The sequence below is a fragment of the Caretta caretta genome, chromosome 6, assembly GCF_965140235.1.
Source record: "Caretta caretta isolate rCarCar2 chromosome 6, rCarCar1.hap1, whole genome shotgun sequence".
NCBI lineage: Eukaryota > Metazoa > Chordata > Testudines > Cheloniidae > Caretta > Caretta caretta.
Window position 1 is genome coordinate 96,426,689 of NC_134211.1, and position 288,358 is coordinate 96,715,046.

General features: G+C 40.9%; 2 protein-coding genes and 1 long non-coding RNA gene across 7 annotated transcripts; 1 reads left to right on the top strand and 2 right to left on the bottom strand.

Moving 5' to 3' along the window:
- Positions 1-22,935: 22,935 nt before the first annotated feature.
- LOC142072570 (uncharacterized) lies at positions 22,936-45,818 on the bottom strand. 3 transcript variants are annotated; one of them, XM_075129815.1, is made up of 4 exons: positions 40,626-45,818; positions 39,897-39,984; positions 24,715-24,830; positions 22,936-23,388 (listed from the first exon to the last, which is right to left on the bottom strand). In XM_075129815.1, the coding sequence occupies exon 1, from the start codon at positions 45,551-45,553 to the stop codon at positions 41,009-41,011; it is 4,545 nt and encodes a 1,514-aa protein (XP_074985916.1). In that variant the 5' UTR covers positions 45,554-45,818; the 3' UTR covers positions 22,936-23,388; positions 24,715-24,830; positions 39,897-39,984; positions 40,626-41,008. The 3 variants fall into 3 exon arrangements, with proteins under 3 accessions (XP_074985916.1, XP_074985918.1, XP_074985917.1); XM_075129817.1 differs by lacking the exons at positions 22,936-23,388; positions 24,715-24,830 and adding an exon at positions 34,811-34,861; XM_075129816.1 differs by lacking the exons at positions 22,936-23,388; positions 24,715-24,830 and adding an exon at positions 36,628-36,714.
- A 36,669-nt stretch (positions 45,819-82,487) lies between these two features.
- Positions 82,488-145,436, bottom strand: LOC125637669 (uncharacterized). Of its 2 annotated transcripts, XR_012669020.1 has the most exons (3): positions 145,305-145,422; positions 141,832-141,937; positions 82,488-82,847 (listed from the first exon to the last, which is right to left on the bottom strand). It is a non-coding gene; the product is annotated as an uncharacterized LOC125637669 (long non-coding RNA). The 2 variants fall into 2 exon arrangements; XR_007357033.2 differs by lacking the exons at positions 82,488-82,847; positions 141,832-141,937 and adding an exon at positions 144,359-144,567 and having other exon boundaries at positions 145,305-145,436.
- FLRT2 (fibronectin leucine rich transmembrane protein 2) lies at positions 143,004-221,848 on the top strand. Of its 2 annotated transcripts, none has more exons than XM_075129818.1 (2): positions 143,004-143,258; positions 215,305-221,848. In XM_075129818.1, the coding sequence occupies exon 2, from the start codon at positions 215,728-215,730 to the stop codon at positions 217,711-217,713; it is 1,986 nt and encodes a 661-aa protein (XP_074985919.1). In that variant the 5' UTR covers positions 143,004-143,258; positions 215,305-215,727; the 3' UTR covers positions 217,714-221,848. The 2 variants fall into 2 exon arrangements, with proteins under 2 accessions (XP_074985919.1, XP_048708424.1); XM_048852467.2 differs by lacking the exon at positions 143,004-143,258 and adding an exon at positions 145,833-145,970.
- The last annotated feature ends 66,510 nt before the right edge of the window (positions 221,849-288,358 follow it).

The window sequence follows — 288,358 nt, forward strand, 5'->3', positions numbered from 1 at the left end:
TTCTTAGTGTATTCTATTGCTCACAACAGTTACTAAGCCTGTTCAACAAAGCTGTCAGGCTAAATGAATTGTTCTCTCCTGATGTTTGTTATTAACAGATTGTATGCTGATAGGATAATAACCTCTTTTTTCATACATGAAAGGCATTCCTGTGAGCTGGATTACAACTCCAGATATAAAAGACGTGCTCTGCGGAAAACTCCCAGGCTACTTTGCACCACATTGCTCTCCATAATTTTGTGTTTGTTATCTTGAACGAATGACAGTAACCACAGATCAGCAACTGAAATATACGTGAAATGAGTACCACATGTATGGTGTTTACTGCAGCATTTGCAATGTGGTGGGAGAACATTGCAGCCCACAGAGCTATGTGTTTAAAACTGTGTGCAATTTAATATCAAGCTCCGTAACTGGAATATACAATAGTAAGAAGAGAGAGGTATGAAAAATAAACCACTCGTAATCTCAGACATCAGATTCCAGCAAGATCTGGGGGTTTTATGTCACGCAAGTACTTACTTGTTTATTTTATACACTAAAGTAATCAATTTTTATTATATGGTAGATAACTGTACACGTTTTTAATGTATGTAAGTCATTGCTACTTGTTTAAAGATTTGAAGGTGAATGGCAACAATTAGTAATAATAGTAATAATAATAATAATAAAGTGATATAAGATCATCAGAGGGTACAAGTGAAGATATGAGTGACACATAATTTTAGCTTATAGCAAAGGAATTCAAAATAAAAAGGTCTTTCATACATTCCTGAAAAGAGCTGATTCTATGATTCTATGAGTTCAGGGTTGTGTGTAGTGCTATGATCAGACCACTAACATAGAAAGCAGAGTAAGGCATTCATCCTTGTTATTGTAATAAACTAGTTACCTAGGACTTCGTAGTTGTCACACTTTGCTGCTCACAAAGGCCACTCAGAACTTCACAGCAAGAGCTGGGATAGAATAGGACTGGTTGAAAAATTTCTGTCAAAATTGTTTTTCAATAGAAAACTGAGTTTTCCCAAGTGATTTTTCCCTTAAAAAATGTCAATTTTCTGTGGAAAATTTTGACTTTTCATTGAAGAACTAAGCATCCCAAACTAGAAATACTTCAGCTAAAAACAAAATACTTCCATTTGGATAGGTTGCTGCGATGCTTCTTGGGAGTTTTAGGTGGTTTCCTTGTGTTCCAATTCTCCTCTATGGGCTGGGATCCCCAAATGTACAACACGTATCCCATGATACACAATGATCAGGGACCCTAATGATATACAACCTCCCCTCACCAAGAGGCAAGACTGGGGTGAATCATGGGAGAGGTAGTATGAAAAATCATAATTTTCCATGAGAAAAGTTTGGCACCATGGTGCAGGGTGCTGTATAAAGATGCTAATAAATAATAAAATTGATTACTGTTCTAAAGCCACATGTCCCTACTATTCCATTTAAAGGACACTGTCCATTAGCTGTTATCAGTATAGGTCCTGATCGTGCAGAGAACTCCACATGGACAGCCCCAGCTCCTTGGACTTCAATAGGGCTCCTTGGGGAGTCCAACCCATGAGAAGCTCCATTGAACAACTCCTTGTAGATCCATATATAGATCCATAATGATTATTTCCTGTACCAAGGCAGTGGTGATCCATAGAACATTAGTCAATTATTTACTTTAGTTTAGCTGTCTATGCTTTCCTCAACTTTTGCTGTGAAAATGCATAATCACAAATTTAGCACTTTGGGGGCTATGATAATTAACAGTTTAACTTGTTACCTTTGTTCCCATTTTCTTTAAAATATATAATATATTACAACTGCCAAGACTGCACCGATGTTCTGATAGGCCCCAATTCAGCAAGTCCTTATGTGTTATTGACTTCAGTGTGAACTGAATATGTGCGTAAGTGCTTTCCTAAATAGGAATGCTCTCATGAATGGTTTCCTTACTGATCTGAGATCTTAAAAAGTTCCAGATCTTCAGCCTGTGTAAACTGACATAGCTCTATTACTATCAATGACTGTTTATGCCAGTTGAAGATCATGTCTTTAAAAAAAAAAGAAAAAAAAAAAGAGGCACAGCAGTCTGTTCTCTGATATATGGCAAAATAAAGCTGTATTTTTAGATGTTTCCATATAGTTTAGCTCTCAGTGTGTGAGACGATTTCATATGTGCCACAAACTGAGAAATCATTATCTATTTATTTTGACCAGCGTAGTAACAAAGTTTAATCTACTTGCTTGTATGCTTTTTCTACTTCTATTCTTAAAATATTTCTATGACTATGAAAGAGCCTCAATAAAAAAAATCATTCTACTCTAATAAAATAAATCCTTAACATATGCTTTTTCCCTATATATATTCTCAGCACCAGCCACCCAAGAACATATCCTCAGCAAAAGCTTTGAACTTCCCAACTAATTTCTTGCAAATTTGTGTCCAGAAGGCCAGAGGCTAATACACAAATTATTCTGCTTTTGTCTGTAGTATCAAGAATTAGGGCCAAATACTGCCTCGAAGAATATGTGCGCACAGTCCCTTACTACCTTAAAAGGAAAAATCACATATCTCTCGGTTTGTGGCTACTACAGTTTAAATGAACAGCTAAGATTCCCATAACTATTTTTTTCCATTTTTTTTGTACAATTGGCAACAGCGTGTGTGTATTCTGTTTCATTCTCTCCCCTGTATATCCAGTTCCTTCCTTGCTGAAAAGATCCTTGTAAACATCATATAAACAGAAATATATATATATATATATATATAAATCAGATTAAACAAAATAAAGTTGATAATGTCCCCCAGATGAATGGGTGTAGCTAATGGGAGAATGTGGGCCTTTTTAGACATCATGTGAGCTTCCCATCCCTTTTATCCCCCAGGCAACATATTACAATTTACAGCTCAGGGATGCAGAGTCATGTTAGGGAAAGAAGGAGAAAGATCCAGGGAACAGTTAGTGCACGTACATTGAACATTCTCCTGAGATACTTGTAGATTTCCTAGTGTAAATTTACAAGTAGTTTGTGCTAGTTGGACAAGTGTTAATTCTCTTGTGCACCTTCTGCTGGGGAGGTAAAGTGGTGAAAAGTGGGGACAGCCAATGACAGTATGGCTCTTTGCCAGGAGGAGGTCAGTGGTTAGCCTGGAACAACCAGACCTCCTAGTCATCTGTCCAAGGAGCTGTGAAGAGTCTGGTTTCTGCACTGAACTTAAGGGTCTGGAGGGTTTCCAAGCCTTACTCCCTATCTGAATCCCTGGTAGATCTGGAGGGGAGCATGGAGCACATGCCGGTGGGACCATGAGAGAAGCCCTGCAGAGTTTCTTTAGTATTCGTCTTTTCTCCTCATCCCGCCTCTAAGAAGGGAACATGTAAAAATATGAAACACCTACTTCATTATAGGAAAATTAAGTATATCCCCTCAAACACAAAACATGAAACACGCATGATGCACTTGACATTTACACAGTGCCAGTGGTGTAGGTAGGTGGAGCGAACGGGGCAGCGGACATAAAAAAAGGTGCCACTCGCTTGTACTCACTGGGCAGCTCTCTGGGTCCTTGGTGGCACTGAAGGCCCCTGCCACTGAAATGCCGCCGAGGACCCAGAGCGAGTGAAGGCCCCTGCCGAGCTGGAGTGCATGAAGGTCCCCACCGCCGAGGAGCCGGAGCGCATGATGGCCCCTGCCGCTGGAGACCCGGGGTGCTGCCGGGTGAGCAAAAATTTTAACAGGCTCCTATAAATTAAAAAGGCGACACTTGTGTTCAGAGGGGGAGCGGCTGCTACCCAGGGGAGGAAAACTACCCAGGATCCAAAGACAGAACGAGCTGAATCCCTGTCCCCTACAATTGTAGGAAGAGAAGCGTCAACATTAAGTATCCTCACACCTTCTTGTCACCTGTCTAAATGGTCCATCTTGATTATCACTACAAAAGTTTTTTTTCTCCTGCTGATAATAGCTCACCTTAAATAATTAGCCTCCTTTTCATATTCTTTGTATGTAGATAGATAGATAGATAGATAGATAGATAGATAGATAGATATCTTCTCACTCTATGTTCCATTCTATGCATCCGATGAAGTGAGCTGTAGCCCATGAAAGCTTATGCTCAAATAAATTTGTTAGTCTCTAAGGTGCCACAAGTACTCCTGTTCTCTTTTCATGATGCTAAAGTCAATATCCATTGGCTCAGTTTGTTTGGTTTCAACTTTAATATTTCACTGATTCAAATAAAGTGGTCCAGAACTTGGAAATTTAACTCAAATTTCTGGAAAGTGTTCTTGCTAAAACAGTAAACAAAACTCCATATGGCTAGGCAGAGTGCCACAATTTGCTAAGGTATCTAATATATCTAAAACAGGTCTAAACCCATCAGAGATGGATTCAAAAATGATTCATACAATAAAAAATGCTGTTTCTAGAGAATATCTAGTTATGTTATTTGAATTGACACTAATTAATATGTCATTATACATAACTAGATAAATTATGGTTCAACGTTTCACAAGTTGATAAAATAGGTCTCCTGTTACATGTATTCCAGATCTCCAGAATCCTGCTCTGTTTCCCTAAGTAATAACCACTATTGCCAGAATGAAAAAAAATCATTCTCAAAGGAGGAATGGTTGCAAGTCAAGCTGACAATGGACAAAACAGACAATTCAGACGGCGCTGTCAGTGTGGGTTGTAGGCAGGGGCTGGAATGTTGTGTTGTTGGGTTGTTGTGTTGTTGGGTTGTTTTTTTTAATATATCTTCCATACATATGTAAAACATGAAACACACATGATGCACATGACATTCACAAAGTGTTGCCCAGGGATGGAAAACTATCCAGGACCAAAAGACAGAACCAGCTGAATCCCTGTGCTCTACAATTGCAAGAACAGAAGAGACAACATGTTGTTTGTCCATAAGGTCCCAGTACTGCTTGGAGTAACTTGTAAAAAAATTATGATGTTTAAATCATGCACATGAGTTCTTATTCATGAAGGTTAAGCTATAAAATATGCATATGGTAACCAAATAGTTGGAGTCACACCCTGATTTCCTACCCTCAGTGCTCTCACTGGTAGAGATGATGCATCATCTGCTAGATCAGTGTTAGCTGTTCCAAATGTACATTTTTTTTCCACAGTTACATCAACTCTCACAAGCATCATTCCTGTTCATCTTTAGCTGGGGGGACAATTTGCATATGAAGTTTCCCAGATCATGTCCTCAGTGGTGATAACTGCACCTGCACATCATTTGTACAGCTATGTCCACTTAATTATAAAAATTAAGCTCATTCTGATGGAACTTGCGATAGTGAATACAGTAACTCCTCACTTAACGTTGTAGCTATATTCCTGAAAATTGCTACTTTAAATGAAACGATGTTAAGCGAGTCCAGTTTCCCCATAAGAATGAATATAAATGGGGGTGTTAGGTTTCAGGGAATTTTTTTTTTGCCATACAGTACAGTACTATAGTTGGGAGGTGCCCCCGCCTTACCCCACACTGGCACAGCCCACTGGCACTGGAGACAACGAGGCAGGCAAGGAGGCTGAAGGTGTTGTAGGCTAGGAGAAGCACGTTGCGCAGCAGCAGCGGCAGCTTCTCCTACTCTTCAAGCACCAGGGGCAGGGGGCTCAACCCTTGGCCCGCCCACTCCACCCCTTCCCCCAAGCCCCCACCCTTAACCTGCCTCTTCTTCCCCCTCCTCCTCCTTTACTCTGCACACCACATCCTCGCTCCTCCCCCGTCCCTCTCCTGCCTCCGGCCCTCAGCAATCAGCTGGCTTGCGTGTCCAGGAGGCAGGAGGGAGGAGCGAGGACACGGTGCTCAGGCTCCCCCTCCCTCTCCTGCCTCCTGAACACCGCAAGCCAGCTGATTGCTGCGGGCAGGAGGCACAGGAAAGTGGGGGAAGGTGCTGATCCGCAGGGTCAGCCAGCGGGTGGGGTCTGTGGGGGAGTCGTAGGGGAGCTGATAGGGGGCTGCCAGCTGTGAACAAAGCAGGCAGCCAAACGACATTATAGTAAAGCATTGCACAACTTTAAATGGAGCATGTTCTCTAATGACCAGGGACGTAACATCGAAACAACGTTAAGCGAGAGGACATTAAGTGGAAAGTTACTGCACATTCAGTACATCTCAAGGTTCATAGATTTTAAGGTGAGAAGGGAGCACTGCATCATCTATTCTGTCTTCTTGTAAAACAGAGGCCATACAATGTCACCCAGTTACCTCTCTATTAAGTCCATTTTTTTTCTCCTTAGTTATGATGCACATACTTCTTTTTTAACTTGACTGGAGGTAGGAGATAAAGGCAGTCTGATGAGTAAGCTTGCTTTGTGCAAGAGTCCCAAGTTCCCACAAGGTTTGGATAGTTCAGAAAAAGTTAAGATCAGTATGGAAATTTTGATTGCTCCTCTGAACTATAGACCCCTGGTGCACTGTGAGAGTAATCCACTTTGTGGTACATCTTTAAATAAATCAGGAGAACAGTGTACTGTAAACGATTAATATCTGATTTTCAAATGGGCACACATCCATTATTTCTTCAGACAAGGCAAAGCACTCTTCTCATTATGGACAAAGACCTTATTTAAATCAAAGCTGTTTTTGAGTTATCTAAGCACACTATGCTGTGAAAATTTTTCAGAGCATAAAACATAATTTCTCCTCTCCCTGACAGCTCAAAAGCAGATGAATGGATTATCTTTAAACTTTACAAAAAACTCACCTCCATCATGACATGAGAAAGTTAATGAGGTATGGCATCCTAAATGGTAAATTGTTTTCCCTCTTGGAAGTTTGAAAAAGAAAGACAATATTATACCGGGCTCAGATCTCTCTTATTGAGGTATTCCAGATTTACACTGGTGTAAATCAATTCAGTCACTTTGGATTTGCAGCAGCAGTGTAAATGAGATAAGAGTTTGGCCTAAATAGACCACAGTGACCATCTCCACCTAATCAATAGGGTTACTAACATGGATATGTGTGGAATTACTCAGAAAAAAATTGCCCCCAAATCTTCTCATTTCTAGCACCAGCCACAACTAAGCTTCATTGAAGATTTTGCACTTATGGGTTCCTGTAACCCTTGGCCACAGCTTGCTGACTCCTCCTCTAGCCTAGCCACTCTTCCCTTTGACCCAACCAACCTCCTCACACTTCTCCTCAAGTATGGATCCCAGATTCATGGAGATGCTCTGCCAAATACAGGTTGAAAGGGCAGGCAGATCCTGCTTCCATATCAAAGGTAGGGACATCCATGCATTAAGAGTCTCCTCTACTCAGAGGTAAAGAGGCGTGCAGATGAGTGATCCAACCTAGTGATAATAATAATAGATCTTCAAGTCTTACCCATGGAAGGTCATGTTTTCCAGACTGAATTCCTAAACTCAAATACATCCCAAAAGGTTCAGATTTCAGGGCAGATATAAAACAAGATACAGCTCTACTTCAGTGGTGGCTGTGCCCCAGAATAGCAGAAATCTTAAAGGAATGCTGAGCTCACAAAAAAGTTCATGTTTTAGGGACACAATGGCCTGAGAACATATTTTAAATTTTATAGCCATTGAATCTAAACCCAAATCCTTGCCTTATGCCTTGAACCCTAACGTGAAACTAATCCAGATCTGAAAGCAGTCTCTTTAGCCTATCTTTGGTTCACACAAGCATTTCCGCACCAGCTGTACTTGGACTTTGTGTGCAGTAGCAATATTAAGTACAGCACATTTACGTCACTCAAACCATCTTTTCCCGTGTTTCTTTGTGATGCTTAGATCCTCTTGCTCAAACAAATGCTAAAGTATTCTGACATGGCACAATGAAATTTTATAGAGAAGAGTATTTCTATTATTTAGCTGGAAACATTCTTCCCTCATCCCTTAACAAAAGCCAATTAATCACAAACACTGCAAAGCAACAATCACTTTTTTTTTATGTTCTTGTCAATACTGAGAGCTAGTTGCTGATGGTACAGGCAGTACTAAAAACTGTACTGCCTTGTCTTAATCTGCCATTCCCTAAAATATCCACTGTGGAGAAGCTAAAGATAGACTCTAGCATATACGTGAATTGTGATATGTTCAAGCAGGTGGAAGCCAGGATTAGAAGGCTTTCAACAGCCCGGAGGAAGGGCCAACTTCGAGGCGTGTCCAGGCTGCAGCCTCAAAACAAGACTTCATTTCTCCTCCCTCAGCAGAACTCACAGCAAATCCCTGCGGCTGCAGATTGATTTACCAGAGTCACTACGGATTTTTTTTAAAGTGTGAATCAGCATGTCATGGCGCCTGCTTGTTTGGTGTTCTCTGCATTGTTTTACATTTTCTCCTATTGGCATTCTGCATATTGATTATAATAGGGGGAAACAAACCTCTTCCGAGGCATGTTCACTCCACAGCAGATATCTGGTGTCAGTACATCCAGAGAGGCCACTTATCCTCCACATTTGTTCATACTCCTCCCCTGCCCCAAAATTCCACCTTCCTGATTCCCCCCATCCTTTCCAGCTGGGCTGTGAGAACCTTTGCTGTGTACAGTTTGGAATATGTATGTCCTTTTTGCCTTGTAAACTGAGATTCTGCAGGATGAAACTAGATACATTTTAAAGAGGGTGTGTAGGGGGGTAGTCTGTCTGGCCCATTAGGGGTATTAGGACTGAACAGACTTCTTGCTCTACCCAATTAACTGTTGTTCAAACTGTTAGAGCAAAATGATCTCAAAGAGCGTTTGATATTGAGTAATCTGCCCTCTACCCTGACATACTGACGCTGTTGAAAAAAAAGGTGGCTGCATGATGCATCTGTTTATTTGGGCTTCTTCACTGTGTTGCCTTATTTGGTAACATTACAAGAAGCTGCTGTTTTGATTGGATTCAAGATCACAGGGGGAGGGCTGACACACCTAGTGTTTCTGAATGAATAGATATCTGTCTGCATCTGTCTAAAGAGACATGTGTCAAAGTCTCTCTTTGTGTCATTTCCCTATTGAGTCATTTCCCCATTGCTGAGAGAGTTTTTGGCATGCCCTTTGAGCTGTTTAGGTCTTGTTTCTTCTTGATATTGCCATTCTGTGGTGTGCACTGTGTCAGAGGGCAGGGAAAGTAGCATCCAGGCAGTGCAATGACTCAGAAGCACATGAGGGATGAGGGTGCAGGCTGATCAGCACACCCTACACCAGCTGCAGACAATTAGTGTGCACTAACCTACCCCTTCAAACTCCCAAAACAGCCTGCTTCTGTGTGTGCTAGCAAGGAGGTGGAGAGGAGTTGGCCTGGCTCACTTGAGCATTAGGAACACTTTAGTCATGAGCATGTTGCTGGTCCAATGGTCTAGCCATTAAGAGAGCACTGAGTCTATATTCTGCCTTCCTCCTGCACAGGTGAGCTAGAATAGGACTGGGAGTTCCCTGCATCTTCACCGCACCTATCACACGGGCAGCTCAAATTTCTAGTCTGTTACTTTAGGCTTAAAACACCTTCTGATTGGGACTGTGTCTTCATGACTGAAGCAGTGGATCTTGAGATATGTTGAAACATTCAGAAAGACAGAGAAAGACAGAGCACCTTTTATGTACCCCACCAAAATATAGAATACTGCTCCATATGTGAATGTTGGGATGGCCACTCCCAAGCATGACTACCACCCTCAGATCCCAGGAGGCTGCTTATTTCTTGTGCCCCTGTCATAAATATAAAGGGAAGGATAAACCCCTTTGAAATCCCTCCTGGCCAGGGGAAAGCTCCTCTCACCTGTAAAGGGTTAAGAAGCTAAAGGTAACCTCGCTGGCACCTGACCAAAATGACCAATGAGGAGACAAGATACTTTCAAAAGCTGGGAGGAGGGAGAGAAACAAAGGGTCTGTGTCTGTCGGTATGCTGGTTTCTGCCAGGGATAGACCAGGAATGGAGTCTTAGAACTTTTAGTAAGTAATCTAGCTAGGTATGTGTTAGATTATGAGAAAAGAATTGTGCTGAATAGAATAACTATTTCTGTCTGTGTATCTTTTTTGTAACTTAAGGTTTTGCCTAGAGGGGTTCTCTATGTTTTGGAATCTAATTACCCTGTAAGATATCTACCATCCTGATTTTACAGGGGGGATTTCTTTATTTCTATTTACTTCTATTTTTTATTAAAAGTCTTCTTGTAAAAAACTGAATGCTTTTTCATTGTTCTCAGATCCAAGGGTTTGCGTCTGTGGTCACCTATGCAAATTGGTGAGGCTTTTTATCCAACATTTCCCAGGAAAGTGGGGGTGCAAGTGTTGGGAGGATTGTTCATTGTTCTTAAGATCCAAGGGTCTGGGTCTGTAGTCACCTAGGCAAATTGGTGAGGCTTTTTACCAAACCTTGTCCAGGAAGTGGGGTGCAAGGTTTTGGGAAGTATTTTGGGGGGAAGGACACGTCCAAACAGCTCTTCCCCAGTAACCAGTATTAGTTTGGTGGTGGTAGCAGCCACTCCAAGGACAACGGGGGGAATATTTTGTACCTTGGGGAAGTTTTGACCTAAGCTGGTAAAGATAAGCTTAGGAGGTTTTTCATGCAGGTCCCCACATCTGTACCCTAGAGTTCAGAGTGGGGGAGGAACCTTGACAGCCCCTAAAGGCAAATCTGCATGGAGTCATTTTATATATATATATATATAAAATAATTGCATTGAGAGCATGCCTCAAAGTTCATGATAGTTTGGGAAAATTCTATTCAGATGGCCCTTCCCCCCTTTTCTTTGATCAGCTTTCAATATATCTTCTCCCTTTGCCTCCTCCCTCTTTCACTTTTCCTGTTCTTTGTTAACAGAGATGGGCCCAGACTTGAATACCATTTAATTTTGGGAGGGTTCAAAATACATATCCTCATCAGAAGTTCCAAAGGGACTTGTCTTGGCATTTGGTCTAACCCATGACAGAAACAGGTCACTCCTACACTCTATGAGATTTGAAATACAGACATGTTTAGGTCAGACTGTCATAAAATTTCCAAGCCGGCAACCTCATTCTTCCTTTAGTGAATACCATGTATATGTTAGCTACTTACTAGGGGATGGACATGACATTTTGCAGGCAGTGATCCACCTAACACCAGTGTGCTAACTTGTGGTTTTCAGTGCCCTTCTTCTACTCATATGAGGCTTGCTGTAACCAGTCGACTTGCTCAAATGTAGGCTTAGATATTTAACAAGTTCCAAAATGACCCACAAGCCTTTGGCTGAAACTTGGCATTTACACTAGCTAGCATCCATTAGAGATGACCCAGGGTTGTCAGGAAGGGGTGGTGTGAAATAGGGACAACAGGCAGGAGCACTGGACTGAGAGCAGGAATGCCTGAGTTATAACTTGTCTATAACATTTGTCTCATGTGTAAAATGGGGCTAATAATTAATTACCTAACAATGGGGTTGTGAGGATTAATGGCTTTAAGTTTGTTAAGCATGTTGAAGATGAAAGATTCTTTATAGGTGCTAAATATTATTTGTGCCAGGGTCACTATACTTTTATTTCCAATGCATATTATTTTAAATATCCATTAGCACCATCTTGTAATGTTTTCATTAGTTTTTTTGGCTTCAACTGCACTTTTTTCACTTTAAACGACAGAGTTACTGGCCTAATGGATGGGGATGGGGAAGTAGTAGACATGATATATCTTGATTTCTTGTAAGATTTTTGACACAGTCCCATATAACATTCTCATTAGCAAACTAGGGAAATGTGGTCTAGATGAAATAAATATAAGGTGGTGCAAAACTTGCTGAAAGACCATACTCAAAGAGCAGGCTTCAATTGCTTGCTGCCAAACTGGGAGGAAGTTTCTAGTGCAGTCCCACAAGGGTCTGTCCTGGCTCTGATACTATTCAACATTCTTATTAATGACTTGGATAATGGAGTGGAGAGTATGCTTAATTTTTTTTGATGACTCCAAGCTGGGAGGGGTTGCTAACACTGAAGGACAGGTTTAGAATGGTAATCAGCCTTGACAAATTGAAGAATTGGTCTGAAATCAACATGACAAAATTCAGTAAAGACAAGTGGAAAGTACTAAACTTAGGAAGAAAAACAAAAACAAATGCAAAACTACAAAATGGAGACTAACTGGTTAGGCAGTAGTACTGCTGAAAAGGGGGTTATGGTGGATTACAAATTGAATATGTTGCAAAAAAAGGCTAATATTCTGGAGTGTATTAACAGGAGCATTATATGTAAGACATGGGATGTAATTGTCCCACTCTTCTCAGCACTGGTGAGGCCTCAGCTGAAGTAATGTCCAAATCTGGGTGCCACATTTCAGGAAAGATTGGACAATTTCGAAAGAGTCCAGAGGCGCGCAACAAAAATGTTAAAAAGTTCAGAAATCCTGATTTCTGAGGAAAGATAGAAAGAACTGGGCATGTTTAGTCTTGAGAAAAGAAGACTGAGGGGGGACCTAACAACAGTCTTCAAATATGTTTAGGGTTGTTATAAAGAGGACAGTGATCAGTTATTCTCCATGTCCACTGAAGGTAGGACAAGTAATCAGTTTCATCTTCAGCAAGGGAGATTTAGGTTAGATATCAGAAAAAAACTGTTTAACTATAAAGATAGTTAAGCACTGGAATCCCCCTCATTTGAGGTTTTTAAGGACAAATTAGACAAACAGCTCTCAACATGTGGTGTACCTCATCCAGTGCACTAAATTCCCCAACAACAACTATGTGGGTGACACCAGACAATCGCTACACTCTCAAATGAACTCACACAAGGAAAATGATAAACGACAAAAACACTGTATCACCTCTGGGTGAATACTTTTCACAAAGTGGTCACTCTCTATCTGACCTATCAGTCTTCATTCTCAAAGGAAACTTGCACAACACTTTCAAAAGATGGGCCCAGGAGCTTAAATTCATGACTTTGCTAAACATTAAAAAACATGCACTGAACAGAAACACTGGATCTATGGCTTGTTACAACAATCTATAACTCACTAGCAATCCCACTGTCCCAACTTCCTTTTTCCCTCCAATGGAGGGCTGTTACTGCGCCACTTCACCTGGGATGGTCACTTGAAATATTTGTAATTACTTAAGCTAAACAATCTGTTCTACCTCGTATTTAGCTGTGACATGCTGAATATATTTCTCACACCTGTAGAAGAGCTTTTTGTAGCTTGAAAGTTTGTCTCTCTCACCAACAGAAGTTGTTCCAATAAAAGATATCACCTCACCCACCTTATCGCTCTAATATCCTGGGAGTGACATGTCTACAACAAACTGCATGTAATGATAGTCTAGATATACTCGATCCTGCTTCAGTGCAGGGAGCTAGACTTGATGACCTCTCGAGGTCCCTTCCAGCCCTACATTTCTATGATTCTACAACATTGGGTGGTACTTAACTCCATAATTGCAGCAAAGAGACTACCCTTTCTGTGTACGCTGGGGCATAAGATAACCGAAAGGGGCAGGGAAAGACCTTCATACACTGGCCAAGGGCACAGTGTATAGTGTGCTGGCCATGTTGAAATGGTATAGCACAGTCAGACTCCACACCAGTTCCAGTGTGTCTTAAAGTACAACCAAGCCTTCAGTGAGGTAGCTTAATATTATTTCCATTTTACAGACAGGGAAACAGACACAGAGAGGTAGGTGATTTGCCCAAAGACAAAGAAAGTGTCAGCGATATAGCCAGGAATTGAATCCCAAAATTCTGATTTTCAGTTCTGTGTTCTCAGCACTAGGTAATAATTCCTATCAGCTTCTTGCTTGATCTGTGTCCTTTTCCAAAGGCATAACAGAGGAAGATTGTTCAATGGGCAGAGAGTTGCTGAGGGGATACAGAAGAACAAAATAAAACAAACGGAGCAGATGTCTGGTGTGTGGTTACATTTTTGGCATGGTTAATTCTCATTAGGAAAGAATGTACAGCATGCAACTGTACTGGTGGGGCATAGACTCTTTTGTAGAGGGATTCTCTCAGGCAGACAAGAAAAAAGGAAGAGCTGCTGCAAAGTTTACACTACGAACACATTAAAACTTTCATGATCATCAACGAGGCAAATGTTAGTATTAACATCTGAGCTTTATTACTGGTGCCTGTTGATCATCCTAATCAGCATCCAATCCAGATGAAAATGATTATAGTAGAGATATCCTTTTGTTTCCTATTTAATGAATTTGCACCTTTAAATTTTGAAAATGAATTCCTGTAATTCTATTTCAGCCTCTGTGTTATGGACAATTTGTAATCAATTGTGAAAGATTAGACCCCAGGCACACTTAATGGAGATGCTTTAATAGGGCAGATGGCAAAACAGCCTCTAGAAGCAGGTCTGGTGGGTATTTTGTAAAGCAAATTCAGTCAAAATGCATCCAAGATGACATACTGTACAATTGCTGCACTGGGAACCTCTATTAAAATTTCACACATGTAACTCTCCCCCGCACCCTTTTTAATTACAATTTTGCGAGATAAAGTAGAAGACATGTGTACCTTCCTGAACGCGACAGGAAAGGTCAACGCTAATCAGCATTCAGAATGAAGTTTCATTGTGGCTCAATATGTTTGGGTTAGGAGGAATGTTCTAAATTACTAAGTGTGAAAGAACATGCACAGGGAGGAATTTTTATCACCATCCAAAGGTGATGGTCGGACGCTATGGCTACATGTGCACACCCAGTCTTGCCTCCTGTTCCATTATTCAGGGTGCAAACAACTTTCCACATGCAATGCATGTGGAAAGTGGATTCTTGTAATTCTTGGAACTAGGCTCCTGATTTTCAAAGGAACCACAGAGTTCTTTTGCAGCTGAATTGTATATTACTTTAGCATCTAAGCAGCTGACTACCCAATAAGACTGTTCCTGGTGTGTAAAGCTAAATATATACATATGTTTTTTGCAAGATCGTAGTCACAGCCTACAAGATCTTTGGAATAAGATTCTTCTCTGCAAGGCTTGTCTGTAAAGAACCCAGTAGATTTTGGGTACTATGTAAACAAGCTGTCATTAATATAATAATAAAATAATAATTAATAACCACTCCCAATGGCAGTCAGATGTGAAAGAAATTGTCAGGGTGATTGTGAGTTCCTCAGTCACAGTAAGGGACTATGCCTTTTTATTGTGTCTGGAAGGCACCTAGCACGTTGTGGTCACTATCAAAAACAATAAATAATCATATATATATATGACACATCCAGCATCACTTCCTGTAAGGATTCCAATTTAATGATTTCCAAGTAGGTCAAGTAATAATCCAAAGGACTAAGTAGTTCAAGTAATTTACCAAGGCCCCACTTCCCCTTGGATATTTTGTGTTGAGTTCGGCATGCTAATGGATTAAGCCCCACAGGCAAGATAAGCAGCGCAAAGCTTATCTTCACCTGGTTTGAGGATCCTGCTGTGGCTTCAGCAAGAGATAGGCACCTAGACACGTTTCAGAGTAACAGCCTTGTTAGTCTGTATTCGCAAAAAGAAAAGGAGTACTTGCGGCACCTTAGAGACTAACCAATTTATTTGAGCATAAGCTTTCGTGAGCTACAGTGAAGTGAGCTGTAGCTCACGAAAGCTTATGCTCAAATAAATTGGTTAGTCTCTAAGGTGCAACAAGTACTCCTTTTCTTTTTGCACCTAGACACCTACACTCAGGCATTGTCCACATACTCAGTGGCAGAAATATATGCACCTAAGGGACTTGTACAGTGGAAATTTAGGTGCCAAAGGATTTTAGACCTTAGGAGGTCATCTAGTCCAACCCCCTGCTCAAAGCAGGAGCAACCCCAACTAAATCATCCCAGCCAGGGCTTTGTCAAGCCGGGCCTTAAAAACCTCTAAGGATGAAGATTCCACCACCTTCCTCGGTAACTCCTTCCAGTGCTTCACCACCCTCCTAGTGAAATAGTGTTTCCTAATATCCAACCTAGACCTCCCCCACTGCAACTTGAGACCATTGCCTCTTGTTCTGTCATCTGCCACCACTGAGAGCAGGCTAGCACTATCCTCTTTGGAACCCCCCTTCAGGTAGTTGAAGACTGCTATCAAATCCCCCCTCACTCTTCTCTTCTCTTCTGCAGACTAAATAAGCCCAGTTCCCTCAGCTACTCCTCATAAGTCATGTGCCCCTAATAATTTCTGTTGCCCTCCTCTGGACTCTCTCAAAATTGTCCACATCCTTTCTGTAATGGGGGGCCCAAAATTGGACACAATACTCCAGATGTGGCCTCACCAGTGCTGAATAGAGGGGAATAATCACTTCCCTCAATCTGATGGCAATGCTCCTACTAATGCAATCCAATATGCCATTAGGCTTCTTAGCGACAAAGGCTCACTGTTGATTCATATCCAGCTTCTTGTCCATTGTAATCCCCAGGTCCTCTTCTGCAGAACTGCCACTTAGCCAGTCAGTCCCCAGCCTGTAGTGGTGCATGGTATTCTTCCTTCCTAAATTCAAGACTCTGCACTTGTCCTTGTTGAACCTCATCAGATTTCTTTTGGCCCAATCCTCCAATTTGTCTAGGTCACTCTGGACCCTATCCCTACCCTCCAACTTAGTGCCATTCGCAAACTTGCTGAGGGTGCAATCTATCCCATCATCCAGATCGTCAATGAAGATGCTGAACAAAACTGGCCCTAAGACCAACCCCTGGGGCACTCTGCTTGATACCGGCTGCCAACTAGACGTTGAGCCGGTGATCATTACCCGTTGAGCCCAACAATCTAGCCAGCTTTCTATCCACCTTGTAGTCCATTCATCCAATCCATATGTCTTTAACTTGCTGGAAAGAGTACTGTGGGAGACTGTATCAAAAGCTTTGCTAAAGTCAAGATATATCACATCCACCACTTTCCCCATGTCCACAGAGCCAGTAATCTCATCCTAGAAGGCAATCAGGTTGGTCAGGCATGACTTGCCCTTGGTGAATCCATGTTGACTGTACCTAATCACCTTCCTCTCCTCCAAGTGCTTCAAAATGGATTTCTTTAGGATCTGCTCCATGATTTTTACGGGGACTGAGGTGAGGCTGACCAGTCTGTAGTTCCCTGGGTTCTCCTTCTTCCCTTTTTAAAAGATGGGCACTACATTTGCCTTTTTCCAATTAGCCGGGAGCTCCCCTGATTGCCATGATATTTCAAAGATAATGGCCAATGGCTCTGCAATCACATCAGCCAGCACACTCGGATACATTACATCCAGCCCCAAGGACTTGTGCTTGTCCAGCTTTTCTAAATAGTCCTAAACCTGTTCTGTTACCACTGAGGGTTGCTCACCTCCTCCCCATACTGTGCTGCCCAGTGCAGTAGTCTGGGAGTTGACCTTGTCTGTGAAGACTAAGGCAAAAAAAACATTGAGTAGTTCACCTTTTTCCACATCATCTGTCACTAGGCTGCCTCCTCCATTCAATAAGGATCCCACGCTTTTCCTGACTATGGAGTATCTGTGCCTAGAGGACTTTCTTAGTCATCCATCGTATTGTAGTAGTTCATATGGCTTACCTGACACATCACAACCAACATCTCACATAGCAAATATCACATAGGGGAGAGTTTTCCACCATCACTCACAACTGAATAGTATAATACTCCATGAGTAGTCCAGTTGGCTTCAATGGGATCTCACAGTGCAAGCTACTACACTATAAATGAGTGTATCAATCTGGATCACACTGCATACATGTGGCGAACTCTTCATTGTCAATCTAACCAGTAAAAAAATTGTTAATTGAAAATGTTCAAGTACACATACATTTAAAGAAATATCAGTCTGATCAGAGATGTTTCATGAGCAGGAAAAGAGGGAAAGATCAGTAGAAAATTATTCATTGTGAATTATTCACTCACTTGTAGGAATGATACAGACCAGTGGTCCTCAACCTATTTATCATTGTGGGCGGCATCCAATACTATGTGTATGGCCCTGAGGAAGTCACATGTGCCACAGAGCTGTGCTGATTGGGCCGCAGGTTGAGAACCACTGATACAGACTGATATAGGACAGTTCAACAGACCCTTCCTTCATAAAAATAGGAAATTCTGCACTATGGTGACCTTTGTAAGTAACCTGTTTTGCAGCTTTGATTGTAAACTTACTAACATAAAAAGCAAAGGGCCAAATGCTGCTAGTCATATTTGTGTGTGATTTCCCTGCATGAATCTACAGGAAGAATATCACCCAAAGGGAGGAGTGTCCTTTGGAAAGAAATAGAAAGAGCATGCACAGATTTCTGGGGAGCATTCAACTAAACTTCATATTATGGATAGTTTGGGTTCAGTTTGGTTTGAGATCTGGATGAAAGTTTGGGGTCAGTTCACGTTTTATCTGAACCAGAACCAGTTCACCCTTCTAATAACATAATACAAAATAAAATACAGTCCAGAACAAGTTACTGTACATTAAATCAGCATGGGATTCAATCTTTGCATCCAGCTTTTGTGCCTGAGGTACAATCTTTCTGTAGTACAAGCTTTCTGTGCATTTTTCATGCATTAGGTAAACTCTTGAGATGTTTGAGATCACATTTTTCTGTTAGGTTTACATTAATATTAATCATAATCAAGGCTAGACTGAATCCATGAATAGAACCCTTCACTTTCAGCACCGAACTCTCCTTTACAATGTAGCGTCTCTATTAGCGGTTTCACTGGCTCTTGTTGTAAATGTTAATAAATGGAGCATATTCTTTAAAAGGATGGAAAATAACCCATCCTTACTTGAATGTGTGATCACTCTTTTTCAAGTACCCCACCTGGTTAGCCCTTGGGTAAGCATTGTCTATCAAGTACATTATAGTAAATAGAAATTGTATAGTCTTCTTATTTGGATAGGAGCATTTGAATTTATAAGTGCTCTGTGTTTCAGTTGCATTTCTCATGGTGGGGTTTGTAATAGCTTGTCTGAAGCAGCACCCTCTAATAGATTTACCACATGTCCCAACACACCCACACATCCCCCTGGGGTGAAGAAATCTCTGCTTCACGTGTGTGCTGAGGTGCACTCCAGCCCACCAGCTAATTGTCCATTTAGTCCTATCTCTATCAGGGGGTGGGAAGGGGGTTGGAGGAACCTAGCCCCAAAATGTTCTAAACATAAAGCAAACAGTTCAATACTTGGCTGCCCACCAATCTTCCCATGAGGCACCCCGGCCTTTCCTTCGGGCTCAGTTGCAAACAGTCTCTTACTCGTATGTCACCTGCTCCTGGGGTTCTAACTTCTCCTCCCCAGTGGCTGCTCTGGCTAGCAGGCCCCTCTCTCCACAATGCTACGAACAGAGCTCTCTCTGCACAGAGAGGCTGAGGGAACTTGGCTTGATTAGTCTGCAGAAGAGAAGAGTGAAGGGGGATTTGATAGCAGCCTTCAACTACCTGAAGGGGGGTTCCAAAGACAATGGAGCTAGGCTGTTCTCAGTGGTGGCAGATGACAGAACAAGAAGTAATGGTGGTCTCAAGTTGCAGTGGGGGAGGTCTAGGTTGGATATTAGGAAACACTATTTCACTAGGAGGGTGGTGAAGCACTGGAATGGGTTACCTAGGGAGGTGGTGGAATCTCCATTCTTAGAGGTTTTTAAAGCCCAGCTTGACAAAGCCCTGGCTGGGATGATTTAGTGGGTATTGGTCCTGCTTTGATCAGGGGGTCAGACTAGATGACCTCCTGAGGTCTCTTTCATCCCTAATCTTCTATGATTCTATGTGTAAACGTGAAATTTTGTTTCTGCAATCATTCAAGCCAGCAAAACCCATTCGTAAAAATTGGTGTGGGGAATGAAAACAAATGGGGCACATGCAAGGCCAATTTTTTAAACACGTGAAAGAATATTTATAGAAGTATTCATACACCTCTAATTCTTACTATAAAATCACTGCAGTTATAATACTTTATATGTATTGTATAAAACACTTTCCTTCCAAGGAATTCAAAGCTCATGATGATCCTTCATGAATTACAATTCAGAACACCGTAGGGGAGTACAGTAGGGAATATTTATTATCCCCTTCGTACATATGAGGAAACTGAGGTAAAGAAGTTAATTGGAAATAGAGCCCAGGCTCCATCCAGAGACCAGATGTCTATGCTGCAATTACCCCTCCGTCCCCTCCCTCCCCCCCCAAAAAAGCTAGCATGGGCCAACTGACTTGGGCTCCTGGGACTTGGGCTAATGGTCTGTTTAACTGCAGTGTAGATATTTGGTCTCTGGATGGAGCCTGGGCTCTATGACCCTGGGAGGTCGGAGGGTCCCAGAGCTCAGGCTGCAGCCAGAGCTTGAATCCGAACGTCTGCACCACAATTAAACAGCCTTTTAGCCCAAGTCCTGCAAGACTGAATCAGTTGGCACGGGCCAGCCATGGGTGTCTAATTGCAGTGTAGACATACCCTAACTAACTTGCCCAAAATCCACAGTGAGTCACTGAAGCAAGGAAAAGAACCCTGGGGTAGAGCTGTGTGACAAACTTCCCCTATAAAACTAAATGTTGGCCCTAGTTTTTCAATATGCTCCGCAAGTTTCTAAAACCTGGGCCAAGTTTCACGTGCCAAAGAAGGATTCGTGATTTGGGGTAGTTCATATACTTTTGACCCAAATCCAGAAAAAAAATGACTGTTTCAACTCCATTCTGCTTTGCATTTTTCAAGTTCATTTGAGCCTGAAGTTCAAAACAAATCTGAGGTAGGGAGAACTCTTATAATTATTTCTACAAAACAAAAGGGTTTTAAAAAAAAATCCGGAACAACTTTGAACTTAAATCACTGAGTTTTATGACTCTAGGCCCTCTTGTAACCATGAGACATTATCACTACGTACCACTATCTCCCCACTAGTTATGGGAGCTCAGGACTTTAATGATTTAGGAACTTATAGGAACAGCGTTAGAGAAAACAAGTGTTCTGTACATGGATCATGTCTCTCTCAAACAACTAAAAACTTTCCCAAAACAAAGAGAAAAATAACACCTTCTTCCCCAAATATAAACTCACTTTGGTTTGGCCACACTTTACCTTCCTGTACAATGAGCCTGCAGAATCAGATTCGGGTGTAACTTACAAAACAATGTATTTGAACAAATGGTATGAATACATTCTTATTCATGGAAATTTTCCACTATCAGACTGTTGCCTTTTTAATAAAATCCCTACAGGTTCCCCTGGTTGCCAGAAAGGACTTTTTACGAGAAGATGTGCCTGAACCAAAATCTCAAATCCAGCCATCCTTAAACCATGGTGATATCTGCAATTTCAAACCCTGCCAAACGAACCTGCCAAATCCACAGACCTGAAATGTTTGAAATCTACATCCGGACTGGAAGTCTATGGCATGAAAGCATTTCTCCTTACTATAGCATGCCTGAGTTAACCGAAACCACGTATGAAGTGGCTTTCATTTGAACATCAGATTATTCCAAACTCTGCATTGCACCAAGCAGAAGGGAGGAAAGTGGATGACCAGTCGGTGATTGTGCATATCTGGTTTCTTCTAAATTAAGAGTGCTTTAGTTAATAACATTTATTTTGATAATTCAACCTTTTGCTTTTGATGCAGTGTCCAGCTATGCTCACATAAGACATAAAATATGGCCCTCTTGTCAGAGTCTGCAGGTTGTTCATTTTTTATAAACGTTCCTATCATGACAACATGATCTGTAGTTATAAATGATTGGCACATTGAGGTCAGGTAAGGACAAGGGGACGGAAAGGTGACTGAATGACGTAAAGGGCACCTGGAACATATCCATGCACTTACTGCTCTGCAATAACAAATTATTACAAAAGGACCATTTGTGCATCAGTTGTGACACAGGGCTGAGGTCCTGAAAGGAGCTGAAGGAGTTAGAATTTTAATGGTTGCACCTCAGAGGAGCACCTCACAGGATCAGGTCTTACTGATTGGCCTAAATTAAAAGTGTATTTGGCAAAGAACAAAGGGTCCAATCTTCTAAATGTATTACATGTGCAGAACTCCAGTTGAAGTCAATGGGTGTTTTGTGTAGAGGAAGGCAACAAGATGGGCCCATAGAAATTGTAATTATCAGAAAAGACTTGTGGTCCTTCTATTTCAGTATTATGCTCCAACAACTAGGAAGTTGGTTGCATCAGAGAAAGATGAAACAGCTGCACAATGCACCTACTTGGGCATTATGACAGCACTGGTGGATTTTTCCCCCCACACTCACTCCAGCTGGTGTTTGGTTTATGCCCAGAATAATTAGGACTGAAATAGCCTTTGTAGTTTTTTATCCTAGCTATGGTAAATCCAGATGCCACTGTTATTCAAATAAAAGTCTAATACTTATCTGAATCTTACTGAAACATTTCCCTCAATATTTTCCCATGGCAGAGAAATCCACAGGTGGATTATTCTTTGTATAAATTTCCTTTTAAATATAATATTCCTATAAATGTATTCAAGTGTTTCTTTTCTTGAATTATGGAAAAGGGTAAATGGGAGAGCTTAAGTGGTCTTCCCTGTACTATTAACTAAGCATCTCATACACTAGATATTTTTACCCTTAACTTTTCCAAACTAAATAGCCCTAATCTGCATCACTTTGTAAAATACCTTTTCCTTCCTTTCCCATCCCAAATGCACCTAATCATTTTATAAAAAGAAAAGGAGTATTTGTGGCACCTTAGTTACAGTGTGTATGGTAACACCCATTGTTTCATTTTCTCTGTGTATATAAAATCTCCCCACTATATTTTCCACTGTATGCATCCAATGAAGTGAGCTGTAGCTCATGAAAACTTACACTCTAATAAATTTGTTAGTCTCTAAAGTGCCACAAGTACTCCTTTTCTTTTTACAGATACAGACTCACATGGCTGCTACTCTGAAACTAATTATTTTATGTTGCCCTTTTCCTGGACCTTTCCTCTTTCTCTTATCGTATATTAACACAGTTATTGACTATATAACAACTTAATTTAAACTGATTAACCATATTGCAGAAGATTAACAGTAAAAGAGTTATGAGTACTCAATGATAATGAAATGAAAATGTCTTTAATAATCAATTGATATTTAAAGTAATGTTGAGTGGCTATCCTAACAAATCTACCATTTATATTTAGTAGTATAAAATTGCGTGTGAAATCAATGCCATTTGTTATTAAAACCAAAAAGATCAACCATATTCTATAGCTCAGAGGAATGAAAACAGATATGCTTTTGAACCAGTATGTTCATCAGAGAGCAGAACACCATACTTAACAAGGAGAAATCCATGACTCCATTGAAGTCATCACTTCAGTGATTTCATCCAAGATATGTAAAAACTCCTTCTGTTCCTTTCTCACCTGACCCTCTTTCTTTTCTCCCTTTTTGTTGCTGTTGTTTTGGGTTCAGAATAAGAAAGCAGACTCTGCAGAACCCCAGGGTCAAGGAAAGAATCCAGAAGTTATGGTGGTTTTCCAGAACTCCTTTGCAATGGATCTAGAAGTCTAATAAGAAAAAGATTTGTGAAAATATTCGAAGATCAGTCCCTCAAAGTATTTCTGCAATTCTTCAACAAGTTCTTTCCAAAACCAGCACTTGTGAAGATTCATGAATATGAACAAAGAAAATTTAACTAAATTATTCAGATTCTCAACAAATATGTTTCTAATGAAGTTGAACTCATCTTTTACTGTACCTTGTGGATGCTTGACAATGCAACTATTAATGTCCTGACTAGCTTCCATGAGGCCCCAAAATTAAGGAACCCTTATTTAGTGGCTATTTTTGAAAAGTTTGGCCTTATCTTTTCTGTGCCTCAACTTCCAGATCTCTAAAAATATGATACTATCATGTGTTGTGAAGTTTATTCATAAGCAGCTGTAAAGTGATTTGCTATCCTTGGATGGGAGGATCTATAGAAGTGTTAAGTATTATTATTTGATCACAAAGTGTCAAACACCTTGTTACTGTTATTAAATAACAATAATAATGGAAACAAATTTCATTTTCCTTCTACATTCCATGATTCTGCCCATGCTTAGAAACAATAGTGCAGCAAAGCAATCAGAAAGTCTATTTTAATGAGATTTTCCCACCAGTTTTACAGATTAAGTGAATTTGGATTCAGAGTCCAATCATGTGTGATGCTGAGCTCTTTCTGTAAAGTCATGAGTACCATCAATGCAAAGCTCAACCTTGCAGAAATTAGGGCCAACATTTCAAAAGTGGCCAGTGATGTTGGGTCTCTCACTGTTTTGGGTGCCCAACATGAAACATTTTAACTCTGATTTGTAAAGGAGGGTAATACAATTAATGCCAATCAGCATGGGTTTATGGAAAATAGATCCTGTCAAACTAACTTGATATTTCTGATATAATATACTTAGGCTTCTGTAAGGCATTTGACTTGGTACCACTTGGTATTTTGATTAAAAACTAAGTAAGATATAAAGTTAACATGGTACACATTAAATGGATTAAAAGCTGGCTGACTGATAGATCTCAAAATGTAATTGTACAACAAATTGAATCATCAAAATGTGGGTGTTTCTCTAGTGGGGTCCCACAAGGATTGCTTCTCGACCGTGCACTATTTAATCTTTTGTAAATAATGACCTGGAAGAAAACACAAAATTACCACTGATAAAGTTTGCAGTTGATACACACACAAAAAAGGGTGGGGGAGTGTGATAAATAATGAAGCGGGCAGATCACTGATTCAGAGTTATCTGGATTGCTTGAAAAACTGGGTGCAAACAAACAAAAGGTGCTTTAATATGGCTAAATGTAAATGTATACATCTAGGAACAAAAAATATAGGTCATACTTACATAATGGAGGACACTATCCTGAAAAGTAGTGACTGAAAAAAGATGTGTGGGTCATGATGGATAATAAGTTGAACAGGAGCTCCAGTGTGACACTGGCCAAAATGACGAATGTGATCCTTGAATACATAAAAGGGGGAATCTTAAATAGGAGTTGAGAGGTTATTTTATATCTGTATTTGGCACTGGTGTGACAACTGCTGGAATTCTGTGTCTAGTTCTGGTGTCCACAATTTAAGAAGGGTGTTGATAAATTGTAGAGGGTCTAGAGAAGAGCCACGAGAATGAGTAAAGAATTAGTGATAGACTCAAGGAGCTCAATCTATTTATCTTAACAAAGATGGTTAAGGGGTGACTTGATCACACTCTATAAATATGTACCTGGGGAACAGATATTTAATAATGGGTTCTTCAATCTGGCAGATAAAAGGATCCAATGGCTGGAAATTGAGGCTAGGCACCCTCCGAGTGGAAATAAGCGCTTCTTCCTGCCCTCAGTCATAGTAATTAACCATTGGAACAATTTAGCAACGATTTTTGTGGATTTTCCATCACTGACAATTTTTAAATCAAGATTGGATATTCTTCTAAAACAGGGATCGACAACGTTTGGCATGCAGCCCGCCAGGGTAAGCCCCCGGTGGGCCAGGCTGGTTTGTTTACCTGCTGCATCTGCAGGTTCGGCCGATCACAGCTCCCACTGGCCACTGTTCGCTGCTCTGGGCCAATGGGGGCTGCGGGAAGCAGCGCGGGCTGAGGGGTGTGCTGTCCACCGCTTTCAGCAGCCCCCATTGGCCTGGAGCAGCAAGCCGTGGCCAGTGGGAGCTGCAATTGGCCGAACCTGTGAATGCGGCAGGTAAACAAACTGGCTCGGCCTGCCAGGGGGCTTACCCTGGTGGGCCACGGGCCAAACTTTGCCGATCCCTGTTCTAAAAGATCTGCTCTAGGAATTGTTTTGGAGAAGTCTGTGGCCTGTGTTATATAGGATACCAGACCAGATGATCACCATGGTCCCTTCTGGCCTTTGACTATATAAATCTATCAGTATTCATAGATTCTATTAATTTCACTTGGAGTTATGGATGCTCAACACCTCTGAATGTCAGGTCCAAGGATCTTAAGTCCACCCCCCACACACACAAATCTATTTTTCCCTTTTGCCTCTTTACAGACAGAGAGATTTTAAAAAATCCTCATAATCCTGCACTTCTAGCTCTTTTTCAGGTTACAGAGTATTTACAGAGTAAATAAATGTGTTAGTCTCTAAGGTGCCACAAGTCCTCCTCTTCTTTTTGCAGATACAGACTAACACGGCTGCTACTCTGAAACAGAGTATTGATTGGATACCAGTGAAAAGTTAGTCAGTTTGTTTTATTTTATTGGGTACCAACACCAAGATACGACCATTTTATAGGCACAGTCAAGCAAAAGTACAATCTTTCCTTCATGTCTGGACAAATAAAATAAACTTCCAATCAAGCAATATAAACATCACTGTCCTGATAGAGTAGTTAGCAGGAAGGATGTGAATCAAGTTTATAAAGTTAGGCATTCCTTCCTGACACCCTCACTAATTCAAACAGATTCACCTAGGCATGTGAAACTGAGCTTCGGTTGCACACATTTTGTTGCCTACTATCTTAAGTAACCCTGATTACTTGTCCTGATTGTGAACCTTATATGTGAACTCCATGTTATTATTCAGTAATGTTTTTGGTAGTTTGTTGCATCAAAGGTATATACACCTCAAACATAAAATAATTTGTGTAATGTAACAACACAAGGTTGATATGGCCCCTAAGCATAGTTCAGAAATTAAAGTTTGCTATGTTATTGCTGAATATCTATTCCTTTTCTGTATTAATTTAAAGGAAGATTTTCAAAGACACAAATGACAGTTAAGTGGCTAACTCTCACTGAGTGTAAGTGGGAGTTCGGTGCCTAACACCAATTTGTTCCATGGAAAATCTCACGCTTAAAGTATACTTTTCAATGTCTGTATATTCTTGGCTTTGTAGACAGTGGCACAATTCATTTTTTACACTTCAGTTCTGTCTATGTGAATCTATCTAAGCAGTGTTGTTTTATGTATTGCACTCCTCAAAAATGTATCAATACATTTTTTATTTTATTTTTTACAATTCTGCCTAGAGGTGTCAAACAAGATCAGGGCCCTATCACGTAAGATGTTATATAAGTACTGAATAAAATATATTCCCTACACCAAAAATATTTACATAGATAAGTCAGATAAAGTGTGGGAGAAAGGTGTGATTGTTATCTCTATTTCATGGATGGAAAACCAAGGCACAGAGACTATATGACTTGACCAAAGTCACATATAAGTCTCTGGCAGAGCTTGGCATTAAACCTAGATCTTCTAATTCCCCAACCAGTGCCAACCTTCCTCTGATCACCATGTACAAATATTTCAGTACTTTGCACATTTTATCCTAAACACACAAGATCCTATTTTGTCCCCATCACTAGTCTCAGAGAGGGAAATCTTTTGTGTATTTGTTTAATTGTGTGATTACTGAGGGAAAGTCAGATTGAGCAAATGTAATCTTTGCTTCTGTAGCTGTTCCACAGGCATGATTTGCATTCTGTTCTGAAGGCACTGAGGTCCATCCACGCTCGTTCTGATGGGATCCAGGACACAGCTCCATAGTCATGAGTCAAGGGCCAAGACAGCTCTGCCTCAGAACTCACTGGTCTCACTCTTGTGGGTGATAGTTGTTCCACAGTTCCAGTGGAACACAGTTGTCAAGAGTGGTCATGGAGCTAGAGTTAGGAGCAGGGCACTTGAATCAAATACTGTCCACAGCTTATGCTGCTAAGTAGCAGTTTCATCGGTATGGACCCAATCCTGGACTCATTAATCTAGCTTTACTGAGGCATAACTCTTCTTGAAGTCAAAAGTCACTAACTGATATAAATCTAGGACTGTAAGTGCAGCACTTACAGTGCTATACATGCCTATGTGCACTAAAATCACTGATCTCAAAAGTCTAGTGAAGACCTGCTGAATCAATGGCAAAGCACTCTCTGGTTGACCCCGGTACTCCAGTTCTCTGAGACAAGTAAGGGAAGTCGACCAGAGAGCATCTCCCATCAATGCAGCACAGTGAAAACACGGGAGTATGTCGACCTAAGCTACGTCAACTCCTTCTACGTTATTCACAAAACTGGAGTAGCGTAATTTAAGTTGACTTACCCTGGTAGAGTAAACAAGCCTTATATTGCTTATATTGACTGTAGCTGGCTTTCAGAAGTCATCCCACAGTGCCCCACACTAACAGTTCAATGGGTGCAAGCGCCCCTGGTGAGGATGTGCACTGCTGATGTAATTACTGTGGCAGCTGTATATCGACGTAACTTAAGTCTACAATTTTATAGCGTACACATGGCCTCACAATCCTTCCCCGGTTCCTTATCCTTGCTGTATAGAAAAGAGTTCCTTCACATATTTTCATGAAGGCCCTTCCACCTTCCTATGCACCCAACCAGCTACTCTGGCCAGTGAGGTGGGGTGAGGGGAGCCAGAACTCCCCACCCGCTTATACAATTAGCTCAGCCCTTTCTCTCACAGCTGAGGCAAGAGGGGGGTTATTCCCACTTACAGCCCTTATTGGGCTGTGCAGCAGAGTAACAATATGGCAATTAACCACTCTGCACCTAAGTTTACCCATCAGAATAAGGAAACACTGCCCCATAGGGGTGTGTGGGACTTGATTAATTTTTTGCAAAACAATAGTTGCGCCTCAGAGGAAAGGTGCTGCTTTTAATCTTTTTGCATCCTCCCCCAAAAAACATATTGTTGACAGGCGTACATATTTGGAGGTGCACTGGTTTCCCTGCCCTTTCCTTCCTCTTCCCTGCCCCCTTGACGATGCAGTTAGTGTTTCACTTTGTTATTTCTGACAGAGATGCCCAGACAGTGTGCAGTATTCGACTGTATAGATGTTCACTTGCAGATAAGAAAACCCAGTTTGCTATTTTGGTGATTCCACCACTCACTTTATAGCCTTTTCTTTTGAACTGATGTTATTGAGATGTTTTTATTTTTTATTTTTTTAATCTGCCGGGTTTTAGTGCAAAGTAAATATTCATGTTTTTAGGGGGGGGGAATCACTTGCATTTAATCACACTAAACAAGGGTTTTAGGCAATTTGTTCTGAAATTCCTCTAATTAAATCTTGCCCTCCAGGTAATGCTCTGATCTGATTTACCAGTGGGTATAAATTAAGGACATCATGTAATTAATCCTAAAACCACAAATGGAAGGAACAGCTGGGTGGCTCGGGGCGGGGGTAAGCAAATAAACAGCTCCCGTGTGGCATCTTAATATATATAAAGGGCCTCTTTTTCTAGGTGCACTGTGCAGAGACTGATGCTGTAGTTAATGTATAAGGGGATCTTATGTTTGAAATTGTCTTGCAGGATGGCACTTGGTATTTTGTTAAGACTCATCCTAGCACCTCTCTAGAAACTGACTCTGTTCAGGCTTGTTTTTGATTTACATCCATCTTATTTTTTGAGATATCAAAGTTTCAAACCATTGGCAAAAAATCAGCCTTCACTTATTAGCAATGACACCTCCATCAGCTCCTTGTGATCTACAGAGGCATCTCCAGTTCCTCCAGAGCATTAAAGATTCCCCCATATTCTGGCCCCCTTGTTTTCCTCTTATCTGATGGTGCCTTTCCAGGCCTGGGGCTTTAGGAAACAGACAATCTAGTTTTATAGTCCATATTATGATAGAATGGAGCTGGTTGGAAAAACTGGTAAAAAATAACTTTTTTCAATTTTTTTTTACTTCTTCAAAAATTAATAAATAAAAATCCCAACCAGCTCTCTGGTTGGATGAATAGCTCCCCAGAATATTAGCTGATTCCCCCCACCCTCATTGAAAGTCAAAATCTTAGCTAAAATCGGTCAAAAACCTAATTTCAGAAAATTTTGGCCAGTTGTAAAATAGATCATTTAAATAACTGCTCCTTCCTCTCTCAACTGCTCTCTCACACATACTCCAGCCATCATGCAGGGTTCCTCAGACCCTCTGCAGCTCATCAGATCAAAAAGGTATGACAATCACTCATCTAGTTTTGGATCTTTCAACTTTTCTCTAAACCTCCACTTCTAAGTGCAACACCATGTTTCCTATGTATTCTTATTGTCTTCTTTTCACATACCCTAACCACCTAATCATGGATTTCCTCAGCTTTTCTGCAATTAGGACCACCTTCATACTTCCCCTAATTCATTTGTTCTGAACATGGTATATCCTTCTAACTCCAAGCATCCATCTTAACTGGTGCCGTATAAGTGATTTATAATAATAATTTAATATAGTATAATTATGTAGCTGTGGTGTCCAATCTATGGCTTTTAAGGGTGACTGTGTTACAAAAAAAATGTATGTAAAGGTCTTCTGTTACTTGGCCTAACTGACCACAGGCCAGCGGGGAATTGCCAGAGCACAGCACATTCCAGCCAGTCTGTGATGTTGGTAAACTTGGTGCCAGCTCTTGGGTGCCTACCTAATGCTGTAGGTGTCAGCTAAGCACCTACAAATTGATAGCTGGAAACCAGACTAGCTCATCTAGTATGATGGTATTGCTCAAGATAGGTGTTAGACTTGTAAGGATATGTTTAGTGTTTATACTCTATAAAATGCTGGTAAGTTGCTACATGCATTCATCTGACTTGTCACGTCCGTACCCATGCTATGAGGTAATATGTAAATTTTGCTTTACTGTAAAAATCCCTGCTTTGAACTTGTGAACTCAGGCAGGAGTGGCTCACCCCACCCATCAAGGAGGACTATCAAAACTAAATAGGCTATTGTGAAACACCATGATAAAAACAGTTTGCTATCTGCCCTTACACATATTACGTGCAGAAGGGCTCATCCTATCAGTATGTATTCTGAAAAAGGGAAATAAAGATAGCTGACATGAACTTTTTTTTCTCTCTTTGTTGTTTGGACTCTCACAGAGCTGGAGACAGGAAACAAAAGCAGAGATCCCCAGAGTCAACCTGGGTTAGCCCTAAAAGACATTTAATTTTGACAGATCAGTACATCTGTCACCTTTTGGAACCACAGACCATAACTAATTTATATATATTGTAACTCATAATTTATATATATTTATATATATAGTAACTCATTTTATATATATATATATATATATATATATATATATATATATATATATATATAATGAGTTACAATCCGTGGTTCCAAAAAGTGACAGAGATGTAGCCTGCTTTAACCTGTAAATAACGTCTTATTTTTTTTTCCTAGTTAATTAATCTTTAACTTAGTTGACTATAGCATTGGCTACAAATGTTGTCTTTGGTGTGAGATCTAAAGTACAAATTGACCTGGGATAAGTGACTGGTCTCTTGCCACTCGGAGCAACCTCAATATTTTTTGATCTTTGGTGTAAGTGACCATTTATCACTAAGTCCAATTTGCCTGAGTGGCAAGATAGACTGGAGTGCCTCAGGGGACTGTCTGTGACTCTATGGTAAGATTGTTGTAGTACTTCAGGAGTTCACATTGGTTACTGGGTTGGTGAAATGTAATTACAGAACATACCACCGCTTTGGGGTGTTGGACCTGAGGTTGGCACTCATGGTCGTCAGCCATTCCAGACGGTGTGACACACTTAACTACAGCAGGGACTTCAGGAAAGAAAATGTAGGAGTTGGTTACATTGGATCTTCAGCCAATCATAGGCCTCCAAAATCCCAAATAAGGGACTTGTGGGTTGTTTCTACTCCATTTGTGCTGCCTGAGTGTACTGATTGTGACCTCTTGACCTTTCTAAAAATATGTTCAGCTCTCAGGCTAAAATAATTGGACACCACTGCTATATGTGGTGATATAATAGTGAAAGGCAGCAAGGCCAAGGCCATAGTTAAGAGTCCATCACATTTTTCAGTTAAATGGGTGTATTATAATATATGTGTTTACATATTTGAGAGGCAAAGAATGTGATTTATGATTCTACCAGCATCACATTCAAGATCCTCATCCTCACCTATAACAGTCTGCATAATATTACCCATCTCCACTGGGACAGTGTAGTAGGGAGTAAATATTGTATCTGTATCCATTTGGGATGGACGAATTACTCACCAGTGGCAAGGCCCTAATTAAGTGATTCAATATACCCTTTATACTATAATACACCATACTATAGCCCATACAAGGCCATATTTTACCCCAAAAAATGTATTTTAGAAAAGCTTTGGAGAGTTCTAACAAAAAATGTTATTGGTGCTATTTTTCCTGTTCCGTCCACTATAAATCTAGAATCTCATAGTACCCAAAGCGAACAGTAGAGTCCACAGAGAAAGAGGAAAAAAATAGTATTACATTTTGGAAATCTCTAAAACTGACCTGAAATAAATTTTCTATAAACCGTGATGTTTCACTTGTAAGGCCCTTCCTGTGCTGAGATGCGAGTGCACAGATCCAAATAAAAATACCACACCTCAACCCCAATGGAGTGTTTGGGTTGATAGTCTATTTTAGAGCCAGTTGGGAAATATTTTGCTCCCCCATTAAATAAATAAGTAAATAAACATATTAAATAAGCATTTGTTGAAAAACCAAAAATAAAATAAATAAAGAAATAAAAATTCAGCCGGCTGGGCAAAAATAAATAAATAAAATAAAATGTTATACTGAGACATTTTAGCCACCTAAGCTTTTTTTTTTTTTTGGTTGCTGTAACCAATAAAATAAAACAAATAAAATGGAAAAAAAAATCGGTTTTCATGATTTTGAGTTTTTTTGACAGAAAACACAGAACTCTTAATTGAAAATGGATTTTCCAAAAAATTTCCAGTTTGACACCAAAAAATTAATTTTTCATTTAAATAAATGGTTTGAATGTAAAACACTGACCAGCTCTAATCCTGTTTTAGATACTGATCTGAATTTTATTTTAAAGGGCTCTTACTCCAAATCTGCATCAGAACAAATCATTGGCTTTTTCAGTAGTCTCTAGTTATACCCAAATTTCACAGCTCAACCTTAAATCTAATTTTATGTAGTCCCAAAAGAAATGGAAATTGAATAACTACATCCTGTTTAACTGATGTCTCTGAACTCATCGAACTGCCTTCAGCTAAACATGCTCACCATTTCCTTAGGGTGTACAGGGTGACAACTATACAGAACTATTAATTATTGTGACTGTACAGCAGCTCCATCGCCACAGAGAGATGGTATTGGATGTTGAATAGTAAAATTGATAGGTGTATTGTAAATTAATTTTTTTTAGCCAACTGCTCCTTCAGTGTAGGATCTTGAATTCATAGGACAGCAAAAGAAGGCCCATTTCCCCTTTAAGGGGTAGGCTTCATTGATTATAAGCAGTGCCTCTCTTTAAAAACAAAAAAAATCAGTCTATACATATGCTGAGGAACACGTTAGTAAATCTTAGTGTCCACATAGACAGTACCAAAGATGCAGTTATACTACTGAAGGTTTCAACAACATAGTCAAGGACTTAATCATAGTAACCTTCTTGCTATTTGAAACTCATTATTTCTGGTGTTTCTTTTACTTTCCACATACCCACGTGTATCGTGATCATTTGACTACTGAACATGGACCAAATCCAAATGCTAGCTCCCATGGCTCAGGATATGTCTGCATCTACTTATACTGACCAAAGGGCTATTGATTTTAAGGGTGAGGCTGGAAGTGTTTTCTTTGATGTTTTAAAGGCAGGAAAGAATTTAAAACCTTTTGTTGTGCCACTAATCTGCAGGCAAAAATATTACAGTTTTTGGAATGTTAGCTGAAGCCAATTATAATGTGGCTGACCAATGTGACTGATTTGCCTTGATACTCAGATAACTATTACAGTGATAGATGGCCCAAAGTGTGGGGTTCAGAACTGAATCTTTGTTCAAATTCCCCAAATTTCTATCTTAGTTTCTTATTTGGCCTTCATTATTGCAGTATTTGAGCACAGCATAATCTTTAAGATAATTAACCTCAAAACACCCTGTGTTGTACGGAAGTACTATGATACCCATTTTACAGATGGGAAACAGGCACAGATGAGCTAAGTGACTTGCCTTTTGTCACACAGGAAGTCTGTGGCAGAGCAAGGAATTTCAATTCCATGTCTCCCAAGCCCTAGGACAGCCTTCCTGTATTTTAGGGATTTGGGCGTAAGTGTTCTAATTGGGTCCATTATCAGTATTGAGGCCAGTTGTGTTGCTTGGCTTCAGATCTGGACCTAGACCCAGACTTTCTCCAAGTCTGTGGAAGTCTGAATCTGGTGCTTTCATCCAGCCTCATATCTAATGATGCATTGGACATTTTACATGTCCAACTTTGGGGATGGCACTCTTTCCATGGATCTACCTATAAGGATCTTTATACAGCAACCAAAAAGGGCCCCAAATGGATCATTAGACCTGGATTCCAACTATAGGTGCTGGAACTAGGGGTGCTGGGGGTGCTGCTGTACCCCCAGGCTGGAAGTGATTTCCATCATATACAGGGTTTACAGTTTGGTTCAATGGTTCTCAGCACCCCCACTATACAAATTGTTCCAGTAATGTAAGTATATAATTAAATTTAGTCTCATTTTGTTCACTGTTGTGTCAAGAACATAAAAAGGATTTTAAAAACCAGATTAGAGATCACCAAATTTCCAATTAGAACTGTGGGTGATTTATGTAAATTTCTCTACAAAATCCACCACAAACAACTTTGCCATTTAATTTAGGAGAAATTTGCTTGACAAAGCCCTGGCTGGGATGATTTAACTGGGAATTGGTCCTGCTTCGAGCAGGGGGTTGGACTAGATGACCTTCTGGGGTCCCTTCCAACCCTGATATTCTATGATTCTATGCCCTTCTTTAATTTTACCTTTGCATGAAATTTAAGAAATTACTATTTTTGCATTGAGACTGAAGATCATAGCTCAAGTGTTAGATTAGGTGCATGGTGTTTTTCTGTTTCCTGACAGGATAAATTAATTCTTAGATTCAGATTATTGGTCCAATTTTTTTCAATTATGAATTAACAATGTACTTACTGCAATATTCACTTAAAGTGTGTTGTTTTCATGAACATTCTTGCCAGTAAACTTGTTCAATAAAATATTCACTAAAAGCAAACATCAAACTGGTGTTAAAATAGTTGAAGCAATAAAAAAAAATGGACTGAACCTTATTTGAATATTTTTTGCAATGTTTGCCTGCAAAAGACCATGCAAATATCCATCCTCTCAACTGTATTAAATGGTTATTGTCTTAAATTTGACCCTTTATCACTTTGAAACTTTTTATAAACAGTCCAGACACTAAACATGCTCTGCTGACTGGAAGATTTATTCTGGAGGATTTATTTTTTTTCCTGTTGAATGGCCAGGGCTTTTCTATCTCCTCTCAAGCACCAAAGATGGTGTTTGAGAAGAAAAAGACTAAGAAGAAACAGAAAGTCAGCAGTTTTGTAAAGTAAATATTAAAATATTAACAGAAGGAAACCTCCATTCATAAATGAATAACACAAGTGTTCAGCTGAATACCGGAGAAAGCTTTTAGAGGCACAAACAAATAAGGGAAAACACTCTAGGGATCAAACAGAATATCCTTATTAGGAAGGATTTTAAAGTAGCATATAGTCCCTTCTTTCAAGATGGGATTTAATGAAAAAACTCAGAGATGAGCAAATATAACATAGCAATAATAAAAAAAAAGAAAGTAAATAATAACGACAAATCTCTTTATCACTGCAATGGGACTGTGGAGGGGGACTGCTGGACTGCTTGCATAGTGGGGCCTCTACTACTGTTCTCTGCATGAGTCCTGAATAATAGAGAGAGCGGACAGAGCAACGGGACTTACAGGTACATAGTAACATCCTGTACTAGTGGTATACGTGGGCTGGGACTATTTATCCACTACATAATCCCTTCCCAGGTTTTAAACAAGGGTCTATCAGCATCTAGCAGCTTGAATAAACATTTCTTCTTTGTATTTAGTCTAACCACATCTTTCCTTCTTTATTATGAAGCACACTACACCCACATTCTGGCCAGGCCTTTTCCCTCACACTTCACCTGTGAAATACTAGGGCTTTACATGGGTGGAGAGAAATTTGCCCTCAAATGCTAGAAAGGGTAAAACTGGAAAAAAAAATGTCTATAGACTAGACTTTCAGCCCATGTAAGCTAGCTTTACTCCTTTGACTTCAATGGATCTAAGATGATTTACACTGGCTAAGGATCTAGTCCTACATCTGCCCAGCAGAAGGTGAGTCTTGCTCCATTCCAAGTGAATGGCAAGATTTCTGTTCATACTTTTTCCTTTAATGGACAAATATCTTGCCATATTGTAAAGAAATGGGACAGTTTAGGCTAAAACCTGCCTTCATGGTGCAGGAGGGCAGAATAGCTGATTATTATGGTCCCTTTTGGCCTCAAAATTTATTATTTTATGAATGATGACAATGATGACAACTTCATGTTTTACCAGAAGAGCAAACATATATATAAAAAAAATCAGAACTGATGGGTGTAAAAAATACATTAGTGATGAATGAACCACAAATGTTTCAAAGGTTCAATGTGGAGCAAATAAGTAAGCCATAGTTTGGCTGTTTATCTAAACTTTAGCTGAACTAGTCACAACTCTTGACCCTATAAAATCAGGCTAAATGCACAGGGAACAATCTCCTTTGTGAGATCTTAGTACTTACTGGTCATGTATAAAGTACCAAAAGAACAGACTTTCTCTGGGTGTTCTTCTGTCTCTTCTGGTCCCAGCTGGAACTGGGAACCACAGAGACATGTATAATGTTTTTGTTTAGAAGCTTTATTGGCTTGTGAAATATGTGTATAGAAATACAAAATAAAATAGATACATAGAGGGGAAAAAAGAGATGCCCAGGTATGAGATGATCCAAGAAGCCATCCATAACATGTGCCCAGACATCGTGATGATAGGCAGTTTAGACTCCTATAGATAGAAATAATCTAGTGACACTGAACAAGAATAAAAAAGAATCACTATAAAACAGTGAGATACATGACATTTTTCTTTGGTGCTATACCTTAATATCAGTCTACCTATCGATTCAGAAGAAGGTAAGTCCCAACACCAGCCAGTTCTGTGTTGGGGGAAATCTCTTCTCTATCCCTGCTACACTGCTGACAAGCTCATGCCCTGTAGCATCAGAACCGATTATCCTTAAAGCCTCGCTAAAGCAGGACACACACACGCAAATAATCCTGTAGTTCTGCCTGAGAAGTTAAGGTGACACACTAGGTATCCATTTGGGTTACTATGTGCAGGTCTGAATCCCACAGGCTACATATTGCCTCTCTTCTTCAGTTATATTTTAAATGGCTATGAACTTCCCCCTGCTGATGCCACAATATGGTCTCTGACAACAGATATTCTGATAGAGTCTCATATGATGTTGCTTTCTCAGCAAGATGGAAACTGTCCAGCAGCTTGTTACAAAATGCTGATTTCTATTAAAAACACTTTATTTACAAATGCCATTTAAAAGCCTTTGTCTAGCCAAGAAATCCTTTGCCTATCAGTGCAGGAATGCCGCTGTGCACAAAATGGGGGAAAGCTTTCACTTCAAGCTTATTGATTTTTTTTTAAAGCTTGTATAAACTTGTACCTTATAGAGGTGTGAAAAGTCAGTAACATGATGTAATGGTAATGGTTTGACATTTTCCTCAGATTTTTCCTTGTAAAATGGAGCAGTGCTGACTAAAGGAATGTTCTGAACAGATGTTGAAGTCAAGCAACATTGGTATTACTAGATTTTAAAGTACAGTAAGTCTTTGAACCTTTTTAAGAGTGCGTGTTTTTCAGAGCCCAGTGCTTATAGACAATATTTATTTCATGTTACAATGAGCGCATTTATAGCGCTGTATGTGTGCATACAGCTCAGTGACTTCAGAGTTCAGTAAGGCATGGATAAAGCTGCCTCACTGAGCTGTAGGGATGCTGTTTGCCTTTCAGTAATTTCTTCTTCGTTAAATAAGCAGAACAAACTATGCAAGTAAACAAGAAAGACGATAATGTTTCATTATTTGAAAGGTAGACTCACCTTGCACCGAATCAAAGACAATTCCCAGAAGTAAACATTTTATTACAGACATCCAAACAGGGTCTTTAAAGGATTTCCTTAGCTTTTTAAAGGGACATGAAGAATATATTTATGGGTGGATTGTTGTTGGCCTTTTCGCCCCCATTGTGCTAGCCACAAATGCAGTGCAAATACTTCCCCAAGCACAGGAAGTGCCCCCTGAAAATATCTTCTGGGGTGCCAGAGAAGAAGGATGGTCCAGTGTTTAGTGCCCTAGCGTAGAATGTGGGAGAGCTGGGTACAATTCCCTTCTGTGCTATAAGCTTCCTGTGTGACCTTGAGGAAGTCACTTAGCTTCTCTGTGCACCTTAGTTCCTCATCTGTAACATGGGAATAATGGCACTTCCCAGTCTCACCAAGTGCTTGTGGATAAATATATAAAAGATTGTGAGGCACTCAGATACAATGGTAATGGGGGCCATGTAAGTACCTGTGATTGACAGATAGGCCATCCATCACGGGCCAGGGAAGTAATGGGGCCATGCGCACACACAGACTGCAGAGCTGACAAGTTGTAGAGGCAAATGTATCTGCTCCCCACCCCCAAGGAATGATGCAAATGTCAGAGCTCCCTATGTAGCACAAACTTCCTAACACAGGACAGTAATTAACTGATCCATAAAATCAAGGTGATGTTTAAATATTAAACATTATTAAATATCAACTTTCCTAAAATGAAAAGGGCATTTGTCCGCATGAAGTTCCGCGTGACAGAGCTGATGGAAGAGAAGATCTGAGGATTGGAGATGCAGGTGGAGACTCTGGTTGAGTTTCGAAGGGGGGTTGAGTGGATGGTGAAGCAAAGACATGAGGAGGATGAAGGGAAAAGCTCAGACTTGCAGATGGAGGCAGGACCAAAGAACTCTGAGGAGATACTGCTGGGTGAGGAAAGTGGACAATGGAAGCATGTGACTAAGAGAACCAGGCAGAGGAAAAGACGGGCCAGTGAAAGAGAAATAGAGCTCAGGAACAGGTTTGCGGAGTTGGAAAATGAAGACGGGGCACAGCAGGTGGTCACTGAAGGTGAGAGGGCAAGGAAGAGCAGATAGTCCTATAGGAAGAGGGCAAAAGTCAATGGAGATAATACCAAATATGAGCCCCAGAAGGATACGGGATAGGTTGCAGAGGATTGCAAGGGACAATAGGAATAGAGAGGACTTGCAGCCAGATGGAACAGGGGATAGATTGGAGAATCGCACCATCGCCAGGAAAAGGCAGGTCTACGTGATTGGGGACTCATTACTGAGAAGAATAGACAGGCCTGTAACAAGAGCTGATCCAGAGAACAGAAGGATGTGTTGGTCTGTCAGGTCCTAAGATATGGGATGTGGACTTGAGGCTGAAGAGGATCCGAACAGGAGCAGGAAAGAATCCATTGATTATCCTTCATGGGGGAACAAATGGTATGGCCAGATTCTCACTGGAACATATCAAGGGAGACTATGCCATGCTGGGGAAGATGCTTAAGGAAATCAAGGCTCAGGTGATCTTCAGTGGGATTCTGCCTGTTCCTAGAGAAGGGCAACAAAGGTGTGACAAGATTATGATGCTCAAAAGATGTCTCAGGCAGTGGTGCTATAAGGAGGTCTTTGGGATGTATGGCCACTGGGAAGCATTCATGGACAGAGGACTGTTCTCTCGGGATGGACTTCACCTGAGTAAGGAGGGAAATAGACTTCTAGGACGGAGGATGGCACAACTGATCAAGAGAGCTTTAAACTAGGAATTCGGCGGAGATGTTTGGGAGATGTCCAGGTAATCTCCACACCAGATTTTCTCTTTGAGGGGGAAGAAAATGAAGTAAGAAAGGATACAGCCGTGGGTAGGAGAATGGACATAAGGCAGAAGGGCAGTGTATATACCAATCTAATAGGTAATATTGGCAGTAGAATGTCTGTGCCCAATCGGGTAAAGAATGTGAGCGAAGCCAAACAGCAAAAATTAAGATGTTTGTACACCAGTGATTTCCAAACTTGTTCTGCCGCTTGTGCAGGGAAAGCCCCTGGCGGGCCAGGCCGGTTTGTTTACCTACCGCATCCGCAGGTTCGGTCGATCGCAGCTTCTTGGATACTGTCAAGGTTCCTCCCCCACTCTGAACTCTAGGGTACAGATGTGGGGACCTGCATGAAAAAAAACCCCTAAGCTTATCTTTACCAGCTTAGGTCAAAACTTCCCCAAGGTACAAAATATTACACCCGTTATCCTTGGAATGGCCGCTACCACCACCAAACTAATACTGGTTACTGGGGAAGAGCTGTTTGGACGCGTCTTTCCCCCCAAAATACTTCCCCAAAACCTTGCACCCCACTTCCTGGACAAGGTTTGGTAAAAAGCCTCACCAATTTGCCTAGGTGACTACAGACCCAGACCCTTGGATCTTAAGAACAATGAACAATCCTCCCAACACTTGCACCCCCCCCCTCTCCTGGGAAATGTTGGATAAAAAGCCTCACCAATTTGCATAGGTGACCACAGACCCAAACCCTTGGATCTGAGAACAATGAAAAAGCATTCAGTTTTTTAAAAGAAGACTTTTAATAAAAAATAGCAGTAAATAGAAATAAAGAAATCCCCCCTGTAAAATCAGGATGGTAGATATCTTACAGGGTAATTAGATTCAAAACATAGAGAACCCCTCTAGGCAAAACCTTAAGTTACAAAAAAAGTACACAGACAGAAATAGTTATTCTATTCAGCACAATTCTTTTCTCAGCCATTTAAAGAAATCATAATCTAACACATACCTAGCTAGATTACTTACTAAAAGTTCTAAGACTCCATTCCTGTTCTGTCCCTGGCAAGAGCAGCACACAGACAGACCCTTTGTTCCTCTCCCTCCTCCCAGCTTTTTAAAGTATCTTGTCTCCTCATTGGTCATTTTGGTCAGGTGCCAGCGAGGTTACCTTTAGCTTCTTAACCCTTTACAGGTGAGAGGAGCTTTCCCCTGGCCAGGAGGGATTTCAAAGGGGTTTACCCTTCCCTTTATATTTATGACACGCCCCCCAAATCTCAGCTAGGGTGAAACACTGGCTGGGATTTCTTCCTGGAGCTCTAGGAAAACAGAGTTAATAAGACACATGCATCTCTAAATATACTACCAAGTACATAAAGACTAACAATATTTTCCACATCTCAAGGACGATTTTAACCAGTTGATTCTGGGAAACTTTCATGGGAGAGTGCATCAGCCACTTTGTTAGAAGCTCCTGAGATGTGTTGGATGTCGAAATCAAAATCTTGGAGAGCTAAACTCCACCGAAGAAGTTTTTTGTTAGTTTCCTTGACGGTGTGAAGCCACTTCAGTGCAACATGGTCGGTTTGCAGGTGGAAACGCCATCCCCAAACATATGGGCGTAGCTTTTCCAGAGCGTAGACAATGGCGTAACATTCTTTTTCAGTGACTGACCAGTTGCTTTCCCTCTCAGACAGTTTTTTGCTGAGAAACACTACAGGGTGGAATTCTTGATCAGGTCCTTTCTGCATTAAAACTGCTCCCACACCACGCTCGGACGCATCTGTGGTTACTAGGAACGGTTTGTCAAAGTCTGGGGCCCTTAGTACAGGGTCAGACATGAGTGTCGCTTTAAGCTTGTTAAAGGCCTTCTGACACTTTCCGGTCCACTGAACAGCATTTGGCTGTTTCTTTTTGGTTAGGTCTGTCAGTGGGGCAGCGATTTGGCTGTAGTGCGGTACAAATCGTCTGTAATAACCGGCCAAGCCTAAGAAGGATTGAACCTGTTTCTTTGACTTTGGGACAGGCCACTTTTGGATAGCATCCACTTTGGCCTGTAGGGGGCTGATAGTTCCTTGACCCACCTGGTGTCCAAGGTAAGTCACTCTGTTTAGGCCTATTTGACACTTCTTAGCCTTAACAGTTAGTCCTGCCTCCCTTATGCGCTCAAGGACTTTTTGTAGATGTTCCAGGTGGTCTGCCCAGGAATCCGAAAATATGGCCACATCGTCAAGGTAGGCGACTGCATATTCTCCTAATCCCGCTAGGAGACCATCTACAAGTCTTTGGAAAGTGGCGGGTGCATTTCGCAGCCCGAAAGGGAGTACATTAAATTCATACAGCCCGAGATGTGTGATGAAGGCTGACCTTTCCTTGGCAGATTCGTCTAGCGGTACCTGCCAGTACCCCTTGGTTAAGTCCAAGGTAGAGATGAACTGGGCCCGTCCCAGTTTCTCTAATAGTTCATCTGTGCGTGGCATGGGATAGTTGTCTGGGCGAGTTACAGCATTTAGCTTACGGTAGTCCACGCAAAAACGTATTTCCCCATCTGGTTTGGGAACTAGAACCACTGGAGATGCCCATGCACTTTCAGAGGGGCGGATTACACCCATCTGTAACATATCCTGGATCTCCCGTTCTATAGCAGTTTTAGCTTGAGGAGACACCCGGTAAGGTTGGACCCTAATTGGGTGAGCATTACCTGTGTCAATGGAGTGGTATGCCCGTTCAGTCAGTCCTGGGGTGGCTGAGAACGTTGGCGCGTAGCTAGTGCACAGCTCCTGGATCTGCTGTCGCTGCATACACCCAAGGGTCATGGAGAGGTTCACCTCTTCCACACCACCAGCACATTTCCCTTCGTAGTAAACACCTTCAGGCCACTCAGCGTCGTCTCCTCCCTGGGCTGTAAACTGACAAACCTTTAATTCTCTGGAATAAAAGGGCTTTAGAGAATTAATATGGTACACCTTAGGCTTTCGGTTGGAGGTGGGGAATGCTATGAGATAATTAACAGCTCCCAGGCGCTCCTGGACCGTGAATGGCCCTTCCCACGATGCTTCCATTTTATGGGCCTGGAGCGCCTTTAAGACCATGACCTGGTCTCCTACTTTGAAGGAACGCTCTCTGGCATGTTTATCATACCAGGCTTTTTGCTCTTTTTGAGCATCCTGTAAGTTTTCTCTAGCAAGGGCTAAAGAGGTTCGGAGGGTGTTCTGTAGGTTGGTTACAAAGTCCAGAATGTTAGTTCCTGGAGAAGGTGTAAATCCCTCCCATTGCTGCTTCACCAACTGCAATGGCCCCTTAACCTCACGGCCATATACAAGTTCAAATGGGGAAAACCCTAAACTGGGATGTGGTACAGCTCTGTAGGCAAAGAGCAACTGCTGCAACACTAGGTCCCAATCATTGGAGTGCTCATTTACGAATTTACGTATCATGGCCCCCAAAGTTCCATTAAACTTCTCCACCATGCCATTTGTTTGATGATGGTAAGGAGTGGCAACCAAGTGATTTACCCCATGAGCTTCCCAAAGGTTTTTCATAGTTCCTGCCAGGAAATTAGTCCCTGCATCGGTGAGGATGTCGGAGGGCCAACCTACCCTGGCAAAAATGTCTGCTAGTGCCTGGCACACACTTTTAGCCCTGGTGTTGCTTAGAGCTACTGCTTCCGGCCATCGGGTGGCAAAATCCATGAAAGTCAGTATGTACTGCTTTCCTCTGGGTGTCTTTTTCGGAAAAGGACCCAGAATATCCACAGCTACTCGCTGAAATGGAACTTCAATGATGGGGAGTGGCTGGAGAGGGGCTTTGACCTGGTCTTGGGGTTTTCCCACTCTTTGGCACACCTCACAAGACTGGACATAAGTAGAAACATCCTTGCCCATTCCCTCCCAGTGGAATGACCCCCCCAAACGGTCTTTGGTCCTGTTCACCCCAGCATGGCCACTAGGGTGATCATGGGCTAAGCTCAAGAGCTTGGCCCGGTATTTAGTTGGAACTACCAACTGTCTCTGAGGATGCCAGTCTTCCTGGTGTCCACCAGAAAGAGTTTCCTTGTATAAAAGTCCTCTTTCTACAACAAACCTGGATCGATTAGAAGAGCTGAGAGGCGGTGGGTTGCTCCGTGCCGCCGTCCAAGCTCTCTGGAGGCTTTCATCTGCTTCCTGTTCGGTCTGGAACTGTTCCCTTGATGCTGGAGACATCAGTTCCTCATGGGATTGTGGACCTAGGCTTGGTCCCTCTGGAAGCGATATAGGGCATGGAGCTGTTTCTGTTGACTGTGAACCGCTCTCCGCTGGTGCACTATGTTGGGATTCAGGCTCCGGCTGAGCCTCTTGGGTCGGGTTATCGGCTGCTGCCAGTTCAGGTTCGGTGGGGCCCTCTGGTGTTGAGGTTGCAAGTACTGGATTCAGTGCTGACACGGGGTCTGGTGTTGGTTGTTCGGCTGGTTCCGGTTCTGGGACTGGTTCCGTCTGGGTCTCTGGGACTGGATCCACTACTGCTGTTGCAGACATTGGCCTGGGGTCCAGGTCCATCACCTCTGACTGGGTCCTGATAGAAGTTTCTGGAACAGAGCTAGGCCTCACGGCTTGTTTAGCCTGGCTGCGGGTGACCATTCCCACCCTCTTGGCCTGCTTCACATGATTGGCCAAGTCTTCCCCCAACAGCATGGGGATGGGATAATCATCATAGACTGCAAAAGTCCACATTCCTGACCAGCCCTTGTACTGGACAGGCAACTTGGCTGTAGGCAAATTGAAAGAGTTGGACTTGAAGGGTTGAATCGTCACTTGGATCTCTGGGTTGATTAAATTGGGGTCCACTAAGGAAGCATGGATAGCTGACACTTGTGCTCCGGTGTCCCTCCACGCGGTGACCTTCTTCCCGCCCACACTCACAGTTTCCCTCCGCTCCAAGGGTATCTGGGAGGTATCTGGGCCTGTGGACCTCTGGTGTGATTCCGGTGCAATGAACTGTAATCTGTTGGGGTTCTTGGGGCAGTTGGCCCTTACATGCCCCAGCTCGTTACATTTAAAACATCGTCCAGCTGACGGGTCACTGGGGCGAGGAGGGCTGCTGGAGAACGGGGTGGTGGGACGATAAGGGGTCTGGAGGGCTCTTTGGGAGGTAGGTGGGGCTTTGGGCGGCCCCCGGTAATAGGGTGTGGTCTGGGGTGGTCCCTTCTGGTCTCCGCTCCAACTGCGACCAGTTTTCTTCTTCTCTGCCACCTCCATCCATCTGGCTCCAATCTCTCCTGCCTCAATTACAGTTTTGGGTTTCCCATCTAGGATGTATCTTTCTATTTCCTCAGGAACACCCTCTAAGAATTGTTCCATTTGCATTAGGAAGGGCAAATTTACTGGAGATTCAACACTTGCTCCTGATATCCAGGCATCCCAATGTTTCACAATGTGGTAGGCATGTCGGGTAAATGACATGTCTGGTTTCCACCTTAGGGCTCTGAACCTCCGACGAGACTGCTCGGGTGTTATCCCCATTCTGACTCTCGCCTTGGATTTAAACAGTTCATACTTGTTCATGTGTTCTTTAGGCATTTCAGCTGCCACCTCAGCTAAGGGTCCACTGAGCTGCGGCCTCAGCTCTACCATGTATTGGTCAGCAGAGATGTTGTACCCAAGGCAGGCCCTTTCGAAGTTTTCTAAGAAGGCCTCAGTATCATCACCTGCCTTGTAGGTGGGGAACTTTCTGGGATGGGAAGTGGTACCTGGAGAAGGATTGCTAGGGTTTGTTGGTATATTCTGCTGGGCCTTTATCCTCTCCATCTCCTCCACATGCTTCCTCTCTTTTTCCCTCTCCTCCTCCACATGCTTCCTTGCCTCCATTTCTTGTTCCTTCTTCAGCTGCATGAGTTCTATCTGTCTTTCATGTTCCCTTTGTCTTTCCTCAGCCTGAAATTTGGCTAATTCGAGCTGTAGTCGAGCCGCGGATTTTGCCATTCTAACCTCTCTGTTTTTACTAACTTTACACCCGAGGTTTAGAAATAAACAAACAAAACTTGGCTGTAAAATTTTGCTGTGCTGGAATAGAATACCTATTCTCTGATAGTGATTGTCAGCCTACAGAAAAAGACAATTCCCTTGTCTCTGCTCTGGGCCCAAATTAAAGCAAAAAACCTCCAACTGCTTGGAAACCTGCTTATCCAGCCCAAAGAAAAAGCAAATGGGTAGAACACACACCCCCTCTTTACTTTTAGGAAGAAAAGAAAAAAAAAAACCCTGGGTTGGAAGACTGTGAATTTCCCTGCAGGAGTTAAGTACCCTGCCTCCAGGCAAAGAAAACCTGCAATTCACAAGATAATCCCCTTTTGTCTCTGCTTGGCCACAAAGCAGAGAGAAACCAAGCTGCTTTCAGTTTCAAAGCTGCTTTCTGGACTTTCTTTCCAAAGAAAAAAAAATTTCCTTTTTAAAATCTGTATTTCTAGTTCAAAAAATCTCAACTGGATCTCAAATGATTTCAGGTTAATCCCACCGCTGCCACCATGTCAAGGTTCCTCCCCCACTCTGAACTCTAGGGTACAGATGTGGGGACCTGCATGAAAAAAAACCCCTAAGCTTATCTTTACCAGCTTAGGTCAAAACTTCCCCAAGGTACAAAATATTACACCCGTTATCCTTGGAATGGCCGCTACCACCACCAAACTAATACTGGTTACTGGGGAAGAGCTGTTTGGACACGTCTTTCCCCCCAAAATACTTCCCCAAAACCTTGCACCCCACTTCCTGGACAAGGTTTGGTAAAAAGCCTCACCAATTTGCCTAGGTGACTACAGACCCAGACCCTTGGATCTTAAGAACAATGAACAATCCTCCCAACACTTGCACCCCCCCCTCTCCTGGGAAATGTTGGATAAAAAGCCTCACCAATTTGCATAGGTGACCACAGACCCAAACCCTTGGATCTGAGAACAATGAAAAAGCATTCAGTTTTTTAAAAGAAGACTTTTAATAAAAAATAGCAGTAAATAGAAATAAAGAAATCCCCCCTGTAAAATCAGGATGGTAGATATCTTACAGGGTAATTAGATTCAAAACATAGAGAACCCCTCTAGGCAAAACCTTAAGTTACAAAAAAAGTACACAGACAGAAATAGTTATTCTATTCAGCACAATTCTTTTCTCAGCCATTTAAAGAAATCATAATCTAACACATACCTAGCTAGATTACTTACTAAAAGTTCTAAGACTCCATTCCTGTTCTGTCCCTGGCAAGAGCAGCACACAGACAGACCCTTTGTTCCTCTCCCTCCTCCCAGCTTTTTAAAGTATCTTGTCTCCTCATTGGTCATTTTGGTCAGGTGCCAGCGAGGTTACCTTTAGCTTCTTAACCCTTTACAGGTGAGAGGAGCTTTCCCCTGGCCAGGAGGGATTTCAAAGGGGTTTACCCTTCCCTTTATATTTATGACAGATACGATAGCTGATGGATTCCTTTACCAAGTAGTTGCTGAACCGACAAGAGGGGATGCATTTTAGATTTGGTTTTGGTGAGCAGTGAGGACCTCATAGAAGAAATGGTTGTAGGGGAGAACCTTGGTTCGAGTAATCATGAGCTAATTCAGTTCAAACTAAATGGAAGGATAAACAAAAATAGATCTGTGACTAGGGTTTTTGATTTCAAAAAGGCTAACTTTAAAAAATTAAGAAAATTAGTTCAGGAAGTGGATTGGACTGAAAAACTTGTGGATCTAAAGGTGGAGGAGTCAAAGTTGCAGAAACTATCAGAAGTCAAAGTTGCAGAAACTATCAGAAGCCTGCATCCCAAGTCAAAGTTGCAGAAACTATCAGAAGCCTGCATCCCAAGAAAGGGGGAAAAAATCATAGGCAGGAGTTGTAGACCAAGCTGGATGAGCAAGCATCTCGGAGAGGTGATTAATAAAAAGCAGAAAGCCTACAAGGAATGGAAGATGGGAGGGATTAGCAAGGAAAGCTACCTTACTGAGGTGAAAACATGTAGGGGTAAAGTGAGAAAGGCCAAAAGCCATGTAGAGTTGGACCTTGCAAAGGGAATTAAAAGCAATAGTAAAAGGTTCTACAGCCATATAAATAAGAAGAAAACAAAGAAAGAAGAAATGGGACCACTTAACACTGAGGATGGAGTGGAGGTTAAGGATAATCTAGGCATGGCCCAATATCTAAACAAATACTTTTCCTCAGTCTTTAACGAGGCTAATGAGGATCTTAGGGCTAATGGTAGCATGACAAATGGGAATGAGGATATGGAGGATATTACCACATCCGAGGTAGAAGCCAAACTAGAAAAGCTTAATAGGACTAAATCGGGGAGCCCAGATAATCTTCATCCAAGAATATTAAAGGAACTGGCACATGAAATTGCAAGCCCATTAGCAAGAATTTTTAATGAATCTGTAAACTCAGGGATTGTACCGTATGACTGGAAAATTGCGAACATAGTTCCTATTTTTAAGAAAGGTAAAAAAAGTGATCCGGGTAACTACAGGCCTGTTAGTTTGACATCTGTAGTATGCAAGGTCTTGGGAAAAATTTTGAAGGAGAAAGTAGTTAAGGACATTGAGGTCAATGGTAACTGGGACAAAATACAGCATGGCTTTAGAAAAGCCTTCTCCTTCTTTGAGAAGGTAACAGATTTTTTAGACAAAGGAAGCGCAGTGGATCTAATTTACCTCGATTTCAGTAAGGCGTTTGATACAGTTCCACATGGAGAATTATTAGCTGAATTGGAAAAGATGGGGATCAACATTTTCAATCTGAAAATTGAAAGGTGGATAAGGAACTGGTTAAAAGGGAGACTACAGTAGGTCACACTGAAAAGTTAACTGTCAGGCTGGAAGGAGGTTACTAGTGGAGTTCCTCAAGGATCGGTTTTGGGATCAGTCTTATTTAATCTTTTTATTACTGACCTTGGCACAAAAAGTGGGAATGTGCTAATAAAGTTTGTGGATGACACAAAGCTGGGAGGTATTGCCAATACAGAGAAGGACTGGGATATCATACAGGAAGCTCTGGATGACCTTGTAAACTGGAGTAATAGTAATAGGATGAAATTTAAGCTGGATATGAGTCAACAGTGTGCCCTTGTTGCCAAGAAGGCTAATGGCATATTGTATGCATTAGTAAGAGCATTGTCATCAGATTGAGGGAAGTGATTATTACCCTCTGTTAGGCACTGGTGAGGCCACATCTGGAGTATTGCAACCAGTTATGGTCCCCCCACTACAGAAAGGATGTGGACATATTGGAGACAGTCCAGCAGAGGGAAACAAAAACGATTAGGGGGCTGGGGAACATGACTTACTAGGATAAGCTGAGGGAACTGGGCTTATTTAGTCTTCAGAAGAGAAGAGTGAGGGGGGATTTGATAGTCTTCAGCTACTTGAAGGGGGATTCCAAGAATCATAGAATCATAGAATATTAGGGTTGGAAGAAACCTCAGGAGGTCCTCTAGTCCTATCCCCTGCTCAAAGCAGGACCTACACCAACTAAACCATCCCAGCCAAGGCTAGAGCCATCCCAGATTGAGCTTGACTGTTCTCAGTGGTGGCAGATGACAGAACAAGAACCAATGGTCTCAAGTTTCAGTGGGGAAGGTCCAGGTTGGATATTGGAAAAACTATTTCACTAGGAGGGTAATGAAGCACTGGAATGGGTTACCTAGGGAGGTGGTGGAATTTCCATCCTTAGATGACTATGAGCCACCAATGTGATATGGCCATGAAAAAAGCTAATGCGATCTTGGGATGCATCAGGTGAGGTATTTCCAGTAGAGATAAGGAGGTGTTAGTACTGTTATACAAGGCACTGGTGAGACCGCATTTGGAATATTGTGTGCAGTTCTAGTCTCCCATGTTTAAGAAGGATGAATTCAAACTGGAACAGGTACAGAGAAGGGCTACTAGGATGATCCGAGCTTCTTGTCCACTGTAATCCCCAGGTCCTTTTCTGCAGAACTGCCCCTTAGCCAGTCAGTCCCCAGCCTGTAGCAGTGCATGGGATTCTTCCGTTCTAAGTTCAGGACTCTGCACTTGTCCTTGTTGAACCTCATCAGATTTCTTTTGGCCCAATCCTCCAATTTGTCTAGGTCATTCTGGACCCTGTCCCTACCCTCCAGAGTATCTACCTCTCCACCCAGCTTAGTGTCATCTGCAAAGTTGCTGAGGGTACAATCCATCTCATCATCCAGATCATTAATGAAGATATTAAACAAAACCAGCTCCAGAACCGACCCCTGGGACACTCCACTTGATACCAGCTGCCAACTAGACATTGAGCCATTGATTACTACCCATTGAGTTTGATGATCTAGCCAGCTCTCTGTCCATCTTATAGTCCATTCATGCAATCAATACATTTTTAACTTGAATACTGTGGGAGACCATATCAAAAGCTTTGCTAAAGTCAAGATATATCACATCCACTGCTTTCCCCTCATCCACAGAGCCAGTTATCTCATCATAGAAGGCAATTAGGTTGGCCAAGGATGACTTGCCCTTGGTGAATCCATGTTAACTGTTCCTGATCACCTTCCTCTCCTCCAAGTCAATATTATTCTCTCCAACACAAACAAATGCTTTGTCTAATCTTGTTGAAAATATCCCAAACAGTGGGACTTGCATCACTTTGTCCAGCCCACTGCCCCCACTCAGGGATTTCTTTCTTGCTATTCAGCTTACACTTTCTATTTCTTAATTCAACTCATTATTTCTAGTTCAAACCTCTTGTGAACAGAATTTCAGGGAGAAAAAAAGGCAAAAAATTCTGCCAATTTCCCCCGCTATCTTTTTCAACTGGCTCTACTTACAAAAGATTATTTATATCCATATGTATAGATTGTTACGACCTCAGTCTGGCTGAGTAGTTACTCAGTCCATGAGCAGTCCTATTGATTTCAGTGGTGTCACTCATTGAGAACGGTATTATTTAATTGGAGTAAGGGTATCAGGGCATTTTCTGATCTGGTAACTTTTTGGAACTGAAGCGTTCTAGGGAAGCAGAGCAAAATACCCCCAACCAATTTGTCACTCTTGCCTCTGCTGTTACAGAATCATAGTTAATTCTCAGCTGACAGTGGCACGTGCTCTCATCAATTTTTAGCAACACATACACAGAAACAGAGGGAAAAGAACAGGAAAGAACTAGATATAAAAATGAATTGGAGGAGAAATTTTTCTCACCATGAGATCTGGTTAAAAGCCAAGGAGTATATTTTCCATTGGCATTTCATGAGTGCATAAATCCTATTATACATTAACCAAAATAGTAATTTTACTTGTTGTGTGACATTTTGAAAAGGTACTTTATTTATTTCATCTGTTTATCAGACATCTAGAGAGAGATTCTCCTATGGAATAAAATAGTGGTGCTGTTTCCTTATGGCTATTAGGGGCTTCCTGGGCCAACATCTCTGATCTGTATAGCAATTAGAGCTGGTTGAGAATTTTCAACCTAGCATTTTTTTCCATAAAGCCAATTTGTCAAAACAAAAACCTTTCATGGAAACATATCAGGTTTGATAAAATTTTCATCAAAAAGGTGTTGCAGGTCCAAGATGGAATTTCTGATAAAAAAAAGAGAACTTCTCCCACTCTTTCTGGGGTTTTGTCACCAAAGCGTGTTTTCATTCCAGTGCAGAATGAAAACAAATTTTGAAAACTCAATTTTTTTCATGAAACAGAATGCTTATTTTCCAGCCCTTTCCAATAATGGTCTCTATCCTAATGGGGCTTTATAAGGCTTAGCAAATATTATTATACTAATGATCACAAAGGCAAAGTACAACAGTAATTTTTTGTGATGGGACTACTTGTCTGAGTTGTGTGAGTAAGCTCTCCATGACTAGACACCTTGGGTGAAATACAGGCTCTACAGAAGTCAGTGGCATAGCTTCCATTGATTTAAATGGGGACAGGACTTCATCCCTGATGTTACACTAATCGTTTGAATTAATCCTAAGGAGTGCTGACCATTCACAACTCCTACTAGTGTCAGTGTGGGAATTTTGGTTTTCAGCAGCTCTCAGGATTGGGCTTGATGTCTGAGACACAGAGGAAATGCAAGTGAGAGAGAGAGACCCAGTCTATATCCAGGTCTGTATACTCCAGCCCAAACTCTTAACTAGTCAGAATAAGTAATGAACTGCATATGCTTTTATCAGCTGAATGGACCTGATTCTCTTCTCACCTACCCCAGTTTTACACTCACGTAACTCCATCAGCACCCATTACGCTAGTCCTACTTTACAGCAATTTAGTGAAAGGAAAATCAGGTCCAATGTTTCTTTATTACACTTACCCAGGTATTGTAAGAAAGAGGAAAGGGATTTATCTTTTGGTCTTCACTTCCTGGGTTTGCAGCACAGCAATTCCTGTGCATAATTAGTTCACTTCTATCTTTATTTCATTCCCAGGGCTCACAATATTGTGGAATAGCTTAGTCTAACAGAATATTTATAGGACTCCAAGTTAAGCTAATGGTTACTCTTTTGCCTACAGATCCCAGGAGCTCTATTGTTTGTGTCTGTTCTGCTTCTGTCAAAGACAAAATCAAAAAAGAGGAAGTGGGAGGAGTCTCATGGAAGTGGAGGAGATATGCCAATTATCTTCTCCCTCATTGTTTCAAAGGGACAAACTCACTTTACATGTTCTTCCATAACATCTTTTCCATCCACCTGCAATACAGTTAATTGGCTATTAAATACATTGGAAATGTCTGTTTAAAAAAATCAAATACCTTTTTTAAAAAAAATAAAAATAAGGGGTTTTTAATATGAAAACACCAAAATATGTATAAGTGAATATATATATATATATATATATATATACCAAAAGGGCCAAATCTTGGAGTTGATGAAGGGACTAGAATTTGAACTGTAACATGTGTCTATTTCTAATTTTATCATTAAATCAAAGAACTTTCAGTTCGAGGTGTTTTTAGTTAATATACACTGTACATGGAGAATAGGTCCATCAATGGCTATTAGCCAAGATAAACAGAGATTCAACCCAGGCTCTGGCTGTCCCTATCCTTTGATTACCAGAAGCTAGGAGCGGACAACTGGGGATGGATCACTTGATGATTGCCTGTTCTGTTGGGCTAGGATACTGGGCTAGATGGACCATTGTTCTGAACCAGTATGGCTGTTCTTATGTTCATCTAGACATTAGTGTAATTCCACTTATATGCAGGTTTTACTGGAAATAAGTTCTGTAAATAGACTTATAATTGGTTTATTTGTTATTTTTAAGCTAAATTGGTAGAAACTTGCAAATAAATGAAGCCACTTAGTTCCTTTGAGATGGCAAAGCCATTTGTTTTAGATATTTCCATAACCACATCTTTGTAAAGAAGGCTGCCCATCTGTGAGTGAGCTGTCACACTTCTCTAGTTAACTACCTTAACCCATTTTTCCGGTGGACAGTAGTCTCCACCACAATAACTAGCTTCACAATAATTATTAATTGGTCCCCATCTTGACAGTCCCAGCAGAGACTAAAAACAGAATAAGCACTGAAAGTATCTGCCGCTGCTTCTTTTTCTTCCCCTCCCCCTATCTCCTGAACTGGTTCACTCATCCATAAAACTTCGGAAAACACGCTACAGGAAATTGCTTGCTGTGATAAATATTTCCTTCAAACCTTCATTAGAAATGGATAATGATGGAATCAGCATATCTAAAATGAAGCCAAAACCAAATCCAAGGCAGGGAAACATTTCTGTTCAGCTCGAGTATAGGTAAGGTGGTTAAAAAAATCTTTTCCGAAACAGACCTGTTATCACAGATGTGTTTTCAGACTTATAAAGATAGCATGTATACCACTATATGAGCCTTCCCTGTGATCAGTTGAGTACTGAGAAAAGAAGGGCTAGACATTCACACATGTGGAAAGAATAATGCTTCCTTCTTCATTTTAAACCACACTGTATATAGCTGCAGTTAAATTGACATCTAGCCACGTCCTCTTTGCTTTATTGCCACATCATTTATAACCGTTAGTGTGCGTAATTTTGGAGTTATTGGGATGTCATATACTTTATGACATTTGCTACTTCTGCCTGAATTTGTTCTTTTGAGGCATTCAATACAGCATGTAAATCAGGCTTCTCCTTGCTTTTTCCAATACGTGTCATTAAGTACTTTCCTTTGTCCCGTATGATTATCTCATGTTAAGCATTATACAGTATCATCTTCCAAAGTGGCTTAACAGAAGGGAACAAACGTGTTTATAACATAATAATCCACAGAGCTTCTAAAAGAAAACATATGATAACATTTGTGGTGGTAGCCCACCTACGTTGTGACAATAGATTTTATCTGATAAATTAGACCCTGGTTCAAATTCAGAGCTGATGGAAAAATAAGTGTATTGGAGTCTAAGTTGGTGTAATCTACACCTTCTTCCATTCCCTCAGTTTGTAAGTGTCACTGGATTAAACTCATTTAGTCCCAATTGGCCGGTGTGTTAAAAAAAAGTGCATGTACTGGTTTAAGGGGTGCTGAGGAAATACGTATAACTATTATCCCACCCCCCCTCCTTTCTGCACCTCAGCGTAACTCTCTGATGAAGCACAAGCCAGAGCTTTGACTTTTCAGGACTTTTCAGAAGACATTACATAGAGGTAAACCTCAGGATTATTGTAAGGAAATATGGGAAATAGGTGTTAATAGTTCCTGCACCCCTTATAGGCTTGATCTTTTAGACTTAGGCTAGTAACAGTAAAAAAAAAAAATTTGGAGGCACACACTCTTCAGTACGATTTACACATTTCCCCTCTATAAGACTCACAGAGGGTGTGATAACTCCTAGTCAGGATACTTAGTTGTTTAGTTCAAACTGTAGTGGTGATGCTATGACTGATACCAGGGAACTGTTTAAGAACATTTAATTAGTTGTTCAAAAAGCAGTAATCTCAAAGCTGCAAAAGAAGGCTATGCTGGTTAAAAAACAAACAAACAAACAAAAAAAAACAGGCTGTCATAGAAAGAAAATGAAACCAGCTATTAAAAAATAGAAAAAAGGAAAGTTGACAACCACAAATGTAAATTATAAGGTAGAAAGTACAGAAAATTGATAAGGGAACCTAAAGTACACAAGGAGACATTTTTGGCCAGCAGAGTTAAAGACAATATCGAGTTATGGTGTTCATATTACAAGAAGGATGTTGAGAGTGTTCAGAGAACAGCCATGAGAATGATTAAATGATTGGAAAACATGCTTTACATTGAAAGTCTCAAGGAGCTGCACCTTTCGCTTATCAAAGAGAAATTTAAGGAATGACTTGGTAACAATGTATAAGTACATTTATGGGTAACAGAAATTTGATAATAGTGGATTCTCTAAGCTACCAGACAAAACTATAACAAGAACCAATTGTTGGAAATCAAGACAAGACTAGAAATAAGGTACAAATTATCAGTGAGTGTAATTAATCATTGGAACAATTTACCAAGGGCAGTGCTGAATTCTATATGATTGTAGAGTTTTAAATCAAGATTGAATATTTTTTTTTCTAAAAGATATGTTCTAGTTCAAGCACAGCTGTTGGACTTGAATTAGGAATTAATAGAGGGAAGTCCTGTGCCCTATTTCACGCAAGAGGTCAGACTAGATGATCACAATGGTCCCTTTTGGCTTCAGAATAAATGGATGTTTTAGATCTGTAGGCAATATCTTCAGTTCCCAAACATGACCAACGTGATGGTCATTATGCAATGTCTCTTAGCTCTTTGAAGTCTCCCCTAACTTTGTTGTGATTTCTGTCCTTGCATGCATCTTAAATAAAGGGACACTGTCAACCTGACATTTTAAATTGACAAAATTGGGGGTGGGGGAAATGTTTTTTGGATAGAGAACCCTTTAATTAATGAGTCCTGTTTAAAAAAACAAATAAATCCCTTAAAAATTATAACTTTTTTTCTGCTTCCTTTTTAAAGGTATTTTTTTCAGAGGACTTAAAGTTCTCATGCAGTGTAGTTGTAGGTGTGTTGGTCCTAGGATATTAGAGAGACAATATGGGTGAGGTAATATCTTTTACTGGACCAACTTCTAGAATATGTGCTAACTACTTATGCTAAACAATCTGTTCCACCTTTCATTTATCTGTGACACTAGAAATAACTTTCCCAGACCTGAAGAAGCTGTGTGTGGCTCAAATGCTTGTCTCTCTCACCAACAGAAGTTGGTCCAATAAAAGATATTACCTCACCCCCCTTGTGTCTTTAAAGTTCTCACTCAGTGAAAACTGATGAGAATGAGGATGAACAGCAGCTATCAAAATTAGACTTTTTTAAATCAGCAGGTCCAGATAACTTGCACCCAAGAGTTTTAAAAGAGCTGGCCAAAGAGGTTACTGGAACATTCATACTGATTTACAATAACTGACTTTTGCCTGAGTAAGGACTGTGTAAGGGATTCAGGATTTGGGCCACTGTGAGCAGGACAACAAAGAACATAGCAAATAGGATTTGCCACACTGAATCAGATCACTGGCCTTTCTAGTCCATTACTTAGGCCAGTAATTTTCAACCACTGGTCCGTGGACCCCAGGGGTCTGCAGATTATGTCTAAGATTTCCAAAGAAGTCTGTACCTCCATTTGAAACTTTTTAGGGGTCTGCAAAAGAACAAAGGTTGAAAACCACTGATCTAGGCCATCATCTCCAGAAGTGGGCAGTAACTGATTCTTTAGAGGAAGTCAGTTATACAACACTATACATGAATGAAAACTACAAGTACTTCCTTTCTCCTGTAGGCAATCTTTTTAGATCCTGAAACATGTGGAATTATTAGCTTTCTTACCAACCCTTTTTGATAAAGATCCAAAATAAAAACAAAGTTATTCACTCAGTCCAAAATCATTACACAGTCCAAAAGAGGGGAAGGAAAGGAGGGTTAGAGGTAGTTTTGATTATATATGGGATATTAGATGGGGTGGGATCTGAGTTACCCAGGAAAGAATTTTCTGTAGTATCTGGCTGATGAATCTTGCCCATATGCTCAGAGTTTAGCTGATCGCCATATTTGGGGTCGGGAAGGAATTTTCCTCCAGGGCAGATTGGAAGAGGCCCTGGAGGTTTTTCGCCTTCCTCTGTAGCATGGGGCACGGGTCACTTGCTAGAGGATTCTCTGCTCCTTGAAGTCTTTAACCACGATTTGAGGACTTCAAAAGCACAGACATAGGTGAGAGGTTTTTTGCAGGAGTGATGGGTGAAATTCTGTGGCCCGCGTTGTGCAGGAGGTCAGACTAGATGATCTTAATGGTCCCTTCTGACCTAAATATCTATGAATCTATATTGATTTAATTTATTTTACAGACTTTTTACAGAGAGATGAGAAGATGATTCTGCTTGGTTACCCATGTCTAAAATAGCTTAGTTTTCTGTGTGTATAGAAGCATTGGAGAATTAAAATTTGGATTAGCATATGATTGTTCAAAGAGCATGAAATCTTTTCCATTACTAAGGTTTGGACAAGCCTGTATGACCCCTCCCCCACCCCGCCTCCTCCCATTTGCCATGGCGTACAGTGCATTTTCTTAAAATGGAACATGACTTTAGCGAGTGGTAGCATTAACAAAACTACTTTTTGCATTGCATTTTATCAAATAGGACATAATTTGGGGTGATGAACAACAAATACTTCATAAAGAGGAAAGAAATGAGCACACTGACAGACTTCAGGAAGAAGCAGCTCCTGGGAATAGAGGAGACAGAGAAAAATGTTTGCTTTTTTAGAAATCACCACCTTTAATTATCTGTGACTTAAGCATTATTCTCAGAATTCGGGGGAAATAGCAGGATTTGGTGAAAGAAAGAAAGAAAGAAAGAAAGAAAGAAAGAAAGAAAGAAAGAAAGAAAGAAAGAAAGAAAGAAGTCAATCAATCTACAGTGTTAGAGAAGTTTTGGGCATCCTGGTTTTCCATCCTGGCCATGGTCTTGCCATTCCTGTGGCACACACCCTTCCCTTTCCCTGGTATGTCTCCTACACCATTGTCTACAGGAAGGGGCCTGAGCAAGCCAGCTTGCACCCTCTGGGGACTCCCTTATACAGAGTTTATCTCCATGAGAGGAAATCTCCTCTCCTATTATGCCACTTGAGCAGAGAGAAATGAGCAGACATGTCCAGGACATTTGGGCTACCCTCCTGCAATGCACTTAGATGTCTTTAAATCAGAAATGTAGAACAGCTTACATATAGAAAACTGAGAGGACTCTAAAAAACAGGGTTTACTTGGGAATTCTCGTGACACACATGGAGGAAGGCTACTTCATTCACTACCTTCATCAAAGAAAACCACTACATGATTTGTCCTATTAGTACCTGCCCCTATCTAGACTGAAAACATTTGTTTTTAAATTAGGGCACCCCTAATCATCACTGAAGGAATTAAGGGGTGTTTGGCACCTTTTCCCAAATGTGATGGGATTATCCTAAAACTCCACAACCCTGGATCAGCATTCTCTTTCTAATTTAGAAAATCACAGGATTTCAATTGCCTCCTTATCCTTTGTTGATTTTATTGGGATTCTCATTCAAGATTATGTATCCATTAAAAAACTCTAATTTACAAACATGTTCTAGTGGTAGCCAAACATACATTCCCTGACAGGGCAGGGGTGGTGGGGGTGGTTTATTTTTATGTTGTTGTTTTTGGAGGGTAGAGATGAAGGAAGAAATATTAGACTATACCAGATACCTCAGAATAAATGTAATGGGACATACTTTCAATAGAAAAACTGACAGATGTCTTGGGAAAGGGAGTCGATATATTTTATCATGTGTGACTCCTTTTGCTAGAACTGGAGGAACTTCAACCACCAGATTAAAAAAAAAGAGTCCTTTTCTTCATTAAAGACAATTACTGTTATGATCATTCATATGATCCATATATATCTTCACATAAATAAATGCTAGAGGCATAATAGGCTCCTGTTTGCTAGTGCTGTTTGCAAAAGAAGCTTAGTTGAATGCTATACCCCTCATTGTGAACAATGGTTAACTTTATAAGCACTCTAGCCACACTGGACCTTTTAATTAATAAGTGACTTAGGTGGGAAGGATTCCGCCAATAACATATATTGGGCCCAATTCACATCACTCCAGTTAAGACTATGGAGTTAACACCAGTGGAAAACTGTTGTCAGTGTCAGAGGATAATCAGGCCTGTAATGCTTAAAAAAATATTTACTATTATTGGTTAAACACCCAAAGAGGTTGAGATTGGTTTGGCTCAGCTTGACCTATCTATAAAGACACTGAAATCCAGGTCCCCACTATGACTGGTTAAATGAGTTGCTGTGCTGTAGTGGAGGAGTGAAATCTGCATTGCAGTGGTTTGCATCACTTGTCCACTTTATAACATGAAGAAAAGGAGGACTTGTGGCACTTTAGAGACTAACCAGTTTATTTGAGCATAAGCTTCCGTGAGCTACAGCTCACTTCATCGGATGCATTCAGTGGAAAATACAGTGGGGAGATGAAGTGTGTCCAATGAAGTGAGCTGTAGCTCACGAAAACTTATGCTCAAATAAATTGGTTAGTCTCTAAGGTGCCACAAGTCCACTTTTCTTTTTGCGGATAAAGACTAATACGGCTCCTAATCTGAAACCTGTCTTTATAGCATGAGCAACTCATCTAGGGCACTATCCAACACCCACAGATTGGGCTTTTTAGCCATCTTAGACGTACTGTATGTCTGACCATTCTCACTGTAATACAAATGGCTGTCAGCTAAACTACAGCTTCAGAATGTAATCAAGTAAATAATTTCCTGTTAGCAGGTGAATTAATTGCCTATAGAACAAAGAACAGGAGAACAATTAATTTTCTTTCTTTAGTGCTTCCTATAAGAGACATAGTAGATCACAGTCTTATTATTATTGACCTGCTTTTGCTCTTTTTGGGTGATGCAGGGGGCCTTTTCCCCCCTTCAGCTGGTAAATGGAGTCTCAATATGAACTGCAGCTGCCCATTATCAGCAGACCAGCAGTGCTCTGCAGGTGTCAAGTGAGAGTGTGCATGCCATGAGAGCATCTGTTTTAACCTAATTAATAATTAAAGTGTCCTTAACATTTCTTGATTTCTTTTTCACTTTATTATCATTCCCAAAGATATCATCCTACTTTGCATAATTAAGTGAGTGGGATTTTAAAAGTGCCTGCAATTCAGAGGCTGTAGTTGAGGGTCAGTCATTGCATCCAGTAGTAGAAACCCTCTTTTCAGATTATAACCAGGCCATTTTAATTAATTTCCTGTGGAAAGTTGGAAGGCAATGTCTTCAGGATTGGCTTTTAGTTACTATAGGCTGGGCAATTGTTTTAGGCTTAGAAGTTACTAAATTGTTTGCTTGAGCTGTTCATCTGTGGTCTCTTTTCTTTCTTATATTAGGTTTTTAACTCTTTTTGTTGTGTGTTTCTATATTGCTTAGCACAGTAGGGTCCTGGTCCATGATTAGGGTTCCTAGACTCTACCACAAAACAAATAAATAAGAAAATCTTTGTTAACGGTACTATAATTTCACTGAGGAACCTCTCCCACCCCCCCACACTGATTTATCTGTTCTAGCTAAAAATGAACATCGCATAAAAATATATTTCAGCTTTCTTCCTCTCATAGCAATGTAGCTGGATGTTTGATTATGTTCAGCCTCCTTTGGTTGGAATGCTATATGTACCAAACATTCCAAATCTCAATTCTGTTTTGTCTGCTGAAGATTTCCCATTATTGACTGAAAACTATGTGGCTACTATATTTAAGCTATCAATGTGCTGATCAGTTCTTTCTGCACCAACTTAACAGGTCTACTGGATGAGAAAGAATTTGTGCATAGCACGGTGCACTAATGGATATGACAGGAATTAGATTTTGTTGGGAGAGTCTTCCTGAGTAGTTTCAGAGGAACAGCCGTGTTAGTCTGTATTCGCAAAAAGAAAAGGAGTACTTGTGGCACCGTAGAGACTAACCAATTTATTTGAGCATGAGCTTTCGTGAGCCACAGCTCACTTCATCAGATGTTTACCGTGGAAACTGCAGCAGACTTTATATACACACAGAAATCATGAAACAATACCTCCTCCCACCCCACTGTCCTGAGTAGTGCCATTCAAAAACCCAAGAATGTGATGATGGGCAATTGTTCAGTTACCACAAATCACCTCTCTTGTGGGCTTCTACAAGGTTCCATTTTGTTCCTGTTCCTAGCTACCCCCGTGTTGCCATGACAGCTAAGATCAATGGAGACACTCTAACAGTCTCTAGACCTGAATTTGTATTCTGTAACTGAGCCTTCTTAGTGAAGGGTCCTCAGCTGTGGAATTTACTTCTCCCACAGGTCTGAAGTAGTCCAAGTCTGTTGATTGTGCAAGACCTATCCATTCTCTCAGACCGTATCTGGATGGTGTGGAAATATTGACAGCTTTAAGTGTAGGAGGAGGGAGTCATTTAGGTTGCCATAGTCAATGTGTTTATATTTTTACAAATTATATATACACACAATATATACACATACATCACTTCTATTGGTGTTTGCAGTGTTGCTGTAGCCATGTTAGTCCCAGAATATCAGAGAAACAAGGTGGGGGAGATAATATCATTTATTGGACCAACTTCTGTTGGTGACAGAGACAAGCTTTTGAGCTATGCAGAGCCCAGACCTAAAGAAGAGCTCTGTGAAGCTCAAACGCTTGTCTCTTTCACCAACAGAAGTTGATCCAATAAAATATATCACTTCACCCATTTTGTCCCTCTCTCTTTATACACATAGAGATATTATTGAATATAAAAAAATAAATACAGAAATTTACTAAATTAATTCAAGGAATGAGCATGGAAGGATCAGATTTAGATTTAGAATATATTTGAAATTACATTGTGATACTGGAACAGTTTATAATGTTGACATTAAAACACATGCACACACACAGAGACTATATCACAATAGCTGAAAATGTACCTGGCACATGTCTGTTATTATGTCCAGCAACACTGATGTGAATATATGAGTAGTAAAATAGCTTGGAAAGATTTTAGTATTAATTTTGCTACAGGAAATTTAGGGCATACAGAAAGCAAGAAGAAAAATGGAGACACCTTTCTTCTAAGAATTTCTGTCCTATTCCATATAGTTTCTTATAGTGTACTCATCACGGTGGTACCTGAGAGCATTCCAGTACAGAATTAAGGAACGTGATTGTCATGTGTATTTCGTTTTTTGGAAGTTTAGGTTCAGTCTGAATGTCAGATCAGGAGTTTAGATTTAAGATCAATTTTGTAGAACATTATAGTTAACTAAATACCCCAATTTTTCCAAAGTCAGACAACTCTTACCAAATTAAGAAGTTCTCAGGCAGGAGTTCTCTCTATGAACGCCTCTGATTCCTCACATGAGGCTATTAGATAGCAAATCCAGAGTTTTCCCCACACTGAGATCTCCAGAGGCCACTTTCCTGTGGTACTAATGATTTCCTACAAGTGATGATAATAATATGAGAAATAGGTATAGTAAATGGAAATTTTTGTGACATTTCCAAATCTCAGTCTAACAAATGGAGACAGTGAGCATAGAATATGCTGACTTATCTCATTTCTTAAATGCCATCAGTGCATCTTTAAAGAGAAGATATAATCCAGAGGATATTGATCTCTGTGTGACTATGAATGCCTCTTATCTGCTCTGCACAATCTCGGGGAGTGAAGCACAAAAAGGTGTGTGCATTTGTGGTTGGAAGCTATTCTTTCCATTTGAACTACATCTGGTGTTTTCTTTTATGGAGACTAACATTTAACCCCACTTTGTCCCTTCAATTAATCATGATCCAGAGAATCACACTCATTCTCTGCCCCTTCTCTCCATATCAAAAGCAGATGAAGAACAAAGCAACCTACTTGAAGAGATTCTGTGAAGACATTTCTGAGGTGAACACAATCCAGAATTACCCAGAAATGGAGATGAATGACTCACTGTGTTGCCATTATTTTGCATTCATGATTTAGAGAAAACAAAATTCCATTGTGAAGCTATAACATGCAGCAATGGCATCACAGATCTTATTTTCATTCCTGCCTCACTAACACACTCCAAACTTCCATTGCCTTCAGGGAGATTAACCTTGCTGGTAGTTTTAGAAGTGCAAGGATATGCAGAATCTGGACCATAAACCTTAGTGACTGACAGGAGCTGAAGTAGAGATGAAAACAGCTAGAGCTATTTACATGCTGATCAGCTAAAACACTTGAAGGGTTTTTGCGTAGAGCGCTGCTTTACTCATGAAGGATGCTGTGTTACTGCTAGTTAACGGTTGGTACAGGGTCTGAAGATGTAAATGCTATGCAAGTGCTAAGGCTTATTATACTTTAAATATTAAGCAATAATGAGTTTGACTGTCATGTCTTTAGTGGGGATTTTGGCTGAGTAAGGACTGCAAGATTGGACCAGAGAAATATCAGGGATATTAGTTACTAACCTCACTCTTTTTGGCATAGAGTTGCACTCACCATCCCATTCCCCAGCCACTAACTGTAAGAGCTGCAGGTCCGATGTCAGCCTCAAGCTGAGATGGCACTATTCAGGGTCCTCTGAAGATTTGACAAAGTCCTGCCTAAAGAGAGAGATGTCAGATCCTGATGTCCTTAGAGTCTTATCCTCTAAGGCAAAACTCCTGCTGGAGTCAACAGAATTTTGCCTGAGTTAGGACTGGATAGCACATTTTAAAAATAAAATCAGAAGAGGAGAGGTGAATGGTACATAGATGACACACTAACTTCTTTAACGCTTTGCAATTTAAAATAAAGGATTAAAGGTTTCTTAATGGTGGACTAACTAGGCGCCTGTTGGGACAGTTGCCATTTTAGCTTTTGGGGGGCTGCAACATCAACACTTTGTTTTCCAAGGGGTCAGTTTACCCTTTAGTCACTTTAACTCGCTAGTTTAAGCAAAGGTCATATTTGCACACTTCATTGAGAGGTGGGGAGCATCCCACAATCACCATCCTCACAATAAGACCCAAGATGATAATCTGCCCAAAAGTGTTTGTTGATATTTTGGGGCTTATGTCCTCTGCTCTTCATTATTCATTTAAGCAGTGAGCAAGTCTTGAACATTTTGGCAAACAGCAATGAGGGTCAAAAATAAAACCAACAAAGAAAACAGCTTCTTTCTAACCTTCATTTGCCTGAAGAAACATCAACATGGCTGATGTTTTATCCCACTAGTAGGGAAAGATTCAGATGGACTGCACCTGGAGTAAAATCAATCACTATCTAAATGAGAGTCAGCTTCCATTTGCAACTGGCAGGCTTTTTTCCTCCAAAAGAGAGAGAGAGTGTGTTTAAAAGAACTTTTCAAAGAAGCCGATAGATAGATAGATAGAAATTGTATTTATTTCTGTAAATGGACATTAAACTTTGGAGCTTGGGAGGAATGAGAGAGGGGGAAAGTATATCTTAAGGAGATAAAGAAGTCACACCTGCATAGCTAATATTAAATGGGCCATTTCATGAAAAGTGCGTCACTGCCACAAATTAGAGGAAGCTAAGCTTCAAACAGGCTACCTGCTTCATAAAACAAGTCAAAGTGGCAAGTCAAATTTAGCTTTGCAAAACAGGTAGTGAGGCCTTTACAAACCAGAATCATTTCACTGCCTGTGGAAAAGAAAAAAATAAATAAACAGAAGAGGAGCCTTGTGAATATATTTCACCAGTGCCTATATAGCACTGACAGCCACCTATTGTGCTAACTGTATCATTCCACAAATGTAGTAAATTTAAGGATTTTTTAAAGGATCTAATAGCTGCATACTCAGAAGCCAAATAATATTTTGATTAATATTTATTAAACTTGAATGTCTGCCTAATAGTTCTGCGCAAGCTGTTTTGTTGCCTCTGGGCAAAGGATCTGTCTAAATGAAGATGTGTTAGTGATGCTTTCACATGACAGCAGGGTAAGAGTTTCCTGTCTGCTAATTTGTTTGTTGTTTTCATATGGAGCGTAAATTAGGTCTGAGAATTTTGACTGCTGTAAATATTCCTCAGCATATGTGTGCGTATGTCCAGGTGTGCGTGAGATTGCTTTCCGAAGATATTAACTTTCAAATCTCTCACTCACTCTTTGTGTGTGTGTGTGTGTGTGTGCGTATGTGTATAAACACATACATTATAGATAATAACACTGTATATATTGCATTGTAAATGATGCCCTTTGACTCTGAAGGATCTCAAAGCATTTTACAAATAAATAAATACCACCTAGCTCTTATATCACACTTTTATCATTAGATTTCAAAGTGCTTTACAAAGGAGATCAGTATCATTATCCTAATTTGACAGTTGGGGAAACTGAGGCAGAGAGCAGGGAAGTGACTTGGCCAAGGTCATCTAGCAGGCTTGCAGCACAACTGGGAATAGAATCCATATCTCCTGAGTCCCGGTCCAGTGCTCTATCCACTGGGCTACACTGCCTCCATGATTCACATTACCCACAAGTGGTAATACAGCCAACTCTGGGATGTAATGTGGCAGTTGTTTACTAGTACACAGTAATGTTATACAAAAGTTTAGGCAAAGAGGTACAGAAACTAATAATAATACTTAGAACCTCTATAGCACTTTATATATTAATCATCATTATTATAGTGGCAGTGTCCAGGAGAACCATCATGTGCCCAATTGTGCTTGATGCTGCACAAACACAGAACAAAAAGATGATCCCTGCCACTAAGCTTATTGTCCCTGTGTACACCTTGGCTAAGCAATGACTAAGCGGAACTTTAGGAGCAGTGACCTAAAGAGGAGCTCTGTGGAACTCAAAAGCTTGTCTCTGTCACCAACAGAAGTTGGTCCAATAAAAGAAGGTTGCCTCTCTCATAGAGACTATCCACAGTTACATGGAAGTTGTAAACAAAGAAGCAAAATAACTCAATCCTACAAAGGAACAACTCAGGTGTATGAAGTTAAGCCTGTGTGCAAGTATTTGCAGGATCTAGGTCCTAGTGTAGTAGATAGGGTATAATTAAGAGTAAGAGGATGTGATGAAGGGAGACAAAAAGAATACCAGCAAAAAACTTCCTCGTAGTCAACTCTATTAGGCTATGGAATAGTTTATGAAAAGAAGTGGTAGAAGTCCATCCACTGGGAGTTTTTTAAACAAGGCTGAACAAAATATTAGAATGTAGAGTAGAGGAAAATCTCACTCTAGCAGGGAGCTGGACTAGAACTCCTGCTATGAAAGCTCAATGAATAAGGGAAAAGAAACCCCACTGAATAGTTGTATGAATGTTGTGATGTTTTTCAAACAAATTATTTATTATTTTTCATCACAGCCCCAATTAAGGAAAGCATCTTTTTTCAGGAAAGCATTTAAAACACATGTTTAAAAGTTAAATAGATGCTTAAGTTTCACTGAAGTCCAGATGCTTAAGCAATCCTCTGAATCAGGAACTATTCCTATTGTTGTAGGGCCTAAAGGTCCAATGTTCTGAGCATTGTACAAGGTACAGGCCAGATTCTATTACTCTTGCTCATGCTGAACACCTTTCACCACAGTAAATCCCAGTGAAGCTAATGGATTAAGGTGCTGTTCAGTGGACAAAACTCACTCTTGAACAAGGGGCCAGAATAATAATCCATCATAGTGCTTAATTTTTAGTAAAAGAGGTGTCGGGGCTGAAGCAATTAGGTGCCAGGACTAAAGGACTGTTTCTGCATTCATAATTGATGCAGCAAGTCCAGGGCTATGAACTGCTAAACCTAGAGTGCTAGGGCTCAGCCATGGCACAAATTAAGCACCAAGTCCATGTCATAGAAACGACTGTCAGAATTGCCCAAAGAGAAGGGCTGAATGGTCACAGCAGAGGAATTACCCTGCCACCCCTAGCAGTTGTCATTCAGATCAGGGTTATTCCCCATGTGTTATCTATTCTGTGAATAAAGAGAACAATTAAGTCTCAGAGCTGTCATCAGTGCTGAATCTTTAACTAAGATTAAATTGTCTTTATGAGATTTAAAATTTTCAAACCTGATTTTGCTTCTTCAAATCCTACAAACATCAGTCTCCACAACAAGCATCAGCATGTAGAGGTAACCTGATTCAACAGCAAATTATTTTCCAAAACCTAGTAATGAAAAGAATCCGTATTCATACTGATCTGCATGGTATAATATACTTGGAGGTGCGTGGCACTTCTAAGGCGAGAGTTAAAATTAATCCAAATTCATAGCTTCAATTCAGAATGAAACCATCAAGGAAATAAAAGCAGATCTTCAATGGTTGTAAATGAGAATATGAGAACGAGATTCACACCAAACAACTATTTTCCCTCATTCTTTCCATCTCTCTTTCTGCCAGCTGAACTGTCAACCTGTCTCTTTTGAGTTTCATACCTTTCCCTGAATGCATTTTTTCCTCTCCACCTATATCTGTTCAAAGCCATCAGTCACACTGCAGCTTTGTAATGAACTCTCTCCCTGCCAAGGCAAGAAAATGACATCATTTTCAAAGGGGGATCAGCACTTTAATCTTGAGGAGATAGGGAACAGAACAAAAGAATCATCTGGCAGAAAAGAAGGGGGGAATAAGGTGGGTAGGGATTGCGGGAGGTAGGAAGGATCCTTGTACCCTTTTGATGCTCCATATAGCAAGCTTTAGAAATTTGGAACATATTTGTTCTTTTAAATTGTACAGATCTGGCCTTTGGGGTCTTGTCTGCAGGTAATTTCTAAGGGAGCAGTACACATTGCCTCAAACTGCAAAAAGGGAGAGAGCAATGTTTGAAAGACTGCTGCCAGTTTCTGACGCATGTTCGGTATTAATGATTTGGAAGATAGAGCAGACTAATGCAGTTGTGCAGGTATCATCTCAGCCACACTGAAATGCCAAAGAACTCCTCCATTTCAGGGACTATGTGGAAACTGAGTTAAGGAAAGTGAATGACAAATTCCCTTCAGCCATGCTAGGACTGAACAGACTTTTGACCTGATTTAATGCCCTTATAAGTTAATGAAAATATCCCCTTTGCCTTCAGACAGCATTGGATCAGGCCCTTCACACAAGTGGAAGAAGCATGAAAATAGCCAAGTGTTGTGGAGACACATAACGTGATTCTCATTTATGCTAAGGTCCTTTTACACTGTCAGAGAAGCGCAAACCTCATTCTTATTTTCACTAAGGCCCTTTTCATTGGTGTGGCAGTATAAAGGGGCCTTACTAGGGTGACCAGACAGCAAATGTGAAAAATTGGGATGGGGGTGGTGGGTAATAGGAGCCTATATAAGAAAAAGACTCCAAAATCAGGACAGTCCCTACAATATCGGGACATCTGGTCACCCTAGGCCTTACCGTAAATGAGAATCAAGTACACATTTGTTAAAGCAACTGATTCCAATGAGTTGTGACATATAATGTGTGAAGTGTGTGCCTCAGAAAGTTCAGAGGTTTGATCTGGATAGACACCCAAAACATTGGATTCTTTTCTGACACAATCAAAAAAACTTGGATTTGAAAAAAAAAGACAAAAACAAAACCAACCCAGAAAACACCACTAAGCCGGAAATCTCACAAGAACAGATTTTCTCTCAAGATGTCTGGTGATGCCTGATTCCAATCAGCCAGATTTGCCATTTTTACCATAACTTGGCACTGCTGTTTCTCTGGCTACCATAAGGGAAAGCACAGGTAGGTGCAAATGAAAAGTAACATTTTACAAATAAAGTTATACTAATTTTTACAATCATCAGTAAAAGCTTGGTGTGTGGTTTTGGGTTAAGGTTTGGTAACTTCATTATTTTATCAGAGCTGGTTTAGCCATCCCAACATATAGTTCTTTAATTTTTTTAGAGTCAGGTATTACAGCCACAGATCACCTTTAAAAATGGGGTCCAAAGAAATGACCTCATTTATAGAGCTTGTTGGGAAAATTCAATTAACCTTTTTTTTGCAAACAGGGTCAGTTTTGATGAATCTCTTGATTCAAAAACAAAACAAAACAAAAACAACAAGAAAATAAACCCACCATCAGTGGAAAAAAGTTTCAAAATTGTTGAAATATTCCATTTTAACATTTTTGAAAAAAAAAAGAAGTTTTAGACAAAACTACTTTTTGTTTTGAAATTTTCATAAGTTTGGACTGTCTGGAAATGGGACGCTGGACTGGTTGGGCTGGTATTTTAATGTCTTACCAAGAATTTTTTTTTCTCAGGTGCTTGACTGGTGGGTCTTGCTCACATGCTCAAGGTCAAACTGATTGCCATGTTAGAGTCAAGAAGGAATTTTCACCAGTTCAGACTGACAGGCACTTTGAGGGTGGTTCAGTTTCCTCTGCAGCAGTGGGTGCAGACCACTTGCTCATCTAGCCTATCTCACTAAATTAATTCCCTGCCATCGAAGGGGCCTCTGGTATTGGTGCCCCTCCTGTTCTCTGCCCGTGGCACACAATAGTTGAGTTTCCTGAGAGCTGTAATACTCTACGCTAATTCTGAATGTTGGGTTTGATTGGGTGGTGGCTAGGTGATGTTTAATGTCTTGTGCTATACAATCTGTTGGTCCCTTCCAGCCTTACTCTATAACTGTGATAAAAAGATTTTAAAAGATCAAAATCAAAATGAATAATTTAAAATTATAAAAAACAAAAAGATTTCAAATTACTCAAATAATTTCCCCCCAGATTTTTGGTTTATAAACATTTTGAGATTTCAACTTTTTGTCCCAATTTGAGATGACTTTTTTTTTGCAGGACAGGAAAGCTATTTCTTGCCCAAACATACTCAATTACCTTTCAGAGTTGGTTACTCTTCTTAGCAAGCTGTTGTTCTTTTCCTACGTTAGAGTATCAGCATACTCACAGAACCTGTGCCTCATGGAATTCATATAATAACTATATCAGTAATCTGTTTCTATCACAAAGTAATAGTAATATATGACCAATTATTTTGAGAACCCACAACAGAAATTGATAAAAATTAATAGCAATTCAGTCATTCAGTGAATGTTACTTTTTGTGTGTGAGAGATTTCTCCATGAGCAGCTTCTAACATTCTCACATTGAGATATTATTCCAAATTATTTACCAGATAATTTCAGTGAATAATTTTTCATCGGTGGCTTGTTTGTGAGAAGATTAATGAAAGTATTCAGTGTTTACAAAAATCAAATGTTGAACATATGATATTGTTTTCTTTGATTGGAGGAGGTAACCCTTAGAATAATATTTTTTGTACAATATTCTCTTCAGTGATTTTTTTAACTTTCATTCCTTTAAGATTTTCCAATATGAATTTAAAATTCATTATTTCTTGCCAATAAACTTGTTTTCTAGAAGATTTGCAACAAGTAAACACAAAGCTAAATGTACTTTGAACAGCAGGAGCAAAGAGAGAAAATAAGTGGCAAAATAAAGTAATACACCAAAGAACTTCCTGAGTTCAGTGGAAATCCGACAATCTTCCAACAGCTTCTTGTTCAGTAAACTCTCACCAAGAGCATCAGATTGATCCAAACCTTTACTGTTGAATGTAGCATAGTAATGTACATTAGCAGAGCCAGAAATCAAATGCTAGAATAGAATACATGATTTTGAATTGTTGTTTACCTTTATTTCTACAATGTTTGAACAATATTGAGTTCACGTCCATCATCATGTAAAGTATAGGAATGATTGCAAGCACACTTCCCTTGGTACTTTTAGCAGTGTTGGGATTTGTACATACAGTCTTTAACTTGTATTGGTTTAAATCTTAATTACTTTGGGGCCAGATCCAACTCTCACTGAATTCAGTGGAAAGTTTCCGTTTGACTTGCACGCGAATTGAACGGGATGATTAGTACCAAAAATAAGAGGTGCCAGACTCCTATATTTCTAGTGGAGAGGTTAAACAAGCACAGCTAAAAGGCAAGCTTAATTGCGATGCTAGCTTCATTGCTCATTCTGTTTAACCTCATTTGATGATTGTATGTAAGTACCTTCATGGGCAGAAAATACCAGGTGGTAAAGGATCCTTTAATGTAGTGGAGAAAGCATAACAAAAAAACAATGGCTGGAGGTTAAGGACAGAGAAATTCAAATTAGAAGAAAGACTCAAATTTTTAACAGTGAGGTTCATTAACCATTGGAAGAAATTATCAAGGGAAGTGGCAGATTCTCCACCTCTTGATGTCTTCAAATCAAGATTGGATTCTTTCTTAGAACACAGGCTTTTGTTAAACTCAAGTTATTGGACACAGTATAAGGTACTTGGGTGAAATTCTATAGCCTGTGTTATACTGCAAATCAGATTAGATAATCTAACGGTCTCTTTTGGCCTCAAAATCTATGTGTGTTCTTCATACTACTCTGAAAATCTGTCTCAGAACTGCTGTGAAAGGAACCACCTCAAGGGCTGAGAGAGTAATTTCACTGTCAATCCCCATTTAGGCTATGGCTACACTAGAGAGCTTACAGCAGCAGAATTGCACTGATGCAACTGCACTTCTGTAGCAGACATTCTAAGCCTAATTACTCCAGCCCCCGTGAATGTTAGCTCTCCCGCTGATATAACTTTGGCTACACCGGCACTTAGGTCAGTGTAACTTACGTCACTTGGGGGGGTGGCTTATTCACACCCCTGAGCAACATAAGTTATATCGACGTAAGTGTAGACATAGCCTTAGTGTTTGGTTTCTCTGCTGCGATCATCAACCACCATGCCCATTAGTGCCAGTGCCGGGTGATTTTAGATAACCTGTTCAATAGGATTGAATTCAGACCACCAGCTAATGTCACATAGCCCACATAGGAGTCATTGGCTAGTGATAGCTTGCACTGACAAAATATGATACACAAATCGGTGACCTAGAAATGAAAAGCTCTGCAATCATTACTATTTCTCTAAGACACCTAGTCAAGCCTCCACTAAGTCTTGTATAACATCTTGCAGATTGCTCAGAACTGCTAGCAAAGTTATATCAACTTCTCACCTAACAATTACTCATTCCTGTTCTGTGCTGGATGCAAAATCAATGTGTGACATTCTTCGGTAGTTTCTTCCCCCACTCAGCCTACAGAACTTCTGTTTGAAGTGCAGAGGCTTAAGGAACTACAGAAATATCCAACACGTTCTCGGCAAAGAAACTTCATTATATGAGCAGGACCTAAACAGGTATATGTCAAACTCTCCCCTGCACTGGACTGTATACTTGTACACTTATACCTGTACAGGCTGGGTGTAAAATGCAAACAGAAAAGAATGGTGATATTTCACACTGGATTTGCACAGGTGTAAGTGGCTATATGAGATGCAAAGCAGTGATGAATCAGGTCCATCCAGGGCAGGCTTTCAATACATATAAGGGCCAAGATTTTTCCAAAAGTAGGAGTACCAATGTAGGCTTCTAACTTCATATTTAAGGCTATGGACTCATTTTCAAAAATGCTGAGCACCTAGTTGGCCAAGGAGAGGTAATTTATGGGATCTAAACTTAGAATCTTGTTTTGGAAAATCTTGGACATACAGTTCAAAGAAGGAAGTTGTCATAAATATAAAGAGAAGGGTAACAACCTTCCTGTATACAGTACTATAAAATCCCTCCTGGCCAGAAGCACAATATCCTTTTATCTGTAAAGGGTTAAGAAGCTCAGGTAACCTGGCTGGCACCTGACCAAAAGGACCAATAAGGGTTGGGGAGTTACTTTCAAATCGGGGTGGGGGGTGGGGAGAGGCTTTTGTCTGTCTGTTCTGTGTGCTTGCTGGAGAGAGATCAAGAAAGCAAGCAATCCAACTCCATTAGAATTAGTAAGTACTAGCAAGGAAATGTGTTAGTTTACTTTTGTTTTGGTTTGTGATTTTCTCTGTGCTGAGAGGAAGGTGTATTCCTGGTTTTCTTGTTGTAACTTTAAAGTTTTTGCCCAGAGGGAAATCCTCTGTGTTTTAAATCTGATTGCCCTGTGAGATTAGCTTCCCTTCTAATTTTACAGAGGTGCTTCTTTTACTTTTTTTCTTTCTAATAAAGTTCTATTTATTTTAAGAGCCTGACTGATTTCTCTATTGTCCTAAGACCCAGGGGTTTGGGTCTGTGATCACTTTGTAACCAATTGGTTAGGATATTATTCTGAAGCCTCCCCCGGAAAGGGAGTGTAAGGGCTTGGGGGGATATTTTGGGAGAATAGGAACTCTAAGTGGTCCTTTCCCTGATTCTTTGTTAAATCACTTGGTGGTGGCAGAGTACCCTCCAAGGGCAAAGAGTTTGTGCCTTGGGGAAGTTTTACTCTAAGCTGGTAGAAATAAGCTTAGGGGGTCTTTCATGCAGGTCCCCACATCTGTACCCTAGAGTTCAGAGTGGGGAGGGAATCCTGACAGAAGTAATGAGACCTTACATCCCAGTCACTATGATAGGCCAACATACATTGAACTGATAACATCAGTGCTACTCGTTTCTGAGGTTGACGATGACTCCATTTACATTTTAAGAGTAATCTTGAAGGGGTAAAAATATCTCTAGTAAAGAGTTGGGGATGGGGATGCTTTATCATTCTAGGCAGACGTGATGGAAGCTCTAAGCAATGGCAGTTCTGAAACACTGCTATCATCAACCAAGAAAGGTGCATTTGAAGTCTTAAGAATGAAAGTCACTATATACCTGCAAAGTATTACATTACTTCAAGACCATAATCTATAATCATAACATGTAGGATAACAAAAGAAAGAGCTTGTAGTTGGAAATGTGTATAGTGAAAGATAGAGCCATATATACAAATATATGCCCCATTAAATAATCACCTCTGTTTTCATTCCAGGTGTACCAGGTTGTTGGGATACTGCCATAGCTTTAAAAAGCAAAAGCATGGATCAGAATGGGAATGAAGTCCCCTTCCCAGTCAGACTACTTATGTGAGTGAATGATCATCAAGGTGAGTAAGGAGTTCACAGTCTGATTTCCCCAGTCATCTGTTTTTCATTCAAGGAGGTTACCATCACAAATTTCAAAATCAGTCCACAATGACTTTTAAAAGCTTCTCTTTCTTTGTTTCACTCTTTTATCAATTTGAGTGACTAGAGCTCTAGAGGAAATTAGTGTTTGATATCCAATTGCTGTAGTTCTCTGTTTGCCCATGGCAGGGGTCTAGCAAGGGCTGGTTGGGAAAAAAATGGTTTTTGGGGGGAAATGTCATTTTCAACTCTATTTTTTACAAGAAATTTCAAAATAAAAAATGAATAGGAAAATATTTGATTTAAATTTTAATAAGAAATTATCAGCTTGCTTAAATTCAGGGTTCTGAAAATGTAAATGAAATATTTTTATTCTAATTTCAACAAAACGAAAATGTCTGATTAAAAATAATTCCAAAAATCCCAGAAAAAAATAAACTAAAAAAAAGTTTTCCAACCAGCTCAGGCAGCAACAAAATACACTTTTTTAGTCCACTAGTTCCTACCAGTGTAGCTTTACCCTGCCTAAGGGCGAAAATACAATGCAGTCTCATGACCCACTCAGTTCCCGGCTTCAATCACAGGTTTGCCAAAAAAGGTTCTAATTCATGCCAATTCTCCTGTAGGGGAGGAATATCTAACTGGGTACGACATGCACAGGTGTGGTCAGAACTAACATTGTTGTGATTAAATATATTGTATATCAGGGATCAGGAATCTTTGGCGTGTGGCGTGCCAGGGCAAGCTCCCTGGTGGGCCGGGCTGGTTTGTTTACCTGCTGAGTCCCCGTGTTCAGCCGATCGCAGCTTCCACTGGCCACAGTTCACTGTTCCAGGCCAATGGGGGCTGCGGGAAGCGGGGGCCAGCACATCCCTCGGCCCGCGCCGCTCCCCGCAACCCCCATTGGCCTGGAGTGGCGAACTGTGGCCAGTGGGAGCCACAATCAGCCGAACCTGAAGACGCTGCAGGTAAACAAACCAACCCGGCCTGCCAGGGGCAAAGGTTGCCTATCCCTGTTATATATGATCAAAGAGTAGAGAAAAAAGTTTCCAGCCTTCAGAAGTTTCTACGGACCAGTTGTGACAATGACACCTATCCATTCACTAGGTACTGAATCAAAAGCCACAAATTAATTTTACACACATTGGGCCACCAAACAGCCACCAGATGGTAATGATGTTCTGTCACTACTGACAGGGGCTGGATTTCATCTCACAATTTCTGGGGAAAGCATTTTACAACCCATCACAAATCCTCAGAGCTCTTTTGTAGCCCAGTATTAATTTCCTGTACCCTATGACCAACTCCTCAAGCCCTTCATAACTTAAGTGAAACGACTCACAACTTATCACTGCATTTTCTTGAATTAATTTTGTCTGTCTTTTTTTAAGCTATACCCACTTTTGACTTTAAATTTGTTAGAATTATTTGTAATATTGGATCAGTGGTTCACACTGGCTACATTTGCTGAAAAATTTCTGCCTATCCCTAATTTCTATTGACCCATTGTATATATAAAAATGACTTCTGTTGCACAATCGGCTCAGCTATGGGATTTATTTGTGCTTTCTGACTTGCTCTTTAATCCAAACAGGCATGTGCTAAATGGTCCTGTGATAATCTTAAACAACTCTAATGGTATTAGATATTATTTGAATTTTACTGAAAACCCAAGCTTGTTTGATTGTGTTCAGGCCAGTCACATCATGTGGTCTGTAGGTCTCTGTTGGATTGCCTTTTCTATTTAACATTATCAAAATTTTGTTTTTCTTCTTTTTTTATCTGCACCGTTTGATTCTTTACTTTAGCTCACTCACCAAGTATGGTGTTAAATCTCTCATTTACACCAACAAAGTAACACATCATCCTTTGAATTCATGAAAATGAAATTCAGGAATGTACACTGGAGTGAAATGATGATCTTGTGGTTAAGGTACAAGATTACAAGTCTTAAAGTCTGTCCCTGGCTATCACACAGACTTTCTCCATGACCATGAACAATTCATTTATGACACAATCCTGAAAAATGTCAAGTTCTTCCAGTGAGATACCCACCACTCTTAACTCCCATTAAAGTCCACATGAGTTCAGTGTAGTTATGAAGTCAAAGAAGCAGACCAATAATTCCTTTTGTGCTTCAGTTTCCCTCATCTGCAAAACAGAGATGATAATTCCAGTCGCACAAGGATAACGTGAAACTGAACAGCAAGTTCATTAATGAGTATAAACCACTTTGAGTTTGTTGGATGGAAGGGTCAATATAGATCAAAATATCATTGTTCTAATACTGTCAGAGTCCTCAAGTTATGGTTGGAATTAGGCCACTTCCTGTCCCACCACCACTTCCTGTCCCACCTTAGAATTTTGAATTCCATAGTGCTATATGGTACCTTCAACCCACTGCAGAATATTGAGTGACCAGCCAACACTCCCATTTTGCAGGGGGAGGAACCCAGGTGGCAGTGGAAGAGGGTATCAATGGAAAGTGTGGGGGGAAGGCATCAAAGGAAAGTGTCTGTGAGACTAGGGAGAGGGCATCTGGAAGGGCAGGTAGATGGCCTTTGAATGTTATATTGGGAACAGCTGTATTCCTGTGGACTGAGTACCAGGCCAGGAAGTAGGAAAGGTATGTTCTATTCCTCATTCTCCCATTGGCTTTTTGGTTGACCTTAGACAATATCTGAGCCTCAGTTATACTGTTTGTAAAATGTGGAGAATAATGGTTCCTCATCTTTATAAAATTACCTTTAGGTATGTCACAATTCCCTAGGGTGAACTATCAACCCTCATTTCTAGTACAGAACACCATGCTAGTGACAGACCCAGATTCAATATCAATGATCACCAAAGAGCACCATTCTTTCATCCCAGAATCTACAGATGAAATGCTCCATGAATGTAAAATATTTTTTTAATCAAAATATGTAGGAAAGACTTTGATCCAATTCCCACGAAACATGTACTACTTGAATCCAACCCCGCAGAGGAGTGCAGAACCTAATGAAAATAGTCAGGGGAACAATAGTGTAAAACTATATTATTCCTATGTGTGGGATTTAGTGTGACTAAGCTACACCTACTGGTTAGTCAGCCTCTTTTCTTTTAATCTCTTTGAAGGATACAGACAGACATCTGAGTCACTAACACTTGTACATTGCTTAGGTGTCTGCTGAAATGCTTGGAAGCTCCAGGCAATTTTCTTGAATAGTTTGTGCTTATCAATCGTATAACAGTACAGAACAAAAGGCAATGCTTAAATTCCCCTCTTTTCTGTCAAAAATAATAAGAGAAAGATCTGAAGAAAACAGGTCATAACTTCAATACTTAATGTTAAATTGTGGTTGGGAACATAAAAGCAAAACGTTGACATTCATTGAAAGTCAAAGCTAGAGAAATTATGCTAACATGTGCTATAAAATTAATTCAAAGGGTTGGAGGAAGGCTTTCTAAATGGGAAGGTACCAAAGAAGGAATTTGATGTTGTTGTTGCAAAACTGAAGAAGACTGAGAATAATTTGAGCCCTAGTCAATATAATTTGTATTACAGTAGCAGCCAGCCAAATTTAGGACCCCATTGTGCTAAACACTGTTCAAATAAAAGGTAGGATACAGTCCCTGCACTGAAGGGGTTACATTTTAAGACAAGACAACTACAGAGTAGGTAGAAAAAATTGGCAATATTTAGAAATGGGGAAATAAGGGACAGAGATATTAAAACAACCCACCAGAGCTGAAAATTGAGTGAGAATTGGGAAGCAGTGATTACTGGGAGTGGCTAAGTCATTATGCAAGGTAGCCTGTTTCCTCTTGTTTTTTCCTACCCCCCCCCCCCCAGATGTTCTGGTTTAACTTGGATTTAAACTTGGAGAGTGGTCAGTTTAGATGAGCTATTACCAGCAGGAGAGTGAGTTTGTGTGTGTATGGGGGTGGGGGGGATGTGAGAAAACCTGGATCTATGCAGGAAATAGCCCGACTTGATTATGTAAAGAGTTGTCACTTTGGATGGGCTAGCACCAGCAGGAGAGTGAATTTGTGTGGGGGGGTGGAGGGTGAGAAAACCTGGATTTGTGCTGGAAATGGCCCACCTGTTGATCACTTTAGATAAGCTATTACCAGCAGGACAGTGGGGTGGGAGGAGGTATTGTTTCATATTCTCTGTTTGTATATAAAGTCTGCTGCAGTTTCCACGGTATACATCTGATGAAGTGAGCTGTAGCTCACGAAAGCTCATGCTCAAATAAATTGGTTAGTCTCTAAGGTGCCACAAGTACTCCTTTTCTTTTTAGTGATTCTGAAGAGGATTTAAGGATCATAGGGGACAAACAAGTCAACATGAACTCCTGGTGCGATACTGTGGCAAAGGGAGCTAATGCAATCTTTGGATGTATAAACAGGAAAGCAGGGAATAGAAGTACAGAGGTGATTTTGCCTCTGTGTACAGCATTTGTGAGACAAATACTGGAATCCTGCGTCCAGTTTTATGTCCACATTTTATAAAGGATTTTGAAAAACTGAAGAGGATGCAGAAAAGAGCCTCAGAAAAACAGTTGAGGCCTGAAAAAAATACCTTGAAGTGAGAGACAGCAAAAGATTAATCTGTTTAGTTAATAATAATAATAAAAAAAATTTAGAAGTGGCTTCATTATGGAGTATGCATATTTTCACAAGGAGAAAAGAACAGGTAGTAATGAGCTCTTTAGTCTAGGGGAGAAAGGCATAAAGAAACAATGGAAGTTAAAGAGATACATTCAAGTAAGGCACAAATTTTTAGCAGTGAGTTTGAGTAACCACTGGAACAGATTACCGAAGGATGTCGTGGATTCTCCACCTCTTGTTATCTTCAGATCAAGACTGGATACCTTTCTGGAAGATATGCTTTAGTCCAGGGATCGGCAACCTTTGGCACGTGGCCCTCCAGGGTGAGCCCCCTGGCAGGCTGGGACAGTTTGTTTACCTGCCACGTCCGCAGGTTTGGCTGATCGCAGCTCCCACTGGCTGCAGTTCACCGCTCCAGGCCAATGGGGGCTGTGGGAAGCGGCAGCCAGCGCACCTCCCTCGACCTGTGCCACTTCCCGCAGGTAAACAAACTAGCTCGGCCTGCCAGGGGGCTTACCCTGGCGGGCCACATGCCAAAGGCTGCTGGTCCCTGCTTTAGTCAAACAAAAGTTATTGGGACCAATACAAGAGTAACAGGAAGAAATTGTGTGGCTTGTGTTATACACGAGCTCTGACAAGAAGATTTAATGGTCACTTCTGGCTTTAAAAATCATTTAATTCCCCACATACCAGTGCAAGGAATTAGCCACAAGACAAACCCTAGAAAACAATTACAGCTCGAAGATCCCAGTAAATGATGCATACCATTCAACCCTCACTCAACCATCTCACATAGACAGGTTTAGTCTCTCTCATCTTTGGCTTCCTTCTAGCTTTCTTCTTATGCCTCCAGTTGTTCTAGGAGACCTTATTATGCTGGAGGATGTACAGGACCTAAAGGCTTGGCTACACTTGCAGATGTAGAGCGCTGGGAGTTAAACCAGACTTCGGAGACCATAGCAGGGAAAACGCTGCCGTGTGTTTACCCTGTCAGCTGCAAGCGCACTGGCGTGGCCACGTTAGCAGCTCTTGCAAAGCCACAAACAGCAGTGTATTGTGGTAGCTATCCCAGTGTACAAGTGTCTGCAACGTGCTTTTCAAATGCGGGGGAATGGAGTGTGACAGGGAGTGTGTTTTGGGGGGCTGAGAGCGTGTCAGCATGCTGTCTTGTAAGATCAGACAGCAGCAGACCTCCCTCCCCCCACCCCACACACTCACAACAGCAGAATTCCACACTAATGGTTGCTTTGTCTGGGAGCAGATAAGCATGCCGAATGTCAGAAACGGAGCTTTGAAAGGGGATATCTGCATTTCTGTAGCCGATTTCAAAACAATGAGAAGAGTGGCCACTTGACTTCAGGGGATTATGGGACATTTCTGGAGGCCAATCACAGTGCAGTAATGCAACACCTCATTCACACTGACGCCCGGGCGTTTCAGCCAGGGTGCAGTAATCTCTATGCTTCTTGTGGAGATGGATTACCAGGAGCTCTCCAGCTGCGGAGTCCAGGCACTCTTCATGCCCTGCCAGTGTGGACACATCGGGAGTTAGGGTGCCTGGGGTTGCTTTAAAGCGCTCTAACTTGCAAGTGTAGCCAAGTCCTAAGACTTTCTTCCTGTCACTGATATTCCCCTAAATATAACAGAACTCTGGAAAGAGAAAGGATCATGAGTGATCAAAGGCAACATATAATTAACACAATGTGTAATTTACCTGTGGAACTCATCGTCACACAATATTACCGAGGCACACTCTCTAGTCATCATTGTCATCATGTTCCCATTATGCCTCTGGCATTTAGGGCAGCAACAAAGCTCCTCCACTCCTGTCTCTTTCTGGCAAGTTTTTCAATGGTTCCCCAGCTGTGCCCCAGGTTTTTCAGATAGGCTTCCACAGCTCTTTGCCATGTTGTTTTCGGGTGGCCTTGTTTTTTCTTGCCTTCAGGTGTCCATCTTATTGCTACTCTGGTGATGGAATCAGTTTCCATCTGAAGCACATGACCGATCCATCTACAATGCCTCCTGGCAATGATGGTGCTCAGACATCCTTGAAAAGGATTACATGTTTACCGGTATGTAACAGCTCCCATGGCTACCCTGCTAGTATAAATTACAAGGCTTGTCAATAATTGGGCTTCAGAGCATGAACTGAGAGCAGGAAGAAATACCTTGCCATAATGAAGTATTGCATAATTAGTTGCATTATGGAAACAGAAGTGGGAGGGTGTTACGCTTCCCCTAACATTTCCAGCACTGTCCATATTAGGAAATATGGTGCCGGGATTGACTCTTCCACTAAGGTAGTTCTTACACTACTAAAACTTTTATGGAGTTCATTCTGGCAAAGAGATGGGTTGTGATCACTTGTAACGTGATCTGGATGAAAATCTGATGTGAAATGAATGGTTATAAGGTGTTAATAATAATTCAACATTATAGGGTCTTTCACATACTTTCTAGCTTAGTGCTAATTTTACACAAAGAGAATTTGTTAATATTGCATGAAATATTAATTGACATCATAAACAAAGTAATTTTATAGTCATAATAAAATTGTTATGATTCTAAACATGTATATCACAGGAGCCCCTCCTCATTGCCAGAGCACCTCTTTCAGGCTGTGCCTGGGGATTAGCTCTGCCAGCTGGAAACCCTCTTCTTGCTCCTCAGGAGCTGCAGCACCCTGCCTTTGTGGCTTACGGCTCTGGACAACTCACAATAGTCCTCCCCTTCCGGGGTAATAAAATCTCTCTGGACCAGTTGTCCATCTGGTGTCTCCAGTGCTCCCGTTCCACTTCTTAGTTGATGGTAGTGGAACCCAGGCCAACCATTGACACTGGGTTCTAGCTCACGGATCCTATAACAAATAGCCAAGGTCTGTAAAGTTCTACACCAGGCTGCTGTTTCCCTTGGCTTATTCCTACCTAGCACTCTCAGGTTTCCTTTCCCCACAACTCTTCTGGGGTTGACTCTTCTTGTAGAGCTAGAACCCCAGGGCTTATTCTCCTGCTTGAGTTTTCATCTCCCTTCTCTCTGCTTCCAGAGAGTAACTGCAACCCCCTTTCTGCTACCAGCTCCCTGGTTTTATAGAAATCCCGCCTGTTCCTGCACAGATGAGTTTCCTTTATGTAGGGCTTTCCTTTCAGCCTAAATATCTTCCCCCAGTTTGCAGCATGATAGGTTAATTGCCCCATCTGGCCTACATTAACGCCTTTAGGGAAAGTGTGGGAAGCACACCCTATCACAATGTGCATCATGCTTTCATGACCAATGGGATATTCTGTAGAGTGTTGACTTGGCCAGTGCAATAATCTCACATGATTCCTCAGTTTATGTTCTGTAGGCCATCTTTCTGCCCTTAATTTAGAATTCTGAGTAGGAGTCACTTTGCTGCTCATGCAAGAATTCCTAGAGGTTTTCCTAGAGGTTTCATGATATACATGTTGCTTTTTACTTTGTGTGAATATGATGCCCATTAAAAGGAAGGACTCTTAGCAATGGTTTGGACCAGGAATAAGACTATCCTCCACATCTTTAGTTCTGCCAATGCACCTTGGTCTCTCTGATCAACAGAACAGCCCTGCAACTTAGATATTGTGTCTCTTTCAAACAAAGATTGCCGGACACATGGTGTATGTTTATTTGTTCTTGGCTGTATGACAGGGTTTTCTGGAGAATACTCGACCTGACTCCATTGATAACCCAGCAAAGTACACAGGCATACCATAGCTATTTGGGAACATAGGATTTCCCATTCCACTAATCTACTGAGTCCCTCAGTCTATCTCTGATAGTAATGCAATATTTTACGGGAAACCGGGACAAAAAAGATTCCATCCTGATATCTGAAATGATCAGCTGATGCTGTGAAGCTGGAAAATTGATTAGCTTTGTTTTAGACATATATAACTGCAAATGTCATTGATCACAGAATTATCCTGGTACAACATATCCAATTGCAATATTATTTATATAGTAAACGTAAAAAGAAATTATGGGATATGCAGCTTTGTTTAGCTAAAACATATCTGTTTCTCCCTCTTGCTTGAGACACTCCATCTTTTGTATAATTTCTGAAGTTGCCCAAAGTTCACCTGGGCTGTTATGCAGCCAAAAGACATTCAAATGAGAGAGGCAGGGCTGTCTAAGAGACAGTTCTAATCACAATTACATGAGAAGTTACATGTATTGATAATAATAATAATAATAATTAATTAATTAGCACACTTATAAAGACCAGCCATTAATTAGAGCTGATCAAAAAATGGAAATCCCATTCTCTTCTGAAAAAAAGTAGAAATCTCAGAATTTTTTCTTGAAATGTTCCATAATATTTATTTGTATAACTTCAATTATAATATATTAATATAATATAAATGTCAACATATTTCAATTATTGTTATACTATAAGCCTAAATGAAACTTTTGACTTTATCAGAACAAAATGATGAGATAATTTCTTGTCAAAATATTGATGAAATCAATGCATTCCTGAAAAACTTTTTGATTTTTGTAGACTCAACATTTTCCAGCAAAGAAACTTTTCATCAGCAAATTTTTTCATCAGCAATCATCTCTATAATTAATCCTCACAACACTCCTCTGAGGTAGACCAATGAAAATTATTAACCTCATGTTTCAGACTGAGACAATGAAGACCAGGGCGGATGGACCTGATAACCGTCTTCAGATATGTTCAGGGCTGTTATAAAAGAGGATGGTGATCAATTCTTCTCCATGGCCACAGAAGGTAGGACAAACAGTAATGGGCTTAATCTGCAGCAAGAGAGATTTAGGTTAGATATCAGGAAAATCTTTGAGTATAAGTGTTGCTAAGGTCTGGAACAGGCTTCCAAGGTTGGTTGTGTAATCCCCATCATTGGAGGTTTTTACAAAAAGGTTGGACAAACACCAGGAGGGTCTATGTTTACTATGTCCAGCCACAGTGCAAAGGGCTGAACTTGATGACTACTCAAGGTCTCTTCCAGCCTTGCATGTCTCATTTCTACGACTAGAGTAATGAAGTAATTTTCCCAATGAACCAGAACAAACTAAACTCAGGGTAGAGTTTTAGGTTACCAGTTATGTCCTTAGAGGAGGAGCCAAATTCTAATCTTAATTACAGCCCTGTAAAATCCAGAGTTTCTTCCACTGATTTCAGTGAAGGCAAGAGATTTACACTAATGTAACAAACAATTTGGCTCAATGCCTTTTTAGTACTAATACCGCCTCTTGTCTTGCAAAATAAGGACTGTCTACACTGCAGCAGGGAGTGAACCTCCCAGCCTGGGAAGTCAGATTCACGCTAGCAGGGAATGAGCATTCTGCTAAAAATAAAAATTGCAGTTCATGCTGTCATGACTTGCGGGAGGGAGGTGTCCTTGAGAGCCTGAGCTCCAGCCTGGACCACAACATCCATATACTGATGTTTTTAATCTCAGCAGCTTGAGCCCCATTAGCGATTCATCAAGACCCGCTAGTGCAAGTCTCTCTACTCAGGCTGTGAGGCTCGATCCCATCTGCAGTGTAGAAATACCTATAAATGCAGGGGATCTTTAATAACCATAGTGGTCAGGATCCTCATTTTAGAACTCAGGCACCTCTATTAACACAGAACCTCTGAACACCCTGCTGAAGTATTGGTTCTGAGAGATTCTGAGCTATGTGCTGACTTATCAACAATATATTCTCTTGCACTGTCTTTTGTTTTGTGCCCTCTCTAAAATCAAGTACTGACCAGGCCTGGCTCTTCTTAGCTTGGGATTTGAAACCTGACACGATCACAGGTTAAGGGAGCAGACTTGGTTTAATCACACATCTGTGGGGAGAACACAGTACTCTTTATAACAGTTCAAAGTAACACAATGCAGTTTGGGAAAGAAAATAAAAAAGAATATAACACTCAATTAAAGCAAGAGGCGGATTTTTAATAGGTAGAATGTAGCAGACTGTGGAAGACTCTCCTACTCCTAGGTCAAGTTCCATGGGTTCTTTAATTATCAGACAAAGCCAGGGGTTCAATTTTATGTCTCACTGGAAAGCCCGTAGCTTTATAACAATATGCTTTCCCTATCACCAGGCTGGGACACTGATTCACTTCTGACTCAGAAGGAAGAGCATTACCTGTTGAATCATGCACGCCACTTCCTGTAGTACCTTATTTTCCCCTGGAGATCTCCCACTCAGTTATTAACCAAGCCCAACCCAGTTTAGCTGATTCTATAGAATAAGATCACAGCCTGCGAGGGTACAGAATAGATAGGGATGTCCTGGGATGTGGTAGGTGGCTCATGCAGTCTCTGCCCCACAACGTGCTTACCGTCTAAAAAGATAGGGTGGTGTAAACACACACACGCACAGAGTGATCACAGTGATGATAGACATCTATTTTAGTTGCTGAGTTGACTGTTGCTATCATGGGATTATAATTTTTATGGTAACGTATACGGGGACAGATTTATGAGCTGAGTTATGGTCCCTTTGTACCATTCAGGTAACACAAAGGAGCCATAACACACTTGTAAATGGCCAGCAGAGAATTCTCCTGTCAGATCCTTGGTGGCCCATCTGTGGTGCAGCTGGAACTTGCATCTCCATCCCCCTCTTCTCCTTATCTTATAGGGCATGTCAGGATGAGGAAGGAGCTCCACCCTAGCAATCCTTAAGGACAATAAAGCAACGGCAGAATTTAAAGCTGCCTTGTAGCTGCTTTTCATTGAGTTGGGATTGGGAATGGCCCATGGAATCAGGGAGTCAGATTTGGCTCTGGGATGATCTCCCACCTGCCCATCCTAAGCAAAATTCAGATCTGGAGAAAATCTAGCTGATTAAACTCCCCTCCTTCTATTTTCCAATCACTATTCATTCTGCTCAAACAATCGCCAGCATCAATTCTGAGATATGTCCATCCCTCTCAACATTTGATACCTTCACTTCAGGTTAAATTAGTTTTCTTTTAAAGTAAAGACAAACTAAATAAGAAGATGATATAATTCCTCTTATGTTGTCCTTGAAGGATGAGTGAACCTTCATGAGAGCATTTGAAACTTTGTGAAATAGAACAAAGCTTGTAAATTGAGAGATAAGTATAAAGAACTGTACATTAAAACAAAACCTCTAAAACAAAACCTCCAATAGAGGACTTCAAAATAGCCTGACTGGCTGAGGAGAGAATACAATTTGAATTATGTAGGCAGGAAATCACAAACTAAATATTAAAACATCCCTAAGTGTTGCTTCCATCTATGAGTCAGTCTGATATTTTTAATGAATAAGCAACTATTGAAAAATGTTTCAAACAATAGACAGAAAACAAAGAAGCTCCTTTTAGAAAAGCAAGATTAAATCCTGCCAACAGCTTCCCAGTGCCATCAAACTATCCCTCCAGTTTTGTTTAATAATCAATAACATGGTGAATAATTTACATCATTGCAACCAGACGCTGCCATAACTTTATCTGTAGTCCTTAGCGAGCAGAGTATGATACATGGTCTTTTTTCACTGTTTGCCCTAACTGATTGCCTTTAATTCACATTGATCTGACTGAATACACTGTGTAAATCTGCCCCGCGCAAGCAGAGAGAAAATGAAACAGCTATTAAAGATGACCAGAGAGAAATTTGATCAGTTTAGCCTAATCTATCTAATGCAATGCCACTCACACTCTTTCAGTCAAATTGCTTCAGCCCCAGCTGCATTAAATACATAAAGCCTGGTGACATCACCCAAACCACTCTGTAAGAGTTAGCCATGACCCAAGACTTTGAACAACCCCTCTCAAGGTATGGAAATTAAGACCCTATCACTGCAATAAGCCAAAAGAATGCCAAAATCTGGCTAATTAATTAAACAGCACACTGTCCCAATGAGGCAGGTAAGCATTATTAGACACATTTTAGAGACCGATAAACTATGTCACAAAGAGGTTAAAGGACTGATTGCAGCTGCCACTGGCCACGGTTCACCGTTCCAGGCCTATAGGGACTGAGGGAAGTGGCGCAGGCCGAGAGATGTGCTAGTCGCCACCTCCCACAGCCCCCATTAGCCTGGAACAGCGAACCGCAGCCAGTGGCAGCTGCGATCTGTCAAACCTGTGGATGTTGTAGTTACGTAAACAAACCGTCCCAGTCCGCCAGCAGATTTCCCTGATGAGCCGCATGCCAAACGTTGCCAATCCCTGTTCTAGTTCAAAGCAGCAAGTAACCCGTGCCCCATGCTGCAGATGAAGGTGAACCCCCACACACACCCTTCACAGGGTCTCTGCCACCCTGATCTGGGGGGGAAATCCTTCCCCACCCCAAATATGGCAATCAGTTAGATCCTGAGCATGTTGGCAAGAACCACCAGCCAGACACTTGGGAAAGAATTCTCTGTAGTAACTCAGAGCTCTCCCTACCTAGTGTCCCGTCTCCAGCCATTGGAGATATTTGTTATTAGTAGCCATGCACGGGTCACATGCCATTATAGGCAATCTCACTATACCTCTATAAATTTATCAGGATCAATCTTGAGTCCAGTTAGGCTTTGTGCCCCTACTGCTTCCCTTGGAAGGCTGTTCCAGAACCACATTATACCATAGAGTAAAGGGGAGATTCGGTACCAGGACATCTTATTAGAAGCTCTGGACTTCCACGCTAATCTTTCTAACAGCTTGCACGAAGTTATGTGCGTGATATTAACTCTTGAAAACATGGAATTGCCTGATTAATTAAATGTGTGCCTTTAATAATGCAGGGAGAAAAGTTTAATCTGAGTTCAACTCAAGGAGCATTCTGCTTCAGCACAAAGGCCAAGATAAACTAATACTTTGGATATAAAAATCTACCATCGGTAACACAGATAAGATGAAGACTGCCATGGACTGATTAGCATAAGTAAAACAGACATTTAATACAGTAGCACTATGTATATATGGCTGAGATTAAGCTCTTTATACAGTTTTATGTTAACAGCATATAAATGCTCTATCTACAACTGTAAGACTAAACCACCTATTCATTTTCCCTGAAACTAGTAATGTGGCATAGAAGTTCACACTGCAATCTGTGGAATGTAGTGTAATTGCACACCCTTGGGAAAAGAGATATGGCTGTTGTACATGTGTTCTGTGTCTGATCTAATGTACTACACATATTAAAATAGAACAGAGTATTAAAATATATTAAAACATATTCAATTACTAAAAAAAAAAAACCCTAATTGTCATGCTAGATAAATCTTGGCCGAGAGGAAGGCTAGATGGTTCAGGGGACTGATAATGGGATACGATGCCTTTCTCCTCTAGATCTCTGACCCAATTTCATAGTGACTGAAAATCATTACCACAGGACGGATGGTTGGTGTTACTCAGAAACTTTTTGATGCCAGTTGGCAGAGGGCACAAGGGGTGCAAAGAGTTTTATAGGGATCCCCTTTCTTCAGATGTATGCATATTAAGTTTGCAAAGGGTGTGTGTGTGAGGTCTATGCCAAGAGTTCTCTGGTCATCATAATCATTGCAAATGTATGCACAGATCATGTTTAAGGAATTATATGTTGATACTGAAAATTATGTTGTTAAGGTATGTGAGTTCAGGCAGGTCACTAGAAGGTAGTAAACATACTCCTGTCAAGTCAGAGGGAAGAGACATTTAGCTCTCTCTGGCTGGTCATGTGTTTACTGTGTATTGTGCGCTTCACAATGGAGGCCTACCTACAGTCTAAACTGAATGTTAATCAAGAGACTGTGAAGTTGACAAGAAAGAGACACACAGGAAAAAAAACAACCAGCAGGTAGCATCGTTTATGAGTAAGAATGTTTGGGGTGGGGGGAAGGAAGCAGGTAAACCGGGGGAACAGGGAGATCTCTGTGGAAAAGATCCAGGTTGAGGCAAACTGACGGCGTGGCTTGTCTCCTGAATGGAAGATCACAGCCAAGTCTGGCTATAATACCCTGAAATATAATATGTCTTGCCCTATAAGACATAACAATAACTCATTAAGTAAGTCTAGGTTCTGGAATGTGTATTAGGTTTTTATTGTATATGTAACCATTTGTTTCCACTATTCCTACTTTCTATCACTTGATCCTCTAGACTTTATTAAATAAACTTTTACCTGTTTTCACTACAAATTTATGTAAGTGCTGAGTGTTCAGTGAAGCAGTGATCTGAGGTATAACTGGTAAGCTGCGGTGTACTGATCTTTTGGGAACAGTGACTCTGAATTCTGTGAGTGTCCAGTGGAACAGGGGCTGGACACTCCCGGGAGACACTCGGGGTTGCAGTGTGCCCATAGCTTGTGGGCTGAGATGGGAGTGCTTGTGTTGCTCATGGCTGGTGGAGTCGGGGAGCTGACCCTTGGCAGGCACAGACAAGGCTCCCTCATGTTACGGGCAGGTGGTAGCGAGGTGCCTCACAACCCTGGGTACACCTCAAAGCATCACAGTTGGCAACCTAAAGGAAATGAGTCCCTGGATGTCAATTCAGTCCCTAAAGGAGATGGGTGAAATCCTGAATGCAATGGGAGTTTTGCCATTGATTTCAGTAGAGCCAGGATTTCACTCCGGGTGTCCAGATCACAGAAACCACTGTCCTTGTTGGCTGTCTCAGCAGAGTAAGCAAGGGATGAATGGGCAGGGAGAAGGAATTATGCTTTTACCCCTAGAGCAGCTCCTTTCGCACAGGCAGTATGGATGTGTCTGTGTTGCTGCCTATGCTGGACTGTGTTTGCCCTATATATCAGTAAAGGACTCTGGTATCAGTCCGATTATTTTCACCTGCACTTAGAGGAACCCTTTTTAAAGGATACTAAGCATGAGGTATGGTATTTTCCCCTCACAATCCATATCTCCACTAGAGCTGGCCACATTCTATTCAAAGAGTTTGTTTCAACTATCACATTCATTATTTACAAATCGTTTTTGATATTATTCAACTGGCCCTGAGTCTCTGCCATCCGAACCAATGACAGAGATGGGAACAGCCCTGATTTTTAGATTGTCATCAGGCTCCACTAATACAACACACATTGCCTGGACACGCTCAAGAATATGAATGTGTTTTCTCCTGCTTCAGTGCCATTGCATGTTTCATGGAATTTATGATTATTGGTTAACAAAGCCAAGAATAACATTGCAGGGCTCTTCTCACTCAGGGAAATAGCTTGAAAACATAATCAGGACTAATGACATCTTTTGTTTGTTCCAGACAATTCATGTAAATGGAGTAGGAAAATCAACTGACTAATTGAAAGTTAAAACAAAAAAAAAACCTGAGGCACAATTTTATTTAAATTTCCCCTTCTCTATGTATACTGAAAGTCAGCACTTTCAGTATACAAACTAGGCCAGTTATGGGGACTGAAACTTCTTCCGGCTACCTAATGACTAAAACTCATTACATGCAAGGTAACTCCCACGCAAAGCTCTCATTTCTCTGATGGATATCATTCACATGACTTATCTTCTCTTCCTAATTTCATTCCCAGCAATTTGAAGCCTTCTTAATCTTCTGGTCTTTACATGCATAGGCCCCTAAAAGTCAACTTCTGCTGCTCTCTGAATCTGGTACAAGAAACTGTCAGACACATTTATCTTCATTGTTCTGATTGTCCCACAATTTACCCTACTCATAAAGAAAAGTCAGCAAAGCTTTGTAATACTGGCAGTACTAAGTTCTATCTACTCCCATGTAACATTACTGAATTCAATGACTTTTTAAAGCCATGCTCTTCTTTATAAAGATTAGATCATCCAATCAAGGAACCACAACACATGACCCAATTCTGAGTTCAAATTTGCACAGCTGTCACTAAGGCAGCTTTAGGGACCTTGCTCCCACTTATAGGAATAAACATCTAGAGATTGTGACCAAATGGTTCCTACAAATTCTAGAACAAAACTAACAAACAAAAATTAACATTTAGCTCTTTTTCTGTCCTGCCCTGAATTTGAGCAAACTGGTTTCTGATCCCTGCTGTGTACACAAGCTTTGTACTAACGTTACCAGATCTTTAAGGAAAGCTTTGGAGTAAAAGCTTCCTCAAGCTTCTGAGCTCATCTGGTGTCTGCACACACAAAGACCCCCATGATCTGAGACAAATTAGCCTCTGGAATGTTTTTGTTTTCAGAGATGTGCTCTGAAATGACAATGTTTACCACACATCTGGAAAAAGTGTGTGTAGGTTAGGGCCAGGGGGTGGGAAAGCCTTGGAAAAATAAAACATGAAAAGGAGCAGATTGGGTGGGAAAAGTAATTTAAAATAGTGTGAGGTGAAAAGGGGACTGCAACAAAGATAAAAGCTGCAAAAATACTTTCAAGAGTAGCATTTTCTTCTGGGGTTTGCAAATTCTTGGCTTGACACAATATCACACTCCAAGATAGTGGATCAAAAGCCAGACTGGTTTGGAGTGTCATAAGAAACTGAAACTAAAGGAAGGCTAGGGGTTGGGGGAGAACAGGTTCCTAGAAATTCTACCAAATATTTTTTTTAAAGAAGCATATTTTGCTTTCAGAGGAATCACTTGTAAAATTAAGACACACAGGGTGAGATTCTTTGCTGTGCCTAAACGATGTATAACAGAATTCACAGCCCAAGGGGAATAGGGCTCTACGATATTTTAAAGCCCTCCCCTCTTGTGCTACCATGAGGGCTGGAATGATCACCAGTGTAACTTAAACAGCCCTGGTGGCCTAGCTATGGCAACCTCCTCAGTCTGCTCTACGGGTTGCTGCACTGCCCAGAACCCCCACAGCATTGCTTTCTATAGCCCTGTCTCTCCCATGACCTTCCTAGCTCTATCAACACACTGGACACACTTCCTTGGCTAGAGTCTGTCTCTACAGTGCTTATGATGGGGGTAATCCTTCCTCAGCTGGACCTCGTTTTCTGAGAAGCCCTTTACTTTTCTCCAGAGCCTTTACTCAGTGTAAAGAAGCCAGATTGGCATCAGGATCTTATCTGCTTCTCTCACTAAGGCCCTGATCCTGCAACTGGTTCTACATGATCCAGCATCTATGCCCACATGGAACTGGTTGCAAGATTGGGACTGTACAAATTCAACTATAACTAGCGATGGCCAAAAGTTTTCAGACAAATAGTTTATTCAGAAAAAAAAAAGTAGTTTCAGGGAACCCCAAACAATTTGCCAGTTTGACCTGATTAGTTTGGTTTTGGAAAAAGTTTTAGAGGCTAGTTTCAGAAAACTGTGTGTGTTCCTGATAACCTTTAGGTCAGTGGTTTGGGCACTTACCTAGGATGTAGGAGATACACTTTTGAACCCCTACTCTGGAACAGGGACTTGAATTCAGATTCCCACTCTCTTTGGTAAGCTGGCAGACCACAAGGCTATAGAATATTCTTATCTCAGTCTTTCCTGTTGCTGTTCCACTTTGTATACATACTTAAAAATTCATTAGGCCAAAGAAAGAGCAAGTGAGACTAACTCTATTGTCTCCTAAAATGTAGGAGATATGGATTCAAATGTTATTTCTGCCTGATTCAGAGGAGGGATTGGAATCCATATCGCCAACCTGCCAGGTGCCTGAATCATAGGACTATAGAGTGCCTTTGAGTCTTGCTTTTCCAATGAATATTTATGTATTTGTACACAGTGGAACAGTTTTCAACAGGAGAGATTACGAGCAGAATAACCTGGTGGGTATGAAGCTCCATTGGTAGGGGGAGGTTCTGAGTTTGAGTCCCTACTCTAATGAACATTGAAATATTGTTACAACAACTTCAACAGGAACATTTGAGAGCAACCCTCCCCAGAATACCCTAGTGTCAGGATGCATACCAGGGACAAGGAAGGTCTTAAGTCCCTGGTCCAGACTGGGGATTCAGACATGGGCCTCTCTGGGAAAATGTCTTAATCAGTGGACTAAAGATTATAAGGGAAACCGACCTCTGTAGTTTTCTGATGATGACCAGCCTTTGCTGACAAATTGAGAACTCAATGTTTTGTTTTCAGTTTGCTGGCTGACCTGAAAAGTAAATGATTTCCTTAGCTCTAACTATATCTTCTATGTATTTAAAGACCAGTGAGATAAAGAGAGGGTGAGCAGCAGGGTAAGCTTCCCCTACACCGCAGTAGGAAGGAAAAAGTATGCTAATAACATATAAATACCACAAGACAACAAAAACCTGGTAGGTCAAATTATTAAGAGTCATAAAGTTCAGGGAATTACCCCACTATTTACTAATTTATAGATTTTATTCTATTTTAAATAAACAGATCAATAAAAAAAGCATTGAAAGTAAGACAAAGGTTGAAAAAACAGATTTATTTTCTTATAATTATGTCAGACATGCTATCAATACATGAAAATAATCTGAACCTGACACTAAGTCTTTGGTATATTCTCAAAAATAGTTCCATCAGTTGTGAAATAATCAAATCCACGATTAAGAGAACAATTAGATGCAGGTTAGGTAACACAATGTGCCTTTTCTTTGCTTTCAATGAGGAGATTTAAGATGGATCAAAATAAAAAGGGCAAAATTCTGTCCCCATTGATTTCAAGCAGAATTTTACCTGCAATTCATAGATTCATAAACTCATAGATATTAAGGCTAGAATGGATGAGATCATCCAGTCTGACCCACTGTATAACAAAGGCCACAGACTTTCACCTAGTGACCCCCTGTATTGTCTCCAATAGCTTGTGTTTGACAAAAGCATATCTTCCAGAAAGGCATCCAGCCATGATTTGAAAACATCAAGAGATGGATAATCCACCACTTCCCTTAGTAGTTTGTTCCAATGGTTTATCACCCTCACTGTTAAAAAATGTGCCTTACTTCACTATGAAATTGTATGTCTTTAAAATCCAGCCTATAGTTCTTATTATGCCTTTCTGTGTGCTAGACTGAAAAGCCCTTTAGTATCCCATATTTTCTCCCCACAACGATATTTAGTCATTTGGGCAGAACACAAGGAAGACACTGATACTATACCCCAGTAATTAGGGCATTTATCTGCAATGTAGGAGACCTAGGTTCAAATCCCTACTACAGTGAGTGTTTACATATATAGATGGATAGATATAGATAAAGTGGAACAACTCCGACAGGAAAGACTCACCCCAGAATACTGGTTAGGGCACTCAATAGGCTGTGGGTTCAAGTTACTGCTCAGACTCAGACAGAGCTGGGTTTTGAATCTGCAGCTCTTATATCCCACCTTAGTGGTCTAACTACCAGCTTCTTTGAAGGTGAGGATTTCAGTTGCTAGGATACAGGTTACCTATGCAGCTGTCCTGGCTTGGGTGCTTAACTCCAGGACGCAGTTCATGGCTGAAGATCCTGAGCAGAGAGAGGTGCTGTCATAAATATAAAGGGAAGGGTAAACCCCTTTAAAATTGCTCCTGGCCAGAGGAAAAATCCTCTCACCTGTAAAGGGTTAAGAAGCTAGGATAACCTCGCTGGCACCTGACCAAAATGACCAATGAGGAGACAAGATACTTTCAAAAGCTGTGGGGAGGGAAAAACAAAGGTTCTGTCTATGTGATGCTTTTGCTGGGGACAGAACAGGAATGGAGTCTTAGAATTTAGTAAGTAATCTAGCTAGATATGTGTTAGATTATGATTTCTTTAAATGGCTGAGAAATTAAGCTGTGCTGAATAGAATGGATATTCCTGTCTGTGTGTCTTTTTGTAACTTAAGGTTTTGCCTAGAAGGATTCTCTATGTTTTGAATCTAATTACCCTGTAAGGTATTTACCATCCTGATTTTACAGAGGTGATTCTTTTTATTGTTACTCCTTTTTTACTGTTTCTTCTATTAAAATTCTTCTTGTAAGACCTGAATGCTTTTTTCATTGTTCTTAAGATCCAAGGGTTTGGGTCTGTGGTCACCTATGCAAATTGGTGAGGATTTTTACCAAACCTTCCCCAGGAAGTGGGGTGCAAGGGTTGGGAGGATTTTTTGGGGAAAGACGTTTCCAAACAATGCTTTCCTAATCAAATAAACCCAGATAAACGTTTGGTGATGGCAGTGGAAGTCCAAGGGCAAAAGGTAAAATAGTTTGTACCGTGGGGAAGTTTTAACCTGAGCTGGTAAAAGTAAGCTTAGGAGGTTTTCATGCAGGTCCCCACATCTGTACCCTAGAGTTCAGAGTGGGGAAGGAACCTTGACAGGTACCCACCACTTTGTCTGTTAGTCAGGAACCCAGAGGTCCAGATCAATGGGAGTGAAGGGCCTAAATACTCAGGCCCCCAACCCTACTTCTACATTTCACTCCTGGATTGCCTGGACAGCTCCCTGCTCATCTGAGGATCCCTTCCTTGGACATAGAACTCTCCCCATGCATTGTATGGGGAGCCTGGGTGCCTAAATCAGGGCAGCAGGGCACCTAGGGGCTAGGTATTGCAGCAGTAAGTAGAGGAATACCTAATTACCTATGTGGATCTGGGCATCTCTTTTTAACTAGACCATGTTGGGTTGGTCCTAGTTTGAGCAGGGGGTTGGACTAGATGACCTCCTGAGGTCTCTTCCAACTCTAATCTTCTATGATTCTATGTGGCTTCCTTTAGAAGTTCTTTGCTATAATAGCTAATTGTAATGTTCTTGGATAAGCATGACTTTTTTTCTCTGGAATATCTTGTACCTCTTTCGAACTTTTCCTCTTACCAGTGCTTACCATTGTCATGCTGTCTGCCGTGTCTCTCTACTGTGTGTGAGTACCTACCTCCGGGCAGACTGTCAGAAAACAGGGCAGACACCCAAAGCTAATGGTGTTCTATAATTAAATTTCACCAAGCCAGTGACAAATGTGAACTCCTGGATCACTATAACAATCTCACCATGGAGGCACAGTCAGTCGCCTTAGACTATCTTGCAACCCAGACAAACTGGACTTTGTGATAAAAGGTCACTTAAACCAAAAATCACACCATACCAGATTGCTCTTCAGTCCCAAGAGACCAGTCACTTACACCAGATCAACTGGTATTACAGATCTCACACCAAATACAATGCTGGCAGCCAATTCTATAGTAAACTAAATAAAGGTTTATTAGCTAAGAAAAGGAAATTGGAGTTACTGAGAGGTTAAAGCTGGTAAAATATATTAACAAGTGAGTCATAGTTTGTAATTCCAAATGGTGGCTGTGATGTAATGAACTGCCAATTTCCCAAAAGTCTTTTTTGGGTACTCAGATTGTCTCTTGGGATCTCTGCTTTGCATCTGGTACACTTGCCTGTAAGAGTCCAAAATCTTCAGAAATGAAGGATCTTTCCTTGAGTCCATATTTATATCTTCTTCTGACAGAAAACAAGTTGACAGTGTCTCTTCTCACGTAGGCTTTTCCTTTGATGACGGTGAGTAAGGAATGCACTTAGAATCTTTGACCTCTGGTCATCACACATGATGGCCACTTGCTTTGAAATTAGCACTTTTCTGTTAAAGTCCTTCATTGGCATTCCACAAAACTTCTTTGATGGGTTATTTAATTACAGGGGTATACACAATATAAATGTGTGCTACTGCATTATAACAGGATACAGATAAGTGAAAACAATACAAGAAATATCCCATTAGTTTTATGAAATCTAAACGACAAAGATACTTTTCTACATTCAACAATCACTTTGAGCTATACTAATACACACGTGAATTGGCCCAAATACCCTCTGGCATGACCTGATCTACCAGCGTCAAAACCATAACTTAGCTTTGGTTGTAATAAGCATTCTTATTAAAATATCCAGACTACAGAATTCAAAATCCTTAGAATAACTTCCCTGGATTCTTGATCTGGGATAAGTAATTCATAATGAACATACAATTTCACACTTTATTATGATAAATTAACAGAAATATGAGGTATAGATTTCAGATATAACTTCATACTGATTATGATGCAAAAGACAGGAAAGCCTCCAAGCTTGTAGCTTTCAAAATTAATTTTAGTTTAGAGACTTGTGTTGCTGTGGCGGGCAAGAGTGTGTTTGTCATTAAGGAGGTGTAATGGCTGATGGCCCATCTAGTTCTGTCATTAATCAATACACTCAAGTATTTGAAAAGTCTCTTTTAAGGAACATGACTACAGGTAACTACAGTATGTGACAGATACTTCCAGACAATTGCTTTGTATGCACCTTGTTAACTCATCAAATCACATCATTATTTGCATAAACATTTCCTGAAGCTCAGAGAAGAACACACCAGAACTGCAAAATTTCTAGAGATTGCTTAACTCTTAGATTTGCTTCTTACTTTTATATTCAAACCATCATTTCCTTCTAATTATATATCTATACAGGAAGGCTTCAGGTGAAATCTAAGTTCATTACCATCCTTCATCTACTAAGTAACCCTTTTGTATTACAAAAGCAAACATGGGCTTAATTAATATTATTTTCTGAGATGAGTCCTTTTGCTTTCACTTGAACAATTAAGCATGGTTCAGTGAGCTAGTCAGAGTGATTGTCTCAGAGCAGTGCACAATGTAACTCCAGGGGGAAGGGTGGGGAGACAAGAAGGAAAAGGGGCTTAAAGCTGCTTTTGGCTTATCCAATCCTGGGCCATCCAGGTGCTACATGTGTTCCATAGAGTAAGTTAGAGCAACCTGAAAGCTGCTGTAGTTTGTACCATATGTTAAAAGCCGGTATGGGCCAGGTGGCAGCTAGCAATCATCAGGGAATAGGGATGCTCGGTGACACTGCTTTTTTTCCTGGCCACAACCCTTACTCCAGCCACAGGCAGAAAGGATGTCATGTAGGATACTCTGTTCAGACTCAGTGCATCACAGTGTCGACCTACGCTATGGTATCCTCCTCTGGCTAGCGACTCCATTCACGTGGCATAAACTTGCCACAGTGTAGCCCAGGTTTTAGGCCAATATATTTACAGGTGTATGGTACAAAAGAAAAGGCAAATTTAACAATAAGATACTTCTTTATTGTTTATGGATTAATAATACAAGTTTACTATATAATATAATATCATGGTTGCATATCTTTATTAAGGTTTGTTGTCCACATTACCCATTGATGATATGTTTCTACCCTGACCTAGAGTGTCCATCATTATGGGTGAGGAAATAGTTCATGTAAGCCTTGGCCTTTTTGTTGGAACTACCAAAAAAAAGTCCCCACTTGTGCCAAATGGATATTTGATTTTGTGTGGAGACAATTGGTGTAGGATCTGGACCGAGGACTCTAACTTATTATGCATAGATTGCTATGCAGGCATCAGATAAGGACTGTTAGGCATTTCTAACCTAGGCTGAATTTGAGCTGGCAGCCTAGAATTGAAAGCCCCTGTATCCTCTTAATCATGGAAGTGCTTCCCACAATCCCATTCCAACCAGAAGGAAATTTTCAATCCATTTTATCAGAAAACATGCCATATTTTTTGCTTCCAAATTATAGTAATCTTTGTAAAACAAAACAAAACAAAAAACATGGAAATGTCAGTGTTTAAAAAAAATATATTGCATCATATAGAGATCTCATATCCTACATTCTTCATTTCTATGAGGTGATTAGTAAGAACATCTGCCTATGATCTTTCAGTTTGGGCCTAAAGGCTTATCATTAACTGCTTGTCTCAGAAGCCTACATTGTCCTTTTATAAACTGTTTTACTTCAAACAAGAGTAACAAGTAAATATTTCTGGTTAATCTCCTTTCTGTTTTGTCTTCCCATTCATTCTACTACAGACAAGTACAAAGGATGATTCATTCCATTCTCTAGCTGAACAAGCACTAGCATGGTATATGCCTGTAGCTGATTTCAATTTTCTTTTCACTTTGGTATTAGTTACAGGCACAGCAGTTTTTGGAATGAAGTTGTTAATTTATTCTGTATGTTTGATAATGGGGTCCAGCTCCTCAGTCCCACTCCGTCTCCTTCCGATTACTCAGGAAGTGCAGATGGGATAGAAAGCTATCATACACAACCAGCTGAAGATTTTCCTTGTATGGAGGAATGCTTGAGTGGTGTAAAGCTAGTGTAGTCACCTCTATTCCATTTGTTGCTTGACCCTAGTATACTAGGAACCCTTAGAGCCAGGCCAGACTGTGTTGCTCTTCAGTAAGTCTGGACCAGTGGCACAGTCCCTTGGGGACATTATTGAAGAGCAGCCATGAGGCTGTTCTAACTTACTCCAGGAGCTGAATCAGCCCGCAGCTACTCCCAAGTTTAGTGGGTAGTGGTAATGAAAAGGCAATAAATGGCAATAAAACTTTTATTAAAGCTAGTTGGAGACCAAAAATTCCATTTTGCAAAGACTTGAAATTTCAAAAAATGATTTTGGTTCTGCTGCAGAATGAAACCAAACCTTTCACTAAATTGAATTGTATCAAAATTTCTGTTTTCAAATCAGAATGGTCAGGATTTTCAATTTCTTTCGCTCTGACACACTCTTTCATATCAGAAGTGTCCTGGGCCTCAGACAGCTCTGGATTGCAGGAACCTTCTCAGTGAAAACATTGTCAGAATTGATATAGAATCATAGAATCATAGAATATCAGGGTTGGAAGGAACCCCTGAAGGTCATCTAGTCCAACCCCCTGCTCGAAGCAGGACCAATTCCCAGTTAAATCATCCCAGCCAGGGCTTTGTCAAGCCTGACCTTAAAAACCTCTAAGGAAGGAGATTCTACCACCTCCCTAGGTAACGCATTCCAGTGTTTCACCACCCTCTTAGTGAAAAAGTTTTTCCTAATATCCAATCTAAACCTCCCCCACTGCAACTTGAGACCATTACTCCTCGTTCTGTCATCTGCTACCATTGAGAACAGTCTAGAGCCATCCTCTTTGGAACCCCCTTTCAGGTAGTTGAAAGCAGCTATCAAATCCCCCCTCATTCTTCTCTTCTGCAGGCTAAACAATCCCAGCTCCCTCAGCCTCTCCTCATAAGTCATGCGTTCTAGACCCCTAATCATTTTTGTTGCCCTTCGCTGGACTCTCTCCAATTTATCCACATCCTTCTTGTAGTGTGGGGCCCAAAACTGGACACAGTACTCCAGATGAGGCCTCACCAATGTCGAATAGAGGGGAACGATCACGTCCCTCGATCTGCTCGCTATGCCCCTACTTATACATCCCAAAATGCCATTGGCCTTCTTGGCAACAAGGGCACACTGCTGACTCATATCCAGCTTCTCGTCCACTGTCACCCCTAGGTCCTTTTCCGCAGAACTGCTGCCTAGCCATTCGGTCCCAAGTCTGTAGCGGTGCATTGGATTCTTCCATCCTAAGTGCAGGACCCTGCACTTATCCTTATTGAACCTCATCAGATTTCTTTTGGCCCAATCCTCCAATTTGTCTAGGTCCTTCTGTATCCTATCCCTCCCCTCCAGCGTATCTACCACTCCTCCCAGTTTAGTGTCATCTGCAAACTTGCTGAGGGTGCAATCCACACCATCCTCCAGATCATTTATGAAGATATTGAACAAAACCGGCCCCAGGACCGACCCCTGGGGCACTCCACTTGATACCGGCTGCCAACTAGACATGGAGCCATTGATCACTACCCGTTGAGCCCGACAATCTAGCCAGCTTTGTTGCTCAGGGATGTGTGGATTTTTCACACCTCTGTGCAATGTAGTTATACCAATATAAGTCTGTAATGTAGACCAGATCTTAGTTTTTTCCTGCGCAGGAGAGCAAGAATTGTCACCAATAGGTAAATACTAATCCTGCTGCTCCTATTGAATTTGTGGATGTTCAGTACTTCTGAATATCAAGACACTAGAGTAATATATCTCTACAAAATATTTCGTCTTTGACAAAACAACTTATTTTGACAGAAATATATTTCATCAAAAATATTCCAGCTACTTCTCTCATGTATGTTCCCCATTCACAGATGTACCAAATGCAGCTCCAGCACATAGGAAAATCTGGCCTTTGTAATGCAGTGACTGCATGGGACATATACAACCTTTTGAGTATATGCTCAAGAATTACGGTTGGGTGCTGTGGTTTTATATGTCCTCCATTTTCATTGTATTAACAAGAAATAATCATTTTCTTACTTACACCAGTGTTAACTTGGTAACTCCATTGACTTCAAGGGAGTTTCTCCTCATTTAAACCAGTGTCAAGGAGAGCAGAATCAGGCTCTCCTTATTCTAGTGTCTTGATATTCAGAAGTACTGAACATCCACAAATTCAATAGGAGCAGCAAGATTAGTATTTACCTATTGGTGACAATCCTTGGTCTCCTGCGCAGGACAAAACTAAGATCTGGTCTACATTACAGACTTATATTGGTATAACTACATTGCACAGAGGTGTGAAAAATCCACACATCCCTGAGCAACATAGCTATACTGACCTAATCCCCGTTCTATGTCAATGGGAGAGCTTCTCCTGCCGACATAACTACCCTCTCTCGGGTAGGTATATTTAGTACGTGGACGGCATTGACAGTCTTCATTAAAGTGCTATGGCAGCATTTTAAGTGTTGATTTGCCTTAATTTTCAAATTAATGGTCAGAAAGTAATTTTCTCCTGCGGCACAAAGCAGAGATCCTGAAACTATCACCTTCTTCTAGAGCACTGAGTGGGACTCAACCATTAGCATTAAAGTGGGCATACAATTTGCTAACTACACAATCAATGTCCTGTGATTTCAGGAGTCACAGAAGGCAATTGAGAAATCTCAGTCCTGTCTGTCTTGTCCTATAGTTATGTTTCAAGGCTTTTGTATCTTCTCTTTGCTGAGGAAGTACAGCCCCGGCCCGTTCATATGACATTAAAAGCAAAATTCAGACTTCTCCCTTTGGGGAAGAAAGCTCAAGTGCAAATGTTCCCCTGAAGGTCATCTCCTTAAAGCTTAGTTTATTTAAACAGCTCTGTATCAAAGTTTAAAAGAATTAACAGGCTCTTCTTTTTGTGAGCAATGAGCCATTTTTAAGAACAAGTCCCAAAATGTCATAACATTTCATATTTAATCAACACAAGTGCAGAGGAACTACTGGGCTATAGGGGGAAAGTGTTGTGTGACGTTTCCAGCCTTTCTTCATTTATACTGAACAATTGCACTCACAATGTTTTTTTCCCCCTACACTATGAATTGTTTTGAACAATTAATTTCCACTAGGTACAGCTTTACTGTAGTCAAGGCACATCTGAGTTGTCTCTGCACTACAGTTTTCATTGCTACAACCACCAGTAGAACTGCACTCATTTAGAAGTAAAGGTCCAAACAATCCTAATGCAGATAAGGCCACTGGTAATTTAAAGAAATGTCCAATCTCCCAGTGACTTCATTGCTACAGGTGATATTGTATGAGATCACCCCTCAAGGTTATAGATGGGGTTTTGAGAACATATCTCACGTTTTCACTTAAAATTAACAGGACATTATCAAGGGTGTTAAGGTCTAAAAGAAGAACTTTTCAGCAATTTAGTTTCAATATGCTTTGCACATCTAGTTGTCTTGCACTCTTACAAGACCAAAGCAAGCAATAGCAGCGTAGTACATCACATACCTTCAATCACAGACACAGCTACAATGGTAATTTTTAAAAAAAGGATGAGATGTATTATATAAGCTACACTGAATCTTTATAGAGCCAGCAAGCCGCTCTGGTATATTGGATCCCCACACATCACAATTGTACCTTAACTACACCTATAACATACCTCATTTGGTTTAGAGTTTGAAGTTCATTTCTGTCCCACATTGTCTTGTACCAATAGAGCTGTTCCAATTTTTTTGCCCCTCCCCACCAGAAATTTGCATTTTTGTCTAAATTTTCCACAGACATTTTGAAAACTGAAATATTTTGGCCAAAAATGGGGCGTGTAATGCCCCATGGGAGTTGAAGTTTGTTCTCTTCTATGAGCTAGGGTCTCCAAATGGACTACCTCTCCGATAATGCATCCTAGTCTCTCCTTTTGGTGAGGGAAGCATGCAACAGCCTGTCCCTGTCCATGGTGCATTATGGGAAATGAATTCCAGCTGGAGATCCTGGCTCCTAGAGAAGAATAAGGACATGAGGAGCAAACTACAAGTATTAGCATGCATTACAGCTCACACTTCTGGCCAAAATATTTTTTGGTTTTGGCTGAAATCTTTCAGCAAGAAAATAAAATTTGCTGTGGAAAGGAGACAGATTTTGTGGGAAAAAGCATTTTATTAAAAACCCAGTTTCCCATCAAAACTAATTTTCAATGAAAAAATTTTGACCAGCCCTAGTACAAACTTTCTCTTGCTGTCCATAGATCTTATTAACTAGGAGACTGGAACTGTACCATGTGAAACCATTTTGTTTCTCCTTCAATGTGCACCTCTCCCAAAATCTGGACATATCCTCCCCATCAAAGGGAGCTCATTCAGTCAGAAGATCCCTTTTCACTTACTTCATGTCATAGAGTTGCTGCCAACAAACCACATGCCTCAGATAAAGTAGCAGAGATTCCAGCTGACTGGGTATGTCATCTTTAGTGTCTGGCTAATAATTGTTTGTACTGTTCAGTAGTGCTGAAAGCTTAAATTCATAACATTGCTAGACACTAAAAATCATGGACTTAATAGGAATGTTGATTTTATGTCTCATTACAACAATCTGTAACCCACTAACCCTCTGTCCTATGACTAGAGAGGTGTTAATTGCACACTTCATCTTGAATGGTCTCTTGCAACATGGGTTAACTCCTTATGTTTAACAATCTGTTCCATTTTGTAAGTTAGCCGGGACAATCTGATTAGCAGTATTGAAGAGGAGCTCTGTGTAGCTCGAAAGCTTGTCTCTTTAGCCTGATTTACACTAGGAATTTACATCTCTCAGAGGTGTGAAAAATTCTTCTTTTGACCTAGCTGCTGCCTCTTGGGAAGGTGGATGACTTACACAGATAAAAGAACCCCTCCCGTCAGTGTAGGCACCACCTATAGGGAAGTGCTACAGCTTCTGTAGTGTTCGGAGTGTAGATTGAGGCCAGGTCTACACTACAAACTTACGTTGATATATCTATGGGGCTCAGGGGTGTGGATTTTTCACATTCCTGAGTGATGTAGTTATACCCCGGTGTAGAAAGCGCTATGTCAGTGGGTGAGCTTCTCCTGCCGATATAGCTACCAGCTCTCGGGGAGATGGATCAACTATGCTGGTGGGAGAAGCTCTCCCATTGGAGTAGTAGCGCCCACAGGGACCATCTTTATGAGTTGCCAGGGGGTGCTCGACCCCTGCTCTGCCCAAGGCACTGCTCCCACTCCACTCCTTCCCCCAAGACTTCACCCCCCCCTTCCTGCCTCCTCCCCCGAGTGTGCCCAGCCCTCGCTCCTTCCTCTCCCGCACCCCACAGTGCCTCCTGCCTGCTGCTGAAGAGCTGATCTGCGGCGGGCAGGAGGCACTGGGAGGGATGGGGAGGAGCGGATTGGCAGGGCTGCCAGTGGGCGGGAGGGAGCAGCTGATCGGGGGACTGCCAGTGAGTGCTGAGCACCCACTATTTTTTTCCATGGGTGCTCCAGCCCTGGTGCAGCCACAGAATCAGCACCTATGGTAGCGTCGTCACTAAAATGCCATACAACACTGTATGTGTAGACAAGCCCATACACGTTCACCAACAGAAGTTGGTCTAGTAAAAGATATTGCCTCACCCACCCTGTCTCAATAAAAAGGGAGAGAGTAACTTAATGGTAGAAACAAGGTAGGAAAGATTTGTTTTTCACTTAAGATTTGAATTAAAGCTGGAGGGTTCATGAGGGGGAGAAGTCAGGGAGGTTTCTCCAGATGGTAGAATCTTCAGAGGAGGATGCTATGGTACTAATAATGGCAACATTACCAACCTCAGATGTTCAAAAATCATGAGTCAGTTCCCCTCCCACCAAAATCAAGGGTTCATTAAAAAGCATGAGATTTAAATTATAATTATGCACAAACACCTAAGGGGTGTAAATGAATGGAAGTCAAATGAAAAGAATGCTATCTGTATTGTATTCTTTCCATCTGACTTCCAGTCATAGAGCTTTTAAAAATACACTGGGGTCCCGTTTTTATGCTTTTCTCTGCAACCATGAGGGCTAGAAATATACTTTGGCCTTGTCTACACTGCCACTTTAGAGTACTGCAACTTTCTCGCTCAGGGGTGTGAAAAACACACCCCTGAGCGCTGCAAGTTGCAGCGCTGTAAAGTGGCGGTGTAGACAGTGCACCAGCGCTGGGAGCCCCGCTCCCAATGCTGGAAGCTACACCCCTCGTGGGGGTGGGGTTTTTATAGCGCTGGGAGAGCTCTCTCCCAGTGCTATGCCACGACTACACAGCAGCACTTTAGCATTGCTAGTGAAGACATATCCTTTATCTAAAATGAAAGTTGAAATTCTCACATATTCACATGAATCCAGGCGGGGGGGCTTTAGGGAAATCACCTTTTATCGTGAGACAATGGTGACAATGCAGTGAGGTACACATATGAGGTTGGTACTTAATTAACGGAGGGAAGTTGGGGGTAGACAGAGATGGGGCCTATAAAATAGGCTTTTAGGCAGATATGATTTAAAAACAATGAATGGAATATGACAAAGACATACTTGACCTGAAGTGACTGGAATAGGGAAGAATTAATATTGTCAAGAACATCTTCACAACTTTTCTGACTACATGCTGTATTCACAATGCACTTGTGTCAATCACAAGAGGTGATAAACTTGTTTTATTGCCCTTCAGAGGTGCTATTGCGTCCAATTAGTTTGGTGTTACAATATTCTCTAATTGGCTGTGAAATGCACATCATAGTTAATTACACTGTACACCACTATAGAGCCTGGAAATAATTAAGAGTGTTTTCATTATTCAGCTGGCCTAGAAGAAGTACATGCAATTCAAGCCCTAATCCTGAGAGTTTTGTTCAGATGCTGGAAATGAGATAGATGTGAACCTTTGCAAATGCCTCACTCTGTTGTAAGGAATATACAATAACATTCCTCAGTCAAAACAGAGATACAGGAGTCCATGAAATGTATGCTTGTTCCTTGAAGGAAGAAAGTATATATAGAAAAAAAGCAATGTGACTGTATGACTAATGCAATAATCTGATGATAATAATAATAATTAATGAGCACTTAGCACTGACAACTATATATAGCACTTGAAGTCAATGGGAACTGTAGGTGCATAGAACCTTTGAAAAGCAAGCCAACAGGGCTTTACATGTTCAAATTTGTTCAGTAATTAAAATTCACTAACTAATTTCCATTCCAAAAAATACATACTATAAGATCTGAACATGAGAATCACCTTATTAGGCAAGACTCTTGTCTTAAGTGTCCACCCCAAAGTATCCTCAAACTTGGCCAGAGCCATATTTATACTAAGGCCCCTTTATGACATTCTGGCATTGTAAATGGGCCTTAAAGGAACCTGGCATAGTAATGTAAGTGATCCTTGGTGTAAATTAGAATTTGGACTACTGAGAACAAATTCTGCTCCACCTCCCTTAACCAACTGATTTTGTTGGTCTTTTGAGTGGATGCTTAAGCTGGGCTTCACTACATTAATTTCAAGCATTTTTTAGATAGATAGATAAAGAAAGAAAAGTTAAAAACATTCAAAATGAAAAGTTGTTTCAAAATGAAAAATCAGAATGTTTGTGCTGAAAATGTCAAAATGGGATGGTTTTCTTCTGAAACAAAATGCTGGTGAAATCAACCCGACTTTGCAAAGCATTTTGATTTCAAAGGAACCACATACTCCAACGCTCCGTTGAAATTTCTCTGCGCAGTTCTATTTCTTAGTTTTTGCAGGAATTTAATTCCACATCTCCACACGGAATTCAAACTAGAGACTGCTTCTGTGCCAGGGCAATTAAAAGAGGGAAGGGGAGATGAAAGAGAGAATTAGAAATACACCATTTCTTCATCAGGCATTTCAAGTTGATTCTTCAGATCTTAACATCTCTGGTGGAAAAGACATGGGAATTTGTTTACAGAGAGCGCTACTAGGAAAATGCCTGCTTCAGCTTGTATGTCATAAATATAAAGGGAAGGGTAACCATCTTTCTGTATACAGAACTATAAAATCCCTCCTGGCCAAAGGCAAAACCCTTTCACCTGTAAAGGGTTAAGAAGCTAAGATAACCTCGCTGGCACCTGACCAAAATGACCAGTGAGAAGACAAGATACTTTCAAAGCTGGAGGGGGCAGGGGGAACAAAGGGTCTGTCTGTCTGTGTGATGCTTTTTGCCAGGAACAGATCAGGAATGCAGCTCAGAACTCCTGTAAAAAGTTAGTACGTAATCTAGCTAGAAATGCGTTAGATTTCTTTTGTTTAATGGCTGGTAAAATAGCTGTGCTGAATGGAATGTATATTCCTGTTTTTGTGTCTTTTTGTAACTTAAGCTTTAGCCTAGTGGGATTCTCTATGTTTTGAATCTAATTACCCTGTAAGGTATTTACCATCCTGGTTTTTACAGAGGTGATTCTTTTACTTTTTCTTTAATTAAAAGTCTTCTTTTAAGAACCTGATTGCTTTTTCATTGTTCTTAAGATCCAAGAGTTTGGGTCTGTGTTCACCTGTACAAATTGGTGAGGATTTTTATCAAGCCTTCCCCAGGAAAGGGGTTGTAGGGCTTAGGGGGATCTTTTGGGGGGAAGGTGTCTCCAAGTGGGATCTTTCCCTGTTCTTTGTTTAACACGCTTGGTGGTGGCAGCATAGGGTTCAAGGACAAGGCAAAGTTTGTACGTTGAGGAAGTTTTTTTAACCTAGGCTGGTAAGAATAATCTTAGGGGGTCTTTCATGCAGGTCCCCACATCTGTACCCTAGAGTACAGAATGGGGAAGGAACCTTGACAGCTTGCGTGCCCAAATAAAATAAAACAAATATGACACTGGTTGATAGTGATTTAGCAAATTTGAAATAATCCTTTCTCCTTTGAAGCTATGACAAGCTATGTTTGCTTTGCTTGTTTTTTTCTCAAAAAGCTGCTTATACTTCTGCATGCACAATTGTGTTTATGCACAGATATACAACACACTGTGTATATATGATCACCTTCATGCATAGGTGAAAGAATTTACCACTTGTACAGGTTAAGTTTCAAAATGGGTGGAAATATATTAATGTACAAACCCAGCTAAACATGTTGAGTGTAGTTGTTATTTCTCTGATATATACCACACTCTTCCCATTAGCTAAAAAATACCGCTGCTCAAAAAACGCTCCCAAAAAACCCAAAACACTTTTTCTTGTGTTTAAACCTCATTTTTAAAATATGATTCAGTATTGAAAACCAAATGTACTCCCATTTTAAGATCCCTTCACACTGCCAGAGCTGTGTAAAATATTGTTTGTGTAAATAAAATAAAGTCCATTTTTGTTCTTCAACACTGAATCATATATATTTTTTAAAAATAGCTTAATTAAAAGAAAAATAAGTCTGCAAACTCTAACCAGTATTGCAAATCCAAAACAATAGGCTGACAGAACTTCACACTCCAAAACTTTGCCTGGCACTAGTTCAAGCATCACAAACATTCATGAACTTTCAGTTTGCTCTAAGTTTCTGTGATTGTTGCTGTCTATTCAGGAAAGGAAACTGAGTGTGAAGTGATCATCTCATTGGCAAAACAAATTTGTCACTCACTAGCTCAAGTCACAACCTAAACCAATGTCAATAACTAATGGATATGAACTTTGGGTAGGAGTTTACTATAACACAGTGTTTAGAATGAAGTGCTGACTTTTTCCCTACCAGAAAATCAAAGAGTTAATTTCCTGTTATAATCTGCAACAACTGTGCAACTGATCAGATAACTAGATTCAATGATCAGTCTAACATCTTTTTAGCCCTCATTAATGGAACAGCCAAAGGACTGTCCCATTGTCACAGTTGTTGTGGGGGGAAGGGAAAAGGTGAGGAGTTACTTAAAAACAAAACACAGTATTTCTCAATGCTTGTTTCAGTCTGTGAGGCTCAAACAAGTCATCCTGTGACACACCATATACCACAATCCTTTGAGCTATGTTATGAGTGGCTGGGTGTGGTGCTTCAGATTGAAAGGGTTTGTAGCACATGGGAACTGAGGGGGCTGTGGAAGTGAGGCCTATCGGGTGAGGGTGGGTGCAGATGGGTGAGAGGCATAGAATATCGCAAACACAATTTAATTCAGTATTTTTTATACACACTGATTAAAAATGTACTTAGAAACCAATTGTCCAAACCTGATCCCATGGAAATCAATGTTAAAATATCCATTGAATTTCATTGGAGCACGATAAGCTCTTAAATTATTGACCACTACTGCTAATGTCATGTGTTTTTAGTCCAGGTGTCTGGTTTCTCCAGGGTTTGTTGAGAGGTTCATAATCTTTCCTTATCTCAAACACTGAGTAAACTCAGACAGACCCAGACATAATCTGTACTGAAGCAGGACCAGTTTGACTAATCACAGCTATCCATCAGTCCCATGATGCTCTGTGTTGTTCTAGCATGCAGCATAGCACAAGATAGCACATGTTTAACCTATGATCTCCCAGCTGCCTGGTGCAAACTGAGCTGGTTTTGACCTTGCACGGTCATCATTTCCTCTCCATAGCAGTTACAGAAGGATATCTATTCCTAAGCAAATAGCAGTGGCTCTGACCTCTTCTTTAGTCACCCTTCAGTCTGCCCTCTTTCAGGATGTGTTTCTGTATTTTTACAGCTTGTCAAGGTTCCTTGAATTAAAGATGGTGATAGTGACATAAACCAGGTTAATACTAACGGAGAGGATCCTAATTTAATAAATCAAAGGGTACTAACACAGCTTTTTATATTATTTTCAGGTGAGATGAATCCTGATGTGTTATTCACTGTCTTTCTTTCTTTTGAGATGTTGGTTAGATAATCAGCTGATGTAATTCAAATAGCTCCATTGCTATGGTGAGAGCAAGGTTGATTTACACCATCTGAAGAATCTAATAATAAAATTGTAACAATAATTTGCTGGTAACTCTAAGAGAAAAATGAGGGCTGTGGAATTCATGTCACCGCTAGAGACTGGGAAAGCAGGAACATAGCTTCATCCAGGATGCAGTGGCGTTATTGTGATTAGAAAGATAAGCTCTAGGTGGTGATTGTGGGTGGCAAAGCTGAATAAGCCACAGCATGGCAAACTTGGGGGCTAAAGTAAACCTTCACAGATAAAAATAATGGGGCACTCATCGACCTTAAGAGAGCCAGCAAAAAAAATCAAATTCCATTAAAATGTGTCCCTTTTCTTTTAGACTGTTTAATTGTCTTATCTACCTATCCCACTAATATCTGTATTTGTTCAATGCCCATCATGGAAGTATATTGTTGCCTGTAATGAGTGTAGGTTTATCTGACTATAGGGCCTATGCAGTCTTTGCCTTTCCATCTAAACAAGCCCTGAGCTACCAAAAGATATTGACAAGGTAGACCAGGACAGTCTAGTACAGGTGCTCAGTGTCTCCTGTGGAGTTCTGAATGTCTTTAACTCCCCCTATGATAAACATTTTCTGGGTAAATGCCCAGAATCAGCTTTACCTCCTGCTGGTATTTCCCCGTGAGTTGCTGTTGGAGAAGCTATCAATTTATCTCTCTATTTTAAGATTTTTTACAGTGCCCAGCACTCTAGTAATTGTTTTGAGCCCTGCTCCTTCCCACCTGGTAACTTTCACCAAAACCCATAGGGACACTTGATGTTTCACAGAGAGATTTCCACAGATTCAGTAAAGGGACGGCATGATGATGCCACTTAGACTTCTTTCGTCATCTTATATTCTTACTAGTCCCCCATGGTTGGTGCTTGTTCCCCTTTTGTCCCCTCCACACCTGAAATTGAGGAGATTTTGGCCCTCTAATCGCAATGACATGAAATACATATTTTTGGAGTGATGGGTATTTTTGCTATTTTCCTTTCAAATTCTTCTTCAGAATATTGCTGAGACTCAGTGACTTCAAATACAGCTTGTTCATGTGAATCATATTTGAATATAATTATAAATGGCCTTTCCAAATTCATTTGAACCATATACTTGGATGAAGAAAAAAATGATTCTTCGATTAAAAAGAAACTGAAATCCAGTTAGATTACACTTTAGAGTTTTCAGATCCTCAATGAGCTGTAGAAAGCTTTTTTTTTTTTATTATTTTTTAGCAAAGTAAATTCCACAGCACATATATCCCCATTACTCATTGCTATGGAATGTGGTTTATCAGTGGGAGCAGGAGACCCAGCAGTCAGGGTTTCTGGGTTGTATTTTGAGCTTTGCCACTTATGCCATCTCTGAACTTGGGAAAGTCAGTGCTCCAATCAGCCCTTTGACCAAAGACTGTAATATCCATATATATGTATATATATCAAGAGAGTATTGTGAAAGCTAGGTTTTGGCTGGCCCTTGCATGGGTGTGCAACAGAGGTGGATAATGCAGTGTTTCTTCTCCCCAGCCTTGCACCATCCCCCAGCAGAGGTGCCAGGCACAATTGCTTTACCTGCCCTCTCCAGAACACAGAGGCCATTTTTAGCTTGTGCCTTTGTAGCTATTAACTACCTTAAATGGGCAAGAAGCAGGCCCATGGCCCAACCCACTTTGTATTAACCCATGGAGCTCACCAGCTGTGGAAGGGAGTGCTTGCATGCATCATCCTGAGGGATACTGCTGTGGGTGTGCTTCTCCCGCAAGTTGGGACACTCTGCGAATCCCTGAGCCCCCACTGAGGTTGGGAGGCTCCAGAGGCACCAACTTTGGGATTTCCCTGGGGGTGCTGGATCCCCGCTCCCTACAAGTCCTGGATCCCTACAAGCCCAAGTCAATTGCTGCAGGCTCCGAGATTTGGTGCTCTGGCTTTTATTGCAGTGTAGATATACCCTGCATGTAAATGAGAAGCAGGTCTAGTGTTCACAAAGTGCTTTGAGAGGAGTCTTGTTTTAATAAGTGCAAAGTATTATTATCTTTCAACTCACTGTCAGCTGAAAGTCTCCTCAGCACCTGCTCCTCTTGGCTGTGTGGAAATGTTTGGCCAGAATCAATTGACACTTAGGCAGAATGAATTGACAAGAGTGTATGACACTGCTATTCAAATTATCTCCCTGTGAGGGAGTGTTGGAATGAAAGCTACAGTACTCCAAAGCTCTCTAACCTGTTTTCACTCTACAAGTATTTGGAGTATAAACTCCAGGCAACGAGAGGCACTATACATGGGGGATGGGTACAATTAGTGGGATGAAATTAAGAAAAGGAAAGTTTAGGATAAATAGCATAAAATACTTCTTTGTGGTGAAGTTCAATAACTTGTTGATCGGTCTCCCAAGGGAAGTGGTGGAAATCCCATCACTTTAAACAATGGAAACGACACTGGACAAAGCATTAAAAATTTCACTGCACAGAACAATCTCGCTAAAGAACCAATGGATCTTTTCTATCTCTGATGTACTGGTCCCAGATCCAGAATTCCTTGCTCAGTCATTAATGAAGATGTTGAAGTAGATGAGAGTTTTTCTGAGTAAGGAACTGAGGATTTGTCCCATAATTCTATATGATTTGCTTATCCAGAGGGTGAGATGATGTCTCCAAAGTTTGGGTTTGATGACATAGTACTATTGATGTGCTAAGATTACTTCCTGGTCAATATAGTCTCATTATTTCCATATACTTCCCCATTTGTGTTTAGCCATTTGTTTTCTATTGTCTTATACTTAGGTTGTAAACTCCTTGGGCAGGGACTGTCTCTTTGTTCTGTGTTGGTACAGCACCTAGCACAATGGGATCCTGGTCCAGGACTAGGGTTTCTAGGTACCCTGGTAATAATAATAAATAATAATAATAAGTAATAAAGAAACATGCAAACAATATATCAAGAGCCCTAGGGAAGTTAAGGGTGAGTGAAAACTATCAAAATCTGACTACACAAAATTGCTGCATCTGATTTACCAAAAGTAAAACAGCAACCAGCAGTCATATGTTATTGTCTGTGACCAATCGGTGTGATGTATTTGTAGCGAGGTGTGGGGAGGGGAACCCTCATCACACAGTGGGAAGTGATAAGTACTTCAGTTACAGTAAATCTCCCACAAGCATTTCCCGCTTCCCCCCACAACAGCTAAACTAAAACACAGCACATTGTGGGAATGCTCATGAAAATCAGAAGCACTCTGGGGATGATTCTTTTCTCACTGACACCAGCAATAACTCCAGTAAAGTCAATGGAGTTGTACCAGTATAACAGCAGAGTGAGAGGACAGCTAGGCTCAGAGTCATAGCTAAGCATAGCTTCAGTGTGATATTATTTTTAATCCTCACCCTTAAAGAAAACCTGATATGTAAAATTTGGTTTTCTGCAGAGAAAAGAACCTTGATGGCTCTGTCAGGAAAGGGCTGTAAATCTGAAAGTTGGAAACAGGAAGCAAGGGTAACTGAAACACCACAGTGGAATGTATCACACTTTTGTGTTTAACCAAACATATTTTACATTGCTTATAGAAAGATATGCAGCACGCGGCAGATTACATGGCTGTAAATCATTAGAAGAGTTCTGCAGAAAACTCTAAAAGGCAGCTGGGGTGCCTTATTTTACAGTGTCACCGGAGCCCTAACATTGAATGATCGACAAAAATTCAGCTAGGTAGTCTCATTAATAATCAATGGGACGACTTGTTTCAATTTCATGGGTCCAGTGTACCCAACTGTTAAAACTTCTGTCACCAAAGGCATGACTATTAGGCACGTCACAGAAATTCTCTCTCCCACTCTGTTTACCAAGTACAATTCAACTGAGGATTTTTTTCCCGCAGCATTGCAGCAATATTCAAAAAGGCAAAGGTCAACATAAAGAAGAATGAGCAAACACATCATTGAAGATATAATAAGAATAAAGGTGTTTTCCCTTGAAGAGATATTAAGTGCCTGGTCCTGCTCTTGCAGCCTTTGGGTAAAGGGATAGTAACATGCTTCTCTGCAGGGACAGGAGTGTGACTGAGACATGTAAGTGAAGGTAGATAATCTGTGTGCCCAGCTATTACGAGAGCAAGGGAAGAAAGATGTGAAATGGAGAAGTGGTGATAAGAGACTGTTTTTTATTTCCTGGCTCCAGTCACCATACATGGGTCAACATGACAGAAGATTAATACCATGGTCACACAGCAGGTGATAGTAGTCCCTGTCTCCAAAATTTTCCTTTTCCCTCTTTATTTAAAACAACCAAAGAAACAAAATTATATCAGCTAAACCCAATGCAGTCAACCTAATACAATCAATTAATAGACACACCCTAGGATGAAGGTCAGGCTACCTGAATCCTCAGAAGATGGGAGGAGGTCTCTTAGTGAACATTAGTCAATAACTACTGTTTTACAATTTCTCATCATCAGTGGCTTTCTGATCACACAGACACTTCTTGCTCACAGGACAGTTCTTTCTGTAGTGGTGCAGAATCATGTGGAAAAATGCTTTGGGCCTGATCTCACACCAGTTTTACACAAATTGTAACTCCATATATGGAGTTAATCTGGTTTTACACCTATTTTGAGATCAGAATCAGGCGTTTGGCAGATAAAATATGGGTTGATTCAGCAGCAATAAAAAAAAGAAGAAATATGTGTTGGAAGACACACGGGAAAAACATTCAAGAAAACTCTATTGGAACTTGACCCATCTGTGAATGGCAATGACTTCCAGTTACTAACCACCTGGATGAGACTCAAATTATAATACAGTTTAGTTTTTTTTAATCTTCATGATGCATATAGTCCTAACCTTCACAATACCCCTTTGAAGTAGGTAAAAATAATTGCACCCATTTTAGAGATGGGGAAACTGAAGCAGAGGTGAAGTGATCTGCCCATGCTATAAAAAGAGGCTAGTGTCAGAGATGGATTGGAACACTGATGTCCCCTCTGTCCATTCTTGGATAAATCTCTCTTTCCGATAGGGTCCCTAAATAGATTTGTACTTCCTACCTAACCTTTATATCAAACCCAGTCTATCTGACCTTTATAGCAAACCCAGCACTATAGTATCTGAGGACTTCAGTGGTGGTACTTTTGCAGAATAAGAACAAAATAAGGGCAGTTTCTGTTCTGTACCCAGGGGTATCTGGACAAGTAAGATATTTGATTCCTAGCCTGTCTTTATTTAAAAGTGATGTTCAAACTCCAGCTGTTCTCACACACTCACACCATGAAAATCGTCCTCTTCCAAAGAAGGGATTTTAGAGATCACTCTCTGATGTTACTTTCTGAGTTTGGCAACAGACAGTAGCACCATCAGCTCTTCTACTTGCCCAAGAGAACAGAGCAATTTTCTAGATATTGCTTTTCCCACAGTGAAAGTTCCAACTGATTTCTTCCTCTTAATGCTCACTCTTCATTTTTAAGAGCTTGACAAGTAAGGAGGTTCATAAACTGGGAAGGGAACATTCCCAAGAGCTCAGCTTTGAGACAAAGAACCTACTACAGTTACAGTGACATGTGTTTGATTAAATCGTTAAACAATCTCCGGATGTTGGGGTACGAAGCAATTTTTCACCCTGGCCATATTAGAAATTAGCTTGGTCATCTGGAGCATTCAATGGGGTGGGTTATCACAGTTCGGAAGATTCAATGAACGCAGCTCATTGATCAGTAACCTGTCTGTGCACTGGCAGATTTTTGCCATGCCAGTCATCTTCTATGTTAATCCTCATACCAGTTGTAACAGTGCAGAGAGATGTGTATCTTGTAACTCTAACCCCTTCATTAGTCATTATACATGATCTATATTAGTAATAATAATTAATATTTATTAATTATTATTATAGAGCCTAGGAGCCCTGGTCATGTCATGGCCTGAGACTCTGGTTTGCTTGGCACTGAACACACACATGCTGGGGAACAGCAAATTTCAAGTTTGTAACCATGATTGATTTAAATAAAGAAACAACATTAACTTCACCCTGAAATACAGTGATTTATAAAGAAGGCTAGGTCATCTCCAGTGAGGAAACCAAAACACCACCATCTGACATAGAAAAACAGACAAAAATCTCAAACCATGATTTCTGAATATTGTATATAGTCAATCAAATGCTCCTACACAGAGTTTGTAAACAGCCCAAGGCTCACCTCTGTATGTGAATATTATTCTTCAAAACATTCTGAATAACAGATTTGTAAAAAACCATAGAGGAAACAGGGCAACTTAATTATGGACAAATCTGCAACTGTTCCCTGCAATGCATGCCTTGTCTTTCTGTTCCATGTTGGATGCAGGTGGCATATGTAACTTGCATCACTACCGTAGTCCATTGCAGGAGAATGGAACCTCTCTGGCCACTCCTCTTTCCACAGTCCCTCTTCCATTCTGCCCAAGAATAGCCAGCGCCTCCTCTCCTGGGGCTCCTTGTGCCACGGCAGTCCCTGGGAGGGGAAGCTTCCACCTGCTCCATGGTCCTTTTGAGTCAGCACAACAGGGGACATTGTGTAAAAGCTGAATTCCCTCCCTCCACTTTCATTTCAGGCCACATCATGACTGGGCCCCAACTGGATGGGCAAAGGAGGGGGAGCGTACAAGGATCTTCCCCCCACCTCATGACTCTGCACACCGCCCAGCCCATTTCAGCCTATGCACTTCCTGGTAAGGTCCCCCTCCCTTCCTCCCTCCAGAATACAAGCACCACCAAGGGAGCAAGGAAGGATGCTTAGAAGACCAGCCGCTCGGCAGACAACATGCAGTACTCCCTAAACAGCATACCAGGGATATACTGTCCTGGCACACTGGCAAACTATACAATAGGGCAGTATTTCTTCTGAATGCTTCTATCAGGACAAAGCGTCCATCTACTGTGAAAAAAGGTAGTCCCTGGCCCGCAAAATATATAGCTCCCACGAGGATATTGGGGCTTTACAGGACCATGTGCACAGAATCTCCACGCTTACCCTGTGCTCTGGATTTTCTGTGGCTGTTCACCAATACCAGAAACTCCAATAGCTGTGGCTACCCTGAAGATCCCCTCTAAGCCCCACCCCAGGGGCTGAATTCCAATGGAAATCTATTATAGCTTCTATGTGTTTCCTCTTGCAGCCCCGCCTACTCCTCCCCTGTCTCATGCAGGAACCTCAGACGGATTTCCAGATCTATGGAGTGCCCTTTGTGGGGTCAGCTGAAGGATGTTGCTGGGGAAGTGGCTGACACACTTTTCCAGGAGCAGGATGAGGTACACCCATTGGTTTCAAGGGCATAATCTGGGCCTAAGTTAAGGCTGATCTCTGGGAAATGCTGCTTTAGCTAACGGCGGTTTCCTGATCCTGGGAGAATTGTAATCCAGCAGCATACTCTGTTTGTCATTAACCCAGTGTGTTGGATCCTATTAGAAACAAGTAACTGATCTGGAAAGAGAAATTGTTGATGCCTCTATTTATGTCTGTGGTCTACTGCCAAAAACACTGCAGTAGGGTCTGATTGTCTTTGGCATTTTGCATTTAAAGAGGCACAGATGAGGTATTAAGCTATGAAAAATTGCTACTGTACAAGAGATGAGTCTTCCCTAAGGATCTGACCAGGCTCAGTAACATGTGTGGTATGTGTCTTTCCTAAGGACCACATTCTGACTTATAAGCCCATGTAGACTGTTAGATGCGGGTGGAGGAGAGGGTACACAGCATGCTGGGAATGCACACAGCAGCTGACACTGATGGCATTATTTACCAGATGTAGAGTTTTCCCCATTCTGGTTCAGCATTGCTGACTATTGCGGAAGGGACAGAGCCTTGCTCTTACCACCAGCTACCCCTCTTGAGTTTTACAAATGCCCTCAGATGAAGTCATGCTGCCAGGGATTTAAAGACAGGGGAGTGGAGTGCATCTGGGGCACAAAGTTCCATTGGGACAGCCTCCTTGAGATTCAGATAGTTTGGGAGTAATATGGGCCAGTCCCCCATTATATCCTCAGAACCTTACAGATGGAAGGAGCATGCAGGGGTAAATAGTACTCATAGATACAGATCTCTAGAAGATTTCAGTTGCATTGAGGGAAAACCCTGTGAACCGAAAAGAACAATGTGAGGGAATTTCTGTGACGGGAACCTCATGGAGATTTCCTCCCCTGAGCAACGTCCATGGGTTTTCTCAAGAGAGGAGACAATCCACCCCTTTGTGACTAGATCTGTGGGCTGGGAATCAGGAAACATGGACTCAATTCCTGACTCTATCACTGAATTGCTTTGATCTTGAGCAAGTCACTTATCTCTCTGTTTCAGTTTACCTATTTATAAATATTGGGAATATATTTATAAATATGGGAATATTAAATAGCCAGTTTTCTAGAGTTCCCTGAGATTTGTGGATGACAAGTGCCACAAAAGTGCAAAATAGTATTATTCTTGCTGATTATTTATTCACATTTTATAACATTCAGAGAAGATTTGTTTCCTTGAAAAGTAAAAACACAATCAAACGAATCTGACTCACCCAAGATCTGTCAATGACCAAAGATCTAATTAGCATCATAAAATTAAGAATAACTTTGCTTAATGCAGAAATTAGGAGAGGACAAGCTATTCATGAATCTGTCGAAGAGGTTGCAGCCTGAGTTGTTCAGTGATGCACTCATACACCATTTATATCTGATTTTACTCTTCATTAAATACCTTTATGTGCTATTTTTAATTCTTGTTGGCAGAGAGAACCACTCTCTCAAATGTCATATGCTTCCAAAGTCAAATATAGACATGGATCCATTTAGATTTTGGACAAATGTATGGTGTTAAAATTTAAAGCAATACATGCTAGGAACAAATTCTGTTCTCATTGTAAACTGTTCCAAATCTGGCGTAACTCCACTGACTTCAGCAGAGATTTTTCTAGATTTACAACTGTATGAAAGAGTTTGGCTCTGTGGACTTATGCTGTATATATTTTTCTTCACCCCAAACTCATGAATCCTTTCCATAAGAAGACAGGCATACACTTTGCTCTGTATTCTGCCAGATAAAGGGGTTAGATTAAGTCAATGTATAAACACCACAGGCCAGATTTTCAAAAAATACGTAGGTGCTTAAAGTTGCAGAAGTGCTTAAAGAGTTTAGCTGCTTTGAAAATCCCACTAGGTGCTTATATGAATCTTTAGCCACCTTAATACCTTTAACAATCTGATCACAGGTGAAGTCTTTACAGGATCATATACTATAAGCAAAACATGCAGATTTGACATACATAACCAAATACATCCTTGCAATGAGGATTTGACTAATGTTGTGCACTTCACATAGTATACTTCCACAAAGGGGAAATCTTCACCAGTGATTAGTGTACGGGAATGCCATGGATATAGGGGAAATGGAAGAAGCACACACCTGGTTTAGCCATGCAGAGGCTTTTAATGCTTCTACAAAGGAGAAAACAAATTAGTACACTCTAAAATAGTCTTTAATGTCCATGGTAGTGGTAACAATTAAAGACAGTTGTACAAGTCTGCCCTTCCCCCAGATCCACCTCTACCAGCACACCAATATTTATAAATTTTGGCCAAAATGCAGGAGGTAACTGAGGGATACAGGCCTAAATCTTCATAAGTGAGCTCTACTCTTGGTTGCCTCAGCTTTTGGGCATCCAGACCTCATTTCCCAGCTATTCAAAACTGGACATGCAGAAATGGAAGCATACAAAATTAGAAGTCATTTTTGAGAATTTATCCCATGGTATCCAAAGAAAAGTGATCAAGTGTGAAAGGACAGTGAATGAGAAAGCAGAATGGAGTGAAGATGTGGGCTGAGGAAGCTGTTCCTAGCTCAGGATTCACTGGGCTGTCTCATGAGAGAGAATACCATTCAAACTCGCTTGCTCTTATACTTTTATTTGGGAAACTGGAGAGATGAATAGACTCCACGGTGTGTATGGAGTAAACCCAGCACCACACAGTGATTCTTTGCAGCATTTATTATGCTAATTCTAATTCATAAGAAGCTACTGCCCTTACACATCCTGTAAAAAGAAAAGATGGGAGAAATGAAAGGAGGAGGAAGAAGAAAGGAAAATGAACCTCTGCAGATAAACCTTAGCATGGCAAGAGCAGGGTCTCCTTCGGACAACCGTGTTATACTAGCTTTAATACTGACATCAAGATACTACAGTAACTGGTGTTGTATGAATACATACATAGGTAATGATGTTTGCCTTGGACTTTCTTTTTTCAACACGATGACAATAAATCAACACTTTTGGGGCAAAAGTTCTGTGTTATTGGTTCCAGCAGGGAGCATCTAGGGGTGCCACTGCTGTGGAACTGATGATCTCCCCAGTGTCGCAACAGCCAATGTCTTTCTGACCACAGCGGAGGAAAGGACCTTCTACGGGGATTGCTCTCTGGATCCTCAGCTGCACTGGGTCCAGGCTTTTCTGATGCCTGGCTGCTTCACAGAACACTACTTCACTGGCCTATGCTAGAACTCAGCATTTTGCTGAGTCAGTCTCATTTCAAATAAAGGAACCTTCACTCACATGAACTCAGCAATTTATCCTTTTAGGCTTGAGTTGGTTTTGGGAACAAGGGAGACAGTACAATATGGGGAATCGCTTTTCTTCTATTTTCAAACCAAATGTGACCAGTATGATAAACACCCATTGTCACTTCAGGATCAAGTTCTCCCAACTCCTCCCTCCTCCCATTAATGTCTCATTTTAAAGTCTCAGTAGTGGTTTTGTTTGCTTTCTTTTTAGGAACCACCTTCAAAACAAAAGAATTTCTTGCTTTGCTGCAATGGTTTTTGATAATGTGTGGGGACAACAGAAAATGGCAATGGGAGTAGGATGGGTATTTAGTTATTTCAGAGTTATCATATAATGGGATCAATGGGGTGTGAATGGATTATGATTGTGGCCATCCATTTGGTGTAATTGTTGATTACTATGTTTTTATTATTCGAAGGGTGACTCAGTACATGGGATGGGCAATCATAATATGTATTTTTAAAACCAAAATAAATAAATAGAGATACTATTATTGTTAGGTTCCTGGGAAATGCATAAGGCCAAATACAGAGGGGATTCTAAGGCTTTATCTTAGACTAAGGTTAAAAGTATATTCTTTCATCATGTTAGCTGATTTTATCTATCACAATCTTATTAATACCTTCTAAAATTCTAGTCAAGACAAAAGACTTGTCTATACTAGAAAGGATCTAGCTATAGCAAGTCCTCCTAGTGAAGGAGCAGCTTATACTGGCAAAAGAGTTATTTTCCCCATATAGCTGAATGAAATAAGCTGTAGCAGCAAAAGCAGTGTTGTGCCGTATAACTGTCTATATGTGGTAAATAATAAATAATAATAATAAATAAATACACCACCTAGTGGCATTACTAAACCATTAAAAGTCTCTAGTGTAGACCTAGCCAAAGAAAATTGTACTTTAGACATGCTAAGATGGTTGAATCAAAGCCTATGTGGGGGTATAGTCTTTATTGGACCATGTGCTAAAGTACAACCTGCTTTGTCTTGACTAAAGTTTTAGAAAGTGTTAACTGGATTGAGCTAGATAACAACATGGTCCAACAACACACCCTTAAATCTTAGTCAAAGCCTTTGGCCTTGTATACACAGAAAAGTATTTTTTTAGGGGGAGGGGAGTGTTGGTATAACCTAAAGTGTGAATTAAACTGATATAGTTATAAAGCATCAAATATGGAAAGAAACAGCAAAGGACATATGTAAGACATGCTTTAAAGATGACTTCTATGTAAACTGATAATCTGGACATCCTTGGGAAAAAGAAAAGTAGGATGACCTAGAGAAACGTTACACAGAACAACAGCAAAAGAAGCCATATCCATCAGAAGCCTGAACAGACCCCCACAAGACTGAAGTAAATTACAGAAACTGGTGGACACCCTATGCACCTGAGGGTGTGGGAGGAGAAAGAAAGAAAGAAAGAAAGAAAGAAAGAAAGAAAGAAAGAAAGAAAGAAAGAAAGAAAGAAAGAAAGATAATGATATACCAATGTCCATGCTTGGGAGGAGGAGCTGTACTGCTTTAATTATACCAATAAAATTAAAGCAGTACAATGCTTCTGTGTAAAGAGGGATGGTTTGATAGTTAAGGCACTGACTTAGCACATAGGAGACTTGGGTTCAAGTTACAACTCTGCCATGGACTTTCTGTGTAATCTTGGGCAAGTCACTTAGCATCTTTGTGCCTCCGTTACCCATCTGTACAACTGGCCTAGAGGTGAGGTTGGTGGCAGTCTAGATAACGAAATTAGCAGAAATTGACACTACCTGGAATTGAAAACAAAAGATTATGATGAATTTTTGTATGTAGATTAGGCGCTTACTTAGACGCTTACTTAGACGCTCTTAGACTGATCTCCTTATTTCTTAGACTCACACCTACTTATCAACATGCAACTTCCGGGCCCCTTCTTACATATCACTGTGTATCAAAGCATACATATCAAAGCATTTGGCACTGTGAGTCTAGCTAAGTGTAAGGGAGTCTAGAGAGGTGTACACCGACGTAATTTACTCTGAGGGCCAGAAGCAGAGCAAGAAAAGCAACTACATGTTAGGAAGTAGACATTAAAGGAGGCCACCCCCTACTTTACCTAGTATATTTCTTACACTTTCTTCTCGCTCCACATCATATAAATTACACCAAGTGAGTAAATAGGTCTAAGAGTATTTAGCTGAGCATAAAGGAATCTAAATTACACGGCTTTACACATCACCTCTGAATTTGGCTGTTAGGTTTTAAACAAAAGCAGAATATAAAAATGATCTTTTGTTGGGGAGGAGGATATGAAATGTATGTACCAGTTTGTATATCCATATTGGTTTTGCATCACCAAGTGCCATTATTGCTGTACTCCATCAAACCAACCAACCAAAACTCTCTTGCTTGTTGACTTGAAATAGTGAACTAAAATGGAGATGTACATGTAATGTTTTTGGAGGTGGGACAGCTCAAAAAGCCAGAGAAATTCAATGTGATTTAAAAATCTGTCTCTATCCCATCTGTCTAATTGTCACCTGAGAATCAAAACAAAAGGACTTAAAAAAATAACCCTACATTATCTTCTGATGTGGCACACGTTGAAACTTTGGCTAATCTATTCTCTGATTCACTGTCAATTATACAATGGGATATGTATTTAAGCAAATTGTTGATGAGTAGTAGCAAACCTACCAGATTATAAATAGCTCCTCAGAGCCAGTAAACAACTATTTAGAAACAATGGAATCTATTTATTACCAGATGACTTACTCCTAAGGTCAATTATTGTTGCAAACATTTAATTAAATGGGGATGTAAATTTCATGAATCCACTGAGTGGGGGGGCAAAGGCCCTGCTCCATACACGAGAAGGTGAACACCACAGAACTGCTTTGCTGTCATTCTAGCTGAAATTTAATTGGTCCTTTGAAAGTCTTGTTTTTAGAAGATACACAAACTCCCTTGTCCATCTTCCCCCAGAATATTATCTCCATTAATTTTAAAACAGACTGAGAAATAGATTTATCAGAGTGGGATAAAATGGGGAGGGGAGTTATTTTTAAGCATGGAAAAGTGAGGCCTGTATTTTGATTCACAGTGATATTTAGCTTTTTTTTTAAGAAATGATGTGGGTTTGGGAGGGAAATAGGGTCCCAAGTTTTTAATCATACAGATCTGCCATTTAACAGGGATGTGCCCCACAATCAGATTTAGCATCAGATTCTAATTCTCTGGAGAAAGGGGACAGGCATCACTCTGTGACTCCATCCTGGATAATTACTTAATTAGGTGCCAAGTGATAAATACTGCATCCAAAGCATTCAAAGGGACACTTAATGAAACAAAGGAGTTTGTCATCTGATTGGACTGTGTTCATGTCTCAAAAAACATTTATTTCATGTTTCTAAAAAGGGCTTAAAATAATCCTTAGCATGTGAAATTTACATTTTAAAGTCCATATTCCTTGCAGAGATTTTGTTTCTGTTTTAATTGAATTCATTCTTAGACATTACAATTATGCACCAAATTCACCCTGGCAGCACTTCAGTGCATGCCTTGGAAAATCAAAATCTTTACTTTTGTGCATTTGCTGAACCAAAGGTTGTCTTGAAATCCTTTTATTGAAACCCTGCCTGATGTTATGAACCATATACTGAGACAGAATCTCCAGTCCTTAATCAGGCAAAACTCCCAATCAAGTACAATCAATTCTTTTTCCAATGCACTCTGTAAATATGTCCTTAATTCAAACCAGTCCAGTAATATTAAAGGGCTCAGAGCTAAATGTAGCTATGAGAGGCAGGCTTTGGGGATTTCAGCCCCGAAGAGATGGAATAAGCTACCCGTGCTATCTTTGAAACATGGGTGTTCCATACTTATTTGATCTATAAAAGCTACATACTACCTTTGATCCTTGTGCAGAAAGAACACCCACTGACATCAATGTGGCTGTGGGGACGATAGTGATATTAACACCACAGAAGATCCACCTGTCTTGTTTAATATATATATATATGGGGCCAGATAGATTAATAGATTTTAAAGACCATGATGATAATCTAGTCTGACCTCCTGCATAACAGGCCAGAGAATAAAATGTGCAGGGTTCTACTGCAGGCTCACACAGGAAGTGGGTGAGGGAGCAAGCAACCCCTCTGCTATTTGTGCTTCCTGAGCAAAGGCACCGCACAATTATACTACTTGCACCTGGAGAAAGAATGCTCTTTGCTACCATCCCAGCATGCGAATTAACCCATAGGAGGCTGAGATTCTGGGTGAGGAAGCAGGGCTAGGCTCTTCCACTGGCTCATAGAGCCAGTTAATAATAGTTACACATGGGGAACCCACGTTATGACATGGAAAGGGATGGTGCAAAATCCAGACTTCCACTGTGTGCTCCAGAGCGGGAGAAGACACAGTCCCCTGCAGAGTTTCCTTTCCTGCCTCAGCCCAACAAGCATCAATCCCTTGAGGTCATAACATGAAGTGGAGCCATCTCACAGGGAAGTTCCCCCACTGCTCCAGCAGCCTCAGGAGAAGCAGATGTTCACTTGAAGCAGAATTGTGTTGTGCATTGAAGATTGAAAGCTGACATTCTGCTTCTCCATACATGGAGTTTCATTCAATCTGAGTGGATTTCAGTTAACAGGATCTCTTACTCTTTGGGCTTGCTGCATTGTCTTGTAACTGTGAACTGCACTGAGTGCTAGTTTCTCTTTAATTAAACACACAAATGAAATGAAGGTAAAACCTTGTTTATGGTTTTTCAATTCTTCTCTTTCTTCTTGTTAGAAATTAAAGGGGACATTGTTTTAAGAGGTCAAATAGTAATTGCTGTAATCTCCTGTGAAGCTGTATGAGTGTCTCAGGTAAATATGCACAGGAAACTCATTTAAGCAACCTTACTGATAATTAACCCATTTTCCCTGCTAACACAGCAAGGAGTTGTTTATGCAATTTAGAAATTTTATCTTATTTACCCAATGGGCCATTATTCTTCATTGTGTGTATATATATATCTGGTCACATAGTACCATTAGTCTTTCTATATACTATACATTTTATACCCCTATAGTTTTAAATTTTATATATTCACCAGATGCAATTGACTATATCTACAACAAGTAATGTTTACAATGAATATTACTTCAATCCCCATGAAAGGTATATAAACCATTCAGTACTGACACAATTAAACAGACCGCAGTTAGGTCAGCTGCGGATACAGTATTTACACACCAGTGACTTATTCAAAACATAACTTTATGCTTTCCAGTACCAACAGCTTTGCCATACTAAGCTCACTTCATATGAGGATCTGAAAAACAATGTCACCATGAAGTATAAAAACTTTTTCCTGGGAGGATGGGGGTACCCACACCCACCTTCTGTATCAGGTATTGCTGGGACTTTGGGTGAAGAGGATCTTATAATTCATGCAGCATGGTCTGTAGAATTAAAAAAAAAAAAAACCAACACTTTGACCAGCTCTACTGAGAAACCAGTTTTATTACACCATTTGTAAACTCCAGCTTTCAAGTGGCTGACATCATTAATTGTTAAGAAACTGGCCTCTACAATAGTATCAGAAACCAAACACAGGGGAAAAGCTGAGCTGGTCATGAGAGTGATGTAATTTTATGACCTGATAGCTCAGACCTTGCCAGGAAGCCTAGGGTTTTCAATGTTTCAATACAGAGGGGAATTTACTGCTAGGCCCAGTGGCTTGTGAGATACCAGATCAATGTGGGTTATTCCCACACAGGAGGACTAAAAAAATCCCTGAATATTTACTTTCAGAGTTTCCAACTAATCATTTCCATGTGGACAGGTTAGGGAGAGAGGGTATTTCCCTTCTGAGAATGACAGGGGCTTCTCTCCACTGAGCATGTAGATCTCCTAAGACTGGACTCTGCGTGGATTCTGTGTCTATACGCCATCTCCAAGCTCCTGCTGGCCTCCATGAGAGCATCAGTGCTATCCCACCTTCCAGCACTGCCAGACTCACTCTCAGAAGTTAGGAGAAGGCAGTTTACTTGGTAGCAGAGGAAACACAGTAAGTTAATACTGCAATGGTAAGTGCTAACATAGATTGAATGGGAGACAATGCTGTAGCCACTGGACCTCCTCCATGAGCACTCATGGATTGCCTTCTGCTGGGACAGTGGGGGGAATATGCCAAGGAGCCAGCACCCTTTCCTTTCGTGACCCTAACCTCATCTGCCCAGATCCACTGTTCTGGGGATTTTTTCACTCTCCACTGGGCTTTGGAGTGCAGAAGACTGTCTGACCTTTCATAAACCAGCTCCTGATTTTACAGGTCTAGCTCACTCCGGTTGCATTAGAATGGCAAAGGGACAGTATTATTTATGGGTTGAAGCTGGCCGTGTGTATTAAGCTCTCATGAGTGTATTTGATGTGCTTGTATATGTGCAGGTCTGGGTGTGCATGCTGGTGAGTGTCTTTGCTGGCACAGAGGAATAAAAGATTATTTTCATGAACTCCTGCTTTACAAAAGGAGGAGCTGTAACAACCTAGGCTTGCATAACTCTGAAAAGTAAAGGGTTTGTCCCATTGTGCTTTTTGAAGAACAACAATGACAGGCCACTGATAAAACAATGTCCAGGTACAAAATGGCAGGTTTCAGAGTAGCAGCCGTGTTAGTCTGTATTCGCAAAAAGGAAAGGAGGACTTGTGGCACCTTCGAGACTAACCAATTTATTTGAGCATGAGCTTTCGTGAGCTACAGCTCACTTCATCGGATGCATTCAGTGGAAAATACAGTGAGGAGATTCATATACACACAGAACATGAAAAAAATGTGTGTTATCATGACTCTCCTTACAATGTGTATGATAAGCCCCATTTTTTCATGTTCTGTGTATATATAAATCTCCTCACTGTATTTTCCACTGAATGCATCCGATGAAGTGAGCTGTAGCTCACGAAAGCTTATGCTCAAATAAATTGGTTAGTCTCGAAGGTGCCACAAGTCCTCCTTTTCTTTTCAGGTACAAAATGAGCATGAAACAGTTCCCCTTCCTCCCCCTATACATTCTGGTTTTCATACCTTTGAGTTTCCTTTCATGTTCCCTTCCTCATACTTCCTCTTAAGCAGGGGTTCTCAAACTGGGGGTCGTGACGCCTCGGTGGGGTCACAAGGTTATTACATGGGGGGTCGCGAGCTGTCAGCCTCCACCCGCAAACCCCGCTTTGCCTCCAGCATTTATAATAGTGTTAAATATAAAAAAAGTGTATAAGGGGGGTCACACTGGTGAAAGGGGTCACCAATACAAAAATTTGAGAAACACTGCTCTTAAGGATATGTGAATCATTGTCATTTATACCTTGCGCCTTTTCTTTTCCTTGGGAATATTTACCTTATTCATATTATTTACAGAGTAGCACCAAACCTTTGCATGGCGCTTCACAGACTTGTGAAAGAGGTGGAGTTCAGCTCCTCTCAGCCCTTTTATACATCTCTCGTGGCACACAGGGGCCAGAAAGCCACCAGATTCTCCTTGCTGGGTATTACTTCATTATAGTGGGGAACTTGTATAGCCAGTTCCTATGATATACCCCTTGCAAAAGTTCAGTGTATATGGTGTGCCAGGGATGGGAGGGGACATGCCAAGAATGCACTGCACTCCAGCAATTCCTTTTGGGCAGATCAAGTCTTGCAGACAGACAGAGCTGCTCTGAACTATGCTGGTGGCTGGATTAGGATTTCCTCCTTCTCCTAAACCTAGCAGTTACTGGGCATAGCTGAGGGTTAAGCCTGAGGGCCCCATGATCTTATGTTCTATGTTTAGAACCAACAGCACAGGTGATAATGCACAAAGGGGAAGTTTAAAGGGGGGGGAGGACACAGATAAAAGAAGAAAATGTGATTTCTTGGACATGTGCATGTGCTCGGCCTGACTCTTCGTTCTGTTGCACCTTGGGCTATCATCCACACCCCAGCAAGGTGAGATCAACATGGATATACAAGCTGATCTGGCAGCATTTTACATTCACTTTGCACAGGTATCAATAATGTCACAAGGTGGAGAAGAGGAGAACTGGGTGCCCTCTCCCTCTGTTGTTTACTTTGTAGCATATATCTGCATGGTGTTTAAACAGGGCACCCTGTTCTATTGCACTGGTTATATGAAAAGAGCTGGGTATGGGATTAGGAGTGGAGAAAAGGGCAGTAGAAAGGAGGATAATAGAGGAGAACGGGTGAGGAGAGAGAAGAAGGTGGCATGATGAGACCCCGGGGGCAGAATACGATCATTTGGAGCAATGAGTAAGTCAAAGGGCAAAGTTAAAACTAATAATAAGGCAGAGAGTTAATTCAACGATAGAGATGACACAATTGCCAGGCTCAGTTACCCAAGCAGTAGCAATGGAGCAGTTGAGCCATTGGCAGGAAGGAGGCAAAAGCTTATAAGGGTAATTAAATGGCAGCAACAAGCAGGGAATGAAAGGACTGGATGAAAAAAACGGGTAACGTTCAAGCCATGGCAGCATCAGTGCTGTGTGTGAAGATGGCTGAGGCCAAAGTGCCAGCTGTGACACGGGCAGGAGGCAATGAAGATCCTTCCATCTGGTGCAGTTGAAACTGGGGGTTCTTATAGCCTGCCCAGCAGTGCTCGTGGGGCTGTTCCCATCCCCATGGAGTGACTTTCTTCCTGGTGGGAGGGTAGGGGAGTGATCAGTGGATCTAATTCACTCACCCAGTCATGCAGAGCTGGAAAGCAGTAGCTCCTTACTCTTATATGCTAGTATAACACAGTGCTACCTTCTTATTGGCTTTGTGAACTCTGCAACAAGATGGGCTGAAATTCTGTGGTGAGATCTCTTCATATTTGAAGAAGAATGGCACCAAATTCTACACGAGGGAGCATAGGCTTGATGGGAAAAGACTAAACGCATAGTACTTAGCTAGCATGTTCCATCCCCAAAGTACTGTACAAGCATTAACTAAGGATTCCTCACAACACCCCTGTGAATCACCATGCCTCCACAAGACATCTCAAGATAAAAATTGCACCTAAAAAAATAACAAGGCTGTCAATGCATATTCATTCCCCACCCTCCACTGAGGTGGGAGAAGAAGTAGAGGGTAGGTGGTGGAAGAATAGCCTTGCTCTCCACCTTCTCCCGTCTCTGGCATTAGGCATAAACAATAGAGGGGGCTGTCCAAGATGCTATATCTAAGGGGACACATGGCTAATTCTTCCAATTAGAAAACTGTTTGAACCAATATTAGGCTATTTAAGGGTACCTAATTTGTACCCAACTGTGAGATACCCTCCGCCTCCTGTACAGCCCAGAGCCATGAAATCTTCTGCACTGGCTCCTGCAGCACCTCCTCTGAAGTAGTATTTCAGCCAGTGCAAAGGATCTCAGGGTGTGGTTTTGAAGCATTGAACCTTTCCATTATCTAAATCACCAACATATACAGAGGCAACCTTGGCTTCCTATGGTGAAGGCTAGGTGGCGTGGACATAGTCGAAGTACTGCTTTCCATTTCTAGGGATTTTCCAAATTTCCTTCCTGCAGGAAAACGTGACACCTGACAGATCCCCCCTGGTATCCATACCCTCAGGACTCTTCCTGCTACAGGAGACATACAAATTGGCTGTGAAATAAATGAAACAAAAGATTAGTTTGGGTAGCAGAATTCTGTACTGATCTCTAAGATTTAGAAGTATCCCATCCTAGGCCAATGAAGATCTGTACAAGTACCTTTTCTTGATACTTTGCATGTATAAAACTGAATTGAAGATAGTCACACCTGGTAGTTGGACCAGTGGCAGTCAGGCCGAGGGTCAGAGCCAGAATCAGGCATAAAAATCAAGATTGGAACAAGGTAAAAGTAGGGGCTGGAGTTAGGCTGCTGCGAGAGCAGGGCTGCAGCAGGATTAGGGACAAGACTGGAGTAGGATAAAGAGTCCATCACCACTCTTAAGCAGCAGAGAGTTCCAGGCCACAAAGCAACTGCTGTCTATCTTCTAAGGCTTATAAACCTGCTCTCAGAGTCACCAGACCAGCTCCTGGTTTGTGGATTGACTAGACTCTAGTTCAGGGATGACTCATCACCTCCCAGCACAGAGGGAAGAATGGCAGTGTTGATAGCAGGTGATGCATTCTGTTCGTTTGAATGTAAAATGAAAACCAGTGGCAGCTGGGGAGCGTGGGTGGGTGAAGTGCTAGTTGACAGGGAACTGATGGCCAACAAAATTTGAAAAAGGAAAGAACAAAGAGAGAGAAAGAAACTAAAGTGTGATGTTTTATTAAATTGCATTTTAGGGATGGGTAAAACCTTGAAAGACTTGTAGAGTTCCATCTCCTTTGCTTATTGAAGAGAAGGTTGGAAGATCACTTGATCACAGTCTATAAGTAACTACATAGGGGAAAGATGCGAGAAGACTCTTTATTCTAGCAAATAAAAAAGACATGACAGGTTTTAATGGCTGGAATTTGAAGCTAGACAAACATAAACTGGAAATAAGGCACATATTTTTTAACCCTGAGGAAAATTAATCATTGGAACAGCTTATCAAAGGAGCAGATGTCTTTCTGAAAGATATTCTGTAGGTCAACCACATTTTATTGAGATAATTAAAGTATTGCTGGTTGAAATTTTATCGCCTGGGTTATGCTGAAGAGCGAATTAGATTATAATAATAGTCCCTTTCTGGCAATAAAATCTAGGAATCTTGTTTGGATAAAATAAGAACCAATACAAACATTTGCCCGTAAGTCAAAATAGACGGAAACCGAAGCTTTTGCAAAGTAGGGAAAATGTCCAGTTAAGTTTTACTTCACTTTTGTGATCGCCTCTGCTCTCCTTGATGCCAGGTAGAAGTGCCCTGAATACTATGAGAAAGGTCAACCCCATATAACAACAGAAGAAAAAATAAATAGCAATTGAATGTGAAAGAAAACTTGTCCTGAACAGATTTCTAGCTGAATATTTCAGTCCCAAGGGGTTAGTAACCTTCTAGCTGGAGAAACATGAGAATATTGTGGTGTTCCTCTGAACCCAAACAATGACGCTCTCCTGCTTTTTAAAACACTTTGGGATCTACTGATGTAAAATGCTATATAAGAACTAGGTATTGTTATTATCAATTAAAGTGAAATTCCAAGGTTTTTGAAGTCAGCCTTATTGACTTGTGACAAATTTGCTTAAATCTATGTTAAAATAAGACATTCAAGACCATATCCTCAGTATGTGTAAATCAGCGTAGCTCTACTAATTCCAATTTACATCATCTAAGTTTCTGGACCACAATTTAGAATATTTTGCCCCCCTTTTGTGTGTTTTATCTGATTATCTCAAGCTTCTTTCCAAAAAGTCTCAGAATACTCCTGGGAAATAAGTGAGCATCATTATTTTCATTTTACAGATGATGACCCCAAAGATTAAGGGCCTGCTCTCAGAGAAGTAAATGGGAAAACCCACATTGACTTCAGTGGGGGCAGGAGGTACGTATCTACTATTTGCTTTACAGTAGCCTTCAAAGGCTCCATTGTGCTAGGTGCTGTACAAACACATGTTCAATGACCCACTGTCACACAACATTTGCCATCTGAATTAAGTCAAGACATAGCAAATGCTGTAACCAACACTTGGAGAGAGGGGCATCAGAGGGAGGGAGGACAACTGTAACATTACTATGAACACCTTTTATCAGCTATGGGACAATTAGCAGATGACATATTTATAATTAACTATATTATAAACCAGAATTACGAATTCTAAAAATAAACCCAAATCAGAAATTATATCAGCAGTCCTTAATCCTTACTGGCCACCTCTCTAACCATTGTTAGTTGATAATTTATCATAGGCATCACAGTAGAAGAGAGTTTTGAGGAAGGATTTGGAAGAGGTTTTGACTTCACCAATTGCTTCAGAGAGGGTGCTCCATGCGTAAAGGGAAGCTTGGGGGAAAAAATGGGAAGGTGTTTGTTTGATCTGGGATTGCATGATTCCGACTTGTGTTGCTTAACAAAACTTCCTCCCTTCTTTTGGCAGATTATGTTAGCAGACTGGTCATGTAGATAAACATCAGTGCTATTAGAATAAACAATATATTTTAGTACATTTGCAAAATTAAAATACAAAAAAGCATTACCATGTTTCTGGTTTGGAACAGCTAGAAGGTTAAACACAGTGTTAATAACAGGTCAAAAAAATTAAAGGCAGAGAGAGCAGAAAGAAGTTAACAATCAGTAGTGGATGATGGAGGAGCAATAAATAATGAGGAAGAATGCAGACAAATGCAGAAAGACATATAGCACATTCAAATGCTAACATATGACAGACAGTTCAATGCAGACAAAAGAAATATAATTATGACTTTGATGAGCCTTTGCGGCACAAGACTACTTTTTGTTCACAATAAAACATGAGGAGTAAAGAAATAGATTTTTAAATAATGTGGGGAGGCAAGTCATTGTGTATCCTTTAATGAATGATGAGAAAAAGAAAGAAGAAAGACAAAACAATGCATCTATTGAGTCTTAATAGCCCAATTGTGTGTATTCATGTGTGTGCACGCACATGCTTCACAAAATATGAGCATTTAAAAAAACAGTTCAAAACAAAAGAGAACTCCTCCATGTCCAATTAATACAATATGCCTTGCTGGCTACTCAACCGGAATAAGATCATCAATATCTTTGACTTCTGTTTCTTCACTCTTAGCTTTTTATTATTATTTTATTGTTTAATCCAGAACTGTAGCTTGTACAATTAGCCAGGTTCTTTACAGATTAGTGCACATTGCTCTTAAACTTCAGATACTGGCCATTTTCAGAAGTAGCAGGATGCTGTCCTAGGTGTACTAGAGGCCTGATCCATCACAGCAAAAGCTACGTTCTCTGCTGGTATAAATGGGCACAGCTCCACTGACTTCAATAGAGTTTCACCTACTTACCCCAGTAGAGAAATTTTCCCCATTTATCTGCACTCACATATGTATAAGTCCATATAGATGGTCATTACTAAGTTGACAGGGAATAACTGTAAGGACATTTCCCCCCCCCCCCCCCCCCCGCCCCCCAGATTCCTGATTAGGACTTTGGAACAATTAAAGAAGAAACTTTCCCAGAGAATCCATCCCAGTGTCTGGGACAAGATTTTGAGGCCCAGATTCAGTAATCATCTACCCTCATCAAGAATAAGTCAAGTCAAGTCAGTTGAGTTCCATCAATGTAAAAGCTGTGTAAGGAAGAGCAAAAACCAGACCATGAGAGTTTAGGCAGTGCTATGTGAAAACTCATATAGCGAAGGCATGATTTAAGCAGTCTATGGTTCACATATCTCATTTTTTATCCTCAGTGCCTTGAACTAAGAAGTTCCCCTGTTCCTTGAAACACAACAGCATCTTCAGGTAATTATCATTATACTGAACTGTCTAATGATGAAATATTTGTGGATATAATTGATTTATAATGAGAAGATTTTCATCTTGGGGCATCTGGATTAAAATGTCAAGGTGGCCCTGTTCCTTGTGGGTGAAGTGATAGAAAGTGCTAAAGATAGTAGTGAAGCAGCGTGCATGGATTTGCACACTCGCTACTGAAAAATAATTGAGAATCAGGGACAGATTATGTACCATGGTGATGGATAACTGAGAAATACCTGGGATAGAGATAACAGCAGAACTGCCAAATCCAAGCATTTACAACTCACATCTCCATAAATCATGAGACTGGATTTAAAATAATGAGATATTAAAAATAACATTGTCTGAGTTCTTTTTACTTGCCATCTGGGTTTTGAGCCTCTAGGGTTCACATTTTCAAGCTTTTCTGAGCAACAGAAACTTATTCTTTAAAAACAAGAGCTGTGATTCTCATATAATCAGCTGACTCCAGAAACTAGGGCTTTAAAATAAACATTAAATATCATGAAATTCATGATAAAATTGTGAAAGTTGGCACCCGTGCCTCTTAGAACTCTGAGTGTAAAGTATAGTAATAAAATAAATGAAACCTTTCCCTCCCTCCCTCCCTCCCATCATTTTGCCTCACGCAAAGTTCCAATAAACTATTAAATACTCAAGCCGCTCAGTTTTCTTCAGAAAGGACTTTATTGCCTCCTCCTGACCCACAAAAAAAAAAAAAAAAAAAGAGTTTTAAGTTCTTAGTATTCTTTCTGCCTGAGACAAAGAAAGGAAGAAGATTTTATGATTCAAATGAGAAGCTCAACTTATCCTGAGGATATTCTCATGACTGTTCCTAATAACTACTCTGCTTGTGACACAGTGTCTATGTAGTGTTTGACTAAATGAGCCCACTGTAACTCACTCCTGGTAACATTAATAGCTACCAAAGAAGCAGCACTAACTGAAGACAAAAAAAAAAAAAAAAAAAACTTACTGTGATTTGAGGAAGATGCCTTTTGAGTTAAACGCAAGAAATCAGATTGAAATAAGTACAGTGTTTCACTGGTCAAGGTGATGGGGAAAAAATAATGGTTTGTGATCCATGTGAACACTACACATAGAACTGGTTTCTTTGAATATAATGATCCTCTCTCTATCGCATATTGCACCAATGTATAAAATGTACAGTGGGAATAGGCTGTTCCCCAGAGACTTGTGGGTTTGGGAACTGCAGAGGCTGAGAGAAGAAGAAACAAGAGAGACAAAATTATCATTTGATGCCTTCCCGAAGCTTAATTAAGCTCACTCTAAGCTTGCAGTCCCGGTAAGCTTTTGTAAATGAGTTTGCTCACCAGACAGATTCTCTCAGTATCCCAAAGGCCAAATAAAATACAGCATCTTTCCCAGTCCCTTCTAAAGAATGGGAATGACATTATGAGAAATGTGATTCATATCAATGACAAAAATATTCTTCATAATATCAACACAAGTAGCCTCATACCTTTCAGCAGTGTATTTCCACTTCCATATAGTACTCATACCTCATTAAACTACATCCCTTCCATCTTTCAGCCATAAAGGAACATTTTCCTGAATGCATGATGAATGTTTCACTGGTTCAGTAGAACTAGTCAGAGTTCTAACCTCCTTCATTCTATCAACAGTTCCCTAAGTCTAAAATGCAAAATTTTCCTGGCTATAAAGAGACTATTAAAGTGGCATAAACGTTCTTTTACCAGATCTTGAAAACAAGTTTGGGATTGAGAGAAATGAAACCAGTGCATCAGCCAGGTCATTTGTTTTAATGCAGATTGAAAAGGTGCTGACTACTCTGACTACCTTTCTATCTCTCACTATCTACAAATTTGTAACATGGGTGCTTTGTACTGCTGAAAAGCTAAACAAATTGTTTCACAAGACGTTTTCATTACCTCAGAATCCTCTCAAAGATCTGAAAATTTAGTGTCAATTTATCAGGATGCCAAATAGATACCATCTGCTAGGTAATTTTGCTTGCTTTTTAGCTTTTCTTTCAGGTGATCAGTCTGCAGCAGAATGACATACTTTTCTGCCCTCAAGTAATAGACATTGGAACAGGGACCTTCTGGAGAAGCAGCATAATGTGATTCTTGTTTATTTATCTCTGTGCTCTGCTCTGTAGTGGCATCAAATACCTCCTGAGCGATGCAAGTTTCAATGCTGTAAAGAGGCAGTTTAGACAGTGCTACAGTGCTGGGATCCGCGATCCCAGCACTGGTAGCTATTCCCCCCATGGAGGTGGTTTTATTACAGTGTGGGGAGAACTCTCTCCCAGCACTGGAACCGTGACTACACAGCCACATTAAAACATCGGCTGTATAGACATACCCTCAGAAGGGAAAGATTCTTGGTATGTGCTCTCTGATGCTCAAGTTATTTTCTTTATGTTTTCTTCTTAAGGAAGCTGACATTGTGTCTGATTTTCTTTTTCACCTGTTTTGCAGTAACATTTTTCTTTAAAAAAACAAAACCAAATATAAAATGTCCACCATCTTCACAAAATGTCATCTGTGTTCTGTCATAAATAGGCAGTGTTCCAGAAAAGACTCCTTCAGAATGGATTTCAACATGAAAGCTATATTTTTTCCCCTGCAGACACTGCTACATAAGATTAACTATCTCTGGCACTGAATACTGGTTTGCCACCAGCTAGTGGAAAGAGCTCAATATTTCAGAAATCTCTCAAAGCTATGGGAAAACCCTGCTTGTCTTATGTCAGTAGGTCCATGGAAATTAGGATTATTCACATGAGTAATGCTAGCAGGACAGGGCTCTATACTGTATCTATAACACATTTCTGTTGACGGTACCACTTTGAAGAAGACCTTTAACATTCCAAGGGGGACTTTGGCCATACCTGGTATTTTGAGGTCAGTTGTTGTTCTTCTGTGTCCTCTCTGAATCCTCACACTTCCTAACTGGTCTTTTAATGAGTAGAGACCTCACTCCTTCTTTACCCTTAACCAATAACGATGAGTACTGACCAATTTTACCTACCTCTGGCCAAGAGAGAGGAGTGATATAGTCTTAGACATATCAATACCTTGCCCCAACTAAATAAACTACAGCAAACACTTTAAAAAATTCTCTTCTGTAACCTACTTGCTATTAAAGGTCCAGTTTAGGGTTGTTGGTTTTTGTAAAGTTAAACATTTAACAACTCTTAGCATCTGATAGGTTTAGGGAAACTATTCTAGTTTCAAAATGGACAAGACCTATTATTTAAGGCATTTAAAGATATAAACTATGAATTATTCTTGTGGAACCCATAGTTCCCTGCCTACTGTGATCTTCTGCAGTCTATGTTCTGCCCTCAAAATGGAGTCTCTTTCTGACATTCTCAAGACATTCTCTTGACTCTGAGACAGTCTTCCTGTCTCAATCTCCCAGCTCATATAAAGGAATCTCCCCCTCAGCTTCCCAGGGAGAAGATGGGAATTAATCCTTTTGTGTACATATAAGGCCATTTCCTTTTGCTTACACTGATATAAATCATACATTATTCCGCTGATGTCAATGGAGTGTAAAATGGGTGTAAGTAAGAGTTTTTATTAGAATACCTGGTGTTTGGTCAACAGTCATTTCTCTTCAAACTATCCATTGCTCCTAAGATGTTCTGATGCTAAGGGATAGTTTTGTTTCTTCTTTATTTCAGGATTTCAATGTGATTCAGTATGGTACTCCTCTGGAATTATCAGATGGAGTTTTCAGAGAAGCCTATGGGAGTTAAGTGCTCAATTTCCACTGAATTTAAATGGGATTTGTGTGCTTAGCTCCACTGACAATCCCAGCCTTCATTGTATTACCTTCATTGTATTATCTGAGTCTTCAGAAAGTGATATCTGAGTCACACTGGTTCAAAATATTTCAAAAGTACAATGAACATTCAAAATACCCCAGACCATTAAGACTTCAGTGTGTCATGTGACTTTTCCAACCTCATAGAGGAATCAAAATCATTATTCCTCAAATCTAGTAGTACAGCTTTTATCAATGCTTGTAGCACAGTTACAATATTTGACTCATAAGCAGAGATATATATACTTTCAAAAGGGGATTGAACTTCTCTCTTTTGCTTTGTTTACTGAGCTGTAAGCATAGTGGATCCTGTTAAATCATTTGAAATGTCCCTTTCATAACAATGGCCCCTTGGAAATACTAAAGTTCATTGAGATCAGCTGAAAACAGACTGAATGATACAGAAAAGAAGGAAGGATTTCTGCCTCTTTAATCTATGAATATGCAAATAAAAATGAACATGACTTTTTAATCAGTAGAAAATTAGAATCAATAGGCTTTTGAGATTATTTGGGAAGTAGGGCAGATGGCCTTGTTGATCAAAAGCTGGTGTTGTTTCTAGATCTGTACTGATTGTCTGTCTTCTAGCCCTTCTCCCCTTAAAGTGGAAGAGGAGAGATGAAGGCACAGGAGACAACATAATGAATTCGATGGAGTGACTTTTATTGTAGTTCACTTTTTCAGTTCTGTACATGGCCAGCAGAGTGTCTCTGTGATAGGCATGTGCTGGGTGGCTTGGTGAATGGATAAAGATTCCCTCACAGAGCCAGAGATGGACAACTTCCCTACTTAATTCAATGGCTTGTTTTAACAGATATAAGAGTTTTTATGCTGTTTCAGGAACAACCCACAAGGGCCATTTTTCATCATGGAGAAAGGGCTTTTCTTACACTTCCAGCTTCTACCATGCTAGGTAGTGAAGTAATAAATAAGCTCTCTTTCTCTCTCATCTCAGGTAGGGGCCATCTTGTTTATCAGTCTTCCATTTTCACTTGAGATTTTGGGCACACAAATAACACGCAGGAGCAATTCATATGCCTGTTGATTCTTAGCCAGCTTCTTGTCCTCACAAGCCAGTTATTTAGATAACTAAGTGACCTGAACTTCAGGTGCAAATTATTGGCCAAAACTGAACCTGTGATTATTTGAATACACTATTTGTTGCACAAAAGTGGACATCAGTGATTCTCTGACTACAATTTGTCCTGAGTTACACTGGGCACAAATCATGCCAGCTAATAATGGGTAAAGGGCCTCTCCTCAAACATAGAATCATAGGGTAACCGCAGGGGTCATCGAGTCTAACCACCTGCCAAGATGTAGGATTTGTTGTGTCTAAACCATCCAAGACAGATGGCTATCCAGCCTCCTTTTTAACATAATATTTTGCATTGTAGTCTAGTTTTATCTGTCTGGGTATCTGTCTAATTTCTAGTGTATCTCTCTTCACATACTATCTAGCTAAATCTCGTCAGGCTTTAACAGTCTTTGACAAGGTGTCTCTAAGGTGTCCACAACAACTATCACTAAATAAATACAATTAAATACATATATAAATAAAAGCAAATATTTTCAGGAGACTTTGATCTTAGAATGACTTTGCCCAGCTTATTTCCTGGTTTTATTGGAAGAACAAGACTAACAAAGAAATTGCAAACAGAAAACATTGAAACATTGAAACATTGTCATGCTTAGACAAGAGGACATCCACAGAACTCCCCAGATGCCTGTGTCTATTGGAAATAGATGGTGAGGAATGGCCTGAAGGCAATTCTCAGAAACAGGTTGTCATGATTTTGTCAAAAGCTAATTGCAGAAACCTCCAAGAGGAAAGAACGGAGGATCTCTGCTAGGGCAAGCCTGTGAAGTGAAGTGCAGCACCCTAATGCAGTGTGCACACTATTACTTGGTGATACCAAAGTGACCCTTCCTAGTCAATATATAGCAGATAACTATGAATTGGGAAGGCAATTAAGAAAAGAAAGAAAGAAAAGCCTCCAAAATAGATAAATTTTATATTTGGAAATTGCAGGACCTTATCCTGCAGGTCAGTAATAGTTTACAGGTTCAATATCAGATCCTGTCCTTGTTCACATAAATGACCCAAGTTCAGAACACAAATGGTACTTTTACATTACATTAATTCACTCTAAAATTAAGAGCTCAGAGAAAATCTGGTAATCCAGTGCTGTCTTCCAAGTTTATATAACTCTAACCAAACTGTTTTAATGGAGGATAGGTCCATCAACGGCTATTAACCAACATGATCAGGGATGCAACCCTATGCTCTGTGTGTCCCTAAGCCTCAACTGCTAGATATGGGACTGGACAACAGGGGAACGATCATTCAATAATTGCCCTATTCTGTTCATTCCTTCTGAAGCACGTGGCACTGGCCACTGCTGGAAGAAAGATACTGGGCTCGGTGGACCATTGATCGGTCCCAATATGGCCACCGTTATGTTCTTAATTGTTTTATTAATTTGCAGACAAACAGTTTTATACTGTCATTCTTTCCCAGAATTCAAAATACAATATAGTAATGATTAAAAAACATAATGGCCTGTCACTGCACAGATTTTTCTTCTTTTAGGTATCTGGGGAAATTACTGAATTCTTTTTCTTTCTTTCTTTCTTTCTTTCTTTCTTTCTTTCTTTCTTTCTTTCTTTCTTTCTTTCTTTCTTTCTTTCTTTCTTTCTTTCTTTCCAAACCACAGTGATAAAAGTAAAAAATGTTCCTAAGTAAAAAGCACATATTTTATTTGCCAGAAACTGACTACAGTCCCAATTTCCCCTTCTGTCTCCTGTGAATTCAGGATCCAAAGCCCATTGAAGTAAATGAGTACACTTCAGTGGATTTTTGATCAGATTCTGTGACAGAATGGAGTAAGCCTAAGGGTGACTCACACTCTGCAAGCTTCCACTCTGCAGGAGCCAAATTGGGGAGATACTTGAGTAAGGGTGGGGTTCTTAACTAGTTAACAAGGGGATTCAATATATCCAGTGGGCACTGTTAAAGGGTAGACAGGAAGGGAAGCTGTAAGGAAGGGTAAAGAAGCCCAGGATCTCAGTAGTGAGACTTTTCTTCCCACTCTTTCACCCTGTGCTTGGGAAAAGCCTTGTGGGGCTGGGACATGAAGTTGAATGAGGTATTATAAATGAAGTACACTGCGGTGAACTTACAAAGAGTGTGTGAAGAATGTTTGCAAAGAGAAATCCAGGGTGAGGGAAGGCATTCTGTGACAGATTCATTTATTTGAATCAAGAGAAATATCTGGAGCTCCCTTTACCCTTTCTTCCACTTATAATGTACAAATATCACTCTAATGCCACCTCTTCAAAATAAGCTCTTTTGTTTTGTTTTTTATGTTATATCGTTTCTGTCACTCTTAAAAGTAATTGCATCAGCGGGCCTTTAGTATGGATCACTGGCACATCACTCTAGGCTAGCCCCACTTATAATCACAGATCATTTAAGAAGTATATATTTCTGTGTTCTCCTTTCAGGTGATTTCCTTTACAACCATATAAAGTATATATAGAAAAGAAAAAGCTTCATCAATTTTAGAAAAAAAGACACTGTTTAAGGTCTAAGCAATCAGGCTATAACCAAGATTAATCATTCAAAGGAGGGAAATAAATAAATAAATAAATAAATCAGCCTAAACTAGGTGGGGGGAGGTTTTAAAAGCTGGTAGGTTAGCACTCCTCAGCTATCCCACAATGTGTTCTTGAATGTTGATGTTTCTTGTGTTCCTCCAAGGAGCCTAACCCTGTGCTATGCTGCCACCTTGGCAAAGCAAAGAGACTTACAAGCAATTCCACAACAGCATAGTGCTTAACTTGCTGTTTAATGCTTCTCTGGGCATTGATGTGTAATTTTTCCCTTTTAGAAAGCTTCCTGTTTGTACATAAGTGGGATGATAGAAATGATAATCATATTTGTGAGACTTGACTCATTCTGGCATAATCACGGTATTTATGCCATCGGGTTTTTTTTTTTTTTATTACTGTCTCCGGAATATTTCATACGTTTTATAAAGTCTTTCAAGGAGGCTTGTTTGATTTTGTGTATACATCAAAGACATTAAAGAGATGGGGGGATAAACTTGATCTATCCCTTGGCAAGTACAGCATGATTCCCTTCTGTGTTTTGTCCAGTCTAGTTTTAAAGTCTTAATGAAAAAAAAAAGCAGATTAGATGTATTGACCTGACTATCAGTTTGGAGTTCTGGAAAAGACTTTCTAACAGAATCTTTACTCCTTTTAATCGATGGGTTTCGTTCAACTGATGTTAGCTCTTTAGAGGGGAACACGATCCGTTATTGGGAAGTTGTTTTTAAAATGCACATTAAAAATCGGTGGAGCGTTGATAATGCCTCTGCCTGTCGGTTTCTTTCTCTCTCTTTTTCCTCCGTGTTTAAAACTTTACAAAGCAGTGGAAGTGTCCCGGAGCAGAATCGAGCCCGGTGGGATCTAGTTTTGAAAGATTCGCCTGCCCCCGCGATTGTCTTTGTGACTTACACAAGACTTAGCTCTCCCATTTCAAAATACCCTTCCCCCCCCCGAAGGCAACGTGTCCCCACATGTTCAAGTTTAATGGTGGTGGTAAAGCTTTCCTTTGAACACTGGCGAATTGCCTACGTGGGACTCTCACTTTTTTCTTCTGGGTACTTTTACTTGTCCCTGTTGAAGCTACTATAAATAACCTTGAATGGAGCTTGAATGGAGTACTATTTCCAAATACGTACTTTCGGCTCCATCACCCTCCTCGATGGGGAAAGTGCCAGAAGTGGGACAGAGGGAGAAATAGCAAAGAGGGAGGACTTGTCTGAAGTTTTGCATGCTAGATTCGAGACCTCTCCCAAGCCAGGGACAAAAGATGTGGTCCGCACAGGGGTCTGTTTTTAACTAGAGGATCCAGTAAGTCCCTAAACACAGAGAAGAAATATTTGTCTCCCAAGCTAGAACGGAGTTACGCTGTCTGTTTAAAGCAAACTAAGAGTAGAAACGGACACGCTATAAAAAGACATAAGCCAAGCATCTTTGCTGTTGACCTTCAATAGGCAATCCCAGCTGGGTTGGGGTTTCCCAGTGACCTGTGCGACTGCTCTTCTGTGAGGCTGCAAAGGGTTAAACCGCTAGACACAGTTTGAGGAAGACTATGTCTAAGGCTGGGTGCGCTGCAGCCATACCTTGGAAAGCTGTCACACTCACTTAGGAGTTCTGCGGCTCTGCTTGTCACCAGTGAGTAATGATCACACATCGATAAGATCGCTCAGCCTTGTTGAGCTGGAAGCGCTGGGGGAAGGGGGAAGAAAATAAATAAATAAAAAAATTAAAAAGGGCGTTTTAACCACTTCAGCCGTGAGCTCGTCCGTGCCAGCCAGTGGGGTGTCAGGGTTCAATGACCGGCTGGACAGCAGCTCCGGAAGCTCCTTTCCGTCCTCCCTTTCCTTAAGAGGAAGCTGGGGTGATGGTGATCATTGCCAGCTATGAAAAAAAGGAGACCTTGGTGGTGATCCTTAAAACAATACCATGCAGGAGTCCCTCTCTTCTGTAAGTCTCTAAGGTGCCACAAGTACTCCTTTTCTTTTTTCTCTTCTGTAAGTTTCTCTCTTTTCAACCTTCCTGACCCAGTGGGGTTTGGGTGAGATTCCCTAGGAGGAACTTCCGCTACAGCAGGTAACAGCTGGGTCAGTTGCATCTTTCTTTCTGGGATGGGATGAGCTAGAATTGACGACTGTGTTGGGCTATATACCTCTCTCTCTCTCTCTCTCTCTCTCGCTTTGACCTTAACTTGAGATGGGGGAACCAGACATAACTCTATGGCTACTCTCTGTGCCTACAAGTCAGAGCAGCAAGCTCCAACATTGCTACGCAAAGCAGATCTCACCAAGTCAGGCGGGGGTGTTGGAACAATTGTGTAGTGGGGGTGGCTGAGAGCCATTGAACCAAAATGCAAACCCTGTCTAGAAAGGAAACCGCTTCAAGCCTGGAGGTGCTTCAGCATCTATAGTTCCAGCACCTACAGCCAGGCATTTGTGAAGAGCGGCTCTATCCTGGGGTGGGGGGTGCGGGGGTAGAGATAGTGCAGCAAACCTCCCTTGCAATTAGTCCCACTGATAGCTTTTTAAAAGGGGCTATTTGTAAGGGCTGGCAAGGAGAAAATGTCTCTCATCTTGTATCAGTCACTCAGCTTCAGTAAAACTAACTTTAAAATAATTACCTTTAAAAGCCCCCCATCGCCCTAACAGGGCTCCTGGTCCTTTAAAAAAGACTCCGAATCGAGCTTTGAAAGACTCTGTTCATTCTCTGGAATGTTTAGGTCCCATTTAACCCCTTAGGGCTGGCGCTACTTTCATTCCTCGGGGCCAGCATGAAGCTGCACGCAGAGAGTAGGTTTGATGGCGGCAGCCCTTCTCCTCATTAGTGATTATTTCCACCCTGCCTTGAACGGGGCCAGCTCTGCGCTTCAGCTTTCTCTGGCTTGCACAGTACTCCTGTCTGAGCCCGGGCGAACTCGCGGCACAAGCGCCTTGGCCATGGTTTGTGACCAGAATCCTACTGATCCCTGTGGGACTCTGGAGAAGACACCTGCTGCCACCCCTGTGCTGCAAAGGTAATAAAGCCGCTAGGCGTTTGCCATCATGCAGACAACTCCTGTCACCCCCAAGCCCCTACAGAAGGGCAGGATATTCTCGTCTCCCCCCTCCCCGGTCGCGGCACTGCACCGGTGTAGAGAAATGTGTCATCTGGAAGCAAGATCAAGGTCGGGGGGAGGAGGGTGGCGGTAACAGGCGGCTTCTGCTGTGCTCCGGGAAACAAAGCTCCGGGACTGGGCAGTGCAGTGAGCAGCAAAGCTTTGATGTGGCATCCGCGGAGGGAAGTTCCTGGCAAGATGGCACAGGCAGGCAGGCTGCCCTTCGCCTCTGATTTGCCCCTTGGCATTCTTTAGAGCGCACTTCTGCAATACAATCTGTCTGGGCTGCGGTCTACTCCAGGGCGCTATAATTGTAGCCTTTCTCTACCCACCTTTAAGGGCCCTACACTGTGGGGAAAGGTTGGCGGGTGAAAGGGAAGGTCCAAGTGGTGGTGGTGTGTGACAGGGTTTATAAAGGAGAGAGGGGCACAGAGTAAGGCGCACAAGTCCATTCTCTAAACAGTGGCCATCTCTGTTTAGTGCATCAAATAGAGTTTCCCCCATCAAGGGGCCTCAGGATGAGGTATGCCCTTGAAAAGGGGGGGAATAATTTAGACCCCCAAATGAATTTAGAATAAGATTCAGAAACCGATGTCAAATGGCTCCACTTTTAAACTACAGATGAACAGACATTTCAAGTTCATCATGCAGTCAAAAGCAACGAATAAATACATCCCGAGACACTTCAATTGCCTTTCCCGGCTAATAGACACATGGAATGGATCGAATTCACCTATTCTCCCCTCTCTTTTCCTCTCTACCCTCCCCTGTAATAACTTAAAACACAATCTGTGTCCTGCACTTTCCAGGTAGCCGTCCCCCCGCTGCCCGCCCCCGAAAGTCTATATTGTAACTTGCTCTTCAAAATTAAATAACACAGCTTTCATCTTTACTTGTTAGAACATGGCAGGCACTTACTAGTGAACTAGGAAGGGTTTGGTTTTTTTTTCTTCTTTCCCACTGAAAGAAATGCAGACAATCTGGAACGTGTGCAAAAAAAAACCCCAAAACTAAAGGGGTTCTTGGCTCCGTCCAAGACATCAGTATGGGGTTTATTTGATATGCATGACAAGACATAGTTGGCCATAAAATACATCCCCAGGTTTCTCCAGCAGTTTTAAAGTCTGGCTGTCTGATCAAGGCAATCAGACAGAGTATTTAAAAAGATCCGTCTCTTTCCCCAAGGATATGATTGTATTGTTTTGTTGTTATTTCCCAGATAAAAGTTCTTAGAGAGGAGAAAAGAGAAAGAGAGAGAAAGAAATCGTCAGAGGTTGCCTGCAAGTGAAATAACGCCATGTTGGCGGAGAGGATTATTATAATTTGGGGGGAACCTCTCCTTTTGGATCACTGGCCCCGGGAGTTTCTTTTATTTAAACCAATCCCCATTGATAGGATCCAATAGCCCTCAGACAGGAGACAGGAACAGTCGCAGATCACACGGTGGCCTTATTCCTAACGGGGGGAGGAGGGGGATTCATTATGCAAGAATAGCGCTATGTTGCCAGTGTTACCTTCTTTGGCACAGCTATTTGGCGAGAGGGCTGCAAGGAGAGCCCCTCTTTGCCATTAAAACAACTAAAGCACGCACATCGGCCCGGATCTAGACTGTAACCCTTCTAGCGCGCTTCGCATTGCCAACGCTCCATATAGTGAGCTGCGCGTAGGCACTAATCTGATGGGGCAGACACCGCTTTCGGCAAGGGGTGGGTTAAAAAACAAAACAAAACAAAACAAAAAAAAAACCCAACCCTCAGAGCCTGACTTTGCCTCTTGGAAAGCTCTAAGTTGCAGCCCTGCGCTGCCTTCCAAGCATTCTTTAAACTAGCAATGTGGGAGGGACTCCAGGAGAGGGGGAGAGAGAGATGGCTATCAACTGAATTCATTACTGTAAACATCTCCCTGGGGTGTCAGGCAGGGAGGGGGGGGGGGAGAGGGAGAGAGAGAGGAAAAAGCACGACTTACATTAGCAGGGAATAGTCAGATCTGGGGCATCATAACGGCTAAGGTCAGCCTGCAAGCCCGGCTGAAAGCAAGCCCAGGACGAGGAGCGAGAAGGAGACAGACGGACCCGCGTATATTCATACATAGGTGTCCGGTCCCTCCGGAGGCTGCACGGGGTCCTGGGTCTCTGTGGCTCCTCCTCATGCGATCCACGCGTCTCCAGCGGAGAAAAGACCAGGCTTGATCCGGTTCCTTCGGCTTCTCCTTCCCTTCCTTCCTCCCTTCATTTATTTATTTGGGGGCAGCGGGAGGGCAGGGAGAGAAGCGCGGAGAGCAAGCGTGCTGGGGATGCCCGCGCCCTGGGCTGCGCGTTGGAGGAGGAGGTGGAGGAGAAAGGGGGAGGATGATGCCGCTGCCTCCTAAGGGAGGAAGGAGAGAGAAGGGGAACGGAGCGCTCCGGGGAGGAGGCACAGGCAAGCGCCAGCCTGCGGGGAAGCGGAGCCTGCAGGGCGGGCTCGGGCTCCGGCAGCTTTTCGCCCGCACCGCATTGGATACTGCCAGAGGCGACCGGCCCGGCCACCACCACGGAGAAGCGCCGTCAGCTGCTGCAAAAGTTTTGGTGTGGGGGGCAACAGGCGCAGAGGGGGATTATGATCGGTGCCGGAGAAGGACTCTCAGCCCTGCCAGGTACGGATGAGATTTCATTTCTCCCCTTTTCCTCCCTGCTAATTCCAGTTCCCCAGTAGTTTGCAGCTACCCCCCACCTCAATAGAAGGAGGTAAGAAGTTAATGATCCAGGATCGGGTTCTATACTAGAAATATCACCCTCCATCTCATTAGAGACCGTGTGTGTGTGTGTGACACACACACACACACATTTATGAATGGTATGTGACAAGTGTCAGGAGGGTTGCTCGGTTATTTTACGCCTGTTAGTGAATTGCAGTGTAAGTTTCCTCGCCTTGGTTTGTTTCAATCAGAGTGTATTTTGAGTAGATCTCAAAGCTTTCATCCTCATCATCGCAAATCCTTTTGATGACCATAGATTGTCCGCTACCATTTTAGAATCCATACAAAAAACAACCCCCCTCCCCGGGCACGTGTGTGCACCCCAACCTCTCCATGATCGAGAAACAAGGCTCCAGCTTTCAACGGAAACACCTAGAAGATCAGTAGAAACGAACCTCTGAGTTATAATCTCGAGGGGTGGGAGTGGTGTTTGATTATTTTGGGGGGCAGCGGGGGGGGATCTTTTTGGCAACTGGAATTTTAACAGATGAGCTAGGTTCGGAGGAGATAGCAGATTGCTCACTGCTGACAAGCATTAAGAAATCCAAATGAACAGCCAAGGGGAGAAAAGGGAACTAACTGTACAAGCATCAGAATTCATCAGATCCCTAAGGCGACTTGACCAGGGGTGGGTGCATGAGTGAGAGCAAGAAAGAAAAAAAAATGCATCAAGTCTTCCAAATAGACAGCAGCCTCGAATGTAAATAGTCAAATTATGATGATTTAAAAAAACAAAAAAAACAAAAAAAAACCCACCTCTCCATCGTGTGAGGATAAAAACAAAAACAAAACACCGGCTGTAAAGCAGATGCTGCTTTTTGGTCATGCAAAGCCACTGCTAAACAGAAAAGAAGAGTCTGGTTGCATTTTCTGGGAAGCGGGAGAGATACTAAACCCAGTCAGAGCGCTCTCTCTCTCTCTCTCTCTCTCTCTCTCTCTCTCTCTCACACACACACACTTTTATCTACTGCATCTAACTTCTCAAAGCTTGCAAACTAATAGAATCGAATAGATCTCAAGCTTGAGTTAACGTGTGGAGCCGAATCCTGCAGTCTTTACTCAGAAAAAAACCCCAACAACCCCTAAACCTCCTATGCACCTCATTCATGGCTTCATTGAATAATGTGATTTTTACCCAAAGGCACCTTTTATTCAATCATGAATTCAGAGAAAAGTCACTGAGAAGTCTTTATATCTATATGGAAATGAAAGTGTGCATGGCGGCGGGAGGGGGGAGGGGGGGAACAGCACTAGCCTTCTGTCATTTTTCCAAATTAATTTAAAGGTACCGCACCAATAAATCTTTTCTCTCTCTCTTTGAAATAAAGAGTCGTAATGTGCATGGCTGTCATTGAGGCATGGCTCTGCAGCACCGTGATACAACAGATGCGTCTAAAAGCCAGGATTACTAAATTTAAAAAGTGACTTGTAGAAAAAAATAAATAAATACAATACTGATTTATTCCAGGTTGATGTTGCTCTTGAAAATGAATCCAGAATGAAACATTGCAAAATATCTATGCAATTAGCCCCTGCTACTGGGCTATGATGGGGCATTGCATATGCACCTTGAACTTCTCTATTTGTAGAGGAATTTCTGTCTAAATTGCTGTTCTCCCTCCTGACTGGGTAACCAGGCAGTTAAAAGAATGATCATGCAGGCCAGAAACTGTGTAAATGAAGCAATTCTAATCCCCGTGCTAATGCAGTGCTTGTAAAATTATCTGTGATTAGAACACTCCTCACACTTTTCAAAGTCCAAGGCTGTAACAAAGAGGAATTGTGTTGGAATGCACATGGTATTCTAAAAAGATTCCCTCCTGACACACACACATACACCCTATATTTCTTATGTTGATATTTTATCCTGGTTTGCCTCTGTCTGGATCTAATCTGAGTCACTGTTACAGGTCACATTTATATCCTGGCCTGTTGGATAGCTTGATTTAGGATTTAGGCATATCACCCTATAGCAACTCTACACCCTCCCAGTTGGAATCTGCATTACATGGGGTATGGTTTCAATCCAGAATCAAGAATGTGCTAGTCTTGAATTGCTTAAAATAGCAGATCTCCAAAGTGTAGCATCTTATCAGGTTTGATTTTTCCATACTTTTTAACAGAAGAAAAAGGTAAACTGAGGTTTACAAACTCAAAAACAAGCAGGGGTTCAAATGTCCAACTCTATCAGGCTTTCCCATTATGGCACTGTCTGTTTAACAGACTGGAAAGAGGGTGGCTTTAGGATAACATTGTTTCGGTGAAGGTGAGGGCTTTTCTTAATCATCTCTGCTACCTCTTCTTTAATCTCAAAATGAGTTCATTTTTCCCTAGATTACTTCCATATAACTTTGCGGTTTCTACCACATTGATTCAAATTCAGTCCATTAGTGACCTCTATCTGTGAGAAGTGTAGGATCAATGGTGTGTGTTTTTTCCCTCTCTTTTCTTCTCTAAAGTAGATTGAAAACATGGTATATGAAATGCTTTGCTTTTTGATACCTAGAAGTCACCTAACTTTCCTTCAATCTTCCCAAAGTAGTGTCCTCTGTTGGTAATGTAATATAACAACTATTTAAGCAAACAAAACAAACCCAAGTCCCAGTCAGGACTGTACTAGTAATTTAAAGAACAGGAGACATCTAGACACCTATTCCAGAGAGCACTGAGAATACGATCAGCGTTAAAAAAATTAATCAAGTACTGCCCTATGTGAATAAAGAAAGCAGTGCCGTCCATCTGATGTTTTAATACTTACTCCAAAGCCTGATGATTGTAAGTGAAATTTTATTGCCCCAGAGTGCTGACATAACAACTGAAACTTGAGACAAACATTCATACCAGATATACTGTAGGTAGGACTTTATAGTATCAGGGTATTTATAAAAGGAAAAAAAAAATCCAGCTGTGTCTATATTATGAATACATGTCAGAGATCAAGGAAAAAGGGGTCTTTATAAACAGATGGTCTCTTTTAGGTGATTATTAAACACAGTTTCTCAATACTAATTTGTCTCTTGCTTGGATCCATATTCATATTTCATGTTTTAGTTAATTATTGTTAACAGCAACTGAGGATTTAGATTAGCACATTTCTTAGGTGGGTGGATACCATTGTTTGACATGTTCCGGATTGTATTTGGTGCATTAATGCTTGGTAATATGGTGGTTTTAGGAGGTTTTTTTTTTCTCCCTCCCCTTGGGCAGTCTTTACTCAGGAGCTTTTATGTTTTTTTTTTTATTTATTTATTTGCTAAAGAAATTAAAAGAGCTTATATTTGCAGTAGAAATATACAGATCTGCATTTACTTGTGGAAAATATTTCTGTTCTTTATTTAAATGGAGCAGAAAGATACAACAGTAAAGTTACTATTTTAAAGAAGGCTAAATTAGCTTATATTGAAGACACTAGGTTTATTTCTCCTCGAGCAATGTTTTACTTTGTCCTTTCAATTAACTGACAAAGAAAAATGACCATTAAGCATAATTATTAAACCCTATTCCTTTTTTGAGCTGTTTTATTAAAACAAACTGATTTAAAAAACCCAGCAGAACCACCACCACTAACCCTATGAAAAATATTTTAAATAAAAACTATTCTCCCTTCAACAAATATATTCTAGTTGCATCAAACAGTAAAATCTTGTATTAGTACAATAAACTTTTTTATTTTCAGTTGATGGCAAAGTTGTTGGAACCTTCATGTTCCCTCTCATTTTTACTTGTGATTTACGCAACTAACTGCCTTTATTTTCTTCTTTCTGACATGGCACTTTGAAGTGAATCTAAACTAAATACTAGAACCTTTTAAAACAAATCCATCATGCTGTGGTTAGGATTCCAGAAAACTTAATGATGCATTAAGAGTTCTGCAAACATCATTTTTAAAAAAGAAAAAGAAATCTTGTGCTCGTAGTTCTATTGCTTAAAGGTCTTCCGTATGTTTTACCTCAAATGTTATTAATGTATTTTAAAAGAAACTTTCTTTGACTTAGTTTAACGTGAGGATGTATTTATATAAGTGTGCAGACCTTTTGGTTCATTCAAGAGACCAATGTCATTGAAATTGACCTCGCAGACCTTGTTCAGGTGAAACTCCCAGAAACTTCCAATGATGCAGGATCAGGTCCATCCTGCTCAATCCTGCAAGGTGCTGAGCACTCTTCAGCCCCCATTGAAGTTCATGCAAGGCAAAGGGTATGCTGCATGTCACAGGAGCTGATTGGCACATTGGAGGATCTGGCCCTTACAGAGCATGAGTACCGAAAGGTCAAAGAAAATTTTCTGACATGGCTTTCAAGTCAAAAGGCCACCTTCGTAATTATTAATCATGGGCCAGCTATTCAACTGATTAATATTGTAATTCTCTGTGACAGTTATGGGTTAAAGACCACAGTCACAGAAATTAAAACAAAAAGAATAATTCTGAAATATATTTGGAGCGATAACCTTTAAATACCCATGATAATCTGATCCTGCAAGTCCTTACTCATGTGGGGCCAGATCCTGACTAAGAGTTAAGCAGAAGAGGACCCTTTGTTCCTTTTATCACTCTTCTTCTCAAATGGTACCATATTAGAACTACTTGGATTGAGGGGGACAGAAGGTGTGTGGCGGGCCGGGGGGCGGGGAGAGGGATGATTTCTCCTCTGTTCAAAAGGCTGTTTTATGTATAATTTAATTGGGATTCTCTAAAAATAAAACAGCTTCCAGACTGGCAGACATCCAATCAGTTGCTTTTTGAAATAATGAAATAAGCCAATGGCCCTGTTCTGCACTTTTTGCTCAGGCAATATTCCTGTTAATATCAATGAATTTGAGTGAGAAGTGCAGGGTTAGGCCACATGATTTTAAAATATCACCCCCTCCCATCAAAAAATTCCAGGTAAAGCTATTGGGCCTCTACTCGCAATGATTTCTGCCTAGAGTAATACTTGTGCAAGCTGGTGCTAGGCACTTCTCCCACAGCAGCTATTAAAAACTGTACACAAATATTACATGATCCATTAAAGCCAGAAAAGGTCAGATCCCTGCATGGAAAGCATTAACAGCACCTTATCAGGACTGAAATAGGCTCATACTGTAAGATTGTGTCTTTCCCTACTGAAGTTGGCAGCTCATATCACTGCTTAATCAAAAAACAACAGGGAAAGTTTAAATTAGAGCAAAGAGAATTTTTCACTTCTTAACCAAAGGCACAGTCTTACACCATTTCGTGACACAAATAGTTCTTAGCTATTTGGGTAGTTCCATAGAAGTAAATGAGACTTCTCTAATGCATAAGGGTTACTTGTGTGAGATGTAGAATTGATTGCATGTGTTCTAGTATTTTATATAGATATTCAAGATGTAGATACACAGACACCAATCCTCAGGGTCATAGATTGCAACTTGATCACAACTTAGCAATCATAAGGTAAAATGCCCCCTCGGTTAAAAATTACAAACATTTCCCCTCACTTTTACTCTCCTGTACTTTCTTCACATAGAAGAAAAGCAACTGCAGTAACAATGAAAGTGCAACCCTACAGTGAAGATATGTTTTTATTTTTCAAGAATGTCTCCTCTGAACTGTTCTACAAAACCTCTCATGATTGAGTAAAGTTACTGTCAGTTAAAAAAAATATATTAAATTGATTTTGTCAGTACAAACGCAACCCCAAGAAAAAGATAATTTAGAAACATTTTTTTTTCTTTACTGTAAGTTTCTAGAACATGGTGTTGAGTCTTCTAGGTGCTGAACGCTCTCAGCTCTCATTAATATCAGTCGAATTGGGAGTCAGGTCAGCACTATGAACATTCCATCTGGATTTATGTGCCTTGCTTTTGGTGATTTATTTGGTAGACTCTCTAGAAAATGATACATACAACTGCTAAACAAAACTCTATGGATGAAAAACAATGTCGTAATTTTTTTTGACTGTGGGCCCAATCCTGCTATCCTGATATATGCAAGTTGATTTTATACTGGGATAGCTAAAGCAATACAATTCCCCTAGTGTGGTTACAGTAATACCAATATAAACGTGCCCACACCGACAGGGGAATAATCTACACTGGCTCAAGGCACATTTATACTGATATAACTGTGTCCACACTTGGGGTTATACAAGTATTTCAGTGAAATCCCACACCCCCTAACCAACAGAGTTATACCTGTACACAAGCTGTGTGTAGGCCAGGCTTTAGGTTTGCAAAGCTCTCTTTGGGTTATTTTTTTATTGGCAAGCTGGATGTAGTGAACTATTTTGTATATGAAATTATGTTAGTTAAAGAGCTGGAGTATCTGTAAAAGTGGGAATATTTGTCAGCAGTATTTTAGCATCTCATCGTAATTTTGTTTTTGGGAGTGAAGGCGTCCCTGAGTGTGAGCGATAGTTGCACCAGCACTGAAAGGTATCTGCAGGGCTAAGTTACGCCAGTCTGTGTGACTAGCTTCCTGGGCCAAATCTAGTTTGCCTCATTTTCATGAGCAATCCCCTAGAAAACAATGGCCAAGCTGGATTTGGCCTGTGATAGCTTTTGGTCTTATCCCTTATCCCTTCAGGGCTATTTACAAGCTCCATCAGGCTGAATTTTCTTTCTTAAGTCCTATCAGTTGAGAAAGTTAATGATTGCTTTATTACAAATAATAAGCATAGAAAAAATGCTTAAGGCGGTGTGAAATCAGTACTTCCAATGTTTGCTCTGGATCACAGTTAGAAGACTCCAACCAAATATAGTAATGTTCCAGTTGCATATTGCATCTCTCTTTACTGATTTACTACTGTTAGCCCCATATTATTCACTGAATCATAAAAGAGAGAGATGGAGAAGATCTATTAGGTCATCTTGTCTAGCTTAGGATTGTCCTGTGTAAATCATCCAGTCTTGTTTTAAATGTCTCAAATGTCACTTGAGACACTTTCCCCTCTCAAGTTCCCACAGAAAATGAATTGCACTTTTTAAATTTATGTACAATTATGTATTTGAAAAGGGTTATTGTCCAGCATACATTTCAGTAGCTTTAAAATGAAATTAACAAAGCCCGTCTAAAAACAAAGTTGTCTAATGCTGCAGATGTGTATACATGTAACACTGCATGAATGTAGCAGCACACTTACATGAATAAATGAATAAATAAAAGCCCTTTCAAACTGTGTCATTTAACTCTTTGTATCAAATTGGTATATGCCCAACAGTGACCTTTGAAATATCTGGCTCTGGCTCTACACCACAGTGCTTAGGGAGGACACTTTTGTTTTGTTTTGTTATTGTTTTTTAAGTTGATCTGCAGTTCAGTGGAAAACTGTAAAATGCATCCTGCCAGTAGCACACACTTTTTGTCTGAGAAATTACTTTCACCTTTTGACAAAATTAATTTCAGAACCACTAGCTTTAGCAGTGGGGTATAACGCAATAACAGTCTTTACTCAGAGAAAAGTGTCTACTATTATAGCTTTGAAAATAGGCAATAAAAGAATATAAGGTATATCTCTCTTTGTCAAATTTGTACTCTGAATGCCGTGAACAGTGTTGGATCTCCCATCACCATATACACACACTTTTCATAATCTCTGTAGCAGACCAGCTAACATACTATTGCTTTAATTGCTTTATCCATGAACTGTTTTAACAAAATCTTCCATGTATATGATATTGTGTGTACAGAATTATATTTAGGGCAGAAAGAATACCCTTTAAGCGAATTTGAATTACAGAGGCTCATTTGGCAAGTTCATTTCCTTCTGATTTTGGAGACTAATTAGTTCATACCTTCCACATAACTGTTTATTGGACTAGGTTACATAGGTGTTATCACAGAATTTAGAGATGGAAAAGATGCCTTCAGTTTTGTCTATTCTCCTTTTTGCTCTACTTTGCTGTGATAGCCAATACAGGAGTGCTCCCAAAAGTAGTACTTAGTCCAGTACAGTTTTAAGTGACTCATGCAGCTGGGTTACTATCATTTCCTTTGGAAGACTATGGATCTGAGTCGCCTCCCTGATATACCAATGTCAGATTGGTATATTTCCACTGAAATCATATCACATTACATAGATGTAAAACCAGTGTAACAGAGTAGAGAATTGGGCCCCATGGAAAACTAAATGCTAACAAGCTTTAATTCCAAATTGGGATAGTATGATCAATATCCTTTTAACTTGATATTTACCATCACATATGGTGTGTGGGTATACATTCTGTTACATGCTCAGCTCTACTCTCAGATCTACACAGTGGACCTTTATACATCTGGAATAAATGAGGTGTTAGAGTTCCTGCCAGCAGCCCTGGAAATAAAACTGTTATCTGTCCAGATGCTCTTTTCCTGCAAAAATTTCTTATCAGCAGATCCACACATCCTTCATGCTGTGATTGGGGATTTACAGATAAAGGGGCTGTTTGATTAAAAGTAGATGGATTGGGCATCAGCATAAGTAGATCATGCGCTACCAGCTGAAACCTCGAGATCTTGAACTACTATAAGTTTCAGCAGCCACCCTAAGGATAAGGAGTAGTCGGATTGGAATTTTTTGGTATGAGTTCTTTGCCCTTTTCAAAGTTGGAAGTGTATAAATCAGTTTCTAGGGGCAATGATGACTCTGAATTTCACAACCACTCATATTTCTGTGACACTGATGGAAACTGTATTAAATCAAATACATGGGAATTCTAATTATGAGTCTCTATTATCCAGAACTTCCCTTAGGGCAGACTACCAATATCTCCTATGCAATCATATTTTACAAGTTGCAGGATGATGATTTGGTTATACATGTACCGACCAAGAGAAGATGTCCCACACCCTAACCTACTCCCTGAATATTAGTAAGAAAACAAACATAACCGAATTTCAAAAATATCGGTCTGAGTTCATAGGCTGCTTTGTGTTATATCTGGTGAGAAAACAGTCAGGGATTTTAAGGAGTTGTGTAAGTATAATCTATGTATTGGTTTGGGTTGAATGATGACCATGATTGGCAAGAGATTACCTTTGTGAACCCATCTCATGGCAGGCAGAAGGAAGAGCTATTGTGCCGTGGAAGGAAACAAATGATAGGCTTAGCAGCCCTTACCATTAAAGGGGTGGAATTTATGTTCCTTTGCACTAACTGGGGTTAATTTATTGTTGCATGTTCATATTTAGATAGTATGACTCTCTCTTATTCTACACAACACAGTCTGAGACAGGACTTTGGAAGTATTTAGTTAGTTGTGTATAGACATCCAACCAGAAAGGATCTGGTGAATAAAGCTGCCAGTTCTTTAGGCAAATTAGAACCCTCAATTAGGTTTTGTAAAGCCAAGTTTTTTACAAAAGCTAAGATAAAAATAAATATTTCATTTTTTATTTTAAATTCCAATTAAACAATCTTTTTATTTGGATTTAAATATTGCCCATGTTGTGTTTGTAACTCAAACACTGCAGCATTGTACCTGTATAGGATGAGAGCCAGCAGGGGAAAGTGGCTAGAAAATGACCAGGGAAAACAGGATGAAAGTGAGTAATCTGTAATGACTGGCCAAGCCTGGTGAAATGAAGAGGTAAACAATCAGTGTTCAAAGCAACAAGTACATCTGAGTTTCATAATGTCCACAGTTTTAATAATGTAAGCTGTTACTAATAATCCATTCGCCCCACCCCTCCCAAAAAAAAAAGTAAAAGAAAAAAGGTTGGAGTCAAGAGAGGAGGAAAAGTCTGTGAGATTCCCCCAAATCATTCTCTTGAGGAATGAGCACATAGTATCAGGTTCTATTAACTTCAGATGTGACTCCTTACCAGGTTGGTGGGTTATTCTGTGTCCCCATCCCTAACCCTATTCTACTTTCTCATTCTCCCTTCCTAGGCATACTTCCTTGAAAGGTCTCTGTAGTGTCTGGGACGTAGGGGGGATAATGGCAGAGATATAGCTGATCCCTACCTTTTCTTGAAAACATGGGAGATCTGTGTACAGAAAGTCCACCCCACATATGTGTATCAAAGGGGCATGATATGACTCATACTAATTAAATAAATATGTTATTTAAAATACATAATTTATAACCTAACAACATTTCTTGTAAATTGATTTCAGACTCTTGATGATTTTGATATATGTCACCTACTTTCCTGGAGCCAGGTAGATTTCTAGTGTCATTAAGCCTCTCATTTGACATTGAAAAGAATTCCATTTAAATCAGAAGAAAGCTGGAGATAGTACACTGGGGCTGCAAAGGATGAAAACAATGCTAAAATTTGTAGTTACTGCTTCTTCTTTATAAGTAAATTGCTAAAAGAAGTTATCATCATGCACTTAAACATATAGCATTGTCATGTTATTTCCTGTTTCGTGCTGTCCTGTTGATTAAACCCCTGGTAGGTCAAATGTTGATCAAAATCTGTAAGGATGTTATGAGATCTCTCTTTCCGCCCTCTCAGTTGAAGGTGAGGTAGAACCTGACATTGCATTCTAAACACAGTGAAGTGATGAAAAGTAGTGCATACAATGGATTAAATCTACATTGTGTGTAGGGATCTCTTTCTTTATGCAGTACAAATTCCCTCTTATGTCAATGCCAGTTATGGGTTCATAAGGAGAAGGGAACCGACCCTTCAGGAGTAAGGATATCCTATTGATGGATGTACCTGTTGTGCGTATGAGGCTTTGTCACTTATACGATTTGTGTGTTCTCCAGGGACTGTCAGTAGTATCTGGGACAATATGCATGTGTACTTGGTGCCAGGCAATCTTGTAGAGTGTGACCAGGATCCAGTTACTACAGCCCTAAAAGAGGTAGGGGTAAAAGGCCAATGGAAAGGTGTCACTGTGTGGGTTAATACACTAGCCCTTCATACTATGAGATCCATGTTCCAGGATGATTTAAATTACAAATGAAAAGAGTTTGGCTCATCTCAGCTAAGCCTGTAGTGGATATTTTCCTACATGGGAAAAGCACTTCACAAATTAGAACCATTGAACAGTTTCAAGACAGGTGTGTGACTGAGCTGCATTGGCAGTGCCTCAGGAAACTTGTGTACCTGGCCATACTATGCCTGATTCATTATTATGTGTCTCCCATTTTCAAAACACTAAAATGCACCTAGAATAGTTTTTTTTTTTTAAATCTTTTCATGTGTTTGTAAGAAACCTGCATTCTGGCAGATTTTCAGAAGTCTTCTCTTCTGTGTTCCATAAAACCAGGCATGAATAAAAAATAGAACAATATAAATTTTCTATATATTTTCTGTCAGTATGTTTTTCTTTAGTTCAAGAAAAGTATCATAACTGAACTTTGTGTCCAGTTCCAATGTCTCATCCACAAGACCTTCCTTCCTTCGTCCTTAGTGAGGTGTATTTGCATTGGAGAGGAGATGTATTCTGGAAGCTTCCACTGCAACTATTTCTGCCCTTTTTGTCCTTTAAATAAACAGAGGACTTTAGGCTTCAGGGCTGTGAATATAGCATCATTCTTTCACTCTAAACCCAGTGGTGAATAGTATTATTTGTCTGTTTTGTGAAGACAAACCCTTTTCCTCTTCTAAAGGCCATGGACTCAAGTAGATGCTGGGACTTTTCACCTGGAGATCATTTAAGATCAATTTTAACATTGTCCTAATAGTTTTCTCTGGGTAGCTTGCAGACTTCAGAAAGAAATGTAGAATTTAGTAATTTAATTTACTGAGGGATCTTTGTATCTTTTAATTCATGTTTCTTATATCAGTTGTATAACAATTGCTAGATCCTTTGCAATTCATGGATTTTCTGTGACATTTTTAGGCTCTCCTCCGTTGCTACGTCTATTGAGTCTTGCTTCTCATGTGCGTTTGATCAGCATGGGCATATAATAAGCCTTTGAAAAATTTACTGGCCTAACCTTCATCTCCTTGTGTCAGAAGACTGCAGACATAATGATTTTATCGATGCAGCTCTAGACATTTGGCACTTGTATTAAATTGTAACTGATCGGTTTTAGTGAATTAAATACTTTGTCTTGCCATAGGAACACTATTGGGAGCGGCGGGGAGAGGAAGATAGCAGATGTCCTCTACTCATTTGCTACTTCCTTTTAGTTCAATTAAAACTGGAGGTGTCTGTATTCTGATATAGAGTTGTCTAAGTGAGATATTAATCATGTGAGCAACTTGCTGTTATGATGCTAAAGATAATCCATCTGTCAATAACACACAAAAGCAACTCTGCTACTTTGTGAGAGAATGTTTAACTTTAGAATTTAGGGCAAGACTTTGTATCACAGCTGTGAAACAGCAGTGGGAAGCAAAGCATGGGTGGTTTTGCTAACTGGTCACTGGGGAGAGGGCTTAGTAGGTAAAAACTGGTTGGCCATTGCCATCACAGACTCAAATGATATCCAAGCTGTAGATAACCTAGGAGAGTGAAGATTAGGACATTTTGATTCAATATTGATTGTATAAAAACTACTATTTTGTTAGTCAGGGCTAAAATCATTGTAGCTAAATTAGGCAAATCCTGCTCTATTCTATTCTATTCTATTCTATTCTATTCTATTCTATTCTATTCTATTAGCATCTTATATCATACTCATTACTGTAGTATCCTGATGCCACTTTGTAAAATTGAAGTGCATGGACCAAAAGAGTAGAATACTGGAGTATTTTTTATGTGCTGAAAGAATATTTTTTTCATCCCGAGTGTCATCTATATATGCAGTGGGAAACCTATGGACATAGGCAGAGTTTTAAGGTCAAGAATCCCTTCCCTGCACTTGCAAGTTAGTACTGACAAGTATAAGACGGGTAGCCGTGTTAGTCTGTATCCACAAAAATAACGAGGAGTCCAGTGGCACCTTAAAGACTAACAGATTTATTGGGGCATAAGCTTTTGTGGCATCTGAGGAAGTGCGGGCTTTTTACCCATGAAAGCTTGTGCCGAAATAAATCTGTTAGTATTTTTATTGCTGACAATTATTTGTGGGAGCAATGGATAATATTCAGACACCTAGTGACCTAATAATAGACTGATTAGTTAGACATCAAATTACAGCTGTAATTATTAGTGCTCCAAATTCCTACTGTTAATCTTTTAAAACTAGAATGAACAGTATTTTTATCTTCCCCCACCCTCCCAAATTCACAGCACCTCCTGACTACCAAAATCATTGCATTCATAGCCATAAATATACTGGTCTTCTTGACAACATACAAGAGATCTGCTTACATGGACCTGTGATTTTGTCTATCCCAACATTTCTCATGTGTGAGAACTGAACCAGGAAAGAGTATCCAGGATCACTTATAGATATATGGACAAAACTGGCTTAATGTACGCTGTTAAGAAAAGCTCTGGGTTGATCTGGCAAGAGGAAAATCTTTTTTTCTTATCTCTAAAAATCTAATTAATTGTTTTGCATGCAGTTAATTCCTTGCTTTGCAGGCTATTTCCACCAACATGCTTTGCCTCAGAGTGTGAGTTTTTGCGAGTATGTGTGTACAAGTGCATTTTTTTTTATTTTTTTTTATATTTATATTTGCTGCAACACAGAGAATGCAATGGTGCGTATTAATCACTTTTCTCATTATCTCGTAATACTTACCTGACACAGCTGAGAATTATTCTCTCAATATAATTTAAATCCTATGAGACTTCAGGTCCTGATAAAGGCAAAAGGCCAATAAGTGCAGACATGAAGGTAGAGGAATGAAAACCATAGTTTTGCTAACAATACTTAAAATCTTCTCTTATTTACAATGATGCAAATCTAGATTAACTTCATCAAAGCCTGTGCAATTACTTCAAAATTCACACAGCTATAGTTGAGGGAAGACTCTGGCCCCTAGTTTCAAATCTTTGCTTAAAGAATAGATAAAAAGGAGCTTAGGGATCTCATCCGTGTTGATGGTGGATATGTATCTACATCAGAAAAATATTGTATAATACAAAAAAATTAGCAGTCTGACTCCAGGAAAGATTCAGCACTACTGGAGACCAGGACTGTAGTGCAGTAGCGGAGCTATGGGAAAGCCCTAAACTGGAATAGCAGGTGCCAATGGAAATACTGTGGGGCATAAAGAGAGGTGACAGGAGAGATGCTTATATGCTCCATATATTAAACTAATCAATGGGCTTGCAGATGCCGTGTGATCATGCAATGCATCAGTCATTTGCAAGCTTTATTTATATATAGGACCTACACATAATTTTCTTTCTATTTGCTTATTCAGTGGTAACTTTTAAAATTCAGTGGCAGAGTGACCAGTATTTTAAAATGAAGGGGTGTAGCCAAAGGCACGTTTGCTAACAACGGACAATATTATAATTGGGATCTTACATGGGTGCACATGGGTCCATCCCTTGCCTGAGCAACAGGAGTCTCTGTGCTCTGGGAAGAAAAGATGAACTGCTCCCTCCATGCACTGCAATGGGGGCTGAGAGGAAGCAAGGACATATCCCTGTGTCCCATCCCCTTCCCCTCTGCTGCAGTGGGTCACAGAGCAGGCCAGGAAAACAAAGGAGCAAGATGCACAAACCTGAGTTAACCAGGGTGCTCAGTTCTGCCCTGTCACATAATACTTTCAGGAGCTTCCCTTGGGGCAAAGTCGTTCAGCATCACCAGTAGCGAGCACAAGGCTGCGCCTTAAAGAAACGATCTAGCCCAGAATATTCAGTTCAACAAAACTAATTTAAAATCATGCTAAAGCTGAGACACAAACGAGGCCAAGAAAGGCCTTCACAAACACATTAAACTGTGTACAGGACCTAGATATCTCAGCACATAGACTATGGGCCCTCTGTGGTTTGAGATAGAGGATGAAAATTGTAAAGACTCAGAAAATATGAATGGGTGTCGTTCCTATTATACAATGAAAGCAGATACTGCATGCCCTCTCTGTACAGAATTCTCATTGAAATCCAGGGAAGTGTTATACATAGATGTCTTCCAGGCACCATTCACAGCTGGTAACTTAACAGAATTACTCTTCCTCGGGAAGGGTATATGTCTGGGAAACTGCTGCTTCACTGCCCTGGAGTTTGCAGTGCACAAGCAAAAAGAGGGCTGGTGGCATATGGGAGCAGGACTTTGTGTAACGGACCAGCAGCCACAGCAAAGACCTGGGGAGACCTTAAAAGAGGAATAATAATAATAAACCTTAACACTTACGTAGCATTTTGCATTGTGAGAGCACTTTATCAGCATAAACTAATTAGTGGAGCTAGAATGAGTTTCAGTGTCCCTAAAGTTGTCACTGCTGTTTTCTCAAGGCCAGATTCTGTTCACAGTTATATTAGAGTAATTCCATTGATTGCAGTGTATGTAGAATACTGTATGTGAGAATTTAATCCAAACTTAGTTTGCTTATGCCAGGGACTGAATTTATTGTCCATAAGCCTGAGCTGATTTTGCTTACACCAGAGACTGAATTTATTTCCCATAAGCCTTGAGAATGGTGCACCTACACTCATTTTTCAGAGCCACCATAAGAAACAATCCTTTGTCCACAACTGAGCCCCAGTCATGCAGGATGCTGAGCACCTTTAACTCCAGTTAAAGTCAATCGGTTTTGAACATGTTAAGCAGCTCACAGGATCTGGCCTTTTTGATGTATTTTAAATTGCAGCCACCGCACATTATTTGCAATTGTCTTTATCATGTACAAAAGGTAACATTACACATAATGATGCCAGGTTCTCTCTGAGATAGATCTCACTGGAAAGCATTCATTCAGATATGCTAAATTTTAAATCTAAGCCTGTTTGAAATGGGGAGAAACCACTTCATCCCCCCTGCTAAAAATCCAGGTTTCTCATGAAAATGCCAGTTCGCTCTTTAATTGTAGTGGCATTACTGGCATGGTCCACAAAATAACTGGCAAACAATAGGAGTCATAAGAAGAGAAAGCAAGTTGGCAGACATACAATATGAATTAAAGCACAGAAAGATCTCCCTGGATGAATGTTGATCTGCATTATTAAATGAAACAGTGGTAAAATATAGACTACCAAAATGTTTTCCTTCCAGAAACATGGGAGGCATTGCAATATATTTTGAAAAGATAAGCCTTTCTATGTTCCTACAAGAGCTTTGTTTTTTGTTCGTTTGAAGCAAAATTACATTGTTACTCTTTCCCTAGCCTAAAGCTTTCAGAATGAAACCAGGTCACCGGACAAGAGAAGGGCCACAGATAATTTCCCAAATGAATATTGAAATATTTATCTGAGGGCTTTTGCCAGCTGATGCACCTCAGACCCAATGCCCTGGTGCATCCTGTTGAGTAGTTATATCAGTGCTGGATATTCTATCTCTAAAAGTAAGACCTGAGAGATTGCACTGCAGTATCTGCCATTGCCTTACTGAGTCAGTAATTTCATGAGTGGCATAAAAATATAGCAGCCAGCTACTGATTTATCTCTTGGTAAATCAAATAATTAGAGTATGCCTGAGTACACTCAGGAGAAGTGGATGTTCCAATACCCATTTCCAACTAATCTGATATTAGCATATGGACTGTGTAATTTACACATGTTAAGTCAGATTCTTAGCTGGTGTATATTGGCATACGTCTGTTGGCTTTCTGGAGCTATGTTGATTCACACCAGTGCAGAATCTGGCACTATGAATGTATGACTAGTCAGCTGCAAAATCCTCCTAGATTATTCGGGGTAGAAGAAAAAAGCATATAACACTAGTTAGGTAATTCTTTTAGGCCTTGTCTACACTGCTGCTTAAGGAAATACTCTCCTGCTGATTTAGCTTCCGCCTCTTGGAAAGGTGGAGTACTGAAGTTGACGGGAGAGTGCTCTGCCATCGACTTATTGTGTCTTCACCACACCCGCTAAATCAACACTGATACGACCGATTGCAGTGGCACTGATTTAGCGTGCCAGTGTAGACAAGCCTTTAGATTTACCATAAGGTCATCAATTTGACCTATGGTTTTAGCATCATGAGTACAGCTGGCTGAAAATTTTGTGAAAGAACATTTTTCTGTGGGAAAACGCCATTTTGTCAAAATCAAAACTTCCCATAGGAATGTATCACTTTTGTTGAAATTTTATTTTGAAACAATTTTTTTTAAAAGTGCTTCAATAAGGACAAAAAGAAAAGGAGTACTTGTGGCACCTTAGAGACTAACCAATTTATTTGAGCATGAGCTTTCGTGAGCTACAGCTCACTTCATCAGATGTTTACCGTGGAAACTGCAGCAGACTTTATATACACACAGAAATCATGAAACAGCAGACTGGACTTCTACATAGAGTGCTTCCGCCGACGTGCACGGGCTGAAATTGTGGAAAAGCAGCATCACTTGCCCCATAACCTCAGCCATGCGGAACGCAATGCCATCCACAGCCTCAGAAACAACTCTGACATCATAATCAAAAAGGCTGACAAAGGAGGTGCTGTTGTCATCATGAATAGGTCGGAATATGAACAAGAGGCTGCTCGGCAGCTCTCCAACACGAGTTTCTACAAGCCATTACCCTATGATCCCACTGAGAGTTACCAAAAGCAACTACAGCATTTGCTCAAGAAACTTCCTGAAAAAGCACAAGATCAAATCCGCACAGACACACCCCTGGAACCCCGACCTGGGATATTCTATCTACTACCCAAGATCCATAAACCTGGAAATCCTGGGCGCCCCATCATCTCAGGCATTGGCACCCTGACAGCAGGATTGTCTGGCTATGTAGACTCCCTCCTCAGGCCCTACGCTACCAACACTCCCAGCTACCTTCGAGACACCACTGACTTCCTGAGGAAACTTCAATCCATCGGTGATCTTCCTGATAACACCATCCTGGCTACTATGGATGTAGAAGCCCTCTACACCAACATTCCACACAAAGATGGACTACAGGCCGTCAGGAACACTATCCCCGATAATGTCACGGCTAACCTGGTGGCTGAACTTTGTGACTTTGTCCTTACCCATAACTATTTCACATTTGGGGACAATGTATACCTTCAGATCAGCGGCACTGCTATGGGTACCCGCATGGCCCCACAGTATGCCAACATTTTTATGGCTGATTTAGAACAACGCTTCCTCAGCTCTCGTCCCCTAAAGCCCCTACTCTACTTGCGCTATATTGATGACATCTTCATCATCTGGACCCATGGAAAAGAAGCCCTTGAGGAATTCCACCATGATTTCAACAATTTCCATCCCACCACCAACCTCAGCCTGGTCCAGTCCACACAAGAGATCCACTTCCTGGACACTACAGTGCTAATAAACAATGGCCACATAAACACCACCCTATACCGGAAACCTACTGACCGCTATTCCTACCTGCATGCCTCCAGCTTTCACCCTGACCACACCACACGATCCATCGTCTACAGCCAAGCTCTGCGATACAACCGCATTTGCTCCAACCCCTCAGACAGAGACAAACACCTACAAGATCTCTGTCAAGCTTTCTTACAACTACAATACCCACCTGCAGAAGTAAAGAAACAGATTGATAGAGCCAGAAGAGTTCCCAGAAGTTACCTACTACAGGACAGGCCTAACAAAGAAAATAACAGAACGCCACTAGCCGTCACCTTCAGCCCCCAACTAAAACCCCTCCAACGCATTATTAAGGATCTACAACCTATCCTAAAGGATGACCCAACACTCTCACAAGTCTTGGGAGACAGGCCAGTCCTTGCCTACAGACAGCCCCGCAACCTGAAGCAAATACTCACCAACAACCACATACCACACAACAGAACCACTAACCCAGGAACTTATCCTTGCAACAAAGCCCGTTGCCAATTGTGCCCACATATCTATTCAGGGGACACCATCACAGGGCCTAATAACATCAGCCACACTATCAGAGGCTCGTTCACCTGCACATCCACCAATGTGATATATGCCATCATGTGCCAGCAATGCCCCTCTGCCATGTACATTGGTCAAACTGGACAGTCTCTACGTAAAAGAATAAATGGACACAAATCAGATGTCAAGAATTATAACATTCATAAACCAGTCGGAGAACACTTCAATCTCTCTGGTCACGCAATCACAGACATGAAGGTCGCTATCTTAAAACAAAAAAACTTCAAATCCAGACTCCAGCGAGAAACTGCTGAATTGGAATTCATTTGCAAATTGGATACTATTAATTTAGGCTTAAATAGAGACTGGGAGTGGCTAAGTCATTATGCAAGGTAGCCTGTTTCCTCTTGTTTTTTCCTACCCCCCCCCCCCCCCAGATGTTCTGGTTTAACTTGGATTTAAACCTGGAGAATGGTCAGTTTAGATGAGCTATTACCAGCAGGAGAGTGAGTTTGTGTGTGTATGGGGGTGGGGGGGATGTGAGAAAACCTTGATCTATGCAGGAAATAGCCCAACTTGATTATGTAAAGAGTTGTCACTTTGGATGGGCTAGCACCAGCAGGAGAGTGAATTTGTGTGGGGGGGTGGAGGGTGAGAAAACCTGGATTTGTGCTGGAAATGGCCCACCTGTTGATCACTTTAGATAAGCTATTACCAGCAGGACAGTGGGGTGGGAGGAGGTATTGTTTCATGATTTCTGTGTGTATATAAAGTCTGCTGCAGTTTCCACGGTAAACATCTGATGAAGTGAGCTGTAGCTCACGAAAGCTCATGCTCAAATAAATTGGTTAGTCTCTAAGGTGCCACAAGTACTCCTTTTCTTTTTGCGAATACAGACTAACACGGCTGTTCCTCTGAAACCTGTCAATAAGGACAATTTCAGAATGGAACATTTTGATTTTTCATTGTGAAATTACTTTTCATTTAATATTTCTTTCCTTTTTCTTTTTAAGTCAAAAGACAATTGAAATATTTTGATTTCAAAATTATTTATTTTTCTTCTGATTTGGAATGAATTTTTTTTCTGAAATTGGGGAATTTTCTGTGAAATGGAATTTCCAGTTCCTGCACTGCACTAATTATGCATTATAATCATATATAACATTCAATCTTTTTCAATAATTAGTGTCTGTCTGTCTGGGCACATATCTGACCACCAGAACTATAATATCTAAGTGTGAACTTTAAATTCATTATTTAACACAAGTGACAATAATCTGTGTTTCTGGAGCCAAAGGCCCTGAGTGAAATAATGGCCCCAATGGGTATGTCTACACAGCCCACAAAAGTAAGCCTCCTAGCCCAGGTCAACAGGCTTGAGCTAGCAGGGCTCATGTTAATATTCTAAAAGTAGTAGTGTAGACAGTGCTTTAAGTTCCAGCTCAGGCTCTGAAACCAATTTCCCTTCCTAGGCTTCAGAGCCCAGCTCTAGCCCAAGCTGCTACTTCAAAGGACTATCTACACAGCTATTTTTAGTGTGCTAGAGTGAGCCCTGCAAAGCCCGAATTTATTGGCTCTGATTGGGAGGCTCACTGCTGTGGGCTGTGTAAACATATCCAATAAGGTCAATGGACCAACTCACATGGACTTCAATGGTGCAATGGGGCCAGGATTTCACACCTTGAGTTCTTATCCTGTGTGTGGGATGGCTGACTATGACTTCTATAGGGAATTATAAAATGAGAGGCACTTTTACTTTGGCTTCTCCACTGTGAAAATTGTAAAACCCCTATTACTATATTATTCTCCCAGTTTTAATTGTAACCTTGTCACCTTCCACATCATTCATGAAATGCACTAAAAGTATAAAATCCAAGCAGCAGAAATATTTGAACTCTTTCTTTTATTAGTAATTTATTATAAAGGTTAAGACATTGAGTTCTTTACATTTTTTTTCTCATATGCAAAAGAGTATTCATCTGGCTGCTTTGTATCAGTAAGATTGTAAGTCCACTGCAAAGTTCCACCAGCCATCTAACAAGGTATACGTTATTCGCTCCTTGATAACCATTACATTAATGGCACATATATACATGCTGAGACGAGAAGATACCCCAAAGTCAGAATGAAAAAAAGGTATAAAAGGTAGATGTAATTTTGACTGGTGTACAACGTTATTGTACATTTTCCAGAGTGTCAATGCCGGGTTTTTCTCAGCAACCGTCAACATACCATAAGTAACAATAATTTGGAACTTAACAGATGTTGGCCAAGAGTTTCACAAATGGGTGCCTAAAAGTAGGCTCCTAAGCACATGTTTCACCATAGATAAGCCCTGATTAAGCATGTAAGTCATCCCCTTGAAATAATTGGGACCCTATATAACCTAATTTTCAAAAGCGTTAGGTCTCCAGAAGATCACATTGAAATGAAAGGGAGCTGCTGAGTATTCAGAAACTTTGAAAATCTGGACTTTTTTTCACTACAATATCTCTGATTTCCTTCCTTTGTAACTGTTTTCAACTAAGCTGAATATCAGGATAATTTTCTTAATGGTGAGATCTGTGGAACAGTCTCTAAAGGGAACTTGTGAAAGCCCTATTGCTGGACACAATTAGATTTAGACATGGCAAAGCACTGGCAAACAGTGTTGGAAACAAGCCTGGAATGGCAGAGGTTGATGTAGTTGGCATACAAAGTCTAATTTCTATGATTTTATGATAAAAATGATTAAATCTATGTTGGTCATTTGGCGTAGCGGTAATGAAGTCTGTAGGATAGATGGTTTTCACAGGATTCAGATCTCCTGCTTCAAAAAGCCATGCCCGAACTTCAGTGTCTTTGTCTCCAATGAGAGCTATGTATGAGTAATTGAGAGAATAATGGAGCCAAGGAGATCATTGTCCTTTGGCAGAGTTCTTCTCCAAACTCCAGCTGATATGATCTGTTATGTATATATTCCAGATCCAATATCCCTGGGGTCCAAACAACCCACCATTTATGAGCACCCAAGCTCCCATTCACTTTAATGAGGTCAGGTATATGTAAGTAAAGAGATGATTGTGCTTCTGTTGTAGATATGCCAAATCCACCATTATTAGATTGCCATGCAGAATTGTGTAGCAATAAACTTAAGGGGAAATGTGATGGTCTTTTTTGTTATCAAGTTCTGCACACATACCCTCATATACACCTCTCTCCCTCTCTTTTTCTCTCATGGAGCTTAAATGCAATAAATCATTTTAAAACAGATCTTATTGCAACAGAAGTAATGCCTCACTGACATAAACTGCTACACTACATACAATATGTGGTGGTATATTTTGTACTTGCATACTCTAGGTGGCATTAATAACATCAATATTTATATAGTCATAAACTTAGCTTGCTCCGTAGTGTCATTTATATAGTATTATATTTCTCACAAGTACTCTTCCTGTCAAATTCATTTCTGGCCCTTTGAAGGTAAATGTACAGTAGTACAAAGTCATGTGTGGAGTTTCCTGTTCTTTTTAATGTTCTACCTATAAAAGTAGTGACCTTTATACAGCCATCCATGACTTTATGCAGTGGCTCCAAACGCAGCAGTTCTTCAAGACTATTAATAGCAATAACATTATCTTAGTAATGTAAGCACCTTAGTTAGATTTAATGTCAGTGGCAGTATCAAAAATGTACCACGGAAATATACCTGTCAGTGTTACCAACTCTTGCATTTTTGGTTTAAAAATATATGTGTTAAATAAAAAAAATCACTATTGTTGTCTGAAATACTTGTAGGGTATTTGGAGGAAAGAAAAGCAACTCAGTGGAAATGCTATAAAAGCAAAGGCATATGATTAGAAGAATATAATTAGTACTATCATAAAAGTCTTAAGGGCATCAAGGAGCCAGCATCCAGGTGGAGCAGTCAGTGATTTATATATGTTTTAAAACATTGTGGGGGGGAGAGAGGGCTGAGACGTTTGGAGCTTGTGAATGGTATTTGTTCTAAAATGAGTAAGTTTTTTAAAAAAGAAGAAAAACTCAAGTGAAAAAGTTATGATAAAGGAGAACCTAGATAACTTTGTTGCTACTTGAAGAAGGAAGATATAGATCTCCTGGTAGATTTGAGTTTCTGGTGATGGAACAGAAATGAAATACCTTCACACCATATTTGTTTGTTTGTTTATTTTAAAATTTGCCAGAATATAGGACAGATTATATTAGTTTAAATCTTTTACAACGCAAACAAAACCTGTCAAAACACTGCTTAGTGAGGTACAGCAATTGTGTACACTATCATCATGCTCTTTGGTTCAAATAGCTGTAATGAGGTCTGGCTTTCTCCTCAGATTTTATTTATAGTTTACTTAGTTTTATTTTGTTTCTATACTGTCATTTTCATTCCCTTTAGTAAACTGCTATTACAATGGAATTATTTAATGGATTATAGTGCTGGCATATTTTGACCAAGCTACTGGCCTAAAGTTCATATAGTTGTAATAGTGTGTGATGAGCACTTCTGTGAAATCATATTGAAAATACAATGGGGGAGGGTGGAAGGGATAGACATTTAAACTTATATTCACTTAAACAGATTGTGCTCTCGTGATTACACCGGGGACAGGATTGGGATTACTCAGGTGAAATCTTGGCTCCGCTGAAGTCAGTGGGAGTTTTGCCATTTACTTTCAGTGGCCAGGATTTCACCCTTGGTTTTTATTCCTCCCTGTGGCACTGACTCATTGAGTTTACTTGGACAAGACATTTAACCTTTTGCTATCTCTCTTTACCCTTCTGTGAATTATGGTTAATAACACCAGCCTACAACAGAGTGGCATTGTGGGGCCTAATTGATTCATGTTTGTAAAAAGCTTTGAGATCCTTGTATTAAAGATGCTGTAAGTGTATTATCAATTGTCATTTATAGATATACATTTCTACAAGTTCACACAAAATTTAACTCAGTAGCAAAAAGATAAAGTTTCTATTAATCTCATTTTTTATAAGGAAACCTATGGATCAAATAAGGCTTGGTTTATATTTCAAGCATCCACATTGAGTTTAGATATGAGGAGAAATTTAAAAGGTTAGGCCTATTTAGTTTTAGAAAGGAGTTTAAAGAGAGGAGATATAACAGAAATATATAATATAATGAATGGTCCAGAGAGTATAAACTGAATATTTCAATTTACCTTTTTCATTATACAAGAACAAAAAACAATCAAATGAAACCAAAAGGCAGCACATTTTGAAAATACCTAAAATACCTTTTACACAATGGGGAATTAAACTATGGCGCTTACTGGCACAAGATAGTATTGAAGCCAAGAGCTTATGATTAAAAAAAAGGACAAGGCATTTATGTGGATAATGAGATTTTCCACAGTTACGTAGGTAAGATAAAAAAATGCAAAGGTATTTCTCTCTATTTCTCCCAAACTCATTAAGGTAAACAAACAGTACTACAAAGACATATATGTTTAGTATGTGTATATATATAGCCTTATGAATAACTAACTGCTCAGGAATTAAGATGAAATTTCCCCTACGGATAGCTTATATACGTGGTATTCCATTAGAGGTTTCTTGCACCTTCCACAATGCAGTGACAGGATACTGGACTAGATAGACCTCTTTTCTGAACCAACATGCTACAATTTTTGTTCCTATATTCCAGCTTTACTCCATATATCTCTGATATTAAAGAATAGATTTTTGTATCCAGGTGCTGAAACTTGGCAACTGCATTATTTAAAACTTTATATTAGCTTCTTTTTCATATATTTTTAGCACTAATCCTCTCATTCAGTCTAATACCATGTAGCCTTTTCCAGTGCCTACTTATCAGGTTTAGCATTGATTAAAGCTCCTTTATTTGAGCTGCTGCTTTGTATTACATGCAGTTATCTCTTGCAGAGATGTTTATACATCTATAATGCTATACAAACTAGTTCCTTCATGTTTGGATTTTGACCAAACTTGTGCCAATATTATAGCGGTCCTTCCTTTTCACCTGTTTTAATCAATTATGAATCAATAGTAGCAAAATGATAGTCATTTTTAACACTATGGCATTAGTCACTGGTTCACAGGTAACATCAGGATATTTTATAGTGGTATGCAGTAGCAAAAAGGCACTGTAGTGTTACCAGCTATTCTTATACCTAGTAAATATTTAAATAAGTGACAGGCATTACATCCTACTGAGTCTCTGACAGACACAGTCTCAGAGTGGGGATTATGTTAGGATTATGATGCTGCTACATCACTTATAAGGTGATACTGTTCTTAATGTTTTTCATGCTCAAAACTTGACAAACACGAACACATTGAAACTCACAATACCATTGTGAGGGGTAATTACCACTATTCCTGATTTACCTATGGGGAAACTAAAGAACAGAAAGATTTGTGTGACCTCCTGCCAAGTCACTTCATAGATGCATAGATTCATAGATTAAAAGGCCAGAAGGAACCATTGTTATAATCTAGTCTGGCCTTCTGTATAACACAGGCCAGAGGACTTCCCTGGATTAATTCCTGTTTGAACTAGAAAAACACCTTTTTAGACAAACTTTCAATCTTGATTTTAAAATCACCAGTGATGGAGAATCCATCACAATCCTCGATAAAATGTTCCAATGGTTAATTACGCTCACTGTTAAAAATTGCACCTTATTTCCAGGCTGAATAATTCAGTGTCAGACCCAGGATTAAAATTCAGGCACTGATGACACTGATGACTACACAGCAAGACATGTCTCTATGATTAGTTGGTTATTTTCTGCTGAGAATCCATTCAACACTATCTACTCTTTCCTCAGTTCTTGGTTCCAGCTCTGACACAGGCAGGGAGGCGATGTTGGTTTTTCCTCTCTTCCTCTCATGACCCTTCCTTTTTGGTTTTAAGGTATGGAATAAAGAGGATAATGATCCTGTTCATCACATGTACTCAGAGCTGGTTCATGTGTTTTAGGCAAAACAAAGGGAGCCCTACTGAAAGCATTGGGTTTCACGAGACCTAGATTGTAAACTCTTATGACTGGAGACTGTCTCTCCCTTAAGGTATAGACAGCCCCCAGAACATTGTACATGCTATTGTACTCCTACTTCAACTACTTCAAATAATAATAAAGCTATCCACAGGGCCCTAAAGAGTTTCTTTTAGTAGAGCAACAAGTTCAGTATCACTGACTTATGCACAAGAGTAACCTGGAAATTCCTTTGGTAAAGACTATGTCGGAGGTCACCAAACATAATAGCACTATGTGCAGAAGGGCACACACCTGGTAAAAGACAGTCTCAAATCCCTCTTCATCACTTGAAGAGCTTCTTTTCACCTGATACTTTCTCACATTTGCAAACAACTGGGCAGAAATAGAGAGAACTTTTGGGGTGAAGAATTGACACTGATGCGTGGATTGCAGACCTAGGTGGGAGGAAGAGAAGAGAGTGCTGGTGGTGGTGGGCTAGAGAAATGCCAAATCCCATATCCACCCACTCTATGTTGTCAGTCGTGATGATAAACCCACTAGTAAAAGTGCTCATCTTCATCTTTCCACTACCGAACATGTGTGCTGGATTCTGCTCTCCCTTACAATGATGTAAATCAGTAGTAACTTCAGTGATGTTAAAGGAGTTACAAGAACATAAAACTAGTCTGAGAGCACAATCACACAAAAGTGAGCAATGGTCTGTGTTAAATCACACCCCATGCTACCTCCCTGAGCCTAATGATACTGTGTGAGGTATGATGCTACATAGATTTTGCCCCAGGGTATTCACAAGGGCTTGCTATTCTTTTTCTCAGGGAAACTCCTAATGATTTAGTTCAAGGAGGGTTTTGCCTGAGCAAGGATTGCGGGATTTAGCCTCATAGAAACAATAGTATCACAAAATATTCTTATTTCCACTGAAATTAAGGGTGATGGTTAACAGTAGCAGCATATTTATTGTATGATAGTACAGTATCTACATTAACAGCCACCACATAACAGTTGAAAAGCACTCCTTTTCTGTCTGGGCACATTGTGTTTGTGCATTAGCAAAGGCTCAAGAACAGGCTTTCATACAGAATCATGCTGTTATAACAACAGCCTCTCCTGTACCATAGCTTCTGGCACTAAAACCCACCATACCTTCATAGATTGCTGATGGATGTGCTGTAGTATAAGCATTATGTCCTTAACCCGTTTTGTGTTGGAGCCCTGGCTAAGTTTGTGTCTATGTTAAAAGTGAGTGCAAAAGGCTTTAAGAGGGGAGGAGCGGACTGGTCCAAATCAACAATAGAATAAATGCATAGATTTCAATACTACAGTGAAATGCCTGAGATTGTCTGATTGTCCGCTCACATTGAGCATATTAGTGTAATTATGCTTTATCTACGCTGAGGTAAGTGAAAGGAGAATCAGACACCATGTATTTAAAAGTCAGTTCCTTCTTCACTACCTGCCAGTGACACAGCTGAAGATCAGTGTTGCCTTCAAAAACAGCTGAACTTACAAGCACCAACTAATACAGAGCAGGGAGTACCAGTTAATGTACTGTTCAACTGTTCCAGGGCAAACCTCTCCCACCTTGACTACTGCAATGCCCTTTTCAATGGTGTCCTCAGACCCCAGTTTTTTCTACCTATCTAATGTTCTTATAATGTCATCCACCACCACCCAGGCTCAAACAACTCTACCGACGCTTGAGTCATAAAATAAAATAGCTACCTGTACATATGTGTGAAGAGGGTTAGAGTGGAGCCAGAATGATGGTTTGTGAGAAGAGCCAGCTGGAGGTAACTGAGCCTGATTACAGAAGTTTTGGGTAAACTTATGGCTCAATGACGAGTGGAAGACGAGTTTGAATAAATATAGAATGGTGCTACCAGCTAGTGAAGTAAGAAAAAAAGAAGAAGAAAAAGAAAACAAAACAGGATAAGCCACTCAGGGCCTCTGTTTTCCAGTGACAACTCATCTGTTGGTCACAGAAAATCAGATAACAAATCTCAAAATGCAGCACAAAAGTATTCCCCATCTCTGGATTTCTCAGCATAGGCTCACAGCTCTAGGCTCAGAGAATAACATTCTCCCAAACAGGCTCTCCCTTCCTTCTCCTGGACAAGCTGCTTTTATGCCCCTTCCTTGGAGCACCTGTTTGAACCTGAGTTCTATTCATGCCTCATTTGCCAGGGACATGGCAGGACCCTTACATTCTGTCACAGGTATATAAAAGGTTGGGAATACTGCATCACAAAGTGTGTAGTTGGACTGCTTTAACCTACACCTACCTATACCCTCCACACAGTTGCTTTCCCTGTTATACGTCTTGTATTCCTGTAAATTATGCCATCTTAGACTCCTTTAGATTTAGTTTGGCTTTAGCTAAATTCAAAGGCGATTACGTGTAAACTGATATAAATTAGATTATCCACCCCACCTTTCTCATATAGATTTCCATTGTACTCAGTTTGGGCCAAATTGATCCAGTGATGCAAGTATAATTCATTTCTTACCGGCACGCTGCAGCAGCTAACAGGGAGGGAGCTAACAGACTTCCTCACGTGACCCCTCACATGACCCCACCCCACCCCAGCCCGGGCCCTGCACTCTCCCATTCCCGCCCCCATGATACATCCCACATTACCTGGCAGGGAGCCTCTGTCCTCCTCCCACTGCGCCGAAGACTTCTCAACCGCAGGGCTCTCCAGAACTACAGCGGCAAAAGGAGCAGAATGTGGGGCTGCTGGGCAGCCCCATGCCAGCAGCTCCTCTGGCTTGGCTGTCCTGCCCCCTGCCCTGTCCTCTGGCATGGCTGCTGTACAGACCCCGGACAGGAGACGCAGGCATGCAGCTGCGTGGAAAGGCTGGGGGGGGCATACAGCCACCCTGGAGGAGCTGCCAGTGTGGGGCGCCCAGCAGCCCCACAGTCTGCTCCTCTGTGGCTCTCCGGTATGCAGTACCAGCTATAAATAGCTTACTGGTGTCGTGTACCAGAGCAGACCACCCTACTTGCACCACTGAATTGATCCCTGGTTTAGTCTCCCTAAAATTCTTATGGTATGTAGGGAGTCTAAGTTGACATACCTTCAAGATATTGGACTGAAGATGGGGAGGTAAAAGTTGATGTAAAATATATCAGCTTAGACTACCTAAGACTCACTTAAATGCTTCCCTGAATTTATCTCATTTTCTTTCAAAGCCCATTTACTGTGGAGAAAGGAATTCAGCTGGTGATAACAGGAATAAAGGAAATGTAAAAATATCAAATGGCTATTGCAGAGTAGAACAGTATTTGATGTACAGTCAGCAGTAATTAGATCTTGTCTGTTTCACCATATTTTTTCATGTTGTTTGCCAGAAAAAAACCCTGATTCCTGATACAAGAGTAATTGTGTGTGTGTGTGTGTGTGTGTGTGTGTATTTAATATTTCATTTGCTCAAACAGGGACAGATACATTGCATTCCAGTTAGGCAGTTATGCATTGATGTAACACAGGGTGCAGATGTAAGGTTATCACCTCAGTTCAGCCCAGGAAAATACCAGAAGGTCTTTCATTCAGGACTATCACAGAAGGGCTCTGCAACTACTTTGTGGGGAGGGGAGGAGGGACTTGCCAGGCTGCCAGCCTTCTGCAGCTGCTAAGGTCCCAGTATGTGTCACTACTAGAATCCCTCTTTTATACAAGCTTTGCTTTTTAAGTGTGTGTGTGTGTGTGTGTGTGTGTGTGTGTGTGTGTGTGTATCGGTGGGAGGCAGGGGGAAATCATGTGCTTTGGAGTCTCAGAAGAATGTTCTTCCTTTGCAAACAGCAAACTGCTCCAGTGGATTTTCACTGGCACTCTCTTGATCACAATTCTGGTAACTATATTGCTTCTGGTGTGTTGTTACTGGTTGGCACCATCTTCACAGTTCTTACCTAAATTATATAGGGAGTAAGGTTTTAGCCACATGGCTTCCATTATTGCTAATAGAAGCTAAATCCCTGTGCAACATAAAGAAATCTTACCCCATGATTTTATGGTTTTCTCATGAAGAATCATGACACAGATTTTTTGGAAACCTTATTAAGAAAAAAAATAAAGACTAGTAAATAGATTCACATTTTAGTACAGAAGAAGAAAGTTTATTGAAGTGCTTGCACTGTAGTTTGTATTTACCCCCTTGTCACTTTCCTGAATAAGAAAGATTTATTTTATTTACTCCTTTACAATGTTTAGTGATTCCAGTGCTAGTAAAAGGAGCCAGAATGACTGCCCAGAAAAATTGAAAACCTCTATTTATCCATAGAAGAGGTGTAAACCCATCACATCCACATCCACCATGTGCCTCAACCTTGACCCAGAGCAACCATTTTTAGGAATGAGTGGGTAATTCAGTCTTCATGCCTATTAAATTTTTGGCCTCACAAGGAACCAGTTATTGCAAATGGGGACTCTGATTTTGTGCTTTGCGCACCTATCCAAAAAGAGCTGTCCTGAGATTCACCTACTCATTTCATACAGGGCAATGAATTGCCATCAGATTGTAATGACATTAGGATGGTTAGTATTAATCTGAACTGGATTGGAACTAATAAACCAAATGTTAAAGGGACCATTTTCAAGACCTTTAGTCAGCTAATCCCTCACAATTTTATTATTCTAATACCACAGCTGCATCCTATGTTCTTATCAGATCAAAAGCTCCATTCTAGACATTTATAAAAGGAATCTAAGAATGAATCAAGAGGAAAACAATTATTGCTATTACTACATTATGATAATTTCCTATATTTTCTGACAAAATCAATACATTCCCCCCAAACATTTCAGTTTTGTCAAACCAGCATTTTCCAATGGGCAAATTTCTGACCAGCTGTAGTACTGAGCACCCAGAATTCCAGCAGAAGTTACTGGAAGCTATGAGTGCTCAGCACCTCTGAAAATTTCTGTCTCAATTTGCCTAATTATCTCCAAAAGGCAATGATAACACTTACCCATCTTACAGAAGCTGTGATGCCTAGTTAACAATAACATGCTTTGTGATATAACATGCTACATAAATCTAAGTATTGTTATAATATATATTTTGTTGAACAGCTCAGAGCCTGAAAAACCTTATGACCTCACTCAAGGTCTGATTCCTGTAGCTCTAACTTTCATTAATTTTGACTTTCATTCTGGAGATCAGAAACGTCTTATTTTCCTAACACAGCCACAACTTCTAAATGGCAGAAATAATGATTTGGCATTTAGAAAGTGCTAAAGCATTAGCATTGTTATAATTATACGACTGAAAACTAGGAACTTTATTAAAATCTTCAGACACTTTCCTCTGGGACACATGCACAATATTACTTGCCTCTATTGTTAAACAGAACTAAGGATTTGCTTTTCCATCTCCAGAATTCTGCTCTTGGTAACAATACAGTGATTACATGGGGAGCTGGTTGTCCTAAGCCCTATATTTAAGTTGCCGAACAATTTCCATTATAAACAATTCTTGTGATCTTTTCTTTCGGAAGCTCTCTCTTCATTTTTTTCAGAAAGACTTGGTATTTTGCAGGGGGGTAGCCAAGTGCCTTTTCTGTGTCCCATGAAATTCCTTTCACGTGTAGTTGAGTTATAAAGTGTTCAAAATGATCATTTCCCTTCTCTCGCTTGTGTTCCCAAGGGGAAAAATTGACAGAGTACCCAAATCAGTGAACACTCCAGGGCCAAGGCCAGGCTAATGGTGCCACCAAAGCCAAGGTGGCAGCAGATACTGCACTGAGAACAGCTGTGAGCTTCCAGAGCAACAGTTTTAAGAGGAGTTGGGAGAGCCAGGCTTCCTGCACCCACAAGCTCGCCTCCTCCTTCCTCCAGATGTGGCATGTACCCCCAGTGCCCCTCCTACCGAGCAGGTACCAGATGGAGCATGAACTCTGACTTTGAGGGAAGGGGAAGAGAAAGAAACAAGTTGGGCTCCCTTGCTCACAACTTCCCCTCCCCAGACCTAGCATATGGCCCCAACTTCCCATCCTTCCCTTCCTTTTCCCTGGGGACACCAAATGGGGCAAGAGCTCTCCCAACTCCAAAGTTGGGGACAGAGAGCTGAGCTAGGCTCCCCACATAAAGTCCAGGGTCCCAGCAGCCCATCCTCCCATCTGGGAGCTCCACATGGGGCATAAGCTCACCACCATCTGGGGTGAGGAAGAGAAAAAGCCAGGTCAGGGATCCTCCTGACCATCCTTGTTCAGTGCACAGGTTTGACACACAAGATCGAATGAGCAACCAACCATAAATTGTTCATTTCCCAACTTTTGAGTGCTTGACATTACAACCTAAATAAAGTTATTTTAACATAGCTTTTTGTATGTAATATACTAGGTATAATATAGGTATAAGGTCAGGTCCTCTTTTACAATCCAGCCTTACTCTGGTGGCACAAATGAGTTTAAAAGGGTTGGATCTTCCCAACTACTAATTTCTCTACCACCACCGAATAGTGGGGCATGCTGAGGATCACTGAGGGCAGCTGGGCCAGAGTGTTCCAACTAGTCTCAGATAGTAGATGGCCACTTGAAGGCTGTTACCAGCTGGCTGAGTTTACAGCAGCCCTGAGGTTCCTCTAAACTATGCTTGACCTATTGCTGCCTTAAAGAAAAGGTGTTGGGGCATCCATAGTGCCATCCTGAGAATCAGGAAGCTGCATTCAACTCCTTTGTGCACTCCTAGTACTCCCAGTGGAGACTAAGGGCTTGTCTACATTACCTGCTCCATCGACGGGCAGCGATCAATCCAGCGGGGGTCGATTTATCATGTCTAGTCTGGATGCGATAAATCGACCGCTGAGCACTCTCCTGTCAACTCCGATACTCCACCAGGGCAAGAGGCACAGGCGGAGTGGACGGGAGAGCATCAGCCATTGACTAACCACAGTGAAGACATCACAGTAAGTTATTCACGTAGCTGAAGTTGAGTAACTTAAATCGATCACCCCCCCTCCCCACCAATGTAGACCAGGCCTAAGCACTGAATCTGATCTATCATCTTTGAAACTCATGTCTTCCATGAAGCCTTCCTACACTTGTCTTCTCTCTTCCTTTCTATGATACATTTCTTTTTCTAAGTACATTTCCTTTTCTCTGTTTTTTATATTTCTGTGGTGGTCTATTAATCTTTGTCATGAAGGGAAGTCTATTTGAATGCATTTAATCTTTTACTATATGGGCTGTTTTAATAGTATATTTTTTCCTTTTCTTTTGAGTCTTGTGAGGATCTTTCATTCCTTAGCTCCACGACTCTCCTCTCATACCCTTTTACCAACATATTATCAATGACTGATGTTGCCTAAATCTCAACATCACTATCTTCCGCTTATTTTACTCTACTGTCTGGGATGCTGAGAAACAGACATTAGAACATTTAAAAAGTAACATTTTAAACAAGCATTTGATTAAAATCAGTAGAAGGTCAAGAGATTCCACGCACATTCAGCTCCCAGCAGGTGGGTGTCTGTTGGATATTATGGTTCAGAGTAGTTTGAAGTTAGTCTGAATTGAATGAACTGGCTTACCTGCACATCTGGGTTTGGATAGGTTTTCTAATTTTTATTGTTGTCTTAATTCTCTCTTTCTTGTTTTCCTATTGGACTATAGCTTCATTAGTTATAAAGTGCTTGAAAGACAGAAAGCCCTGTACAATTACTGTAAGTGCTAAGTATTGTTATTATCTGAGAGGGGGAGAGTCAGGTTGTCCTTACAGCCATTTATTTAGTACAGAGGATCAGTTTTAGGGAGATGGGGGATATTTTCTATGCCTTTATCCTGCCATCTTGGAGAAATATCTATATGCTAAAGAAAACAGTTCACAAGATTAAGGGGAGCTTAGTTAAAGCTAATAGAGTCTCTCAGTCTCTTTAATGTTCAAAAGAAGGAAAAGATGTACAAGTGCTGTTTTGAAACATTGTGCATCAAAGAAGTATTTCATTGCCAGCCACACAGAGTGATTATTTCTCTCTGAGAAACAGGGTACCACTTTGATTTGTACCAGTCACAGGGAGGGAGAGAGCAATGACCAGCTCCCACTGAAATAAGTGAGAGTATTTATATGGACTGTATTTGGATTTTTTGTTGAGGAAGAGAAGAGGGAAAAGGGGATGAGAACAGTGAGGAAAGGAACAGATGGGAACAGGGAAAAAACTGCTCCTCTTCATTTAGGGGACACAGGATCATGGGTTGGGGACAAGGGATTATTCAGATAATCATTTATTTCTGTGACGATTGGGGTCTTCCTGGCTGCTTTGCTATTAATGATTTATTTTTCAGAGAGGAAAAGAACATTCAAGTTCTTTGTTTAGAAAATGGAACTGATTGCACATTAAAAAAAAAAGATATTGACTTTGAAAAAAGATTCAAGGACAAAAAAAAAGAAAGAATAAAAAGCCACCAGCAGGTTAAAATTTGGGCTCACGAACACTGAGAAAGTCACTTTAACATGCAGCCCTGTTTTATCCTCACTTCAAACTACATCAAACCATGGCTGTTAGATTTTATACAGTGTGTGATGGTGTACTGCATCACTCGCTGAAACTTCAGGGTAAATTTTCATTTCGAACAGTGAATTAAACACTTAAGTATTCTGAGTAACTGACGGAGCCCATTACTTTGTTTTATTATTCAAGTCTTTAAGAATCCCTTGATGCAGCAGTAATTGCCTGCCAGAATCAACTGACTTTATGGAACCAAAGTTTTAGATGTTTTCTTCAAAATATTGTTCTTAAACCTATTACGCTTAACATAATTCAGATCAGTCCCAGAAAGTTGGAGGAAATTGCCTTTTTGTTTGCTTTCTAATGTATCAAAAGTGCTCTGTTATAGTTGTATTTCCTTGTCATTTTATGGGGGTGACACAACTTATTAACTGTGTTTTCAAGAACTGCCACTGTTCACAATATATTTATTGCATAGGCTGCTGGGTTATATACTTTGAATTATAAAGTGGACTGGGGAAATCAAGTGATGTGACTGGCCTCCCATGCAGTTAACGGAATGTAACAAGATGAGTGGGAACCTGGGATCCAACGCTGCAGTCCTGACTAACGTGAGCAATCCTTACTGATACAAATAGTCTCAGTGTCTTCAGTGGGTCTACTTATGTGCATAAAGATTCTTTCAAGAACAGGCCTTAGGTGATAGCCTGTGCAATACACAGAGGCCGATTTGTAAGGGAAACACTCAACAAGGTATTTCAAAAATAAAACAGGGGGCACTCAGCTCCAAATGAAATTGATTGGATTTTTTTCCATTGATTCAGTGGGAGCAGCATAGGACCCAAAGCTATGGGAGCTTCAAACCTGGCCACAGGGGAAGGAATCCATGACTGCTGACTTATATCGGCACACAATAATACTTTTATTTGTAAAGTTCCTCTTCCAACCCACTCCACTCATCTTCTGAGGCACTTGGGATGTGGCCGAAATTTCTTCAAAGCCCAGTACAAGTAAAAACAACATGAAATAAATCATGTAAGAAAACCTAATATCTTTTGAAAGCTAAACAATTAAATACCTATGATGAACAACAAATCAATAGGCATTTGCTTTATGCTCTAATAACAACACTTAGATTCTGGAAGGATTTAGGACTAGATTCTAATCTAAATTACTCAAAAGTTACCATATACCACTGTAACTGAGATAAGAATTTGTTACTTAGTTTTCAGCCTCATACCTCACAACCAGAATTGTGCCAACAGCTTCAGAAAGAATAACAAATCCTTCGCCATGCACGTTAGACGGTTTTAGAATTGAGCCTGAAATGAACTTTTTGGAAGGTTCTAAAAAGTATAGGGATGTCTGTTCTCCATTTTGATCTACCTCTTTATTTCCTGAGTCTGGACACAATTATAAATGAAAATTCCAAAACATTGTGGGTCAAGTTCTAGGCTTGTGTTAATCAGTGCACAATTAATTGTACCACCTATGCCAACTGGGTATTTGGCCCTGTGGCCATAAGTGTATGTAAACTGCCAAGAAATTGCTATGAATATTTGTTTGAATTTTCTCACAAAGTCACTTTGGATGTACTCACACCTCTTTTCTTCTTGATCTCTACGTATATTTGTGTGACTGAGTTTTGCAAAAGCTGCTGGAGTGTGAACAGAACTCTTCCACATGACTACTATGACCAATCACAACTAAGCAACACCATTTAGCACAATCAGATGTTTAGTAATAAGTAATTCACGGAAGATGTAATGGAATAACTTTAAATGATTAATACTTTTCAGAAGATCATATGTTGAATCATGAGCATTCCATGAACAGAAAAAGAAGGGCAATTTGTCAGTAAGCTGTTACAGTTTATTTGTTCACGTCTGATGGTAAGGAAGACTTTTGTTTTGATATTTCTGGCCATACTAGAATCAGGAATTCCTAGAGATCTTAAAACAAAATTTGTTCTTGACACAATGTTTCCAGCCATTTTTTTTTTCAAGAGATTGGAGCAAGATTTGGAAAGTTACCTGGACATCTGAACTAAACTCATGTTCTGACATCCTGGCATTACTTACTCTGCGCACAAGGCATGTTGTTACTATAATACAATGTCTGCATGTTGAATCTACTGCTACATGTTATAGCATCTTCAGTTTCTGGCTGCACTGAAGTCTGACTGCAGTAGGAAGATTAGGAACTTTGCCTCAGAACCTCAAACATTTAGGTCCCTAACTCCCATTGGTTTCAATGGGCATGAGGTGCATAAATATCTTTGAGCATCTAGACCGCTGATATAATCCATGTGACCTCAGTATCCAAGAGCTAAGCTTTCCAACCTCTGCCCATTTTACCATAGTATGAGGAAGTTCTCTGTTTGGCTTTGGTTTCACAATTCCATTCAAAATCCCACAAATACAGATTCTTCCTGTATGTCAGAGAAGTGACAGGTGCAAATTTTCAACATTTCAGTGTGTTTTTGGCTCACACTGTCAGATAGAACAAGGTGAAAGCATTGCGATAACTCCAATAACAGGTACTTAAAACAAAGAAGTAGTTAGACACTGACTCTCGGAGGTGTGTGTGCATGCATTGTTCCATCACACCATACAGTAATTTCCAGGCTATCTTAACCACAACTCAGAGGAAGTTGTGCACTCGTTTCACTCTAACCTTGTAAGTCATACTGTCCATGTTTGCGCTTTCTATAACCAGAAGAATTTCTGCAAGTGCTTTCATTAAGTTGAATTCCCCACTGCAACTCCAAGCTTCTGCCCTACACTTGCATTAAATGACTCTGTCTGAGGTTGGTACTAGAGACTGAAGGAAGAAAAGCAGCAAAGCTGGAGCATTCACAGCTCAGTCCATTAAGAACCAAGTTTTCAAAGGGTAATGACTAAGTAGAGAGGAAATGTGGTTTAGTTGATTTAACATGGGGCTAGAAGATGGGAACTTGTGACTTTTAATCCTAGTTCTCCTCTAGTCCAGCCATCCTCCCCCCCCAGCCCCCGCCAGTTCTGCTAGTGACTCATTCTGTGACCTTGAGCAAGTCCCTTTAATAATCTCAGGTCGATTTTGGGCTGTGCCTCTGAGAAGCACAGCACAAACCTTACGTGGGGAAAGGTGGCTTTAAGCCACTTTTTGAGCCCTCCTGATTATGGGCCGCTCCAGGAGTGAAAGAGACCTGGAGACAGTCCAACTTAAGCAGCCTATGGGCAACCCTACTCAGAACAGCTGTAGAATGTGTCCCTACTGCCTCACCCCCTATAACCCGTGGCCCCACAAGCAGTACAACCTATATCCCGGGGTTTACAGAAGAAGGGCTTGTAGTGTAGCCAAGACTGTCTTACTGTTCTCCATGGTAGGCTCTGGGGTTTTTACAGCCCCTATGTGTTGCCACAGCATTGTGTGGTGGTTGTAGTGGGACCCACAATCACACTCCCTGTCTACAACCATGCAATCGGCTTCTCTGGCTGCAAAATGAAGTTAATAACATCACACCATGGTTTTGTGAGGAACAGTTAAGTCTTAGGACAAAAATCCCACTGAAGCACAGGGCTTTGTCCCCAGCAGGAGAATGGAAGGGCCAGTTGGCATTCACTGCAGGAAAGATTTATCACCCATCATCTACGAACTAATATAGCACCCTTTAATGGCTCCCAACCACTAAAGGAATTAGTCAGTCCTCTGGTGACAGCCATCTAGTTATAAACACAGTAGAAGTATCTCAGTGTTGCAACTCCAAATACTGAGCCCATGAATCCTGAATTTGTACATACAGATGGGCATTTACTTAAGTAAATCTGACAACTTTATGTTAAATCTCAAACCATTTCCTGTGAATGCCTGTGCAGTGGGGTGCATATGCCAGTTTTGGGAGGGTTCAACTTAGGCTCCCAGTTTTTATAATTCAATCCCAAGAAGAGAGAGAAACATGAAGAAATTCACCCGAAAACACATGAGCTCCATTTGGATGGTGATACTAACATAAGCATGGTCCTTTTCAATGCAGGCTTTGCCTTGTTGAACACTAGCCAGCAAAGGATACTTTATCTTGTTTGTTTTCGTCACCCTTGTAGTGAAATATCTGGGACAGGCTGCCCATGTAGTTTAATAGGGGATGTTTTTAGGTGCTTGGCTTCATTTTACCTTCTATTATGCTCGGGGGGATAGAGTTTTCATAAATATTCCAGTGAGGAGCCAAGTGGGATAATTGGATTGATCAGTCACATTTACTTAATGTTCACATTGAGCTTAAGAAACGTCACTGGTTTTATGGCTGATTACAATTTCTTCCTTGCAGTGTTGCCAATCTTCATGATTTTATTGTGAATCTTGTAATATTTGGCACTTTTTTTAAAGCTCCAGTTCCTGGAATCATGCGATACAGGGAGAATTTCAGCTTTCCATGTTTTTAACTAAAATATAACTTTCTAGCCCATATGGTTGCAAACAAAAGCTTTAAAATGTGAACCCTATTATTTACTATTTGTATTACAATCATAGAATATCAGGGTTGGAAGGGATCTCAGGAGGTCATCTAGTCTAACCCCCTGCTCAAAGCAGGACCAATCCCCAATTTTTGCCCCAGATCCCTAAATGGCCCCCTCAAGGATTGAACTCATAACGCTGGATTTAGCAGGCCAATGCTCAAACCCCTGAGCTCTCTCTCCTCCCCCAATAGCTAGAGGCTCCAGCTAAGACTGGACCACACTGTGCATAACACAGGAAGAGACTGTCTTACTGCCCTGCCTGAAGAGCCAGTTACAATATAAACAGAACTCAGGTCTCTATCCACTTAACTGTCTCTCAGAAAGTGAAATGAATACTTAACATAATGCCACTTGGAGCTCCCTGATGTTCAGGGGTAATGTGCTCCTTGCACCGCCTCTTAGCAGGATTTGCTTTTCTTTGAATCCAGTCACCTCCTTCCACTGCTTAAGCCCACTAGATGGTGGCTTCTATCCCAGGAGCTGTAAGAGGAAAGCCATAATTGCAATCATTAGAATGTGGAGGCTGAAATTGTGTCTTCTCTCTGAGGAGGAGTGTTAAGGGGAAGAGCTCCTCCTGCCTTCCCCAGCCCCTTTGTGTATCTGCACAGGGGGACAACCACAATCTGCCCCAAAGTTACTTGCTCAGTATCACACAGTCTGTGGTAGATTCAGCAAGAGAAGTCTGATCTTCTGACTCTCAGTCTCCTTGTGAATAACAACACTACCCCTTATATAATGCTTTTCATCAATAGATCTCAGCGGACTTTAGAAAGGTCAATATTATTAGCCCTATTTTGCAAGTGGGGAAACTGAGGCACAGAGACTCACCCATGGTTACCCAACAAGGCAATAGCAAAAATGGAACCCATTTTTTTTTCAGGCCAGTGCCCTACCCACTAGACCATCCTACCTCCATGCTGTACTTCTACTAATAAATGCACTGAAACCACTAGCCTCAAATCACCATTTCTAATGAATTCTGGTTGGACACTACTGACCCAGACTAGATTTTAAAAGGAGATCTACAGGGGAAAGACAATGACCTATTCCCAATTACCCTTGACCATCATGTCCCCAAATGCACTTATTCTTTAGTGATAAGGCAGTTTATAAGGCACTGTGGTTTGGTTACCATTATCAATGAGATCATCTTTGAAGTGTGTTGCAGTCATTGAAGCAAAGGCTGGGTTTGTTCTTACTGAAAGGAATTTGAAGTAGAAGAGAGGGAAATTCACATTTCTGAGCCCAGACTTTGTGTGTGTGTGTGTGTGTGTAGGGAGGTCGCTCACAAGCCTTTTTGCTCTCCATTTATTGACTGGCAGAGCCAGAGGTGTCAAGAGACCATGTCTAGAATACTATATTCATTCTGAAGACCTCAATAGCAGAAATATAGTGATTAATTGGAAGTAATTCAGAAAAGAGCAACAAAAATGATTTAAGGGGGTGGTGAGATTGAGCTGGGAGGAGAGATTTAAAAGAATGAAGTAGGTATAGCTTGGATAAAAAATGACAGAGGTGTATTCATATTTGAAGGGTTTAGTCACCCAGGAAGGAGAAGAATTATTAGAGTGGTCCACAGGGTATGACTAGACGTAATTACATGTAATTGAATATTGGATCAGTGGGAGCAGGACCGCTTCTGGTCTGTTTTTTTTTTTTTTTGGGGGGGGGGGGGAAGGTGTTCCTCCTCATTCCAATTCCTCTGAATGTTGGTCTGGCAAAATAATCAAAGTTAGAGAGAATTAACCTTTTCTCTAGCCTTTCTCTGCACAACAAGCCATGTGCCAGGAAAACAGCTGCAGACTCCACACTTTAGTAAGAAATGAGGCTCCTTTAAGAAACCTAAGCTTAGGGAAAATGAGCAAGTCGTTGTTCTTACAAAAGGTTCCATCCTTTAAGAACCTTAGCCCAGTTGAAAAATGAAACACATAAGTTAACCCATTCAGAGGCAGAAACTGCATTTGGTGACGGAGCCAGTGATTCCTCTCTCCAAAGTTTGAGAAGGAAACTGAAAGAAAAGGGCTCCCTTCCATGTCGGAAACTGAATTGGGGGGTGGAGGAAGAGTTTAATACTGCTTTAGCAAAGATTTGAGAGACTGAAAATTATAGATGTGTTCAAACCCAACCCCCAAATTGAAAGCCTTCTTAACTTCAAGAGAGTTCAGATCCCATACTAAAAGGGCCATTGAAGACATGACTCCAGACCATGATGATAAATGTGGTCAATGCTTCATTCTACAAGGTTTCTAATCCACCAGAGCTAAACTGAGAAGTAGCTATTTATGGAATCAGAACTCAAAGTAGCACTAGTAAGCATCTGTAAGATCTTTGCTTCACCATTTTATTTGATTTATTTTTTTCTTCAGAAACACATGGCCTCAGAAGCAATAAACTCTCCCTTAAAGGTAACCTCCCACCCGCACCTCAGATTTATTCTTCATTTGAATAATGTTTGGTTTAATTTTGTGTCTATGTTCATTAGCAGTTACCTGAGACCTTCTATATTCAGAATTCAAGCTGTGCCAGTTAGCTGTGATTCATCAGATAAGCCACATGCTGTTGTTTCTTGTCCTTCACTGGAAGAAGTTTCAGAGTAACAGCCGTGTTAGTTTGTATTCGCAAAAAGAAAAGGAGGACTTGTGGCACCTTAGAGACTAACCAATTTATTTGAGCATGAGCTTTCGTGAGCTACAGCTCACTTCATCGGTCAATGGGTGTTATGTTTCCACCACGGTGCCCAATCCACAGAGGAGGTGTGTCTATTACAGCCCCTAACTACACAGCCTGCTTCATTAACCCAAGTGATAGAACTTAACCATATTAGCTCTGGAGGGCCCCATGTTCAGTCTTTGGTGTTAGTCAAAATAGCAGCATTACACATGAACATCTCATGAGAAAATTTGTGCCTTGCAAATTTAGAATTCACTTTCTATGGGTACATACACAAGCCACTCTAAAATTAGCTTTCCTCATAGCAGCATAACTCTATCACTCCAATGTTCATGGAAAGGGATTCTAAAAAGGGGATTAGCACAGTCAAAGGAATTCATTAAAATACGGTGATTATTCACTGAAAATATTTTTCTGTATGCACCTACATCTATGGAAAAAAACTATTTGATTCCTCCCTACTATAATCTCTCAGTAGAGGATTTGAGTAAAATGGATTGTTTTAAAAAATGTTTAAAATATTTGCATTGAATATGAAGACAGAGTTTTTTCCTCTTGGATACAAGGTGGTTTTCTGCTTCAATGGCAAATAGGAGGGCAACATCTCCCCAGAGGCTTGAAAACCTTGAAGATAATTGCTGCAAGGGTGGGTTAGTTTTAGCTTGTGTTTGGATAGAGCAGTATCTCTCAGGAAGCATAGAATTAGGAAATACAGTTCATTTTGATTCAGCAAGCAAGGAAAGGATTTTTATGATAACACTATACAGTAAACAAACCCAATTGCACCGGATAGCGCTGATTCAAATTCTTTGGAGCCAGGGAATTTATTACTGTGTTGAATGCTTGCAATGATTTACTTTTTGTCCTTTGTTATTTTACTACTACCCTCTGAGCTGAATGCAGATACAAATGAGTCCAGATAAAACGGAAATGGAACTTCTGACTCACATTTGTACCAAATCCAAACTGAAGTAAGTGTGGGGGGGGGGGGGAGAGGTGGGAGAGAGAGAGAGAGAGAGAGAGAGAATGTACATTCAGATAACTTTTCGCCTTGTATTTTTCGTTTCTGTACTCGTAGGTTTAAGGTTAGAAGGGACCATCATGATCATCTAGTCTGATCTCCTGCACATCACAGGCCACAGAACCTCACCCTCCCACTACAGTAATAGACCCTAAACCTCTGGCTGAGTTACTGAAGTCCTCAAATTTTGATTTAAAGACTTCAAGCTACAGAGACTCCACCATTTAGTTTAGTTCAAACCTGCACATGACCCAGGCCCCACACCAGCAGAGGAAGGCAAAACCTTCCCAGAGTCTCTGTCAATCTGATCTGGGGGGAAATTCCCTCCCAACCCAAAACACGGCAATCAGTTAAACCCTAAGCATGTGTCGAGACCCACCAGTGAGACACCTCGGAAGGAATTCCCTGTAGTAACTAAGAGCCCTCCCCATCTAGTGTCCCATCTCTAGTCATTGGAGATATTTGCTAATAGCCATCACGGATGGGTGCCAGTGCAGACAATCTCAATCTCCCCTCCATGAATTTTTCAAGCTTGGTCTTGAAACAAGTTAGGTTTTTTACCCTACTACTCCCCTTGACAGGCTGTTCCAAAATTTCCCTTCCCTGATGGCTAGAAAGCTTTGTCTAATTTCATGCCTAAACTTATTGATGACCCGTGTATATCCATTTGTTCCTGTGCCAACGTTGGCTCTTAACTTAAATAACTCCTTCCCCTCCCTGGTGTTTAAAATATTTTATCCCTCTGATGTATTTATAGAGAGAAATCATACCTCCCCTCAGCCTTTGTTTTGTTAGGGCAACCCAGCCAAGCTCCCTAAGTCTCCACACATAAGGTAGATTCTCCAATCAGCCTAGTAGCCCTTCTCTGCACCTGTTCCAGTTTGAATTCATCTTTTTTAAACATGGATACCAGAACTGCACACAATATTCCAGATAAGGTCACCCTCCAGGCTGTGTCATCTAAGACAGTGGTTCTCAAAGCCGGACTGCCGACCCCTGGCGGGCCGGACGGGTTTGTTTATCTGCCACGACCTTTGGCTGATCGCGGCTCCCACGGGCTGTGGTTCGCCACTCCAGGCCAATGGGGGCTGCAGGAAGGGCAGCCAGCACGTCCCTTGGCCCATGCCGCTTCCCGTAACCCCCATTGGCCTGGAGCAGCGAAACTGCAGTCAGTGGGAGCCGCGATCAGCCGAACGTGCGGACGCGGCAGGTAAACAAACCCGTCCGGCCCGCCAGGGGTTTTCCCTGAACAACCAGCAGACCGGCTTTGAGAACCACTGATCTAAGAGACACAGCAAAGGAGGAGTAGCCCAGAGAGAGGGGAGGAGTAAAAGTGGCTTTATACCACATTAGCTTTGCAGGGATTCCAGGCTGCTGTTGGGAACAAAACAGTCCCTGGTATAATCTACAGCAGCATGAATGGCAGTTCTAACTTACAGCTGCCTTTCCCAGGCTGCCTATGGATTGTAATGCAGCCAAGAATCTCCACTCCCTTCCACCTCCAGTGTGCATGCTCCCTCCCATGCACAATTTATCATGCATCTACCCCAGGGCTTGCAAGGGGAGGGTCAGCATAGGATTGCTTACATTAGCCCTATGCTGTTCCTGTGCTGGGGAAATTCTGCCTTCTCCCCCTATGGCTTGTTTAAAGCCTCTATATGCTGCTGGAGTGGGGTATAGAGACTGGGCAGAGACCAGAACTGCGCAGGGTCAGTAGTGGTAAAATATCATGGACCTGAGTCTGGTCTATTGGTTTTACATCAGGATACTTCCACTAGCTACCATGGAGTTGTTCCTGATTTACACCAGTGTAAGATCAGAATCAAGTCCTATGACTGACTGTAAGCTACACCATTTGGATGTAGAACTGGATCCAGATCCAAACTTTCAAGAACGTGGGGTTCCCAGTGCTAGGGACTATATCTCTTTTCCGGTCCAACCACAAGAAGGAAGTGTAAGAAATCTCTCACTAAAGCTTCTTCTCATGAGATTACCATCCCCATTTGACAGATCCAAGAGGTCCACAGGAGCAACCAGAACTTGTGACCTTTTTATTAATGATTAATATAATGGCCGCAGGATGCTGGGTGTTTTGCAGACAGGCAGGAAGACATGTATGATATTCACAGCAAATACTATTCTGAGGCCAGAGGGATCTCTTTAAACTCACCACCTCCCATTTTCTTCTATACGGTACAAATGTCTCCCTACTTGACGTGATCAGGTTTTATGGTGTGGTGTCTACCCAGCTTTATTAAGTGCTTGGAGATCCATGGATGTCCAGTGCTGCACAAAATATTAATTATTATTATGATGCCCTAAAATAATCACCATTATTTTAAATAACATAGGGCAGAACTTTTGCAACCAGTCCATTTGCCTGGAATGCTTTGGCATATTCAGACTGCAATTGACTCTTGAGCAGAAGGCCAACATAAGCCCTAGGCACCACTTAACTCTCACATAAAAGCCACTAAGAGAGTGTAAATGGTATACAGGCCTCCGTTGTTCAGGACTAGCTGCAGAGCAGTCCCACTCTGCTGCTGTAAGGTGCCATTTGTGGGACCATCGGCAATTTGGATCTCACTAATGCAACCAAACACAGCTTCCTAGGGTGGGGAGAGAAGCTGAAAAACAAAGCTGAATTCCTTTCTGCTTCCTTCTGTCTCTGTCAGGCTTCATTCAGTGAGAAGACCGTGAGTTGAGATGAGCCTAGCAAGGCTTTTTAGCAAGCAGTTTCAGAATTGTTATTGGGCAAACATAAGGATAGTTTAAAAGTCTAGAATTGAATAGCAAGGGCTAATTTTGGTGCTAGATGCGTATGTGTAAACATGCATGGACAGCAGAGACCTTTCTATCACTGAATGCAGCCGGCAGCCTTACAGAATATGTCTACACTGCAATTGGGGTGTGTGGTGGGGATCGCAGCATGTGCAGACACACCTGCACTAGATTTAATCTAGATAGCTTGAGTACCAATAGCACTAAAGCTACTGCAGCTGTACACAGCTGCCCAGAACCCTGGATGTGTACTCAGGCAGCTAGCCCATGCTGAAAACTCTACTGCCACAGCTTCAATGCTAATGGTACCTGAGCGAGCTAAATTAGAGCTAGCTTGGGGATGTCTACATGTGCTGCAATCACAACCCCAATGGCAGCATAGACATACCCACAGGCTAGATATTTACCTGTTGCTGTTACTATATCCTCTCTTCTATACTCGTGGCCAGAAACTCATTTTACTGTACTGTTTACAAAATTAGAAACTAGATTTGGCAAAGCAATGAAGAATGTACTGTAGAGAATAAACTTGTACTGGCCTTCTTGTACTTTCTTCTTCTTCAACTTTATTATGTGTACTGCTATTATTTGTACTTGTAGCTGAGATCAGGGCCCCATTGTGCTAAGCACTGTATGTGCACACAGAAAGCGAGACAGTTTCTGCCCAAAGACCTTACCAGTAAAATAGACAATGCAGAGCAAACGTTGGGGGAAATGAAGTGTAATTTGACCAATGGAGAACTGAGGCACAGTAAGATTAAAGACCAGATCTGTGAAGGTATTAGGCACCTAACATCCGTACAAATCAATGGCAGTTAGGAGAACTTGGTTCAGTTCCTAGTCCTGCCAGAGATTTTCTTTGTGATGTTGGGCAAATCAAACGGGGCCAGATTTGTAAAGATCCTTATCTGAGTACCCAACAAGTGTTTTAAGCACAGATAAAAAACAAGGGGGGAAATTACTATACCAACAAAATTAACTGTATCATTTAAAAGAAAACATATAAAAAGTTATCAGTAGAGCTACAAGAATCCTCTTTAAAATGGTGACTATTCATCGAAATTTCTAAAGTGATTCACTTCAGCTGTCTCTTTGGTGTTTCCTTACCACAAATATTCTAGAGAATGTCATCGCTGGTAGGAGAGTCCACAAACAGAAGGTTTTACGAGAATGCCACCGAATGTGTGAGGTAACAGTCAGTCTGTAAAATGGGCTTGGAAACGAGGTTTGTTATTTCTGACTTGTGTTGTGATAGCACCTAGAAGCCGCAGTCATGGAGCAGGACTCCATTGTGCTTGGTATTGGGACAGTGGAAGAATTGCACTTTTCACCATGTGGGTGTGAAGAATTTTTGTAGAGTCTCTAGGAAAACATTACAAAACCAAACCATTTCTAGCCACAGTTGGTGCAGAGCTACTGTACAGCTCATGAATAATTCAGTTACTCAGAGGCTAGCTGGGGTTGCAAAGACTTTTTGTACATTCTTCATCCACCTTTTTAATACTTTCCCTTTTCTGCTAAACAGATTATCTAATTATAATCATTTAAAAAAAAAAACCCTCAATTTCTTTCTTTCAAGAACGTCACCTTTGCCTGTTCCAGAGGCAGTGTAATGTACAGTAGGATTCAGGCTTTACCTGGGGAGCACCTTCTCTTCAGTAGGCCCATAAATGTTTAGAGCATCAGTGATGGGCTCCTCTCCGTTAGGGTGCAGGAAATATTATTTTTTCTTAATAATTCCTCAGCAGTGTTTATGGAGTGGTGCTGAAAGCTGGGAAGGAGCTGTGTGCCAAGCAACATGGAAGGGGGAAGTGATGGGCTCCATTTGACTGGGATGGTATGAGATATGTGTAGCTGTGGAGCTTATTTATATCAAGGTGTCCTAGTCCAGTGTTTCTCAACCTTTCTGATACCAGGGACTGGCTTGCTGCCTTCCTAAACTGTGTCAGGGAGAATTCAGATAATGGCAGTGGAGAAACACTGTCCCACAGGTTGGAGTGTGGTTGGAGTACACCCTTTGCCCCATGTCATAAGGAAGATAAGAAAGAGGCAGCCACACTCATTTTCCACAAAAAGAACAGGAGGACTTGTGGCACCTTAGAGACTACCAAATTTGTTAGAGCATAAGCTTCCATGGGTTACAGCCCACTTGATTGGATGCATAGAATGGAACATATGGTAAGAAGATATATATATACATACAGAGAAGGTGAAAGTTGCCATACAAACTGTAAGAGGCTAATTAATTAAGATGAGCTATTAGCATCAGGAGAAAAAAAACTTTTGTAGTGATAATCAAGATGGCCCATTTAGACAGTTGACAAGAAGGTGTGAGGATACTTAACATAGGAAAATAGATTCAATATGTGTAATGATCCGGTCACTCCCAGTCTCTGTTCAAACCCAAGTTAATGGTATCTAGTTTGCATCTTAATTCAAGCTCAGCAGTTTCTCGTTGGAGTCTGTTTCTGAAGCTTTTCTGTTGCAAAATTGCCACCCTTAAGTCTTTTACTGAGTGGCCAGAGAGGTTGAAGTGTTCTCCTACCGGTTTTTGAACGTTATGATTCCTGATGTCAAATTTGTGTCCATTTATTCTTTTGCGTAGAGACTGTCCGGTTTGGCCAATGTACATGACAGAGGGGCATTGCTGGCACATGATGGCATATATCACATTGGTGATGTGCCGGTGAACGAGCCCCTGATGATGTGGCTGATGTGATTAGGTCCTATGATGCAAAAAGAAAAGGAGTATTTGTGGCACCTTAGAGACTAACCAATTTATTTGAGCATAAGCTTTCGTGAGCTATAGCTCACTTCATTGGATACATTCAGTGGATCCGATGAAGTGAGCTGTAGCTCACGAAAGCTTATGCTCAAATAAATTTGTTAGTCTCTAAGGTGCCACAAGTACTCCTTTTCTTTTTGTGAATACAGACTAACACGGCTGCTACTCTGAAACTGGTCCTATGATGGTGACCCTTGAATAGATATGTGGACAGAGTTGGCATTGGGCTTTGTTGCAAGGATAGGTTCCTGGGTTAGGGTTTTTGTTTAGTGGTGTGTGGTTGCTGGAGAGTATTTGCTTCAGGTTGGGGGGCTGTCTGTAAGTGAGGACAGGTCTGTCTCCCAAGATCTGTGAGAGTTAGGGATCATTTTTTAGGATAGGTTGTAGATCTTTGATGATGCACTGGAGAGGTTTTAGTTGGGGGCTGAAGGTGACAGCTAGTGGCGTTCTGTTATTTTCTTTTTGGGGCCTGTCCTGTAGTAGGTGACTTCTGGGTACTCTTTTAGCTCTGTCAATCTGTTTTTTTTTTCACTTCAGCAGGTGGGTATCGTAGTTTTAAGAATGCTTGATAGAAATCTTGTAGGTGTTTGTCTCTGAGGGATTGGAGCAAATGAGGTTGTATCTTAGAGCTTGGCTGTAGACAATGGATCATGTGGTGTGTCCTGGATGGAACCTGGAGGCACGTAGATAAGTATAGCGGTCAGTAGGTTTCCGGTATATTTTCCACAGACCCTGACTGAACGATACCCTCACCTAGGCTAATGTGATACAGTGCAGAATCTCATCAATGATGTAACACACCATGCAACACTTTTAAAATGTGTCAAGATGTTGCCTCCACAGAAACAATGTTTCGTCGTTTAGGTCACTAAAAGTAGCTTTTTCAAATTATCCACAGATTTTTTTTTGCCAGGCTTCCCACATATCTCTAGATAAAAGCAAACTGTTTGCTTCACTGTGTAGAATAATTTATAGGTAGAGACCAATTTGCTTGCAAAGAAACAGCAGGTTGTCTTCTTTTTTCTCAGTACAAAATTCATTATGCTAAATTCAGTACAGAGTGTTTGTGTTCAGAGAGGGGGATTCTTTTAATTAATTTGGTGTTATTAGTTTTACCAAACAGACATGCCAAGTTTTTGTCATAGAAAGATCTAAGCTCTCTGGAGAAGGATCAAGAAAGCAAACAAAAGGACTCACTTTTACTCTCTTGCCATGCAAATAGAGCTGGCCAGAAGATGACAACTACATTTTGCAACAACTTTTGAGTTTCTAAATTGTTGTTGTTCCACATTGGAATGTAAACAAAACCTTTTGAATGTTTCCATGAAATGGAATTGTGTCAAAATACCCATTTTCAAATAAAAAAGGACAGGTTTTTTGATTTCTCTCTCTTTCTGGTCAGAAGTGACCAGGGAGTCTTGGATCTGAGAAAACTTTCCACTCAAAATTTTGATAAAGTAGATATGTCTTTGTGAAACATTTCAGTTTGATGTAACATCATATTTCAATGAACATACATTTCACTGAAAATATTCAACCAGTTCTGCACGACAGCTTCATTTTTTCTCCAACTCCCACTTCCACACACTCTCATTCCAGAGATCCATCATCATACCCCCTTGATAGTCTAATTTTCAGTTTCAACTGGGTGGAAAGTATCAGGCAAGAAGCTAAGGTGAGACCTATCAAACCCATTTAATCTATGATGGAATCCAGATAAGAAACCAAATCTTCTGAGGTGAAAGATTTGTATAATAAATCACCAACTTAATCTGCTCAACACACACACATTTACAAAGTTTGAAGCTGTAAAGGGTTAAAGTGATGAAGAGTCTGACAAACTTGGCCTTGGGGAAAGGTTAATAGAGACACCAACTGGTCTGTTGAGTAGCATTATCCTATGAGATGTGGATCTCCATTTAATATCAGTCTTGGAGTTCCTCTCTGCATGCTGGAGTGAAAATAGCATGGAAGTGACCATCTGGAGTAAGACTGGCAAAGGGCGCAGCACTCAGCAGTTTTATAGTGAAAATATAGATATTTCCTTATACAATGGTGCTTGGGTCATCACAGACTTGGGGCTGTCACTGAATACCATGCAGAAATTTCTGCTAGTGCAAAATGTGGCAGCCTATTTAGTCTGCCTGTGCTTGGTATGCTACATTGACTTCATATGTGCTTATAAGTGGTTTTAATTTAAAAAGTGATATATTATTATTTGTGGCCTCACTGGATCTCTCTCTGCTCTGACAATTGAGATCAGCTGAGGTAGCTCCTGTTGACAGTCCCTAGATTTGAACTCTGGATACTACAGGCAGGAACTTCTGGGTACAGTATTTTCAGATTTAGAACTCACTCCCCTTCTGGCTCTTCTAGGGCCTCAAACTGTAAGTCTTTAAAGCATGGTGTAAGGTTTGTTTGTGTATCCAGTCATTTATCTGAGAGTGGGTAAGATCTGAAGGAGATTTAAAAGATAAATTGGGATGGACAATAGGTCAATGTCCATTAATGGTGCTTATGGTAGGCCATATGTTGTGTCTTTGATATTTAATGATTTTTTTTACTATGTAAAGGCGTTCAGAGGCTTGTGCAGTGGACTCCTATTTTTGAAATTCAAAGTGTGTGTTTGTGCGCGTGTGTGTTTGTGTTTGTGTGTGTGAGAGAGAGAGTCAATAGAAAGAGTGGCACTGCATAGAGTCTACAGTATTTTTGTCAACTTTGAACTTCCTGTTTTATCTTAACCCTTTATAACACAGCTCCTGCTCCTGCTTCTGCTTCATCCTGCTCTGTGAGGTGTAATGACCAATGGAACCACATAGCTATGGATTCACTGGTCTCCTCTCTGTTGGCTTGCCATCATTTTCTACCAGGGAAATGAAAATCCTGATGTATCTGGGCTCCATTAGGAATGCAAACCACTTGCACAAGGCCCCCAAATCCAGCATCTTCCTACTTCCCCCTCTCCCCCATACACACAACCCCAAACACACAGAGAGACAGACACACAAACTACACAGTGGAAATATATTTTTTTTATGCAGAAAATGCCCTCATTGACATGGAGGATGGGACAGCATAAATAAATAAAAGCAAAATATATTTATTATATAATAACAGTAGAAAGATTCATTTTTATTGATTAAATGGGTTGTCTATAGAGCTGGTCAGAAAATGGATTTTCTGTCTCATGAAAATTTTTGAGATTTCAAAGAAAAAATACTCCCTCAATCAAAACTTTTTGCTAAATAGAAGTAAAAAAAATAAATCAAGCCCCCTTTCCCCCTCACAATTCTTCAATTGTAATCTCTTTATTTTTCAAAAAAAAAATCAAATAAAATACATTTCAAAATAAAGTTATTTCAAAATGAAAAATTAAAACAAGATATTTTGACATTTTGGGCACTTGTTTTCCATTTTTTGTTTTTTTTTCAAAACTAATGTTCATTGAAATCAATACCATTTTATGAAGAAAGGTTTTATTGAAACAGCTTTTTCCAATGGAAAACTGTTTCAACATTTTTTTTCTGAGTAGCTCTAATAGTCCATCATGTAGCTTACACCAGATAACTTGGTTGAGAGCAATTTCTCAAAGCTAACATTCCAAGATATTTTTGCGATCAATCAGTAAGTAGGCGGTTGGAGGGGAGAAACAAGAGGGAGGGGGAAGTAAAATATCCATAGATGTGCATAAGAACGGCCATACTGGGTCAGACCAAAGGTCCATCTAGCCCAGTATCCTGTCTTCCGACAGTGGCCAATGCCAGATGTTCCAGAGGGAATGAACAGAATAGGTAATCATCAAGTGATCCACCCCTTGTTGCCCATTCCCGCTTCTGGCAAACAGAGGCTAGGGACACCATCCCTGCCCATCCTGGCTAATAGCCATGGATGGACTTATCATCCATGAATTTATCTAGTTCTTTTTTGAACCCTGTTATAATCTTGGCCTTCCCAACATCCTCTGGCAAGGAGTTCCACAGGTTGACTGTGCATTGCGTGAAGAAATACTTACTTTTGTTTGTTTTAAACCTGCTGCCTATTAATTTCATTTAGTGACCCCTAGTTTTTGAGTTATGAGAAGGAGTAAATAACAATTCCTTATTTACTTTCTCCACACCAGTCATGATTTTATAGACTTCTATCATATCCCCCCTTAATCGTCTCTTTCCCAAGCTGAAAAGATGCAGTTTTATTAATCTCTCCTCATAGGAAAGCCTTTCCAGATCCCTAATCATTTTTGTTGCCCCTTTCTGAACCTTTTCCAATTCTAATATAACTTTTTGAGATGGGGTGACCATATCTGCATGCCTTATTAAAGATGTGGGCGTGCCATGGATTTATATAGCAGCAACATGATATTTTCTGTCTTATTAACTATTTCTTTCTTAATGATTCCTCTCCGCCTTACTAGAACATAGAGAATCTCCATTAATAGATCCTCCCATAAGGGATGTCTCTATCTGCTCCTCCGCACCTGTTGGCTTCCCCCAGCCCTTAGTTTGAAAACTGTTCTATGACCTTTTTAATTTTAAGAGCCAGCAAACTGATTCAATTTTGGTTTAGGTGGAGCCCATCCTTCCTGTATAGCCTCCCCTTTTCCCAAAGTATTTTAGGATGTGTTTTGTTTTATTTTGTTTTGGTGGAGTAAAAAAAAGTTTGCTGCTGTAATAGGTCCCCCTAGTGGCAGCTACAAAGATAGTGGGTTGCTGTTGTTTGGCAATTTTAGGGAATCTGAACATGGCCTGAATTTCAAAAGATAAAGCTTTTGTCAATGATAACATCATGCTTTGTTTTGTTTTTAATGAAGGGATTTCCTGAAGCTTGTGTCTTTATAAGAAATTTCTCTTTTAAAAAAAATTGTATGGCTATAGTTTGATAGAGATAAAAGGAGTAGAAAGATGCTCTGTCTGAAGTCTCCTTAAATATGTTTTATCATTAGCACCATTTCTTAAATTGTCTCCAAGAATATGCTGACGTTTCCACAACAATGCCAGCCCAAATCCATTTAAATTTCCTCCAGCCAGGTGCTGCATCAGTGTTTATGAGAAAAATTGCCAGTGCTGGTTGGCAAGCAAAAGCAGAACATAAACATAAGAACATAAGAATGGCCATACTGGGTCAGACCAAGGGTCCATCCAGCCCAGTATCCTGTCTACCGACAGTGGCCGATGCCAGGTGCCCCAGAGGGAGTGAACCTAACAGGTAATGACAAAGTGATCTCTCTCCTGCCATCCATCTCTACCCTCTGACAAACAGAGGCTAGGGACACCATTCCTTACCCATCTTGGCTTATAGCCATTAATGGACTTAACCTCCAGGAATTTATCCAGTTCTCTTTTAAACCCTGTTATAGTCCTAGCCTTCACAACCTCCTCAGGCAAGGAGTTCCACAGGTTGACTGTGCGGTGAGTGAAGAAGAACTTCCTTTTATTTGTTTTAAACCTGCTACTCATTAATTTCATTTCGTGGCCCCTAGTCGTTTTATTATGGGAGCAAGTAAATAACTTTTCCTTATTCACTTTCTCCACACCACTCATGATTTTATATACCTCTATCATATCCCCCCTTAGTCTCCTCTTTTCCAAGCTGAAAAGTTCTAGCCTCTTTAATCTCTCCTCATATGGGACCCGTTCCAAATCCCTAATCATTTTAGTTGCCCTTTTCTGATCCTTTTCTAATGCCAGTATATCTTTTTTGAGATGAGGGGACCATATCTGTACGCAGTATTCAAGATGTGGGTGTACCATGGATTTATATAACGGCAATAAGATATTCTTCATCTTATTCTCTACCCCTTTTTTAATGATTCCTAACATCCTGTTTGCTTTTTTGATTGCTGCTGCACACTGTGTGGACGTCTTCAGAGAACTATCCACGATGACTCCAAGATCTTTCTCCTGATAAGTTGTAGCTAAATTAGCCCCCATCATCTTGTATGTATAGTTGTACAGAAAAAATGTATATTTTTTCCAATGTGCATTACTTTACATTTATCCACATTAAATTTCATTTGCCATTTTGTTGCCCATCAGTTAGTTTTGTGAGATCTTTTTGAAGTTCTTCACAGTCTGCTTTGGTCTTAACTATCTTGAGCAGTTTAGTATCATCTTCAAACTTTGTCACCTCACTGTTTATCCCTTTCTCCAGATCATTTATGAATAAGTTGAATAAGAAATGTCCTCAGCAATTAAACAGGTGTGAAAAGACGGAGATTTGGGGGTAGAAATATCTACTTATCTCTGCTGAGTCATTTTGATAACAGCCTCAGTATTGCTATGGGACTGATACCTTGCTTGCAGAAAATCTGCCTCCATTGACTTCACTGTGTCTGCTCTACAGCAGCTGCAAGGAGATACCTTATGTTTTCCTTTCCCCAGAAGATGGTCATGACGAGGGTTGTCTCCTTTAGGATAAGGGGAGATCAAGGATGGAACATCTTTCCACTCCTGCCTTTCTCCTCCTCTCCTCTACACTTAGAGAGAGAGAGTGAGAGAGAGAGAGAGAGAGAGACTATCCATGGATACATGTGATAAGGCTTATTACAAAGGCACGCTGGTTCTTTGATAATGTGTCCATTTATATTCTAATCAACTCCTTTGATGCATAGATCTTATGCCATGAATTTTCCAATTCCAGTTTCAAAACCAAATAACTCATATGGAAAGACGTGCAATAAATCGTCTTCTTAGGCTCTTAATCAATTTAGGAGAACATAATGTCCATTCATTTGTAGATGTGCATTGAGAATGAGCATATACAGGATTTATATAGACAGAGGGCTGTAGCATGTATTATTCCATAATTATCTTTTGTTATCAGATGATATAAAAACAGGTCCAAGTTACTGTAACAGAGACTATTCTAGGCTCCAAAGGAATGTAATTAGGTTTTTTTCTTCTTGCTGTTATTCAGTTCTGTACATAATAGTCTGAACATACTGTACATGATAAAGGTTTGAGGTGAGATCATGACTTGATTATGACCTTATTCTACTCTAGGATACAATAGATGTATTCAGAATAGATTTATGCTGAATAGGATTGATTCACTTGTAATAGTTCTAAACGAGGGTGGATTTATCATTGAACTTTTTGGTTGCTGCTGGCATTGTCACCTATAATGTGCAAGGTACAGAGACAGTCAGGATAGGTTTAGAAAAATGTAAGCATCTCCAGGCAAATTGGTGCTGGGTGATTGGAATATTGGACAAGGAGTCGGGATTTCTAAGTTCTCATATAGATTTTTGGGGGGAGTGGATAAGTCATTTGGGGGCCTGATTCTGTACCACTGAAAGAGTAGTAGCAGTTATAGTACTGTGATGGCACCTAGGAGCCCTAGTCATGGACCTGGACCCTATTGTGCTAGGCACTGTATAAATGCAGAACAAAGAAACAGTCCTTGCCGCAAAGAGCTTACAAGTGAAGTATAAGACAAGCGAAGTATAAGATAACAGGTGGATGCAGATAGATGGGGGAGCAGAAGGAAACAATAAGATAATATTGGGCAGGATGACAAGCTTTGATCTCTGCACAAAAGGTGCCTAACTATTAACCTGTAGCCATCTTGTCTGGAAATGAAGGAGGACAATAAGGTAGCTTTGAGGATGTTTAAGGTGCGCTCCCCCCAAGAAGCGAATGGCAGCTTTGCTATTGACTTCAGTGGTTGCAGGATCAGGCCCTTAAGCTGCAATTTTCAAACATGGGTGCATAAAGTGTGTGTATGTGTGTTCTTATTTATTCCAAACCAGTTCATTCATCCCTATTATTTGACCCTTTGTATCTTCTGAGTGTTTATTATTTCTACTGCACTAGGGTCTGAAACGTGCTGGACCCTTTCCAGAGTAGAAGAAACAGTCCCTGCCGTGAAAGATAAAGGCTGTGGAGGTATACAGCAGTGATTAGGATGATGACAGGCACATGTATTTATTTAGTTATTGATGGTTCTATTTTAACTTAAACACACTAGATCCCCTCTCCCTACCCTTTCTCCACAGTTCCCTCCAGCAGCAAATCTCAGCTTCAGATCCAGTGTCTGAGTTTTGCCAACCACAAGCATTTGTAATTCATGAATCATTTGCCCCCAAATAATGAAACTGGCTAAAATAAAGTGCTGAGCTTTGGCCATGCAGAGTGCCTCGATTTTCCTCCCTCCCAACATTTGACCTCCACAAATGAGAAGTTTACTAGCAGATGGTAAGCTAGTTTCTTGTACACCTCATGAAAGAAGGTCTTTGGGGTGGACAGATCTGAATGAGGAGACAATAGTTGCCTTCCTGAGCACAGCACAGCAATGGAAGAACGTGTGAGTATTTGTTAGTATTCTACCTGCCTTCAGTGTTGAAAATTAGCCACAGATCAACTGCTTCAGCTTTTCCAATTCCTTGGAGTTTGCTTAGGCCTGGATTGAACTATGACTGTAACCCCTGCAGTGTTATTTTGTTTAACCAAGCAGACTGCCTATTCTTTAACCTGAAAGCCTCAACTTACATTTTCAGCAATTTGGGGTAGAGACCTATAGTACAGTTCCTACCATAAAGGAGCTTCCATTTGGATTGAGGCCTCTGAGTTCTACTGTAAAATACATATCTAACACTCATAATAACAATTGCAGCATGATAATGGGATAAACTATTTCCCTTAGAATTCCATTAAACACTTTCATTTGCACCTTTTCTCCTATTCTTTTCGTCTGTCACACCACAGTCAACACTGAAGTCATAAATGTCTGATTAGATTTGTCCTTGTGCTGTTGCTTAATACAATCAGCCGTGGTTACTGACTGAGTGACAATGCCTATTTTCTGTACTATGAGTTTTATAGTCTCAGTTTATTAACCACCACTGGCTGGAGTTTAGTATCCTGGATTTAATAAAACAGAGTCATTTCCACAGCAGTTAAAAGGGGAGAAAACATGTTGCAGGAAACTTTTCAAAGATTTATGAAGGCAAAACCTGTATAACCACAACAAGAGATAAACCCCAAAGCACCAGCTTCTTGTGAGCACAGCCAGTGCTGGTATTCTTAAATGACTGGTCAATCGAAGGTCTTCTAAGTGTATTACCTAATGAGCAGCATTGCGTGTGTTGCTTTTCTTTAATAGGTAGGAATTATAATATCTTTTTTCGTGTGCTTCCTCTGTGAGGGTGAAATTCATCCCATTGCTTGGGGCCAATACAAGGCCTATATACCAGTTACACTTACTTTCAGTGTGACTGTGACCCCCTGTGGGCTTCTTGTGAAGGCAGACAGTACGATTGACTGTCAATCCCTCTACAGGTGGGCTCTCCAACATATTCCAGGGCTGAATTAAACCCAATTTCTTTAGCAAGTGGAGGAAAAACCACAGTACCCTGTGATTTCTCCTTTAGACTCTGCTGACACACACAGGCTACTTCCAATCACAGAATAGGCTTGTGGGAGCCACTGTCACGCTGTGTGGTCCCAAGCATCTCGAAAAAGACTCTGTGAGCCCTTCATCATTTTATGTAGAAATTGTCCTGACTGATTAGGACAGCATGATCTAGATGGGAGCCTGGCCATATTAAAGGAGGATAAACTGTCACACTCAGACTCATGTTAGAATGTAATCCTGTTAGAGTTTCTCTACAGCATCACGTCATCTTACATAATTGAAAAGCAACCGCTCTTGACGGAAATAGGCCTGCAAGAAAGCAAAGCCTTGAGCAGCAGGTTAGCTAATCTTTCTGTTTCTATAGGAGCATGGCATACAGTAAAGGTATGTGGTAAATTTATCATTTGGATGCATAATAAGAAGCTAGGAGACTATTCTGGTGCTTGCTTTTTAGCTCTAACTGTTTTAGCCTAGGGGCTGACACCTGATGAGCCTTCCAAATAACCACAATAATCTTCAAGTACAAAGTTTCCTGTTGTAAGGCTATAATATCTCGGCTCCGAAACACAGTTACTAAACTCCCAAACCGTAGCATTCCCAAGGGCAGCATTTGGGACACACTGTGCGTTCTATGGCAGTAGTACAGGTATAAGCTTTAAGATGCTGTTTGCTCCTGAATTAAAGTTCTTGCACTACATTTAGAGATGAATGCCACTATGCTATTTGAAAAGAGACAAGAGTTTTTAAAGAGGATATCCTTATTCAGCTAGGTTTTCCTGTCCCCCTCAATACCATACTGAGTGCCTGTTGTAATTACTCATATTTCTTTTTGAAGAGACATTCTTTCAACAGGTTTCAGAGTAACAGCCGTGTTAGTCTGTATTCGCAAAAAGAAAAGGAGTACTTGTGGCACCTTAGAGACTAACCAATTTATTTGAGCATGAGCTTTCGTGAGCTACAGCTCACTTCATCGGATGCATACCGTGGAAACTGCAGCAGACTTTATATACACACAGAGAATATGAAACAATACCTCCTCCCACCCCACTGTCCTGCTGGTAATAGCTTATCTAAAGTGATCATCAGGTTGGGCCATTTCCAGCACAAATCCAGGTTTTCTCACCCTCCACCCCCCCACACAAATTCACTCTCCTGCTGGTGATAGCCTTTAGTCTCTAAGGTGCCACAAGTACTCCTATTCTTTCAACAGTTGTCTTTTGGTCCAAATCCTGAAAAGAACTGAGTACCCGCAATTTCAGCTGAGATCAATGGATGATCAGCACCTCAGTATTTGGCTCATGAATTTCAGATTGCATTAAGCAAGGTGTGGTAGGGTAATGCAATTATTTAAGACATCTGTACTGAGGCTTAAGTATTAGGGACAGGGTAGCTTTAACAAGGCAACACTACCTTATGTATAAGCTCCTTTGTTTTCAGTTTACACAGATTTTTACTGAAAAATTACTGGGTTTTACAAAAAGTATTATTCATTTTTATCTGATTTTCACCCTACTTTTGTATAATTCAAATATATAAAATTTACTTGTTTTATTAGGAAAATACAATACATTTTGCATGAGATATATGTATTACAATAATACATTAGTCTGTGTGTATATGCAAAGCTGCCTGTTGAAGTAAGGCTATGTGTTAGTTTAGAAGATACACACAATAAACAAACAGGCATGCACACAAGCTTTGAAGTGTGTGAGCATCTGAATGTACTGATGAATCTCACTCCCATCACATACACATTTCAAGCTGTTAACAGATAACAGTTTAAAGATCTGACACACTAAAATGGGAAGAAAACAAAAGTCTGTATCAGAATACGATTCAGAACACAAGGAAGTATATGAAAGTTTTAAAAAGACAAAAACAGGAGAAAAGGCTGAAGTTGAGTGAATGCGCTGCTAATGGTGTGGACCAATTATTAAATATTTATAGGCTAATAGTTCTAAGTCGACAACAGTAAACTGTTTATTCAAATGAAAAAAATTTATTTGGGGATTAGAGCTATATTGTTTTCTTAAACTCAGAGGTGGCCTAGTGTTTTGAGTTCTGTTTTTGTTCTGCAGCAAATTACATTTATCATCGGAATTCAAAGTGTTAATCTACTAAATACTTTTTCCCTTCTTTCCATCCACCAAAATAAACCCTGATATTTACCCAGAACAATTATTAATAGTTTTTTGCACTGATTTTCACCTGTTTTTGTTGTAATAAACACTGATAAATTCCCAGGAAAAAATAAATAAAATAAAAACTGAAAATGAAGGACCCTACTCATGAAGTATCTTTCATAGCTACTGTATTCCAAATCATAGAATCATAGATATTAGGGTTGGAAAAGACCTCAGGAGGTCATCTAGTCCAATCCCCTGCTCAAATTGCTTTACAGAGTTAAAAAATTCAGTTATAAAGTTGAACAATAAATAATACCATAAGGAGAGAGAAATTAAGAGGCACAAGCCGGGGAGAAAAAACATATGTTCAAAATCTCATGTATTCTAGTGCAAAGGAATTTTCTGCAGAATCCACCCACTGTCATAGACCTATGTAGCAGAATCTAAGCTTCATTTTAAATAAAATAAGTGTCTAACTTTCATGGTTGCAAAGAAAACCCTCCAAATATGAACTGCTACAGTGTTGCATTTCTGAATCTGTGCTGATATCATAAAATAATAACTTTGACATGTGTAAACTACCTTGTTCCTCTCAATGGAATATTAGTTCTTAAGTCTAATGATGTCAGTGTGAGTGCCAGCATTATTAACTATTTCGCTGCTGATAGGTTTAGTAAAAATACTCAGATGATCTGATGATAATCCATTAAGGTGAAGTGGTAGATACTTAGGGCTTGGCTACACTTGCAGATGTAGAGCGCTGGGAGTTAAACCAGCCTTCAGAGACCTCAGCAGGGAAAACGCTGCCGTGTGTTTACACTGTCAGCTGCAAGTGCGCTGGCGTGGCCACGTTAGCAGCTCTTGCAACGTGCCACAAACAGCAGTGCATTGTGGTAGCTATCCCAGTGTACAAGTGGCTGCAGCGTGCTGTTCAAATGCAGGAGGGAGTGTGACAGGGAGCGTGTTGTGTGCATGTGGCGGGAGAGACAGTGTGTTTTGGGGGGCAGAGAGTGTATCAGCATGTTGTCTTGTAAGTTCAGACAGCAGCAGACCTCCCTCCGCTCCCCTGCCTCTCTCTCTCAAACACACTCACAGCAGCAGCATTCCACAGTAATGGTTTGCTTTGTCCTGGAGCAGATAAGCATGCCGGCTGTCAGAAATGGAGCTTTGAAGGGGGATATGTGCATGCCTGCAACCGAGTTCAAAACAATGAGAAGAGTAGCTGTCAAGGTTCCTCCCCCACTCTGAACTCTAGGGTACAGATGTGGGGACCTGCATGAAAAACCTCCTAAGCTTATCTTTACCAGCTTAGGTCAAAACTTCCCCAAGGTACAAAATATTACACCCGTTATCCTTGGAAGGGCCGCTACCACCACCAAACTAATACTGGTTACTGGGGAAGAGCTGTTTGGACGCGTCTTTCCCCCCAAAATACTTCCCAAAACCTTGCACCCCACTTCCTGGACAAGGTTTGGTAAAAAGCCTCACCAATTTGCCTAGGTGACTACAGACCCAGACCCTTGGATCTTAAGAACAATGAACAATCCTCCCAACACTTGCACCCCCCCTTTCCTGGGAAATGTTGGATAAAAAGCCTCACCAATTTGCATAGGTGACCACAGACCCTAACCCTTGGATCTGAGAACAATGAAAAAGCATTCAGTTTTTACAAGAAGACTTTTAATAAAAAATAGAAGTAAATAGAATTAAAGAAATCCCCCCTGTAAAATCAGGATAGTAGATATCTTACAGGGTAATTAGATTCAAAAACATAGAGAACCCCTCTAGGCAAACCCTTAAGTTACAAAAAAGATACACAGACAGAAATAGTTATTCTATTCAGCACAATTCTTTTCTCAGCCATTTAAAGAAATCATAATCTAACACATGCCTAGCTAGATTACTTACTAAAAGTTCTAAGACTCCATTCCTGGTCTATCCCTGGCAGAAACCAGCATACAGACAGACACAGACCCTTTTTTCCTCTCCCTCCTCCCAGCTTTTGAAAGTATCTTGTCTCCTCATTGGTCATTTTGGTCAGGTGCCAGCGAGGTTACCTTTAGCTTCTTAACCCTTTACAGGTGAGAGGAGCTTTCCCCTGGCCAGGAGGGATTTCAAAGGGGTTTACCCTTCCCTTTATATTTATGACATGCCCCCCAAATCTCAGCTAGGGTGAAACACTGGCTGGGATTTCTTCCTGGAGCTCTAGGAAAACAGAGTTAAGAAGACACATGCATCTCTAAATATACTACCAAGTACATAAAGACTAACAATATTTTCCACATCTCAAGGACGATTTTAACCAGTTGATTCTGGGAAACTTTCACGGGAGAGTGCATCAGCCACTTTGTTAGAAGCTCCTGAGATGTGTTGGATGTCGAAATCAAAATCTTGGAGAGCTAAACTCCACCGAAGAAGTTTTTTGTTAGTTTCTTTGACGGTGTGAAGCCACTTCAGTGCAACATGGTCGGTTTGCAGGTGGAAACGCCGTCCCCAAACATATGGGCGTAGCTTTTCCAGAGCGTAGACAATGGCGTAACATTCTTTTTCAGTGACTGACCAGTTGCTTTCCCTCTCAGACAGTTTTTTGCTGAGAAACACTACAGGGTGGAATTCTTGATCAGGTCCTTTCTGCATTAAAACTGCTCCCACACCACACTCAGATGCATCTGTGGTTACTAGGAACGGTTTGTCAAAGTCTGGGGCCCTTAGTACAGGGTCAGACATGAGTGTCACTTTAAGCTTGTTAAAGGCCTTCTGACACTTTCCGGTCCACTGAACAGCATTTGGCTGTTTCTTTTTGGTTAGGTCTGTCAGTGGGGCAGCGATTTGGCTGTAGTGCGGTACAAATCGTCTGTAATAACCGGCCAAGCCTAAGAAGGATTGAACCTGTTTCTTTGACTTTGGGACAGGCCACTTTTGGATAGCATCCACTTTGGCCTGTAGGGGGCTGATAGTTCCTTGACCCACCTGGTGTCCAAGGTAAGTCACTCTGTTTAGGCCTATTTGACACTTCTTAGCCTTAACAGTTAGTCCTGCCTCCCTTATGCGCTCAAGGACTTTTTGTAGATGTTCCAGGTGGTCTGCCCAGGAATCCGAAAATATGGCCACATCGTCAAGGTAGGCGACTGCATATTCTCCTAATCCCGCTAGGAGACCATCTACAAGTCTTTGGAAAGTGGCGGGTGCATTTCGCAGCCCAAAAGGGAGTACATTAAATTCATACAGCCCGAGATGTGTGATGAAGGCTGACCTTTCCTTGGCAGATTCATCTAGCGGTACCTGCCAGTACCCCTTGGTTAAGTCCAAGGTAGAGATGAACTGGGCCCGTCCCAGTTTCTCTAATAGTTCATCTGTGCGTGGCATTGGATAGTTGTCTGGGCGAGTTACAGCATTTAGCTTATGGTAGTCCACGCAAAAACGTATTTCCCCATCTGGTTTGGGAACTAGAACCACTGGAGATGCCCATGCACTTTCAGAGGGGCGGATTACCCCCATCTGTAACATATCCTGGATCTCCCGTTCTATAGAAGTTTTAGCTTGAGGAGACACCCGGTAAGGTTGAACCCTAATTGGGTGAGCATTACCTGTGTCAATGGAGTGGTATGCCCGTTCAGTCAGTCCTGGGGTGGCTGAGAACGTTGGCGCGTAGCTAGTGCACAGCTCCTGGATCTGCTGTCGCTGCATACGCCCAAGGGTCATGGAGAGGTTCACCTCTTCCACACCACCAGCACATTTCCCTTCGTAGTAAACACCTTCAGGCCACTCAGCGTCGTCTCCTCCCTGGGCTGTAAACTGACAAACCTTTAATTCTCTGGAATAAAAGGGCTTTAGAGAATTAATATGGTACACCTTAGGCTTTCGGTTGGAGGTGGGGAATGCTATGAGATAATTAACAGCTCCCAGGCGCTCCTGGACCATGAATGGCCCTTCCCACGATGCTTCCATTTTATGGGCCTGGAGCGCCCTTAAGACCATGACCTGGTCTCCTACTTTGAAGGAACGCTCTCTGGCATGTTTATCATACCAGGCTTTTTGCTCTTTTTGAGCATCCTGTAAGTTTTCTCTAGCAAGGGCTAAAGAGGTTCGGAGGGTGTTTTGTAGGTTGGTTACAAAGTCCAGAATGTTAGTTCCTGGAGAAGGTGTAAATCCCTCCCATTGCTGCTTCACCAACTGCAATGGCCCCTTAACCTCACGGCCATATACAAGTTCAAATGGGGAAAACCCTAAACTGGGATGTGGTACAGCTCTGTAGGCAAAGAGCAACTGCTGCAACACTAGGTCGCAATCATTGGAGTGCTCATTTACAAATTTACGTATCATGGCCCCCAAAGTTCCATTAAACTTCTCCACCATGCCATTTGTTTGATGATGGTAAGGAGTGGCAACCAAGTGATTTACCCCATGAGCTTCCCAAAGGTTTTTCATAGTTCCTGCCAGGAAACTAGTCCCTGCATCTGTGAGGATGTCGGAGGGCCAACCTACCCTGGCAAAAATGTCTGCTAGTGCCTGGCACACACTTTTAGCCCTGGTGTTGCTTAGAGCTACTGCTTCCGGCCATCGGGTGGCAAAATCCATGAAAGTCAGTATGTACTGCTTTCCTCTGGGTGTCTTTTTCGGAACAGGACCCAGAATATCCACAGCTACTCGCTGAAATGGAACTTCAATGATGGGGAGGGGTTGTAGAGGGGCTTTGACCTGGTCTTGGGGTTTTCCCACTCTTTGGCACACCTCACAAGACTGTACATAGGTAGAAACATCCTTGCCCATTCCCTCCCAGTGGAATGACCCCCCCAAACGGTCTTTGGTCCTGTTCACCCCAGCATGGCCACTAGGGTGATCGTGGGCTAAGCTCAAGAGCTTGGCCCGGTATTTAGTTGGAACTACCAACTGTCTCTGAGGATTCCAGTCTTCCTGGTGTCCACCAGAAAGAGTTTCCTTGTATAAAATTCCTCTTTCTATAACAAACCTGGATCGATTAGAAGAGCTGAGAGGCGGTGGGTTGCTCCGTGCCGCCGTCCAAGCTCTCTGGAGGCTTTCATCTGCTTCCTGTTCAGTCTGGAACTGTTCCCTTGATGCTGGAGACATCAGTTCCTCATGGGATTGTGGACCTAGGCTTGGTCCCTCTGGAAGCGATATAGGGGATGGAGCTGTTTCTGTTGACTGTGAACCGCTCTCCGCTGGTGCACTATGTTGGGATTCAGGCTCCGGCTGAGCCTCTTGTGTAGGGTTATCGGCTGCTGCCAGTTCAGGTTCGGTGGGGCCCTCTGGTGTTGAGGTTGCAAGTACTGGATTCAGTGCTGACACGGGGTCTGGTGTTGGTTGTTTGGCTGGTTCCGGTTCTGGGACTGGTTCCGTCTGGGTCTCTGGGACTGGATCCACTACTGCTGTTGCAGACATTGGCCTGGGGTCCGGGTCCATCACCTCTGACTGGGTCCTGATAGAAGTTTCCGGAACAGAGCTAGGCCTCACGGCTTGTTTAGCCTGGCTGCGGGTGACCATTCCCACCCTCTTGGCCTGCTTCACATGATTGGCCAAGTCTTCCCCCAACAGCATGGGGATGGGATAATCATCATAGACTGCAAAAGTCCACATTCCTGACCAGCCCTTGTACTGGACAGGCAACTTGGCTGTAGGCAAATTGAAAGAGTTGGACTTGAAGGGTTGAATCGTCACTTGGATCTCTGGGTTGATTAAATTGGGGTCCACTAAGGAAGCATGGATAGCTGACACTTGTGCTCCGGTGTCCCTCCACGCGGTGACCTTCTTCCCGCCCACACTCACAGTTTCCCTCCACTCCAAGGGTATCTGGGAGGTATCTGGGCCTGTGGACCTCTGGTGTGATTCCGGTGCAATGAACTGTAATCTGTTGGGGTTCTTGGGGCAGTTGGCCCTTACATGCCCCAGCTCGTTACATTTAAAACATCGTCCAGCTGACGGGTCACTGGGGCGAGGAGGGTTGCTGGAGAACGGGGTGGTGGGACGATAAGGGGTCTGGAGGGTTCTTTGGGAGGTAGGTGGGGGTTTGGGCGGCCCCCGGTAATAGGGTGTGGTCTGGGGTGGTCCCTTCTGGTCTCCGCTCCAACTGCGACCAGTTTTCTTCTTCTCTGCCACCTCCACCCATCTGGCTCCAATCTCTCCTGCCTCAATTACAGTTTTGGGTTTCCCGTCTAGGATGTATCTTTCTATTTCCTCAGGAACACCCTCTAAGAATTGTTCCATTTGCATTAGGAAGGGCAAATTTACTGGAGATTCAACACTTGCTCCTGATATCCAGGCATCCCAATGTTTCACAATGTGGTAGGCATGTCGGGTAAATGACATGTCTGGTTTCCACCTTAGGGCTCTGAACCTCCGACGAGACTGCTCGGGTGTTATCCCCATTCTGACTCTCGCCTTGGATTTAAACAGTTCATACTTGTTCATGTGTTCTTTAGGCATTTCAGCTGCCACCTCAGCTAAGGGTCCACTGAGCTGCGGCCTCAGCTCTACCATGTATTGGTCAGTAGAGATGTTGTACCCAAGGCAGGCCCTTTCGAAGTTTTCTAGGAAGGCCTCAGTATCATCACCTGCCTTGTAGGTGGGGAACTTTCTGGGATGGGAAGTGGTACTTGGAGAAGGATTACTAGGGTTTGTTGGGATATTCTGCTGAGCCTTTATCTTCTCCATCTCCTCCACATACTTCCTCTCTTTTTCCTTCTCCTCCAGTTCTTTGTCCCTTGCTTCCATAGCTCTCCTGTGAGCAGCTGCTTGGTGTTGTTCTGCTTCTCTCGCTGTCTCCCTTTCTTGTTCCTTCTTCAGCCGCATGAGTTCTATCTGTCTTTCATGTTCCCTTTGTCTTTCCTCAGCCTGAAATTTGGCTAATTCCAGCTGTAGTCGAGCTGAGGATTTGGTCATTCTAACCTCTCTGTTTTTAACTAACTTTACACCCGAGGTTTAGAAATAAACAAACAAAACTTGGCTGTAAAATTTTGCTGTGCTGCAATAGAATACCTATTCTCTGATAGTGATTGTCAGCCTACAGAAAAAGACAATTCCCGTGTCTCTGCTCTGGGCCCAAATTAAAGCAAAAAACCTCCAACTGCTTGGAAACCTGCTTACCCAGCCCAAAGAAAAAGCAAATGGGTAGAACACACACCCCCTATTTACTTTTAGGAAGAAAAGAAAAAAAAACCTCTGGGTTGGAAGACTGTGAATTTCCCTGCAGGAGTTAAGTACCCTGCCTCCAGGCAAAGAAAACCTGCAATTCACAAGATAATCCCCTTTTGTCTCTGCTTGGCCACAAAGCAGAGAGAAACCAAGCTGCTTTCAGTTTCAAAGCTGCTTTCTGGACTTCCTAAAAATTCCTTTTTAAAATCTGTATTTCTAGTTCAAAAAATCTCAACTGGATCTCAAAATGATTTCAGGTTAATCCCACCACTGTGCCACCATGTCAAGGTTCCTCCCCCACTCTGAACTCTAGGGTACAGATGTGGGGACCTGCATGAAAAACCTCCTAAGCTTATCTTTACCAGCTTAGGTCAAAACTTCCCCAAGGTACAAAATATTACACCCGTTATCCTTGGAAGGGCCGCTACCACCACCAAACTAATACTGGTTACTGGGGAAGAGCTGTTTGGACGCGTCTTTCCCCCCAAAATACTTCCCAAAACCTTGCACCCCACTTCCTGGACAAGGTTTGGTAAAAAGCCTCACCAATTTGCCTAGGTGACTACAGACCCAGACCCTTGGATCTTAAGAACAATGAACAATCCTCCCAACACTTGCACCCCCCCTTTCCTGGGAAATGTTGGATAAAAAGCCTCACCAATTTGCATAGGTGACCACAGACCCAAACCCTTGGATCTGAGAACAATGAAAAAGCATTCAGTTTTTACAAGAAGACTTTTAATAAAAAATAGAAGTAAATAGAATTAAAGAAATCCCCCCTGTAAAATCAGGATGGTAGATATCTTACAGGGTAATTAGATTCAAAAACATAGAGAACCCCTCTAGGCAAACCCTTAAGTTACAAAAAAGATACACAGACAGAAATAGTTATTCTATTCAGCACAATTCTTTTCTCAGCCATTTAAAGAAATCATAATCTAACACATGCCTAGCTAGATTACTTACTAAAAGTTCTAAGACTCCATTCCTGGTCTATCCCTGGCAGAAACCAGCATACAGACAGACACAGACCCTTTTTTCCTCTCCCTCCTCCCAGCTTTTGAAAGTATCTTGTCTCCTCATTGGTCATTTTGGTCAGGTGCCAGCGAGGTTACCTTTAGCTTCTTAACCCTTTACAGGTGAGAGGAGCTTTCCCCTGGCCAGGAGGGATTTCAAAGGGGTTTACCCTTCCCTTTATATTTATGACAGTAGCCACTTGACTTCATGGGATTATGGGACATTTCCAGAGGCCAATCACAGCGCAGTAATGCAACATGTCATCCACACTGACACCCAGGTGCTTCAGCCGGGGTGCAGCAATCTTTATGCTTCTCATGGAGGTGGATTAACAGGAGCGCTCCAGCTGCGGAGTTCAAACGCTCTACCGGCCTTACCAGTGTGGACACCTCAAGAGTTAGGGCACCTGGGGCTGATTTAATGCACTCTAACTTGCAAGTGTAGCCAAGCCCTTAGAGTGTACTGGGGCAGAGAAGGAAATACATGGGAACATGGAGAGATCTGAACAGAACAGATCAGAAAAGGAGATTAAATGAAAAGAAAAAGTATACAGTGTGATTCATTAATTAGGGCTTGATCCTCTTCCCATTGATGTCAATGACATAACTCTTATTGACTCACAGGGGCAGAGTCAATTTCTTTTTCTTTTTTTTCAAAACGAGAAAATACTTAAGCCTTTTTAAATTAAAATGTATGAGTTTTAATATGAGAATGTTATATGCAAACATAAGGAACTGATCCAAACCTCATTGAAATCATGGATTGTACATATTCATTAGGGTCTGTGCGCTCAGGAGTTGGACTTGTGCACAAATGAATGTCTGAACCATTTTTTACAATAAACCCATTCACCTCATGTGAATATATAGAACAGATCACTGCGGGGAATAAAAAGGGTTGAAATGAAATGATGTAAATTAAATATGAAAAATCACAACAGCTATGATTTGTACTCACTGCATTGGTTTTCCAAAGACTTTTTTCTTTACAAACTAGTCCCAATTTTCATATACTCTGTCAACGTAACAAACATTCGCAGCATGTAGCTTAAAACGAACACCTGGTGGTTGCACATCTTTAAGCTGTATGGCTTGTATTTAGAAGGCCATCCATGGACTCCTTTGTAAGAATATTTATGTTCTGTACTCCCCTGTTCCCCCTGGCTGAAAATAGATTAGGAGTTTTCCTTGTGGGACAATAAATGGATAAAACAAATCCGATATCAAATATGATAAGAAAGTAGCTAATGCCACAGTTCCATTTGCTACTGGATCAGCTCACTTTTCCCCCCAATCATTTTATGTCTTTATCAGAGTGAGAAAATTCATCCATCTGGGGAAAGAATCGCTCCTAATATTGCAAGCAAAGAAATCCAATTCTTAATGTGTTTTTCGTGTAGCCTTCAGGGGACTGAATAATGTGCTTTATTAGTGACGCTAACTAGCACTTTCAATCTCAGCTTTTGACAGTGAAGTGGTTAATTTTCATTGAGCTTCCATCACTGCAAAGGAGTTTGGATCTAATATATTATTAAAATATTTCTGAAGTAATATTAACTCACTGTTTAATAGCATAACTATTTCCAAAACTCCAAAGAGTTATATGTTGTGTGAACAGAATATTCTTCCATTGATGTTCTTCTCTACTAAACATATCATGTTATTTAATTTCCTCTCTTGCTTTTCTTTAACAGGCTTTTCATATCCATCATCAAGCTGAAATGAAGACCTTGGAGGCTGAAGAAAGCTGAGTGCACCACTACCTTGCTTCAGAGAAAGGAACTACGGTCCAGTCAACCTTTCTCCTGACGACTTTTGGTAGCTTTAAATTGACGGTTGCCTACCTTGAAAGACACAGCTATTGCTTCTTTCAGTACACATGGAGGAAGGCAGCAAAGTGTGTAACCCTGGCTAATAAGACTGTGGCTTTCCTATGAAGAGCAGAAGGCAGGCCAATCATAAAAGGATTATTTCACAGTTAGCCTCCAAGACTTTACCTCTGACCTGATCACTGGACACAAATACAAGGCAATTCCAGTAACCTGAGTTTTCACTACCTGTTCTTTATCATTGTTTTAATTTCTCTTTCTTTGGTATTCCATTTCTTTAAGTTCAAAATGGGCCCGTGGACGAGAATGTGGTCCAAAGATTGGGCTGCTTTCCTGAAATCCTGGCTAATAATTTTCCTGGGGCTCTGCATGCAGGTCTCCAAAACTTTGGCCTGTCCAAATGTGTGCCGCTGTGACCGAAACTTTGTCTACTGTAATGAGCGAAGCTTGACCTCAGTGCCTCTTGGGATACCGGAGGGTGTAACCGTACTCTACCTCCACAATAACCAAATTAATAATGCTGGCTTCCCTGCAGAGCTGCACAATGTCCAGTCTGTGCACACGGTCTACCTGTATGGTAACCAATTGGATGAGTTTCCCATGAACCTGCCCAAGAATGTCAGGGTTCTCCACCTGCAGGAAAACAACATTCAAACCATTTCTCGGGCTGCCCTGGCCCAGCTACTGAAGCTGGAAGAGCTGCACCTAGATGACAACTCCATCTCTACTGTAGGGGTTGAGGATGGAGCATTTCGGGAAGCTGTCAGCCTCAAGCTTCTGTTCTTGTCTAAGAATCACTTGAGCAGTGTACCTGTTGGCCTTCCAGTGGACTTACAAGAATTACGAGTTGATGAAAACCGAATTGCCATAATTTCAGACATGGCCTTCCAGAATCTCACGAGCTTGGAACGTCTTATTGTGGATGGCAATCTCCTTACAAATAAAGGTATAGCTGAGGGTACCTTCAGCCATCTGACCAAGCTCAAGGAATTCTCAATAGTACGGAATTCACTATCCTATCCTCCCCCTGATCTTCCAGGTACACATCTGCTGAGGCTCTATCTGCAGGACAACCAGATAACCCACATACCACTTTCAGCCTTTTCAAACCTCCACAAGCTGGAACGGCTTGATATTTCCAACAATCAGCTCCGGATGCTGGTGAAAGGGGTCTTTGATAACCTCCACAACCTGAAGCAGCTCACTGCGCGGAATAATCCCTGGTTATGTGACTGCAGTATTAAATGGGTCACTGAATGGCTCAAATTTATTCCCTCATCCATCAATGTCCGGGGTTTTATGTGCCAGGGACCAGAACAGGTCCGAGGTATGGCTGTCAGGGAGCTCAACATGAATATGTTGTCATGCCCCACCACCACTCCTGGTCTGCCACTTATCACCCCAGCCCCTGCTGCCACCTTGCCAACTACACTGGTTCCCACTTCATCAGTTCCAACTCCAAGTGATAAATACAGTCCTCTCCCGCCCACCACATCCACACTCCCCACTGTGCCTGACAGGGAGGGTGGAGAAATGGTGACACCTCCCATTTCAGAACGGATCCAACTCTCCATCCATTTTGTGAATGACACTTGCATCCAGGTCAACTGGCTGTCCCTTTTTACCGTGATGGCGTACAAACTCACATGGGTTAAAATGGGCCACAGCCTGGTAGGGGGCATTGTTCAAGAACGGATAGTAAGTGGTGAGAAACAGCATGTAAGCTTGGTGAATCTCGAACCCAAATCCACTTATCGGATTTGTTTGGTTCCACTGGATGCTTTTAATAATTACCGAGCTGGAGAAGACACTGTCTGTTCAGAAGCCACAACCAAGGCTTCCCACTTAAACAATGGCAGCAACACAGCCTCCAGCCATGAGCAGACGACTTCTCAGAATATGGGCTCCCCCTTTTTGCTGGCAGGCTTGATTGGGGGTGCAGTGATATTTGTGCTCGTGGTCCTGCTCAGCATCTTTTGCTGGCACATGCATAAAAAGGGGCGCTACACCTCCCAGAAGTGGAAATACAACCGGGGCCGGCGGAAAGATGACTATTGCGAGGCGGGGACCAAGAAGGACAACTCCATCCTGGAGATGACGGAAACCAGCTTCCAGATTGTCTCCTTAAATAACGATCAGCTCCTTAAAGGAGATTTCAGACTGCAGCCCATTTATACCCCAAACGGGGGAATTAACTACACAGACTGCCACATCCCCAACAGCATGCGGTACTGCAACAGCAGTGTCTCAGATCTGGACCACTGTCATACGTGATAGTGAGGGGAAAGCGAGATGCATAGAACTATGAGCAAAAACTCTGGAGAAAAAAAAATCCACACACAACAAATTACATTTGATAAATGTTACACAGATGCATTTGTGCATTTGAATACTCTGTAATTTATACGGTGTACTATATAATGGGATTTAAAAAAAAGTGCTATCTTTTCTATTTCAAGTTAATTGCAAATAGTTTTGTAACTCTTTGCTTTTTAAATCTTTAAAAAAATATTGCTGAAGTACTGTACAGGGTTGTACAATAAGAACCCAATGCCATGGCAAAGGATAGAAAAACTCATTCTTCAAACATTAACCACTTTGCTGTCGAAGCTGTCTGAAGGATGTAGGTCCCTAGGTAGTCCCCTGGTACAGGACATAAGTGTTCATTAAAACAGGGTCACTAGGGATGGGCAAAGCCAGTTCTAATAAAATGAGTACAACCCTCTCACCCAAACTCATAATGAACTTCTTCTGGGGTTCAAACAAGTTGGAGTAACTCTGTTCCCTATCTGTCACTTTCACCTGCCTCTGTATTTCCTAGTTCCACCTAGAAGTGGGAGTTCTGAAGTGCTACCAGAGAGGCTGTTTCAGTGGTGTATTTTTTTTTTTATATGGATGGAAACGAAGTATCAAACACTTTCTGCAAGATTCAGAGTTCCCTGTATTTCTATTCATAAGAGCTAGTCAGAAAATGGTCCCAAAATATCAGATACATTTTCATGAGAATTTTTTTCCCAATTTTTCATTAAAATTAAGAAGTTTTACACATTTTCTAACCAATTTCAATGGGAAATGAGGGTGCTCACCAGCTATCAGGTGGCTCTGATCATATCACATCACCTTCTGAAAGAGCAACTTTCGCAGAACTAGCATGTTCAGATAAGGCCTGCACCTATGACTTGCTAAGTGCCGTCAACTCCTATTGACATCAAAAGTCCAAATCCTATGGTATTTGCCATGACTTAGTGGCAATGTACCCTTCCAAATCACTGAAAGCCTCATGCAAAAATCCAAGGAGATCCATAGAAAGTCTTCCACTGGCTTCTGTGGATTTTGGATTAGGCCCTGAGTGATTTAGTGGCTTGAATAAAGTTCAGTACAGAGAACTAGGAAGAAACCACCTGGCAAGCGAGAAAGCTTTTGTTTGTTTGTTTGTGTGTTTGTTTTTTGAAAGGCTCTCAGACCTACTATGAACTGAATTAACTTCAGTGAAATAATCACATCAAAGTCCTGTTGTTTTAAGTGAATGAAGATAGGCACTAACTAAACATTTGGTGAGTTGAGGGATTTGCATGGATACTAGTCCACGCTACCCCTTTTACTCTCCCTTCTTCAATCCTTAGTCTGTTGGCCACTTTTTCAACAATGATCTGTGCTTTAAAAGTTTCAGAGGAACAGCCGTGTTAGTCTGTATTTGCAAAAAGAAAAGGAGTACTTGTGGCACCTTAGAGACTAACCAATTTATTCAAATAAATTGGTTAGTCTCTAAGGTGCCACAAGTACTCCTTTTCTTTTTGCTTTAAAAGTAGCAGTTGGGCCTAGATTTTGCTCACTTTTGCCCTCAGCTCTTCAGTTGGAATCAATTCTGCATCCCTGAGCTTGACACATGCTATATGGAACATCGTGCTTCTACTAAAATCATGATGTTTCTCTGAAAGTTACATAACGTTCCAGCAACTCCTGACTCCTGTGCTTGCCAAAAGCTCTGGTTCTCTTGCCAGCTCAGTGATGGATTTGATTTTTTTTTAATTCTATTTTTTAACACTTTGGCTCACTCTGTCTCCTGAGCGTAGGGAACACACACAAGTTCACAACAAAGAGGAAGAAGACCACACAAATATCAGTAAGCCCCTCATACAAAAAGCTCACAGGGCTTGTTCTCTAAATGTTTTCCAAGGGAGAAGGGAATGCATGCATGCATGCATGCTTGCCACAGAGAGCACAGAAAGGTCCAGCAAAAGTTGGTATTCCACTAAAAATGGCTCATTAATTAGAGATTTAACAAAATCACTCTGAAAAATTTAGGATTATATGATCATTGGTGGCTTCTTATGTTGGGAGAGAGAGCTGTGGTCCCTTCCTCCATGAATTTCACCATGCCCATCCCTGAATCCCAGCAGTCTTTAAGTGTGCAACTTCTAAAATGCCATAAAAACATTTCTCTTCTGCACTGAAGAGATTAATCTGATCTTTAGTTGTAGATGGCAGAGTACAATCATTATCTGAGGAACTACGCCCTCCCCGCCGACACCTTTTATAATCCCATTTTGGAATTCCATTCTATATTCTGTATATTTGCTATTTTGTCAGGCTATAACCGGTATTTTAGGCAACCTGTGTGGCTACTGTAATAGTAAAGTCACTGAAATTTTGCTGAATAAAAGGCTGCCATATGATCTCAAATTGTGTAATTTTAGCTAGAAAAGTCTATGCAAAGTGTTTTTTCCTAGTATGTGACCTATTTACTCAAGATAACTGAGAGCAGGCTGTATTTTTTTGTTTGTTTTGTTTAATATGTTTTAGCTGCCAAGGCCCCACACGACGAGCAGTAAGACATGTGCATGTGCACACACCTGTGGCATGCGGTATACATGAAAGTTTATTTTAGATTAAGTAGAGTTAGTGAATTCATTCTGGGCATGGATGTAGTATTTAATTTCACTGAACTAGCTAGTTATATGTTTGGTTTGAAAAAGCCATCTCACATATTTAATAATGGTTCCCAATCATTGGTATGTATACCAGTACTGGTACTTCATGCTTCGATGTCTGATACCGTAAATACTTTTCTCTTCTGTAATTATAATCAGCTGTACTATAATCAGCTTAGTATATCATAGTTACTAGAGCTAGGTGAATTATTCACACCAAATTACTTCTTCAGTGAGTTTAGCCCTTTATTTCCCATTGTGAATTATCTATGCACAGATTGATTGATATGATTGTGCTTGCTATTTAAAAATTGTTTGATGAATACTCATGTGAATGTGATCCAGACTAGGGGTTGTTCACAAACTGTTCAGTTTGACTACCTCTTGGATTATTCATGGTGCGTGACTGGGCCTGCTAAATCACATGTCATTAATTCTGCTCCCTGTCTGATGATGGGAACTTTTATAAACAGCAGGAGGGAAATCCAAGAAATTTAAAAAATGACAGAGTTTGGGCTTCGGGTAGTGAACCCTTGTGCAAACATATTGGCATGGAGTGTTCATTGGACTCATTTTACATGAACGTTATGTTGAAAAAAAAAAAATCTGTACCAGATTTCCCTGAAAAACAAATTGAAAGAACTGGGAGTACTAGCTAAACAAATGTTTAGATATATGTTTTGGAAGTATTTTTGTTACCTCTAACTGTTACCCACCTCTCCTCCATTTGAGCACTCTCCAACACACAACAAAGTTTGGATTGTTTCCAATTCGGTTCCACAGTTATACAAACAGCTCAAACTCCATTTTAGTACATAGTTGACAAAGCTTCATTTGGTGGAGGTTTTCAAAAGAGGCTGGATCACCATCTGTCTTGGATGGTTTAGACACCACAAATCCTGCATCTTGGCAGGGGGTTAGACTAGATGACCCTTGTGTTCCCTTCGATTCTATGATTCTAAGCAGGTGATAGGCACTAGCTGAAGTCTGAGTCTGGTAAAATGCCTGAAAAGATTGGGAACCTCTCAGCTAAAAATAAATGTTGACAAAGATATTTTTTTTGTGATTGGACATTTAATATTAAATTAATATCACAAGCTTTCATCTTGTACACAGTATATTCCAAACAGGCTTCATTAATGCTGCAGATTATGGGATCTGCCTCAATTAGCGTAAGATCTGCATACTTACATTAGCTAGCATACACCATGGAGAAAAGTTTCAAATGTGTACACACAAAACCCAAGCAGAACCTCTGAAATGTGCATTTGCTAATCCTGATTTCCATAGATCTGGGTTGTACACATTCATTAGGGTCTATGTGCTCAGGAGTTGGACTTGCGCATGAATGAAAATCTGATCCATTTTTTTATAATAGACCCATTCACCTCATGTGAATATATAGAACAGATCACTGTGGGGAATAAAAAAGGGTTGAAATGAAACGATGTAAATTAAATATCATGAAAACATCACAACAGCTGTTATTTGTAGTCACTGCATTGGTTTTCCAAAGACTTTTTTCTTTACAGACTAGTCTCAATTTTCATATACTCTGTCAATGTGACAAACATTCACAGCATGTAGCTTAAAAGCAGAAACAAACAGCTGGAGGTCACACATCTTTAAACTGTATGGTTTGCATTGAAGAGGCTGTCCATGGACTCCTTTGTAAGAATATTTATGTTCTGTATTCCTCGCTTCCCCTGGCTGAAAATACATTAGGAGTTTTCTTCATGGGACAATAAATACATAAAATGAACCTGATATCAAATATGACAATGAAGTAGCTAATGCTACAGTTCCATTTGCTACTGGACCAGCTCACTTTTTCTTTTCTTTTTTTTTTTTTTCAATCATTTTATATCTTTATCAGAGTGAGAAAAATCCTCCATCTGAGGAAAGAATCCTGCCTAAAATTGCAAGCAAAGAAATCCAATTCTTAATGTATAATTGGTGTAGTCTTCAGGGAACTAAGTAAGGCACTTTTTTAGTGACACTAAATAGCAGTTTCAGTCTCAGCTTTTGACAGTGAAGTGGTTAATTTTCATTGAGTCCTTAGTTTATAGCATTTCTTTGCTCTAACTTATAACAGGGACATTAAAGTTTTACTTTAGAATATAAGAATAATGGTTTTACTCATGACTTATCTTTCCAGCTGCATGAAAAAACAAAACAGAAATTAGTGCCAAAACCAAAAGTAGCTAGCTCTAAACTTCATCAAATCCTGCCTGATGCTCTCCTTTTTACACAAAGGATAATTCTAGGAAGCTGAAGCTGACATCCTTCCCTAACATCTACAGGAGAGGTCAGTTTGGACCACAGAAGACACTAGGGGATGCTTGTAAAAGATTTATTTGTGAAGTTTTTGCACAAGCATGGTACTGTATTTTCTCTTCAATAAGACAGTTCTTTCTAGTAGCACACCCAGCAGTCTAGCACAAACGGGATGCAGCAAACATTGACTATATTGGGGACTCTGAAGAAACACAACCCATTAGAGTTAAATTCTGATCCTCTTGAATACACACAAGGCATGGAACAAATTGTCATGAATACTGAGTCCCAGATATAGTGGCACCAAATATATTAATTGAAAAATAATCATAAAACATTGTTATCAATTGAGACATATGCAAATTTTGTTCTTTGTGTTTGGTATATTTTATCTATAACAAGAGAGTACAAGTGGTTTGAAGCCTGCATTATCCATCTTTGAGACCTGCCATGTCAAAACTCCATTCTACATTATATAGTATCTTGTTGGCTTAATCAGTAAAGACTTATTGGAAAGAAAAACCACCACAAAACCCTGCTGTGTTTATATGAGTACCTGCATTAAAATTCAGACATCTCATCTTGTCCAAAACTTCATCCAAAAGGGAATGGAGTAAAAAAAATATGGTCAGGATTCCAAATTTTCATTTTTGCTTATTTTTTAAAAAGTGTTTTGCTGTACTCTGCTCTCTCTTTAAATTCTAACCAACTGACTTGTTTGTTTTATTTCTTTGTATTCAAAGCAGTTTTGCCCCTATAATGAGAACTACTTGTTTGCGTCATTTTCTGAAAGATTATTTTAGCTATAGACACATTCTCATCTTGATATGTATTTACGAAATCACTGTTCAAGAAGACAAGAATGTAACAATGTTTGCATATAGTGTGTGTGTGAGAGAGAGTATGTGTATATACATAAATGCTAAGTATGTATGCAGAGGTAATATCCAATCCATGTGAGAAATTGCAGAGCCACAGGAGAAATGCCTAACCTGCCCTTTTACCCATTAATCTATTTTCCAGGAATGAAATATTCCTCCTCCTCCAGTTTCTCCCAGAAAATTCAGTTCTGGTTGAGACCCAAGAAGAACAGGATTCAGCTATAGGATAGTTGGCAGCTTTTCTACACCTAGTACCTAGTATATGTGTATACAGGAGGTTTAGAGAGACAAGGTGGGTGAGGTAATGCCTTTTATTGGACCAACTTCTGTTGTTGAGGGAGACAAACTTTCGAGCCACACAGAGCTCTTCTTCAGGTTTGGGAAATGTACTCCCAGTGTCACAGCAAAATGCAAGGTGGAATAGTTTGTTTAGGATGAGTGGTTAGCACATATTGTAAGGGACCATTTAAGGTGGAGTGACCCATTAACACCTGTGCAATCATAGGACAAAAAGAGGGGGTTAGTGGGTTACAGATTGTTGTAATAAGCCATAAATCCAGTGTCTCTGTTCAGTTCATGATTTTTAATGTCTAGCAAAGTAAAGTATTTAAGCTCGTCTTTTGAAGCCCAGCCCCATCTTTTGAAAGTGTTATATACCTTTCCTTCGAGGATATGGACTGAGATTGTCACATGTAGAGTGATTGCTTTGTGAAAAGTGTTCACCCAGAGGTGATAGGGTGTTTTTGTCTTTTTATCATTTTTCTGCCTGAGTTTAGAATGGTCCTTTACAATATGTGCTAACTACTTAACAAAATGCAAGGTGAAACAGATTGTTTAGCATGTCATGCTGGGATTACCTTTCCCAGACCTGAAAAAGAGCTCTGTGTGACTCAGAAGCTTGTCTCTTTCACAACCGAAGGTGGTCCAGTAAAATATATTACTTCTCGCACCTTGTCTCTTTAATGTCCTAGGACTGACACAGCTACAACTACACTGCAGAAAGGAAATTTATACATTTGAGAAGATTCCCAACTTCCAATGATATACACAGCACTCACTTCTGGCCCTGGAAGGGCCTGCGATATCAAACCTATAGTTGTGTCATTTTTTATGTTGAGAAAAAAGTTTCTTTTCAAGAGTCTTGCACTTCACTGATGAGTTCTTTTTTTCTCTGTAAGCCCTGCAAAGTTCAAGTCATGGTATAAGGATGTGTGTGACTTAACACACACATTGCTGCTCACCCACCATGATTCCCCAGTCTGTCTCCTACAGAAGCAACTCCTACTCTCTTTTCTAAGCAACCTGTCTCACCAGGGGTAGATGAGAATACAGAGAGATGGGATAGACAGCAGGATAGAGGTTTATGAAAAAAAACCCAGAAATAAAATAGAAACATTTTCAAAGTTTATTTTTGTTGTCTGTCAGAATGGAAGTAGTTGATGGATGGGCACTGTTACTTTCATGAGCTAATCTTTGTGTAGCCAAAAACTGTTTATCTGAATAAGGGAAACAATCCTTTAAATGTTCAGTTTGAATATTTCAAAAGTGGCTGGTATCTGATATGTTATCAGAATGTGATATGTATATTTGCCTGTGTGTAGTGTTTCTAGTTTATGACAACTGTGGTTGCCCAACAAGAGGAACCCAAAGAAACAAGAAAACAGGGCAAATTTTAATACAGGGAACACTTCTCAATGTTTCCTCAGCAAAAATTAGTGAATATGTTCCTTTAAAAAGTATATAAAAGTTCAGTTGTCCTAGGAAGAATTATTCTGTGAGATTTGGAGTCTGTGTTCAACCAGGTATGAAACATGGATGGATGTGCAACTCTCAATAAGATCTTAAATATGGAGTCACTGTTGATGGCTCCATTATACACCGTACACACGCATATATATATAGTCTATCTCTCTCTCTCGCACACACACACACATTAAAAAAGTTTCCATTAGTGAAATACATTTATATACTCATAAGGTATAATCCTGGCCCCATTGATCTCACTCATAGATTTTGAGGTCTGAAGGGATTATTAAAATAACCTAGTCTGACGACCTGCATAACACAGGCCAGTGAATTCCCATATGAAAATAAATAAGATTACTAAATAAGGCAATATGACCATATACTGCATTATAAAGAGACAATGTGGGTGATGTAATATCTGTTAATTGGACCAACATCTGTCGGTGAAAGAGACAAGCTTTTGAGCTAGACAGAGCACTTTGTCAATATGCCGCCTTGTAATTTTGGTTATCTTCCTTGGGTTTCAGGAAGAATTAAATGCAACACTAAAAATTTGTACAGAAAAAAACAAACAGCTTGATCCACGTTTTCAAATTTAAAGCTGCACACATAAAATGGGGGCATGTGTGAGTGGAAACAGTCAATGAGTGCACAGAAGATGCAGTTTTATGAACACACACAAGCACACAGTGTATGCTTGTATCTTCATAACTTGCCCAAGTATTCCCTAGTTGCATGGATCCACCCATGTTTTCTGAACACAACTCAGATAAATGTTAGACGTTTGATGTGCATATCATACAGGCCACATGCTGTTTGACTTATACAAGTCTTATATATTACTTTAGAGCTTCTCACCCTGAAGAAGGAGAATAGGATTTGACAATGTGCATCAAGGTATAAATTATTTTTCTCACTCTGTAGAGAAAGAATTCATACACTAAAGAACTGATATACTCATTTTATTTTCACAAGTTGTTGTGAACATTGTGATTGAAATGTTTGCTATAACCAGTGAAAACAAAAATCGGGCTCAACACCCTGTTTTCTATTCCATAAGTGTGGAGTGTCTTGAAGAATGAACACAGTACAGAATCTAGATGAAGTTTCAACCCAAGTGTCTTATGCGTCTACAACGCTGACAATCTCGGTGCTTGTGTTAGACTTCTCAATGATAGATACCAGCCTGGGTGCTAAATTAGATACGAATCTGGTTGGTAAGGGACATTTGCCACAATGATTCCCTCAAAAAGGCATATTTCTTGTACAATGTAAATAAGTCCACATCACTAGATAATGAGCCAATGGTCACATGAGGTGTCACTGTGAAATGGGACCAGGTGAATGTCTCCAAAGAAACAGTGTTATGATTTGTGTGCTGTGAATGATGAGATCTCAGTGAAAAATGACAGTTATATTTTCCTATGAAGATGAAATACAGTTATCATGGGCAGAGTTCATAGTGCATTTTTATTGAATGAATATACAAATCATGCCATATGGATGAAATATACAGATACGTACTGTGGAAATGTATATATATATTAGAGATAGGTCTGGTTTGATTCAAATCTCCCTCCTCCCCACCCCCATCCCAGTTTCTGCGGTGTTCAGATCAGATCCACTTATGGTACGTATAGGACATTCCAAACTGTGAACTCTGGTTCATGAAGTTTTCATAGGGACAATTAAAATGAATTGCGTTCCTATAAGATATAAGTGATTATTTGCTTGACTACAACCATGGAAATGAAATGATAAAATAGTCTCCGAAAATGCAAAGTACTTTCTCAAACACTTGAAAAAAATTAAGAAAAAAAAAGTGTGTGGTTAAAAAAGAGACAGTAAAATGAAACCTCTTCATTCCAATATTATTCTTTCTATTGCTCCTTCAACATATCTAAATTGCTTTTAAGTCAAACCAGGATTCCATTCTCACTGGCAGTGCTATAAGCTCGACCTTGTCTCATCATCATAAACTGATTCATATATCCACAGTTTCACTTGTTAACAATAAAAACTCTGGAATCACCTGGCAAATGTTTTGTGATGCAAGGAATGATATAGCATACAGTTCTCTCTGCTTTGCGATACTGACGAGAGGAATTTTTTCTCCATTAAAATAAAGTTACATAAGAATGGACATACTGGATCAGATTAATGGTCCATCCAGCGCAGTATCCTGTCTTCCAACCGTGATCAATCACAGGTGCTTCAGAGTGAACAGGCAATCATTGAGTGGTCCATTCCCTATCATCCACTCCCAGCTTCTGGTGATCAGAGGCTAGAGACACTCAGAACATGGGGTTGCATCCCTGCCCATCTTGGCTAATAGCCATGGCTGGACGTATCCTCCATGAATTTATATAGTTCTTTTTTTGAATCTGGTTACAGTTTTGGCCTTTACATCATCCCCTGGCTATGAGTTCCACAGATTGACTGTGCATTGTGTGAAACAGTACTTCCTTTCATTTGTTTTAAACCTGCTGCCCATTTATTTCATTGGGTCACCCCTGGTTCTTGTGTTATGTGAAGGAGTAAATAACATTCCTTATTTAGGTTTCAGAATAGCAGCCATGTTAGTCTGTATCCGCAAAAAGAAAAGGAGTACTTGTGGCACCTTAGAGACTAACAAATTTATTTGAGCATAAACTTTTGTAAGCTACTGCTCACTTCATCAGATTAAATTTGTTAGTCTCTAAGGTGCCACAAGTACTCCTTTTCTTATTCCTTATTCACTTTCACCACACAATTCATGTTTTTGTAGACCTCTGTCTTATCCCCTCTTAGTCTTCTCTTTTCCAAGATGAAATGTCCCGATCTTCTTAATCTCTCCTCATACAGAACCTATTCCATACCCGTGATCATTTTTCTTTCCATTTTCTGTAGTTTTTCCAATTCTAATATATTTTTTTGAGATGTAGTCTAGAACTGCACTCAGTATTCAAGGGTTGGGCGTACCATGGATTTATATAGTGTCATTATATATTATCTGTCTTATTATCTATCCCTTTCCTAATTGTTCCTATCATTTGGTTAGGGTTTTTGACTGCCACTGCAGTTAAAAATTGGAAAAAACAAACATGAGGTGACATAGTGTCCAATACTGCAACATATGTTAATATAGGCAGTCCCATGTATTTTAGTTAGATTTAAGAGTGGCTTGTGTAGAGTAAGGATTTCAGGAGCAAGTTCATGTAGAGTAACTATGTGCCATTTTAAAACAGCTACTTTTCTGACAAGTATCACACCTGATATTACACTTGACTGTAAATAGGACTGTATTGTACTGTTCCTCTTATGACAGGATTATATTACTTCTCTAAAAACATTAGAAGATATTACCTACCTATCCCATTCATAGGAGCTCACTATTCCCACCATAGGTACTCATAGGAGTAGGATGTACAATGCATATTCAATTTACACTTATCTGGACTGGCAAGAAAAGAGAAAAGAAATGGAAATCTGGAGGACACACTGAGTGAATCTAATAGTATCTACTGAGTACTTCGGGCATTTAAAGAAATCCCACAGAAGCACTGAAGCATTGGATATTGAAAGAATGTGACTGAACACGCATTCTAACTACTTTCATTTTATAAGTATTGCATCTAGGCACGCTTGTGTGTGTGTGACGGGGGGGGAGGGAGGGTCTGTTCACCTCCTTTCATATGTAGGCCCAGTCCTGAAGGCAATGGTATTTATGCCTGAGTAAAGAGGATAGCATCAGACCCATGGTACCTTATCGTCTGCCAGGTGGGTAATGATGTGCATCTGGAAGTTACTCTGCATGCATATTTACATGACCATCCAGGAGCCCTCTGAAGGAGAAGTTATTTTATAATTTGTCTACTCGCCTCCTTGACAGATTTGTATTTCTGGTACTTCATTCTTATTTTTTGTTTTGTTATATCTGTATCCTTTATCAATTAGCATTGAAAACAATATAAAGAAAATGGAGTCAGGAGAGCCAATTTAAACCAGCACCTGTTAAGGAAATAGGAATGGTCAGAAATATATTTCCCATGAATTCCCCAATTAAAGATTTATTCAAGACGACCACAATGGCAAGAAAGCCCTTTTCCACCCAATTTCAGTTCTACATTTGTTAACACTTCATAAGAGTACAAATGTTTACAGTGAATCATTGTTGTGGGTGACTGAGGACTTGCAGAGTCACGGCCTGTACTTCTATGGGTGAGGATGTTAATAGTTCTAGAACAAGTGCACAAGGAAACGAGGGGGATAAATGATTCCTTTCCCTTTACTGAGGAGTATTAGGATGGCCTACATCATGGCTTCCAGCACTGGAGTACAACAACTGCACCATACATTCCCTCAAACAAATGGGGTGTCAAAGAGAGGGAGAATAGGTGGAGCCATATCTCCAGCCCCTATTTGCCAACCAATGGGGCTCGTAGATGTGTATGTGGCGGGGGAGGGAGGAGCAACAAACTGCACACAGTAAAAGGATGTAGGAAATTACCATCTCAGTGAAAAATGGGAACTCTGTGTTGGCAGTCTCTGAGGCACAATGCTTCCCGCTGCTCCTCACTGGGGTGGTATGCCTAAATCCTTCTGCTTACAAGAGATGTGTCAAAGAGACAATCCGGCCTTATAGAAGCAGGGCAAGGAGGGGTGGGGCAAAGGTTTGTTTGTTTCATTTTGTTTTTTGTTGGGTTTTTTTGGTGGAGGGGAGTGTCTTTAATATTCAAACATTTTCCTGGAGTGAAAAAATTCCAGACACAGCCATGCTGCATTGTTGCTCAAGAACAAGAAATTGTGTCTGTAAATCAAGCTGAATTATTCAAAAAGAGTGAAGTGCCATAATAAATGGACATTATAAATGGTGAAAAGTCTTCCAGATTGAACAATTCTTCTAGCTGGAATAATTTCAGCTGTCATTAGTAAAGGGGGGGCATGTATTCATTTTTTGCCTTGACAATATTCCTTTAAATAAATATTTGACAAAGGAAAATACATGAAAAATGAAGACAATTTCAGTGCAACAAAAAGGAAAATACCAAAGGGAGTGGAGGTGTCAGTCTGATTTTACAGTAGATTTCAGGGATAAAACTGCATTGACTTAACTGCAGTTATTCCTGATTTACACCACTGTAACTGAGATTAGAATCAGGCCTGGAAATTCTGAAACTTCCATTAATTACATGATCATCTACTATTTTTTTTTCCACGGGAGCCTTGCCTCATTCAGTGCTCAGGTTGGAGGAACAACAGGGAATAATTAAAGTTGCAAGGCAAGAGTAAATTTCATTTCATTTCATCCCTTTTGAGTGATTAACTTTGCAACCTAAGTACTGTTTTTTTTAATGCAGGTTTTCTGTATGTAGTAATGTGTATATGCTGCTGGATATACCATATGTATTAATTGAAGAAGTATAAACTCTCCAGCACACAACATGCATATTAACCTCAGAAATCTTTAGTGAGCTCCTTTGTCCTTGTTTTCCAGATACTAGAGCAATATACTTGTTCACTAATGAAATAATACAAATAACCACCTCTGTCCCTATCTAGATGTTTCCATCAAACCCATTGCTGTGGTATCTGTATGGAATCAAAGAAATGGTCTAATACTTAATACTTACATTTGACAAGTGTCTAGTTTTTATTTGTCTTCATTGAAAGTACATTTTTCATTTTCTTCAGACAATATAAGTGTCCTCTTCCTGGTAATATTTTGAATCCGTTTATAGCAAATTTGGAAAACTAGGCTCATGCAGGTAAAAATAAACAAACAATTACATAGATAATCCATATAGCAGGAATTGTTCTTCCTTTACGATGGATATTTGTCTTTCGGAGAAAAATTGTTGCATGCTCCAATAATCCACAAAAAGGAGTTTGATCAGGGGATGCAATGGATCTGTGGGTTTCAAAGGCCTAACTTAATTTGAAATTGCACAGAAATGTATTGTCAGATGTGGTCCTTAACTGCATTGTCCTTAAGTGCACACGGCATGCACGTGGATGGATCTGACTTTTGACAAATGCTGCAAGAATGTGATTGAAATGACCATAAGAGATAAAAAAGTTATGAGCAATATACATTATAATATTGCTTTGCTCTTACATTTGGTTTATATAGCAGAAATAACTGAATTTCCTTTATGTCAGAATTTGCTACTTTGCTAGCCAATTACATTATCTAACGAATATAGTGACCCTTGCAATTTTATTCATGGGATATATACCCTAATTATTTAAGTAGCACAATATACTTGGTTCTATCATTCATACACTTCAGTAAAATGTATCAAACATGCTGATTTTCTCTTTGTCCTTGTCCAAACTTTCTTTAATCTTGCTGGGTTATTATTATTATTTCAGTTTTGCTCTTGTTGTGGAAGCAGCTCATATAGGAAGACTGTATTGGACCCTTTTTGCCATATGCCGGAGCTCCGCTCAATCAGGAAGGGTGCGGGGGGGAATGTGAAAGCCAGTTCTGGTTGCCTGAATCTAAGGGCTTTCCCAGGCTCGACACAACTTGCCTACATTACACCACAGATATAGGGTTCTGTGGAGGATTAGAGTAGTGAAGTGGAGCTGTGTCAAACGCTCTCCCCACCACAGACATGCCCTAACACACCCCATTTGATACCCTTCTTCCTGCTTCCTACACCCAGTCTTGGAGATGGCACTGATGCACCAGCAGGCAGTTCTCCTACAGTTTGAGAATCTTCTGCTGGGTCTTTGCAGTGAAATGTTGTCCCGTTTGCACAATCTGAATGGTGCACAGGGAACTCTATAAACTGGTTTGGGAATCTGGCTCCATATATTCCACTTTTTATTCATTAACCACAAATTGTGTTGTTCAAATTCTGTTAAGGGCCTAACTTAAATTCACGAAAGCAACAGCATTTAAAGCAAACAAGAGGATTTGAACCTTGCTTTGACTATTCTTGCTTTTTTTTTTTTTTAAGGCAAATCGAGATCCTTCAAGATTATTGGAATGTATCTGTGGTGTTTGAGATTTCATTTTTTAATTGTACCATCAAATACATAATTCACATGAGAGTTTAAAAGAGCAAAAGGAATATTGTGTAAGGGCCTGCTCCAAAAACATTGGGGTCAATGGCAGTTTTTGTATTTACTTCATTGGGGTTCGGACTGAGCCCTAACTGAGAAATTCAACTTTAGACAAAAGCTTATCTTGATCACCTGATTACAACACCGTTTTGGAGACATTCTGATCCTCTGGATGTTTTTCTTGTAATTTGAAGGATGCAGTACTTATACAGTTAGATCAGTTATGAGCTCTTCTGTAAATCCATTTTTAGGGGCTGGAGTAGGTTCTGATGAGCAGTGTTTCCTAGTGAATATAGCACTGGACTGGGACTCAAGAGACCAGGGTTCTGCTCCTGGTAATGTCACCAGCCTCCTGAGTGACCAGGGCAAATCACCGCCCCTCCTTGTGCCTCAGTTTCCCCCTCTGTAAAATGGAGATAACAGTATTGACTTCCCTGTATAAAGTACTTTTGAGCTGATATGTAAGTGGCATATAAGAACTAGGCATTATTATTATTATTATTATTACTACACCAGCATAAACATAGATGAACTCAACTGAAATCCATGGGATTCACCCAGATACATGCTGGTGTAATTAAGACTTGGCTACCGATTTAACAAAGCAAATTTCTTTGATCCAACAGATAGGCTCCAAAAGGACCTCAGCCATGATACCCCCAGTGTTCCCTCTCATGGAATGGAGTTATGATGTCACAATATCAGTAAAGATCATGTATGTGTATTAAAAATTTTATGCAAAAGAAAAAGTCATTGGGCATGCTCACCAAATACAGTTCAACTGTAATAATTTTGCTGTTAGAAATCAAACAAACAAACGATGGCTTGCTTAAAAACCCCCAAATGATACCACAGTTGAACACATACAAAGTGGCCTAAACAGGGTGAAAGAAACGTTTGTACCAATTTTAGAAATGGTCAAATGGATTATTTCTATTTTGCACTGGTATCTAGCTCCAAGTGAAGATATGTGATTGAGGAACTCCATATAAACCCTTTTAAAAGAAAAGTTCCTAGCGGACCTAAGCCTTTGTTGTACTAGTGTCATTAGATCCCAGACTATTAAAGCTTGGCGTTAGTGATTCTGCTATCTCAGGCGGGGCAGGAAACAGCTTTTTCCCATTAGTCTCCTCTTTTCTCACTGAGCTGCTACAAGTTATTGAATTTCCCTTTTAGAAGTGGTGTCTTCTGCTCTATGATACTTTTCTGCTCCATCAAGGAAAAATTTCTCATAAGATTTTGCCGATGTGTTATTCCCAGGCACATTTTGGCTGGAATTTTCTTCGCTTAATTAAAAATAAATAACTAAATCATTGCTATTCTGAGGTTGTAGGTATTTTAGATTAAGATTAATATTGAGATAGTCACCTGTAAGTAACAAAAGTGTGGTAAATCATTGCTTATTCCTAAGAGAATAGATACATAGATAGACTCTCTAGGCCACTGCCTTCTTTACTTTTTCTGATTTTAACAGAGATGTTGCCTCCTACTGTTACATTTTATATGCCAACTCCCCACTCCTTCACAAAGGCATAGGAACTATCCAGCCAGTTGCAGGCTGAATGCAGTAAGAAGTATATATATAATAGGAAGTTATATTATGTTTATATAAGGTCATCAGTGCATCTTCACTTTCTCACAAAAGCTTTATAGGATGCACTGACCAATTTTATTAATTAAACAAAATTCTTAGTTTCTTTGATAAAACAGGTCTAGTTCCCAGTCTTTAAATCAAGGACATTCTCAAAGACTGTAAGTTTGAGGCTTTGAAATCTCTCTCTCTTTTTCAGTTTTCATAGGCATATCATAATGAACTGTTTTTTGTTTTTTCTATCTCATAGACACACAGTGTATTTGTAAATTCACAGTAGGTTAAAGGTCTTTTGTTTTGATCTAATTAAGTATTATCAGGTGATGAACAACAAAGAATACACATCTCACATATTAAAGTAATGTGCAAGGATGAAAAACCCACAGATTCAAAATAAAGGAACCTCAAGTCTATTATTAACCTCATTAAAAACTAAAGATTTTCTGCCCTAATGAAAAAAAAATCCTAATGAAGTTAATAATGATTAAACAAATAGGCGTCTATAGAAATCACTCTACGCAGCCTATAGAATTTAATAAAGAATGAGATCCTTCCTGTAGAATTTCCAAACCAACTGATAGAATGTGCTACATAATTATATCTCTGCTATAAAATTCCACAAGCTGAATTTTAAAAGGATTGTCTGTCAAATTTTGTGGGCTTTTTCTATAAGAGTGGGTGTTTCTCTCCTTCATTATATCATTAAGTGAAATTATTTGAACTTGTTTACCAAACAGAATTTAGCACAGCAAAAACAAACTCATTAATATGCTCTGGGTTTTGCTTCTGATCACTGATCAGCTGGGTGGCCTCCTTATGCTTTTTTCCCCCCTTTTATCCTTGAATGTGACTTTATGATACCAAAAAATATTTTTTTAAAAAACTTGGAATATTCTGTTTTTATCTAGCAGAAGAATGCAGTCTAGTTACAATAATAATACACTACACAGCTTCATTTACCATATTAGATCATCTGTTTTCTGCTAAAGGACTTCACATTTCTTAACGTCTTTTGTTGACCAAGTACCAGAATTCCATCCCAGAATACACCATGGCACGATGAAACCCTGAAGTGTGCAAGCTCCCAGCTATCCATTCCAACAACAAAAAATGGTAAATTCAGAAGGATGGAGAAAAAACAGAGGAGGAAAAAATAATCACAGAATCATAATTTTTGTATCTGGAAGGAACCTCAAAAGGACATCTGGTCCAGCCATCTGTACAGAGACAGATATACCTAGACAATCCCTGACAGGTGTTTGTCTAATCTGTTCTCAGGGGTGAAAATAACTTAAAGGACTTACCAGTACTCCAGAGTCCTGAGCAGGGGTGTGTGGCCTCAACCAGAATAGGCGAGGCTGGGTCCTTTAAATCAAGATTTAAGGCCCCAGGGCTCTGGCTGTGGCTAGGAGCCCTGGTGCCTTTAAATCACCCCCAAAACTACCAGCTGCAGAGGCGGTTGGGAGCCCCGGGGCTCAGAGGCGATTTAAAGGGCTCCAGGCTCCAGCAGCCGCTACTGCAGCGGAGCCCTGGGCCGTTTAAAGCGCTGCTGGAGCCTTGCCGCCACTACCCCAGGGGCTCCGGCAGCTGAGCTCGGGCGGCCCTTTAAAGCACCAGCCCGGGGAAGCCGGTCCGGTCTGGCACGGCGTACTGGCTCTTGCCGGTACGCTGGACCGGACCAGCTTACTTTCACCTCTGCCTGTTCTTCAAAACCTCCAGTGATGGGAATTCCACAATCTCCCTTGACAGCGTATTCCAGTTCTTAACTATCCTTATTGTTAGAAGTTTTTCCCAGTATCTAACCTAAATCTCCCTTTCTACAGATTAAGCCTGTGACTTCTTGTCCTACCTTCAATGGACACAGACAACAGTAGATCATTGTCCTCTTTATAACAGACCCTAATATATCTAAAGACTCTGATCAGGTCCTCCCCCCCACCACGCACACCACAGTCTTCTTTTCTCAAGACAAAACATGCCTAGTTTTTTTTAACCTTTCCTCACAGGTCAGGTTTTCTAGACCTTTGATTATTTTTGTTGCGGTCCACCAGACTCGCTCCAAATTGTCGACATCTTTCTCTAAAGTGTGCTGTCCAGAACTGGACACAGTACTCCAGCTGAGGCCTCACCAGTGCTAGTTACCTCCCATATCTTAATTATTACACTCTTGTTAATACACCCCAGGATGATATTGACCTTTTTCCACAAATATATTGCACGGCTGCCTCATATTCAGTTTGTGCTCCATTATAACCTCTCCCCCCATTTTCAGCAATACTACTGCCTAACAAGTTATTCTCCATTTTGGAGCTGATTTTTTCTTCCTAAGTGTAGTACTTTTCACTTGTCTTTACTGAATTTCATCTTGGTGATTTCAGAGCAATTCTCCAATTTGCCAAATTTTCTAAGCATAATGGGAAAACCTGCCAGTTTAATCCAGTTGTCTTTATCACTGATCGTGCTTATCCTTCTCAAGTCAAAGTGTTCACTCAGGAATTGTTACAGATTATTAAAGAAAAAATCAGGAAAGTAGTAACTGAGGGTGAAATTCATTCAGTGCAAAAGCCTGTGCAGCACTCAAGTCTCAACTCATTATTGTTTTAAGGGGGTTAAGTGGGATTTAAGTGACATATAGCTCTTGTGTTAGCCCTATGCACAGCAGTGAATGTCACTAAGTTTTTTTTAAAAGAAACAGTCTAATTTATGCTTGACAAATTAGACAAAAGAAATGGGCACAAACTAATTCAGATTTAAATGTGGATCCAAACTAGCCCATAGTTTGAGGGGACTCACAACTGGAGAATTCAAATGAAAAACCATAAAAACCTTAACAATTTTGCATTTTTTTCTGACCCAAATTCATGCAATTTTCAATAGTTCAAACTCAGTTTTCCTATGAACCTTTGAGGTAATTTAAACCTGAAACTTAGAGTAAAACTCTCACAGGCAAATGATTACAAAGCATTTTTTAAAACTGCACCGAAGCCCCAGGGAAGCATAATTGCTCTTTGGCATAGCTCTGAGGAGGACGAGGAGACAGCCAGGTCCTGATGTGTGGTTGGGCAAACAGATTGCAATAAAACAACAGTCCAGGTGTTCAAAAAATCATGGATCAAGCTTCCTATAACAATTAAATCAATTAAAATCATGAGATTTTTTTATATATATGTTGTATTTTTTTATTTGCCTTTGGTTTTTGAACATTTTATGTACACTCAGGGCATAATGTTGTGCTTTTCTCTGAAATCATTTAAATGAAAGTTGAGATTCTCACACAATTGTTTGATCCAAGAGCTGACGCTTTAACAAAAATACCAAGTGTCATGAGATTCATGATAAAATCATAAATTTTGGCTACATTGAAATCCCAGCATTCTTCCAGAGCAGGATCTAATACTGATTTCTCTGGCATACTATAAATCAGGAATAACTCCACTGAAATCAAGAGGGTAACATCTAGAGCTGGTCAAAAACTGAAATTCTCATCCTGCAGGAAATTATGAGATTTCAAAATGTTGTTTTGTTCTGAATCAGAACAAAACATAGGAATCTTGGAATTTTTCATGAAACAAAATATTCTGAAAAATGTCATCAGACCTTATTGAAATGTTTCAGTATGGTGGGAAAGTTTTGTTTTGACTAAAATAGAACATTGAAATGACAAAGTCAAAAATGAAACTTTCCATCCTTTTCCAAACAAAATGTTCCAAATTTCCTGTTGACAATTTTGACCGAATCAATACACCCCTGTAAAACGTTTTGATTTTGCTGAACTGACATTTTCCAGTGAAAAACTACTCCATCAGAAAATTTTCAGCCAGGTCTAGTCACACCATTATAACATCAGTATATATGAAATCAGCACCGGGCTTTTCAGGAAAGCTGAACTGAGCTGCAAAGGGAATTTAGCTGAGCAAAATGGAATTTCATAACATGGAAATTTTGCCAGGAAACTCTAGACATTTGCAAAAAATCACAAACAGCAACAACAAAATCATCATGGAATCTTAAATTACCATAAGTAATTACCATAAGTACCAGAACTACAGTTTTATGTGTCATACTAAAGATAGGACTTCTAACAACACACAGCCCCTTAACAAATAATGGAGTTTTAATTACAAGTGACCCAGAAAGCACCACTTGCTGAGTCATCAACAAAGCTTCTTCATCATCATTTTCTGTGAGAAAATCCACAGAAAATCTACACTAGGGTCAGTATAATTGTGAATTAAGACAGAGTTTTTCAAGGGCACAAATGAGAATTGGATGCCTAATTACCCTTTGTGCCTTTGACAATCTCCCCCAAAACCTTTTGGGTTAACTCTAATGAGTTAGCATAACCTGGCTTCACCGTAGCATCATTACCAGTGGACATGCAAGGTGAAGACCTGTGGTTTAGTTACGGCTTTTCCAACAGCAGAATCAGTGAAATTTCAAAGCCTGTGAGCATGGATGATGTTTCCTTTAGAGACCAGCTCTGGTGTTTATTTCACTCAATCATCTGGAACATAAAAATGCAAGTTTAAACCTTCTTCTATAGGGCAAGGCATAAAAACCAGATCCCATCCCTCCTGCATGTGATTAAGAAAGACTGCCTGATGATTCTGATAGTGGTCTGGGAGAAAGGGGTAGTTTGTATTTCAGCATTCGAGATCTGATGCTCTGAAAATAAATCCCAGCCTTTGGGATCCTTGGTTTATATGTGGGTAAGGAACACAAATCATAGCTTGTGCCCTCAGTATAAACTGCTGGCAGAATTTCAAGCCCAAGAAGTAGAGAGAGTGAGCAGTTTTATTTTGCATTAAAGACAGAGGGGATAAAAGTAACCTAAACTCTGTATTCTTGTAATAAAGTTTGATATTGTAGAAACATGGGGTCATATTCTGGACCAACTGAAGTCAATAAAAGTTTTGCTATGGACTTCAGTGGAGCCAGAATTTCAACAAGAAAATCATGGAAGGCCTGGCATTTTAGGTTCAGACAAATCAGACTTTATGTTCACCAGTTTAATTTTATTCTCCTGTCTTTAGAAAGAAACCTGAACAGAAACAGAGCTATTTCTCTCCATGCAAGTGATGCAAGAAGGATGATATAAAAGAGACACTTGACATTTATTTATATACAAAAATGTGCTCCTCTCTAGGCCCTTGGCTGAATTTCAGGAGCTGGTTTTAAACTGTTTGATATTTCCATTAATAACATGTTTCTATTTAAGACAGGTGGCTCAAATTCCAGCTTGTAAAATTAAGGCAATAATTGGCTAGAGCTGTATTAGATTTGTCCTTGTTAAGACTATATTAAGGGACTTTTTAACAGATGTCTGAATTACACCTTGTTAATAATAAGAGAAATGCACAATATGAAGAGGAGTCTTTAAGACTCATTTCTGGAATAAACCCCAAACACACAGAACAGAAGCTTTAGGCAAACAAAAGAAGGAAGAAGGAAATAGATTCAATCCATGGGTCCATATTCTACCTACAAATCAGATCTATTATCTTTGCTTACCTTATGGCTGAGATATCATTTGTAAACCAACTTTATTGCTGAGCAGAGACAAAAAGTATACATTAAAAATACATTATAGCTTATCTCTCACAAACAGGTGAAGAATGTTCTCCTTCTTTAAAAAAATAGGGCATGCATTTTTCCTCCATTTATTTAATTGCAACACACAGTAAAAACATAACTAACATAAAATATCAACCACTTCTTCCCAGGCACAGTATTCACCATCTGCTCAGCCTAAGAAATACCAACCCAGAATCAGTCTACCCTCCCTAGGTACCTGAATATCAGAATTCAATTACACCGCAAAATTATTAAATCAAAGGGTTGGAAAGGTCAAAGCTAACATCCCCCAAGGCTAAAAACTATCCAGTCTAGTTCAACAGCTGACAGCTTGGAAGCTCTTTTTAATGGTTGGGAAGAATGTTGAGTGTTGGTTTTGTTTGTTTGTTTGTTTTTCAGCAGATGTTATTTCTAATTCCATAAATACTGCTGGGTTCAGAAATTACTCCAGTTCACAAATGTCAGAAAAGCTAATTCTCATAGGTTTTCCTATTTGTTTTCTAATCTAAACCTGTGCTCACCCACTAAACTCTGCCCATTTTTAAAAGCTAATCAGTGTTGGTGAAAGATCACAGAATCATAAAAGATTAGGGTTGGAAGCAACCTCAGGAGGTCATCTAGTCAATCCCCTGCTCAAAGCAGGACCAACCCCAACTAAATCATCCCAGCCAGGGCTTTGTCAAGCCAGGCCTTAAAAAGATCTAAGGTTGGAGATTCGACCACCTCCCTAGATAACCCATTCCAGTGCTTCACCACTCTCCTAGTGAAAAAGTTTTTTCCTAATATCCAACCTAGACCTCCCCCACTACAACTTGAAACCATTGCTTCTTGTTCTGTCATCTGCCACCACTGAGAACAGCCTAGCTCCATCCTCTTTAGAAACCCCCTTCAGGTAGTTGAAGGTGCTGTCAAATCCCCCCTCACTCTTCTCTTCTGCAGACTAAATAAGCCCAGTTTCCTCAGCCTCTCCTCATAAGTCATGTGCTCCAGTCCCCTAATAATTTTTGTTGCCCTCCACTGGACTCTCTCCAATTTGTCCACATCCTTTCTGTAGTGGGGGGACCAAAACTGGACACAATACTCCAGATGTGGCCTCACCAGTGCCGAATAGAGGGGAATAATCACTTCCCTAGATCTGCTGGCAATGCTCCTACTAATGCAGCCCAATATGCCGTTAGCCTTCTTGGTAACAAGGGCACACTGTTGACTCATATCCAGCTTCTTGTCCACTGTAATCCCCAGTGCCCTTTTCTGCAGAAGTGCTTAGCAAGTCGGTTCCCAGCCTGTAGCACTGCATGGGATTCTTCCATTCTAAGTGCAGGACTCTGCACTTGTCCTTGTTGAGGCTCATCAGATATATTTTGGCCCAAACCTCCAATTTATCTAGGTCACTCTGGACCCCATCCCTACCCTCCAGCATATCTACCTCTTCCCCCAGTTTATTGTCATCTGCAAACTTGCTGAGGGTGCAATCCATCCCATCATCCAGATCATTAATGAAGATGTTGAACAAAATAAAGATGACATATTGACAGCCCTTGAGAATTAAGTCTTACATTTTTCCATTACCTTGGGGAGGACTTGTGGGGAAGACACAGGTCCCAGAGTCAGGAGCACTGGGATAATGTCCTGATTATGTTATAGACTTTCTAGGTGTCCTTAATCTTTCTCTGTAACAGTAAGGTCTGGCGTTAGTGGATACTGACCCCCTGTTATGTGATAGATCTACAGTGACTTGTACCACAGTCTCTGCTTCAGTTTCCTGATCTGTAAAATAAGGGTGATGATGCCTACTTTACAAAGGCTGTGAAACGAAATCTGTTAATGGCTATACATTGTTTTGGAAGCACAATTATTCTAGCATGGGAAGCAGCAGGACAAACTTCTATCTTTCTACTTTTCCAGTGTATACCTTACTGTACATATAGTACCATAGACTACTCGCCAAATAATATGCTGCATAGCATGAATAATGGTGGCACAATCAACCCTTAATATTTGGCCTTTCTTCTGACCCTGCCAATAAGGGTGTCAAATGTGCGGTGGTTTCCAGTGTGATTACCTGTCTATTAAGCATACTGAAACAACCAAAAACTAACAGAGACATCAAATGGAAATGACTTTCCATTCCTAGCAACCTGGGCTGGGTTTGAACTAGTGACTTACAGATAACAGATTCTGTATTGCATTGTTGCTATGTCTGTTGCTCTTCACACAAACACTATGAAAAAAAAAAAACCCTCCATGGGCACAGTGGGGTCCAAATAACTATTTTCATAACTTTCATAACTTTTAAGGCATAAGCACATATAATACATCAATGTGCTAGTGGGATTCTGATGGCTTCTGAAACATAGAAGGCAGTGAGGACCACGAAAGAGCTCACAAGCTATTTAAAGGGATATTAGCCATATCCTACACAATCCAATATACAGTTCCCCAAGCCACCTAGTCTTACCGCTTTCATAGAATCATAGAATCATAGAATCATAGAATATAAGGGTTGGAAGGGACCCCAGAAGGTCATCTAGTCCAACCCCCTGCTCGAAGCAGGACCAATTCCCAGTTAAATCATCCCAGCCAGGGCTTTCTCAAGCCTGTCCTTAAAAACCTCTAAGGAAGGAGATTCTACCACCTCCCTAGGTAACGCATTCCAGTGTTTCACCACCCTCTTAGTGAAAAAGTTTTTCCTAATATCCAATCTAAACCTCCCCCACTGCAACTTGAGACCATTACTCCTCGTTCTGTCATCTGATACCATTGAGAACAGTCTAGAGCCATCCTCTTTGGAACCCCTTTCAGGTAGTTGAAAGCAGCTATCAAATCCCCCCTCATTCTTCTCTTCTGCAGGCTAAACAATCCCAGCTCCCTCAGCCTCTCCTCATAACTCATGTGTTCCAGACCCCTAATCATTTTTGTTGCCCTTCGCTGGACTCTCTCCAATTTATCCACATCCTTCTTGAAGTGTGGGGCCCAAAACTGGACACAGTACTCCAGATGAGGCCTCACCAATGTCGAATAGAGGGGAACGATCACGTCCCTCGATCTGCTCGCTATGCCCCTACTTATACATCCCAAAATGCCATTGGCCTTCTTGGCAACAAGGGCACACTGCTGACTCATATCCAGCTTCTCGTCCACTGTCACCCCTAGGTCCTTTTCTGCAGAACTGCTGCCTAGCCATTTGGTCCCTAGTCTGTAGCTGTGCATTGGGTTCTTCCGTCCTAAGTGCAGGACCCTGCACTTATCCTTATTGAACCTCATCAGATTTCTTTTGGCCCAATCCTCCAATTTGTCTAGGTCCTTCTGTATCCTATCTCTCCCCTCCAGCGTATCTACCACTCCTCCCAGTTTAGTATCATCCGCAAATTTGCTGAGAGTGCAATCCACACCATCCTCCAGATCATTTATGAAGATATTGAACAAAACCGGCCCCAGGACCGACCCTTGGGGCACTCCACTTGATACCGGCTGCCAACTAGACATGGAGCCATTGATAACTACCCGTTGAGCCCGACAATCTAGCCAGCTTTCTACCCACCTTGTAGTGCATTCATCCAGCCCATACTTCCTTAACTTGCTGACAAGAATACTGTGGGAGACCGTGTCAAAAGCTTTGCTAAAGTCAAGAAACAATACATCCACTGCTTTCCCTTCATCCACAGAACCAGTAATCTCATCATAAAAGGCGATTAGATTAGTCAGGCATGACCTTCCCTTGGTGAATCCATGCTGGCTGTTCCTGATCACTTTCCTCTCATGCAAGTGCTTCAGGATTGATTCTTTGAGGACCTGCTCCATGATTTTTCCAGGGACTGAAGTGAGGCTGACTGGCCTGTAGTTCCCAGGATCCTCCTTCTTCCCTTTTTTAAAGATTGGCACTACATTAGCCTTTTTCCAGTCATCCGGGACTTCCCCGGTTCGCCACGACTTTTCAAAGATAATGGCCAATGGCTCTGCAATCACAGCCGCCAGTTCCTTCAGCACTCTCGGATGCAACTCGTCCGGCCCCATGGACTTGTGCACGTCCAGCTTTTCTAAATAGTCCCTAACCACCTCTATCTCCACAGAGGGCTGTCCATCTCTTCCCCATTTTGTGATGCCCAGCGTAGCAGTCTGGGAGCTGACCTTGTTAGTGAAAACAGAGGCAAAAAAAGCATTGAGTTCATTAGCTTTTTCCACATCCTCTGTCACTAGTTTGCCTCCCTCATTCAGTAAGGGGCCCACACATTCCTTGGCTTTCTTCTTGTTGCCAACATACCTGAAGAAACCCTTCTTGTTACTCTTGACATCTCTGGCTAGCTGCAGCTCCAGGTGCGATTTGGCCCTCCTGATAACATTCCTACATGCCCGAGCAATATTTTTATACTCTTCCCTGGTCATATGTCCAACCTTCCACTTCTTGTAAGCTTCTTTTTTATGTTTAAGATCCGCTAAGATTTCACCATTAAGCCAAGCTGGTCGCCTGCCATATTTACTATTCTTTCGACTCATCGGGATGGTTTGTCCCTGTAACCTCAACAGGGACAAGACATTTCTCTCAAGACATTTCCTTTCCCACTCTAAGTTTGTGGTTAGGGTGTTTGTTTTGTTTTGTTTTGTTCAGGGAGCCAGTTTTGCAGTTCCAGTTTTGTCATCCGCGGATGGTATCACTTTAAGGAGAAAATGCCCTGTGCTCAAAGGCCAGGGAAATGCCAGTGCTAGTTAAAATAAATAAATAAATCACACGCTAGCTGAGAAAAGCTTTCCCTGCCTCCTCTCAGTGGATTCAATGGGCGAGCAAGAAAGAGAGAGAGCAAGCGACAGTGCACACAGCAGTAATAACAATATTCATTTTCCCCAACTCAACTCAGCAATCGCCGTTGCAATTACCAAGATCCATTTCACTGGACTTTATAACTGGGATTGAAATGAAAGAAATTTGAGAATCCCTAATGATGACACAGTCCCCACCCATTGATTTATCATTGCATTCCACCTACTCCAACATTCAGCCTCTGACTTTCAAATTTGCAGCTTATTTTTTCACTGCTCCCCATGTGACTCCTTTACATTTGCTTTATTGTCCGTTAAATACATACACAGAGAGGGAGAAATAAGATTTCAAATCCAATACACTTGGCTTTAGGGTTTTTGTTTGTTTTTGGGCGGGTTGTTTTGTTGCTTTGCTTATTTATCTCTTGTGCCCAGAATGGCTGTCTACAGTGCTTCATTTAATTTAGCATGTCAAACTGCTTCCTTCAAATGAGACTCTTAAGGGTTTTATATCTGATGCTGTTACAAATGCACAATGAGCAATATGGAGCAAAGGAACATAAATGAGAAAGAACGAAAACAGAGGCCGAGCTACAGAACTGCCAAATTGGCTGAATATTTAGTCCCTGTGTTCTGCAAAGAATATGGGCAAATGCTCCACTGTCTAGTTCTTTTTTTCCTGTTAGAAAATCTTCATGGAAAGAAGGAAGGGCAGGCTAGTGGTTAGGGCACAGGACTTAGATTCAAAACACCTGCATTTAATTTCCACCTCAGCAACAGACATCTTGTGAGATCTTGGGAAAATCATTTAGTCTACTCTGTGCCTCATCTGTAAAATGGGGGTTGTATTTCCCTGACTCAGTGGGCTGTTGTTAGGACAAAATACATTAATTATGAGTTACTCTGATGCAGGACTGGGTGGAAAATTGATGCTATATTTATGAGGGCTATATCAAGGGACTGAGGTGAGGCAGCTTGTGCCACCTCTATTCTGGAGTTGTTTTGGGCAGCTCAGCCCTAGTGTAGATTAGAGCAGCCCTAAGGGTGACCCTAAATTGTGCTTCTGTTGCAGTGGATCCTTACGGGATTTGTAGGAGCACAGAATCACCAGGGTCTAAGAACACCTCAGCTGCATTCTCTAATTCACCTGCTGAACACCTATGCCACATCTTCAAATGTTCCTTAGCCTGGGGCTTCCCACAACGAAATTGGGGGGAGGGGAATTAAACCAGCTCTGCAGTCACCACACAGAGCCTCTGGCATCAGATTCCCCAAAGGAGGACTTTTGTCTGCACTGTGGCCTCCTTGCACCACTTAATTAATTTCACCTTTTTTGGGGGGTCCTTTGAAGATCAAAATACTAATGGATTTTCAATAAGCAACTGAAAAATGGTCAATAGCCAGCAAGTCTTTAGTTAAATGGCTAATTCAAAAAAAAAAAAAAAAGGAGTTGAGCTGCTGATCTGTAGTTTCTTCCTTATCCAAAGTAAATGGCCTATGTGGACACAGAGCCAAATGCAGCTCTACCTTTGGTATAAATCACTTTGCACAGGAGTTTGATGGGGTGGTAGGAGTCAGCAGTTACTGTACATTAAAGAATGCACTATGTATGCACTTATTTACAGTAGCCAATTCCTATTCTTTCTTTCTTTCCTTCTTGCTACAAAACCTTGCTTAATGCCAGCTTTAGAAGTTATGTCGAGTATCAATTTCCAGCAAAAACAGAGTGGGGAGTAGAAAGAATCAGTAAATAATCCTGCAAAACTAGTCTGCTTAAACTGATTACTTTGTCATAGTGAGGTGGCTAGTCAAAGGTAGTTTAAAAAGGTATGTTACCAGGCAAGGAAAAAATAACTCTTTCAAAGAGGCAGAGCCATAGCAGAGTGATTGGTCTGTCTTTCAAAACTCATCCCTGTGAGCATTTGGGCTGAGCACCTTGTTCAGGGGAATGAATTTTCAGAAATCCCTGTTGATGCAAAATCTCACTCTTCTTATTTTTTTGTTTTAGAAGCGGGATGCTAAAGGAAATGACCCTGCACGATTTGTAATATCTGACAGCATTGTGTGAAGCAGGCTAAATGTCATGGCTGCAGAGGCAGAGTGATGAGGGGATGAATGTTATTCGCATGAAGGATGGCTACAGATGATCTCATTAATCTTTCATTTTATGGACACTGGTTTCAAAGGCAGACAAAAGTGACTCAGAATGCACAAATGACAGAAAGTCTGGTCTCGGACCACTCAGGGTACAAGCCAGCACAGCAAAGTTTCCTGAAATGTCACACCATGTTATTATCCCTGGCTTGCAAGGGCTCTTCAATTGGTTGCAGGAAGTAGGGCTCACATAGACACAAAGTGAGATGCTCACATTTTATTCCAGGCGAGGAACATTATTGGGTCACCAGCTGCAGCATTCTAGGACTACAAGGTCATTTGAACACTCTGAGAATGGTCCTGCCCAGCACTGGTGCAGAGTGTTACCTGTATAAATGCAGTCAAAAGTAGTGAACAGGGTGCAAAGTGAAACAGAAACTGCTCATGCATTAGTGAAAGCACTGCTGCGTTGATGCCAGGTTACTCCTGTCCAGTAACAGGAATACATCTTAAGGAGCAAAGCACCTTATTAGTATGACTATAGCCCATGTCTCTTCAGATACACACAGTCACCATTCACTCTGCCCCATTTTTCTCCTGGTCTCTTGAAAATGTGTTCACAGGGGGCTTGAGACATACCACTGCTTTGTGGAGGATCAAACCTAGTGCTTAGCCTTACTTGTACTCACATATAGCTCCTACTCACACTTGTGTCAGAGCGCAATAGCCTTGTGCTCCCTGCTGAGCACCTCACAAGGACTTACAGCCTGGGTTCTCACACTTCATTGCACCGTGACCCCCTTCTGACAACAAAAATTACTACATGACCACAGGAGTGGGGGGACCAAAGCCTGAGTCTGCCTGATTTCCACTGCCTTGGGTGGGGGAGCCAAAGCCTGAGCCCCACTGCCCTGGGCAATGTAGGGGTCAAAGCCGGAGCCCAAGGGCTTCAGCCACAGTCAGGGGTCCTGTATCCTGAGCCCCGTCACACAGGACTGAATCCCTCGGGCTTCGGCTTTGGCCCCAGGAAGTGGGGCTCAGGCTTCAGCCCCCAGCCCCAGCAAGTCTAAGCTAGCCCTGCTGACCCCTTTAAAAGGGGGTCGTGACCTACTTTGGGGTCCCGACCCACAGTTTGAGAACTGCTGACTTACAAAATCAGTGCCTGTGTGCACACATAGTGACAATGCTGACAAATTTTACAGACCCCCTTTCCTGAAGATCTACCTCACATAAACTCTGACTTTTACAAAATACAGCTGTCATAAATATAAAGGGAAGGGTTATAACCTTCCTGTATACAGTACTATAAAATCCCTCCTGGCCAGAGGCACAAAATCCTTTTACCTGTAAAGGGTTAAGACGCTCAGGTAAACTGGCTGGCACCTGACCAAAAGGACCAATAAGGGGACAAGATACTTTCAAATCTGTGTGGGGGGTGTGGGGAAGGTTTTGGTCTGTCTGTCCTGTGTGTCTGCTGGACACAGATCAAGGAAGCAAGCAATCCAACTCCATTAAAATTAGTAAGTACTAGCAAGGGAATGCGTTAGCTTATTTTTGTTTTGGCTTGTGATTTTACTCTGTGCTGAGAGGAAGGTGTATTCCTGGTTTTCTTTTTTGTAACTTTAAAGTTTGGCACAGAAGGAAATCCTCTGTGTTTTTGAATCTGATTGCCCTGTAAGATTATCTTCCCTTTTAATTTTACAGAGGTGCTTCTTTTACGTTTTTTCTTTCTAATAAAGTTCTGTTTCTTTTAGAATCTGATTGTGGTTTTTTGTGTGTGTCCTAAAAAAACCCAAGGTTGGTCTGTGCTCATCTTGTTTATTCTCAAGCCTCCCCAAGAAAGGGGGTGTGGGAGCTTGGGGGGATATTAGTGGGGAGTAGGAACTCCAAGTGGTCCTTTCCCTGAGTTTGTCTAAATCACTTGGTGGTGGCGGTGTTACCTAATCCAAGGCACAAATTCTCCCTTCTAATGGAGTTGGATTGCTTGCCTCCTTGATCTGTGTCCAGCATGCACACAGAACAGAGAGACCAAAACCTTCCTCTCTCGCCCCGCTCCAGATTTGAGGGAGGGATTTTATAGTACTGTATACAGGAAGGTTGATACTCTTCCCTTTATATTTATGACGCCCCCCCCCAAATCACAGATAGTGTTGGACAGCCGGTTCCACACTGGCTGTGATTTCTTCCTGGAGCTCTAGGAGAAAACTAGGAACCTATCCTTGCAGCAAAGCCCATTGCCAATCCTGTCTACATATCTATTCAGGGGACACCATCATAGGGCCTAAGCACATCAGCCACACTATCAGAGGCTCGTTCACCTGCACATCTACCAATGTGATATATGCCATCATGTGCCAGCAATGCCCCTCTGCCAAGGAAATTGGCCAAACTGGACAGTCTCTACGTAAAAGAATAAATGGACACAAATCAGACGTCAAGAATTATAACATTCAAAAACCAGTCGGAGAACACTTCAATATCTTTGGTCACTCGATTACAGACCTAAAAGTTGCAATATTATAACAAAAAAACCTTCAAAAACAGACTCCAACGAGAGACGGCTGAATTGGAATTAATTTGCAAACTGGATACAATTAACTTAGGCTTGAATAGAGACTGGGAGTGGATGGGTCGTTACACAAAGGAAAACTATTTCCCCATGTTTATTCTCTCCCCCCTCCCTCTGTTCCTCACACGTTCTTGTCAACTGCTGAGAATGGCCCACCTTGATTATCACTACAAAAGGTCCCCGTTTCTCCCCCACCCCCGCCCCCCACGCTTTCCTGCTGGTAAAGCTCACCTTAAGTGATCAAAGTGATCACTCTCATTACAGTGTGTATGGTAACACCCATTATTTCATGTTCTCTGTGTATATAAATCTCCCCACTGTATTTTCCACTGAATGCATCCGATGAAGTGAGCTGTAGCTCACGAAAGCTTATGCTCAAATAAATTTGTTAGTCTCTAAGGTGCCACAAGTCCTCCTTTTCCTTTTGCGAATACAGACTAACACGGCTTTTACTCTGAAACCTGTCAGAGTTAATAAGACACATGTACCTTTAGATATACTACTGACTATATAAAAACTAACAATATTTTCCACATTTCAAGGACTATTTTAACCAGTTGATTCTGGGAAACTTTCATGGGAGAGTGCATCAGCCACCTTGTTAAAAGCTGCTGAAATGTGTTATATTTCAAAATCAAAATCTTGGAGAGCTAAACTCTACCGAAGATGTTTCTTGTTATTGTCCTTGATGGTATGAAGCCACTTCAGTGCAGCATGGTCGGTTTGTAGTTGTAAATGCCATCCCCAAATGTATGGGTGTAGCTTTTCTAGCGCGTACACAATGGCGTAGTATTCCTTTTCACTGATTGACCAGTGGTTTTCTCTCTCATAAAGTTTCTTGCTGAGAAACACGACAGGATGGAATTCTTGATCCAGTCCTTCTTGCATTAAAACTGCTCCCACACCATGCTCAGATGCATCTGTGGTTACTAGGAATGGTTTGTCAAAGTCTGGGGCCCTTAGCACAGGGTCAGACATGAGTGTCGCTTTAAGCTGGTTAAAGGCCTTCTGACACTCTTCAGTCCACTGAACTGCATTTGGCTGTTTCTGTTTGGTTAGGTCTGTCAGTGGGGCGGCGATTTGGCTGTATTGTGGTTCAAATCACCTGTAATACCTGGCCAACCCTAAGAAGGATTGGACCTGTTTTTTTGACTTTGGGACAGGTCACTTTTGGATAGCATCCACTTTGGCCTATAGGGGGTTGATAGTTCCTTGATGCAGCCGGTGTCCAAGATAAGTCACTCTGTTTAGGCCTGTTTGACACTTTTTAGTCTTAACAGTTAGTCCTGCCTCCCTTATGCACTCAAAGACTTTTTGTAGATGCTCCAGGTGTTCTGCCCATGAATCAGAAAAGATGGCCACATCATCAAGGTAGGTGACTGCAGATTCTCCCAATCCCACTAGGAGACCATCTACAAGTTTTTGGAAGGTGACAGGTGCATTTCGCAGCCTGAAAGGGAGCACATTAAATTCATACAGCCCGAGATGTGTGATGAAGGCTGACCTTTCCTTGGCAGATTCATCCAGCGGTACTTGCCAGTACCCCTTGTTTAAGTCTAAGTAGAGATGAACTGGGCACGTCCCAGTTTCTCCAATAGTTCATCTGTGCGTGGCATTGGATAGTTGGCTGGGGGAGTCACAGCATTTAGCTTATGGTAGTCCATACAAAAGTGTATTTCCCCTATCTGGTTTGGGAACTAGAACCACTGGAGATGCCCATACACCATCTGTAGCATATCCTGGATCTTCCGTTCTATAGCAGTTTTGGTTTGAGGAGACACCCGGTAAGTTTGGGCTCTCATTGGGCGAGCATTACCTGTGTCAATGGAGTGGTATGCCCATTCGGTCCATCCTGGTGTGGCTGAGAACATCGGCGTGATGGGGTGGTACTTAATGCAAGCTTCACAGTGTACTGAACTCTGTAAACAATCCTAGTTAACAACACCTCACGGATAACTGAAAGTGGGCATTGGGAGTCTATAGGTTAATCAGATAGTATTTGAAAACTAAAATCACTCAAGAATTCAGTCCCCAAAATATATAATCTTAACCCCACCCCCAAAAAAAACTAACTAATTTTGGCTTCTAGCTGTGCCACCTTAGACTGTCATTTTGTCAGATCTCCCCAATTAAGCAGGGGAGACCTCAATGGTATTTGAATCAAAGACCCTCAAGGAAAACCCAGCATATTTCAGGACAAGGTATTGATTATTCAATAAACAATGCTCTACCTTGGTGTCATTACTACACAAATAGTGGGAGATAATATTTGTTCTTTCAGTTACACAGGAAAGATATGTTATTAGAGTATCCTTAAGTTTCTTTACTGTGGCATCTATACCACCCCAAAAATACTGAGCAGCCACTCCACCTCCCCAAAAGATACAGAGCAGCACTCACATGTGATTGAGGAAGCAGTGTCATGCCTACAGTGTATGTTCAACCTATGAGAAGTTTTTAGATGATGTAACGCCTCCATCATGTATATCTGTACTTAGATGAGGGTTTCCTACTGGCAATGTTGGGTTGGTGCAGCTCTGGAATAAGCGAGGACATTTCTTTTTGTAGTTGAACTAAGCTTCTTAATATAACAATTGTTATTCTTTTGAGTGTGCGGTCAGACCTTCTATGTCTATTACTCCAAACACTGTATTTACTTGGAGCCAGCTTGTATCTATTCCTTGCATGGGTATGCAGCGTGGGAGGAAGATGGCAGGAATCATCTCCCGCTTCTGCAGCTTGTGTAAGGAACATATACAACACTGAGATTGCAGAAACATTCCTTGTTCTTCAAAATATATTGTGGCATGCCTTATTGCCAGCAGGGAACTGAGGCCGACATCCTCAAAGGTATTTAGGCACCTATCTACCTCTTTAGGCACTAAGTCCAGCATTTATGCTTCAGTGACATTTTCAAAACCACCACTCTGCTGCTACCTAAACCAATAAGCACATCCTGCTGATCAGCATCCTCAAAGCCACCTAAGCCCGGACACTGCCCCATCGCTAATGAGCAGCTTAGAGCCCTCGCTCAAGCTGAATACCCAGAGGCCCCAAAGCAGGATTCTCAAACCAGGGAGGGGAATGCCTATCTCATCTGGGGACCCGATTAGGGAGGCCACTCATGAATCCCCAGAATACCAGACCTTTCAATACTTCTTGAAATGCGTGGGCCCTCCCAGCCAACATGACCTTGCATGCACTGTGTGAGATCACGCCAGTGGGGGTAAGTTAGTGCACAATACAAAATGGCATCTCCCGTTCAATACTAGACAAAACCAAATCCAGTTTGGTCTCAGTACTGGACGGGGGAAAACCTTAGAAAAGCAAGACGATCTTAAACTTGGACAAATGGCCTGCCTAGGCCAAATCCTGTTAGCATTCTTTGAGCATGCCTAAGACCAGATACCATTTACACCCAGTTAGAGCAGGATGGCTGGAGCCAGGCCACCTGTTGGTAGGGGGCAGAACAGTATTCACACAAAAGACATTCAACGAGAGCACGATAGAGGTATCAAGTGTGAGCAGGAGACACACACATACACAGAATGATAGTTTCAGATGCCAACACATGGGCTCCCTAAGGAGCTGACTGGACTCAGGTGCCTAACTCCAGCTGGAGGTTTGTGGCTGAGGATCCCCAAAGAGGGAGGCTCCTAACTTTGGCTTGTCAGTCAGGTGTACCTGGTTAGTCATTTAGGCAACAAAGCCCCATTCCTCTCCTGGACCCTCTCCTCTGCATTACACTCCTGGCTAGCTTATGTGGTACCTTAGGTTCCTGCTCAGCCTGCTGGCTTGTGAGGATCCCTTTCTTAGGTGCCTAAGTCACCCTATGCTGTGTATGGGGAGCTTAGGTACCTAGCTTGGGGGCTGAGGACACCACTAAGTGGCAGGTCACTTAGGAGCTAGGCATTCCAATGCTTAGCAGAGCAACATCTAAGTACCTTTAAGGATCTGGACCTAAGAGACCAGACTCCTCATTCTCCCACTGTTTTCTTGAACAAGTCACTAACTTTTTTGCACCTCCATTTCCTGTAAAATAGGTAGGCAATACTGCACTGGCATCCCATTGGGATTGCAAATTTCAGCTAGTAAGTATTTGTAAAGCGCTTGGAGAGCATTGGCTGTGAGAAGCTATATAAGTGCTATTTATTGCTATTATGGTCTATACATCTCCATTCATGCACATACTAACTCCTACTAACATAAATTGCAAATTATATGTAATAAAATGAGAATGGCTTCCCCCATATATTTTATTATTTGTTTCCTCCAGAAGGTTTCAAGTGACTTACCCAAGCCCAAGGTCTATACAATTTATAGGTGTCATGCTTTTATCTCCCTTTCCAAAATACTTTAAATTATTTTATGGATAGAACACCAGTCACTTTTACCCCTAGACTAAATGTGTTAAACTTTCAGGCCTTATATAATTAAGGAAATTTGCATCAGTGTAACAATGTTGATGTGGTTACAGTGGTTCAAATCCTTAATAAGGACATAATGTATTGGCAGAAAGCAGGGTTTACATTCAGAGCAGCTTAATCTGCTAGCATAGTCAAGCCTTAGTAGCACATCACCAGTAGAAGTTTCCACGGATGAAATCCTGCACTTAGGACGGAAGAATCCCATGCACCGCTACAGACTAGAGACCGAATGGCAAGGCAGCAGTTCTGCAGAAAAGGACATAGGGGTTATAGTGGATGAGAAGCTGGATATGAGTCAACAGTGTGCCCTTGTTGCCAAGAAGGCTAACGGCATTTTGGGCTGTATAAGTAGGGGCATTGCCAGCAGATAGAGGGACGTGATTGTTCCCCTTTATTTGACATTGGTGAGGCCTCATCTGGAGTATTGTGTCCAGTTTGGGCCTCACACTATAAGAAGGATGTGGAAAAATTGGAAAGCGTCCAGCGGAGGGCAACAAACATGATTAGGGGACTGGAACACATGACTTATGAGGAGAGGCTGAGGGAACTGGGATTGTTTAGTCTGCAGAAGAGAAGAATGAGGGGGGATTTGGTAGCTGCTTTCAACTACCTCAAAGGGGGTTCCAAAGAGGATGGATCTAGACTGTTCTCAGTGGTGGCAGATGACAAAACAAGAAGCAATGGTTTCAAGTTGTAGTGGGGAAGGTTTAGGTCGGATATTAGGAAAAACTTTTTCACTAGGAGAGTGGTGAAGCACTGGAATGGATTACCTAGGGAGGTGGTGGAATCTCCTTCCTCTGAGGTTTTTAAGGTCAGGCTTGACAAAGCCCTGACTGGGATGATTTATCTGGGGATTGGTTCTGTTTTGAGAAGGGAGTTGGACTAGATGACCTCCTCAGGTCCCTTCCAATCCTGATATTCTATGATTCTAAGGCCGGGATGTCAGCATTTGGCCCTTTGTCATCAGTAATTTTAAAGTAGAGCAACTCAGGATGTTCACTCACAAAAGTTTCTTATGGACTCAATGCTCAGGCAAACCTTTCATCTACCAGCAGTTACCAGCATCAATACAGCATTGTGCCAAGTGATTTTCAAGAACTGAACATTCTTTTCCTGTGAAGCTATAAAGTGAAAATGAGATTGATGAAATGTGATAGACAGTCAGAGAAAAGGATTTGCAGATCAACCAACCAATTCATAAGCACTCTGTCTCTCTCTCTCTTACTCTCTCTCTCACACACACACACAGACTCATATACACACACACACACACACAGATGTGGGTTTTTTTTCTGTGTTGCACTTGCTAAATTACAGAACTATATGTCATGTGCTCTTAGAATCAAAGAGTTTATTATAAGATAAATGTCTGAAACCTCTATCCCTCTCTCTTTCTCTCTTGCAATGTTTTAAAAAAGGATGATTAGCAAATGAATTAAGTACTGTACAGATGTTTAAAATACATTTTGTTGTCAAAACTTCTGCATGGCAATAATAATAGCTCATTTAATATCATATCTGTCAGCGTGCTTTGTGTGTTATATAATGATTTGGTATTTTGAGTGGGAAGACTCTGTGTGTGTGCACGCATGTGCATATGTGTGAGAGAAGGAGAGAGAGAGAGAGATCTCTGGATTTGTAGCCAAGTGGGTACAAGTGGAGAGAAGCCCCTGCATCCAATTAACTCCTTTTAAATCTGTGGGATTTTTGACAGGTTTCAGAGCACATCTATTCAACTTTTGATGATGAAAATGCATGAAAAATCACACCACAAGTCAGTGGAAAATTAAAACGTTAGCAGCATGAAATGTAAGAAAACAGTCAGAAGAAGATCTTGAGTCATCATCTCATCTTATGTAGGATTTTTTTGTTGACTGTGGGGTAAGGTTAAGGCCCGTACCGGTGTCTGCTTGGGACAACAGGAGAGGGCATACACCATTCTAAAACTCATATCTATGCAGGGGAAATCAAATGACAGTCTGCAACTCCATCTCGGGCTAGGATCACACCAACTCTCATAAATTAAGCAGGATGAAGCCTAGCGAAGAGGAGATCTCTGTGACATTGCACTCCATATGCTTTATGAATATATGCTTGGAATGTGAATATAATGTAACTGGAATATGCTTTATGCAAAAGGTCTCTGTAAGGTATCATTACAAAGCTTATAATCTACTGAATGTGTTCATCCTATTTCTATGTATGCATCATTCTTGTATCTAAAACGAGAAATATGAAGTTAACTCTGAGATCCTATTGTAATTATGCAAGGTGTGGGACATTGATGGTGGTTTAGAATCTTGATGGCACCCATTGACTAGGACAATTGGCTGTAAATGGCTCTGTTTACCTTCAAGCCTTCCTCTGTAATGGGTAATGAAGAATGAGGTCTCACAGGACATGTGACCAGGTTACATGGTACTGAAATTCATCTTAAATCTGGTGCTTTTCCATTTAGCACCCAGAGAGTGGGGACCCAGAGAGACAAAAGATTCCCGCCTTATGCCAAAGATATAAAAGGGGGTGGAACAGAACAAAGGGGGGCCCAGTCATGTGAAATCCCCTGCTTTTCACCTAAGATGCTTGTTGGAACTAATAAGAACAGTACCAGGGAAAGGATTGGGCCCAGTCTAAGAAGGAGTCTAGTCTGTGAAAGAAGCGAATTGGAACATCTCTGCGGGCGAGGGTTACCTGTATTCAGCTTCTTAAATGTATTACGCTTAGACTTGCGTGTTTTGTTTGATTTTGCTTGGTAACTTACTTTGTTCTGCTGTTATTACTTGAAACCACTTAAATCCTACTTTTTACACCTAATAAAATCACTTTTGTTTCTTAATTAACCCAGAGTAAGTGATTAATATCTGGGGCAGCAAACTGCTGTGCATATCTCTGTATCCGCGTTATAGAGGGTGAACAATTTATGAGTTTATCCTGTATAAACTTTATACAGAGTAAAACTGATTTATTTGGGGTTTGGATCCCATTGGGAACTGGATGTCTGGGTGCTGGAAATAAGTGACTTGCTGAGCAGTTTTTGGTTAAAGTCTTCAGCTTTGGGGGCATGGACCAGACCCGAGTCTGTGTTGCAGTAGGCAAGCGTGTCTGGCTCAACAAGGCAGGTTTCTGGAGTCCCAAGCTAGCAGTGGAAAACGGGATTCGATTTAATTCCAGCATGTCAGGTGATAGGCCCAAGGCGGTCTCTGTGACCAAACCCATCAAAGTGTCATCAAGGAAAACTCAGTGTAATGCTGGAATAATGAGGTGATTATTAATAATGAGGTGGGTGATTTAATAGGTAGCACCATTCTCCTGAGGAAGGACTAAACCAGTGCCCCACCTCTCTGTTATTGGAGGTGCCATCATTCAGATGAAACACAAAATCAAGTTTCTGACCACCTATGATCACTAAAGATCCCATGGACCATTATGCAAGAAGAGTAGTATTACACTTAAAACAAATTAGTCAATGTTTAATAACCTTCCTGAGCGGCAGTTGGGGATAATCAATACTTATTTGTATGTTACTACAAAACAACAATAAATCAATAAAATCTCTCTCCCTCACATTCACACACTTGTCTTATTAGATGAAAGCTGCTCAGAGCAGGACCAAATCATTGTTTATATTTTTATAGAGCCTGGCACAATGGAGCCTAGATCTTGACTGAATCCTCAGGCACTATTGTAATAAAACTGTTATATAATAACATCAATATTAAGCATCATAATAATCACTGAAAACTTCCTTCCCTCATCTGACTCTAGTTCAGAAACTCATTGGCATAGTGCAGGTTTCAGGCAGACCAGAATAAAGTCAATAATCTTTGGAACCCTACAATTTCTACTGCTACCAAAATTAGCTTATCTAGCAAAGTGCTTTGCACATGTTCCTCAGGAATTGCCAGAATGTAGCCCGATTCTGACCTTGATCCCTTTTCTCCAGACATCCCCATTATGATGGAGGCTGCAGGGTTGGCAGAGAGGTCACTGTGGTGGTCTTACTCCATCAAAGAATTCTTTGTCACAGGATAAGCTGGCTGAAGGGAATATTAAGCCAAAAGATGAATGCAAAATTACCTTGAGGGCATCAAGATTTGGACCTCTGATTTACCCTGGTGTAAGTGGGATCATAATGAGGTGCCAAAACTCTACATCTTGTGGTCTAGAGGACATTACTATAAGATGGTTGCATAGTTTATAAGACTGATGGTATTCAAAGAGTAGTTGGTATTCACTGTTAAACTAGGAGGATGTATCTAGTGGGGTCCCTCAGAGGTCTCTCCTAGGTCTGGTTCTATTCAATAATTTCATTAATGACTTGGATAATAGAGTGGAGAGTATGCTTATAAAAATTATGGATGACACCAAGCTGGGAGAGGTTACAAGAGCTTTGGAGGACAGGAATAGAATTTGAAATGATCTTGATATATTGGATAATTGGTCTGAAATCAGCAAAACAAAATGCAATTAAGACAGGTGCAAGTACTACACATGGGAAAGAAAAATCGCATCCAAAAACAAAAAATGGGGAATAAATGGCTAGGAAGTAGTTCTGCAGAAAAGGTTCTGGAGATTTTAATGGATCACAAATTGAATATGACCCAACAATGTTATTCAGTTGCAAAATAAAGCTAATATCATTCTTGGGTATATTAACAGGAATGTCATGTGTAAGACATGGGAGGTAATTGTTCTGCTCTGCTCAGAGCTGGAGTATTGTGTACAGTTTGGGATGCTTCATTTTTAAGTGACATAAATGAATTGGAAAGAGTTCAGAGGAGAGCAACAAAAAGTTTAGGAAAATGATCTGTGAGGAAAAGTTTAAAAACTACTAGGCATGTTTAGTCTTGAGGAAAAAAGACTGACGGGGGACCTGATAACAGTCTTCAAATATTTTAATGGCTGTTATAAAGAGGATTATGATCAATTGTTCTCCATGTCTACAGAAGTTAGGACAAGAAGTAATCAGTTTAATCTGCAGAAAGGGGGATTTAGGTTAGATGTTAAGATTTTTTTTTTTTAACAATTAGAATAGTTAAGTGCTGGAATATGTTATGAAGGGAGGTTGTGGAATCTCCATCACTGGAGGTTTTTAAGAACAAGTTAGACAAATACCTGTCAGGGATGGTGTAGGTGTATTTGGTTTTGCCTCTGCACAGGTGGATAGACTAGATGATTTCTCATGGTCCCTTGCAGTCTTACATTTCTATGATTCTATGAGCTTTCAGAGCCTTGGTTAGTAACTAGGCTGTGCAGTAGGCAGTTCAAGCCTTCTGATCAGCTCATTATCTTTCACCTGTTCTACCAGATGTAGGGGTTGTATGTGCAACACATTAAAATCCTGGCTTCCCCAAAGCTGCAGTTTTACTCCTTTACATAATTTGTACCTTGGCACTAAAAAAATATATATATATATTATAATAAATGAAGTGCTGCTTTCAACATTTCAGACATGGAGAATTCTTTTTTTTTTATCCTGTTTGGCTTTAATTTGACTTTCAGACGTGCAAAAATCCATCTCCCTTAGAAGTTAGTCAAACTATTAATTTTGTTGCAAAGACAACAGAGAACAGTAAAACGGTTTCACGAAGCCAGACAGCTTAAACTAATTAGATGGCTGTTTTGACAGGCGGTTTAATATAGAATAAATGCTGCAGAGAATGGCTACAGAGTTGTGTTTGATGAGTGTGTTTGTGTGTGCAGGTGAAAATTTGACTGCAAGGGGGGCGATGATGGGTCTGTGTCCATAAAGCATTTTTCAAAAACCTGCAGCTGCTCCATGTTTGTAGATTTGTTTCAATTAATGTTGTCAGATATATTGACTCAAGTGAACACTTACACCTGGAAGACAGTGACAGAGGGACATTTACAAGGATACATGAAGTGATTCATCAGGGAGCATGGGATGTGCTCTTTACAAGGGGAAGTAGGCCTTTTAGGAAATTGATAAACATATTAGGAACCAGAGGAGAAGTAGGGATACTGGAGTTCTATTCATGATCACAAAAGGTCTGGGTCCTGCATGAACCCTTCTGAGATGGGTTAATAATCCTTCCATTTCAAACGGAACATTGACAGTGCTCACTAGCCACCAAAAGGTACTCATTACTTTGGAGGACTGAGTTCAAAGATTAGCATTGTGGCCCTTCATTTAACAGTCTCTCCCCCTCCTCATGTACAAAGCATAGAATCCCAAACAAGTGTTTTTGTTTTTTTTTCTAGTGGCTGCTCACCTATCCATGCAACTAGTGCTTCTCCTGCCACATGAACTCCAAGGATAGGGGTTCCACAGTGCAAACATAACCTTTGTTCATTGTGTGCTGAGCATCCCTCTCTGTGCTTGACCCAGGGAGGATATATGTGAATCTGCTACAGTTGCTATCTTGGAGGCTAGCTCAGAAACCACTGAAGTCAAAATGGGCCTATCAACTTTAGTGTGCCTTGGATAAGATCCTTATGTAAGCGGGGGAATAGTCTCGCTCTTGTGGGGAACTTTCCAGGCTTCTGCACTACCCCGGTGAAGTGGGCTAACAAAAGGATCTGAGTCCTCGCTCCCACTTCCTTTACCCAGTGGCCTCCCTGCCCTTGAGGACTCCCCTTCCACTCTCCTGTCTGGCAGAGTCCTTATAACCCCAACAAGGCTGGGCCCAGAATTCCTGGGGGACTCAACCCCCAACCCTGCTGTGGTCACCTAAGGAGGGGCCAGGGTGTCCCCACTCCAGGGTACTCTGTCAGCACTGGGCACTTCTCTGACCCACTGACCATTACATACAAGTTAAAGCAAATGCAAGTTATTTAATCAACAATTAAATTTAAAAAGAATAAGGGAAAATGAGAAAGTTTAAAGGAAACACATCAGCCTGCCCTATGGCAGGGATCATCACAAATACTGTCTCGGAATGTCAGGGCAGTTCACAGTCTGTTCCTTGTAAGTCCCAGGCCTTCTTCTCCAGCCCTAGCTGTGCTGCAGGGATGCTGTGGGTTGGACACTTGCTCTGGTGGTGGCCACATGTTCTCAGACTCTAAGTGGTAGGACCCTTCTTCCCAGTGTTGCCCCCGCCCTGTCGGGGTTATGATCCAAGCCTGGCAATATGCTAGAATGGTCTCTGCTTCCCTTCTACAGTTACAGTAGTAAAAGAGACAGTGTTACCTAATGGATAAAACACTAGATTGGAATCTAAGAAGGTGGAGGAAGTCCTATTTCCAGCTCTGCTGCTATTTTGGGGAAGTTTCTGGGCAAGTCACTTCAACCTCTCTGTGTCACCATTCTCCCATGTGTGAAATGAGGATAATGATACTTTCCTCCTTCATAAAGCACTTTGAGATCTATTGATAGTATAAGAGCTCGGTGCTATTGGGAGACGAATTCTGGACTGATTGAAATCAATGGAAAATCTGCTATTGACATTAAACAGCATCCTTATGTGCAGACCTTACATCAGGGATTGGCAACCTTTGGCCTGCGGCCTGCCAGGGTAAGCCCCCCGGCAGGCTGGGCCGGTTTGTTTACCTGCCGCGTCTGCAGGTTCAGTTGATCGCAGCTCCCACTGGCCACGGTCTGAGGTTCCATGGCCAGTGGGAGCTGCGGTTGTCCGAACCTGCAGAGGCGTCAGGTAAACAAACTGACCCAGCCCACCAAGGGCCTTACTCTGGCGTGCCGTGTGCCAAAGATTGCTGATCCCTGCCTTACAGATTTGTTTGATAAGCTAGATAAATCTTTTACCAAGTTATTAGTGAAATGGCTATATATATATATAAATTATATTGGTTCTTGAGAAATCTGTTGAATTGGCCATCCAGAGAATTGAAGTCCCAGGGGCAGAAATAGTCCAACAGCAGTGCAGGCTTCCCCTCGAATACGCCTATATCTTAATGGTGCTGAGCCTTTAGAACCACCTCATGGTGCCATAGGGTTCAAGTCTCCTTAGCCTATTCAGTACTTGGCCTCTAGTCAGACGCTCCCGATAAGGTTGTGCATTTTAATGGTTACTTTTGGGTTATGGACACTTGTCTACTAGGTATGGGGCTGAGACCCATTCATTTATTTAATGTAGGACACCCAATGTCTGCCAGATGGTAATAATTTTCAGTGTCGACTTGATTTGGACTTCTGATTAAAATGTGATGGGATTTGATCACATCATAAATATACCTGATCCCTGTAGTCCACAACTAAAACTTGATTTAAGTATTTGTAGCATTTTATACTTAACTGATAAATGTTTTATATGCATCCTTTACAAGAGAGACAGTCTTAAATACAGAAAAAATCAATGACTTGTCACTCTGTTTGGGAAGTGAACATCTTTTATGTGTAACTGTTCAAATAGAGCTTGATCCTACTGCCATTGAGGTGAATAGTAATGCTCCCTTCACTCCAGTAGTACAGGATCAGGTCCATAGTGGATAATGAACTTTATCCCAGAAAGAGTGTACATGCTGGTCTCAGAGGCTAAAAACTGGCAATAAGCATTAATGACATTCCATTTGCTATTCAAACCCCAGCACTTAAAATGTAATCACAATAAGAATTGGGCAAACAAAACAAAAATCATATGGGTAAAAGAACAAAGAGAGAGAAAAATAGAAATAGGCCCTATGAAAAAAAGGATAGTAAAGTCTCCATGCAATACTATAAGTCTCTTCTGCCATTTGGATGTTCTTGATTTGCATGCACACATAAAGCTATCAGGTTTTTATAACTATGTCTGAATATTTTGTTCTAGGTGTGCGTATTTGTCATTCTCCGCAATACCAGACTGCCATTTGGATTTCCTCCAAGACATTTCAACTTTTTTTTCCCCCTTGAGTATCTGTCCATGAGGATCAAAATCATCTGTATTTAGAGACAAACTTCCATGCTCTTTTCATGGTGGGAGGCAGCGTCTATTTTTCATTCGCTGCTGTGAGACCTTTAGAGCAAATCCATTTCCTCAAAACCCTTAGAAAAAATGTCAGAAGGAATTTTGCACTGTATAGTGGGAATAAGAATCAAAGTTTTGCCTTCAGCTTTGCTGATCACACACACAAACACAAAACACCATCATGCTAACCAACCCAGCTACTCACTTCCATTATAATGACTTAAGTCCAGGGAACTATGTAGTCTACTTCAGTGTCTGAATGGAAAACATGGGCTCTGTATATCATTCAACCTAGGCTGGTGCAAAGGGGCTGGAAAGCAGATGTAAACCTCCCACAAGGGGAGGGCACAAGGACTCTTTTTGCTTGATGCAGAGCCATCTCCATCAGCTCTGTACCAGCTTTGCAGGAGCACTGGGTCCGGGGGATGGAGCATTTTAATATAAGCCAAGGATGGGGCTAAAGTGGTATATGAGGGAGAGAGGGAGCCTGGTCAGTGCAGAGCTGCACCACAGCAATTTTTCACCCTGGCAGCAGTCCACAGTTGCCACTGCAACTGAGGCAGCAAGTAAGAGTGCATCTTTGTCTCCAATGCATCTCTGCCCGCACCGAAAAAGAGACAAGTCTGGTCACATGGAAGCATGCAGTAAGCACCCAATCCTGTGAGATGCTGACTGGCTTCAGCTATTCAGCAGGAGTGGAAGAGTCGGGACACATCACAGACCTGAACTCTAACTTCATAAAGAGAAGAAAAGGAGTACTTGTGGCACCTTAGAGACTAAACAATTTATTTGAGCATAAGCTTTTGTGAGCTACAGCTCACTTCATCGGATGCATACTGTGGAAAATACAGAAGATGCTTTTATACATACAAACCATGAAAAAATGGGTGTTTACTACTACAAAAGGTTTTCTCTCCCCCCACCCCACTCTCCTGCTGATAATAGCTTATCTAAAGTGATCACTCTCCTTACAATGTGTATGATAATCAAGGTGGGCCATTTACAGCACAAATCCAGGGTTTAACAAGAACGTCTGAGGAACGGAGAAGGGGTAGGAAAAAACAAGGGGAAATAGGTTACCTTGCATAATGACTTAGCCACTCCCAGTCTCTATTCAAGCCTAAGTTAATAGTATCCAATTTGCAAATGAATTCCAATTCAACAGTCTCTCGCTGGAGTCTGGTTTAGAAGTTTTTCTGTTGTAATATCGCAACTTTCATGTCTGTAATCGCGTGACCAGAGAGATTGAAGTGTTCTCCGACTGGTTTATGAATGTTATAATTCTTGACATCTGATTTGTGTCCATTTATTCTTTTACATAGAGACTGTCCAGTTTGACCAATGTACATGGCAGAGGGGCATTGCTGGAACATGATGGCATATATCACATTGGTAGATGTGCAGGTGAACGAGCCTCTGATAGTGTGGCTGATGTTATTAGGCCCTGTGATGGTGTCCCCTGAATAGATATGTGGGCACAGTTGGCAACGGGCTTTGTTGCAAGGATAGGTTCCTGGGTTAGTGGTTCTGTTGTGTGGTATGTGGTTGTTGGTGAGTATTCGCTTCAGGTTGGGGGGCTGTCTGTAGGCAAGGACTGACCTGTCTCCTAAGATTTGTGAAGGTGTTGGGTCATCCTTCAGGATAGGTTGTAGATCCTTAATAATGCATTGGAGGGGTTTTGGTTGGGGGCTGAAGGTGACGACCAGTGGCGTTCTGTTATTTTCTTTGTTAGGCCTGTCCCATAGTAGGTGACTTCTGGGAACTCTTCTGGCCCTATCAATCTGTTTCTTCACTTCTGCAGGTGGGTATTGTAGTTGTAAGAATGCTTGATAGAGATCTTGTAGGTGTTTGTCTCTGTCTGAGGGGTTGGAGCAAATGTGGTTGTATCACAGAGCGTGGCTGTAGACAATGGATCATGTGGTGTGGTCTGGATGAAAGCTGGAGGCATGTAGGTAGGAATAGCGGTCAGTAGGTTTCCGGTATAGGGTGGTGTTTATGTGACCATCATTTATTAGCACTGTAGTGTCCAGGAAGTGGATCTCTTGTGTGGACTGGTCCAGGCTGAGGTTGATGGTGGGATGGAAATTGTTGAAATCATGGTGGAATTCCTCAAGGGCTTCTTTTCCATGGGTCCAGATGATGAGGATGTCATCAATATAGCGCAAGTAGAGTAGGGGCGTTAGGGGACGACAGCTGAGGAAGCGTTGTTCTAAGTCAGCCATAAAAATGTTGGCATACTGTGGGGTCATGCGGGTACCCATAGCAGTGCCGCTGATTTGAAGGTATACATTGTCCCCAAATGTAAAATAGTTATGGGTAAGGACAAAGTCACAAAGTTAGCCGTGATTCAGAAAAGAAACTTCTCCTTATGGGGTAAATCCTGCCCCAACCTCTATGATTGCAGGCTTATTTGGCAGAAGGAACAGCATGATTTTGGGTGGGCAGGAGTCCTTCAGAACCTTGGCACACAGGCATGTAAGAAAGATGTGGAGACAAGGATGGGGCCAGAGGACTTTCTGGTAAGAGGAAGTTTGGCGAATTATTTCCTTCTCTCAGTGTAGCAAACTGCACAGAGTGAAACTCAGGCTGGGTGCTGCTGCCCAGGCTTTGGGCCTTAATCAAGTAAAGATTTCATGGTTTCTCTGCTATTTTCTCCTTTCAGGCACAACAGAGCGACTCCATATTGTGTTCGGTTCTCCATATCTGCTTGTCTCACAGCTCCAACCCTGACCTATTAGAGGAGATCTAAATCAAAAAGGCATTTAAAAATTTTGCCTTCACAAAACATCCTATCCAAAACAGGTGACCAGATGTCCTCATATATAGATACTTCTATAAATCACATGGGATTGCACTTGTGAAATTCATTTAATAATTTTCATTTCGTATTACAGGGCCATAGCCACTCTATAGTTAAAACTGATGACACATTCCCATTACAAGCTGGGTTTTCACCAAGTCTGTAAACTTACAAATCACTCCTGAGTGAAACCTGTTCCCCTGGTATTTAACATTCCCTATCTTAACTTCTTGGAGTTCTGGACATAAAATAAGAAAGGAACGGTGTTTCATGTCCCTATCTTTGACTTTTTGTTTTTTAAAAAACCCTAACTTTTGTTTTCATTTTGGCTCCTTTTTTGGCTCGGCCTGCAAACTCCAGATTTATTTTGTTGGCCTTTGTGAGTGTCTCTTAGTATTTTTGGAATGATGAGGTGTAAGAAATATGAAGATACAAAGTGTTCTTTTTACATCTGTACAAAGCAACAGTTGAAAGATTAAAAAAAAATATAATCCCAAAATACTTTGGGGTTGATTCTTACTTACATAAAGGCCCCTTTACACAACTCTGGCAGTGGGAAGGGACCCTAATGACCACATATAAATGAATTTTTTTGCCCAATTGTAGGGCCCTGTATGCTGCCAGAGTTATGTAAATGAGACCTATTATAGCTGAATTCTGTATTTTATGTTTGTTTGGAAATCTTTACTGCACATGCCGGGCCTCACGTTTTGACTTCTCTGGGACTGCTCATGGACTAAGGAACCAGCCAATATGGGTAAACATGTCAGAATCTGGCCCTGAATCAGCCAAAATGAAAACAACAATAGACATCCAACAAATTATTTCCAGAAAAGAAGCAAATAAGGGAAGAAAGTCAAGATTGGATGGGTGTTCTAAACTGTGTGGAGTGATCTGCTAAATGACAGGTTTCAGAGTAACAGCCGTGTTAGTCTGTATTCGCAAAAAGAAAAGGAGTACTTGTGGCACCTTAGAGACTAACCAATTTATTTGAGCATAAGCTTTCGTGAGCTACAGCTCACTTCATTGGATGCATACTGTGGAAACTGCAGAAGACATTATACACACAGAGACCATGAAACAATACCTCCTCCCATCCCACTCTCCTGCTGGTAATAGCTTATCTAAAGTGATCACTCTCCTTACAATGTGTATGATAATCAAGTTGGGCCATTTCCAGCACAAATCCAGGTTTTCTCACCCTCCGCCCCCCCCCCCCCCACACACACACAAACTCACTCTCCTGCTGGTAATAGCCCATCCAAAGTGACCACTCTCTTTACAATGTGTATAATAATCAAGGTGGCCATTTCCAGCACAAATCCAGGTTTTCTCACCCCCCACCCCCCACCTCCAAAACCCACACACACAAACTCACTCTCCTGCTGGTAATAGCTTATCCAAAGTGACCACTCTCCCTACAATGAAAAGGAGGACTTGTGGCACCTTAGAGACTAACCAATTTATTTGGGCATGAGCTTTCGTGAGCTACAGCTCACTTCATCGGATGCAGAGTGAGCTGTAGTTCACGAAAGCTCATGCTCAAATAATTTGTTTAGTCTCTAAGGTGCCACAAGTCCTCCTTTTCTGATCTGCTAAAGTTGTCTTGGCAGTGGGAAACTGCCTGGATCCTTTTGAACAAAGTTTTTTAATTGTGAATAATCAGTGATTCTGAATTCCTTCCTAATGGACAAGTTGGGTTATTAATAATGTCTTTACTATTACTTGCTATATTAATGTCTTCAAATGACACCTTTATGGTGATTAGTAGGAAAAAGAGGAATGGCAAGAACTGAAAAATTTTCCAAACCCCATAATTCTATCTAGAAAGAAAAGTAGCATCACAATAACCCCGGATAAAATGGATTATCCTGATGAAGCACTGAAGGATACATTATGAGCAACTATGAAGACTAAAATTTATGGAGAAACTTTTGTCAAAGACCTCATAACTCAAATAGTGATGTAGCCGCAATAAGTTATGAAGGTCTTTCCTATATGACAAGGGACAAGGAATCTGCTGTACCCTTCAAACATAATGCATTATACTTGCATTTTAGAATATTTCGCTTTAACAACACCTGAATGTATCACTAATGATTTTCTCTACGGGCTTAATAATCTACACGTTCATTTTTATTAATGGTGACCTTTAAAGTGTGTAATTAATTACATTTTTATAAAGTTTTCTTTTCTAGGCACGTCTTGGTAGTAAAATGAGTGAGCATGTTTCCCATGCAACGGCAATGCTGAACTACCTGATCAAAGCCTTAATACAGCAATTGTTAAATGAATCATGTTTAAAAGGCTTAGTATAAGAACATATTAACTTTTTGCAAAGGACAATTTTGTCAAAAGTTTTGAATGACTACAATGTAAAATAAAATGTATTGCTCTTCTATTAAAAAAGAAAAAGGAAATGGGGAAATGTAGCACAGAATAATGTCAGAGTTTAGGTCAGAATACATTAAAGAATTGGTGGATGATTAAGTGGCTGGGAACAGGTAATGAGCTAAGGAGCCTTTCATCTGTAAAGTCACACTTTTGCGTCTTGTCCTTGGGTTGCAGTGACTGCAGTTCAACTAATTATTATCTGATGGTTGCATAGTGGTTTGTGTGAAATGAACTGGATGGTCTCCTAGACCTTGTACTTAGTGGGCAGATGTCTCTATCAGATTTGCTGCCATGGTCAACAGTTTCAGAACAGAGGCCAAGGAATGACCTAGGTTGGACCCAAAAGTATACAAAAAAGTCAGACTATCTATGAGGTTGTACAAAATTTCAGATGTCCAGTTTCTCACTGATATAAACCTTAAAAAAATTGTCTTGCACAATTCCTGTATCGAAGGATCTTTTAAAGTGGAGTAGCTTCCCCAGGGCAGGTCTGCTACTGTAGACACAGCTTTCACCCTATTAATGTTCATCAGTAATCTGAACGAATAGAAATGAAGGTAGAGGTGAAGCTAGTCATAAATAGAGTAATTGTCATATTATTGTAGAGTGACTTTACCTTCTACAGTTCAAATTTGCAGAGCGTGTAGGAAGAACTCAGTACAGTTAGTACACCTTTCCCTGTACAGCTCCAGTGCAAACCTTGCATGTTTATATCCTGAGCACAGTCCTGTGTGAAATACATATTACCGGCAGAAGCATTGTGGGTACACTAGGATACACTATGGAATAAACACATCAAGTGTCCTACTTTGTTTCTGAATTCTTGTGTCTATGCAGTAAGCTAATTATAGTGATAGAACAATTTTTTAAGTGGACTTACTCACTCCAGGGAAGCAATACCTTGCATTTAAATTATCCCTGCCATGAAATGATATATCTATTTCACAGAATGGTAAACTGAGGCACAAAGCGGCTGCCTCATGATCAGGATCAAACAAATACATAAATGATAGGGCCAGAATTAGAACTCAGAAATCCTGACTCCCAGCCCTTTCCTTTAACCACAAGATCTCTTTGCCTTATTCTTTTTGCTAAAAGTGACCTGAAAAGATAAAAAATAACTGGGTTTGTGCTCTTAATTTACATATTATTTATATTGCTCCCATGAAGAGCAAGGCCTGAAAGTTGCCACTTCTCCATCCCCAAAAAATCATCAACATCTGTTTTTTACCCCCTTTTATAAATATCAGGAATATCAAGTCGCCTCTCTTTCTCAGAGGGTTTTCCCTGGACCACCCAGGGATGTGGATTAGAATGTGGTTTACAGAGGAGGGGATTAGCAAATGTAACCCTTCTGCCTGTCAGAGTTGGCAGCAACAAGGGCCAGGTTCAGTATCTAGGGGTTCCATTCCAATAACACAATGCAAAACCGGCTCGAGCTCCCACCCAGTGACCTTGGACAAATATATACCACCCCCGCTGGGCGCCTCCAAGAGGCAATATTTCCCCTCTTGCAAGCACATAGTCTGAATGTAGCAAACAGCCTTTTAATAACAGAGAGAAACAATGTGGCACTATGTTGGGGAAACACCACCAACAGGATTCCTAACACAACCCATGAGCAAAAAACTCACCCCAAGCAAATTGGGGCATGTCCTTTCCCTTTGGTTCTTGAGTCTAGCGACCCAAAATCACCCAAAGTCCCAAAAGTCCAACGATCCCAAAGTCTCTGTCCCTGGTCAGGGCAGCCCCAGAGTTCGAAAGTTTATCTGCGGAGTTTTACCTCCCAACCTGGGTGGAGATTGGGGGGGAGCGGTTAAGGGGCACCTTTACGTGGTCCAAAGCTGATGGCCCCACCTCTCCATGGGGCTCTGCTCTGCCAGCCACCCCATGAGCTGCTCTAGGCATCTGACAAACTGCTCTGCTCTGCTCCACCAGCTGCTCTGCTCGCCGTCCCGCAAACTGCTCTGCCATATATCTTCAGGCTCCCCCACTACTTAACACAACACTCAGTGATTTCAGCTCTTAGTAAGTTTAGCTCTTTTGTGATTTCAGCTTGTAGTATGGGAGCCTCAGTGCTGGTGCACCATTAGCCCAAAGTGAATTCAGCTCAGCAGCCTGTAACTAAACTCCTAATAGAATCAAAATTAGCTCTGATATTCCACAGTGGAGAGAGGAGGAAGTGCAATTAGCATGTAAAGCCCTCACCAGGGGACCCATGCCTCTCTCAGTTCATAGAGTTTTGGAACCCATGTCCCTTGCCTAGCGAGTGCTACTTAGTTGATGGTGAGTCCCTCCATCATAACAAAAGGCCAAGTACAGTTCCACTGTCCTTGATTCCCATAATCAGGGTAATAACAATTTATTCTTCCTGCCCTAATAACAGAGACACTGGGGATCCCACAGCAGCCAAAGTGACCATTTGGGCAGCTATGGCCTCATTCTAGGCGGGGTGGGTGTGCCTATGCAAATGAGATCAGCCCCTGAAGTTCTTTTCCACAGCTTGCCACATCTCACCACCAGATGTCAGGGTGGAGCTCATCCTGACTCTGTTTACACAAAAGAAGAGGTAAGGGGGGACAGGATAGAGTAGAAGAGGCTAAGAGGAACAAGTGTGGAGTGAAGCTGAGGTGAAGACACTGAGAAGAAGCAAGGGGAGAAGGATGGGGAAGGTTGGAGCAAACAGCCAATCAGCACAGGATAGAGAAAGTCTGAGGACATTCTACAGTTGGAACATGCAGATATCCCTGCTTTGGCTGCTTCTGCTCCTGCCACCAGAATCTCTGGCTGGCTCCTCCTCTCTGCAGTTCTCCCTAAGGGCCCTATTGTTTGGGAGGAGTCAGGGAGAGGCACCACCTGGGTCCTAGAGCCCCCAGAGTAGTGTGTGTGTGTGTATGTGTGTGTGTACTTCATTGCAGATAGGGGGGTTGCTGAATCTTTAACAAAGAGCTTTGTTTCTGCCTTAATCACTGCTGGATGCTAAGGGAGGCACCTGGCAGCCCCATGGTAGGGGAGGCCAAGTCACCTTTCCTTGCTTTAGGCTATGCATTTTCACAGAGATGAATTAGGCCCTCTCACAGTCCCAAGAATGGAGATAGTCTGAAAAGGATCAGAAGGGATGTGGGCCAATGGCCCCATGCCCTCCATCGTGCTACGTCTCTGTAGACTGGTGCGGTGGTGGGGTGCTTCTCCCTACTCAGGCCTGTGCATAACAGACCGTGAAGGTCTAACTGAGGCTCACAATATGCCTACAAGGGAGGTAAGCATTTCTTATATCCATTTCAAACTGCGGCATGGAACACTTAAGTGACTTATCAAAAGTTACACAACAATTCAATGATAGAGCTGGGAACAGAATTCAGTGTCCTAAGAGGCAGTTCTCTGCCTAAACCGCTAGACATCACTGTCTCTGCAATAATTTATATCCCATCCACTCCTTATTGACATCTAGGGAAATGCAGGGGGAAAAATGATTTGTAGAAAGCAGGTCAAAAGGCGACCACACATCTATTTCAGAAGGCTGAATTTTGTCACATCTGCCCAGAAGAGGTCCAAGAGGCTAGAAAGCCTCCCAGTGTTCTACTTGAATGGTAAGAGAAGGAATGCAATTAACTTGTCATAGATCAGAGAAAGCCAAGGTTATTTCCCTTTGCTGATGGAGAGGTAAAGGAAGAAAGCAAATGCTTCCTTCATCTTTTTAGCTCTTAAATACTCCATTCTGAGAAGCAAAAGTATGCGAATTCTATGTTGAAAATGTAACCACTAGAGGGTCCTTGTGTTCAAAGTCACTACGCAAAATGTGCAAGGCTCTGAGCCCTGCTAAACGACACAGACTAATCTTGCATTGGAAAAGCAGCGTGAGTAAGATGAGGAGGGCGAATAATTAAGTGGCACTGCCTCCGCTGGCTACCCTCAACACCGATTCTTCTTCAGATTCTTGGCTGCCCTGTCAAAATGAAATTGCTTCTGTTAGAAAGTAAAATAAATGATTTCACTCTAAAAGTGCATGATTATATGTTGATACATACATGATCCTTGTCTGAGGGACTATTTAGCCTCAAAATAAAGGATTGGCACCTCATTTTCTTGGTTAACTCTTTAAGTGCTCATTGGGTTACAAGACTGATAAATACCAGCCAAAGAGTACTGCTATGAGCCTGAAGCCTTCCCCACTGAGTCACTGAATGTTGTCATCAAGTGATGTCACAAACTGAATTTAACTGCTTTTTGCCTGCTCTATACACCATGGCATTCTGATTTTGTGATCTCATTTGGTTTTATGTGTAGCAAGTTGGGGAGAACCTGCAATTGGCAGACAAAATATTATATGTTGATTTAGAGACATCAAGATCTAGCGAACTGAGTATGGGCCCGGGAACCAGGCACCCCTAAACTCAAACTCACAGACTCATTGTGATACGTTAAGCAAACCACTGAACTCCAGTCCCCATCGCCACTTCAATTTCCTCATCTGGACAATGTGGATAATATTACATAGTTACCTAGCTCAGAGGGGATTAATGGGACTGATAGTTCTTGCACCTCTTTGAAGATGCAAATTGCTACACTATTCAGAGGACAATTATAATTATTTGAATTATTGAATACATGTTGCTCTCTAAGGGGTAGGTGAATGATACAGATCCACTCACCCCCAAATTTAGTGACTTTGCAGCACCTGGGCTGAATTCCAACAATACAGAATTACTCTGGCCAGTATATCCTGCCCTCTTTTATCCCCAGTGCTCCAATGATGAGCTGCCAGAACATGGTCTCCAATTCCTTTAGCTCTAGGTATGAGCTCCAGGAGCACAGGGCACTTTTGGTTCTAGCCTCAGGAAGGCAGCTGACCTTCACCATGGCTATGTCATGATATTTGTTTCATGGAGTTACACGACAGTGTCCCAGGACTGCAGTGCAAACACCACAGCAGCAGAAAATATGGTGCCGCTCTGCTGAATCAAGCTGACAACATTTGGCATAGGCTGGGCAGAACTAGATGCAGCTGCATCCAGACTATCTGATGAGCCATACTGTTATAGCATTTATTTTTTTCTTGCACAGCACTCATTACATAAAGCCTCTGTACCTTGGATTAAGGAGCTGTGTTGCTTCTTGTATGTCTTGTATGCTAGCACAGCACAAAGCTCACAGTGAATGGTCACTAACATTTAACATCCCTCCAAGCGCACTGTTTCTTTAAACTCAGAAAATAATCTAATGTACTCCTCTGAACAATATTTGGCCATTATTTCTTCTTTTAATTATTTTGTAAGAAACCATGTGTACCAAATGAGATTTGACTGTGTCTGGATCCATCTTATCAAATTCCTTTATTTGATATGAAATAATATCATTAAGAGGCAGGCGCAGCTGGGATGGATTCTGTCTCTTTAATAGCTCTCAGTACTTCCATTTCAGGAACTGGTATAATTACTAATTTAAGACATGTTGGGCATTGATCAGTGACTAGGATATTTAGGAAACTACGGTAGCCGTTGGCATCAGAAGGGCTTAAGTTAAAAAGGGCTTGCAGCCAAATTGGCTTGGATAGCAGCTCTGGCCATGGACTAAAAACAGGCTTCAGCACTATTAATAAATGGCAATGTGTCAAGTTAGAGAGAGATATTAAAGGTGCTGCAGGCATCAGTGCTGGGTTGAGTTTTATTTAATGTCTTCATTGACTGTTTGGAAAAGGGGGGTAAGCAAAACAACACAGTAACACACAATTCAAGACTCATTTGAGGTGTTTCAAACACCACTGAGGACAGAGCAATCATGCCATAGAATCTAGAGGGAAAAATGGGCAGGATATAAAAAACCTTATTCGTCAAACTGTGTGACCATTTAGCACCAGATTTTCGAAAGAGCCCAGCTCCCATTGAGAGCATTATTGGGAACTGCTGGGTGCTGAACATTTTTGGAAATCTGGACACTTCACATAGATGCCTAAAAGGGAACTGAGCTCTTCTGAACATTTGGCTGCTAATACTTAGTAATACTTGTAGTCCCATTGACCTCAAAGGCACTACACACCTGTAAGCCCTTCTCAAGGCAAGTAAAGGCTGCAGAATCAGGCATACAATTCAAAAATTGAAAAACTGGAAAAATGTAAGCTAATACATTTTGGGGGGAAATTCATAACACACATATTCAATGAAAGAGAGAAAACTTGCAAGCAGTAAAGTCAAAAGAGATCAAGGGGGGATAAGTGGGGGACTGCAAAATGGAAATTAACTTGCAATGCTATCCAATGGCAAAAGAGGGAAAGGTCTTTTGGGACTGTGTATAGAGGCAACATATCTCATAATACAGGTTCACAGATGATGATCCTCTCTATAACACTGGTGAGACCACAACTATGGTCTCTTGGGATCTCCATTGCAGAAATATGTCTGGAATAGCATTTAGATACTATGGTGACTGGTGAGATAGATCAATCAATTGATAGATAGATGCAGGAAAGATGAAAATGAGTATGTGAAGTCTGGCCAAATGTTGACTCAGGAGTTTCTCCATCATCCTTCAAATCCTTCTCCATGGTCCACTTTTGCCTACCCAAAATCAGTGAACCAGTCATACCTGGGCTGAAGGGCAGTCAGGTAGAGCTGATTAAAATATATATATAAATGACTTTCAGATTATTTGAAATCACCAGAAGCAAGCAATAACTAACTTGTAACTGCATGATTTTAGTTTGTTTACCTTTCTGCTGCCTCTTGTGTCACACTCACTTATTGGGTCATTTCAATTAGATTGTGAGCTTATTGGGATAAGGACTATGTCTTCCTTTATGTGTCTGGCACCCCTCACAATGGAGTCCTGAACCTGCATGGGTCCTTCAGGGACGAAATAATAAATAATAATAATAATAATAATAATAATAATAATGATAATAATAATAATACTGAAGGGTTTATTTATCAAAGAATGGGATACATTATTTAGGGGGGCTCCCGGGACATAACTAAGAGTAATAAGTTGAACCTGAGTAAAGGAAAATTTTGTTCACCATCAGGAAATTATCTCTACAAGTGAGATCTACAAGACTGCGGAATAATGTCCCAAAGGACAAAATAGAAATAATGTAAAACTCATTTGAGTCATTTGTAACTAGCCTGGAGAAGATGACCTAAAAGGTATTCATCTCTAATTTCTATGATTCAATGATGTTGCTTTACTCTGCCTTTCAAAATAATGATAACAATAGTATATTTATTCTTTACCTTTCCTCCCAAACTGCTTACCAAATTGATAAACAGGAATTACTTCATCCATCAGTGAAACACAGCAACTGTATAATGGCAAACAGTGACTCCAAATTATTTTAGGGCAGGATGTGAACAATATCTCTTTCCAGTTACAACAACAGGGGGGATTTATATAAAAGGACTGTAATGACAGTTAGGAATTTGGCCAAAACACAAGGAATAAACCCTTTAGTCTTGATATTATGGCTAAACTCTATCCTTACAAAGAATTCCTGCTCCTGGAAATAATTTTACAAGGGGTTCTGATGTTCACTGTATGCCACATATGAAAGACAGCATAGGAGTAACACAGTAAAGACAGTAACACCATGCTGGAGTATTGGTTCAATACTGACTCCAAGAGTTTTCTGAACTACCTAGAGTACCAAATTTTTGCCCACCTGGGGTCTCACACCCAACTACCCAGACCCAAACCCACTCTGACTAATTTATGAGATCTGACAAAATGACAGCAAAAGGTGGCATGGCTGCTTAACACATCCCAGAATAATAAGTCATGGAGCAATGAAATCCATGAAGTATTACAAATTTTGTTTAAAGTTTTCAACTTCTTGTACAGAGTAGAACTGAAAGTAACTTGGTGCCCATTCTTTATGTGATCTAGAGTATGAGTATGGGAAAGGACCAAAAAATCTCTCCCAAAAGTCTGTTTAGTCCATGAACATACTGGCAGATTCAGAGGTAACTGAAATACTCCCACCAGACACCTAAACATCTGCAGCAGGAAGGAGATTAAGGAAAGGAAAACCAGGGAGGATCCACTGGTTGGTCTGTGAGGAGAAGCAAGGCTCCTTCCACTTGGTTTCCATTCCATTCCACTCCATGGGCTCAGAAGAGGTTTTGTTGAGCCAGCCACATTAGTGGCCTGCTCATTTCCCCATGCCATGCCTCTTCTGCTATTACAGCTTTGAACCCCACAGAGAGGCTTCTGTTGGCTGCAGCAGATGGAGTGACAGAGGGGTTATTCCCCCCATTCTGTGCCTAAGCAGGACATCTAGGTACGGAGGCTCCTCTCTGGGTCAAGATCTAGGCATGCAATCTTTGCCCAATTTCTGCCATAGCATGTGGTGCTGCTATGCACTGTTAAATAGTTTCCATATTGCATCTCAGAACTGGGTGTAGTTGAGTGGTGCTTCATGTGATTCTGGAACATATCGTACAATATTTGGCAAGCACAACTGTATCCTTAGGGATCAACCTGTTCTAAATCTATAAATGCTTTCAAAATTCATTGGCAGTTCCAAAATGCTTCTACCAGGTAAACTGGAGGATTCATTAGCCTTTTTCCCTATCAAGACCACTTTACTAAGAGCTGACATATATCCAGATGTTAGGATGTATAGGATATTAACAAGATATTAGGATGCATAAGGGATAGTCTGGTGAATAATAATACAACACCTTTTTGTAAAATCAATGATGCAGCCTGCATCTGGAATACTGGGTGAAGTTCTGGTCACCTCACCTCAAGAAGAATATTGCAGAACTGGAGGGGTTCAGAGATGAATAACAAAATGATCAAGGACATGGAAAACTCTCATACTTGAAGAGCGATGAAAAAGATTTGGATTGTTTATTTTAGCAAGGAGACAAATAAAAGTATATGCAGTAAATTAATGAATGGTCTCTAGAAGTCTGATAAGGAATTCCCCTTTTCCCTGTCCCATAACACAAGAACAAGGGGACACTCAATGAAATTAAATGGTGGGAAACCAAAACTCAGAAAAGGAATTGCTTTATCACACAATGTGTGGTTAAGCTCTAGAACTGACTACCACAGAAAATTGTTGAGGCCAAGAATTTAACAAGATTCAAAAAGGGATTGGCTATTTTTATGGATAATAAGAATACACAGAGTTATTCTAACTATAACAAAAATATTGGAAAGGATATTAAATGTCATACTTCATGGTTTAAAACAGTTTTGAACTCACAGAGATCAGGATGACACCTATGTGTGGGGCAGTTTAGCTTCCCTTTGCCTACTGTGGGGTTTTTAAAGTTTATTCTGAAACACTTGGTACTGTCCATTATCGTAGAAAGGATATTGGACTAGATGGATCTTGGATCTGGTCCAATCTGGGGATTTCTATGTTCCATTTATTCTTTCCTTTCCAATTTACATTGTCTTGATCTTTTTACTTAGTCTCTCCTTGGTTGACCTCTAGACTCTCAATCAGTGAGTAATTTCAGAGGATTGTTTTATTTGATACTTCATATGTTTTATATTTGTTATATTGTATTCGATCAGATTCACTCTCCCATTTAATATCTCATTCATTGGAATCTCTCTTGTTCTGGCTGCATTTTATATTGAAAATTTCATTCTATTTTTGTTCAAGCTCAATTAGTTTATTGACATTCTCTCATAGCTACACATTTCCTGTGTGAGGGGCACTGAATGTATGATTACTTGTGACTGCTATTTTCTCTCGCTTGGATGTGATTGGTTGCATGTCCCATGTTCCAGTCATAAACTGAAGATACAGCAGTTTGTCCTACTTCTCATTCATACTGTTTCTTATCTGCTTCTCAGATGAAAACATGAATTATTCACATACAAGATTAATTAACTCTACATGATGAAAGTTTCTTATACAAGCGCCTCAGATTGAATATGCATCACACTCTTACATCAACTTTGTGTCTCTGTTGGGAAGAGTGACAGCACCTGTGACACCAACGCCACTTTCTGGAAATCCTCCCTGCTCCTTAGGTGCTTCCCAGGCACATCGCAAAAAGGAAAGGAGGACTTGTGGCACCTTAGACACTAACCAATTTATTTGAGCATAAGCTTTCGTGAGCTACAGCTCACTTCATCTGATGGATTCAGTGGAAAATACAGTGAGGAGATTTATATACACACGGAACATGAAAAAATGGGTGTTTATCATGCACACTGTAAGGAGAATGATCACTTAAGATGAGCTATTACCAGCAGGAGAGTGGGGGCGGGGAAGAAAACCTTTTGTAGTGATAATCAAGGTGGACCATTTCCAGCAGTTGACAAGAACGTCTAAGGAACAGTGGGAGGGAGGGGAGGAAATAAACACGGGGAAATAGTTTTACTTTGTGTAATGACTCAAGCACTCCCAGTCTCTATTCAAACCTAAGTTAATTGTATCCAATTTCCAAATTAATTCCAATTCAGCAGTCTCTCGTTGGAGTCATAGAATCATAGAATCATAGAATATCAGGGTTGGAAGGGACCTCAGGAGGTCATCTAGTCCAACCCCCTGCTCAAAAGCAGGACCCATCCCCAATTAAATCATCCCAGCCAGGGCTTTGTCAAGCCTGACCTTAAAAACTTCTAAGGAAGGAGATTCCACCACCTCCCTAGGCAACGCATTCCAGTATTTCACCACCCTCCTAGTGAAAAAGATTTTCCTAATATCCAACCTAAACCTCCCCCACTGCAACTTGAGACCATTACTCCTTGTCCTGTCCTCTTCCACCACTGAGAATAGTCTAGAACCATCCTCTCTGGAACCACCTCTCAGGTAGTTGAAAGCAGCTATCAAATCCCCCCTCATTCTTCTCTTCCGCAGACTAAACAATCCCAGTTCCCTCAGCCTCTCCTCATAAGTCATGTGTTCCAGACCCCTAATCATTTTTGTTGCCCTTCGCTGGACTCTTTCCAATTTATCCACATCCTTCTTGTAGTATGGGGCCCAAAACTGGACACAGTACTCCAGATGAGGCCTCACCAATGTCGAATAGAGGGGGACGATCACGTTTTTGAAGTTTTTTTGTTGAAGAATAGCCACTTTTAGGTCAGAAATTGAGTGACCAGAGTGATTGAAGTGTTCTCTGACTGGTTTATGAATGTTATAATTCTTGACATCTGATTTCTGTCCATTTATTCTTTTACTTAGAGACTATCCAGTTTGACCAATGTACATGGCAGAGAGGCATTGCTGGCACATGATGGCATATATCACATTGGTAGATGTGCAGGTGAACAAGCCTCTGATAGTGTGGCTGATGTGATTAGGTCCTATGATGGTGTCCCCTGAATAGATATGTGGACACAGTTGGCAACAGGCTTTGTTTCAAGGATAGGTTCCTGGGTTAGTGGTTCTGTTGTCTGGTGTGTGGTTGCCTGTGAGTATTTGCTTCAGGTTGAGGGGCTGTCTGTAGGCAAGGACTGGCCTGTCTCCCAAGATTTGTGAGAACGATGGGTCATCCTTCAGGATAGGTTGTAGATCCTTGATGATGCGTTGGAGAGGTTTTAGTTGCGGGTTGAAGGTGATGGCTAGTGGCGTTCTGTTATTTTCTTTGTTGGGCCTGGCCTGTAGTAGGTGACTTCTGGGTATCTTCTGGCTCTGTCAATCTGTTTCTTCACTTCAGCAGGTGGGTATTGTAGTTGTAAGAATGCTTGATAGAGATCTTGTAGGCGTTTGTCTCTGTCTGAGGGGTTGGAGCAAATGCGGTTGTATCACAGAGCTTGGCTGTAGACAATGGATCGTGTGGTGTGGTCTGGATGAAACCTGGAGGCATGTAGGTAGGAATAGCGGTCAGTAGGTTTCTGGTATAGGGTGGTGTTTATGTGACCATCGCTTATTAGCACCGTAGTGTCCAGGAAGTGGATCTCTTGTGTGGACTGGTCCAGGCTGAGGTTGATGGTGGGATGGAAATTGTTGAAATCATGGTGGAATTCCTCAAGGGCTTCTTTTCCATGGGTCCAGATGATGAAGATGTCATCAATATAGCGCAAGTAGAGTAGGGGCGTTAGGGGACGAGAGCTGAGGAAGCGTTGTTCTAAGTCAGCCATAAAAATGTTGGCATACTGTGGGGCCATGTGGGTACCCATAGCAGTGCCGCTGATTTGAAGGTATGCATTGTCTCCAAATGTGAAATAGTTATGGGTGAGGACAGAGTCACAAAGTTCAGCCACCAGGTTTGCCGTTACATTATCGAGGATAGTGTTCCTGACGGCTTATAGTCCATCTTTGTGTGGAATGTTGGTATATAGGGCTTCTACATCCATAGTGGCCAGGATGGTTTTTTTATGGAAGAACACCGATGGATTATAGTTTCCTCAGGAAGTCAGTGGTGTCTCAAAGATAGCTGGGCGTGCTGGTAGCATAGGGTCTGAGGACGGAGTCTACATAGCCAGACAGTCCTGCTGTCAGGGTGCCAATGCTTGAGATGATGGGGCACCCAGGATTTCCAGGTTTATGGATTTTGGATAGCAGATAGAATACCCCAGGTCGGGGTTCCAGGGGTGTGTCTGTGCGGATTTGTTCTTGTGCTTTTTCAGGGAGTTTCTTGAGCAAATGCTGTAGTTTCTTTTGGTAACCCTCAATGGGATCAGAGGGTAATGGCTTGTAGAAAGTGGTGTTGGAGAGCTGCCAAGCAGCCTCTTGTTCATATTCCGACCTATTCATGATGACAACAGCACCTCCTTTGTCAGCCTTTTTGATTGTGATGTCAGAGTTGTTTCTGAGGCTGTGGATGGCATTGTGTTCTGCATGGCTGAGGTTATGGGGAAAGTGATGCTGCTTTTCCACAATTTCAGCCCGTGCACATCGGCGGAAGCACTCTATGTAGAAGTCCAGTCTGTTGTTTCGACCTTCAGGAGGAGTCCACCTAGAATCCTTCTTTTTGTAGTGTTGGTAGGAAGGTCTCTGTGGATTAGTATGTTGTTCAGAGGTGTGTTGGAAATATTCCTTGAGTCGGAGACGTCGAAAATAGGATTCTAGGTCACCACAGAACTGTATCATGTTCGTGGGGGTGGAGGGGTAGAAAGAGAGGCTCCGAGATAGGACAGATTCTTCTGCTGGGCTAAGAGTATAGTTGGATAGATTAACAATATTGCTGGGTGGGTTAAGTGAACCATTGCTGTGGCCTCTTGTGGCATGCAGTATTTTAGATTGTTTAGTGTCCTTTTTCTTTTGTAGAGAAGCAAAGTGTGTGTTGTAAATGGCTTGTCTAGTTTTTGTAAAGTCCAGCCACGAGGAAGTTTGTGTGGAAGGTTGTTTTTTTATCATATCCTAACTCAACCCTATTTCGCTGTGTGAAGTCTGGCAGCGTCACAGCATAACACAATACACCAAGTGTAATATCTTTGGGGCTTTGTCTACACTCACATGATGCCCACATGTCCTGAGTGTGAGCATGGGCTACACCTAACACATTGTGTATGCTACCAAAATACTTCATTAATCCTTCTTATTAATTATTTATTAGCCTTTCACATTCAATAGGGGTTCATAGTGTATAATTGAAGGCAGAATAAGGCTTTGTGAGACCACTTCTGTGTTGAGCTAAACATCATGCCAGCACTCAGGTGCTGAGGTATGGATGCTCAGCACCTTAGAGGATTAACCCCTCTTACTCATTACTGAACAATTGGTAAGGTCAGATAGACCTCCCAGCACAAATTCAGAGTGGGAGCTCTACTACACAACTTCCATTTATCCGCTCTACTACACAACTTCCATTTATCCCCTTTCCAGTCCCCACCCTTTTGCTAATAACTCAGAATATCTTTCCTAACCCATACAACTCTCTCCTTACCCTCTTCAGGCCAGTCACTGCTGGTTGTATCCTTCTCCTCACCCAACATCCCCTTTTCTCTTTACCTTCTCTCCTTATCTTGGTGACCCTTCTGCTAATGTTGATAGTAGTTTTCTCAGGTCCCTTGAATTCATAAGACCTCAATCATCCCTGGAACTGCTGAACTGGGTTTTAGGCCCATGCCAGTTATCATCTCTATCATCTGATTGTAAGTTGAATTGTCATCCTTTGAACATTTATAGTTAAAGAATCCTCCATAATATTGTGACATTTTTCCCCTTTGTCCTGTAGCTGCAAAATATACTTATTCTTTCAACAGATTAGAGGAAATCTCTTTCCACTGCCTCCTCCCATGTTATTAAGAAATCTAGACTGTTCCTGCACTGGAAGACTCCAGGTAAGAAGGCAATTCTACTAGTCCAGTATAAGTGTGAAGCCATCAGCCCTTAGGAACTTCCAACTAGTATAGAATACTGCAGAACTGCTCCTCAGCAACCTTATGGTGAGCACATCAAACCTGTTCTCCTCTTTCTACACTGGCCTCCCACAGAATATCTAATCCAGTGCAGGGTCTCAGTCCCTATCTTCAAGGCACTCAGTGACCTGAGCCCAATATATCTAAAAGACTACTTAACATTCTGGGATGAATGTTATGCTGAACAGATACAAAACAGAACTCTTTACAGTAACGGTATAGCTCCTCATGGACCATCCCAGACAGTGGAACAAACTCCAAGAGGAATGAAGTACCATTACAAACATCTCCACCTTACACTGCAAGTGCAAAGCATACTTCTTCCACCTTCCTCTCACAAATAAACACAGGGCAGCGTGGACATTTGAAACCCCCCCAAATTAAAGCATATCAAAACAAAACTGTACACACAATTCTCCCCTGTCAGAGAGGAAGAAAGAATGAGCCATATGTGACAGACGTCAGTGAGGTTGCTTAATGCACTAGTGGAAGGCGCTCAGATACTGTATAAGATTGTACTGTGTCACACATCCTTTCATAAATATTTGAGATTTGTTTTCTCCCTCCTGTTTCTATACTGCTTGACTTTTGCATATGTGAAAGCTGTACCAAACCTTAAGGTTTTAGAATTTGGCATTTTCCATTCACTTTTTAGTTCTGAAGAATAAGTAAGTGTCCCCTGACTATCTGTGTTGGGAGATAGAGCAGTGTGCTTCTCTCATGTAAGATCCAGCATTTACCCTAAAAGGATATTCAAAGCAGGTTTAAAGCAATCATAAACATTTTATTAATATAGCATTCTCCAAGCAGGACAGTCATTTATTATAAAGTGCCTTAAGCGTATAAAAGAGTTCAATTATCTAGTCAGTGATCATTCTGATTACATCAGTGAGGAGAAGCATACAAGTAAGTGCATGTAGGAGAATTTGGTATTTTATAGGATAGATATACACATCTCTCTTTGTAAGTGCAGCCTGAGGAAAGCAACAAGTAGATGAAATGTCATTATATTTTATGTTTCTTTGATTCTCACTCTGCTTCCATTGAACTCACTGAAAGTTTTACCATTGACTTCACTGGGAGCAGAATAAAGCCAATGCCAAGTGCTTTTGAAAACCATACCTTATATGTATGTTTTCCACACAAAGGAACTTTTTCATCTTCATATTTTCTAAGAAGAATGTCTATGAAAATAATACTGCTACATTGTACTTACATAATGCCTTTCAACTGAAAACTTGAAAGCACTTTACAAACATTTTGTAAGCTCCACAACCTCTGGTAAGTACAGTAAGTGACAATCAAGAACTTAGCATTCACCATCCAAGGCACATGAAGTAAACATAGTATGTTCCTGTACTTAAAATAGGGGACATTGTGGTACTAAAGTCACTGGAAGGTTACAAATGTTTAATTTGTAATGATGTTCACTGATTATATGAGGCTGGTGTTTTTGTGATACTCTGATATTAGGATACTCCTGGTAAAATTATAGATGGGCCTGAATCGTATCCAGAGATGTAAGTGCACCTACACTTTGGGGGCATTCAAAATTTGGATCTGGTTTTTGCAAATGTCCTCTTTCTTTAGAAAGAGCAATGGTAAACCAAGCCCCTAGAGCTAACATGCTGAACTGTTGGATGCTCTAAATATGGACCTAGGCTTGATGACATGGCCTATTTCTAGGAAAGATGGGTAAAAAGAATGACAAAGAAGAGGTACAAGCCAGTGGCTGAGCAAGGAACAGAACCCAGGAGTTTAAATTACATGTCTTCTGCTATAACCCTAGATCAACATTACCTCCTTTTGACATTATAAAGCTCCAGTGACATTTTCACAGGCAATTGAAGAGGTGTTCTATTCAGTCTCCAAACACACCTGTTGTTACACATTTCCTATGTGATAAGAATGTGTTAGCATCTCTAGCTTGATCAACATAATTAACTGTCATGTGATGAGAGTCTCCAACTACAATTGCTTTGCGAATTCATGCACATCATTATGCAACATTGTGACCCAGGGATTGTGTACTGCTAACTAGGCAGGGCACGGGTGTAGTCCATAAGTATAGGTATTTGCTAGATAAAGTATAAGCATAAATTAAGGCAGTAAAGCAATGAGCCTACAACAATACAGCAGCTAACAAGGCGTAATAACCAAAAGCCTTAGCATATGTAGTTAACCAGGACTAATCCTGGATAATAAGATATCACAAGATTGAATGTTGTAATGACTAAACTACTGACAGTAAACCACATGATGCTATTTTATACCAGCTTGTGATATTTTAAATTAGGAACATCAGCAGATGTCTAACCCCAAGAGCGTGATGGTAACAAATTGATGTAAATGGTAAGTTTGAAGTAAACCGACTAGTAACCTATTGAAGAACAGCACCCCAACATTAATAGTGTGAGGAAATACACATTTCCTGGATTTTACCACTGCTTATGACATGGTTTGGCACAGAGGCCATCTGTGTAAACCCTCTCTAGTGGCCCCACATTGGGTGCAGGCCCGCTGACGAGGTGGGGGACAAAAGGGGCAATTGCCCAGGGGTCCGTGCAATTTAAAAGGGCCCTGGAGCCTCCAGCCCTTTTAAATTGCCCAGGCAGGCTGCAGGGCACCTAGGCATGTGAGCCAGCTTGGGTGGTCCTGGAAGTGACAGATTTGTCACTTCCGCCCCAGGCCACGTCCCCCCTAGCGACGGCCCTGTGGGCCAGAATTTCTGTCGGCAGGCCTGATTGGGTGGTTGGAGAAGTAGAGATCTTCCTCTAAAATAGGCAGTTCAGAGTACACATGGGTGACTGTTGCGGTTCCTGGAAGTGTCAGATTAATGGTCTTCCTCAAGGTTCAGTTCTTTCACCACTACTGTTCAATATGTACATCAATGACGTGCTGGCAACACTCTTGAAGAATTTTATCTATGCTGACAACATCTGGTGCAACTATCAAGCTCAGTCATTCTCAGAAACTGACAAGGTTCTTAATGATGATATGAAGCTCATGGTAGACTACTGGAATCAATGGCGCCTGCAGCCAATCTTTTACAAGATGGTTTCTAGCGTATTTCATCTGCATAATACAAGCACACGTTAAATATTTTCTTAAATAGCCAACATCTGCAGCATGACCCAAACCCAGTTTACTTTGGTGTGACATCAGATAGGTCACTGACACACTGTAACCACTTGAAGAAGATAGAAACCAAAGTTAGCACTCAGAACAACTTGGGCAGAAAACTGGCCAAAAACCTGGGGTGTGAGTGCCCAGATGCTTAGAACATCAGCCCTTGTCCTCTGCTATTCAACAACTGAGTTCTGTGCTCCTGTTTGGTGTTGCTTGTCTCATACCAGGCTAGTGGATGTAGAGCTTAACAAAGCTATGTGCATTGTTACTGGGACTTTACGTGCAACTCCATTGACGTGACTGTCAATACTCAGTAACATAGCAACACCCCAATTTCGTGGTGAGGTGGCTTCTGTCATGCTTCTGGCCAAGATCCATGAGAACAGCGAATTTCCTCTGTATTCAGACCACTTCAATCACGCCAGTTCACATGTCTTCTAGATGCCCTTTATCGTCACTTATGTCACCGCAGGACATGACAGTGGAATCTTCTTGGCGTAATGATTGCTCAGTGATGACAGTAGTTAATCACTCTCTTGTCACTGATCTAACTATCTTCCCACCAGATATTGACCTGCCAAGGCACCTATGGTCATCCCTGAACTGGTTTTGAACAGGACAGGGCAATTGTGCAGCCAATATCTTCAAATGTGTTTTTTCTAATGATCCACGATGTAGATGTGGTCACCTTCAGACTACTTTGCATATCCTTGACAAGTACCTGCTGACTTACTTTGACGGGCAGGCTATCGGCTCTTCACCTCGCTGAAGATGATACTGTCAAATGGTAGGGCTCACTGCATATATGCTGAGAGAGAATACATATAAGAAAAAGGGGATGAAACCCCTACTGAATATTCATTAGGCATAGTGGAATCAGTGTAACACATTATAAAAGTGTATCTTGGCTTGTGTGCATGGGGAGATGTAACTCTTGGGAGATGCCAGGTGGTGACGGTGAGTCTGATTATGAGGATGATAACTAACTCTTCAGGTTCTTTGGCAAAGTATTGTGAGAGCATACAGATGTTCAGATGCAGGTTTTTGCTGGGTTGGAGTGTTTGTGACTTTGCTAAGTGTGCTAATAATACCATTACAAATACAGAAGGTTTTTTTCCTAAGTGTGAGTGTTGCATGTGCGGTCTCTACCAAGAACCAGTAGCTGTCAGAGGTCATCTTAATCACAGCAAAATTTATATAAAGTTAATAATTAAGGAGCTATGTATCTATACTAAAAATTATCATCATCTTAAGGTCTTGGAGTTAAAGCAGGCTTCCAAGAGGTGACATACCTCAGAAATGTTATTTTCAGGCAGTAGGTAATGAAATGGCGATTTGTGTACTTTCTATTGTATGACTATTTGTAAAAAGAGCAAGGGGCTAAATAAGAAATTGTAAAATCTACAGTAGTGAAAATCTACAGGATGAAACTAGCAGCAGGAGGGGGAGGAGGATGTCCTGTTTATGAATAAAGACAGGAGAGTAGCTAGACAGGATCCATAAATGTAGATTGGTTCTCTTCATCTGTGTCTTTTAACATTTAAAGCAGAGTAGGGGGGAAGGGAGGGAAAAGGGGGAGGTGACTTGGGCCAAGTTGCTTCTCATATTGTTCATAATTCCCTTGGTAACTCGTGGTAGGGATGGGTCAGCACTCATGTCACACTCCACATCAGTACCTGTTCCAAGCTGGGGAAGTTAATGATCCAACCAGAGGACTGAATTCAGTGATGAATCCTGTTCATTGCCAACTGAAGCATATTGCGCATATGCTAAGAAGAAAGTAACTCATTTGTTTTTTTTTTCCTTCCAGGTAAAGCCACCTACTGCCTTGCCTCACATTCCTCTTACCTCCCAGGTTGGCTTAACCAGAATGTTGCTTCTAGAATGGGAATGCAATGGGATTTTCTATTTTGTGGGATATTCTACAATTTTCAATTTTTGTTCTGAAATGGAATTAAAGAGAAAAAGGTCAACATTTCCTCCCCAGCCCCCCAAAATAAAAAAAAATAATAATAATAAACATTAAAAATAATTCAAATGTTTGGTTTGGATAAAACCAAAATGTTTCATTATGATTTCAACTGGTTTTGATTTACAGAATATAAAACTGTTACAGAATATAAAACTGAAATGAAAAGTCATTGTGAAACAGATAATAAAAATGTTGCCTTCTTATAAGGTCAAAACGGAACTTTTGACCTGATCAGAATGCTATGATCCATTTTTTTTTCAAAATTTAGTTTTGTCAAAATTGCATGTTTCTGTGAAGTTTCGTCTTCAACAAATCAGCATTCTCTGATGGAAAAATGTTTCACTGGAAAATTTTTGACCAGCTCTAATGTCTTCCTGTAAATTGGCAATGTTCAATACAATTTACTCTGCCTTCTTCCAATTTGCCCTTCAATATTTCTCTGACTGCACACTAAGCTTCTGGAAATACCTTGTGGTGCAGGAAGCATTGAGAGCCAGAAGCAGTCTGACTGGAAGACAGTTGGATGTAAGGGTAGGGGAATCCCTTTTTAGGGTAATAGTATAGCTGAGTATGCGGCTCAGGAGAAGGACCAAGGACCAAATGGAAAGCTTGGAGCTTGTGGGACTGGGCCCTAGTGTTTTCTTTTGGACAAAAGTCTGAAAACTGCAGCAAACAAAAGGCTGGGATAAAATCCAAATTTCTGAGAATTTTAAATGTTTTCTAAAAACTCTTGTACATAGTATTTTGGACATGGACTCTAGAGTATTTAATTAATTTAAATATTTGATGGCTAAGAGAAGCTTCATGTCTGAAGAAAACATTTTTAATTTATTGAACATTGGAAGAGTGTTTAAATATTTTACAGCTAAAAGTGCCTAACCAACCAAATAACACCACTTTGAAAGATCCATACTTGTGAATGGAATTAGCAGACATAGTTAAATGTCTGTCTTTTTAAAGCTGTCAGGAAGGAATTAGTACTCTCTAGGCTCTTGAAAACATTCATAATGGGTTTAGTATGAAATGAAAATATTCTGGAGCAAATAAATCTCAGAGAGAAGTTTGAAGAAGACTCAGCTGAACCTCTTGATCCTGCCAGCAAGCCTGGGCGCTTATGTCCATCTTCTGGATGAGGACAAGCAGTTCTGGCCTAAACCCCACTGTAGCTAAGGCCTGAATTGACATAAGCAATTATCACATGGAGGGAGGTCTCATGTCTTGGAGGATAGAATTAGGGAGGTAAATGGGTCATTGGACTGAAAACAGAATGTTTGTACTAAATAAGACAAGTAAATAGGTCTGTAGGCTAAAAAGACAGAATGTCTGAGCCAGCTAAGATAAGAAGGAGAACACCCAGGAAAACATTTATTAACAATGGACAAGATAAGTTAGGAATGTAGAAATGAGGTAAAGTATAGGTTGAGCGTGGATAATGAGTGGACAGAGTATGCTGTACAGGGATTGGTTCCTGCAAACTAACCAAGCCAATCCTAAAACATGTGATGCAATGTATAGTAAATGTAATATACATGTGTAAATGTACATAAAGGTGGTTTACTGTGTAACTTTGGATATGTGGTATACCCTAAACCCA

Bases quoted from the DNA above. Each gene is read 5' to 3' on its own strand.
- LOC142072570 (XM_075129815.1), bottom strand. From the start codon at position 45,553: ATGGCAAAATCCGCGGCTCGACTACAGCTCGAATTAGCCAAATTTCAG.
- FLRT2 (XM_075129818.1), top strand. From the start codon at position 215,728: ATGGGCCCGTGGACGAGAATGTGGTCCAAAGATTGGGCTGCTTTCCTG.